The 288358-nt window shown below is 40.5% G+C and overlaps 2 protein-coding genes across 2 annotated transcripts in view; both read right to left on the reverse strand.

Annotated features, from left to right (window-relative positions):
- Positions 1-4783: 4783 nt before the first annotated feature.
- Positions 4784-155209, reverse strand: MTHFD1L (methylenetetrahydrofolate dehydrogenase (NADP+ dependent) 1 like). Its single transcript, XM_063124539.1, has 28 exons — positions 154980-155209; positions 150442-150526; positions 148935-148985; positions 148794-148847; positions 147730-147854; positions 146632-146732; positions 144227-144366; positions 126532-126643; positions 122967-123058; positions 122335-122432; positions 115306-115479; positions 108351-108487; positions 107326-107372; positions 105994-106101; positions 104527-104601; positions 101053-101155; positions 98241-98317; positions 96948-97088; positions 91865-91933; positions 87225-87336; positions 69782-69921; positions 65464-65505; positions 63379-63479; positions 62043-62220; positions 44686-44793; positions 44030-44182; positions 11731-11848; positions 4784-6560 (listed from the first exon to the last, which is right to left on the reverse strand). Exons 1-27 carry the CDS (start codon positions 155198-155200, stop codon positions 11759-11761), a joined length of 2934 nt encoding a protein of 977 aa, XP_062980609.1. The 5' UTR covers positions 155201-155209; the 3' UTR covers positions 4784-6560; positions 11731-11758.
- Positions 155210-160476: 5267 nt separating this feature from the next.
- Positions 160477-288358, reverse strand: part of PLEKHG1 (pleckstrin homology and RhoGEF domain containing G1) — a 138634-nt gene continuing 10752 nt past the window's right edge. The window contains exons 2-19 of the mRNA XM_063124550.1: positions 258375-258449; positions 214865-215403; positions 200350-200450; positions 194875-194944; positions 188213-188259; positions 186728-186878; positions 183458-183589; positions 180939-181121; positions 180665-180760; positions 179582-179668; positions 178039-178072; positions 175625-175720; positions 172149-172187; positions 170857-170879; positions 169223-169405; positions 166574-166690; positions 163546-165199; positions 160477-161829 (exon numbers count right to left, since the gene is read on the reverse strand). Coding sequence (XP_062980620.1) covers positions 160766-161829; positions 163546-165199; positions 166574-166690; positions 169223-169405; positions 170857-170879; positions 172149-172187; positions 175625-175720; positions 178039-178072; positions 179582-179668; positions 180665-180760; positions 180939-181121; positions 183458-183589; positions 186728-186878; positions 188213-188259; positions 194875-194944; positions 200350-200450; positions 214865-215403; positions 258375-258423 — 4665 coding nt within the window. The 5' untranslated portion in view covers positions 258424-258449 and the 3' untranslated portion in view covers positions 160477-160765. The remainder of the gene's footprint in view (positions 161830-163545; positions 165200-166573; positions 166691-169222; positions 169406-170856; positions 170880-172148; positions 172188-175624; positions 175721-178038; positions 178073-179581; positions 179669-180664; positions 180761-180938; positions 181122-183457; positions 183590-186727; positions 186879-188212; positions 188260-194874; positions 194945-200349; positions 200451-214864; positions 215404-258374; positions 258450-288358) is intronic.

Here is a 288358-nt window from a genome sequence, read left to right on the forward strand (position 1 = left end):
AAGATTGGGATACATTTGTCTCCCAAATCTAAAAAAAAGGTTGGGGGTAGGGTCAGCATGCACAATTCCATTCCTCTCCTTAACATGTGCAGCTGATGTTCATTTTTATGCTACCTTTAGGCTACAAAGCCCCCCCCCCCTCAAAGTGGCTCATATATAAATACACTATGTAAACAATATAATAAATTACAAATTTTAAGTGATATCGCAATGAGTATTTAAAACTTTAAAAACTCTAAAGCCCAAATGCATCCTTCCTCATAGCCAAAAGCAAAAAAAAAAAAAAAAAAAAAAAAAGCCAAAGGAGAGCTGTAGTTACACCACCATCACATACTCCTTATAAGGTTGCCCAGGTGGGATTGTCATGGGGGTGAGCAGATGGAATGGCTCACCTTTGGTGGAACAGCCGTCTCTTCCCAGAGGGTGAGTAGATGCACCGGGAAACCCCGGAGACCTCTGGAAAAACAGAGGTCTCTGGGGCAACTGGGATTGGGCCCCAATTCACCAGGGAAAAGGCTGGGAGACGCGTTCCCGAAGTCCGGAACGCGTCTTCCAGCTCCTCCCCCCAGCGTTGATCTAGGCTTCTCCTCGCACAGGAGAAAGCCTGCATCAGCACTGGGAGAAGGAGCTGGAAGACGCGTTTTGGACTTCCTGGAACACATCTCCCAGCCCCAGCCCCTAACGCTGAACTAGGTGGCTCAGTTTTCGCTGCCTGGTTCAGGGTGGCTGGGCCTGGCCCAGCTGCCCAAGATGGGGAGCAAAAATGGAGCCCTTCCCGTTGCCTCTTGTTGCCCTGATGCTTGTCATTGCCAGGGCGACAAGAGGCAAGGGGTGGAGCTCAGTTCACTCCCTGCCCTGGGCGGCTGGGCCTTTCTGAATGCTTGTTTGTTGTATTAGATTTTTCTGTACTTGTCAACTACTTCATTTGTTCAGTGGTAGCAGTATGCTGAATGTGTGAGAATGGATATGAGAAAGGTGATGGGGAAAGAGCGTTAAATGAAAGGTTAGACTATAGTCATCCAGGGAAGGACTTGCAGTCAGAAAAGATATTTGAGGGAAGGAGAGACTGTATCACACAGTACAGCAAAAGCTACAAAAGTAGAAATGAGTGAAGTTAATTTCAGATACGCTGAATGTCTCACTTGTTCTTTATTCCAGTGATTTTAGCATTAATATGTTATGTAGAACAGGTTTGTTTTAATTGTGTGCTGCGAAATCAGACATGTGACCAAGGCCATGTTTGGGTGGGCACGCCCCCTTGGGGCGGCCATGTTGTCCCCCTTTTTGGTTTCCAAAATATGGTCACCCTACTGGAGCAATGTCTTCAAAGATGTGAGTAAGGCTAAAATGTTACGTACATATAGAGTACAATCTTATGGAAGTTTGTTGTACAACTCCTGGCATTTGCCAGTCAGCATGGCTGGCTGGGGAATGTTGGAAGCTGCAGGTTTTTTTCTGCCTAAACATGCATAGGATTATGCTCTTGTTTTCCTGTTGATTGATTTCCAACCACTGAAATTAATGGGAATGTTTTAAAGCACTTGAAGCTTCAATCGTAGTTGCTGCTAAAGAATCAAACTGCATGGGCAGTTTTCCGCTTGGTAAACATTTCATGCAAACTGATGCCCATGTGGTTAAACTAATTTTAACTACTTTTAGCCAGTATATTCTGAAAATAGGTTTTGTTTTGTCGTACGGCCTACTATCTTGTTTCACTATTGATCATTATTTATTATTTATCAGGCCTATGCTGGTGAGCTCTGTGGCTGAGCAGACATTAGAATATGGATCACCCACATCCAAGCACAAAGTTGTGTTCTCTGTACCTCTTTGGCCTTCAGTCATTTGAGTTAAATCATTTATGGATTGTATTCGTAGCCTCAATCTCAAAGGGACTAAATATGCTCCGATGGGCTTCCAAGATCTTCTGTTAATTTTACATTCTCTGTCTTGTGTTAGACTGGCTTTCTGGTAACTGATGAATTGATCTAGCTTCCCTGCTAAAATAAAAATAAATACATAGGAGATCTGATAATATCTTCCAGAATTTAGCCACTAGAATCACAGTGATTTAGCTAATGAAGCATTTTTTGTGGTGCTTCCAAAGGAAATACATAGAATACACTCAGAACTTGATTTTCTTTCATATTAATTAATTTCTAAGCAAAACTTAAGCCCATCTGCTCACTGGTAACTATCTGCGAACAAACAATTTATCATTTATGTTTGTGTTGCACTATAACAGCTGCAGGCTTCTGGCATAGCTTCAAGGTTTCTGCACAGACATATAGAATGACCCAAGTGTAAATCTGACAAATGCCAGGATCTGGTTCAAGAAGAAAGAGAAATGTTTAGTGATATATATCAACAGCCATCCATTTGTAAATTGGGACTGGTACACATTTATGCAACTGGACTGGTGTTTAAACAAAGTAAAGAGAGATTAAATGGGAGTATTTGGTTTCTGAAATTTGACTTGTAGCTTTCTGATCTTTAGAAGAGTGATTTATTGCAAAATTAGATTTGATGGGTAGTCTGCATGTTAAGGCGCATGTAGGAATCTTGCTATTATCTCTACAGAGAAACTGCTGCTAGGATCAGATCAAATGTGTGCACTTCTGTATTTGTTATGTTTGAAGCCTCAAACAATCAGATCCTGATTTAGGACTATATAATCTAAACGTACAAAGCATTAATAAAGAATAACTTCTTAATGAGTACAATAAAGTCTTGTGGCACCTTAAAGACTACCCAGTTCATTATGTCATAAGTGTTTGTGGACTGGAGTCCACTTTATCAGGTGCCTTCCCTCTAAATAGGGAACTGGTTTAGTAACAAGAACTGGTTTCTTGTTATTTTCCCTATTCTAAAAGGTTGACATGCCTCTCCTGAGGCTTAGTTACTGGCAGATGCTGGTATGTTTTGCATTTTTTGGCCATACCCTTTTGCCTTTAGTCCTGCTCATTAATGGATGTGGCTCCCAAGAGTTTCTCAGACAATGAATTTGGCCTTTGGGCTAAAAGAGACACCACAGCTGAGATAAACAAATCTATTCTGGCTTTGGTCCATGGAAATTAATGTCATAATAAATTTGTTAGTCTTTAAGAAGAGGAGAGCCTTTTCTGTTGTGGCACCCTGACTGTGCAATGAGCTCCCTTTGCCTGGCACCTACAGCATACTCTTTCAGTGCCAGGTAAAGATCTTTTTATTTCCCCAGTATTTTAGCATTTTACCATCCTATTCTTTTAACTCTGTTGTTTTAAATCTGTATTTTAAAACCTGACTTCAGCCCGAAAAACTGATTCCTAATGTAAATGACATAGCTGGGGTTAAGCAAAACACATGGGGGGATTTGTTGAGGCAGATGTACCTGTGGAATACGACTCCTCCACACCTGTGGTCTGAAAGGATGTTAGAACAAGGAGGGAAAAAAAAGGTTGTCTGAGGGTGCTTGAATCCTTTTCAACGATTGATAGAGCTATATTAAGAATTAAGGTTCCTCTTTCCAGTGACCCCTATCCCAGTCTTAACATTTGATTGATTTATGTTTGTTTAGGAGGCTTGATCTGTATAGAGATTCTTTACATTAAATGGCCTATTAGACACAGCAGAAGCAGCAAGGAAAGTTGGAAATCCAAAGGTGAACTGTGTTCCTTCTCCTGTTATAATCTAATGGTTGTGGCTTGTATACAGAAATAGGTTTTTAGAGCTCCTATAAAATATATTATTGATGAACATTTTGTTCTAAGTTCATATTGCACACGATTGCATTTTCTTTCCTTACTCTTTAAAACTCACAGAGTGCTAATTCCTCCCCCGGTTTTTTTTTAAGTCCTTTATTGTATGACAGTTTATGCAAGTTAACTTCTTCCAAATGTCCTTTAAACCTCTTGAATGAAAATGGTTTACTTTGCGAATAAATATTTGAGCTTTTCCACAAAAAAACCCTCTCACAAATGCACATCAACTCACACACATTTGAATGTGTATATATAATGTACTACACTTTGGATTACTGATCTGGGACTTGCTATTATGACCACACTTGTAGAAATATTTGAATGTAACTGATTTGTTACATAAACAAATTGACTGCAAAACCACATTGTGCAATAATGCAGCTACACCACAGCAGCCATTTTCTTGTCACCAAAAGCTTCTAAATGGGTAGCCTGCTTTTCTACTTTATGGTCTCTATAATTCTAAAAGGAAAGAAAGAAAATATATATATACTCAGGTGAAAGAAATGAGCTCTGTAACAAAGCTAGTTTCTTAAATTGGAAACTAAAGTTTGAGCAAACCAGCCATCTTGTACCTGTATCATACACAAATTGGTTTAACTCTTATGAATTTCCCCCATGAAACCTTAATAATTTTCATTTTGAAGGGTGCTGAAATCTTAGTCTTTTAGAGTAAGCAATGAAAGCTAGTATGGGATTCCAGTGCAAATCACATGTCTACTCAATAGTAAGACCTATTGTGCTCAAAGAGGCCCCAGAAAACTGGATACAGGATCGTAGCCCTGGATGCTAGAAATAAGCTATGGTGGGTTGTTTGTTTGCTCACCAACCCACTTTACTCCTGCCAGACAATCAGGTGTTCTGAGGGCTGTCATGGCTGGTTTACCTCTCAGTGCGACCAACCGCTCCCTGCATATATCCCAGGGCCATTTGCAGCACAACTCCTCATACCCAATTATTCCTGATGGCTGATGCCTCCCCCCCTCTGATCATTATATACAGTAGCTGTCAAATATTCATGTTGCAAATCACAAAACAAGGACTTCAGTACAAATAAACTTTTTATTGGGTTACATAGCTGAGATCATGTAGATTATAATGAGAAAACCCCAATAAGTATAGATGTGGTCAGTGATCATGATGCCCTGCTTTCATGGTCTGTATTGCTTGGAAATTTTCACAAATTGTAGAGGGGAAATTTGAATGAATTTCACATTCAATCGAATATGTAGTGGACAGGCGAATGTTCGTATTTGTGAAGGACCGCAAAAATAGTTAATTTAAAAATGAAATTCAGAAGGACCAAAAAAGCAAAAGCTAGGAACACATCCAGCACATTTCCAAGTGTCAATTCTGTATTGGTGGAGGAGTGGAAAGCACTGACGATGGAGTAGTGAGTGAGTATGGTGGCATTAGTGAGATCATGAGGAGTGGCTGGATTTTCTGCCAAGTGGCTCCATAACCTATGCTAACAATCCACTCTCAAGCCAATCTGTCAGGTCAGGACACCACAACAAACCAAGCTACCCTGAACACCCCAAAAACAAGTCATGGGTTCTCAAGGTGGCTTGTGTGGTTAGCAATGCACACTGATTAAACCATGCCAGGTTTGGACATCATGACAAGCCACCCTGAAACAAACAAGGTTGACAACCCACCATGGCTTACCATGTCATGTGAGCCAGGCCAATGACAAACCAGGAATGTGCTACAATGAAATGGAACTTTGGCTTATTCGTCCTCCAGTTCATGTGGGAGAAGCAGAGAAGAGTATGCAACCCCAGGGCTTTAGGCAGGTTCCTTTCTCCTTGAGCACATAGCACTAAATTATGGTATTACACATGGATATGGCTAGTAGGTCTATCAATCAAAACTTTATATCAAATCAGAAAAAGGTGTTCATTTTGAATTTTTGGGAGGGAAATGTTGTGGTTGGCAACTATAACGTCAAAATAAATGTTTGTATCCAATTCTGTGCTAGATGTCATACATGCAAGGAAGCTTTTCTGCCTTTTCCCCTCTACTGCAGCCCCAAACATTTCTCCTGAAGTTTGAGAGTCCCCCCAAGAAAGAAAAGAAAGAAAGGCTTGAAAGAAAGAAAGCTTGTTGACTTTTAGGATATCTAGGGCTATCATACACAATAGCTCAAAGCAGTAAGCCCAAACTCATTTAGCAGAGAACAAGACTAATGAAGTTATGAGGACTTTACTTTTTGGCCTCAGATTCCAGGGTGGGGTGGGGGGAAACAGTGCCTATTTTCATAATTTATTATATTCCTGGGCTGTTTTTTGAAATGAGATTCCTCATTTGAAGCCCTAGTTTCCTCCACCCATGCTCCTCAGCAGTGACCAAGGGGAAACCGACCAATCACTCAGACATTTCCACTAATTTTATTTGGTGCTTCAGCTTCTAAATGCAAGAAGCTGAACTGTAGTCTATTAAATGCATTACACTGTATGAAGCATCACTACTGTTTTAATGTTGATTTTCCAAGCTGACACAGGTGAGGGTAACAATTTGATTTCACATCTCAAAGCATAGTGTCCAATCCTAATGTTTTCTAACTCCTTTCTTTTTCATAACACTTCTCCCTCCCCACATCTGCTAGAGTAAACAATTGCATGTCTTGCAAAAGATTCCTTTATATTATACTTTAGAATAAATTAGTTAATACCAATTTTTGTTCTTGCTTTGGTTTTCGTTACAGAAAGGCTACAGGAACAAGCATATTTTTCTACTTTTGGTTTTTGCAGATATTTTGTAGGCATTCTTCAAATTTATGCTTGTCCAGGAAACACGGAAGCTGCAATTTTCAGAAGTCTGGAAAATTGGGGGGGGGGGGGGGAGAGAAAAGATAAATATTTTAAGAATTCCCTTTTTCATTGTTTGAAGAAACAAGCTTTTAATTTGGCTCTCTTTTTAAACAAGGATGACAGACTGCTCAAATTAACTATAATATTACTGAATTACTTTGCCTAGAGGAGAAGTAAAGCATGGTATAGTATATTTTCACATAGTACAGACCCCTGATGTATCCCAACAGTCAAATTATTATCTATTATGTTTGATCAAGGATTCTTCCCTTTAAGGTAGCCTATTTTTTAAAAAAATATATCAAGGAAGAAAAATATATTCTATTTCTCATTTTTATTTATTTATTTATTTATTACATTACAAGCTCTCTGGGCGGTTCACAAAACATTTTTGTGTTATGTCAATGTAACAATGCCAACTTCATAGGCTGAACGATTTATTTGTTACATTTTTTTTAACATTGAAGCTCTCTGGACAGTCCAGAAATAAGACTTAGAAACATAAAATGCAGTAACATAATAAAACATATATGAAAACATTTAAAAGTTTAAAACATAATAAAACTAGAGTAAAAACCAAAGTAAAAAACAGCATCAATGCAAAGTTCTTAAAACACACTAACACAAATTTTGTGTTGCACAAAGCCAAATTTGGGATCACGTTATCTCAGCTTATATCATGTTTAAAGGAATATATATTTTGATTATGGTTACCAATGCTGCAGATAATGATAACAGCTGTATCCAGTGGTGGCTTTGTGCTAGTGGAAAGTGGAGCAACCATTTTTTTTTAATCTTTCCTACCTACTGCATGCATATCCCATGCTGTTCCAGTGGTTACCCAAAGAATTTAGCTTGTGCCCTAACTTGCAAAAGTGGAAGTATATTTCACCAGTGGAAAGCTGTCAATGGATATAGGCCATTATAATACCAGCGAAGGTCCAGTTCTACATTTTTTTTCCTCCACCATAGGTTCCTCTATAAATGGTAGAGAAAGGACTATTACATGTTAGTAAATCCTAACATTAGAAGTTTGCTTTTATTTGAGGGTGGGGGGGACACTGTAGTGTGTGTGTGCGCGTGTGTTGCTATTGTCATCTTGGAGGTTTCATTGCTTATAAACAGCAGTAGAGAGAGAGCATAGGAGCTTGTTGCAGGCAGTAAGTAGGTGCAGTTTTATCAAATGTGGACCTGCCAGCTGTCATTTTTCAACCTCAAGGCTAGGAAGCAGTAGTGCACTTATGAGAAAGCTGCCTTTCTGCAACCTTAACATTGGTGCAGATCATGGCAATCTGGTTCTCCATTAGGGGTGGGATGGAGAAACACTGGGAGCACCAGCACCTGTACTCGATACCTATTATCTTCAAATTTAGGTTTAAAAGTATTGCTTATGAGCTAACTTGAATGGCCACTGTTGCCTTACATCTTGTTGCTTTCTCTAAGGTTAATGAGCGCCCTCTGAAGCTTACCATTTGTATGCTGAATTCATGACCACAAGGGCTGTCAATATGTAGTCTCAACAGCTTGCTCTTGGATGTGCAATTCTCTTCCTTTGGAGTTCACCAAAGTCCAAGCTTCTTTCAGGGGTGTTTTAATTGGCTGGTAAGCCAGTAGAGAATTAAAGTTTTAGCTGTTTTAATTTGGCTTTAAACTAAATCCTCTCTGTTGATCCATCCAGCCCATCTTTGCCCAGAGCTCACAAAATGAAGTATGGTTCAGATGTAAACCCAGTGTGACCATATGAAAAGGAGGACAGGGATCTTGTAACTTTAACAGTTGTATTGAAAAGGAAATTTCAGCAGATGTCATTTGTATATATGGGGAACATGGTGAAATTTCCTCTTCTTCACAACAGTTAAAGCTGCAGGAGCTATATTAGAGTGACCAGATTTAAAAGAGGGCAGAGCACCTGCAGCTTTAACTGTTGCGATAGAGGAAATTTCACCAGGTTCCCCACATATACAAATGACACCTGCTGAAATTCCCTTTTCTATGCAACTGTTAAAGATACAGGAGCCCTGTCCTCCTTTTCATATGGTCACCCTATGTAAACCAGGCACATTCACAAATATGCTGAAAGGCAGCAGTAGCAGTTCAGTTTGTAAAGGTTGTATGAAAAAGAAAACTTACACCCAGGTTTGTGGATGATGATAGTGAGACAATACAGGCAGGCTGACCATGATCAGTAAGGTAGGGCAAGGAGATGAGAGGTGATTGACCGAAATGGCTAGGTGCAGCCAAGCAGGCTCTCTTAATGACTGCTTTCCAAACACTTGAACACTTTGTATGTAATGCCAAGTCATTAAATTCAATGGCTGTTTTGCAATTGACTTTAATAGGATGTGACTGCATCCTTAGAGTCTTTTTTTTTAATAATCCAGAGTACTTTTGTAAGAAAAGTATAAATGTGTTTATACAATACTTGCTGGAATTATCTGGAAAATGCAGTCAATATTTTGACTCATGGTTTCATTCTCAAGATACTAATTAGGAGAGGAATAAAAAGTATAACTTGAAAAGGCAGTTTGTAAACGAGGCTGAATACTAAAAGTTCCCACAAAAAGAACTTGTAGCATTTCTATTACAGAAGCTGGAGACTACAGGTAAAACAATTAATGGATGTGACCTACAAGCCCCCCTAGTTATTATCCGAAGGTTCTTCTAGAGGAATCTTTTATCATGCAATTGTCCTGCCTTTTTTATGGAGGGTGGGACTCCAGAAGACATTGTCTCCAGTTTGTAAGCATCCCGTGTTTTCCTACCACTTCTTTGGTCTTTTCTCTTTCCATAAAACAAAAAATCTGTTAAGGAGGAAAATGCAGAATAGTTGCATAATGTCATTTGATTGGTAGTGCTAGGATCCATCTATCTGGAAGAATTCTAAGTTGTTTTGCTGTCGTGGAATGTTCATGAACGTACTAACTGCTGATGGGCAAAGTGCCAGCAACAGAATGCAAGTTTTGAAGTAGGAAGTGAAACTTCAGTTTGACTTGAAAAAAATGTTTGTAGGGACAGGAAGAGCCATGGGGCTGTTGTCAGGAAGGGGACAGGGTATATGGACTTGTGTACTATTTATTCCATTTCTATCCTCACAACAACAACCTTGTGAGGTAGGCTGGGCTGAGAGTCTGTCACTGGCCCAAAGTCACCCAGTGGGCTTCCATGACCGAGTGGGGACTAGAACCCGGATCTCCTGACCCCCAGTCCAACACTCTAGCCAATACACCAAACTGTACTATTAGCAGTAAGGTAGTCACTCAGGAATGTTGAAGAAGCTGAAGGATGGTCAAGACAGTAGAACGATATGCAGGAACAATGTTCCAGCAACAAGGCTTCCAACAAAAAATAGTGCCAGTGTGATGTAATGTTTGAGTGTTGGTCTAGGGCTAGGATGTGACTGCATCTCCAGAGTACTTTTGCAAGGAAAGTGTAAATCCCCATTTGGCTTTGATAGCCAGTCACCATCTTGCAGGTTGTTGTGATAATATAAAGGGGATGAAGAACAAACATGTGCACCACCCTGAGCTTCTTGGTGGGATATAAATGCAGTTAAATTTATTTATTTATTTATTTATTTATTTATTTATTTATTCATCATACTTATACCCTGCTCCTCAGCCAAAAAAGGCTCTCGGAAATAGACTGTACACTGAAGAGCAGGACTTGATGGAGGGAGAAGGCAGACTGCTTATGAAAAGAGGTGCAGAGGCAGAGAGGTAGTAGTAGTGGTAGGGAACAAGAAAAAAAAAGAGAACTGGAGAAAAATCTACAGCAAGGAAAGATTGTGATCTTGAAAGACGATAGATAAAAGTTCAAGGAAGGAAGATTGTGGGTTAAGAAGGCTGGAAACCTTGAATTAAAGCTCAGTGTTTCATACCAACCAGCCAAATATTTGCTCTTTTGGGATCATTGAGGATTAAGCTATACAACAAAACAAGGAAACAAGCTATATCGCTTGATCTGTCAGTCCAAATTATATATGTACAAGTGGGATTTGCATCAACCCCTACGAGGGGTGTTTCTTTCAAAGCTTCAGACAACTTTAAATAGCACCTGTTCAGGCCTCTCAGGCAGTGCAACTGGGGAAGAGATAAATGAAACCTTTTTTTCTTGCATCTACCTCTGACCTTCCTCTGCTGGTGTTATTACTATATAGCAAGTAGGAAGGGGTAATTTCTGAGCAGTGGGGCGAAAAAAAGATATCCCTTTTTGTTTCCTTTCTCCTTGAAAAATAGGAAGCTGCTTTTATGTGGAGTCAGAACATTGGTCCATCTTGCTCGCTATCGTGTACACTGACTGGCAGCAGTTCTCCATATATTTTTCCCCAGACCTACTGACATGCCAGGGATTACCCCTTGGACCCTTTTCATGCAAAACAGAATGCTTTAATACTGAACGATGATTTCTGGTTCTTTTATATCCTGGTGGGTTTTTTCCTCCTCTGGGCTAGAAGTGAGAACTGCCCACAGAAAACCATGAAAAAACACAGGCTTTCTGTGACTGCAAAGCTGTGTGCATGCCCCTCACTCCACCCAACCACCCACAGAGAGAGAGAGAGATTGTGTGCAGTGCTGAGTCATTAAAATCAATGGTTGTTTTGCAATTGACTTAAATAGAATGTGACTGCATCCTTAAGGCCTTAAGTAGCAGCACAGACAGGAGTTCTTTGTTGATTCAATGTGAACTTGGAATTTCCATCTCCTGATGTGTTCACCAACCCAAAAGGGTTTAGGACCTCTGATCTAGAACTTCTCCTCTGTAGGCTCAACTGCCATCGATATTTGATATTTCCTAGAAGCTCATGTGTCATTGTCACATGATTTGTGTTTTAGTGTTCTTTTTCTTTCATTTTACAAACTTCCATACATCTGTGTACCTAGGGAATCATCCAAGTGTGTAGAAACTAATATCGTACTTTTGGGCAGCCTCACTTTACCACAAGAGTTCAGTATGAGAGGGAATAAGTACTTATTTATTAGCAGTGGACAAATTCAATTTGATGCACCAGTTTATTGAATATTTAAGTATGTACTGAATGAAAGCCACATGATCCCAGAAAAGCAAAGAAACAAATCTGATTGAAATCTTTGTAATGATTTTTGTTGTTGTTGTTGTTGATGATATTGTTTTTTCCAAGAAGCAAACACTTAAGGGGCTCATATTATTTAACAACTCACCTGATGTGCTTTTGCTTGTCCTTTTTTTTCAAAACAACCCTTTGACTTGTTCTGTTTCAGGGTCCAGATCAATGTCATAGAAGCAGGGTCTCGTAGGCAATCCTGGCATAGTGCTCATCTAGGGGAACAATGAACTAGAAGTTACGGTCCTGCGACTGTAAGCTGATAACCACACTGTGCCTATATATGTATGATGAAGTGAAAGTCTATATTGTTCTTTATGGATCCATAACTTCACATGCATTGAGAAGAAAAGAATCAAACCATCTGCTACTTCAATCCCTTTTGCTAAACTCTAAACTTTAAACATTCATTTGTGCCTCAGATTGCTTGCAAAGAAGAACTTCTGGTAAAGAAAACGAAAGGCAAGACTATGTGAAGCCCTGTGTTCTGGAAATTAAGAAATTATCCACACTTTAAGAAGAATATGGTAAAGGAACTAGGAATGTAAATAGTTAACAATAATAGACTGAAGTCATTCACATGAATGCTATACTAATGTGGGCCTGCATTTTGTATTAGGCCTTTCCAACCAGTTCATTGCTGAAGGTGAGTTTTCAGTGTCAAGATGTTATTTGTGCATATGTAATAACCACACAAAAGCATTTTCAGTATAAATATTTCCTCAGTTAATGAAATTAACTTGCATGAATAATTAGTTAATTATACTACTAATACTAATACTGTTACAAAATATTTCATAAATCGTTGAATTTAATTTTGGGCCTGATACTGCAAAGTACTTTAATTAGTGTGTCTTCTAAAAAATAAAAGTAAGTAAACCATTTATCAGAAAGTTCTACAAATTATACAGCTGTTCCTACATTTCAACATTCCACTGAACTAGGGAGTGCTTAAATTTTCTCACTCAGTCTGCCTTGCAAATGACCCCTCCTAAGCTCTGAAACAGCGAGCCCAGCTGAAGGGGAAATGGTGTCAGTTGGACATTTGCAGGAAAGAATCCGTGTGTGTGTGTGTGTGATTAAGTAACCCTCCCTCCTGTCCAATAAGTTTTCTGCACATTTCCCTCTTTTGTTCCCCTACATTTCTGTTAGTAAATTTGGGACCACACATTTACTTGCTGAGTTATTTACCTAAGAATCACATAGTGGGTAATGAGCCCCCGCACCCTGGCTTTCTCTCAGTGGACAAGCTGTATAATTTGAAATACACTGCTATACTTAAAACTAGATTCATAGAGAATTAGGAGGAGGGCTTTAAATATTCCAGAAAGTAAGTAACTTTAATTCTCTATGTTCTGTTGAGAAAGGTGTATTAACTATGAACAACAAATCAAAAGACAAAAAGAGTCACGCCTAAGCAGTGTCTAGGCTAAGGGCCTAATGGGATTAAGGACAAACAAAGCAGGGTTATAAAGGTACCTCTTGCTCATGGAAGGTACCTCCACCTGACTTTTTCAGATCCTCCCCCTTTCCCTCAGTCCCCTGTGCCACAGCTCATTTCATTCAGCAGGGAAACGTTATTGGGATGGTGTGTGTGTGTGTGTGTGTGTGTGTGTGTGTGTGTGTGTGTGTGTGAGAGAGAGAGAGAGAGAGAGAGAGAGAGAGAGAGAGAGAGAGAGAGAGAGAGAGAGAGGGAGGAGAGGGTGGACTTTTCTTTGGGTCCAACCCAGAACATTCATCTTCAGATCAGCTGCTATCTTTGTTTCTGAGGCTTCAGTAGTCACTATCTACATATATTCAATCTAGGATGAGCAGAGGAACAGGTTTTTGTTTTATGTTTGATAAATGGAAACAGGGATTCCCAATATGACAAGATGCAAGACAGTTTCCATTCCATGAGGTACTCACTATACACACTGTTCTGCATATAAGTATCTGTAGAGTTTTATGAACCCCAGTATCCCCTTGACTCTGTCATCAGGTCCTTAAATTGGCACAGTTACTCAGAGGTATACTGCTCCCTTAAATACATTTCAGCATCGGTTGATACACTCAACGCAGAAGGAAATTTGTTACTGCTTAAGTAAAAGGAGAAAAAATGTAAGAGAGGTATCATTTAACTAGAGTTTAGTAATAATAGTTTGGCTCGAAGAAAGAAGGGGAATATATACTAGGCTGGGATTTTGTTTTGTTTTAAAAGTTTAGAGTTATCCTCAAGATAGAATTGGTTGTCATTAGTGACCTTCACAAGCTCCTAAAAAAGAAAATAATAATAATCCCAAAACCTCAGATTGAAAAAACAAATGCCTAAAAGCAGGCAAGGTGGGATTTGGAAAAGAATCAACATTTAAAAAACTCTTGATTTCAGACATTGAGATTGCATTCTTTTCCAAAAACAACTGAAATACCTATTCTTAAAAGACATAGTTTATTTTATTTAAAAACATTTTTATAGCACCACCTCAGCATTTCTGGCATCGTGGTGCTTTACAATCTTTATCTATAAAGCGGAAAGTATGTGTGTGTCATGTATGTCTGGAAATGTTTACCTACTTCCAGATGAGTTAGAAACTTGAAATTTGTCATGGTGATAGGTCCGGTTGTGCAATGTAACAGAAAAATCTAAAAACATGAATTTTGGTGTTTTAAGTATTTTTAAAGAATTTAATAAAAACAACTAGGTTTATGCCTACAACTTCCAGCATGCCTTGGGTGGGAGGCCAGACTTACTGGCCTTTGGCGGCCATTGTGGGTGAATAGGCGGGTTGCTGCTGCATGTCTTTCATAACCCTGATTCCTAAGGTTGGTCTCAAGTAATCAATTCAACATAAAAGGAACAACCCACATAAATAGGCTGTGTCCATTTGCGGTGCCTCTTCCCACCCTTTGTGTGGTTTTAAAAATGTAACTAGATACAACAGCGTGACTGTGAGGGGCCAAACATGCTCAAAGGCACTCCGTCCTGATATTGCTGTTTTCTCAGAATCTGGGGGGAGCAAGTGCACAGCCTTTGCCCTTAAGAGGGAGGGAGGAAGGGGAGGCACTCTGCGCATGCCCAGAAACAGACCTGACAAAAGGAAGGAATTGCCTGGCCCAGCCCTTCAGTACAGGCTCCTGATGGAGCACTTGGTGGGTGAGAAGTGTAGGCCAAGGCAGTCCCAGCAGGCCAAGGAAATCCTAGCTGAAGCTGGGTGCATCCACTGACAGCTGCTTACCTCCCCTCCTCGGCGATGCTACTCCTCGATTGTCAAGAAGCAGCATTGGCAACAAGAGGAAGTCTCAGAGGACGCAGGCACCTGCGGGCTGCCAAAGGCATGCTGGGAGGTATAGTACTGGCATGTAGAGTGGCTGATTTAAAATAAAGTATGGCTTAGCAAACAAAGTCACTATTATCTCTCAATCCTAACTCAGCTCCCACTTCCCTGACCTCTCACTAACTATCTTAGTTCTCCTTCTACCTGACTTTCCTCAACTGCCACTCACCCTGCCCACCATTCCATTCTAGTCTCAGCCGTCAGTCATTCCTCCATTCACTCTTCTGTTTCAATTATATAGTCAGGCTTTCACATCATATTCATAAACTTTATTCAGTAATTCCTGCATCTGTCTTGGAGTGTTGTGGTTTAGTTATGACAGGGGAAAAATGCATCATATAAGATCTCATCAAGTTAAAAGGCCTTGGAATTATTATTTTTCACTTGGCACTGGAAAACCATTAATGTACTCACTAGACAAGCCTGACTGGGAAAAAGAAATCCATAAGCAGGGTGCCACAACTAAGAAGACCCGCTCTTCAGTTGTCTCCCACCACACATCAGATGGTCACTATAAAATATGATAATGACATTCTTCTCTGGTTCTGGAAGTACTGACTGTAAAAATGCCAATGGATATTTACATCTCAGCAACTAATGTATGCCTCCACAGTACATGGTAATCCAAATCCATCCCATTTGACATGCATAACTTTCAACTTGTAATTCAGTGTCTGAATTACATGTCTTTCTATCTTAGGCCAACGTACAGAAGAGGTATTTAAGCAACTTCTTAAACGTAGGTGTCTTCACAATGACAGCTTCATTATCTTGACTTTTGAGTTTTTTTCTGAGAATAGAACAGCTGTTGAGTAGTTGCAGTGAATATGATCTACATCTTTCCTGCCCCCTCAAAAACAGGTAGGTGAAACTTGCAACTTGCAGTAGAATGAGATCCTGAACGTGCCTTCTAAGTTGTATTGTATATTTTTATGGGAGATATTGGTTAGTCAATCTACATGTGAATGCAGATTATAACACATGACATATGTGGAAAGTGTTTCCTATACTTTGACCATATATGCAGAATGTAGGATCTTGGAACAGTGCAGTTTACATGTAGGCAATTTCTGTAGAAATTTTAGAATGTAGTTTTCCTGTTATTAGATTGTATCACCAAATGTACAATGATACATGAAGAGTCCCCAACTCTTTCATTTATTAGACCTATTAATATGAAGATAACAATTTGTTCCCTGAAGTCACAATTCCTCAATACATTTAACACAAGTACAGCTTCTATAAAAACTTAACTGGTTCTGTAATAAAATATTATTTAACTATACATTCTGCTAAACAACCAAACAAAATGGTTTAAACAGAACAACCAAGAGAGGAAATTAGAGCCAGTGTAATCTCACCCAGTGTACGAAACATATACCTTGGAGATCCCAGCTCAGTTGTGAACTCATTAGGTGGCCTAAGGCAAGTTATTCTCCAAAACTTAGCTCCCTCATCTGTTCAATAGAAACAACCCCCCCCTTCTTCACAGCAGTGCCCAAAGAATAAATGCTATAATGCACTCCATACTTGATGTCTGATCTGCAGGAGAAATTCTTCTGCTATTTGGGTGTCTCTACATTAAGCAAAATCCCTGCAAAACCCTACATCCTTACTGTGGCTTTTTGCTTTTGAGTTCTTTGTGGTATTAGGATGGCTCCTTCATACGGCAGGCACATGGCATTTGAAACGAGGGAGCACCTCTCTCCCTTTCCTGGCATGTGTGCAAAGGAGACACTGGGAGTCTTGTTTTTGTTGGTTAACTTGTGATGTGCTGTTTCTTTGCAGTCCCCAGGAAAGCCAGGACTTACTTCTGAGTAGATGTAAGATTTCACTGTAAGTCTGTAACCTTTGGCACACTTACTTGGGAGTAAGCCCCACTGAACTTAAATGGTGCTCTGGTGGGATGGGGGATGCCTTTGTTGCAGGAAGGCAGTTCACCCTCTTCTCCCTCTGATCGCAGCCAGGGAAACTCCTTCCTTGGCAAGTTCATAGTGCATGAAACTGACCCACAAACCTCCATAACAAGTGTGCTACAAATCGGTTGCTTATAAAAGCCCTTTAGAAGTGGGTGTGGGACGGTCCCATGAATTGCAGAAGAACTTTGCACCCACAATAGAACCAAACATTCAGAATAACATTGAAGTGTGTGTGTGCAGTTTTGATTGTCTTCCTTCTGCTTGAGGACTATATATACCCCAGTATTTGGAAGCAAGTCACATAGCCTTATTTGCAAGGCTGTTCTCAATCTTGTGGATATTGAGATCTCAACTGGAACTCTGCTTTTATTCAGATGAGAAAGGAAGCAGGATGAGTGGACCAGGCAGGGTGAACTTTAAGCTAGAAAGTGTTGCAAAGATCTGATGTGCAGAGTGTACCTCTGATTCCCCTCCTCCAGATTCCTCAGTACACAAAATCCCACATAGATATACCGTAAAATGAGGAAGGTTGCACTGTTGCTCCCGGCCCCTCTCCCTTCTTGGAGGGGGAAGGGCTTTGGAAGAGGGAGGGTCCTCACCTGAGGCAGGGTGGAAGCTCCCCTTCCATTATAAAATATTAGTGTTAAGTTATGTTTGTATTTACAAATCTGTGAATCCCCTTAAGAAATTTATACTATGTTGGCAAATTACTGTTCAACTAACTAGGAGAAAAAATAATTCTGTCTAATTGCTTCTGGTTCTTTTTCTGCATTCCTTCACCTCTGTTTCATGAATATGCAATCTAAAACTAAGCGAAAGAAAAAAATGCTTTTTGAAACTACCTTTTCAGTAAGTTGTGTTTGAAACTATCCACTGAACCAGTATTATTTTTATAGTAATTTTATTTCCTGTTACAACAAAACAAAATAAAGGGGCAGGGGAAAATGGATAAGCTTCCTTAAAAAAAGTTCCTTCTATTGGTGGTGTTTGTAGTCCCCCTCCCACTGTGCCGTTTTATCTTGTTTTGTTATAATTGCACTGACCAAGTTAGCTGTACAAATCCTTATCTTTCTGTTCTGACAATTTACCCTAGTTGCATATACTTGGCATATATACATGCCTGAGCCCTGAAATTAAGGAAACAGGGTTAATACTTTCAAAGAAAAGATGTTAAGCTGATCCAAGCTCTGCAAACAAACCCAAAGGACGATGGATCCACTTTTCTTAAATCAAAAGAAGTTAATTTCCAGTGAAACGTTTTTGGCACAGAATACTTTCTACAACTTCACTGTTTAACTAGGGGCATAACTAGCCAGGAATCATCTAGAGTTCAGCTTGCCTCCTCTTACTCCCCCTCTTCTGTGACCCCCAAGTAAATTAAAGTTTTCCATCATGAAGGAGTCTAAAATAATAAGCAGCTCAGGGGTATCAGAAATTCTGCAGCGTACTGAAGGAAAATGATGCTTCAACCTACTGAAGTATTTTCCCACAGAAGGCATCCAAGAAAGTTCATAGCTCCTCCTAGAACTTAACTCCCTGTAAATTGTTGGCAAGCATGCGGGTTCATAGCCATCCACAATTCGCAGTCATAGCTCATTTGTTTTGAGGTATCTTGACTGGAGAATAATATTTTGATGCTAATTTCACAGAGTTTGGTACTTCCAAGTATAAAATAGATGTCTGAAGTAGGCTGATGTTTACTATCTTAAATAGTAAGTAAGTCACATAGCCTTATTTGCCTCATTAAAAGTGACCTCCCCATACTTACTGCACTTAGTCCCATTCTATATGATTGGGAATAGCAATATGTGATCTTTTGAAATAAAGGGATTATCTTATGGCTGGATTTAAGTCAGTTTCCAAAGTCAAAGTCAACTTTCAATTGTAGATACAATTGACTTTGCTACTGACTTTGCTAATATATATAATTGCTCCTCAGATCTTACTTCTGAGCATGTTTAAAATGGGTAAAAACCACATTTTCGCTCCATCCACTGTCTTTGACCTGACCCACTCTGTCTTTGGAACGAGCCACAGATGGGATGTGGCCCCTGAGTGGTTTCCCAAATTGGAATTTGGCTTTTAGATGGGAATAGGTGTCATCCCCCTCCCCCCGATTTATTGCGTACAGACGTGCCAAGATCTCTACAATGAAGGATTCAAAGGCAAGTTAAGCCTTTCTCAAGTTAAAACTTCAGTGGTTTGCCATCTGTAAAACTGTAGCAATGTTTTAGGGAACAACTGAAATTTAGAGAATATAAATAGTCAGAATGACTAGTTTGGGGAAAACATATTATTCTTACAAGGTAAGATACCATTTATCTAGTTATTTAAAAATGAGTCTTGTGGCAACAAATTTATTATGGCATTAATTTTTGTGACACAACTTTAATTGCCTACAACCTTTCCCACAGATGCATAAAGTGAGATCCTCAATTGACAGATTCTCTCTCGCTCTCTGAATGACCAAAAAACACAAGAGTCATAATCTGTGGCCATTTCCCTCTTCTATACCTAGTATGTATATGTCTCAGCTGTGTGAGGATAATACTTCAGGCATTCTGAAGAAACAGGCTTTTTTCTCTGGCTTTGTTTCTTTCCTTCTCTCTCTTGCTTCCTTCTCTCTAGTTCCTCTTCCTCTCTCTCTGGCTCATTCCTTCCTTCTCCCCTCCCTCTCTGTGGACCGTCTCTCCCCCCCCCCCCTTTGAGCATCTCTACCTGAGGCATTTATCATACATTCATGATTGTTCACACGCACAAGTTCACTCATGCAAGTTCACAGGTTCTTCAACCTTCCGTGCTGCTTGCATTGATTTCAAGGGATAATCCACCATTTTAAAAGACACCGAAAATGTTTCTCCATTCATTTGCGTGGAGTGAGAAAAGCCCCCTGCCAAAAATCGGCAGAAGGGACATAGTCCACCTCCCACTAAGGATCTTGTTGCCCCTAGCATCCATGGTGGAAGGTGCACTTTGACATTTCTTGGCAATTTCTTGGCAATAAGGACTTTGTCCCCTTTGTACAAGTAATGGAGAATTGCTCCATTCACTTGCAGGGGGGAAAATAGTTTGGCGAATGCCTGCATTGGGACCCCGGGCTAAAATATTGTGTTTGAATGTGGGAAATCAGAGTTCAGCTCTTTACCTACTCAATGCAGTCGAAGGGCAAATTAGTGGACTAGTTGATACCTAATGCTGAACCATGCTGTGCAAAGAGGGAGGGAGCTGCTATGAGCCTTGGGCTTATACTCTTCTCCACTTCTCCTGTACGGCTGGGAGGCAGACTTTGGAAGCTTTTAGTTTTGCTTTCCCTTAAAGTTGGCTTGTCATATTGACTGGACCAGGGATCCTGGTTTATAGCAAATTCTGGTGAGTTTATCAAGCCAGCTTCAGAAAACATCCAGAACCAGGATGATCAGGGGTCTGGAAACAAAGCCCTATGAAGAGAGACTGAAAGAACTGGGCCTGTTTAGCCTGGAGAAGAGAAGATTGAGGGGAGACATGATAGCACTCTTCAAATACTTAAAAGGTTGTCACACAGAGAAGGGCCAGGATCTCTTCTCGATCCTCCCAGAGTGCAGGACACGGAATAACGGGCTCAAGTTAAAGGAAGCCAGCTGGACATCAGGAAAAACTTCCTGACTGTTAGAGCAGTACGACAATGGAATCAGTTACCTAGGGAGGTTGTGGTCTCTCCCACACTAGAGGCATCAAGAGGCAGCTGGACAACCATCTGTCAGGGATGCTTTAGGGTGGATTCCTGCATTGAGCAGGGGGTTGGACTCGATGGCCTTGTAGGCCCCTTCCAACTCAGCTATTCTATGATTCTATGAAGTAGACTTATTTTGAAACTGAATTGGTTAATAACCACAATTCCTGGACTGGATGATATAATATTCAAGGAAAGCAGAAAAAAAGCTGCCAAATTCTCTTCCCAGATGCATGAGGAGTGGGAAGGGTGGAGCATGCAAGCCCAGCTTGTTCCTCCTCATGCATGTCTTTCTAAACAACGGTTTAGTGCAGGGGTAGGCAACATGTGGTTCTCCAGATGTTTTGGTCTACAATTTCCATGAACCTTCACTGGGTGTGCTGGCTAGGGCTGATGGGTGTAGACCAAAATACCTGGAGGGCCACACGTTGCTCACCGCTGGTTGTGTGACATGTAAACTGGGCCAGTGTCTGTCAAGCTGTAGCTTTCTGAGAGGGTTGATTTGAGGCGCAAACATGCTATGAGACTAAAACATTGCTCCAAGTTCCTTGGTCAAAGGGTAATATACAAATGTAATAATAACAAAAACAAATGCCTGATAATTCTAGTTAAAGAATCAACGCATAGAAATATTGCATTTGGTTTATACTGTTTCAGATTACTTATCACTAAGTAATCTGAAACAGCTGATTCAGACAGTAGTTTTGAGAGGGGCGCCATTTCCCTGCCTCCATTCTCTCTCTGTCTCTCTCTCTCTCTGTGATTTGAAATTAGCAGAATGGAGTATCATTTTTCACTTTGGATGTCAAGAATGCAGACAGTACTGCAATTAAATATAACAAGGGTACTAACACATTTGTACATTATCCTTACTAACACAATTTATACATTATCTGGTTATTTTTAAACGCAATGCTTCTTTACCAATTTATGCCAACCCAGCATATCTCTTGAAGAAGATAAGCATCATCAGATACTCTAGTGTATTCTCGTTTAAGAAAAAATGTGATCTATTATTATGGGGTCAATCTACTGAAAATGGCATGCTGTGTAAAGAATAGTCTAAATTACATATTTTCAGGGTTTCCTTTCATCTGGGTTACACACATTTGCTAGCTTAGTTATTAGATTTTGGGGTTCCAGCTGCACAGTTGAAGTGGTTTTGATATAGCCTAAGGCGCCTGGGTTATATACAGTGCAATTAAAAGCCTTCATTTCCCCGGCCCCCCGTGTCTTCTGTGGTTATTGGGGAAAAGGAGACTTGAGGTGTGGCAGAGTATAAGAACAGACAGTCCCAGTTTGAAAGGAGATGGCAGATGGATTTAAAGGAAAGGGATCTGAAAGCACAAATGTTAATGCCATATCAAACTTTTTTATAGCACAAACTGGAGAAGACAGGTTGCTGTTTTACATTATATTTGCACATGAGGCAATCCTGCACCAAAGGCAGGGCTGAACACAGTGTTGGCAACAGTTTGGAACAATCTAGTTTGGGATTTGCATATGCAGGGTGGGCTATTGGTGCGGAATGCCCTTTCCCTTGGATACGACCTGCATTTGCAGCTAGAGCATCGATCTAAAATGTCTCTCTTTACATGGACATTTCCCTTTGCTCCAGAACATCTTGTAGGAAGTCAATATCCATTCAAAAATATGAGGACACAGGACAGAAGAAAAATAAATAAATTTAACTTGATCAAAGTTTGATGACTTTAGAAAAGAGAACTCCCAAGCCTTAAGTAAAAGCAGGCTGATTAAAAAGAGAAAGTAACTCTAGGGCAGCAATGAGAATCATTTCTCAGCCTATGGGCTGAATTCCAAACTGGAAAAGGAGGCCGCCTCCCATCTGTGGGTGGGGCCAAAGGCAAAGTGGCACGGGCCAGAATGTATTATTGATTTTAAGCATATGCAGAAATAAACACTACAAGACTTCTGTATGTCTCCTCAGAAGTAAGTCAGCCTGAATCACTCAGCAGCACTTTCAAATAACATCCCAAATACCAAGCCTCTCTATGTCTACTCACAAGTAGGCAAGATAAGTCTCTGCATGTCTGCTGAGAAATGAACAGGACTGAATAACTCAGTAGCATTTTTCAATTAACATCCAACTTCCAAGCTTTTGTATGCTTACTAAGGAGTAAGCAGGGCAAGCCTCTGCAGGACACGCTTCAGATGTAAGCAGGACTGAATCACACAGCAATTTCCTCCCCAGCCCCACTCTCCCTGCAGGAGAAAGCTCTCATCTCTGATCAGCAGCTGAATAGAAGTGAGAGCTCTTCCCAACTGTACAGTGACAAAGGCTTCCCTTCTCTGCACAGCAGAGGAAAGTTCTTATCTCCTCATAAGAGATAAGAGCTTTTCCATCCTAGCAATGGGCAGAACCTGTGGAAGAAGGGGGTGGGCCAAAATGGTTAACTGCTGCAGGCCACAGGTTCCCCATTCCTGGTGTAGGAAAAGTGACACCGAAAAGAGAAACTAACCATGAAGACCAGTTAGTTAGAAAACTCTGAAGTGTCTGTGGTCAGGCTACGCTAGACAGTTTAGAGAAGTGTTATCTTATAGTTAGGCTAGGGTGACCATATGGAAAGGAGGACAGGGCTCCTGTATCTTTAACAGTTGTAATGAAAAGGGAATTTCTGCAGGTGTCATTTGTATATATGGAGAACCTGGTGAAATTTCCTCTTCACCACAACAGTTAAAGTTGCAGCTACCCAGGCCTCTTTTAAATCTGGTCACTCTAGTATAGCTCCTACACTTTAACTGTTGCGATGAAGAGGGAATTTCACCAGGTTCCCCATATATACAAATGACACATGTTGAAATTCCCCTTTCTATGCAACTGTTAAAGATATAAGAGCTCTGTCCTCCTTTTCATATGGTCAGCCTAAGTTGGGCAGCTACATGAGCATAGTAAGAATGCAATCCTCTTAGTGTGGAATCTGGGGTGTCCCCCCCATAGACAAAGGTCACTGGGAGAAAGTAGTGATAAACTTGATGTGGAGTAACCAATTGCATCACACATCACGTTTAAGTGTAAAACTATAAAGTAAAGAGTAAAAAAACACTAGATGTAGTTTTTCCCAGCAGGGAGTCACTATGCTAGCTGAAAGCTGTAATGAACAATGTATGAGTTGTGTAAACTGGTATGTTGTGCCTTCATCTCCTTATTAACAATTTACATGGTACCATCTTCTTTCTATTTGTCATGTATTAATGTGTTGCCGTGCTTTTTGTCAGTAAAAGCTATAAAATGCAGCTGGTAATGATTGTATGTTTTTGATTTCAGCAACTGTGCTGTTTAAATCCAAGAGCAGCTAATAATTAAGAGTGGGGTTGTGGAACAGGGTTGTCAGACCCACCTAAAGCAGGGCCTGGGTTTTAGAGAGTCCAGGGCTGTATCCAGTTAATGTATCTCTACAATCTCATATACTATCTATTGAATCTGACTGTACCAATAATCTGTGTATAAAAATTGATTAAATAATTTTTGGCCTGGCTGCTTGCTTTGCGTTTTCACAAAGTAATGTCAGTAAAACCTTCCCTATACGGCGTTGCTTCATGAAATGCATTTTCAGTGTTTAACGATTTCCAAAGGAGATATAACATGACAAGACATATCTTTAAATAACTTGATATACTTTTGAAGTATGCATAATTCAAACTGTATATTTTTAAAAACTCAGTCAAATATAAACATTTGTGCCTTATGCAAAAATAGCTTATAACAGCGAAACTTTAAATCATGTTGATTCCGTCTTGCTATATGATAACACCACAGAGATAATGTTTTTATTTAGTTTTTTCAACATTTCTGAAAGGCAGCAGACTAATTTCTACTCATGTAACTTGAAGTCTATATCCATATTTAGCCTTTTGTGGGGGCTGGACGCATACCCCCTGAGTCAACATTAATTCTGCAATAAGTATATTTATCTCCCTTTACCAAACAGATAGTTATAATTTCCTGCACAATGGAGGGGAAGATTGGAACTAATACATCTGTTTGGATAGCTGTGTAATGCATTCCTCTTATGTTTTTCCTGTACTGCATTTGTAACCAGAACTCTCTCTCAAAATTCAATTAAATGGAAGCTAATAAAAATTAACTAACTTAGCCTTTTGACAGTAGCATCCCATGGAAAGCATACCTTATTCACTGGAACACAGTACAACAGAAGTAATACAATGAGTACATTCCTCTTTGGTTCCTGCCCTGATTCACTGAGGACCCCTTCTCCCATTACTTTTGTGATGTATTTTGTTTCAATCTGTGGCTATTTCTCATTGGTGGTGAAGTCTGTGTTTATTTGATTTTATACGTGGAACTGTATTTTAAACATTTTTAATTTCTGATTTTGTAAACTGCCTGTCCTGTAGGGCAGCCTAAACATAATTTAAATCAATACAAAACAAATAATGTAGGGGGAACTGCAGCGTGTCCTTCTCATGCTATGAAAGAAGCCAGGAGCCCTGGGCCATGTGGAAGAATCTATTAGTGTGACTTCTCTCCACATCCACATCACCACAGAGAGAAGGCTGCCACGTGGGCCTGGAGCTTCCAAAGATACCTGAACAGCACAGGAAGGAGCTGCACTGTAGTGGCTCCCACACCAGGAAGATAACACGATGAGGGCTTCTAGAACTTAAGAGGGTTACTCACATGTTAGTTTTAGAACAAGTGTATTCAAGATAATGCCATGTATGGAAGCTATAATAGATTAGAGGTTCTGGAGAAGAAAGATGTCTTATAGGAAGAGACATACCCAGTCCTCCCACCAAAAAAGCAGTGGGAAAAAGAATTGATTGCTTCTCTAAGTGTACCTACTGTGAAGCTGGATTTAATGTAGAGGCTCCTTCATCCCCTGCGACCTAAAACAATTCCTGAAGAGTCTCAGTAGTCGAGCGTATAATAGCATTAACTAGTGCTGAGGCAAAACAGGTGCTCATTTCATGGACATTTTTGCCTTGTTTGAAATTAGCCCTTTCAGCGTTTTTTTGCACCTCTTGCTGCAAGAATTTGAAAACATTCCAAAGGGAACAGGCATCAGAGGGTGTTTGGGAAAGGAACATGTTCCCATTGCCAATGCAACCAAGACCATTCTCGTTTAGACTGAGCTGTGCATGCAATTGTGAAAATGCAGAGGGACAACATACACATTTAGGTGCACAGCTGAATTCACACTGCACTGCACTGAAATGTGCACCCCAGGAGTGTGGACCCATTTGTTCCCCCAATAGGGATTAATTCCCTCTCCCCAGGCTGGTGTACAATGGCTGTAGGTGGGCACCAAAACTGCATGATTGGAAAGTTCTGAAAAGGTTACTTTTATAGTAAAAATCAAAATTCACAAAAATGTCATACAGGACGCTCCTTTATCTATATTGTTATAACTAGGCATTTATGTTCTGACTACCTGCTATTAAAAGATTATGCTTGTCCACATTAATTTGCCACATTGCAATAATTTAAGATTTATTTTAAACATTTTAAATCTAATTTTGACTATATCCTGATGCAAGTTTAATTTCTCAAGCAAGCCTTCTATTATGCCCTTTCTAACTTCAGTTAGGTCAAAATATCCTTTAAAAGAATGAACTTCAGATTAATTCAGGGAGCGGAAAGTACTGACTGTAGAAAAACAGAAAGCTAAAGTTGTAAAAACATAGTTGTCTTACAGCTCTAACTCTCAGCTTACATATCATACCAACAAACACACTGGTGACCTACAGGCCAGACTGCTGAATTGTATAACTATTTGGTATGTAACCAAACTATGAAACAGTGTCAGATAGAACTAGAAATTTAAAGTTTGGATATTCAAGCTTAGATTAATTTCAGTTGCCAAATTGGGAAAATACTGCCATAAAATCAAGTGAAACTGAAGTTGGTGGTAAAGGTTAGATTTCATAGATGAAATCTAGATTCTGACATTCTTAGCTATGACATCAGGTAGATAAGACTGGCAGTGTTGACATTGTCACCTACCAGTCCAATGGGCTGTTTGTGTACATTTTCAGAGTCCAAAGTAGGAGTACTCCAAGAATGTGAGGCTCCCTAGATCACATCATGAGGGAGCTTATATAATGTAGGAACGAGCCGTGATCATTAGCTGTTTGGTGAATCACTGCACATAACAGAAGTGCAAGCCAGGATAAGACAGGATTTGTTCTCAGCGAACAAATCCTGCCTTATTTGGGAGCAACAAGCCAGGATCCCATGTTGAAGTAACATCTGGTTTACCCACTCATGCTAAGAGGAGGAGCCAAGCAGGAGCGAACAGGCTGCATGCACCCAACACCCAGCTTGTTCATGGTAAGTAGGGCTCGCCAGAAATCTGTACAAATACAGCCACTATAGATGTAAATCATATACAATAAAATCACAGTTATAACACAATAAAAATATACAACAACAGAGTTAACACAGCCACAATAAACCAATTGTAGTACCAAGGTGCAAAGTTAGAACAATCTGAAAGCCTAATGAAATAAGCATGTCTTGAGCATTTCCTTAAAGGCTAAAAAGAGGGAGCCAATCCACAGACCAGTCTTTAATGAGAAGACCCTCCCCTCAAGGGCAAAGAGATACGGGGGGGGGAAGACCTCCAATGATGACTGTAAAAGGAAGGCAGCTTCATGGAGGTAGTGGTCTCTCCCACACTAAGGGCATTCAAGAGGCAGCTGGACAGTAACCTAAAGACAGTAGTGCACATGCTGCTAACTTTGAGCCTTGACTTCTGCAATGTGCTCTACATAGGGCTACCTTTGTGCCTAGTCCGGAAACTTCAACTAGTTCAAAATATGGCAGCCAGGCTGGTCACCGGTACACCTAGGGGTGACCACATTACACCAGTTTTAAAATCTCTTCACTGGCTGCCAATTAGTTTCCAGGGGCACATCTACACAGAGTCTTCGGGGCGCCTGCAGTGTGCCCCGAAATCGATGATGTAGACAGTACCTTAAGCCTTCCAAGAAGAGGCGGCGGCGGAGGAGGAGGAGGCGGCCCCGCATCGCCCCTCGCAGGGACGGGGTGAAGAGTTGCTGGGCCCGGCAGTTTCGCCGGGGAATCGGCTGCGTCCTTGGTGCTGCCCACCGGCCTCCTGTTGCCAGCGAAAGAGCCACCTGGGCCCACCCGGGTCGGAGAGCTCGGTGGAAGAAGCTGCCGCCGGCTTCTTCCGCCGAGCTCTATGACCCGGGTGGCTCTTTTGCCGGCAACAGGAGGCCGGCAGGCAGGTTGGCGGCGCCAAGGACGCAGCCGATTCCCCGGCGAAGCTGCCGGGCCCGGCAACTCTTCACCCCGTCCCCGCGAAGGGCGATGCGGGGCCTCCTCCTCCTCCTCCGCCTCTTCTTGGAACGCTTAAGGTACTGTCTACATCATCGATTTCGGGGCGCGCTGCAGGAGCACTCCAGGCGCCCCGAAGACTCTGTGTAAATTTGCCCCAGGTGAAGTATAAAGTGTTGGTTATCACCTGGAAACTAATTGGTAGCCAGTGCATGATTTAAAGCCCTGCATGATTTGGGTCCAGGCTACCTGTGGGATCGCCTTCTCCTGTACAATCCGCCCTGCACACTCAGGTCCTCTGGGAAGAATTTACTCCAGTCAACAAAAACAAGGCTGACAACTATTACCCAGAGGACGTTTTCTTCTGCCACTCCCAGATTGTGGAATGGCTTGCCGGGAGAGATTTGTCAACTTAACAGTCTTCCGGAATTTAAGAAAGCCATAAAGACTTATCTCTTCTGGCAGGCCTTACCCAATTGAATTTTAAGATGCCTTTTAATAATGTGCTGTTTTTAATAATGTATTAATTTTAAATGTTTTAATCAATTATATGTATTTGATGGCGTTTGCACTTGTGTTGTACCCAGCCTCGATCCAGAGGGAGAGGCGGGTAATGAAATATTATTATTATTATTATTATTATTATTATTATTATTATTATTATCTGTCAGGGATGATTTAAGGTGAATTCCTGCATTGAGCAGGGGGTTGGACTTCATGGCTTTATAGCCCCCTTCCAACTCTACTATTCTATGATCCAATGTGGGAGATGGTGGTCAAGTCCCAAACAATTTCAGGCTTTATAGGTAATCATCAGCACCTTAAATTGTGTAGAGCCAGAGGAACTTATGCAACACTGAACTTACATGCGCCATGAAGCAGATCCCTGCAAACATCTGCCACTTAAAGATGTACTGCAAGGAAGGGCAGTGGCTCTATTGCAAGAGTAGCTGCTGCATTTCTAAAAAATATCTTTTATTAAATTTACATGGTAATCAGCCTATACAGCTCTAAGGCACGAGTCAGGAACTTGTGACTCTTAGATGTTGGGATTCCAACTGCCACTAGCCCCAGCAAGTATAGCTGAGGACGGAGACGATGGGAGCTGAAGTCTGGGAAGCACACATGATCTCCACTCGTGCTTTAAGGCATTTAAGTAGTGAATATATCACAAAGAATTGTGTCCAACAGCATACTGAAATATAATAAACATCTAGAAAAACACTAGGTGGTATCCAACATTTCACTGGTGGGAGGGAGATTATAGAAGCTGATTTCCCCTCCCACTCTTTATCCAGGCAACCCCCAGAGCCCTCTTAAAGGCCTCTTCTGAGGTGGAGACTGCTGAACATCAGAAGAGGCTTTTTTGGGTGGATGCTATGGGGGCTGCTAGGGAAGGAGGGACAGGGGAATCTGCATCCTTGAACTTCCTCCCTTTCAAAATAGTATTTGTTCTCCTCCTCCCTAGTATTAGAACTAATTTTACATAGTGCTTACATAGTGCTAGTATACCGTAGGCATACTATGGCTAGTATACTAGTAGTTAGTCAAAATAAATTAGCTTAAGTTGCACATCTATTCTGCATACATCCAAAGGACACCACCTTAAGCAGTGTAATATGACATATTTTTCAAAAAGATATTTTAGCTAACTACAGAAAAAGCAGAACAAGAGCAAATTTCATAGAGTAACCAGCTAAAGGAAAAAAATTGAACTGAATTACACCTAAAGCAGGAACTATAAAATGATTTAGGGATTGCTTAGCTCCCAAGAAAGAAAAAATAACATAATACAGACAATCATAATTAATTAGACATTAAAAAGTCAAAAATAATTGTGGGTACTTTTAGTATGGAATTTTGGAATTCGTGGTTGTTATTCACCTTTAACGTGATTCCCTTTAGCGTAAACATTCCTGCAATCCATGCATTTCAAATCCCTTCTCATCTTCATCACTCTCTTCCAAAACCATTTTATATTTTTCTTTCTTTAAAAAGTGTCTTGATCAAAACTGGGCACATTACACCATTTGATATTGCAAGGAAATGAAAATGAAAATCAACTGACAAATTTGAATGTGATCCAGTATATACATGTTGTAAACATTCAATTAACTCTCCTTCAAGTATCTCATGACTTAATTTTTTCACAAATAAAATCAATTCCTAAAGCTAACCTTTGGTCTATTGTGCTCTGTCTTGATTTTCAGTAGGTACATTCCTGCATTCTGGAATTATTTATTTTTAATGGTATTATTGCTCCTTTCTTTTGTTTCTCTAAGCAGATCTTATGGTGAATAGCAGCTTCCAAATTCCAATCATGCATCAGGCTTTATTTCCACAGTGTGTCTGTGCAAATATGAGTTAGTGAAATTAGGAGACAGTACAGGAGAAATAATCCACATTTCAGTGCACCCTTCAAAAATGGTTTATCCTTCCGTAAGTGGAGGTGTCCACGCTGAACTTCAATGGCCAGTATAGTTGGGCACATGATGAAGCCCAATGCCAAGTGGAGCTCCCAAAATTGCTCCTGGTCCCAACATTTAGTTTCCAAGCTATTTTTCAGTATTACTAAAGCAAACGTAGCAGGCTTGTGAAGAATGGTGGACCCTTGAAAAGATCGAGTTCTTTATGGTTTACATCATGTGGTGATTACAAAGGGTAGGAAGAAAGGGAACATGATAACTGGTTGCATGAATTGGCTCTGAAGTGTAGTGGAGGAAATTAATTGGACTGAAAAGGAAAAAGGCCATAAGCAATGGACTATAGAATTATCATTCTATCTCAATATTTTAAATCTATCATTTGCCAGTGTTAGAAAAAGTTCAGAGCAAAATATAGAGATGTGCAATCATATGGCTCCTACATGGTGTCTGAGAAGTCACGGGAACTGGGGATTTCCTCATCCGCACCTACAGACCAGAGCTACAACCTCAGAGGAGGAAATCAGAGGGGGGTTGGCCCCACCCCCAGTCCCTTCCACCTGCTGCAGAAAGTTCACTGGTGGCTCTTTGCTTCAGGTCAAAGCTCAGACCACAGGAAGGGGATGGAGAGGGAGGGAAGAGGGTTTGCTAGTATTCAGAGTGGAACAAGTAGAGGCCATGGGTCCATTGGATCCAAAGACCACTCAAATACAGACACCATCACTCGCAAGAGATGTGTATTGGCTTGGGGACTCTTAACACAAAAACTTTTTGGGGGAGAATGGAGAGGCTACAAAAACCTCTGTTTCTCTTCTAACAGCCAGTGCTCAAATAAACCCAACAATCTGTCTTCCTCATTTCCAGTTCAAGGAATATTTGCCAACACATCCCTTCAAACTTCCCCCAGATCATTGTGATCCTCATGGATATCATCTGGAATGATATCCATGAGGATATCATTTAGAACTTTAGAACGTGCATTCTGAAAAATGCATAATAACTTGTTACTGTTGGAGATTACTGTGTAATCTGTACAGCACCATGTACATTGATGGTGCTATATAAATAAATAAATAATAATAATAATAAATAGATTAGGAGGGGAAACGATTAGCAACAAGTATCCTCTCATAATTAAGTCTGAAAGGCTAACAAGAGTTGGCTCCAGATTGTTTTTCTTTGAGAGGGGGCACACTAATGGGCATCCTTATCCCTTTTCTCTCTCTCACCACTAGATGGGGAGGGTGGGGTAGTCAAACAGGAGTAGAAACAGCTGTCACCATTCCAGCATCTTAGCTGGAGTCATCCCATCCAGTAGCCATTTTGCCAGCCTGCGCCTCCTTCACACTGCCCTGTTTGCTCACAACAGTGCAACAACAACAGTTGGCAAATCATTGCTTGAGGACAACTAGAAGTCAGTAGCTTCAGCAAGAAGAACAGGGTTGTGGCAATGTCCTATGTAGGTATTTGGCCTGTTCATGTGAGGGCTAAAAGAAAGGGACAGTGGCATACATACAAGCCCTGCCCCCAATATGCATGTCTCTTCAGTCCCATGTTGAGAGAGAAGGTCTGAAAGGGGGAGGAATTCTACTCACATTTGCTTGAATGTGAGAAGAATCTCCACGGAATCCTGCATAGCTCATGAATCTGGGCCTTAGCCAATGGTGAGCAGTAGGAGGCAAGATGAGACTGGCTCCACAAGAAGGGAGAGAACTCAAGTTAAATGATCATAACCATCAGTGGCTTCCATTCAACATACCTGTGGAATTCTGTTCCAATTGATATCCATTACGGGCCTTCAAGTGGGCCCTAAAGTGTTTACCTTTGACTATAATTGAACTACACTTTTGTATTTGTGCTTTTAACCTGTTGGTTGTTTTATTATGGTTTTAATTTTTGTGAACTGCCCAGAGAGCTTCGGCTATAAAAATGTAATAAATAAACAAACAAACAAACAAACTAGGACTTCACTGGGGCCACTGTGTAAATGGTATGATCTGGTTTTAACTTATTTTTGATTTTGCCATTGTTCTTATCATTCTTCTATTATGATTTGTGGTTTTATGACTTGTTGTATGCTACTTTGAGAGGATTTACCCTAAAAGGCAGCTTATAAATTGTTAAAAGATAAACAAACAAATAAATATATAGAAATGTTGACATCCCTGCATTAAGTCTGCCACCAATATTGTTGCTGCCATGGGCTAACTTGGTGCTGCTGACCATTGGTGAGCCGTAAGTTTGACATGCAGATTTGTCGATGTGTAGGAAATTACTTCCACTGAACTCACTTCCCACTGTGGCCTCTCTTTAGGCTTCGAAGAAAGAATAAGGAAGTGAGAAAGCTTGGTGAGGTGGGCACTGTCGAGAAGTTCTTGCACCACCCTCATACCAATCCCATCACGTCACACTGGTCTGAAGCTGTGTAGCTTTCTGCACTGCCTGGCCCAGGGATAGTGTTGGGTTCTTGATCAGTGGTGACCCCTGTGCCAGGATACCAGAGCTAGCAGATGCCCTTGAATGCCTGGTGACCAATATGCTAACCTTGAATGCCTGGTGACCAATATTTGAAAGAGATGAATGATTTATTTTCTTTCATTCTTCTAGGAAGATTGAACAAAATATTTTTTGTTGTGATGAAAGTGTTGTGAACTTTCATGGTTACATACACAGGGCTTGGATGCAGTGCTTTTACTTTGATCACACTTGTGTTCACATGATGAATGGGCCATGTTTGAGAGCCAAAAGCAATGGCATTCAGTTCACTCAGATTTTCAAAGCCACTGAGTAATCGTCCCAATGTTTGTCTAAAAAGCTATAAAAGATGTGTGTTTGCATTGCCTCGACATCTTTGAAAGCATTGTATTTTGTGTTATATCATTTCTGTCATCAGTTTCATTCCTCTAAAAAGCCTGCTTCAGACTGTAAGAAAGCAGAGGTTCCAGATGATCAGTGAACTTGTGATTTTTAGAATGTTTTAATCATGTATACTATGTTTTTAATCAGTTTTTATGTGTTTTATATTCACTGTTGTTCCCCGCCTCGATCCAAGTGGAGAGGCGGGTAAGAAATATATTATTATTATTATTATTATTATTATTATTATTATTATTATTATTATTATTCGGAATTCCTAAGAATTGTAAGATACAGCAGGACCTTATAATTACTCCTTCATTGTGCTTGGTAATGGTTTTTTTTTTCAAATTTTCAACACCCTTTAAGTAGCAGTCAAGCAACTAAAAGATGAAAGTCTTTATCTATCGAAAGCGAATATTCTTAGGGTGCAATCCTATCGAATCCACCCTTGATACTTGTCATAAGAGTCCAAACTCAGAAGCTTACAAGTATCTGGTGCAGAGCAGGAGGCACTCTTTACCTGCCCCTCTGCATTTCAGCTATATGGGTGTTTTAGCCCATCTAGCTGGGGAGGGAGAGGGAATACATTGTAAGCTGTCCCTTCCCTTCCCCACCCACCAGCATGCCACCTTTCCCCTCCTCCTAGTTCGGCAGCCAGTATGGTTCTCTCACTGCCAGCTGTGGGGGCAGGAAGCTCAGACTCTTGGGTCTGAGGTTGGAGCGTTGTCTCCGACCTTGGATCCAGGAATCCGAACTATCCTATGCCCCCCCACTATGTCTAGGAGGCATAAGATTGCTCTCTTAGAGTGCTGAAGGCAGTCAGATGATGCATTTGAATGTACATGTTCACCATTCATTAACTTTATTAATTGAGAAGGTGTTAGATTTCCGTCTCTCCCAGTGACTCATAGTGATGCATGTACAGGTCTACTCAGTTATATAAGATCTGGACAGTAAGACTTTTTTTTGTCTCCATGTGCTTCCCTTGCTTTGAGACTTTTGACTTGCTCTTGGAATGTCTGGCAACAATGGCATTCATCTCTGTGACTATGTGTTATTTGTTTGTTAAACTAGTTGTATGTTTGGACACATTTGTGCCAAATATATATAAGGCAGTCAAATAATCAACAATAAACCAGCGTTTACAAAATATTCGTGCCCTGATCCAGTTCTAGTTTTGCATAAGTAGTTGTACCAGAATGCTCGACCAAAATGTAAATAACACACTGTGGCTAGAGTACACATGTATTCAGATCTGCATCCACTGGGATAAATTGGATGCTTGTCCATATCTGAATGTGCACATCTTCTCTCCACACTGCATTACTTAACGGCTGAATGTGCTCCTAAATGTACCTTCTAATGCAGCCACTATTCATGAATAACTGTGTGCTAATAGAGTTGGAATCGGGACCAGAATTCATTTGGTTTGTGACTGTGTTTGTTTCCTATCTAATTCTTTACTTTTTAAACAAAACAAAAAAAGCTAATAAAGTTTTTTTAAAAGCAATTGTTTTTAAAAGAGGAATATTAAATACTGTACTTAAAAAATAGAAACAAAATCAAGTGGAAAGCTTGTGTTCTGAATAGCTTGAAAATACACATGGCTCTGGTATTCTTCTGATATAACTGTTTTCCATCTTAGACCAATACCCATGAAAACATGCCAGAACACAAAATCCATGTGCATTTTTCAAGCTATTCAGAAATCATCTTGCCTGCAAAATGTAAAATAAATTTCCTAAACAAGACACAATATAACCTGATGGTCATAAAACGAGAATATCAAAAACTTTCTATAAAATTAAAATTATGTAAATATTTTTAGATAACTCTTAAGTTCTGTGCAAGATGCAGATAACCTTGGGAAGAAATGGAAGTTCATAGGAACCTGAAATGGCTTTTCTAGAGCCATTTAAATTGTTCCAGTTTGTAGAAAAGATAGTACCCTATCCCTATCTATCCAGGTACTTCTAGAAGCTTGACCAATTCCCTTGAGACTAGCAAAAGTTATTTACTGTACACATTTTTTGCATTCTTAATGGCTGCTGACAATTCAGGGGAAACCCTCTATGCAATTAGGGCCACCCACATAATAAACAGATTTCAAATGTTACAGTAGTGCCACTATATGAAAACAATTTTCTGTAGCCTGTATATGTATATGGAATGTAAGAATCTGTTGTGATAATTGTTTATACAGAAAGAGGGGGGAAAGGCATGCATTAGTACTGGCAACAAGCTACCAAGTAGTACTGCTGCACAAGTTCAGTTCAGTAGGGCTCCACTGAAATATACAGAAGCAACAATTATTGCGGTTGGTAGATTCTATACATTCATACATTATCACTGTGGTGTAGGAGTCACTTCCATGCAGTAAGGTCCCTGTTTATGTACCCCTATATACAGAAGTCACTGGGACAGGCACATTGTATGATTATGTCCTATGCTAATGTCATCCCTTCCCCAGTTCCACCATATGATTCCAGTACAGAGTTCTATCTAGGTCTGAAGCACAAGGAAAGAGCTCCTTTCAATAATGGATGTGGCAAATATTCAAGTGTTTCTACAAAGAAAGGTGCATTCAACACATTATTTGCTAATGGAACAGCAACAGTAATAAGTGATAAGTAAACTCTATTTGTTACAAATTACTATATTCTTATTTAGCTCAATAGTGTCTCTAGAGCATCTGGTAAATTGGCACCATGCTGGGAAGAGATGAGATATGCTTATCTCATTTCTTCCACCCACCCCCCTTTCCTGCATCCAAAACTCTGCATTCTTTTTTTGAATGGGCTGGCTGGCTGGCTGAAACCAGTGACCCCTTTGAGATGCACCTCTACATCATTAGGAAGGTGAGTTCTGCTACCAAGTAATTTTCTGTTTTGTTAGCTAGACCACTGACATCAAAAAGGCAGATTATTGCATGATTAGACAAAACAAGTTTCAGTCTCTACTAAGGGACTGGATTTTATTGAACCCAGATTCAATCCACTTTGCAATGAACTCTGCTCTGGAAAAGTAACTAGATGTTAGCAGGGGGTTGGACTCGATGGCCTTGTAGGCCCCTTTGAACTCTGCTATTCTATGATTCTATATTGACTTTATTTTATTTGGAACTCTCTCTCCCTGCCTCCGTGTGTGTGTGTGTGTGTGTGTGTGTGTGTATGTGTGTGTGTGTGTGTGTGAGAGAGAGAGAGAGATTATTCCCCCCTTTTCCCCATGTATGCATGGAACATAAGATTTTTTAGGATGTTTTAACAATGTATATTATGTTTTAATTCAGTTTTATATATTTTATATTTACTGTCATTCCCCACCTTGATCAAAATGGAGAGGCAGGTAAGACATAAATTTATTATCATCATCATCATCATCATCATCATCATCATCATCATCAGTCACCCATTTGTAGAAACAGAAAATGAATGCTCTTCAGCAAACCAACTGGCCATGTCTAGAGGGTCTAACTACATCACCACAGTGGTTAAAACCCCTATCATTTACTGAAGTGGGAAATGATAAATCCATTTTCCTCCCTCAGATATTTATTTTCCAGAAAGATTCCTGCAGCTTTGAAATTAACCCCTTTTCTCCTTGTAATGCTCACTGGAAAACCCCTTCCTTGAATTTCCCCCTAAAATGAAGTGATTGAGAGCAAAGATGGCTGGTTAATTATAAAAAAACCCTAGAAGTCGTCCTCCTGAGGGAAATGAACCCTTCACATCAGCCAAAGGCGTGCCAAACCTTTCTCGCAATGGATTAGATAAGGAGTGTGAGCTGACAGTTTTCCTGGCAGTAACAGAATGGAGAACAAGTAATAAGATATGATTGGGAGAAGAAAGCAACAAGATCTGAGGGGTCTGTGAAGCCTTTTGAAATGATTCAGCCACTCTTTCTAATCTAACCCCCACTTAAAATTAAAAGCCAGAGCACAAGCTGAAAATTCCACCACCGCTAAGAAGAACTATAGGGCTAGTGAACCAAAATAGTACATACATCCCTGAGTTCATCATCTGTTTAATTTATATTAACATAGCTGGCTTAGGATTTTGTATTTTTGGCTCTCAATAATGATTAAAAGGGGCACCTTAACCCACAGAAGTATAAAAACATTAAGCACACACAACTCTTCTACTGAAATGAATCTTAAAACATATCCGATTTGGCTAGAGTGAACCCATAGTTTGTTTTAGTCTTTCCACCTTGCGCGTGCTCACACACACACGTTTCATTATATTAGTTGTCCACCCAAAAAGGCAAGCTGCTGAATGAATGTAATGCACTTCCCCGCCCGCCTCCTATATTTTGCTTCCTATATTTTAATGGCTCTGTGCATTTCTACTCTAATATTTGGCTGTGGGTGCTTCTCGACTCAAAGGGAAACGTTAGAACTGTTCTACATTCAACAAGCATATTCATGGTTCCTTATGCTGTTCTTTTAAACAATCCAGGCAAAAATTACAGATGACTGCTAAAAAGGGAGGTGAAATATGATGCCCTGAAGTGATACATATATGGCCTCACTGAAGTTCTGAATGCATCATATCACTGAATGCATCATATCACTGACGCCATTTCGATAGGTTAAGTGGGGGATTTTGGTTTGAATATACGTCCAGTCATTCTGACCCTTGCTTGGTAGATAAAGGCCACCACATAGAAGAAACATTCTTCAGCTATGAAATTGTTCTAGAGTTAAGCCATCTCATGCTGCATAAGGGACCATAGAGAAGAATCATTTTGCAATATTTTGTGCATGCACATGCACAGAATTTCTCCAAAATGGCAAGTATGTGAGTGCTTTCCCCCTGTATATTTTAACTTCCTCTTTGTGGATTCTTCCCGTGGTAGATATACAGAATCTCCAATAGATTCTGTTTTTCTTTCACCATCATCCTGTTTCAAAGTTGTTTTTTGAAGTGCTATTAGCAGAGCAGCACATAATGGCTACTAACATTGCAGTAAATAAGAATTTGTATGGTTCTGGCGGAAAAGCAAACAAACAACTTCACGATACCCAAAGTAGTAGTGTCTCATTGTCTCATTTCTCTTTAAACTTTCCCCCTATATTTCTGGCCTCCAAAAACACATTCCATTCTTTATGTCAAACTTATCAAAATTAAACTACCTCCAGCTGCCAAAACAGCTACAAGAAAAAAACGTAACTGTATTATAAAGTGCTTGTAGCTAGCTGTGGATTTTCCCCATCTACTACAGCATTATGATATAATAAAACTCAGCATATGCAAAACAACGAACAAAACAACAGCAACCCTGCATTGTGTAGCCCAGTACACATGGAGGTTAAATAATAAACATGTATGCTACCCTAACACATTATATAATTAGAACCAATTATCAAAATCAACTGAAGAAAGTCAGGAATTCAAAGCAGGAAATGAGAATACTGTTGACCTTTTAGACTTAACACAAATGACCTTTGTAATGCATTTATATTGAAATATGGCCTATTTTGCTTTTGTGCTTAAGGTCTGTTATGTGAAAGTTTGTCACACATCAAAATGCAACTAATTACACAACTTCTCAAATTAGCTTTACAAATCTGCTCACACGTATAGAAATGGACATTTCACCTTTCAGAGTATGTTTTTCAGAAGTCAGGCTGCGAAGAGAAAAATAATAATACACATATATGATAGCTGGTGTTCAGGATCTAGACATTAGGAGATGAATCTTTGGTCTATCTAAGCTAGTAACGTCACTTTTGACGCCTAAATTTCAGCCACAATCTCCCTAAACCAGAAGAAGGCAACTTTTTGGGCCTGTGGGCACATCTGGCAATTTGAGAAACTGTCCTAGACACCACCACAGAATGTGTACCATAGGAAGCATGGCTAGTCACAAGGGACAAGTAAACTGCACAAATACTTACAAGACTGAGGCAGGGTCTAATCACCAACACTAAACAAATTCTTTGAAGACATGGTTTTCAATGTCAGCAGAAACCTTATTTCATAGATGGCAAACTCTTTTTCGCTTCCTCTGTGGGATATGTAGGGCACCTCGGTGGGCAGCAAGAAAGGTGTCTATGGGCACACTGGTGCCAGTGGACATCATGTTGCACGTGGGCAACATACTTCCTATCACTGCTGTAAATATAAAAGGAAATGCCAGGGACTGAGTTGGACACATCAAACATGTAAACAATGGACCATACCCATGGAGCAAACACAACCATAGCTTCTGTTCCATTTTACCTATATTTCCAGAATCCTTTTCTGTCATTCTCTGGTGTAATTTTAATTCTATCCTATCACCACTACTTGTTTGTTAAGCCCCACTCTTGTATTTCATTTCTGCTATGACCGTCTTAGGGATACGTCATACACTACAGCAAAAAGGGGTCAAATTTTTACTATATGATGACATTTTCTGTAACATTTGAAGAACATTTGTATGACTTAAAGCCCATGGTAAACAATGGAGCTGTCACAGGTCATGTGAAAATGCAGCAAACCACCTTTGCTGTAACATATGAAGCTGCCCTTCCTTTGAAACTTCTACATGATATAATCTTCTTGGGTCTGCTGCAAACAGATTTCACAACTGCCCAAGCAGCACAGCTCCAACCTTGAGGCAAGAAGCATGGAAGCATGTTGAGATAGTTTAACAGACTGCATGCTGCTACTTGCCCGGGGCAAATAAGTCTAGTGTGCTACCAAGGCAGCCCTTTGCTTTCTCTATGTTAGAATAGTATCGGCAGTTAAAGATGGTAGCATGACCTTAACTATATGGCTGACAGACAAGTGATCATGTCACCTCTGTGTCCTACACATTTCCTAAATTCTGTACTAAATGTACATTGAAATATATGGTAAAGCATGATAGTTCTTATTAAACTTTTCAAAAACTGGCAGTAAGATCTTTCTTCAAAAATTCCACTGAAAGAAACTTTCTTTGTCAATATTCAGCAAAACTTTAAAACTCAGAATAGTGTTAAAATAGTTAATAGACAGCATACATTTGAGGTAGCTATTTCCATTTAACTCTATGAAGATTGACTTGACTCCTAACAAAAACTGCACAAATTGAAGACTTCCTTTTATTTGCAAAAGGGAGTCTGACCCTCTGCTGGAAGAATAGAGAGTGGAGTGATTCTCCCTTCTCCCTTCAGCCCCCTGACCACCCCCTTTTACAGAAGGCTCCCCAAAACCCTGGAGCAAATTTTCAGAGGTGCAAGAGGAAGGGGAAATCATCAAAAATCGCCTCTCTCTCCCGCCAGTGGGAACATTCCATGAATCGAACTCTGCTGAGAGAATGTTAGCTAGGATAGAAGTCATCAGGTTTTATTAGCATATCCCAAGCCTGTACTAAGACATCCTCCTCTAACATTGTGTCTGGTAGACAGTTTGGACTACAATGACCATCATCTGCCACCACTGGCTATCCTGGCTGTGGCTGATGGGCACTGTAATCCAACACATCTAGAGGGCACCCTGGTGGGGAAGGCTGGGCTAAGTGGGCATAACAGAGCCACCTTGTTGAAGCTAAGCAGGTCAGAGGTCAGGTTGGTGCTGGGACGGAAAACCTCCCTAGAAACCCATATATGCCACCTTGAATTCTGTGATGGAAGAAAGTTGGGATATAAATCTATAAAATTATAAAACAAACTACAACAACATAACAAATATCATTTTCATACTTCCAATGTGGGCTGTGATACAAAGGAATTATAACTCTTCATAAAGGTCAATGGTCAAAGAGGCATCCTTTATTCAAAGGGCAGGGACATCTTACGCAACAATTCCACCAAAGCAAAACATGGCTTTCCCTCCTTCCTGGGATTTATATCACACCCTGCCATCTACTTCCCCAGGGTGGCTATGCATTCCAGGTCACAAGTGTATAGAAGTACCTGAATTGCTCCAGACCTCTCAAACCAGGAACTGAAAATGCTCTGAAAATGGAGAGTGAGGCTGCAGTAAGCTGAGAAGAAGACCCACTGAATTCATTGGGACTTACTTCTGAGTAGGCATATACACTGTGATTTATAATGTCAACCAATGACTCCCAGACAAGGGTCAGAACATGATTACTTGGGGAAACTGTGGTCCAGTAAACCTAAAATGTCTAACACTCCAATACTTGTGCGACTTTAATATATACATAATAACAATAATTAGGTGGAAGTATTTATATTTCATAATGCTGTGATTAGAAAGTGAACATTGGAAAAGATTCTCCTTTAAACAAAAAAAAAAAACCAGCTTGATAAGGAGTGACTTCAAATGCTGGCACAGTAAAATGATGTTTATCTCAACTCTGCATGGAGGCAAAGAATACAACTCTGTGAATAGTCAGTGGTGCCTCTGGAGTAAGCCAAAGTTGTGTACTTACATATTATATGGAATATACCACCACCACTAAAGTAGGTTTTAATTTTTGTGAACCGCCCAGAGAGCTTCGGCTATTGGGCGGTATAAAAATGTAATAAATAAATAAATAAATAAATAAATAGATTAGCTAATATGTGGGAAAGTACAAAGCTGCAATAACTTTGGGTGGGGATGAGCTTGTTCACAAGCACTAGAGAATCCAACAATTCTCCACCCAAACATAATTCACCAATGACCTCACCAGTTTCCTACACACACTCAACAAGCCTTCCTGCCTGTTCTCTGTATAGCCAAGCCATGATGTCAACAGTCCACCTGCAAGAGCATACTGTAGCCTCTCGGTCAGGGTCACAGGGAGATGAGATAAAAGCCATGCCAGCATTAATTAAATTTCCTCTGAAAAAGTGTGGTATCTTTCCCCCCCCCCTCCTTAAAAGGACTCCTCTATTGCATAGATATCCCCAATACAAACTCAGTTTGCATTCTATAAAGGTAATATATTATAAAAAGGAGCTCCAAAGGTTAGAAGTTGCTTTAAATCTGCACATTATAAAAACAGTTTCCATGAAAATAGCGGCATTCCTCCCCGCATATTACTTAGAAATGCAGAGTTTGGAAGCTCAAAGTACGCAGTGTGAGTTTGGTGGGGGACGAGACCTGACCAGCTAATGTCTCCGTGATTTCAATGGGTCTAGTAGTAATTTAACATTTAGAATTACTCATAACATTCCACAAGTCATTAACAAGTTTTTCAAGAGCATACAAAAGGGTTGAAGTCACATTATGGATCCCCTCCCTCTTCGGGAATGCTAACAGTTTTACTGCACTTGTAGTAAAAAGGACCGTTTCCTGGCCATATACATAGAAAGCATATTCCAAGGCCAGAAAGTCCTCATGACAGAATTTCCTGAGCTCCAAAAACACATCTAGTCAGGAATCACTTCCTTCCTTGTGCCCTTTCACTGGTAATGAAGAACAATAAGTCAGATACTCTCAGTCCCTCCCCAATGTGCTGCTAATGTGAGGAAACTAGGCTGTGCTCTGGGATGATGAGATAACACCACGGGAGCACTTTCTTCTGACATGGTTGGTTGGGGCTTGGGTTCCATCCCTAGTACAGTTGCATACGATATCTTCATAGTTAGAACTAATTCATGCCATGAAATCATGCTCACGCCCATACACATACACATGCACACACAAACAAGCGAACAAACCTGGCTTTGCATGCGTTGGAATAGTCCTTAGTTTGATACAGTGAAGCCTTCAGGTAAAGTCAATCACACCCTAGGTATGCCCTGCCACTGTGCATCCCTACAGCCTCCTGAGGTAGGGATATGTCTACTCCATTCCCTTGAGGAGAGACTGCCCCAAAGAAGGGGAAGGGACAGCTGCATAACTGCCCCTTTGAGTACTCCCTGCTAGCTTCATTAGCTCAGTTCACACATAATGACAACCTATGGGTTGTTTTAACCACAGGTTGGGGCCTCGAGCAAGGGAATGAACATGTTGATTCCCACGCACTTACCACTTTTGAATTAGGTTTAATCAACAACCCAGGAATGTTCCTGGTTTGTTTGATGTGATGTCCAAACTTGGCATTCTGGGTTGCTTAGGTTTAAACAATCCAGAATTTAACCCAACAATGACCCATGGTTTGTTGTCTGGGTTCAGATGTTACGTCAAACAGCCCAGTTCCTAAGTTTTTGATTAAAGCTGATTGAAAGCCGATGAGATGAGTGTGTGGGAAGCCGTGTGCTTGCTCATGGCCCCACCGAATTGTGGGTTAAATAACCCATGCATTGGTGTTATGTGCAAACCAAGTCAAACTGTGTTGACTGCAAAGCTTATGTGCTGGTTAGGGAAGTCTTCCACCTACTGACTGAAGATGGTACTTCAGGCTTCAAACGCATGAACACATTTAAATTAATTAATGCATTTTAAAATAATAAGTAATCATAAGGTGCATACCCCTAGGGTTTCCTAAGCATGCAAAGTTTCAAATGTCTAGCTTTCACAGTGTTGGTGCTAACGCACTAACAGACAGACATTCTCTTTTATTGTTATAGCAGAAATAGACACACACCCCTACCTATAGCTATATATTGATAAGACAAACAAGCTCAATCTGAAACTAAAAAAAGGGATCATATATTCTACATTTCATAAAGCTTTACAGGGAAAGAAATGGCTAGGGTCTCACTTAGGAGCTGATCCTCACAGCATATCACAAATTGCTCTTGAAACTCTCCCCAGTTTCAAAAGTGGCATTAGTGGATTGCTTTTTGAAGAAACACAAGTCAAAAGTCGCTTCCCGGAACAAATTTCAGCGTTCTTTGGATCCCAGCCAATATATTTCAATCAAAATATATGGGTGTAACTTGCATGTTAATGTATATTCATCTAAGTAGTGTGGTCATTTATTTATTTAAGGCATTTCTATACAGCTTTATACCTCAACATTCCCAAGGCAATTTACAAAGCATACAATAATGGCTAAAAGAGAAAATTCAAATGCAGTACTCACTGTTCCCACCAGTGGATATATAAATCCAGCTCCAATACTGGCCCTCACATCACTAATAGGCAGAATGAAGCCAGTGGGGACACCTTTCTTCTCAGGCATGTGGGAGAGGGACAGGTGAGTTTTTGCCATACAAATCGGCAAATTTCCAAATCCCTGCAGAGAAGGGTTGAAAACAGACAGGTTGTCAAGCTTGTGAGTACCCAGCTCTGAAACAACCTCCATAACCAAGACCCTGTGCCAAAGTAACACATTATTCTTCAAAACCAAGGCTACAGTTTATGACTGGTATAAATTGCTAAAGAGTAGGAATAAGCCTTGGGCTCATGAATCATTCTTCTGTTGACAAAAAAAAAGACACACGGCCCTCTGTGTATGTATACACATGCACACGGCATCACAAATTATTTTCTACATGTGTGCAAGCATGCCCTACACCAGTGGTACAGAGCCTCAGGCCTGGGGGCTAGGACTGGCCCTCCTAAAATCTCAATCTCATTCTCTGGGGTTCCCCAGATGGCCATGTACCCTTCGCCCTGGCCCCATACACCTTTCCCCCCGGACAGCTTTAATCTATCATTCAAACAAACTTACAGAATTAATAAAATAACAGGAAATGACACCTACAATGCATCAGTTGCATATACCCTTGTTTTTACCTGTTCACTGTAACGATCTATTTGAGATTGTGCTGCCGGAGACAGCTCTATATCCTGAGCTCCATAGATTTTCTGTGCTATGATTCTTATTTTTTCAACAATGGGAAGCTGTGGAAACAAAAAGGATGACAGAATTGTAATACACGTTGCCAAAAAGTCTTAAGGTGCTCTCTTGGGCTGGAAGGTCTGCTTGACAGTTTTTGGAGCAGATTTAACACCGAGTTATGATACAAAATACAAAGTGATAATAATCATTTAAGGTACTTGCTGTGCTGGGAAATGGTTTCTGATGCCCTTTCTTTAGTGAGAAGAAAACAGATAATCGAGATAGAGATGAAGATGCTTAATTTTGTATATCTCAAGTGTCTCTGGAAGTCATATACTCTGATGTAGAAGGCCTTACACAATGCCTGCATTTACTGAGGTTGGTTTAGCTTAATTAGAGCTGAAGGGAAAATATTCTGCATTGGCCAAAGGCGATCTCTAATTCAACATGTTCTAAGGTTCAGAACTGGCTCAGGCAAAGTCCTGCATAAATACTTGTGTTCTCTCAGGGGTTCTCTCAGCTATTACTTACACAAGCAGATGTGCTATCTCATCATTTACAATCTCCAGAGTCGAGACTAGCTTCAGCAGCCTCATATGCTTTAAAAACCCACGTATCTGACAGGTATAGATATGGGGCTAGCCTGAGCTTTATAGAATAGAATATTTATTTCTTATTCGCCTCTTGCTCTGGATTGAGGCGGGGAACAACATTAAATACAAAATCACAATAAATTGCATAAAACTGGTTAAAAACATATAAAATAAAATATTAAAATAACAATTAGACATGTTAAAAATCATCTGGGTAGGCCTGCCAGAAGAGATCAGTCTTTATGGCTTTCTTAAACTCGGCAAGACTATTAAGACGATGAATCTCTCCCGTCAGGGCATTCCACAGTCTGGGAGCGGCAGAAGAGAAGGTTCTCTGGTTAACAGTTGTCAGCCTAATTTTGGCTGACTGGGGTAAATTCTTCCCAGAGAACCTAAGTGTGTGGGGCAGATTGTAGAGGGGAAGGCGATCCCGTGGGTAACGTGGACCCAAACCTTGCAGGGCTTTAAACGTATTTTTATTTATGACATTTCTTTATTTATTACATTTCTATACCGCCCAATAGCCGGAGCTCTCTGGGCGGTTCACAACTTTATCCTAGAGTATGGTCATAGGATTTTTTTTTCTAAGCTCCTTCTTAAGGTCTATACAGCACCCAAACATGTGCAAGCAGGAGGCAAGCTGCTGCTCTCTTGATATGCCTCAAGTAATTTTCACAAGAGGTCTTTGCTGAGGTAACAAGGCCTGAAAGTTGCACTCCTTCATCTGCCAGGGCTTCCCATTATTCAAGATGCTGTTTTGGGCCTATAAAACCTTTAATGGCTAAGGCCCTACAATCCCTTACTTTCCTTTGTATACCTTAAGGTATATGGAAAACACCTCCTTGACCAAACTATCAATACAGTAAAGGCTAAAAGGGACATTATGTTAAGGGCACAACCCTATTGGGTTGTTTCCTGCTAGATGGAAGCCTCTGACTGAGATTCCTATGCCCTGCTGGGCTGCTGCTCCTTCTTTTCAACTATTTCCACAAGACAGTGGAGTTGTTCTGATGGGGGTGAGCCCAGGGTTGGAGAGGCTACAGGATACAGTGGATCCTGGCCTCTCCCTCTCCCCTCTCCCTAGCAGTTATAACTTTCTCTCATTTTTATTCTAGAGTAGGTGTTCCCCAATTCCTAGCATGGGGGAGGGGAGTAAATCTTTTAAGATTTAACAGCTCTCGAGTAAAAATGAAAAGAAGACATAGCTACTAGACACCTTTTGGCCCTGAGTTCAAACAGCTAGGGAGGCATTCTTGCTCACTCCCCTCATTTATGGAATTCCCCCTCACACACAGAGGTCTGTCAAAATCAGAGCCTACATGCTTCCTGGAAGTCCTGGAAGAATTTCTTGCAACTGCTGTGGTTAAGCAAGTGTGAGATCATTTAACTTCTGTATTATATATAAATATGCGTATAATGTTGTTTCATTATATTCCTTTGTTTTACATTTTTGTTAACCGCACTGAATCTTAGGGATAGATATGAAAATAAACACCCTTCCTCCTTGGAAAAGAGGACCCAAGGGATAAAAAGACGGCCCTTGCTTTATCCCCCACCCCCACAACTGTGTTAACACACATAAGCTCCCTGTATAAAAGCAGTTACTTCAGCTACATTTCATTTCCTGATTAATCAGAAGCTGGAGTTGATGCCTGATCCTCAGAACAGAGGGAATTTTACAGAAGGATGCCTTTGAAATCAATAGTGCATTGATCGAACTGAGACTGGCTTATGGTGCACTAGCTTTGATTGCTGCACTTATGTCTGTAAAGCACTTACAGGATCCCTTAGAAAAAAAGTGCCATAGAAATCTAATGTTTCATTGCTTTCCTGTAAAATGACAGGGCTTAACCTGATAATTATTCAGTTTGGAAAGAATCCTCATTATCACATTGCTTTTAAAAAAAAAACCCAAAGGGGGGAAATCTGATGAACTCACACTTCCTATTAAAACTGAAATTTGTCTATTCCAATAAAGAAGCAAAATTGCTTAAGGGAATACTCATGAACAACTCTTGGAAGCATCAGATCATCTTTGCACTTCTGTGCTCCTTCATTCACATCTTATCCTCTCCCTTTATCTTTATCCTTTGTGCATTACTATCTTGGGCAGGGACTACGTCACCTTTGTCTATATTACTTCGGATAGGACAATGGTTGGCGTTTCAGTATACACATTATAATCTTTTAACTATCTCAATGATAGTTGGCCTAAAAAGTGTCAACCGAAGTCTCAGACAGTCTTGCAGTCTGTATATTGAGTATTAGGTCTTTAGTGAGCGTTCATTCTGCCTCTAACCCACTATTTCTTTTTACGATCATTCTCTTTAGTTAGTTTGCTGTATACACTGTTAGCTATACACTGAAATTAAATGATTTTTATTTCATTGATAGTGTTATCACTCGCTAAAACTGTTGTGAGCTGTCTTTCAATTATGGGTGGTTTATAATAACAAAAATTAAAACAAAACAAACAAACAACAACAATGAAATAACAAAAGAAAAATATGACTATAAAATTATCAAAATAATACAATACTAAAAACATGTTGAAACATTTAAAATATTAAAACCATTAACCAATAAAGAGCCAGCTGTAAAATTCATAATCAGAGCAACAAATAAAAGATTGAATACATGCTGGAGAGGAAGGTCTTAACCTGGCAATGAAGACATCAGGTGAAACTCCATGGGAAGGGCATTCCATCTGAAGAAGAAGATATGGGAAGATGCTTTCCTTCAGCTAGACTGGTCCTAAACCATTTAGGGCTTTAAAGATCAGCACCAACACTTTGACCTGGTTAATATACCCCATAGTGGGCTGTTTTGAGTGTATGAGCTGGATTGCTGTCTATTAATTCTTCCTTTCTTCTTCTCCCCACCCCATCTTTACTAAAGCACAGAACCATTTCATTAACAACATACCAAAATTGTTCTTAAATGGCAACCGAAACACTACTGTTGATGGTTGATTCCCCCCTCCCTTACTAAGTATCTCTGGTATGAATTACTGCTGTCTTGTCTGGTAAATTTAGCTTTTTTCCTAGCTTGCTAGAAACAGTTTCCACTGATTCAACTGATACAACTCATATGCACAAGGTTCGATTCTAGATTACTCTTTCATTATTTTCCCCCTGACATGTCCAGAAATAATATCCTATATAGCATACACACACAGTTTTCAGCATTGATGCCAATGGAGACTTTATTTCAACCCCTATGCATATTTTTAACCCCTACGGAAGTACGTGATGCATGGTGGTCCTGATCCAAATCCAATTTTTACTCTGGACTAGAGTAAAACAAAGATAAGCCCTATGTGTAAATACAACGGCACATCTCTGACTTACCCAAAATATAGTTTGTAGTTTTGTTATAAAAATCTAAAGTCTTTGCTTTGTTTTGATTTTAAAATTTAACTTGGATTATTATTATTATTATTTATTTATTTATATAGCACCATCAATGTACATGGTGCTGTACAGATTACACAGTAAATAGCAAGACCCTGCCGCATAGGCTTACAATCTAATAAAGTTGTAGTAAACAATAAGGAGGGAAAGAGAATGCAAACAGGCACAGGAAAGTGTAAACAGGCACCGGGTAGGGTGAGGCTAACAGTATAGAGTCAGAACAAACTCAATATTTAAAAGCTATAGGGAAAAGAAAAGTTTTTAGCTGAGTTTTAAAAGCTGTGATTGAGTTGGTAGTTCTCAAGTGTTCTGGAAGAGCGTTCCAGGCATAAGGGGCAGCAGAAGAAAAAGGACGAAGCCGAGTAAGGGAAGTGGAGGTCCTTGGGCAGGCGAGAAGCATGGCATCAGAGGAGCGGAGAGCACGAGCGGGGCAATAGTGTGAGATGAGAGAGGAGAGATAGGCAGGAGCTAGACCGTGAAAAGCTTTGAAGGTCAGCAGGAGAAGTTTATATTGGATTCTGGAGTGAATTGGAAGCCAATGAAGAGATTTCAGAAGTGGAGTGACATGGTCAGAGCGGCGGGCCAAGAAGATGATCTTAGCGGCAGAGTGGTGGACAGAGACCAGCGGACTGATGTGAGACGAGGGAAGGCCAGAGAGAAGAAGGTTGCAGTAGTCCAACCGAGAGATGACCAGTGCGTGAACAAGAGTCTTGGCAGAAGAGACAGACAAAAATGGTCGAATCCTGGCAATATTATACAGGAAGAAACGACAGGATTTAGCTACTGCCTCGATATGAAGAATAAAGGAGAGCGAGGAATCAAATATAAAGCCAAGACTACGAGCTTCCTTGACCGGAGTAAGCGTGACATCGTTGACAGTAAGAGAGAATGAGAGGTGAGGAGAAGGTTTAGGAGGAAAAACAAGCAGTTCAGTTTTTGCCATATTAAGTTTCAAACGACAATGAAGCAGCCAGGCTGAGATATCTGAAAGACATGCCGAGATACGATCGTGGACATCAGGAGAAAGTTCCGGAGATGAGAGATATAATTCTGTATCATCGGCATACAGGTGATATTGGAGGCCATGAGATTGAATAAGCTTACCCAAGGGCAGCATGTATAAAGAAAACAGCAACGGGCCAAGCACCGAGCCTTGCGGAACCCCTACTGAAAGGGGAAAAGAGGAGGACGAGCTGCCGTTAGCCGACACGCTGAAAGAGCGACCCTCTAGATAGGAGGCAAACCAGTTATAGACAGAGCCACAGAGTCCAAGGTCATGGAGGGAATCTAAGAGAAGATCGTGATCAACCGTGTCAAAGGCCGCAGTTAGATCAAGGAGAATAAGAACGGAATAATGGCCCTTAAGACTTGGCAGTGAGAAGATCATTGGTGATCTTGGTAAGAGCTGTTTCAGTGGAATGCAAAGGACGGAATCCAGATTGAAAGGGATCCAGAGCAGAGTTACTAGAGAGAAAGTCAAGACAACGAATTTGTCAGCTGAGACAAACAATTAGTAGCAAAACAATGACAATAGATTAAAAAAAGCGTACCAGTGCAGAAAATAAACTTAGAACACAACAATTATTAACCTTTCCTCTTTACTGTAGGAAAAGTAAATGAAATCTAAGACATTAGATATTTTTTGAACAAGTTGCGTGCTTAACTACTGTAGGCAAATTGGATAGGATGACATCACATGTTTGATTTAAAACTTCTTCATGAATGCCATCAAGTATAGTGACACGTAAAGAATGAGATAATGCCCTGTGAACATCTTGGATGTAATTCCTGGTGACCTGGAAACAAGGAGAGTATTTCAGCTGGTAGAGTTTGCCATCATAAAATTAGGCCTCCCATGTGACTCTTGTTACAATGCTTAGATGTCAGCTGTCCTTGCAAACAAAGAGGAAGAAATGCAAAGCATCCTTGTTAATGTAACTTTTGAGTGCACTCAGAATACAGCCAAGTACTAAAAGTTGTACGCAGGAAAATATTCCACTGTCTATTCTTGGCAAGCTCATACCTGCAGTTCAGAGTTCCTTGCTGCTTCATTGCCTACTTTGTAAAACCATTTATTAGTAAAATGTGCTGAAGTCCTAGCAAAGTAATCACATCAAGGTGATTTAGGCTTAAATAATATTTGCATCAGATTTCTACAAAATAAAATATTCAGAGCAGCACAAGTAACTTAATTTGGGACACTCAGCTGACAGCCGCAGGGTCAGATCCAGCCTGAAAGCAAATCTACGCAGCCCCAAATGGCCCTAACAACTTAACTCAACTTAACTCTCTCTCCGAGTTTAAGACAGCTATAAAGACTAGGCTCTTCCAGCAGGCCTACTCAGATGAATTTTAAATCAAGAAATTTGGGTCACTTGGTCACAGTCTTCTCCACTATGAGAGGCACTGTATTTCTATTTTAATTATAGTAATTATTTCTGAGTTTGCATTTATTATATTAGCATATGCAAATATAATGCAAATTTGTGCCCTTATTTTGGGGAGCATGCATAAGTGGCCATCCTACATCATAATGTCTCAATGCATCTGCTCCAAACCTGTGAAGTTCTTTCCCCTCAGCAAGGCCGACTTTGAATTATTATTATTATTATTATTATTATTATTATTATTATTATTATTATTATTATTTTACTACCCAGTTGTCAAAGGTCTCTGGGTGATTTACAAAAGTTTTAAACTTTAAAAATACATTATAAAACATAACCAATAAACTATTTGCATACAAAAACAACTTAAAACAACCAACAATAGCAAATGCCTAGGAGTAGAGGGAAGTCTTAATATGGTGCTAAACAGATGAGTGTTGGGGCCAGGCGGATTCCACTGGGGAGAGCATTCCATGTATGATCTTACTATCTGTGACAGGTTCAGATCATGTGGAAAATCTGCTTGTCAATTAGTATCTAGAGAAGAGTGGAGCCCCCAGAGTACAGAAGCCGGTCATCCCTGATCTTACCCATGACCTTCAAGCTGTAACTCATATGCACAGAACACAGTCTTGAACCTGGTGTGAATGGCGGCAAGTAATACAGGAATAGATGATTAGCAAGGGTCTGTTGTCACAAAATGTTGCTGCCGCAGCCAAGACACCAATTTCTAACAACAGTAAATTTAAACGCTCTTTCCTGCCAAGCTACAATTCCCTTCCACATATCCCTGCTGTTTTCAGTTATGGAGTTGTATTTCATGCTGACACAACTGTTCAAACATGACCAAATAAGAAATAGCATAGCCAGTTGCTCCCTCTGTGGGGAGGGCTGAGCAGGATTTTTTTCCCTTTCCACAAGTTGTGTGAAGGTTTTTGCCTACTCCATACTTGAGGTTTTACAGGGGGGATGAATAAATAGGTCAATTTGTCAGCAGGATGTGCGGGAATTTGCTATCCCAGAATAAGGATGGTGACCACTCTGGCACCTTTTAGCTGATTGGCATAGCCAGAGCTCCTGCTCCTCACGAGTTTCACAGCTCATGTGTCTGGATATGGTATGCCTTTGGAGATCCTCCTGCCTCATCTACTAAGGGTTTTATGGCTCTGCGTGGGGATGATGTGGAGCGGTCTCCCCACACTCTCGAAGTGTTGTATAAGAAAGGGGACGGGTTACCCAACTCCTGGCTTAAGAGAGTGGCTCATCCTTAAACCAGGCAAGTAGCCTGGGATTAGTACATATTGATTCCTGCATTTTTCACATGCAGATCCAGTGAAGGGTTGAATCTCCCTTGTAGTTAAATAAAGAGGCCCTAGTTTATCCCAAGCTCTTTTGCCTGTGCTTTATTCCATGCTTCCTTATCCACTCGCAACTGTTCAAACATGACCAAATAAGCATCAATTACTGTACAAATGTAGAGCTACACTGGCAAGGCTGGGAAAAGGATTACACCACCCTTCCCCAACCTGGTGCCCCCAGACATTTTGGACTACAGCTCCCATTACCACTGATCATTGGCCATGCTGGCTGGGTCTCATGAGAGTTGTAGTCCAAAAAATCTGGAGGACACCAATTTGGGGAAAGCTGGATTTACTACCCCTGTTATTTGCACAAATGTTTATTCTGTGGATGCCCCTATCTGGCATATTAAAAAATGTGGGAAGGAACCCCTTTATTAAAAAAAAAGTGGTTTTTTTAAAAAACTTTAAGATCCATCCAGTTTTCTAGGAATCAATTCAGAGGGAAGGAGGAGTCTGAGCAGACTAGCAAGAAATAAGAGGTCAGAGCTTGATCTGATCCACAGGCAAAGTATCAGAGGTGCACAGAAAATTTATGAATACAGGAAAATAATATAACTCACAATGTATTTGTGGCTGTAAAATGCCAATCATATTTACATGTAAAGAAAGACCATTGAAATAGGTGCAACTGCCTTAGATTCAAAAGGCCGACTCTGAGTCACAACAAATAACATTTATAACTAGAGAGAAAATACAACAAAGAACTTTTAGGGAACCAACAGAGTGAATTTGGAATTGCTCCCCATTGGCTTAATTGTGTTACCAAATGCCAGTTCAAACAGGAAGGTCTTTTGTTGTTCAGGCTTTGATAGGCATCCAAGAAGAAGCAAGTTCTATGTATTCTACCAGCACACTACACAAGCACAGTGTTTGGAACTAGGCATAGAATTCAGTGTCTTGGGGGGGAAAACTTTTTTAAAATAAACAAGTTTCTAGTCCTTATGCATGTAAAAATAGTTTTGAAAACCATGCAAGCAAGGTCTAGGATGGCCATGTGCTCTCTTTTAGGGGACAGTCCTCTATTTGAAGTTGTCCTCCATTTAAAGGTCAGTTAGTTCAGTTCTCAAAGAGAGCCTTTTTGGTTGATGTCAACAATTGCCATGGGACAAAAGATACTTGTTTTAGTTTAATTTGCAAATCACCTCTAAATAAAAATCATAAGCTGCAGTGTGTGATGGACATGGACTAATTCATTTAAAAGAAAACAAATTGTTATTGAACATATGACCCAGTAATTAGAGTCAGACTGTACTGATTTAAAAAAATGCCAGTACATTTCATATCCACATGAACACACAGACAATTCTCAATTCTCTTTGCATTTTGTTTTTAAAGATATGGCAGCATCTGCCACTTTTTAAACAACATTATCAACTATGAAATTCAGTTCTAAGTAATCCAGCTGAATCTTTACTTAAGACCTCCTACCTTAACACTGCTCACAGACAATAATATTTTCACATATATAATATGTGAAAGAAAAAGTTTACATCCCATTGAAGTTACTTAAGCATACCAACATTTCTTTCTATTATGCCTGCAGGGATTTTCTGCATAGAATCAGCTAATGAGAAGTATCAATATAGCTACATTTAAATCACAACTGCTCTAGTAAAGTTGAGGTTTGACAGGTCTCTTGGTTGTAGAAAACATTCCAGAATTACAAAAACAAAAAAGCAACTGCAATTATGTTTACATGCTTCAAAATCATTCCTAATATAAGAAAATAAGAATATAAGAAACATGCTGGATCAGACAAAGTGTCCACCTAGTCCAGCACTCTGTTCACACAGTGGCCAACCAGATGTCAATACGAAATCCAGAAGCAGGACATGAGTGCAACAGCACTCTTCCCCCATGTTCCCAGTAACTGGTGTACATGGGCATTTATAGTAGCCATTGATAGCCTTCAGGAATTTGTCTAACCTCCTTTTAACACCATCCGAATTGGTGACCATCACTGCATCCTGTGGTAGCAAATTCCATAGTTTAATTATGTGCTGTGAAGTACTTCCCTTTATCTGTTCTGAATGTCCCACCAATCAGCTTCATGGGATGACCCCAGGGTTCTAGTATTTATAGTGAATCGTGACCAGAAATCAGGTGTGCTGCAGTTCAGAGGTGGAGAGCACTTCAGCCATCAGTGTCTTGTCAACCCATCACCCAGCCTGTGATAGTCACTGTCACATAGGTGAAAGTGACTGAAATGAAACCAATGCACAGCCTGCAAAGTTGACTTCCTAGAGTGGTACCTGCCCTGTCCTGGGACTTGGAAGCTTCTGGTTATGTACTACATCATCATACTAGAGCCCCTGGAGAAGCCTGCTATTTAAAATTTACTATGGTGATAAGTGTACATCCCAAAGGGCACTGGTCAAGTACCTCTACTTATACTAGCTATTCTGTCTTGTCACAAAGGACCAAAAAAACACTAGTAAGCATTTTCTATGTAGCTCAGTGTCTACTGATTATATTGGCCACCCATTATACTGGACAAAATGAAGTTGCCCAAATACGTCATTATGTAAACAGCACACTGTAAAAGATATCTGGACAAATTAAATCAATAGCATATATTTTAGTACACTCCCCATCCCTTTGAATGATCAAATACCAAACACGGAAAAAGTTATAAGTTACCATTTAATGTGGTTTGATGCAAATTTAAAACAGATGAACAGACATTTTCACTATTAATCCCTTAATTTAGGAAAGTGCGGTGTGATTTTAAAAGTTGCATAATATATTCATAACACAATACCAGGGACTTCCCCCCCAGTTCTAGGCAAACTATAGTATGAAATAATCAATGTAAGTTTATATTGAACATGACATGAGGTGCTATGTAGGTCAAATTACATGCATACTTGCCTGTGCCTCAGTAGCTCTGGTGCTACTCTGAGGAACAACAGATCCCTTCCAGTTTTGCTATGAAGCATTTAGCCTGACTAGACTGATAGTTTAAGAAAAACCTAACTCATATGCTTCTTCTCATGTGTATACAGAGGCCTGAAATGGGCTCATTCAATCTGTGCACAGAATTACACATTCAAGCTATGCACAGAATTTACCCCTTGGTAATTCTGAATCAATAACTGCAAAAAGTTGCAGTAACATACACAGTGACAGCCATATTAAGGAATATCAGATTTAAAGAACTGTCACTCCATTATTTTAGGGCCAAAAAAAATGCACAGGAGGATGAGATTATTCTTAATAACTCACCTTTATTTTAAAACTAGGGCTGGCTAACAAGCAGCCCAATCGGGGCCCCTGAGGGCATTTATTCTGGCCCTCGGCAGCCTTCATGAAGTGTAATCAATTTCTGCTTTAAAAACAGCGCTCAATTGCACTCAAAAAGAAAGGGAAAAGAAAAGGGAAAAACAAATCATAGACCTCACACTTTAATATAATTCCTCTCTCAGTTTTTGTATGTAGCATGGACATAATACTTGTAAGTAATACTATGGCTGAGATCATGGGACTAAAATTGTGAACCCCTTACTTGTAAATAGTGCTAAATTTATTTTGGAGCTTGTCCACTTGTGTGGTGGGCAATTTGTGTCACAAAGTATATTTCCATGGTTTATTTATTTATTTATTACATTTTTATACCGCCCAATAGCCGAAGCTCTCTGGGCGGTTCACAACCTCTGTCTAAAAAATGAATTGGCACTGCCTTAAACTGTCCATTCCTATTGAACAATGCTTAACAGGCATTTCAAGTATGCTTCATATTTATTATTTTTTGTAATTTTTACAACAGGTCAGTATCATCATCATTACAACCAATATCATAATGCACCTGGGTGGCTGAGAGAAACATTATATGTTTATCGGCACAGTGGGATTTGAATTGGGGGCTTATGGGCTCAGATTCTTAGCCACTACACGACATCTACTCTCAAATATGTTATTCTCTAGTACTTCTCATAGATTTCCTAGAGAATCAAGCCCTATTCAGGTGTTCTATATATGAGTAGAATAAACATATGCTAAGGGAGAATGTGGTAGCTGCCCTCTACTCGTGGATGGTGACTTTCTGAAGAGAGCCTCCTGTATCCATGGACACTCTCTGAACATTGTAAAACCAGTGTTCTAAATTGCATGGAGATCCTCCATGGATACAAGAAGCTCTCCTCTTCAGAAAGTCACTGACCATCAGTAAAGGAAAACAAACATGTGTGAGGAGGGGGCAGGGCTATCATGCTCTTCCTCCTCCCACATTTATTCTACTTAGATATAGGACACCTGAGTACGGCTTCAGTAGCAGGGACAACATTTACCCAATTAGAAAGTAGGCTTAATAAGAATATTGAATCTTCTCTCTCTGACTGTTGAGCCACATGTAGGCCCACATGATGTAAAGATTTATTACTACCCTGAAGGAAGTGAAATTCAAGGTAGGCAAGAGGGACGTAGGCTGAGTTTTGGTCCATGATTAATGTGTTTGCTTCAGCGGCAGACCTGATTTTTCATTGCAAGTGAACATGGCAATAACAGCAATTGGTTTTGAGAGCTGGTCATTAGCATTGTGGTAAAATGTCAGCACAAACTGAAAAAAACAAGTCTTGGGCCCACGTCCTGTTAGTAGATGCTTAGATGTTCTCCCTCTCTCTTTCCCTCTCTCCATGCCTCAACCTTGTGCACTCCCTTGCCATCCCTCCTCTGTTGGTGTCACCATGCATGCCAAACCAAGAGGACCTTACATTCTAGTTACTGTACAATCTCTCGTCTCAGCTGCGATCTTCTGTGCCTGGTGGAGGGAGCAAAGAAAAGACAAGGAAGCATGCATAGAAATCAGTGTGTGTGTGTGTATGGAACAATGCCTGAACAACCTCATATTGTGACCTGCTTTCAGAGTCACATGAATGTTCTCATATTAAAAGAAAAGAAAAGATTTAAAATAAGCCTCTCTGGACTTTATTTTTATCTTTAACATCATGGGAACAAGTATTTGGATTTAATATTTAGTTATACAGCTTAATTTAAAAACAAAAGAAAAAGTAAGAAAATTGTAAGATGGCTTTGAGCTTGGGGACCAGTCCTTCTTCATTTCTATACACACTGGGAGAAATAATAAATAACCATCTCTCAGCTAAATGAAGCCATCTATATCTTCCTCACATCTATGGTCAGGAACTCAGCCAAGACAAAACGCACAGTTCAAGGTGCTTTGGATTGATATGGCATGGTGCTAAAATAGCAGCTGACTCTGCACATTTCAGCTTTCATTTCTTTTCATTGTTGCTTTCCATTACCCTTTCATAAATCTGCTTGTAATTTTATCCTTCTCTTTTGGTTCCACAGGTTTGGAGGATGACAGGGTGATTCCTATACCCTAAGCACCTTCCTTAGATTTAGTTTCATAATGTATGGAAGAAAATGCTCACTAAGTTAAACTGTTACATGAATCCACACCTCCACCTGTGGTTAAAAGCAATCTATTTTCATCTCTCAATGTACAGCCACTTCTCAGCCTGTGCTTAAGAACATGAAAAGAATGGAAAATGTTTAACAAAAACAAATATTAAAAATGTTACACTGTCACGTGGGGTGGAGAAAGGTGAATGTAAGATAGGGACAAAGCTAGCTTTCAAATTCATCATTTTTTATTAAGGACAAAGCCTTTCCAGATTTTGTCTGAAAGAAAGTTGCATGGGAGAAGGGGTCATACACTCATCTCTATGTATGAATGCTTTCAAGGGTCATGCTGATAGTTGTGACTCCTGGGGGGCAGGGGGAGAAAACAGGGTGGCCATTGCTAATATGAAATGTTCTCAGTGTGTTCAATCTAAAAATAGCCTTCCTCTCTAGGATTGACCTCTGAAACAAAAATGGTTCTGCAACTTTGTAAAAGATGCCACCCATGCACAACTCTGATTGGCACGTGCCCATGCAACCACCTCCCCATGTACCTTGAAATACTTTTGCCCTAAAACAAAAATAATGTGTTTTTAAAAGTGATAAAGCAACAAATGAACAAGTATACATACACACAGCACTTAAAATTAAGTGCCTAAAGAGTTAAAGACCCACAGATGAACCGGCATTGTGTAAATGTCAGATGAAATGATGAAGCAAGGACACTAGGCTTGCTCCACAGCCAAGGGGCATGCTGCAAGTTCTCTTTTTATATTATGTCTGTCTTCACCCTATTGACTAGTTATTGTACGGGGCTATGGTCATTGTTTTTTGTACTTTGCTATATTAAAATAAGAATGATATAATTACGTCAAAATTTTCTGCCAGCAGAAATGTCATAGAACTGAATGGTATTTCAGCTGGAAGCATGCTTTGAGAAGCAGATCACTAAGCATGGATGCCTGGAAGGTGTGGATGGGGACATATATGTTTCCTTCTTTCCTCTCTCTGCCACCCTGCCCTGGTTATCTAAGTTTATTACTAATGAATGAGTCAGTTTATTTTGAGTAATAGTTCTCTGCTTCAACTTAAAGACTCATTCTTCATGAAAACTGAAACACTTGAAGGAAGTCTTCTTTGATAAGAGTGCTGATATGTTGATGCTCTCCATATGTATCCCAACTGATACTTTAAAAAAAACCCTATGAAATACAGATTGCCTCATACAGGATTCAAATAGCAGACTTTCTCCTCTCTAACAATGGAAAAGAAATAATAAACAGAACAGAGGCAAATAGTTTAATTGAGCACTTGTGTGAAGACAAACATTGTTAATATGGTAAACTTCTCAATGGTCTTCCCAAAGCTCCTTGTCGCCTGTCTGCATTTTTACAAAAATCCCTTGTGTAATTTCCAGTACCACAATTTATTTGTACATCTTTACCCCCTTTATTTCTTACTGTTTCAGCCCCTTGACAACTGATGTAATGCTTTTTACAATTTTCCAAGTCTCAAAATCAGTGGACTGTTGTTTCTTCACACCGCATTCCAACAATGCCAGAAATTAATTTGGACATACGTTTAAATTACTTATGTCAGATATCAAAGCATTTGTTAATCTATTGCTACATGCAAACTAAATATAATGGGAGGGGTCCCCCCCGCACCAAAGAGAGCAACTGCTGTGTTTTGGGGAAAAGGAAATTAAATTTAATCCTGACTGCTTAAAAACGAAATTATTTGAAAAAATCTGGCAAATAAACAAATGTTCAACATGTGCTTATTTCTTAATTATCTACTTATATCCTCTCCTCCTTGGAAAGCCAAGATTGGATTACATGCGTCTCACAGTAGTCTCCTATCTAGGCACACATCAGCTGTCTGTCTTTCCCACACACCAGCTCCTGCAAGCCCTATAATATCTGAAGGTCCCAGACTGATTATAGAGTTGGGGTAAGAAACAACCCAGTAGCTAATATCATCTAAGTCATATAAGTTAGCTATAGCAGCAAGAAGATAAACGTGCTGTGACTCTTCAGAGATTTATTACCTATATTCAGACATTTATCTAGCCTGAAAATGGGGAAGCCGTCTACAACATGGGGTGCAGCAACAGAATGGAGAAGACAGGATAGTAGCGTTCCTCTTTTCTCTCTACCCCAAAGATGAGCTGAGCATTCCTCAGCAATGCTCGCACAGAGGCCCTGTTTCCTGTTCCCACCCTTAGAGAGAGAGAGAGAGAGAAATCATGCAAACAATCATTGCTGTGGAGTACACAATCAGACATCCCTAACCTAGTGTCCTCCAGAAATGTTGGGACTACAGTCTCCATAATCTCCAGCCAGCCTCACCATTGCACTATAGGTTACAGTCAGGATAAAGAAGGGGCCGTATGTGAATGGAGAGCAGTTCCAAATACACATGGGTTTGTTGTTTTCTGCCAATCCCCCGCCCCCAGGTTCATCTCCACTGTAGCATCACATGTGCTTTGCTTCTGGAAGGTATCACAATATACACAGTGACTTCAGTCGCCCACTTTTGAACAAGTATCTGTTGTTAAATTTAACTCATATATAAAAGAATATTCCTTGAATGATAATGACAAAGGATTCAAGAGAAATGAAAGTTTTATTTCAAAACTCTGAAATAGGATAAAGAGCACTGCAACATTTTAAGCTGAACCACAGTATTTTGCTTATTAGAAATATATTTGTTGTGCTACACGTGAGTAAGGGTCTAGCATAACGGTTTGGGGCCAGGTTATTTGAAAGAATGCCTCCTCCCATATGTACCTGCCCGGACCTTAAGATCATCTACAGGGGCCCTTCTCTGTGAGCCCCTGCCAAAGGAAGTGAGGCAGGTGGCTACTAGGAGGAGGGCTTTCTCTGCTGTGGCACCCCGGCTGTGGAATGAGCTCCCCAGAGAGGAGCGCCTACACTGTACTCCTTTCGTCGCCAGCTGAAGACCTTTTTATTCTCTCAGTATTTTAACACTTAATCTTAACTTAAATTTAAATGTTACTGTTTTAACTCTGTATTTTAATCTTATATCAATTTTGCTGCGTGGTTTTATCCTGGTTGTGCTTTTTATACTGTATTTTGTATTTGTGCTTTTAACCTGTTGGTTGTTTTATTATGGTTTTAATTTTTGTGAACTGCCCAGAGAGCTTCGGCTATTGGGCGGTATAAAAATGTAATAAATAAATAAATAAATAAATAAATAAATTGGCTTTAAAGGCTTCACAAATCAGCTGTGTAAGCCGAACATAAAATATCAATGGAGAGTCACAGACCTTGATCATTAAACTTTCTCCAAGAGACTGGGTCGATTCCTTGTAATAGAAAACCATGGTTCCCTGCTACAGGACATAACCTGTTCCCACCTCATCCTCTTTTGCACACCAAAGGAGGAGATTGGAAGCTTCTACTTTAGATTTTAAACTAATTACATTTCCCCTGATGCCTGAACTTGGGGAACTGTGGTTTGCTTAAATTATGGTTTAAGAACTCAAGAAACCATGGGTTGAAACTGTGGTGCTGGCTTGTTCTCACTAATTGCAGTTTAAGCAAACCACATTTTAAGGATCTATGGTTACTTTAAAATTAGAAGCAATTTCTTCCTGGGATCCACGAAGAGGAGCAGAAAGGAGAGCCCAACGTCCAAAACTTGTGCACACTTCACATAGCAGGATGCATGGTTTCCCATTAGAGCCTGAACAGGACCTAGGTCTGTTACAAGTAAGTATAGCTGTATGTTTGAGAAAGAGCCCTTGGATCACATTTTGAAATGAAAGCTAGCCTATTCCGGCTTCTAAAATAGCAGCGGAGTGGAGTGACAGAGATCCAGTAATGCAGCTGACAGATCAGACATCATGACAGAACACAATTAAAAAATGATGGGTACAAAATTTGACTTCAAATCTTTTTTGGATCTGAAGGCTTTCAAAGGTTTTGTGTGTCCACATACACCCTGAAAAAGTATGTAGCTGAACAGTTGTAGAAATACATTTGGCAAAAACACAAGCAAGCATATAATCCCATCAGTAATAACATTGTATACTGCTAGGCATATTGACTGAATGGCTACCTGCATAACCGGATGCTATGTAGACAATTCAGCCCACCCACCCCAAGAACCGTACATCTTTTGCTTTGTTTTATGTCGCTTCAACATTACTCGTTACTCCATCTTACCTCTAAGTCGTACAGATACCTGAAGCTATTTGGCTGATTAGAAGCTCGTCTTACGGCCTGAGCCAATGCCACAGCTCCTCTGCCCCCATCTGACCAATGACTGGATGGCACTGCATCAAACGCTCCAGATTGTTTGGCAATTTCACAAACTAAAGCAATCTCAGCAGGAGAGTCCGTTCTGCCAACAAAATAGTCACTTCATTATTTTATTTATGACTTTATTCATCAGACAGACCTGCAAAGTGGTCCTCCTTACTAATGCATGTAGAAAAGGAGTGGGCAACTTGTGGCCTTCCAGATGTCAGGGATGCTTTAGGGTGGATTCCTGCATTGAGCAGGGGGTTGGACTCGATGGCCTTGTAGGCCCCTTCCAACTCTGCTATTCTATGATTCTATGTTTTGGACTGCAACTCTCATAAGCCTTAGCCAACATAGCTCAGCTAAGACTGATGCCAGTCAATGAGGGATGATGGGAGTTGTAGGCCAAAACATCCTTCTTCCCAGTGTAACCAGGGTCAGTAAGAGCTTGACCTGCTGAGCCTATCTTGAATATCTGCAGACTCACAAGTCTGAACTTGCAGACAATGACCTAGAATGCATGAAATGACAGCCCACCGTGGCTAAATGTACCTGTTGCATCAGGTGCCCATGGGTGACTTGTTGTGTCATGTTGTGCAAACCCAGGGGTTACTTGAAGGCTGTTTAACCCTCAAATAAACCATGGCTTGTTTTAGGGTTATTTGGGGTGTTGCTAACCCTCAAACAATCCCTACCGCCTGGGTTTACACAACATGGCAGGGTGGGTGTCTACCATGCAAAAATGGTGCCTGCAGGCATCCAACATTATGTGACAGCCCCTGTAGGTAAATTAAGACAAGGTCATGTGCAAAAAGGGCCAATGTGACTTCACTGTCTATTCACTTTGTTTCCTCCCCAAATCCCAACCTGCCTTTTTTAACATCTTGCTTGATGAGAAGATCTGAGGATCACAAAGGCTTGCACACTCTTTTGGGTGATCTTTTGGCTGGCCTAATAAAGGTATTGCAGCAACATTGATTCTGAACTGAAGGTGAACATTTCAGAATTATATATTTTTATCATATTTACAAATCTGTTAAATTAAACATAGTGGCTCGGATGAAGTATAAGGAGCTTAAAATAGGTGGCCTTCAAAGTCTCATTCCTTCTGTGATATCCAGTTTATGTTGATTAAAATTCTTAAATATAATTAATCAGTAAGAACTTGATTTCAGGAGATAAACAAAAGGGGGGGTATGCCCACATCTAAATTTATTGTCTGGGGTTATCATGTGAATAAAGTGACAAATAGTTTTACCTGAAAACATTTAGAGCCACTACAACAGGAACCCCAAATTGCTCGGCAATTTCAATTTGTTTCCGTAAGTTACTGCAACCATCAGATACCAGCTTGAGATTCTGCATGTGAAGGGAGAGAAAGCCAAAAGTAAATGGAAACTTTTAACAGTAATAAAAACTACTTTTTATTTATCACTGAATGCTAGGGCTTTAAAAAAGCCACGCAGAACAGTGCAGTGTATTTCTGTCCAACCACATTGTCAACAGCGTGGCAGAACCCCAATCCTACTAACCATGAAGGGGGTCCGTCAACCCCCCTGTCAAAACTCCATGTCTGTAGGTTAAGAAAAACAAAGCACTGAAGTTGTACAGGAGGCTACTGCCCAGCTTCTCCTACTCTAACCCACAGCTCCACCTAAAGGGTTTAAAGGGTAAACACAATTAAGTGAAGACATTTCTGCATAATCTTTCCTATGGGAAGATTCTTATCAATTTAGCCCATACCATAATTTATCCCATAGTTCAAGGAAGGTCAAATCCAGGACTGGAACATGAATCCCACTCTACTGAAATAATGTCAATTTTTCAAGTCAATTATGCCTGACACCCAAAACGAATTTTGGACACTGCTGATCTGGACATCTCAAAACCTTAACTTGTAGAACTGGCTAACCATGGCTGTAGATCGCACACACATCTGCAGCTGACATGGGGATGTTGGTGGTGAGTGAGGTTAATAGGGCAATTAGTTGGGTTGGGTTTTTTTTGGCTGCCTCTCACTTTCTTGGAAGTCCTACAAAAAAGGAGTCTACACAAACCCACACACACAGAGACTCCAACTCTTGGGATATTCTGAAGACTTCTGATCAAGGTCTTGGTGAGGTAAAAAAGAGAATGAGATGAGTGTTGGAACTGGAGGGGGAAGAGAAAGGACATTGTGACTGTGGAGATGGAGAAGAGAGAGGCTAGCAATGGAGAGAGTTTTGGGGGTGGGGGAGACAAGGGTATCACTGTATATTGTTGGTTCAAGTCACTCACTGGCAACACTATATATAGCGTATGCAAGGAATATCTGTAGCATGAGCTTTTGTGGGCAGGAAGTCTATTTCCACCCAAACCATGAAGTAATAAAAAGCACTGGTGAACTATAATGAGATACAGTGGAAGGGAAACAAAAATAAATGAACATAGTGAGACCTACAGATGGTACCATCCTGATTGCTGAAGCAAGAGACATGGAAACAAAGCAATGCAGATTAGCTAGAACATCAAAACAAGAATTCACATAGGCAGTGTTTCAATATCAAAAATAAACAATAGGTTTTGGTAAGAGGACCATCCATAATATCTAAATAATGAAAGATGATGCACAGTTCATTAATACCACAAAAATGAAGACTACAGAAACTCAGTAGTAGCACATGCCTTGTGGAACACACTCCCATGTATGGTTTGAGAGGCGAAAAACGTGTCGAGTTTTAGATGCCTCTTGAAAACACACCTGTTTACTCAGACTATCCCTGACCTGTAATTGCACTGCCTGTTATACTGTTTTTGTAACATTTTAATGTCTTCATTCATTTGTACTGTTTTACATTGGTTTTCATATACACACACACATACACACAGCATACACACCATTTAGAGATCTTATGATATTAAGTGGAATATAAGTAGTTGAAATAAATAAATAAATAATAAAAGGGCGTTGCTTTCTTGCAGCAAATCTATGTAAACTTCATAAGGTGACATATTTTCCTTTGCATTTAGTTCTCATAACAAATGGAAATTAATTTTAACTGCATAGTACTTGGTTGCATCTATTTCTTTTAATTTATATATTCATTTATATCCTGCTTCCTCAACCCAAATAGTATGCTCAGATGCAAGGAAGTAGCTAAGAGACTCAATTGAAACACTAAAAGAATACACAACAAAATTACTCATACAACAATGCAACACAAAACTCTGTTCAAGAGTCTAGTCTTTGTAGGTGCCAGGTTTAATTCCTGTCTTGCTTTATAAGCTGCAAAGTAACATCTACTGAGGGACACTTTTTCTTTCTTTTTAAAAAAGTTTTATGTCTGACAGGAAATGGCATTACCTCTTCTGTATATTCCTTCTTAAGAGGGGCACCAGCGGTTACCTGAAATCACAAAGAAGTAGTTAAACAATGCTTAGATAATTTAGATGCACTTCACAAGGTTGTTCCATGATCGTGAGTGTATGAGAACATGTTAAAAACTACTGTTTTGACACCTTTCTATAAGAAACAGACGCCAGCATTTTTACACATTTTTTAAAAATGTCAGCATTTAAACTTTTAACAGTAGAAATTTTGAAATGTCTCATTTCATAGAGTTTCTTTCAAAAACCACTGTATCCAAGTAAGCAGATGATCCTTGTGATGTGTTTTGACAACATCTAGTATTCTGCCAATTCAACAGTAACCAAACAATTCTAGATCCAGTTTCTGAGTTAGGTTTCGAACATCTGAAAATATAATCATTACATTAACTAAACTTTATTTCCATTTGAAAATGAAGTTACACTGTAGCAGGCTGTACTTTACCCATTATGCCAAAAATGTTTGCTATCCTATGTTTGCTTGGGCATTTGCAGAGGAGAAGGCCTTGCATGGAAGGGACTTAATCAGTGGAGGCTGGTGTTTCCAAATTCAGTGGGGGCAGTGAATCCACTTTGGGTTCCAGTCACAACCAATCAGAACCTGGAGCGGATTCACTGCCCCACTGACATTGGAGACACTGGCCCCCACTGGCCTTAATTCTTCTCTTACCCATAGCTTTGCCCTCAAAATCTCCCCTTCCCCCCTTCATGCTTGCCCCCTCTTCGGCAGAAGGCTATATGATGGGAGAGAACCTCAACTGGCAGAAAACATGGCCTGAGAAGAGAAGTTGTAGGGGACATTTAGCAAGTACGGATAAGGCATAAGCTCTCTCACTTTTCCCCTGCAAATGTGTCTCTCCCCCACCCACCCGCACACTCATGTCATTCAGGTTCTTCTGGAACTGGAATAACAGGCCCAAGGAACATGTTCTCCCAGCCTCATTTAACCATGGTTAAGGATTCATTTTTCAAGTTGAACATCAAGGATCTATAACATTCTCATCACAGTTTAGAAATCAATCTGGAACCCATACTAATTATCATTTTAACACTTTTTGAAAATAACTGTTCCTAACCAATGCCCCAATGCCAGATCTGGTCAGCTTACCACCACTGTCTCGCTTTAAACTAGACTTTTCCAACCTGGTGCCCTCAAAATGTTTTGGATTACAAGTCCCAGGTTTCCTGATCATTGGCCATGCTTACAAGAGTTGATGGGAGTTGAAGTCCAAAACACCGGCAGGATACCAGTTTGGAGAAGGCTGCTCTACACACTGCTCTTCAGCATGTTGCTTCACATTGTTTAGCACCCCCTCACTTTCATTGTTTTGCTACTGCTACCATCTGACAGCCAGATCATAGAATCATAGAATAATAAAGTTGGAAGGGGCCTATAATGCCGTCGAGCCCAATCCACTGCTCAATGCAGGAATCCACCTTAAAGCATGCCTGACAGATGGCTGTCCAGCTGCGTCTTGAATGCCTCTAGTGTGGAAGAGCCCACAACCCCCTTAGGTAACTGATTCCATTGTCGTACTGCTCTAACAGTCAGGAAGTTTTTTCTGATGTTCAGCTGGAATATGGCTTCCTGTAACTTGAGCCCATTATTCTGCGTCCTGCACTCTGGGATTGTCAAAAAGAGATCCTGGGCCTCCCCTGTGTGACAACCTTTCAGGTACTTGAAGAGTGCTATCACGTCTCCCCTCAGTCTTCTCTTCTCCAGGCTAAACATGCCCAGTTGTCTCAGTCTCTCCCCACAGGGCTTTGTTTTCAGACCCCTGATCATCCTCGTTGCCCTCCTCTGAACCCCCTCCAGCTTATCTGCATCTTTCTTGAATTGTGGTGAACAGAATTGGACGCAGTACTCAAGATGGTGCTTGTTTCTAGAAAGGGGAGATGGGACAGTAACAAGATAGGGAAGGTGGAAGAGTTGGATATTGCTGGTAATGTGACCAGGACAGCAGGCAGAGTGAGAAAGTGGTTAGGAGGAGGAGGAGGAGGAGGAGGGATGAGTTGGTGGGTGGGAGGGAGAGCTTTCTAGAAAACCACAGTGAGAGATGCAAGAGAGGGAGAAGAGACTTTACTGGATTTGCTTCCTCTAATTGTCTCCTCTGTAAGAGCCCTCAGCAAATCTAACTACTGGGCCCACACTTTGAATTTTATTCCTTGCCAACACATGAACAACTCTATTACTCAAAAGCAATTACTAACAAGTATAAATCTGCTAAGCTACATTTGGCAATTCTTCAGAGAAGAAATTAGAAAGTGCCCCAAAAGTCAATAAATTGCAATTCCTGAAAGCAAATGGCACAACAAAAATGTGAAGCATGCCTCAACTGGAAAAACTAGGGAAGTGAACTAGAAGTGTTCAGGCGAGTGGGGTGGAAAGGAGATAATTTAACTTATGAACCGTATGGCTAATTTCTTTTCTAGCTTAGAATGAATGATGGCTCATCTGGCCAAGCAACGAAGTTGAAAAAAGTTTTAAAGATTTCAGCAGTTGTGCTCATCTGCACAGAGCTATTCAAAAGCAGCCATCTTCCTTCGACTTGAGTTCTCAATCAAAGAAATGCATTTCTCAATCTCAGTTGTGGGGGCTTTGTAGGGTGCAAAACCATGACAAATCTCTTCAGTTGGAAGATGTGGAGGGAATAATAAATAATATTAAGGGCGCATTCCAAAACATACTCACGTAGCAGTAGGCGCCATTGAGATCAATGGGACTTTAAACTTCCGAGTAAACATGTCTAGGCTCATGCTGTAGGTAAGAGAGCGAGTTTGCAAAGTATTAAGTAGAAAACATAGTTTGCACAAGGAATTTAAAAGTGAGGGTGGAGGGAGCAGACGACACATTCTGTGACGGAGTATGAAGCATGAGCATGAGCATGAAATAGTGCATCCACTCTTTTTAGGAATGAAAGTTTAAAGGAGTGGACATGGGAAATGAAAAGCAGAGAGAAGCAAAGGGAAAGTCAAGCAGTGTGGGGTTGATGCAAAAACAATGAGGGATGCTCTGGCTGAATGTGTCCATAAAGGCTAGGACCCAATCTTGGAAGCAAAATTCTGCACAGAGGTAAGATGGCTCAAGTAGGAACAGTAAATGTTTGCAAATAAACAGCTATGGCTAGTGGTAGGGAAGGCTGCAAAACCCAAGAGAAGAAGAAAAATAGTCAAGCTCCAGCAAGACATTAAACTTAAGGGGAAAAAAGAAGAAGTGAGGAACCACAGATGAAAGCCAGACTGCATGCTTAGGTGACAGGTTGAGGGAGAGGAAAGTAATGCAAGAACTTTGGAAAGGAAGAGAGATTTGGTTTTAATACATCTGTCTAGAGTGCTGCTATGATCCAGATCAAAGGAAGACAGAGAAACAGGGCACAATATAGCCAAGCACTTTTAAATTCAATTGATTTTAGTAACCCCCTTCCACTGAATACAAGTTCAACGGTTCTTAAAAGTGCTTAACTTCGACGGGAGTGCCCGCCCCCCCCCCCCTAGTTAGCAGTACGTCTGGTAATTGAGGGAATGGTAGAAACAAAAGTAAGCACTAGCAGTGGATACTATGTGACGCAATGACCTGGACTGCATAATCAAACAACCCATGGTTAACAATAGTGAATGTGCAGGAATGAGCAAGTGGGCTGGTTTCCACACATTTGCCCACTTCCACTTTCCTAAGCAGCCCAGAAAAGCCTTATTCCTGGGTTGGTATTGTTACATCCAAAACAGAAACTCTGGGCTGTTTAGGAGTTTAAAAACACAGAGTTAATCCATGGTTTGTTATTGAGTTAGCCTGGATTGTTTAACTCTTTAAAAAACCCAGAGTTTCTGAGGCGTTCCTGGGTTGTTTATAAAAGTGGAAGAGGTGAGTGCACAGGAGGCAGCATGCTCACTGCCACACAACCAGAACTATGGGTTAAACAACCCATAATTAGCAGTTACAGGGGAACTGGGTGAATTTACCCATAAGATTGTAAAGAGTTACACACTCAAGGGTAAAATAGACAGGGATAGGAAAAATTGTGAACAGGCTGAATTCCCTTTCCCAAATAGTGGTTGTTTATAGAGCTTTCCTCTTTACTACATCTTAAGTCATGTAATCTCTGAAGATAATGCCACATCTGTATGATAAAAGACAGTTCAATAAGAGACGTTAGTGTGCAAGGAACCTAAAGCTATTCCAACTATTTTAAAATTAAATATTTATACGTATTTCAAATGATAACGGTTTTAAAAAAACACCTTAGGGAGTTCTAAAGATGTATCATTTATTTTATTAGACAGGTAAAGAAACTTACATTTGGCCCACCTCCATGCATCTTCAAAGCCCTCACTGTAGCAACAAGCACAACCACACTGGGAACCAAGCCAGATGCTCTGCATTTGATGTTGAAGAATTTCTCCATCCCAATATCAGCACCAAAACCAGCTTCAGTTACTATGAGGAACAAAAGATTAATTTAAGTTAAGGATTTAAAGAGAGTCAAGGATTCCCCCCCTCCGACGTTTGACTGTCATCACAACAGCACAGAGCTCCATGTGTGCAGGGGCTTTCCTCTTCCCTTCTTTGAGAGGAAGTGCTTTGCACAAATAATCATTCATTCATTCATTCAAAAGGGCACGCAATGCATTTATTTTTGTAGAAGTCAGTGGAAAATGCTTCCAGGGATGTTGCAAAATCTCATTAGCTTTTGTTTTACGCAAGTCGACACAGAGAAAATTACACAACCTATGGTCCACCCTCTAATTCGCAGAATGTTTCTCTCTCACCACCACCACATTCTAACAAGGAAAATGAATTAAAATACATTAATGGATTGTCGTTAGTACTATTCAGACCAAGCGCTGTTTTAAATTACAAATACTCAAGATTTGGGGCTCATCTACACCTGCAGCCCTTTGGGGAGTGGGGAGGGACAATCACGGAGTTTTCCACTTGTGGGGTTGTCCCTCAGGGACCACATGCCAGCGTGTCGTCCCAGAAGTAAAGAGGAACTTCCAGGGCACCATTTTCTTTTTTAAAAAAAGATGAGACATTTGCACAATTGCAACGCATGATCCTGCGCAAAGGATAGTTTTTTTAAAAAACACACAACAAACTTGGCGCTGGAAGACACCAAGCACCATCCCCAAAGATGGTGAAATACTCTCCCCCTCACCCACCCCCAACACAGCTCTGTGCCTGTTTCTGGATCCCTGCTACTCACGGGGAAGAGGGAGAACCCCGGGAGGGAAAGCCACACTACCTGAGGAGCTTGGGATGATCCCGAGACAGTGGAAACAAACAGGAAAAAGCAGTCCCAGCTATCCCTGGTTCACCCCGGGATCAACTGTGCATCATTTGGACGTGCAGGGACAACTTTGTGACCATGGCAGGTGTAGATTAGGCCTTGCTCATGCAAGACAGTGATTTCCTTACCATATGTTAGCTATTGTATCCCAACCTTGTGGAAGCTGGCTAAAATGTGCAGAGTACCTTGACATGCGGAGCCTTCATTTTGTGAGGCTGGTTTTAACTAACAGAAGCCAATGAGAACATTTGATGGTGGTGTGGAAACTCCTAAGGGCCAAGCTGCTCTAAAATGATTCACATACCCTGAGATTGACCCAGACTTAGTCTGGGACTAATGTCCTCCTCGCTGTAATTAGGCCTCAACTGGCAACAACAGAGGTTTTAAAGAAGTCTTAATGCAATGTGGGCAGGTGAGTAGGGAAACCACCCTCTTATCTCCAAACAGTGATTGAAGAAAAGGCAGGGAAGTAGGGCCAGATGTTCCCCATCCCTGCTTTATACAAACAGTCAACCCACATCTAGATTTTTGCCTACTATCAGTCAGCTTTATATCTTCCCATTTACTTTGGGCAGAGCTGGAGAAATTTCAGGTGCCCAATAAATGATCAGACGTACTTAACAAAATGAAAGTGCATGGCGAAGAACTCAACTCTGCATTTTACAAAAAGAAGAAGGTGCGGGAAGGGCTTATCTCAGAAGGGAATCGGATTTCTTATTTTAAAGCCTCAAGTGGGACAAACACAAATGTCAGGAGTCCCAGGGCTCCAACTTCTGAGAGAGGAAGGAAACAGGATGCAGTATAAAAGCTGCTAGGATGAAGGCTACCAACTGCAAAGGAAATAAAACAGAGAGTAAATGTAAAGATAAACCCATGTGCCAAAAACTATGTACTTTGAAACCTGTTTGTGCTCAAATATTCAGCACAATCACTTTTGTATGATTTCCTGCCTGCAAATTGGAGTGCCAATGAAAACATAAGCAAATGAAGAGTCCAGTGGAGCATGGAAGATTCAAGCTAGTCTTGGTTCAGCAATTACACGAATAAGGAGGTTACTTATGTAGTTATAACTAGGGCAGCATTCATTTCAAGGGCCCAAACACATATCCCTGTGCTTTGGAGACGATGCCTTCATTCACAGAAAAAGCAAGGGGTTGAACAAAGAATGTAAGAAATTATGGAACATATGCAAATACAGTGCACAATCCAGCCAAAATCAAACATTTTGAAGTAATGTGAAAGTAATTTCAGTGTGTATGAGACAAACCCAAGCACATGCATAAGTCTTCTGTTTAAACAACTTGCTCTTCACTTACAATCCATTTTAGGGCTAATCTTCCTAGCAAATCCATATTTGGCAACTAGGAGACAGACAGACATGAAATGTGCATGTCAGGCAAAAGAGTCAAAAGAAGAGGGTATCCAATCTACCTTCTCCTGTTGGGCACTACTCTCTGCAGTCCACAGGTAGATCCGGCTGCTTTCTCCCAAGAGTCAGAACAGGTTGCATGAGTGGCAGTACGTGTAATTGCAGAGTCAGAGACACTTGATGGTGCTATCTTTCACAGCATTGTTTTATTGCCAGTTAGTTCAAAATACTCCAGGGAGTACATTAGTGCCGAATGTGTGAGAAGGCACTCTAGGTAGGGCCATTTCACAGAGCAAGACCTATAGTAACAGTCCCAGGGCCTGTCTACACGTGGGGAGAGCCCCACGGTGGCTGTGGATCTACATCCTGTCAGTTAGACAATGCAGGTTCACAGCCACCACAGAGATTCCCCATGATACTGAAAAAGTTGGGGATTTATCCCGACTTTTTCATAGGGAGTGATGTCAACATGGCACTTCTGTCTTGTAATGTCATTCTGTGGCCAATCTAGAGTCAACTCAGGGGCGGAGCCTGGTGGAAAGCAACCAACGATTGCTCACCTTCCACCAGGAAGAGGGTGGGGATGGCTCCAGGACCCAGATGGCCGCCCAGAACCCCTCCTTGGTGGTTTTTCTAGATGGACATGACGGGCTTTGCCAAGTCATGCTGTCCTTTACTGACTCAGAAACTTCCTGACTATTGAACATGTTTTGAGTATGACTGCTTTCTGGATGTTGGTGTGGATGTATTTTGGTAGGCCAAGTTTTCTGTATAGTTTTTTTATGTGACTAATGGAATAATTGTGACCTTTTCCTGTTGACCTAATTCTTTAACTTCCATCATCATCATCATCATCATCATCATCATGAGATTTTTCACTCACCTTTCAGAGCAGACTGCCCTCACAATTTAATTTACAATACCAGAAAAATATGAACATATAATTACAATTAAACACAGGCAAACACAGAACACCAGTAGCAGCAGCAGAAGCAGCTAATGATTTTTAAGCACCAAATGCAGACTGGATCAAATGAGACTTCAGGGAGGGGGTTGTTCGTTTTTGAGTATAGGTTTGTTGTATTGACATGATACATTTCTGGTATTCACTTAGACTATGATGTTACTTTTTTGGCTGTATACTTATCACAGTTATATCATTACTGGAGGGAACAATCCTACAGACACTGTCTAGAAGGCCATAGGATGCTTCTGTTTCTGGGAACCCAGGTTGGAACTAAGGTTCCAGTCTTGGAGCCCAGAAACTACTCACCTACTCACAACTAACGTGGTTCTTGTCATGCCAGCTACATCTCCATGCTGAGAAATGAAGGGTAGAGGGGTTGAAAAGGGGGTGATCCTGGGAGACCACAGAAGCTCCTTTATGCAGCTTCCTATTGGTTCTCCAGGCCCCTTCTCTCCCACTCCCTGAAATTGCTCGTCTAGGTAAAAATGCAAGGCAGCTCAGCATGGAGGAGAGGATCCCCTCCATGTTCCTGCCACCCTGCATAGTGTAGTCAGCAGCCTATTCTCTTAAACATGTGTAAATGAACTAACAGAAAACAGAATTTTGCTTTTGCTTTTTAAAGTATTACTGTACCTGAAGAGAAGTTTCCAAAAAATTAAAACCAGGGAAATCAGAAGAAGTCCAGAATTACACATGGCAGGGAAAGAGTTGTAAAGAGACTAATATCTTGGAGGAAGAATGAAAGACAAATTAAGGGAAATGTCCTTAATTTTTTTCATTAAAGTAGATACTATACACTGATGCATATAATCCTATTTTGGCTTTCTGGTGAGTTAAAAACCCCAAAGTATTCAGCATTTGTGGTTTATATCGTCCACTCTCTCAATGCAATTATTAACACACAATATGCTCTTGGGAAATATATTACTTCTTTTATAGAATACTGAATGTGAAAACAAAAAATCAGAACGTACGGTGTACTAGTTGAAGCAGCTGATCGGATTTCCCAGCCTTTAAAAATAAAAGTAAAAAAGCAGCAACTACGTTTGCTATGCTGCAGCTTAAAGTGGCTCCACATTGGCCCTGAATGGATGTTTTGAAAAGGCAGGGGCCTTACGAAAAGGCACCATGTGTTTCAGTTTGCAAGCATCCAAATGGAATTGTGATAAGAAAATTAATTAATTCCATAATAAATCTCCTTATGAACAGAGGCAGATTTTAATGAAAGTAAACTCCATGCGGTCAGCATTTACTATCATCACATCTAAATCAAAACAAACCCTACACACTGGAAGGCCTTACTGAGAAACTTGCACATGAGGCTACGTTTCAGGACATGGAACTGTGGAGGCCAAATTCCAGAACAATGCAAAAGGAAATGGAAATTCTGAATTGCTCACTGCCATCTACTTCCATGATGTAAACATATCTGTTCTGGTGCAGCTGTCAGCAAAGACAACTATGGAAAGGAAGAGTTCAAAGTCACAGAAGCACATGAACTCTAACCTCATGGATCTAAGGTATTTGAGCTGGGAAGCAATGCTTGGTGCTTGTTGTAAGCAGCAAAACACCAAACAGAGCAGCTGCCAAAATAAACCAGGACGGATTATGATTCATCAGAAAGGACACCACGTTTTTGTTACTAGAGCAAGGGTGAATGAGCTAACTGTTTGTACAACGTGACCCAATATCTCCTTCTTAATGACCAACTGTGGAACTTAATTCTCTCTGAACTTTCCCAGTGTTCCACATGATTCCATAAACTTCACTTTTTTTGCATCTTGTTCAGCCAGTGTCTAATATTTTGTGTGCTGCTTATGGATTTATAAGGGTTTTTTTCCATCATAAAAATGTGTACAAGAAGAAAAAGACATGTAAAAAAGACATAAAAATAATACTTAACCTTTATATGATGCTTCTTGAGGTTTTGAAGCATTTCACATTCCAATATTTAGTTAAAAATATATGAAAGCTGCTTTTTAGGGCCAAGTATTCACGAAGCAACATACACTGCTTTACCCATGCTTTACCCATGAACTCTAACCCATGACTGATCTAACCTATGCTTTGTTGCCCTATCCAGAGTTTCTTTGGCAGATTGTTTTTTCAGTCCTTAGGTTGTTTACCTCCTCCTCTGCCGGCACCCTTCCTGTATCCCAAATGCCTTTGGGACACTATAGTACTGGTGTGTAGAGTGGCTGGTTATTTAGACTACTCTTGCCTGTCACTTCTGTAGCCTAGCAAAACAACACATGAACAAGTCATGTTTCTGGGTTCACACATAATGACAACTCATGGTTTAAATAGTCTAGAGTTCACAACCCAACAACAAATCATGGGTTCTCTTTCTGGGTTGTTTGTGATTTGCAAAGCATGATTTGTTAGTGTGGCTGAGTTTGCACATTATGACAACCCAGAATTCAGCAACCCACGGATTAAATATATCATGGAACGATTAAGCATGTCAGGTGTACAGTTACTAAAAATAAAGCTATTATGAATCACACAAGCTATTCACAGTCTTAAAGAAAGGCTGCAGTGAAAAGATATATTTTCAAGGCCTTATGAAAAGCCTGTACTGAAGGGGCTAAGCATAAATTAACAGGAAGGGAGTTCCAATGGGTCCATCACTGAGAAGGTCCTACACTTGTGCTTGCCAACCAAATTAATGGTACTAGCAGACACATGAGTAGGGCCTCCAAAACAGACCTAAGTGTACAGGCAGAACCATACAGCTGAAGACACTCTTTAAGGTAACCGGGTCCTGAGCTATTTAGGGCTTTAAAGGTTAACACCAACATTTCAAATGGACCTGGAAATGAACAGGTAGCCAATGCAACTGGTGAAGAAATGGTGTTACATATTCAGACTTTCTGGCCTCTATTACCATCCCAGTAGCCAAATTTTGCACCAACTGAAGTTTCTGAACTGCCTCACATAAAGCACATTTAAGTAGCTCGTTTTGGAGGTAACTAGTGTATGGATAACTGAAGCTGGGCCCAGCTTTTCTAGACGGCATATAAGTCTGAACTGAACTCCTTGTTGCCACTGCTTCTCCAGAAAGCAAAAAATTGACCAAACAATGTACTTTGTCCTATTGTGATTCTTACAACAGGCTTGAAAAGTTGAAGAGTATCTCCTGCACATTACAAGGCACGGCAATCTGGGGAGCTGAGATATCATCGTTTGCCTAGGGTCACCCAGTGAATTTAAGCTTGCGGTTGAGATTTGAGCTAGGGACTTCCTGGCTCTCATACCCTTCACCATCACGCTACATCCATTAACAGCCTTCTCCAACCTGATCCCCTCCAGATGTGTTGGACTACAACTGCCATTATTCCCAGCCTGAAGAGAAAGGGAAAAGATCCACCAACACTCCTGAAGTTGAGCGCACAATATATAGGGAGACCAATGTGTTGTGCATATACATTTATACGTTTTCCCTTGTTTGTATTCTTTCATGTTTATGACATGTGTTTGTCCTTATTAATCACCAGTAACTTTGCTATACATTTATTAAATGTTTGCTAAATGTCCATTGACACTCACTATATGACTGCTGGTTTGGATAAATCACATTGAGGCTTTTTGTATATGCACAACACATTGGTCTCCCTATATTTTGTGCGCTCAACTTCAGGAGCGTTGGTGGATCTTTTCCCTTTCTCTTCAGTTCACAGTGAGGGTTCCTCTTTTTTGCTTTTGATTATTCCCAGCCAGCATGCCGTGTGGACATGACGAGAGATATAGTCCGCACATTTGGAGGGCACCAGGTTGGGGAAAGCTGCATTATAGCAAGGGAAGTTGCTGTTGTCAGCCTTCCCTGGGCAGCTGTATGGGGACCTTCCAGATGTAAGAAATTACAATCACATTTACAAACAGTGCTTTAGTTATTAAAAGACATTAATGTGTCATTATTTTTACATTCAGTGTTGCATGGAAGAAATATTCCTTAAAACAGCACAAGCATCGGATCTCAGAGAGCACTCATTAAGATTGCTTTAAACAATCTTACCCTTAAGAAACTGCATTAAGAATTTGATACAGCACTTCGGTGCAGGAGAAAATATAGTGCTTCAAGTTAAATTACCCCCTCACCCCTATTTCTGCATCATATCAGTATCAAAAAAAGTGTTTACTAGAGGCCTGGGGCCAAAGATTTGTCTGGTAAACTCCAATCAATATATGAAAAAAGGAAAAGGAAAAAATAGTTCCCACCAGCTGCAGGCCATATCTTTGTGTTCTGTAGCCCAAAGATTCTGCAGCTGCAACATTTTATTTGTGTGTCAAAGCCTTGGAGTGCAATAAAAACAACAACAACAACAACGGAAGAAGAGAGAAAGAGAGAGACTGACTGACTTTTCCGGGAATAAGGAAGGCAGGAGTTGTAGCATTAGGCATTAATCAGGGATTTACTTGTTTTAGAAGAATTTTCCTTAGGGTTGCAGCAAGGGGAGGAAGGAAAGGGACCTCTCGTGCAAGCACTGAGTCATTACTGACTCTTGGAGAGAGACGCCAGCTTTCGCTGACGTTTTCTTGGCAGGCCTTATAGCAGGGTGGTTTGCCGTTGCCTTCCCCGGCTGTTATTACCTTTCCCCCAGCTAACTGGGTACTCATTCTACCGACCTCGGGAGGATGGAAGGCTGAGTCGACCCGAGCCAGCTGCCTGAAACCAGCTTCCGCTGGGATCGAACTCAGGCCGTGGGGAGAGTTTCAGCTGCAGAAACTGCTGCTTTACCGCTCTGCGGAGATAGAGTTAAATCCCCCCTGTACACCCGATTCCATCCCATTAATTATCAGCTCCCACCTCCCTAACTTAGTGCAATTTGTATTTTTAAAAACTCTGCCTGATAGATGCAAAGATCACATGTAGTTTGGCTGTAAGCTACTATGCCATGCACACTTACTTGGGAGTATGGCCCACTGAACTCAGCAGCCCTTACTTCCTAGTAAAAAAATACCAAAGACCAGGCTGCTCCATGTATCCACAACATCCTAAGGGGGGGGGGAAGGGGAATTGTTTCCATTTAAACAGGCTTGTGCATTGAGAGGAAGCTGTACTGCTGCTTCATTCCCCAGAGATCCCTGCTGCACAAGGGGAAGGGTTGCGGTCCTCTCTGCTCTGTGACATGCCAGAGAGTGGAGGATGGCAATCGTTTCATTTTACACAAGAGGTCCTTGGAAGGGAGGAAACAGCGGGATCTCCTCTCTTTGCAGACGCCATGAGCATCACAGTTTGCAGGGCGCTTTCTTCACATGGTCCCTAGCCTGAGCTGGGCAGCTGGGCCCAGGTTCTTCATGTATGTGTCATGCATGGTGAGGTCTCCCAATTACAAGTGTATTCCACTTTAAGATTTCAAATTAACAACATAATACAAGTGGAATTCTGTGCATAAATATCATGAGATAAAACCTTAAGCACATACTTCTTCGTCCTTCCACATCCTAGGAAAAAAACAGACAACCTTTGAAAATTATTTGTATACAGGGTTGCATACAAGTCTGTATACAAAGAGGGGATATCGACAACTGCTTTTCGGTGGGGGCCATACTGTGCCACACTGCTGAAATATATTTATTTATTTATTTATTATATTTTTATAGGTAATAATGTAGGTAACAGGGACATAGTAAAATGTACCTTACCACATGCAAGATTCATTTGGATGTAGTTGCTTTTTCGTAGACTTATAAATAGCCACAACATGCCACAAACATAAAACCAAGTGATAGAACACTCACTTGCGCATTGTTTATCTGTGAATTATCTAGTCATTTGGCTCAAGTAGGGACCAATATTACAACTTCCTTGCATTTCACAAAAATGCATTGATAAGAAGATCAAATATGCATTGCACTGACCAAAATGCGCAGTAGTAAGATGGCTCATTTTTGGAAAAGAAAACATTTGCATTTCAGAATAGAATTCGTTTCCAAAAGAACAGAAACAGCCGGACAATGTTTGTTTTCAATGGCAAGGCTCAGGCCTGGAACATGTGAATTACTAAGAAAATGAATATGCCCGACAATATGCAAAATACTGCTATGGTATTGTTATTTAGAGTTTCATTCCGCCTATCCTCCAAGTTGCTTTGGGCAGTATACATGGTTCCCACACCTTTATCTTCACAACAACCCTGTGAAGTAAGTTAGGCTGAGAGATGGTAACATGCTTGAGGTCACCCAATAAACTTAGGTCTAAGTCCAACATTCTAAACACTTATTTTTCTCTCTGGATAACCACAATGGCCTGGTTCAGGCAACACGCTAAACCATGCCACTTAACCACAAAATGGTTAACAGAATGCATTGACTTTAATGCATTCCATTAACCATTTTGTGGTTAAGCGGCATGGTTTAGCGTGTTGTCTGAACCAGGCCAACCTATCCAAGTGCTCCTGTGATTAAGGGCAGGCTTCCAGGTCTGTGTGTATGGCTTCCAAGAAGGCTGAAGCCCTGTAATTCTCCAAAGTAAGACTAATCAGCTCCAAAATAGAAAAGATAAAGGCACTTTTGGGGGGAATAGGCTTAGTGAGTGATAAATAGTTTTACAACAATAAGTTACTGCCAGCCTCTATAGAAGCCTCTACTCCAAGTTCACCTTATCCAATCAGCTGAATGTCAGGGTGGGAAATTTCTGTTGAAGTGGAGAAACTGTTGAAAAAAGAGGAGCCAAATATACCGGTGCACCAATATGGTGCATATACAGAAGGTGCAACTTGCTGTTCACAAAGATATCAGCAGATGTCAGACCACTGAAGGCAGTGTTGACTCAGGATGATCAATGTCTCTATCATTTGGTGCAATCGTCCAGGACACAGCAAGTTTTAAGTCATCAATCACAAGAGTGCAAGGCTGCATCACAAGTCAGATCACAGGCTGCTTCAAACTGCTGACTGCTTGCTATCTATCTATCTATCTGGAGAAATATACTCCTTGTCTGGAGAAATATATTCCAGTAATGCCTTCCACTTACTGCACAACAAAACTCAATTGCAGGATGGAGTGGGGGAGTGTTTGTTTTACTGAGATTTTGTATGGTTCCTGTTGTAGAATGTGGGCCTGTATTCATATCATACTGACATAGTAAAAGACTAGGAGTAGCTCAAAGGAAAGGTCTGATGCAAATGGAAAGCTTCTGATTCTCAATATGTCATAAAACTGGGTATTCCAAAAAGCAGCTCTTGAGTTGTTGTTTTTAGAGACCGAAACTTTCAGTTATTACAGCTGGCCAAATTACATATTGCATGCAAAAATGTATAACAGTAGCCCAATGGCCCTATTGTGGGGATGAAAAGCTACTTCAGGAGTGGAGAAGTAGTGGGAGGAAGGGAAGGTTATTTCCAGCTTCAAATTCTCCCCTCCATTCCCGAATTGAAATCTCAGGTAAAAGACATCACTCCTTTAGCCTGGCTTATTTGCTTCAGTCTACTTCTCAATTATATCTGGTCCTCCAATAGAATAGCTCATTTGCCCTTGGATTTTCTTATGTTCACTTTTGTTTATATGAAGATAAATTGTAGAAATGGCAGGAAACACACACACACACACACACACACACACACAGAGAGAGAGAGAGAGAGAGAGAGAGAGAGAGAGAGAGAGAGAGAGAGAGAGAGAGTTACTACTATTCCCCCTCCCTCTCACATATATTTAATTGGAACTGGAGAACCCTGTTATTTTGTGAGTTGATAGGAGTGAGCTATGAGAAGCAGTACTTTTGACAGGGTTGCTAGATTTGATTTATGAATTCCTAAAAAGAGAGGGAGGGAGAGTGACCTCTAGTAATTTTTGCCTATGGGAGATAAAGAATTTTCCTGTGTTGGCTATATTTCATAGTGGGGGGAAATCTGCTGAGCTGGCTTATATTAGGTCTATAAATTATCATGAGAGATGGTGCTAGAGCGATGTTTGTTAGCAGATGCCTAATGAACAGAATATTTCCATTATCTTCAGAGCAGTATACATCAATGTTTTGTAAAAGATAAAAGTGAAAAACAATATTAAAAAGTAAACTGGGACCCATGTGTGTACACAGATATCTGAAAACAAAAGGCAAACAATCTTTGGTATAATAGAACACGGAGGTTCAACTCTAAAAACACTTGGCATGTACTAATACATGGAGTGATGCCAGAGAATCCAACTGGAGATGGAATGGCACCGTCCCCTCCTTTCTTTGTCTAAGTTTGTTTGCTTATCCAGCCTGTTTCTTTGCAGGCTTGCAGGCAGCGTCATCCCAGCTGCAAGTCTTGCAAAATGATCTCACAGGAGAGTGAACTGCAGAACAAACTTCACTTTCCTCAGTGCAGCTCTCACGACATTAACTAGAGCCACTTTGTTTCTGGGTACAAATCAAGGTGCTGGTCTTGACCTGCAAAGCCCTAAACAGTGTGGAACCAGGATACACAAAGAACTGCCTATTCCCTTATGAACCTGTCCAGGAGCCACGATCCTTAGCAGAGGCAATTCTCCAGATGCCAACCTTGCAGGCATCAGGCAAGTAGTACGAGGGAAAAAACTTTTTCTGCATTTACAGTTGGTTCTATACTCCGTATCCTATTTTCTTCTACACTTGGGTAGCCTAATCAAACCCCACTGCTTTCAGTACACCTATATAAAGATGAAACCCAGCGTATCATTCTCTACTTGAGACCTTTCCCCCTCTCCACCTGTCTGTGTTTTGAAAATTTAATTTTTTAAAAAAATGGTAAATTGCAGATCCACCCCCTAAATTTGCACTGGGGCACACATGCGTCCCTATTTTAACACAGAAGCCCTTTCTTGGAATTCATCTTCATGCAATTAACCATTGTCTGAGGGGAGTGTGGGGCTGCCGTAGTGTCTCCCAGCCCTGTATCCCCTACTATCCTCCAACATCTGTGTGTGTGTGTGTGTGCGTGTGCCGGGGAGGTCTGAAGTGGGGCATCTGCTCTGCATGACTTAGAACCCTCCATGATCAGGCTTTAAGTAACATGGGGAGCCTGTCGTCATCAGTATTCAAAGCTGCCCTTGCGCTCAGGGGAATGACCACTAGCGCAATGGGAAGCGAGTGTTTCCTAGAGCAACCCCAGAAACTAGCCCAAACTAGCTTTTCTGGAATGGAACAAGTCAGCAGAGCTCATAGAAGGGAACCGCGCTGACCTGTCCCATTCTGGAAACACGAATTTTCGGGTTTGCTCTAGGAAGTGCTAGCTTCCTGTTACATCTAAGGCATGCGCCCCACTTCAGACCTTCCTTCCACTCTATGGGAGGCAAGGACAAGTGGTTAGCATGGGACATGATGGTGGTGCCAGCGCCAGCAAATGCAGCCCTGTTCTCTCCCTCATGTAATGGCAATGACATGAGTGTGAAATCCCTAATATGGCTAGAATGTAGGTGTGCATTTAAATCGTTTTAGCTAAACATCTAAAAAGAAAGAAAAAATAAGGGTTTTTTGTCAATTGTGATTGGCTGCAGCTCATGGCTGAGCGTGCAAACAATGGTAAAACTGGGTTTTTCTCTGTATATTCAGTTTTTTATTTACAGTTTTATGTTTTGATACATAGATGTGAAGCATCACTGAAATGGACACCCCTAAAACAACTTTTTGGAGTATTAAATTTGGAGCAGTTAGCTTTTTTTTCTTTAAGGATACACAGAGAAGTATGCTTGTTGATCGCCTGAGCCATTCCTCGAATGTTGATCCATGCATTAACAATATTATCTAGCAATAATAATGCAATTTAGACTCTCTCTCTCTCTCTTTTAGGAAAGCATCAAGCTGTATTTTTCCATTTTTGTCTCTGTGTTTTGTCACTGCACCCATCAATAACCTCAGTTACTAAAATCCCATCAAGTAATGATTCCACTTCCCTTATTGTTTGGCTTGAGAAGACACACAGCTGGATAGAATGAAGCATGCCCACTGGGCTATTCTTCATTTAAAATATGACGTACTTCCAAATGAGACTCCTTTATACTGAAAACATTTCCCACAAGAGATAATTATTTGCAGAAACTTTCTCTCGCATTACTGGGGAAAGTGATGAAGATGAAATAGAGGAAAATAAAACCAGTGGCTGTATAAACAATTGCTTAAGAGTCTTCAGATAAACTTTGGTATATTTGTCTTCTCCTACCCAGTCCCTCCATTGCTTTGGATTTGTGTTGTTTCCAGCACTTGACCATTAAACACCCAGCTGACGTAATTTTAAGATCAGGCCTCCACTCTGATAAGGGCTAGAAAACAGAGAGAGGTACAACCAGGACTGGTGTCAGGAGTCGGTGAGACTGGGCAATTGCCGAAGGCCCTCAGGCTCAGAACGGCCCATCCCTGCCAACCCCTAAGACCCTCCCCTCACCACTGCCACCCATTCCATTGAGAGCCACATTGACAGGAGAAAGTGGCCAGTGTGGCTCTTCAGAGAGCTGGCCAGACATAAATGCTTGGCTCTGATGGGGTCCTTTTTCAGAGACAGACATTGTGGAGCCTGGAAAGACGTCTTAGGAATTTGCCTGCACTATGGGTGATCTCCAGGACACCTCTGCTCAGAAGCTGCTGCCTGTCCTCTGTTTAGCCACAGCTAACAGAGGACGGGCGGCTGCTACTAAGGAGAGGTGTCCCGGGAAATCAACCATAGCACAGGCAATCTCCATGGACATCTCTCCACAATGCCTGGCCTTATAAAAAGTCAGAGCCAGGCATTTGGTAGCAGACAGGAGGGGGTGGACGGGTAGGGCATGGTGTTGATAGGAACAGAGGGGGAGATGGTGGTGGACAGCAGAGGGCATGGATGGTGGCAAAAGCAAAGAAGAGGAGTGGGGCTGGGGGCCTTCGGCAGCACTGTGCCTGAAGGCACCCTGAAGTCCGGTGCTGGACCTGCAAAGAATGATAACAATCTTGTAGACTTGTATGTCTTCACCTTCTATCTGCTATTTACAATTCGACTCACATTGGGGCTGTTCAGATGACATGCTATGCCAGTTACGCTGCTAACCCTTTTGAAGCAAATGGTTAGCCAGCGTGTTTAAACTATGGTTATGTAGCCACCATGCTTAGGAATGGTTGACATGACACACTAAGCCATAATGTTTAACTAAAAATGTTTAACCACCATGGCTTAGCATGTTGTCTGAACAAGGTCATTATGATAAAAAAAATAACAGCCACATGTCACATTATGATAAATAATAACAGCCACATGTCTCTCTCTGTAATATATAGGACAGCTTTTTCACATCCTTAGGTCAAGTTGTGTGATTTCCAAACCAATGGGGCTAATAATGGGGTCTGTTGTCTTCAAACCCAGAGTTCATACTCTTCATAAGCAACACAAAATTTTCTTCCTGTAAACTACAGCCTGCCCCATCTCACCAACTGCATTCACATTGCAAGCAGTTTTTTCAGGTCAGAGGGAATTTAGAACGTTCCCTGTAATGCAGTTGGGGAGAAGTTGGCTAACAGTTCATTTGTTCGTTCGTTCGTTCATTCATTCATTCCATTTCTATACCATCCAATAGCCGGAGCTATTACAACATAATAAAACATAATATAACACCTTTATCATACAAAAATGTAGAACAGTTTGAAAGAATTAAAAATAATTAACAATAGAACTACCAGGGCTAGATAAAAAAAATTGACAATAAAATGCCCCATAAGCTGTCAAATGCCTGGGAATTTAAGAAAGTTAACTGGTCAGAATTGTCTAGGGATGGGTGGGCAGAAGGGGTGCAGTGGAGGCTGGGGGAGATAAGCATTTTTAAAAATAAAATGTGAGCCATTAACATGAACCAAGGCCCCCTGCATGACAGGGCCTCCCGAAAATCCCACTGCCCCAGGTCCCCAGATTCCTCTGGGCGGCTCTAAACCTGGGGCCAAAAAGATGACAAGGTTAGTACCAGGTAGACTTCACTGAGGAGAGCACTGCACAATCGGGAGCCATCACTGGGAAGGCCCTCTTCATTGCTGCCATCCTCCGAACCTCCCTCAGACGAGAGCTTCAGATGTTGATTGTAATCTTCATACTGAAAGAGGCACTCCTTATTTATTTATTTATTGCACTTCTATACCGCTCTCTTACAGTTTCTTATTACTGATGGGCACTTAAGGATGGACACTAAGTAGCCCCAGACCTCTCTATTCTCTCTCCTAGAACTTGACCTTAATTAATTTAACATTTGACCCAAAAGACAGGAAAGGAGAAATTTTATTGCTGCAGTAGCATGCTAAGAGAAGACATATTTCCTTAACTATGAAGAGAAATGTAACTACAAAAGCTATGTTATGACATGGGATAGCTAAGGGTTTAAATTTAACACTCTCTGGAACAGTCAATGCACGGTGACTTTTCAGTGAAGTCAGGCAAAGAAGAGCGACTATTAAGAACCCTGAACAATGCAAATATTAAGACATCCCAAGTGTTTGTGTTACCAAAAGAAGTTTAAAGCAAAGCATTTAGGATTTGCTTCCTTTTTTGGAGAAAAGACTAGTGCCAAAGAAATACTGCAAAGCACTTTAAAAAGATTTTTTTTAAAAAAGTAATGGATATCATTCATTTTCTATTTTAAACACACATGCTGCACCATTTTTACAATGTGAGTTATAAACCTTTTGTGTATACTTTTGAGTGTGGCTGTATATAAAAGTATTCTTGAAATACAACTGTGTGCATGCTGCATAGATAGCTAAGCAACTACTGTTAGTCATTTTATTTGATGGACATTTTCAGTGTAGTATAGAGAAAGTAAATTATTTAGAAAGCTTATTAAAGCTTATTCTGCTTAGGCTTACAGCACACAAAAGCCTGCCAAAATTTCTCCAATAACCTACTAGTGCAGTAACAGAAAACACTTGTATCCTAAAGGGGGTATGAGAAGGGAGTGTTTTGAATACTTTATATATATAAAAAAACCTCTTCAATAAAAAATCTTAATAAAAGAATTATAAAAATATGTAATGATACATATGTGCTTGTATATTTATATATGCATATATTATGATATATTGCAATAGATATAATAGTATCACTGATTTCCTATGAGGGGAGGAGGGGTGAGATAATTATGGCTGCATTTTTATTTGTATTTTTGTTTATTATTTATGTATGTTATTAAAAATAAAAATATGTAATGCATTCTCTTCTTTCCCTAAACTGGAAATGGTGATGAACTTATTCTGTGAGAGAGAGAGCAAGCACATCTGGACAAAAAGCAGCAAAAATTTACCCAAACTCTATTCACCAGATTATGGCCTTTTAAAAATATTTTAATTTATATGTCTATTCCTGTCCTTGATAGATGGCATAACAGCTCTTTAGAGACAAACTATTCTAGAGTTTCACAAGGTTAAATAAACTGCTAAGTAATATGCATTCTAAGAGCCAATGCACAACTTCAATTCTGAAGTGGCAATGTCATGATTTTATCATATTATATTCATGTGTGAAGCCACTTATCTGAAATCTGCCTAAAAGAAAATAATTAAAGACATAGAGCTGGAAAATGTGCAGAAAGGGGCAGCGAAAATGATTAAGGGGCTGGAGCAGGTCCCCTATGAGGGAAAGTTACAACAGCTGAGATTGTTTAGCAACGGAAAAAAGGAGGTTAAGGGGAGACATGATAGAGGTGTACAAAATTATGCATGGTGTGGAGAATGTGGATAGGAAGGCAATCCTCCCTCTCTCAAAATACTAGAACCCGGGGTCATCACAATAAGCTGACTAGTGGGAGATTCAGGACAAATAAGAGGAAGTACTTCTTCACACAGCGCATAGTTAAATTATGGAATTCACTAGCACAAGATGTAGTAATGGCCACCAATTTGGATGGCTTTAAAAGGGGGTTGGATAAATTCCTGGAGGAAAAGGCTATCAATGGCTACTAGCCTTGATGGTCATGTGCTACCTCCAGTATCCGAGGCAGTAAGCCTGTGTGCACCAGTTGCTGGGGAACATGGGCAGGAGGGTGCTCTTGCACCATGTCCTAGTTGTGGCTCCCTAGTCAATAGCTGGTTGGCCACTGCATGAAACATATGCTCTACTACTGAGCTACAGACCTTCCCTGTAACTAATGTTACATAAAACTATCCCTACTCTATATGAACAAGCCAAACGAAATGAGTTTGCACTCACCTACAAATCCTTCTTTGCCAACCAATTTAAGGGCAATTTTGTCTGCCAAAACAGAAGAATTACCATGAGCAATATTTGCAAAAGGTCCAGCATGCACAAAAACTGGAGTACCCTAAAAGTAACAAACAAAAAACAAAACAGTAATCAGAGCACAAGAAAATAATCATTAAATACATTGCACATATTTTGTATTAGTGATTATCCTACATGTGACATTAACTATGTGTTTAGGATTCATGTCATGTGTGTTGTTGTTTTTTAAAATTAAATACCAGGCATGGGGAAGGCACCTTGAACATGCTAATGTTCTTTGAACATTTGGGCGTGCAACAACATTTCCCCAGCACACCTTTGGACATTTATATTGTGATTACTGTCATGCATAACCACCTCTCTCAAAACCAAATCCACTTTTTTTTTTAAAAAAAAACTTACTTTACAATAATGCCATTATTAACCTATATATATGCCATTATTTTATATATGTCGTTATTACTCTGAATTTCCCCTCATCCCTCTCCTCCTCTATTTGAAATGGCTAATATAAAACATAATAATTCGTTAAAATATCACAGCAAATCCGGAGGGGAAGTTTAAGCCTCCAATCTCCATGAAATCCACCTACACCCACACACAGAGCAATTAGAATTGGGGAGGGGAAAGTCATATTGAGATATTGACCAGGTTCGGATGATCACAGGGGCGAAAGAAGCCATTGTGTGTTCTTTCCCCACCCCAGCGCATGCCAGCCACAATTTATATTATTACCCATAATGGAGAGTGGGTTGCTGTGTCATTCAAACCCAGATGGGGTAGCTTCATACTCATCCTACAACTCACGAGCACTGCACGATGGGTTCAGATTACACAGCACTCTGCGCTAGATTGTGGTTGTGTGGGGAAAGAACCCACAATAGGTTCTTTTCCCCTGTGGTCTTCTGAACAAGTCAATGTCTGGAGTGAAGCAGGAAAGAATGGCTGCAGAGCAACTAAGAGACTTTGTGTGAGATCCTTAAGCACCATAAGACCATTAGGATCACAGCGGTGGCACAACATGGTATCTCCTGCTTCTGTTAAAATAGTTCTATAGCAATGTCTTCTGGTGTTCAATAAGGTAGAATGAGACTGCAGGGAGCTTTCATGATTAAGTTGGAATCCATGTTTAGGCTACTGCTTCAGTTGTTCAAGCACAACTCTTTTCTTGTGCTATTCCAGCAACTGAACCAGCCCCTTATGATTGAGTGCTTTCAAAAAAATAAATTCCTTTCTACTGAGGAACTTTAAAAACCTCCACTTTCTCCAGAAAAGTATGACCAGACCTGCTGCTTCCAACTTCTCATTGGGTTGGTTTGTTTGATTACCATAGGTTAAACAAAGCACAGTGGCTTATTGAAGCTGCAGTCCATGCCAGCTTGTCATGTTGTCTGAACTTGGGTGGTACTGGTTGTTGGAAAGGGAAAGAACCAAATAACACAACAACAGTCCATGGGTTATTTGAGGGTTGTTGTTTCCCCTTCCAAGTTCCCCAGGTCTGGACAACACAACATGCCACACCAAGCACGTAATTAGGCAAATGGCACCCTGTATGCCATGTGTTAAACAAGCCAGCATGGCTTCTTCAACCCACAGTTACTCTGCGAACCAGTTCAACGTCATAAGCCAGCTGCTTAGGACAGCCTTTCCCAACCTAGTGCCCTCCAGATTTTTGGAGTTCGAATCCCATCAGCCCCAGTCAGCATGAACATTGGTCAGGAATGCTGGACTTGTAGTCCAGCACATCTGGAGGGCACCAGATTAGAGAAGAATTACTTAGGCTATTTAAGCCTCATTGAACACAGTGGGAAACCCACAGTGCCAGTAAACACTATTGGTATTGTGCTAAATGCTCTAGCACACTGTAATTTATGTTTGTGCTAGAGTCCAACTGGATACTGCCCATGTAAAGGATTCCAAGGTTAAAAATTAATTATATCATTAAAAGAAAAATAATATATCTGGTGGTAACTCTTTTAATTCATTTTTGATCCACGGGGTTCTAATAAATGTCTATCTGACTCAACAGTTCTAAAATTTATCTAGGAGACATATGAAAGGGAGAGCCTATGGCAATTCCATCTGTGAAAACACAAGTTCTCTTTTATTAATGGAGGAGGCCAAGGGAGTGAAGAAAGGAATGCAACACAAATGTGGCGGTGGGGGGGAGTTATCTAAAATACATTTTATATCAATAATCCAATAGCTATTCTACTATGCCTATTTGTGTTTTGAAAGTGAAGCTGTAGAAAAACAGCAAAAGGTGGAAATAGCAAAACCAGTACCTGATGGTATCATTATCACTGAACAAATACAATTCATATTTATTCTTCTCAGATCAATAAATTACTGATAACATTTACCAGATAAACAGTTTTAGTGCAGTACTATGTGGGTTTCATTCAATCAGCCAGCAAGTTGTTTTTATAGCAAATCTTATAGTGATGGGCAAGTGTGGTGTAGTGGTTAGAAATTTTGGACTAAGACTCGGGAGATCTACATGACCATGAAGCTCACTGGGTGACCACTGACTCCAGCCTCACCTACCTCACAGGGTTGTTGTGAGGATAAAACGGAAAGGAGGAAGACCATGTAAGCTGCTTTGGGTTCCTTGCAAGAGGAAGAAAGGCAGGATATAAATGTAACAGTAAATAAAATAATAAATAAATATCGCTGTGCTGGATTCTCACTGCTAGGGCAGTAATTTGGATTTGTAATATAATGCATGTGAGGCTATCAAGTGCTATATAAATGCATAGTAATAGTGTAGGTAGTACCAAAAAGGATACTAAACAATGCTTTTAAAAAGCTGTAACACATGTCTACAACCAAGCACAAGCTGAAATACTGGTGGTGTTTGAAAAGACAAACAAATTCTTCCAAGTATATAACATCTATAACAGCTGTGTGTATGTGTTTAAAAATAACAATAACCCGATAATGCTAAATCATTGATACTATCTGAAGAATAATTTGGTATGGCAGCATTATTGTTCATAATTCTTATGATCCGTAGGTTTTACATATATAAAAATTGAATGTTATGCTGAAATATTGCTAAAACACCCATGGGCACATCCTATTTTGCCACATGAAAGGATGATTGGTAAAACCAAACCAAAATTAGGCACAGAGAAAGCTGGTTCTAATAACATTCACCACATAAATCGAAACCCTCTTATATACAAGGAATGTGATAATGCAAAAAGTTTTCAACAGAGAAATAACGTGTTTTTTTAAAAAAGTGCACATATGCTAGGCTAAATGGCTCTGATGAAAAGACGACGACGACTTTGACTCAGAGTAACCATTTCACAGAAGGAAGGCCTCCTTCTGTTCACTCCTGCTGGAAGAGGGAGCAATGAGAAGTTCCCTTTCCCTGTGCAGCCTCCTGCATCACCTCCCACATTGTTTTGGAGGGTCTTCAACACCTGAAAGGACATTTTGAAGAGTTGCAGGGGGCTGCAGATGGTTCTTCACTCACAAGACCTCTGGATCCAACCCAACAGATGCTACTTACGTTTTTAAGAAACTGCAAGTAAAACTGTCTTGCCTTAACGTAAGGAATTGCTGCATCTCCATTTCTAAAGTGGTACCAAGATCTATCTGTTTGTTTGCCAGTTTGTTACCTTTATATCCCTCCTTTCCTCCAAGAAGCCCAAGGTAGGGCACACGATCCTCCTCCTCTCCATTTATCCTCACAACAACTCTGTGAGATAGGTTAGACTGAGTGTCAGTGACTAGCATCATGGCTGAGTGGAGACTAGAATCCAAGTCTCCTGAGTCCCAGTCTAACACTCTAATCAATAAAAGTAAATTATAAAATAGAAAATGATGCTTTATAATACTTTCCTTTTTGTTTTTTGAACAGTAACATTCCAAATCCTAATGCAGCAGTATGTTTAATACAGAAGTACCTCATCAAATATACTATGCTTCTAGCACAGGTATTGTAATGTAAGTTCTAAAGATCTGGAGGTCAAGAAACAAAAGCCAGCCTCTCAATCTACAATGCCCACATAAATCAAATATGAAAAGCGATAAGGAGCTATACAGTATAATCAGTTCCACAATTGCACTTCTTAGCCCTTAAAAATTGTGTTGGTGCATATTTTTTTTAGATCTTTGCACTGCTGCTGGCTTTTATCTTGGTTACTACTTTGGTTTAATTCTGTTTAAAATGTATGGCTTTATATTATGTTTTATTATGTTGTTGTATTTCATGGTTTTATGCTTTGTCCCGTAAACTGCCCAGTGACCTTTGGATAACGAGCAGTATAGAAATGTAATCAATCAATACAGCGATATCCAACATATGCAAGCAGACTTCTGGGAGCACAACAGTTTTTCCCTTTCCTCTCCTCCCCACTCCCCTGCAGCCCCCCCTTTTCCCACCCAATCCTAATCAGGGGGATCCCCCAGCCTTCCAGAGAACGGAAGAACACACAGGGGGCTGGAAGGAAGAAGGGGAAATCCCTTCCATCAGCAATGTTCATTCCACCAGTGGTTAGACATGATCTTTAATTTTAAAATCTTTTACAAACATCACTCTACCAATTTAGTGTTAATAAGAAAGTAAGTGAAAGATTAGGGATGACTGAACTCACCTCTAATGTTTGCATTAATGTCGGTTTAATTGCATCCTTCATCAAAACTGACAAAGCACCAGTTATTCCCTAAAAAACAGAGTGACTTTAGTTTAGTTTTAGCTTTAGTGTTAAGGTTAATCTTTTTTGAAACTTACAACTAGTTCAAGTTAAGTAGCTGAACAAATTAAGTTTTGCTTAGCGCACTCACAACTGTTAAAAACATGATTTCTCTTCATAGGGTGTTGGTATCACTATTTTTAAAAGACAGAATGAAAGATAAATAAGCTTCTTAGTAACAATATTCAACACAATGCACTTTGAAAAGTAGTATGTGCAGAGAAAATACAAATATTTAAAGATACAGGCCAATGAATTATAGCTTGGTCTTCTTAGCTTGCCATCATTCATGGTTCATTCATTCATTACATTTCTATTCTGCCCATAGCTGAAGCTCTCTGGGTGGTTCACAAAAAATAAAAACCATTAAAAACCATTATACAACGTATGAAAATCATTTACGTAAAGACAAAGAAACAGATAGCATACACAACAGATAACATATAACTAAAAACAATGTTTAAACAAACAGCCAAAGACAATCCAAGACCTGATTTAAAAATCCATTATATGTTGCCAAGTGCCTGACAGTAGAGGGCAGTTTTAATCAGGGGCTAAACAGATAACAGTGTTGGCACCAGATGGGCCTCATTGGGGAGATCATTCCATAATTGCAGGCCACCACCAAGAAGGCCTTGTTGCTGTCGTCCGAGCACATACCAGCACATTTTAACTGAAAGCTGTTCCTGCCAGAAACTAAACCTCTGGCACAAAAGCCAGAGCAGCATTGGTGGTCAGAGAAGGGCCGCAAGGACCAGATTTGGATCTCAGGCTAGAGGTTCAGCACTCCTGCTAGTGTTGGTAAGGTCCCCTTCCTCCACAATAATAAACCATTCCCCAAGATCCCTGCATGTTTCAGAGATCTGTCTTTGCACTGGGTTTTGCAGAAGTCAATGGCAGCACTAGAGGACTCTGGGCATGGGCAGGGTCCTTTTGTAGCAGCACCCAGAGTCCTTCATGCTGTTTTGCCCTTCCATGGTGCCTGTGAAGCAGATACATAAGGGTGAGAGGGGCTCATATTGCTTCTTTCCTTTTCCAAAGCTAGTTAGAGGGGCAGAGGGCGGATTCCCCATGTAAATTCCAGTGGACACTGGTAAGCCTGGTGTTGTGTGTTCTTTTCCTTTACATGGGACTTTTGTAGAAACTTCTGCCTCCTACAAAGCCAGTGCAAATTGAGAGACTATCCTCATCCCTTCCCCAAACTTCTCCGCATGTAGCAGAGACAATGAGGGATAAGTGGTCAAGAGCTGTTGCCTTCACGGGCACCTGGCCTCTGTTCTGGTGGAACACTGTAGGTGGGATTGTGTAGGTTTTGAATAGCTGGTTCTGCCTTGTAGGCAAAGGGTGGGTATAGCTGATCAACTCTATGGAAGGGTCTGATTGCCCACCAGGAAAGAAATGCCCTCCTTTTACAGCCATAAATAAAATGCTATTAGGAAGTAGTTAAGATTGTAGATTAGATCACATAACTTATAATGGTGAAACCTAAAGCAGACGATGGAGAAATCTCTTTCCAAACAAGATCAGAATTGCTAAGAAAATGAAAAATATGGTCTATTGTCCCTTCGTATTTGGAAAAATAATAAAATTTATATGTTTAGTTTGCTACATTTACATCTTAAGGAGCCCAAGATGGCATATATGATGCTTCTCCCCTCCATTTTATCCTCACGACAACCCTGTGTGGTAGGTTAGCTTGAGAGTCAGTGACTGGCCCAAAGTCATCCAGTGAGCTTCATGGACAAGTGGGGACTTGAACCCTGGTCCTCCTAGTACCACACTGTACTGGCTCTCATGATTCATTGTGAGAGTGCAAAGTGACACAGTTCACTGAAAACTGTTAATTTAGCACTGAATAGCATATACAGGTGTGGTCATCCTGAGCTCAAAAAGGACACCATAGAGCTGAAAAAGATGAAGAAAGGGGCAACCAAAATGACCAGGGGACTGGAACACCCTTTCTGATTGCAGCTGCAGTTTCATAGACATCTACAGGGAAAGGCCATCTACTCTATGGTCTTAGAGATGGCTGTGCCTCAGACAGATGTCATCACCTTGCTATATCAGATTAGGGCAGGATCCATCTAGTCCAGCATCCTGTTTCCAGCAGGGATCAGCTGGATGCTTCTGACAAACCCGCAAGCAGGTCATTGAGGCAATAGCCCTTCCCTACTGCTTCTCAGCAGCAATAGGAAGGTTGCATTTGACCATCATGACTAGTAGCCATTGATAAGCCATCAATAAGTCATCTACGTTAATTTCCATCCCCATATTGTGGCAATGCATCCCATGTGTGAAGAACTACTTCCTTCGGTCCATCTTAACTCTCCCAATCAGCTTCATGGGATGACTCCAGGTTCCAGTATTTTGAGAGAAGCAGAAAATTGTCTCCTTATCCATTTTTTCTACACCAGGCGTAACTTTTAAAACCACTGACCTGTCTTCCAAGTTTCTATGAGCCTTTCCTCATAGAAAGCCAAGTTCTCCATAAGCTGGCAATGGACAATTTATTATCAATTTAAAAAACTGCAATCAACTTCCCAGCCTCCCTCCCACAGCCATTCCTAACCCATTTTCCTGCTTTTTAATATCAATGTAATTTTGCTTATGATACACCATCTTCATTCCGGGACAAAGGTCCTTCTCTTTAAGATTAAAATTTGAATTAAGTTTTTCCTAGAAATGTTTATCACAAAAATACAGATGAGAACTCTGCGTGGATATTTTGTTTGACTGAGTTTGAAATAAAGCCTCTTAGTACACTGGTTATAAAAAAAGTGTTTGATTAAATACTAAGATAGGGACCAAAGAATTATCAAAAGGCCTAACATAAATTCAGCACAAAATACCCTGTAGCCTAAGGTTTCAAGACAATATCCTCACCTGTATGCTATTTGTAAAATGAGTATATTACCAGAGAGGTAACTGGACTTCAACATTTTTTAAGAGTTCTTGCGCAGTAACTTGAGAAGCTTCCTTGCTATACAAATAGTTACATATTTATTTAATATTCCTCATGGCTGCTGAAATACTAATCTTGAGCATGCAAGTTTAATTTACCATGGAGATATGGCATCTGTCCATCAAACGTTTGCTATAATACAGCAGCCAAATTGCAATCTAGTCTTCAGAACTCTGTTCAATGAACACCATATTTTGGCAACAAATTCTGTAGTTCCATTACAGAGGTTGGCTTTTTAAAACCCATTACACTTGTGAAAGGAGCCTCTGAGTTTATGAAATATTCAGTTTATCTTTTCTTCCCTGCCTCCTCCCACCTCCAACTCTTACAGCATCTGGTATTCATCGGCCAATGTGTATTTTAGATTTCATTACACTACACTGAAAATGTGGCATAGCACCCTGAAATTAAGAGAAATTGCATATTTGCAGGGTATATTAAACATTATTCACATCCGAAACAAATGAAAGAGAGAAGGAATTAGTGGTTTAGGCTGAACATTAAATAATGAATTGAAGGCTCCTTGTCAAAGTATCATTTTAATATACAAAAAATTAGGCAACTTTAAAAATGTGTTCATTTTTTAATACATACTAAGTGTTAATGGAAGAATGCACTCAGAGTGACATTAAAATACTTCTGAGGCTTAAAATCTAGGATGCTGCTTTTACTGTTCAACAAGAAGTTATTTGTAGTTGCACTCCCATGTTTTTATCTGCAAAACAACTCCCCCTTTTTTACACACGGGGATATATGCATGTATGCCAGTATTTCCCAAACTATTTATTTATTTAGTCATCTATATCCTCCTTTTTATGATAAAATCAACTCCAGACAGCTTACAGATAATATATATATATATATATATATAGCTCACATAAAATTAAAAACAATCGAAAAAAGAAAACGAAAATCAAACAACAGAAAAGCAGCATTAAAAAATTATATTAGCAAAAGAAAACTCGGACTCCCTTTCTATACTGACTCCCATCTCTCAAACCACAAGACTTATCCAACCCCAAGTAAACCACACACAGGGAAATGCTATTAGAACAAGGCATCAACTCAGACCTGGGTTAACACCTAGTATGATGGGGGCAAATGTCAGGGTTCACTTCTGATTTTTTAAAAATAGGGCTTCTGATAAAAAAGTAGAGCACTGATAAAAGCCCAAGATGAAGTAGCTGCAGTCACCAACAAAGACATGGGGTCCAGAGGCATTCTGGAAAAATAAAAAATGCAGCTGTAGCTGTTTCACCTGTCACTTTTCTTATCTGCACTGAACTTCCCACTGATGTCCATCCCTGCACTCGCCCAGCCCTTTGGCCCTAGTAAGCTTGCCGGTGGGGGGGATACCCAGCTAGTGCTGGGAGAGGGGGAGGGAATCTTGCCCAAGGTATGTCAAATCTGGCACCAGCCCAAATCAGAGGAGATGATGGGGGAGTGGGAACCCCCCCAGGTCCAAGATTAATTAACAGGGTTCTTTGCTAAAGCCCAACAATCCACCATATTTTTGTTGGCAAGGGGACAAAAGCTCCACCCTTTTCAGGATCCTATCCCTTCCTGAAACCTTGTGCTTCTCTTCCAGGTCGTCTGCTGTCCAGGCTTTGAAAACCACTAATGCAGATAGTATGGGCAATATCATATGCATGTTTAGACAGGGAAAAAAAAACCCTACAGCTTCTCCCAGCATTCCCCAGCCAGCCATGCTGGCTGGGAAATGCTGGGAGTTGTAGGACTTTTTCTGTCTATACATGCATAAGATCGCACCTTAAGAGGCTATACAAATGAATCTCCATAACGAACAGTTCTTCATATTTGATTCTTCAAAACTTTGTTTGTAACATTCATATCCCATTCCCCTAAGGAGCTCAAGGCGGCAAACATGATCTCCATTTTATCATCACCACAATCCTGTGAGTTAGAGACAGAACTTCCCTAAAATTAGCTGGATAGACTTTTAAAAGATGGACTGTCCCCTAAAAAGCAAAGAGCTTGCAAGAAGCATGATGTGATCCATACCAAATCTTCTGCTGTCACTGGTTGCCCTGCTTTGCTATTAGCAACTACGATTTTTCCAAGTCTCTCTTTCATATCAGACAGGCCGCTGGTCAGTGCTAAGATTGCCATGATTTCACTTGCGACAGCAATATCAAACTGAGTCTGCAAAAAGAAAAGTATTAGTATACAAGACAGAGATCCCTGAGGCTCATACTTGGAAATCCAGTGTGCACCGCCTTGTATGCTATACCTACAGCCAGGGAAGGCTGGTGGATCAGCACCTTGGACAGCTCCTCTAAGAATTCTGCCTGGTTCTGACTGAAACCTCTAATGGATTCACAGCCCCACCAAAATCAGAGCTACTACTGCATACACCATCATGAAAGGAAGGTGTGATATAAAATGAAACCAATAAAACATACAGTTTTCTTCCAATCCATATGACTGACAAGGGTCAGTGGGAAAGCTGCTACCTGAGCCCGCCGTTAAAAAGTTGGAGAAATGACATGGTGCCTTTGACAGGCTCAGCCCATGGCCATTCCCTTCCATAGCTACTTGGAAAACCGATTTCCACTCTAGCCAGTTCTGAGGAGTGTGTATGCAGAGCTTTATGACACTAGATCCAGAGGAACTACCATCCACGTCCCCATCCATGTCATGCTCCAAGTAGGCTACATATTCCACTTCATAAACTTTCACTTAGAGACAGCATGTTAATTCTGTCTACTTCTTAGAAGCCTGTCAAGTGCAATGTACACAAGAGCATATTGGGATGATAACAGAGATGCATGGAACCAAAGCTTGAGCAGACTTATCAGCAGTGATAATATGGTGAGTTTAGAATTTTACATAGTTTTTCAAACTAAGTTGACATTGTTCTGTAAGATGCTCTAATAAAGTTACTTTTAGGATTCAATCTTATATGCACTTGCTAGGGAATAAGCCCCACTACATGCAGCGGGACTTATATCTAAGTGAACAAGTATAGGATACAACAATGCAATTTTATTACCGTCCTACTTGAACATGGAATGGAAGCTACTGCTCTACAATGGCCTTCCCCAACCTGGTGCCCTCCAAATGTGTTAGATTACAACTCCCATAATCTCCCAGTGGTAGTCTAACACATCTGGAGGGCACCAGGTTGGGGAAAGCTGCTCTACACCAACTATCATCCATCAAAGCAAGATGCATTGAAAATCCATTCATATCTAAGAGCAATCAGTTTTCAACAATCTATTGAAATGATAGCAAGAAGGAAACATGTTTAATGGTTAAAAGACATTTTTTCTCCAAACATACAAGTCTGCCTACCTGACGAGAAAACCCCTTCTCTGTATTTGCTTGCCCAATTGTTATTTTCCTAAGGAATCTATCATTTGTGTCCACCACTGAAAGGAAGAAAAGAAACATTTACTAGAAAAGAAGTATTAGAAACTCTACCCTTGTGCTTATAATTTATTATTTTATTTTAAACATTTCTTGGCCACCTTTCAGGGCAGAAGCCCTCTCAGCATGGCTTACAACAATACAACCCCTAACCATTAAGGTATTAAAAGTGATTAAAAATGCAATAAAAAAAGTATAAAAAATGATAAAAACCAGCAGCAACAACGGAAAAAATACCAAAAGCAGCAATCATATCAGGAAAAGGCCAAAGTAAAATAATATGCTTTCAAGGCCTGCAATGATGGAGCATAACGAACCAATGACGGCAACCTATTCCAAACGTGTGGTGCCAGTGCAGAGAAGGCCCCTAACCACTCTCATAGGTGAGCAGATGAGAAGGGCCTCTCTTACTGATCTTAAAGTGCAGGCAGACTGATATGGGTGAAAGCAGTCCTTCAAGTAATTTGGTCTCAAACTGATTAAGGAAGACTTTAAAAGTCAAACCCAGAAGTTTAAATTGGCCTTGGAAACATGCTGGTAACCAGTGCAGTTGGCATACTATAGGCTTTATATGATGAATTACCTCAGCCCATCAACATTTGGGCGGCAACATTCTGAACCAGCTGAACTTTCTGAACCATCTTCAAAGCTAGCCCCACATACAGCGCATTGCAGTAGACCAGCCTGGATGTCATTAGTATATTGATTAAATTCAGGGGGAACCAACATTACATCTCACACTGTTAATGGGATATATAAAGACTTTCATTTTAAAATGGGCATGTGCTAATGATATGTTCTTGAGGATGGGCAAGATGCAGTAGATGCCTCTTGATGGTTCAGGTTTGGTGTTAGAGTAATGATGATGTCATCATTCTACAACACAGTTTGGCAGAGATCACACACATACACCCCGCCTACAGGCTAAATATGACCCTGGCTATTGTTTACAAAAAGCCCTCTTGAAGGCAAGTTGTTGGTATTCTAAGAGTGCAAGTCCTGTTTATATATAGACAGAAAAAGGTCCTACAACTACCAGCATGCTCCAGCCAGCCAGATTACTTTGTAAAATGGAGACAAGACCAAAGGATAGTCATCCCCCACCTCAAAAAAGGTTGACTTTGAAAAATCTTATGTAATATTTTCTCCTCAAAACCCTGTCAGGGGGGCTCAATGTATTTTTAGTCTTAACATTCAATTAAGTACATGTCAAAAATAGTTTTGCACAATCTCAGATTTAAACATCAGCTTCATTTGAATCTTTTTTTCGTCCCAGAAAATATCACCAGAATAATCCAGATTATGTATCATAGCAGACATGAGGAATGTTGGGAATGTTCTTAATCTGTAGAAGTTAAACAACTGTAGACTTACCACATTATGAACAAAAACATGAAAGGAAAAATGTGGTGCTTAAAGAATTTTAAAAGAAATGCTATCTTCTTATCTAGCTAAAAAGATGCATCTGGCGTTCCATTGCCATTTAAGATGCAGAAATTTAAGGAGGGAAACTTCTTTAACAAGATGTTATTCAACATCTGGGTCTAATGCCAAATGTCAAAAAATCAAGTCACCAGTTACAAAGTTCAAATGGACTATCTGCAATCAGACGATTGCTAGATAATTTTAAAAAAACCTTCAATATTCATGAATGTGCACATATTTTCTTGATTAGCTCACATTTGCGCCATTCATTTTGTATCATGTGGTGTTACTGGAGTTAGACTGTTTGTTTCCATCTTGAAGTGTCATTGGAGAAACAGCACTTTCTTTTTTATTTGCACTATCAGGAGCCATTTTGCAGATGCTGTTGTCGTACTGTGTCCTACTTTGGGGTCAAGCCCAGTATGTTATAAGCTATGTGCAGGAATAAGAATTTAACTGTGGTTTAACATGTGTGTCCTAGATTTAACCTGTCTGCTACTTGCCTTTGACCAGTTTAACGTTATGCATTCACTAATTCTGACACCCACTATTTGTTTAATGAATATGTATGGGGGTTCTGGAATTCTTCTTTTTTTGGCAGAAGAGCTTTAAAGAAAACCAAGCAGCAGGACAGGCTAGGGTGTATTAGGAGCTTCATTTTGACTGGTGTCAGTCTATCAAAATTTTACCCCATTCGAGCAGTCAGGAAATGCAGATCTCTATTTTTATAAACTGGAGATGCACAACTGCATCAGCAAAGTAAAGGATAAAAGCTCTCTCCATAAATATGCAGGGGTGAATTAATGCAGAATCATATGTGAGTGTGTGTGGCTGGAGGTGGGGAATGGTTCAAGGGGGGATTTTTTTTTAAAATCTTAAAAATTAAGGGATGATGGGATCTGTTTCAAATGGCATGTCTGAAGCCCTACTTAAGAGCTACCATCATGCCAAGTTTTGTCTCATTATCTTTAAAAATGACAGAAATTTAAGCATTTTTGTTAATTGCCATAGACTACAATGGAGCGGTTAGCTGAAAATGGAGCGACCTTCACTCCGCACTGTGAGTATCCAACGGTTTTAAAAACGTCCCCTAACCACACCGAAATTTCGGAGTGCACAGCCCTAATAGCTACCAAGTGCACAATCCTATGGGTTGCATCCTCATTAGATGGAAGGTATCAAGATTATTAGCTACTATTCATGTCCTAGTTGTGGGCTTCCCATAAGCATCTGCTTGGCCACTGTATAATACAGCACGCTTCACCTTTGATTTGATCCAAGAGGCTCCTCTTTTGTTCTAATAAAGACCTACCTCTCTGCCATGTTATTGTAGATGGGTCTATGTCAAGTCGCACAAATCTGTTAATCTCATCTGCTGTTAACTTGTCAGGATCGACTTTGGTTATCCCCAACCTCTGGAAAAAAGCAAAGCGAGAAAGGAGGGTTGTTCCATGAAAAGCTATAGAAACACATACACAGCTGTAAAACCCATCACAGCATATGCTGCCTGTGGCCTTGCCAAGACATTAGAGTGGGTACATAAGGGGCCACATGACAGCTGCCTGTACATGCTAAGTTCAATGCAGATGGGCTTTTAGCATATCATCACAAAGGCCAAATAACATCCAGCTGTTCTTTTTTTAAGTGAAACTATGTGCTGAATGAGGTTTGTGTGACAATCAGCCTAGTTTCCCATTTCCTTGCATTTTTTTTTAAAAAATAAACTGTTAGTAAACCTTGAGAACAAAGCTAGAATCAAACCAAGCATAGCTAAAAAAATATCCTATGTTTGTAATAGTAACTACAAGATCTACCAACTTGTTACTAGGGGTGTGCACCACCCCGGAATTATCTGGTAACCATGAACATCCACAGAGCATTTGATCTTCCAGAGCAGAGATTGGCCGCTTCCAAACCCATCAATTAATATCGGAGTAGTGACGTGCCCAATCAGAGCTTCTAAAGTCTCCAGAATTATCCTGCTATGTGTGTGTGTGTGGTGTCTAAAGCGAATCTCCATATTTGGAAGACGCTGAGTGGGGTGAGGGGTAGCTTTGATATTGACTTATGTGGCTAACCAATAGGAATAGACACAACGCTATCCCTGACCTTCCAATCACAGTGTTCAGGGAAGTGGGAAACACGAGGCTGATGATTCTAGCTGTGGGGTGGGGGGAGGGAGAGAGGGAGCAGGTTTCTGCTTGGACTCATAGAAGTCAATCATCCACATTTCCAAGGTGTGAAAGTGCTGCTGGGCTGGCTAGTAAGTGAGAAAGCTTCTACACCTGAGCAAAGCACAGGCAGGCTCCTTATTTCAGTGGATGGGTGGGTGGGTGGGCTCCGTCCAATAGATCTGGAGGGCACCAGGTTGGAGAAAGCTGGAGTGGGGATTTTTTAAAAAAATAATCCTAAAAACTCAAGGCATTAATAAATCTGATTTAATTCCAAGGCAGATATTCCTCCCCACCCCATGACCCTTTTAGTAGCAGTAGTGGGTACAGATCATGAAGGGGTAGAAGCTAGCTCTGAGGATATGTTGCCAAAGAGGACTATTTTTTCCTATGTTTTTTCATAAGATGCTAGACCTGGGACAGCAAGGGGTTGTTACCTGTGTTGGTTGAAGGATACAAGCACACCTTGGCTTCCTTCAGTTAATACAAGGAAATGCCCAGCAGGATTATGGCCCATGGCTGCATCTTGAGAGCACCTGAGATACAATGCCAGGATCCCCACCATTCTTTAGTCTGCCCATTCCTTGGAGCCTCTGGGCAACTGAACTCCTTTAGACAGCAAATGGAGACTGTCCCATTGCCACAAAGTAAAATGCTGAGGGAAGAGTTTTTAAGAAAAAGTATCCCACCTTTCTAATACAATAACCCTCAATAAGACTTACATATTCAATTTAAAATAATTACTTTAGAAAAATTTAATACAAACACTGACAATAGCAGATAATGGATTTGGGGTCCAAGGATAGATGCTTTCTGGTTTGCAGTGTCAGGATTCAATTCCTCTTCCAGTTAAAGGAATGAAGGGACTGAATTCCAAGATCACATGTGGCCCAGCACATCTTGCCTGAGCCCAGTTCTTTTCCCATTCACAATCCCTTCAGCAGCAAAAGGGCAGCCCAACTCCCACTGTCTTCTTTGTGACCAAAAGGCCTACACAAATTTCTATCTGATGTACAAACCTGTGCCTAGTTATCACACCAACCATTCAAAGTGGTCTAGCCCTCCTTGCCTAGACATCCAAAATATAAACCAATGGAAAGAAACAGGCAAAGAAAAATATCCCCACTAAATGGTGATTCAGAACTTCATTATCAACAAACAGTTCCTCTTTTTCCCTAGACTACCCACATAACATTACAAACCACAGTGAAAATATTTTCTAGTAGCTTAACCCATGCAGACATCTCTGAGAGCTACTTCAAAGCAGAGATAAATATAGTCACTGTCCTTGTCTTGCTTTACTTTCCACAAAACAACTGAGCAGTCCAAATTTTGAAAATGTAGATCTTTCAAAGAAAGGAAGTGGTGGCTTAAGACTAAAAGGCATTGGGCTCTATGAGTACTTTGTAACCATCCACTGCTACTCAGAGGTTATCAAAGACACGAAATGGTATCGTAACTTAAACCTTGACAGTGACTTTCATAAGCTAATGTCTATGTATGGATCTCATGCTAAGCACCATAGTTTAGCGTGATCTGAATGTGCCAGACTGAGCCATGGAGAATCTTGGGCTTGTGCACACACCCCTCCCTCTCTTCCTCCAATGTGGCTGCGTCATGGTTGGAGGCTTTTACTTAACCACAGTTGTCATTTCATCCAAACGGAGAAATCCAATTCACTCTTACTTGAATACAATGGGACTTGTATGAGGAAACATGCATAGGACTGCACTGTCAGAGCCTGTTGAATTTACACCCTTTCTGACAAACTAGTCGACTCACCTGTGAGGAGTCCAAGTGACTGTGACCCTGTTCAGATGACACGCTAAGCCATGGTGGTTAAGCATTTTGAGCTAAACATTATGGCTTAGTGGGCTTGTTCAGATAACACACTAGGTCATGGTTAGGCCACTAACCCTTTTGCAGCAAATGGTTAGTGATCATGCTTAAAATGTGGTTAAGTAGCCATCAAGGTTAGGAATGGTTCACCCAACATGGTAAGTCATGGTTCATATGACATGCTATAATGATTAGCTCAAAGTGCTTAACCACCATGGCGTAGCTGTTTAAAAAGAGTGGCTGAGTTCAGACATCACTTTAAGCCATGATTGGTTAATAAGCTATTCACAACTTATTTGTCTGACTGTGTTGGGGATAATAGCAGCCCATTTTCAAAATATGCTACTGTGAGTAACTTATTAAGCTACTGTGTGTAATTTCACTCACCCGCCCTGCCCTGCTGCAGTCATCCCGCCTAAGCAGTGGCACTGTTTCACCTCTGAGGTGCTGGAGGTTTGCAGGATCAGAACAAAACATCATACACAGCCTCCCCCAGTCAGGAGGCACCCAATCCACCAGCACCCCCCTGAACAATAACCCACCAAGGAGGGAAAATCCCAAGTGTCCCAAAAAGGCCGCACAACTCCCACTAGACAACATGATAACCAATGATGGGTTACTTAAGCCATCAAGGCTTAATTACTGTGTCATCCAAACCCAGTCAAGCAATCCTTATTAAAACCTGACCCAGCTGATTTTTTTAAAAAAAAAATTCAATGACTCCTAAAGGAATCTATGAAATATTATTGAAAATTCAAATTCAAAAAGCTACTTACTTTCATGCGCGCAAGCTGAATCGCTGAAAATTTCCTCTCTCCATGAATTAATGGAACCAATCTATTATATAATGCCTGAAAATAAACATACAATGAAAATCAGTAGAAAAGTGATAGTCACCATCAATGATTGTAGAATGTTTTTATAGAAATTAAATCCTGGTTTTGCTAATAAGCCCGGTGCAAGCTTTGCACACCTGTTCCAATGCCATTCCAAATTTGCCTCCATTCATTACGGGTCTTGAGACATTCTTCTTCCTATTTAAAGGAAATCTATTGATACACAATAAGTTCTTGTCATAACTACCCAAATGTGGCTGATGCTTGTGAATTGCAAGGAAACTCTGCACACAGTTTTCAGGTTGCACTGAGATCCTTATCAGCAGAGGTGGGGAACTGGTGGCCCTCTAGATGTTGTTGGACTGCAACTCCCATCAGCCCTATCCAGCTTATTCAATGCTGAGAATAGGCAGTCCAACAACATCTGGGGAGCCACATGTTCACCATCCCTGCTTATCCGCATTGACTGACTCCCAGAATCAGGGGTGGAGGGCAAGAATTGCCTTCGTTGTAACTGTGTCAAGTACAGCATTTTACTTTTCCCTCTAGAAATGAATGCTAACCATTCAATTTTGAGGAAGAAAATAAAGCCATATACTTCAGAGGGGGTCTAAATGTACTCCCTGCCTGTGGCAACCTCAGTAACTCAGTACTGAGAATCAAGCCTGCTCTATACATAGGAAGTTCTGTTTCTTGGTCACTCTAGAGCAAAGATACATAATGACAGGCTCCCCACCACTAGGCCCTCCATGAGCGGGATGACATCAGTGGCTGTAGCCATGCCCACTGATGTAGTGGCTGTGGACATGCCCACTGAAATCATCCGCCTACCCATTTTAGCTTTTCTCAGTATTGGGAAAGGAGTTCTCACAGCACAGAAAAAGGGAGTCATTGAACAGCAGGAGGAGCCAACCTCCCCAGCACCACACAAGTCCCTGGCTTTGTGCAATGCCTGGTGCCCCAATGGGCCAGCATCTCCACTGTTATCTCCAATCTTAGATTGGAGATAACAGCAAGGATTCCCCTATGCACCACTGTCTGTCGCAATGGAAGAGTGTCATGCAGGGGCATTCCCACTGTTCTCAGACTGGACATATTCTGCCAGGGAGCTCTGTGTACTGCATTAGGTCCCCAGGTCAGGAGTTCTGCAGCCCTGCTCTAGAGTGTGACAAATGTCAGGTAAGAATTGTCCTTTAATTATATAGATGAACATTGGGTTGAAACTGTCCCCAAATGCATTGGCACTTCAATCAAAATAAACTTCTACATCAAAATAGATACACAATTATGAAATGATCAATGATGAAATATTTCAAATGCTTTTAACTACCACATTGTGGAAATTACAACATTCACAGTAACGATCCCAGAAAATTAATAGTGGTAAAGATTAAAGGTTGCCCTTACCTTATCAGACTGAGTGTTTTCATGCAGAATCCTAGCATCTATGGCAGCAGCGAGCAAATTATTCGCGGCAGTAATGGCATGGATATCACCAGTTAAGTGAAGGTTGAACTGCAGATGAACGAAAAATGAGAAAGACATTCATTTTGCACACTTCATTATACTTCTATCAATTGGTGAAACCCATCCAAGAACCTTCACTTGTGGGATTAACAGCTCAAATGAACAACTTTTAAAATGTTGTGGAAATATTATTAAATCATCATCATTGTGGTTGAAGTGATTTAATACCAGATATATAGTCTTAGTTCAGAGAGACTGATAGCTTATAGCCAACATAACCCAACTACAGATGTTTTAAGGCAAGTTGGAAAGGAAGCATTTCTTTCCCAATCTGCGATTTGATTCATACAGGTGCATTTAGAACTCTTTAAAAAGTTATGATTAATGATGTATTTCATTTATACAAAAACAGGGACAAAAACAGTGTGAACTTCAAACCAGGTGTGAATCAGCCCCAACATATACTAGAAACAGAATGCTGGACCTCTTCTTGGCCCTGTTCAGATGACTCGCTAAGCTTTTGAGCTAAACATGATGGCTTAGCGTGTCGTGTGAACCATTCCTAACCATGGTGGCTACATAATCACGGTTTAAACACGCTCACTAACCATTTGCTGCAAAAGGCTTAGCAGCCTAACCATGGCTTAGTGTGTTCTCTGAACAGTCCCTTATGTTTTCATGAATTTCACATATTTTCTTAACGCTACACTTATCTGTCTCAACCCTCCTCAAAATGTATGAGAAAATTAATATAATTCAGGGCTGGCCCTAACATTATGCAAAATGAGGTGGCAGCCTCAAGCAGAGGTTGGATGTGGAAGAGGCCCCCTTGGCTGTTCCTCCTGAGCACTTTTGGCTGTTCCCTCTGTTGTGGGGCAGAACTGCCCTGTACCCTCTTAAGCAAGCCTCAGGTGTGGTGGTGGATTTTTGCCAGTTTTAAAGTAATATTCAATTCCTAGTCTGGTCAGTTCCAGTAAGTTGAATTGGGGGTGGGAGGGCACCATCTTGTACTTTACCTCAGGCAGAAAAACATCATAGGCCAGCCCTGATATAATTACTTAAGGTGCAATCCTTTGCATGTTTAGAGAGAAAAAGAATTTACAACTTCAAGCATGCATGAGATTGTGCCCTTAATTACTTAAAGTTAAGCAGTTGCTTCATCAGATTTCAGAAAATCGCATGCTTGTATCTGTATATATTTGTATATTTATTTTATCTCAGCAGAGAAGAAGAGCTAACCATTTTATTTTTGACCAACAAATATTTGCTTACCTCTTCCATTGGTATGACTTGAGCATATCCACCCCCTGCAGCTCCACCTACAAAACAAAGCAAAGCCTCAAGTTATGTTAGCAAAAAAATTCTGAAGGGAGGCTTGAAGAAGTAACAAAACACAAATCAGAAATGTAGAGAATCATTTAGAAGCCAAGAAGTATCAACAGTTCAAAAGGCACATGAAGAGTGCTTCCAGACAGAGGGCTCCTAGTGCTACCAAGCAAAAGACATTCTGTAGCAGTTCCATCTGTTTTCCCCTTAATGGATTTTCTGTGGTTAAAAAGAAAAAAAAAGATGGAAGCAGCAGTGGGAAAACATGGGAAGGTTATGAGTAGAAGGCGGAGACATATTGACACACACACACACACACACACACACACACACAAAGTTCTGTGAATGAGGCAGGGTGATTGCACTATAAAAGCCTCATCTTGAAGCACCTGTACACACAGATGAATATGGCTGCTTCTGTCACTGCTTAAAAGGAATAAATATACAGCAAACTATCATGGCAACCAGTATGGGGAGACATGATAGCACTCTTCAAATACTTAAAAGGTTGTCACACAGAGGAGGGCCAGGATCTCTTCTCGATCCTCCCAGAGTGCAGGACACAGAATAACGGGCTCAAGTTAAAGGAAGCCAGATTCCGGCTGGACATCAGGAAAAACTTCCTGACTGTTAGAGCAGTACGACAATGGAATCAGTTACCTAGGGAGGTTGTGGGCTCTCCCACACTAGAGGCATTCAAGAGGCAGCTGGACAACCATCTGTCAGGGATGCTTTAGGGTGGATTCTTGCATTGAGCAGGGGGTTGGACTCGATGGCCTTGTAGGCCCCTTCCAACTCTACTATTCTATGATTCTATGGTAGACTCGACAGAATATCAGTCTTGAACGACAGGGATGCCCTCTAGAGAAGGAATTCTCTCTCAGATTCAGTTCTGGATCACTGGCTTCTTTTAGCTCCAATAGTCATCAACAAGCTAGCAACACGATCTTACAACATGAAAGAATGAATACCTTTAACACCGAATGTAGGTCCTTGAGAAGGCTGCCTCAGGCAGGCAAAGGAATTTGCTTTCAGGTGGGCTGTGAGAGCTTGAACCAAACCTATTGTTACAGTGCTCTTCCCTTCACCAAGAGGAGTTGGTGTAATCCTAAAAGTACAGGAAAGTAAAATGCTTTGGATCAGTAAGATTGATGATGTTGGTCTAACTAAGAAGATCTGACCCAAATAAAAATCAAAAGTACAATTTATTTGAACAGAATGATGCTATTTCAAAATACATATTGCCATCACATTTATTCTGACAATCTTAATACTTCTTCTGTTTTAGCAACCAATGTAAGCAGGTGGGAAACAATAAATTGGTTTTGGCAACTGTTCTGAAGTCTTGGAACATGCACTGAATTCAGTATAGATTTACATTTAAGACAAAATCCTCTACAGCTTTCTTGAAAACTCATTCTCCAAAACCTAAATCATAGCCTTATCTAGTGTAATATGGGAGCCATTAATTCCTAACTGCTCCAAGAATGAGTGGGAAAACTTATATTTTGTATAATTTGTTTTAGCACTTCTCTTGGTATAGAAATGGCACCTTTTTGAAATCATTTTTGCAAGACATTATTTATACATCTTCCAGACTCATATATGTATCATTTTCAGAGACAATCAGCCCATATACACCAATTGGTGGGGGAACATGGGCAGGAGGGTGCTGTTGCACCCATGTCCTGCTTGTGGGTTCTAAGTTGACAGCCGGTTGGCCACTGTATGAACAGAGTGCTGGACTAGATGAAGCCTTGTTCTGATCCAGCCTGGCTCTTCTAATGTTCTTATGTAGCGATAGCAGTACCACTGTCATTACATATGGATACCTTAAATGCATGCTATTTGAAGTTGATTACCATTTGTTTTTATGGTAGCTTAATTTCAGAATAGTTGGTTTAAATGGATATTGTCTGTTTTTATGCTTTTTATGCTTTTAAAATTTGTACATTTGTTTTTAATGTTCACTGTTTTAATCTTTGTAAACTACCTAGAGAACTTCAGCTATGGGGCGGTATATAAATGAAATAAAATAAATAATGATTCTGAACAGGTACTATTGCTGAAGTCTATAGCAGATACTACTGACAGCAGGTACTATTGATCAGTTAATCAAGGCTGAAGCATTAACATCAAGGCCCCTGAACCCTTTTTACCTCTTTAAATTATAAGTGGTTGATTTCTATCATTGGCAATTGAACCCTCTCAATCCTCTAATACCTAAGGGCACTCTTAGTGGGGGTGGAAAAAGAAATAAGAACATTATTTACTGTATGGCTTGGGACCAGGAAACCTGGGAGATCACATTCTCCCATATGAGCCTGCCCAATGTTTTTCAATCTTTGATGGAGGCTGTTGTCTGGTCCCACCGACATTAGAGGCAAGTTTAGTGGGAATGCAAGAGAAGGCCTGGAACTCTCTGTTGACAGAGGCTAGGTTGGCCTCTGTTGTGTTTCCGCCAGTAGGCAGAGACATTTTGTAAACCGCCCAGAGAGCTTCGGCTATTGGGCGGTATAGAAATGCAATAAATAAATAAATAAATTTTATTTGGGCAGGCATAGACATATGTCTGTTGCTAACAGTGTTTTTATTTGGTTTGTTTATTTTTTTGTGTGTTTTTAATTGTTTAATTATCTTTTAATGGATCTATTTTTATTTATGTTTTTAATTAAGATTTTATTTGTTGTGTCATCCAAACCAGAGGTGGCATGGCTTGTTTGAAGGGGAAACAATGCTCAAATAACCCATGGTCTGTTGTAACCATTGATTTAAACAAGCCACTGTAGTGGCGGCTTCTTTTGATCGTGCAGACCGGGTCACTTGCATATGCTCTGAGTCATTTTACAGAATGAAATGGAATATAATAACTCACATGGGACAAATCAACCTTCCTCACCACTCTCCATATTACTATCCCACAATTACTGTACAAGCCCCCTCCTAAATAGCTTAAATCAAATTGTTTCTATATGTGAACTCAAAGAACAGTTTTCTCTTCAACACATGTATTAGGTTTCAAAGAGATGAGTGAGAAACCAGGATTCTTTGTAAAACCTTTATATTAAATTCAGTTTTGTCCTATCTTCTAATCCATCACAAGGTTAATTTCTATTCTATCTTCAGCGTAAAAATGCACACACCCCTAAAGTTAAATTATGATGAATGATATTCATTTCCCTGGAAAGATTTCAAAACTATTCAAACAATTCATTTGGGGCATCTCTTTTATCAGCCAGAGAAAAATCAAGTTAAGAACGAAATAAAAACAATACTACGTTTTTCATTCATATCACTCCCACTCAATTTCTAAGGAAAACTCTTGCCAAGATACGCTGCACTTCACTGTTTAAATCTGTGATACTTTAGTGCTTGTAGTGAAATAAGTAGTTTATTTAAGGTATGTGACATTAAGGATTACTTTTTCATTCCCAAGGATATACAAGTATTCATGCATACACAAGCCAAAGGGGTAACTCCTATAGCATGACCTCCTGAAGACTATAGCTAGAAATCCAGCTCTAATTAGAAACATCTTTCCCTCATCTGTAGAAACTACGCAAAAAGTCCAGCTGTCCTTTGTATGCTACATTCACTTCTGGTGAGAGATGCAGTCAGAAATATTTGTTTTATAGATTAACATCTTTTGGGGGCGGGGAGAGTATTTTTCCCTGCAGTTGCTATGAAACAACATGACATGCCTCTGCACTGTGACATCTGTTGTCAAAGCAGCAGAACAGAAGTACTCAAAGGCATGAAGTTCCAATGGGTGATTAAGGAGAGCTGCCCTCATTCTTCTCCAGTGGACCTAGAAATGAGGGAGGTGACATTGTCAGGAGTCAAGGCTGTAGCAGATCTTGAACCTGAGTAGCTAAGGGCACAATCTTATGGGTTGCGCTCCTCATAGACAAAGGGTTTAGAGTCTGAGGCCATAGCTAGACGGGGTAATATCCCAGGGGATCACCCCGGGATCGTCCGTGTGCATCCATATGACGCACAGGGGATCCCAGGAGCAGGGAGGGATCATCCCTCCCTTTCCCTGGGATATAACCCTACAGTTGTAGCCTGCTTTTTCTGAGGTCTCAGGATGATCCCGAGACCATGGAACGTGTGGGTGGGCAGAACAGAAGTACTCAAGAACATGGTTACTCGCAAGGAGCTGGGAACTGTGCACAGGGAGCAGAGCTCCTCAGGTGCTCTGCGCCCATTGGGGATGGGGTGGGGGGAGCGGGAAAAATTGTTTTAAATAAAAAAAACCTTACAATTTACATACGAGTGCTCCTGTGCGCTTCTCCTTTAAGAAAAAAACAAACAAAATGGCGGGCGCAACGTCCTGTTCCTCCGAGTTCATCGAGTGCTGCATGTAAACAGAGGGGGAGATCTCGCTATATCATGAGATCTTCACCCCTCCATCGCGCTAGACCCATAGGTCTAGCTGAGGCCTGAGTTCTCTGTCTATTCAATGCCCTGATTTCTCCTCTGTTCCTCCATTTCTCCTCCATATAGTTCAGCCTGTCTTTTCCTCCTCACCCACCAGCATGCCCCTTTTCTTCCTCTCTGACTTCTCTTAAAGAGCTTGCAGCTGTGACCTTGTAAGAGAATCTTTCTATGGCGGCTGGGAGTGGGGAAAGGGTGGAGGAGGGAAGATCCATGATTGGATCTCTTTCTCCACACTTGTTGTTCTGCTGCTGGGTACAAAGGAGGAGATCCGCAGCATCCTGTGGTGCTCCAGAAACTGTCCAGGGGCAATAGGACTCTGTTCTCTCCAGGGTAAAAGTAAAATGATTCCATGCACACATTGCAAAAAAAAAAAGGACGTTTTCAGTTCCTTTGGAAACTAAAGCAATATATGTGCAAAGATGGCAGAATTTTGCTGCTTAGTCATCCTAACATGCAGATTGTACAGGCACAGAAAATATAAATTAACTTGTAGTTGTTCTCAGTTTAAATTATGAAGATATTGGAGTTCATTGGAACCAAATTCAGGGCTTGTATTCAAGGATTATGAACATACTTCCAAAACAACTACATTTTGAGTTTAAGCAGCACCACTCATTCTGAGCCTCCTGACAAAGCAGGCTATTACACTACCTCCAACCTCTATTAGCTCCCTGTGGAAAAACACATGTGGTCTACTGTAGCTGATTATAATTATGCACAGACACAACAAACAAACTTTCCAATGTTATATTCTCTTATTTTGCCAGGAAACTGGTGAGCTTTTGATAAAAGGAAATGGGAGAATTATAAAGAAGTCAATAAATATAGTATTTATAGGTGTATTCTGAATCTACTTGGACACTTCAAAAATGAACATAAAATATGATAATGAGTATCCTGAACATGCATAAAATTATGGTATTAAGTTGAATTCCTTTCCATTTTCCTTTGGATCAAAACAATAAGCTTTATTTCTAAAGAGCTTTCTAAAAACGGACAAACAAGCTAAACTTAGCCCTTGGTAGCTATTCTTATACAATTCATACCGTCAAGTGTCCTAAAAAAAAGTGAAGACTATCTCCTCTAGGCAAATATTTATACATAATGTCTCCCTCCCTCCACATCACTGAAATAGTGCAAAACAGGTTATTTTTATCCAGCAATCACTTGCCCTAAATGTGATAGTGGTATCAGGAATCAATGTGTGGAATGCAAACACTAATAAGAGTCCTGAAAGGTCTCCTGACAGAGGTAGACAAGCTGGTGTCCACCACATGTTTTTGACTACAACTCCCATTGGCCCCAGGCAGCCTGGCCAGTGGTCAGGGTTTATGGGAGTTGAATTCCAAAACATTGGGATGGCACCAGGTTTCTACTTCTGTCGTATCAGATCATGTTGTTATCTATCTTCACATAGCAGAGTGGCATACAGTGTATTTTGAGCTGGTTCTTAGAAAGTGTTCGGGATATTTAAGACCCATTCATTTTAATGGAAAAGTTAATATATGCTCAGCTCTCTGCCACTTACATCTGTGAAAGTGTTTAAGTATGCCTGCATTTTGCACAATCTACATATTAACGTTTCAGCTTTATTCTTTGGAATTCTTTTTCTCTGCCAGAGCTGAGGTAAAATCAAGCATGTCACTCAAAGTATAATTTCCAGCTTTCCTGTTAATGGCATCTTGCATGCAGTAGGTGGCACCTACCACCAAATCGGGGGATGGAAATGCAGTGAAATATTAAGTACATAAAACCAGTGAGCAGAGAACATTCATTATCCAAAGCCGTGAGACCAGACAGGTGGATTCATGGCTTAAAACGTAGGAAGGGGAAGCAAAGAAAGGTACATCACCTGGCATGCAGCACTAACTTTCAAAACAGAGCTGCACAACATCTGTTGCTAGTCCCCAGGGTGACTGGAGATAAAATAAACCCTGTGCTGATGAATAGTTGCAAAGGGTGTATCAATTGCTGAGGACATTTAAAAAAGAAATAAACTTTGTTACTTTAAGCCCCCTGTTGTCCACATAAAATGGTTTAATTTTTAAAATAGATAGAACTGAAAAATAAGCCAAATAATGAGTTGTACAGGATATCCTTTCATAAGAACTGTGGCTAATGTGGCACTTTTGAGTCCTAACTATGTGTTAAATACAAATGTGTGTAAGTGAACCACAACAGCTCCTCCCCTTTAAGAAGAAAAAACTCACACAAAGAAACAGCTACTTTGGCAGGAGGCAATGTGTAGTGGAGAAGGGCTGAGAAGGATTGGGGGGTTTACCTGCCATTCCACTACTTCAGCTTCCCTCACAAACACTCATTTGGAAGAGACACTTGGGACCGGAACAATGTGGAGCAGAGAAAAGTTTCAGTCCACTGCTTTCTGCTCCAAATTGCCCCCTCCAGGATTGTTCTTCTTATAAATCTAGTGCTTATAAATCTTCTTATTAATCTAGTGCTTAAAGTAGCATATTTGACGAGATTGTTCTCAACAGTCATATGAACAGGAGAAGTGTCACACCCTGTGTCTGGCTTGCCTAGCCGTGGGGGGGGGGGCATTGTGGGTGGGAGGGGAAGAGAGAGACACATGGCTTGTTGCCATCAGTGGTGGCAAGGGGTCTACAAAGCATTATTAGCCATTGGGGTTCAACCCTCAGCCTCTTTGGATCGCAGCTCTCTTCCTCCCTGGATGCATCTGCTGGTTGTCCTTTTGGAGGCCAAGTAGGAAATTTTGGCTCCTAGTGTGATTGGCCTGGGCTTTGAGTTTTTCTGTCTACTTCACACTGTAAGTGGAGCAGAAGTGTCTTAGGTTAATCCAGGGGTTGATTTTCAATTGTTAAGTTAATTCGTCACAATTTTCAGTTAGGCTGGTAGGGGAAGACATGATGAGGGATGGTGTGCATTCTGAGGCACTGTTACAGCAACAGGTAATTCCTGAGGGCCTCCTGAGCGTTTTGTGGCCCAGTGGGGCATAAGGGTTACCTGTGAGGCCAACTCACCTCACCCACCTGCTGTTTTGCGACCTGGAATGGGATGACACGGGAAGGCCTCCCCTCCCAAAAAGGGCAGTCCTGGTGGTAGCGGTCTAACAGACAGCACCTGATAGGAATGGAATGTTTTCGCCCAATATAGCCTAGCTAGTTGCTGGCTGAGTTTAGTTGCCCACGCAGTTATTCCTTTGCAGATCTAATTGACTAAATGTGGCTCAATTTTATACCATACTAATGTGTCTCGACTCATTATTTCCCCTTATCCACCTGCAAATATACAAGACTGTTCTGGACAGTACACATCAACCCAGAATATAAGGATAAATAATTTTGATATTTAAATCTTTCCACAAAAATAAATAAATAAAGGGAGGAAAGAAGGGGGAACGGGAAGGGGGAATGAGGGTGAACATTTCAAAGTGCTGTTGACATAAATCTGAAAAGGAAGCTTATGAAATGAATAAAAATGCAAGAACTGAAACAAGATATTTCTTACCCTGCAACCAGCACGTATTTTCCATCTGGCTCATCCTTCAACCTTTCCAGCAGCGACAGGCGTACTTTCGCTTTGGTTTGGCCATAGATTTCAATTTCTTCTGTGAGCAATCCTATCTCCCTGGCAAGCACATCAACAGCTTTTGGACTCTGTCCTCGGGAAATCTCAATATCGCTGGAGGGGAAAAAATTGGATCAGGAGATCTCTCTCAGCTTAGGAAGTCAAAAGCACGGACAGAAAGAAGAGCAAAACAAAAAACAAAAAAAACCCACACAAAACAAAACCCACCACCCTGAAAGTAATAAGTTACTGTAGGTACTTCATGGTCATTTCTCCCTTCCCCAAATTGCAGTACAATGCTATGCATATCTATTCAGTTAAATAAGGCTGTTGTTTATAGGACTGCAGTGAAATAACAGTTAAAGCTTATTAAGGTAGTAAAAATGCTGCTGCTATTTGTAGATTTAGATGGGTAAAAATCTAATTTTGAGAGAAGTTCCGTAGCTCTTTGGTAAAATAAATGCTTTACATCAAAAGTTCCCAGGTTCAATCTCTGCCATCTCCTTGTCAAAAACCCTGGAGAGCTGCCGGTAGTCAGCAAAGACAATACTGAGGTAGATGGACCAATGGTCTGAGCCCGTATAAGGCAGCTTCCTCCAATCCTATAGGTTTTTCATTATGAGATGCCTGTCTAGACATCTCTCATTTTGAAGCATGCATAAGCATGTGTGTGTATGTGCGTCTCAACACTGAACAATGTTTTTCCATTTGCTCACCACTTGGCTGGTTGATATTTTCAAGGGGACGACCAAGTATTTATATAAATGCAATTGAGGGAAAGATTTTTTACACAAACTGTGGCTTTAATCAGAAACTTACAGGGTGAACTTCAAGAGGTAGTATAATTTGCCTATCACTTGGACAAGCACAAAGCAGATACAAAACCAAACCAAACCAGAGAAAGAAAGGAGAAGGGAAGGTGAAACACAAAAAGGAACCTATATTGAAGCCACGTAAACCTTCGTATAAAGTATATTGTGGCTGGGATAACGTGAATCATCAACGTTGTAATTGGCTTGGATATAAAGAACAGTTTTGCTTGTCTAGAAGAATGCAATGTAATCTTTAATCTCCACAAGGTATTGGAATATTGTGGATGGAAATACTGCTGTGTGGACAAAGGCTTTAAAGAAGCACAAGGCAGGGTTTTCAGCTCTGCTGTAAAATCATCCCAGGCCTTTCCCCCCTACAGCAATTACTTTCATCTCGCCTGCCCTCAGCATGAGCTCTGGCTATACAATCTTTCACATGAAACGGCCATGTGGCAGATTACAGCAGGATTTCAGTGGAGAAGTAACAATAGAGGCCATCATAATCATGAGCCTTCAAACATATGCCCTCCGTCTGTGTACTGGGGCCTTTGTGAGGACCAAAACCAGGAGAATGCTAGATGCTCAAGCTGCACAGGAGAAGCCATGAACACATTTCTTTTCTGGTCTCTCCTGGCCAAACTAGATATGATGCTTTTAGCCCCGGCACGCTTGCTGTTGAAAACATAAATAGCCAACGCGAGAGGGCAAGCCGGATTGGGAGCATGGCATGGAAGGTTTTAAGCATTTGACTCTGCTATGGCTCTGATTGGAACTCCACGCTCAATGGGCCTGCTGTTTACAATGGGAGGAAAGCTCCCGTTGACACCACCTAGTGACACTTGCTTTCTGTTTGGTGCTGCAACATGGCTGGTGCCAGGCAAATGCTTAATGCTAAGACATCTGCAACTGCTCAGGCTTTCTACATCTCAGTACAGTATACACATGACAAGGGCGAGTGCATTAGTCCCTCTCCTTGTGTGTTTCTTTTGCCCTCTACTTGTGGGAGTGACTTTGTGAAGGGGAGAGCCTTCTCTACCCATGGAAGCTCTCCACGCAATCTGGAACACTGGAAAAATCAGTGTTCAAAATTGTGTGGACAGTCTCCACCTATACAGGAGGCTTTCGTCCTCAGAAAGTCATCCTCCATGAATAGAGGGCAATGGAAAAGCACAAGGAGGGGGCAGGTTAGTGCGCTCCCCCTCCGTAAAAGTTCACTGTACTCAGATATTGGCCCCATTCAGAAGACACCTTAAACCACGGCTTTAACCATGGTGGTTAAGCCAGAAAGCCGGGATGTGTTCAGAAGGGAAAGGAAAGGAACCTCTCGTTCAAGCACTTGAGTCATTACTGACTCTTGGAGCTTTCGTTGACATTTTCTTGGCAGACTTTGTAGCGGGGTGGTTTGCCATTGCCTTCCCCAGTCGCGGATGTGTTCAGAAGACACCTTAAATCATGTCTTTAACCATGGTGGTTAAGCCAGAAAGCCTTATTCACCTTGGTTAAAGCCATGGTTTAAGGTGTTTTCTGAACATGGCCTGGCTTTCTGGCTTAACCACCATGGTTAAAGCCATGGTTTAAACTGCCTTCTGAATAGGGCCATAGAATGCCTGAATAGGGTTTATGGTTTGGTCATGATCATGTTTCTGTAGATAATGCAAGATATAACCACATAAGGCACTGCCAAAGATATTTAAAACTACTGCATGTAGATATAAACAGAAGTATCTTGATATAAACATACACATCTAACTAAGCATAAGGTTTTATGGCTAGCTGGAGTCTGCAATGTTTGCAAGAGTGTTTGCCAGCAAGGGTCACCAGAAGGTATCTGCAACAGTGTATTCAAGAATAACTGGAACACAGGATGCTCTTTCAGGATTTATAATCTCTCCCCTTATTAGTAAAGTGAGTGCTCCTGCACAGAGATGCCAGAGTGAAAACAAGAGAATGGCTAGGAAGACTTTTGTACATATTGGTGGCTTTCCAAAACACAGCAAAAACAATGTGTTTGAAAAACACAGCATCCCAAATAAAATGTTGTATACAGAATTCTCTGAAGGCATTGCAGATCGCTTTGTACTCCAGAATAATCCCAAAGATGACTGAATTTACACTACTGTAAAGCTTATTCAAGTATTTCCTTGCACACATAACTGGGCCATGAACTAAGACATCATGAAGCTATCTTGAGTGTCATTGTTTGGTAGAAAGGAGGGGTACAAATCAAAGAAATAAAATCACATAAGGGCCCATCGTTAGAAAGTGAATGCAAATGAAAAGGGTAAGACTACTGTGTATGAATTGGGAAATTATATGCAACTTCTATTGTTCAATAAAACTTAAATTCTATTTTGCCTTCTTTCTGAATGTATCATGTATGATCTGCATGAGGATCCTCTATGTGAAAAGCACCTACATAGTACAACAGGAAGGAACTCTTCCTGCACATCTTCACAGTGAATGAAATTGCCTGTGACCGCTGCAATCTCCACTTCTACACTGGATTATGCACGAAGTTTTACACAAGGGGCAATATACATACAATTTGCTAAACTTCTAATGATTAAAACAGACTATTTTAATGTGATAGACTACATAAATATTGCAAAAGAGATGTTAAATAAAAAAGATGTGAATAACTGGTTATGTGACTGCTGGTAATAGTTAAGCAGGGAGCACTTAAAAATGGTAGAAGGTCAGGGAGGAACTAAAGTTACAGAGTTGGCAACCCAAGTGGGCATAAGGATCATGGAAGATCACTGGAAGCCCCCGATGTAAGAGCACAACAGAAGTATAATAAATAAATATTTTAAAAATACCGTTCTTGAGTATATGTGGGGGAGATCTTGCACCTACTTTGAGAATTTTAATAGCAGGTCTTCTGGGGATGAAAACCTGCAGATGTTACTATAATATCTTTGGAAATAACTCTAATTAACACCCAGAGTTCATAAAGAGCCTACAGCAGATGTTCACGGTTTCACTTCAAGTGCTGTTTTCTCATCACTTTTCAATGAATGACTCATTTGTTTCACTATAATACTGCATATTATTGAATGACCATACTTGATAAATTCCATCTGTCCACCAATGTTTCATTTATAGACAGTTGTGAAGTTTCAATAGCTAAACAAACAAACAAAAATCCTTCTACATGTAAAATATTTACATATATTTTAATCTAACCCATAATACAGCATACATATTAACCTAACCTAATTAAGTGTTTTTAAATGGTTTTGTGTTCTGTTTTGACATATTGGGAAATGGGTTTATTGGACCTGTACAAATTTCCTATAACAATCTGGAAATGCATGTTTTGTAAGGAACATCTAACACAAGAACTCAAATTGTTTGAAGCTAAAACAAACACTACTTTAAATGTGCATTACTTATGGCTTCCCCCCATTTTTACATTAGAGTAGTCTCAGGAGGCCCATTCCAGATCTTAAAAGACCCCCTGCTACCCACATTAGGGTCCCTGTGCCTATTCTAGAGTAAAATTTTAAAAAGGTATGTAGATAGTAGACACACACTTAAAATAATGTCTCCTTTGGCCTGGACAGAACATTAAAAAAATACAATTTGAGTATTTTAAGAAGTATTAAGAAAACAAGATTCAACCATCTGTCTGAAGAAATTCTCAAACTGTCCCACACTCAGTTTCCCTGTCAGGAAAATAAATTTAACTTCTCTAGCTTGGGTCCTCCATAGTTCCTCTGGAGGTGTGGTGGAAAACTGTGAACACTTTTCATGCTCCCACCATACCTACAGCACATGCACAGATAATTTAATGATCCTTTCACCTCAAAAAGTCAGAAGAAGATTATATGTATTCTCCATGCATAGGCAGAACACACATTTTATTGTAGGGTTCATTCTTTTATTGAGTGTTCACCCTTCCCCTCCACACATACAAAGGTACCATGTTTGAAATGGGCTTCCTTGTCCTATCCTTCATATTGCCACTGGGACTTCATTTCCGAGCCTATAAGTGAGAAGCCAATCCTGCTGACTGATAGCGTAAGAACATTTAGACTCTCAGCCTATCATTTTGATTTGCAGCAGTCACTCTTCGCTACCCTGAGAAACAGATTTAAGGAAGAGTGGAGATCACTGTAATGTGAGCTCTCAACGAACATGTATGTGTTAGGAAGTGTGGCAATAAGTTGTTATTTTGTTTACCTTAGCAACCAAAATCCATAAGTGCATCATGATCCTGCCCCTGAACATCAACCAGGACTCTGAGCAGCAGCAGCAGGAGGAACCAGCTGGATCACGAACACCAGTGATGGAGGCCATGGAGGTGGTGAATCCAGAGCCTATCACCTAGGACCCCAGGAGCCAAAGTTCCACTAACTGAGAGAGTATCCCCTGAACCAGAGTCTTCTAAGGAGGCATCTCTCTTTACACCCGACTTTACACATCTCTGTGCTTCTGCACCAGCACAGGCCACACACAAGGCAGGGCTGACTGATACATATGGTGTGCTAGACCAGAGGAATACCCCTTTAAGTCTCTCCATTCTTCAGCACAGGGATGGAAACTGGGAGTAGTAATTTGTTCCAATCAGTGGTGGTGTCAAGCCAGGGCTCACAGGGATGTAGCACCAGCACATTTTCGTTGACATCATCTGCCACCCCACTCAGAATTCCCTGCTTCTGAACTTAATTGCGATTCTTGGCCGGGGGGGAATTAGTTTTCCCAGCAACAATATATTTATATTGGACCTGCTCCTGGTAGAACTGAAAACTATTAGAGCTGGCTTGTTGATATGGATAAAAACACTGGTCTGCATTTTTGGACTCCCCTTGGGGGCGTGAGGCTATAGGGATGGTCATGATGAGTGCCTGCTCTTCAAAATTGACTACTATGCCACTGGGCCCAACTCCTCAGTTGAGCTTGCCCCTTGTTGGGGCAAGTTGTCATCTTTCATATATCCTGACCTTTCCTGTCATTTACCTGAATATCTACATTTCAATACCACCTAAGAACTGAAGCAAGGGAGACAGGAGCAGGCAGAGACCATCAGGACCTGCTCCAGTTGGACCCCCAGGGTTAACTGACATCATGACCCTGTGGGGAAGAAGAAGAAGACAGACCTGTTGGTCTTCCTCTCCATTGTGGGATGAGAGGGGGGAGCAGGGCCTTCCCACCAGTCTCCTTAATTTCTTTTTCTCCCCCCCTTCCCTCCCCACCCCCTTTTCCTTGTGTGTCATGTCTTTTTTAGAATGTAAGCTTGAGTTCAGGGACTGTTTTTATTACTGATTGATTGTAAGCCACTCCGGGAGCCTTTTTGGCTGAGGTGTGGGATAAAAATATTATAAATAAATAAACTTTCTGGGTGGTTAAAAACATACAATATTAAAAAATGTAATAAAACATAACGTAAAAAATCTATAAAGTTTAAAACAACTACAAAATAAAAGCAGAGTAAAAAGTCATCCTCCGGCATCCATTGTACCCCATGGGCTCCTTCCCAGGACGGAACAATATGGGGGCATCTCTTAGCACCAGTTTTTATCAGTATTGGAGACCTATGCCGTGCTTTAAAAACTATGGATCTGAATCGGGGTGGGCAATTTGTGGCCCTCCAGATGTTTTGGCCTACAATACCCATCATGCATCAGTACTGGCTATGCTGGCTGATGGGAATTTAAAGAAAAAAATCTTGGGTGGGGGAGTTGCACACCCTTAATCTAAATGAACAAGTGAGCCAGCTTGTATTTCCTTTGTATTATACTGTTTGGTTGGCATGAACTGGATTCCTGTCTTAAACTTTCTCCTGTGATAAGTTTATGGTAAAGCTTTAGTTCCCTAATTAATCCTGAAAGCCGCTCTCAGTCATATAGCAGTTTTAATGGTCCCATCTCATAGAGATTCCCAAAAATGTCACTTTGCCCACTTAAATGCTAAGGCCAACGAATGACCTGACTAAAATCACCTTGGGAACCCATGTCTGAATGAAGATCTCAAACTCAGTAGGATGAACAGTGTGCACCACCTTGAGCAACTTGTAAGGAAGGGCTAGGGGGAAAAATGAAATGGACTAACACAATATTCAAACTACACAGGCTATTTAATAAGACATAGTACTGACAAACACCTCAAAAAAAGACCAGGCCCATTTGAGGCAGAAATACTTTATATTTCCTACCTGGGAACAGGTGAAAGGGGTTGTAACTTCAAGCAACGAAGATTCCAGTTCTTATACTGCTGGGCTTGTATCCATTGCTCACCGATCTTTACCAAGTTCTTAGAGAGATAAAAAGGAAAAGCAGGGCTCTGAAACAGCTGCAACATACAGTTTCAATCCCATGTTATCTTATTCACACTTATCAAGACCATTTCCTCTTTTCATCAATTCTGGGGTATTGAGGAGATTTTGTTGTGGGGAGTGTTTTATCTAGGGATGGATGGATTTTCCTTGTTCTGTTGTCGTTCTGTGTGTTCATTGTATGCTCCACATACCTCCTGGTTACTATTATTAATTTGGAATTGCACATGCATGCTTCGCTACAGTTTTCAGTTACAAATTACCAGTGCACAAAAGGGATTCTTAATGCAATTACACGATTGGTTACCCAGATGGAAAAAATACAAACTGCGCAGAGAGAAATTCAGACAGGGAGAATTTCATTAGCATCTCTCCTAGCCTACAATGTGAGTTTTAATGCCTTTGTCCCTTTCCTTTCATTTTGTGTTGAACTTTTAGACTGTGAGTCTGCATTCGGCGACCATCTTCTGTTCTATTTTCTGTTTTCAAAGATACTGCATGGTCTTACTCACCTGCAAACACATTGCCATTGAAAGCTGACCTACAGCCTCACCCGGAGTGAAGTTGTTGTGTCTCACTGGATGTTCACCAGAACCATTCTGTCCTATAAAATGAAAAACAATGAATTAGGAAATACGACCAGAACTGCACAGGGAGAAGATAACTGGCACCATGAGCAAAATTACTACTAAATGTCAGAATTGGTGTTCCAAGTGAATTAGTAGTGAATGGACTTGGTTTCACATAGGCTAGAATAGCCCTTGGTTTGTTACAGTGACGTTTTCAGTTGAAGTTACTCAGCTATCAGAGTTGGACCCATTGTGCATGCCCCATTTAAAGCCACTTCCATTGGCAGACATAACTCCTGCCATCTTGCACCCCTAAACCCTCAAGAGGGAGGGTCCTGAGGGATGGCTGCTTCAGCACTGGGAAGGGGGCAGCCATATAATTCTGTCCCTTGGACCACCCCTTCACTGGGTTCAGGGTGTACTGACTGCAAATCTACGCGGTGGTAAGGAAAGTCTGCCACCTAATGACTGAAAACAGTACTGTAGGTTTCAACCACAGGCACACATTTCATTACATTTAAATTAATTGTTTTAAAACCAAGTAACCCCAAGATGCACACCCCTTCACATGTATGCCAGGTTTCAGATGGATAGGTTTCAAGGTCTTGGAGCTCTATCACTGAAACACACATGGACACTTTTATTATTGTAGATGAAAAATATTAGAAAGACTGCACAGTCACACCTTAGCTCACAAAAAAATGCCCAGACAACTAAAATAAATAGGGAGCACAAAGATGATCACAAAACAGTGAACAGTTCTCATTAGCCGGCTGCCAAGTTTCTTTCATCCAAATAACATTAATAAGAAGCCATACTGCAAATCCACATACTGTAAGTGATTTACTGATGTAAAGCTTCATGAATGCACATTTTGAGTACGTTAGACAAGATCTGGAAGAACCAGGCACTTACTAAAGAGAAGCATGTAGCTTTAGGGGCAAAATATATGTTATGCAAGAGACCATGATCAGGTTAGAGTAGACTCATTGAATAGAGCGGGACTAAAGTTAGTCATGATGTACAGATCTGCTTTACGTTTGCTTCCCCAGCCTAATGTGTACCTGCTTGCAAGTATGTACACTTGAAACAAACCTGAAAGCTTGTTGTTGTCACCAGACTGAAATTTAGTTGTTTACATTCTAAACATTCAGAAGTGACTATTGATGGGGAAAAAACAATGTTCATTAAAAAAAACACCACTAAAAAACCCCAGCATTTAAATTCTGCTGATGCATGCTAACTGGGTAAGGGTAGGCTTCAGGTTGTGGAGCTCAGCACTTGACTCTAGCTATGCCAGTGACTTGTGTTTGGCTTTTGAGTTTGTTTACCGACAGACCTTTGGTCTCATTCTGCTAGTGATGCCTCTTAAATGTTACTGGACCATAGTTCTTGACTTTTGGTAGCAACGATAATCAAACTATAAAAAAGATTATACTTCTAATACTAAACATACAATTAGGAAAAAAAACATTTTGAAGGCCTTTTATTTGTGTTCACACTTTGTCCTTCAGACGCAGTCTCCTGGAAAATTTCAATTTAGATTAGATCTTGGAGCACTTCACTGGAAGTTCAAACACAGGCGTACCATGACCATAAATTGTCTACCGCTGCAGTAAGACCATGCTGGGATCTCAGCCAGAGCAATATGAAAGAAGAGGGACCAAATTAGATTACTTTATCTACCCACAACCCCTCCCCTGCCCAAAACCCACTATGTTCATTCAGCCTATTTGATTTGGCTTTTAGTATCTTAGTTATAAGCACTGAGATAACAGGTGATTGACTTTCACAGTTTTTTTTCAAGCAATGTATGTTAGGAGACTCGTTTGCCCTTCTGACTAGAAATGGGACTGGCTGCATTGCTGCCAGAAGTGAGTGGAATAAATGATTGTGTGAATACAGTCCACTGAAAACACCACTGTGTTTGAAATGGCATCAGGTCTGTAGTATTTCATTCATACATACATGCAAGCTATCATTTGGTGTTGCCACCTTCAAGTGATTAATTAGAAGCATGTATGAATCAGCTAATAAAGATATTCCATTCAGTTCTGGGTACTTGCTTTGGGGGAAACTAAGCTTCTCCATAATTCAGTGATCTACAACCCATTACAGCACAAATCACTGTTATGACCTGTACACAGAGAATTCTTCAAACCCAACAGTTAACCTTAAAGGGACTCAAAGATGAGTTGGTCTGAGATAGAAAGGAAAGACCAAGAATCAAAATACATGGCTTGTATCAGTACAGTAGCCAACCAGAACTACCAGTTAAATATGACACTAGCAAATTATGGGCAATAGGACAACCAGTTTGCTGAACACAAATAATGCTGAACTAGGACTGTCTATCAGGTTCTTCCTGGCATTCAGAATTCCTTGTATGAACCCGTTCTTCAGTTTATAATTCCAGTATGTCACTAGGAAGTTAATTAACTGAATGTCAAGACAATTGAATTGCGGTGAAGTAAAAAAGGGCAATGACACTTGAATGCTATGCCAATTTACACAGGATTAAGCCACATAGAACTCAATGGGACTTACATGTGAGTGAACATACATAGGATTGCACTGTAGCAGAGACCACTTATATAGAGTTAAATATAAGTTGAGAATGAGTTACACTGTTTGATCAACAGTACCAAAAGGTTTCAGTTATTTTATATCATTACAACTACATATGGTTTATAGCTCTAACTTTTCATCCCAAGAACTAATATATTGGTGCAAAACCTACATCAGATAAAATAGCAGCAGCCAACCAAAATAAATGACAAAATTGTTCAATGGCTGTTGTCGACTCCAACCAGCAGTTTCACTGTTGTGACTTCACAGATGTTAAGCAAGCAGGGCATTCTTAAACTATGTAATAATACCAGACAACATTTTTGAAACATCATATAAAGAAGAATTTAATATACATATAAAAACAAAAAAATATTGAAAGGGAACTTGCTGATTCTTTTGATGTTATGGTTCCCATCATGCAACAGCAATAGGTGTATAAATAAATCTCATGCAATTGATCTAAGTGCATTCTTTCTATGAGAGGTATGTGTTTACTACAGATGCACACATTTAATATACAGATGCACACATTTAATATACATGAAATAAATATATATTTAATAACAATAATTAAGGAGAGTATTTCTGTTGTTCCTTCCAGTTATTCCAAGAGACAAGCTATTACAAAAACATATGTATAAAAGCATATGGACATTGTGCAGGCAGTAAACAAAACAGATTTCTCTTATTAAAGTCTTGTGAAACTTTAAAAAGAACAACTTCCATCTATGTCGACACTACAATCTGTAGCTGAACATTACACATGTATTAATTGTAGGATCACACTACATTGACTTGATGCTGATTCCTTAGATTTTCTAGGGAATGTAGTCTGACTTAAAAGGTGTAAAGAGGAATAAAAATGGCTAAGTTAGAAAACACAAATACACACAAATACCTTTATTACTAAATACTGTGCAACTTGAAAGGAACTCACCCCATAAAATGTCATGTGAACAATCCACAGTGGTCAATTCAGGTTCCATCCAAGTAACTGGAATTTCTTCAGGTTTGGTGCTGCCCACCACCACCATATCAGTATCGTGAAGCTAGCAAGGGTAAGTGGGGGTGGGAGGAGGAAATCACACAAGGGATATAACATTAGCTAAAGATAAACTTCACTAGATTTGTTTCCACCTGAACACATAACACGAAGTGTTGTTGTTATGCTTAATCCACTGTAAACGGAAAATGAAGAAATTATGTAATTGAGAAACCAATGTGTACATGTGCATTGCCTTACAAAGAATTCCAGTCAAAGAGTTTTCTTATTATTATCAAAGGAATCTTACAAAACCTAAGACAGTAGAAAAGAACTATGGATTTCATTACATAGGAATAAGCTATGGACACCTGCACACTATTTTTGGGGTCTCTTTTCCAATGCATAGAAACTTGTTAATGCTTGAAAGAATTTAACCAACATAAAAACAATAACTCTGAAGTTCATTCTCAAGAATACATACAAAGCTCTCTGCATTGCAGTAAAGTTAAAAGACATTCCTTACAAACAGAACCAGATTGTGATTGGTGTTCCTCTGATGCCATGTCTCTCACCTGCCCAAGGGTCTCTACTTCCCTTGCCCGGCTTCGTCCATTTTCTTCTGCTGCCCCTTACGCCTGGAATGCTCTTCCAGAACATCTGAGATCCACAAGTTCAATCGCAGCTTTTAAAGCTCAGCTAAAAACTTTTCTTTTTCCTAAAGCTTTTAAATCCTGATGTTGTTTGGACTCTATACTGTTAGTTTTACCCTACCCTGTGCCTGTTTACCCTACCCTGTGCCTGTTTACCCTACCCAGTGCCTGTTTACCCTACCCTGTGCCTGTTTGCTTTCTCTTCCCCTCCTTATTGTTTTATTATGGTTTTATTAGAATGTAAGCCTATGCGGCAGGGTCTTGCTATTTACTGTTTTACTCTGTACAGCACCTGTACAGTGCTATATAAATAAATAAATAAATAAATAATGATAATAATAATCTTAGAGCCACATATTTCAGAAGCTCTTCAGCTTGGGAGTTAAATAGGGTGAGTTCGCATAATTGCACCAGGGGAAGAAACCACCATGGCTTCTCGCCCTGGCCCTACTGCATGTGTAGGGCCCTACCATTCGCATCATTTCTCGCACTGCAGCATAGGCTGGTGTGTCATCTGAACCTGGCGTATGGCGGGGGGGCAGAGGGTCGTACCCACGCTACAACCTTCACTGCACGGAGAGTGGGAACAACCCCTCCCCCACCGCACCACACACCAGGTTCGGACAACCCACCAACCAGCACTGTCAATGGTGGCTGTGCATGCAGCACGTGGGGGGGGGGGGAGAACCCACGATGGTTCCTTTCCTCACGGTGATTGTCCGAACTCAGTCATGGTGTAAAACTTGATCCTGCTACAGATTCTTGTTTTTGAAACTCTCTCTTTTTCTCCATACTGGCCACACATTTGTTTTCGTAGCTTTGATCAAAGCACTTTAAAGTTACCTGAACAGCAGCACTAAGGTGTATTGTGTGGTGTGCTGATGCGGTGGCTAGATGCAAAAGGGAACAGGGTTCCTGCACATTTAATAGTTCCCTAGAAGAGGAAATTTCAGCAAGGTGTGGCTTGAATGATAGCCCTATACCTGCTGAAATCCCCCTCTTCTGCACAACTATTAAAAGTGCAGGAGGGAAATCAGGAATCTTGCACAATTAATCAGACCTGCTTCTTCTGTTCATTAAGTTACTGCTACCTAGGCAGCAAATGTCTCTCTTTTCATCCTGTATAATACAGTGGTGAATCATAGAATAGTAGAGTTGGAAGGGGCCTATAAGGCCATAGAGTCCAAACCCCCTCCCCACCCCCGGTCAGTGCAGGAATCCACCCTAAAGCATACCTGACAGACGCTTGTCCAGATGCCTCTTGAATGCCTCTAGTGTGGGAGAGCCCACAACCTCCCTAGGTAACTGGTTCCATTGTCATACTGCTCTAACAGTCAGGAAGTTTTTCCTGATGTCCAGCCGGAATCTGGCTTCCTGTAACTTGAGCCCATTATGGCTGCCCATTCTTCTTTAAGCACCCTTAAGTGGGGGTAGGCAACCAATGCTCAGTAAAAATTAATACACAGCAATGAAGTGCTACAGACAAGCCATTAATTGTTTAGCCAAGAACTTGAAACATCTGAAACTACATCTAAATTATTTTCCAGTATGATTTAACGTTTCAAAATTAAACGAGGAAGGCTGTAATCCCATACACATTTACCTGAGAGTATATGGCCCATTGAACACAAGGGGATTTACTTCTGAGTAGACACATAAAAGTTGTGCTATTAAAAGGACAATCTAGTAGATTTAGCTATTAAATGTAAAATTAAGTTAGAGGTGGAAAGACCAATTAAATAATCATCTCCTTGCAAATCCGCCATATGGCCTCTAAACAGACAGTGAACCTGATACAAAACAGATGCTATATATAATTGTAACCAAATGCTATAGAAGATTCAGGGAAGTGCTAACATGCATCCAAAGGATAACTAGTTACACATTGTAAAATGTTCTAAAATCCATTAATGAGATCACATCGAAAAGAATGAAGAAATATCACACGGAATAATCGCCTAAGCAGCATTTTATAGGCTCCCTCTCAAGTGAGTAGATCATTCTCACTGGCATTTTCTTTCACCAATCTGAGGAAGATTAATTCCAATAAATACTTCAAAACATTAGCTCATAGCAGCACACAAGCTAACTCCAATGAGTTTTATATTAGAAGATTATATTATTGTAGAAGAACCACCCATTCCCAAGATAAAAGACTAAGTGCTAAAACAACAATCACTCTAAGCCAAATATGTAATGATAATGATATAGTGTAACTGTATATTTCATATAATTGGAAAGCCTGCTTACTAAGAGAGCTGCATAAATATTACTTTCCCCTGCAGTTGGAATCAATTTCTAAAAAATGACATTATAAAACCACATGGTCAAATTAAAAAAGCCTCAACTTTTAAAGTTAAAATATTAATGGGTCCAATAAGGCCATGTTTTTGCTAAGACTGGTGTAGGTATATTTTAATTGAATAAATACATGGGATGTTGAAAGCATTAGGAATAATGGAACATATTCAATAAAAGAAATAGATAATTCCCCCCAAAAATTGGAATTTTCCAAGGAAAGGAGAAAAGCCTACTCCTCTTAACTATTGGAGGGTCACATTTTACAAATGGGATAAAATTTCAATTTTCTCCCACAAGGGATATTTACTTTACCTACATTTGCAAAATGTCTACTAGTATTTCTGTTAGTAGTAAAAGGTTCTGGGCAAACTTATTGTGCCAGCAAATGCTCTTGGCATTATACTAGAGATCGCTTATAATTTACATTAGCACTAGTTTCCAGTTCAATATTGCCAAATGTATTTTACTACAAAATCAAGTTTTTATTCTATTAGGGTTATGTAATCCAATATTTAAAGCCTGACATTTTCTAATAATAAAAATAATTCGTGTTGACATTTCATGAATACATGCAGAATTAAAAAAAAATGCTTGGTACTACCATAGTTGTTAAATCTGAAACTTATTTTTTCTAGAAGTCTCTGTCTCACTAAGTGGGTAGGCAATGTGGTGCCTGGGGGCACCAGTGAACTCCTAGACACTTTTCTTGGTGCCAACCGAGACAGCTGGGGGCATGTGTGTGTATATGAGAAAGAGAGGGAGAGAGAAACAGCCTATAGATGATGAGCTAGAGCCCGAGAGAGTGTATGGGTAGTGATCCAAAATGAGAGAAAAAGAGATGGGAGGAATGTGTTTGCTGCCAGGGGGTGAGGGAAATGAGAAAAAGAGTTTGTCTTTTGTGAATAATTTCTGTGGATTCAAGGTGGTTGTTTAATGTGCTGGAGCTCAGACCTGACATCTACCTTGTACTCATCTTTTGGGCAGGTTATCGTCCGTGGTGACTATAGGCATGTCTCCCATGACAGCATTTTTGTGGTGGTGTCAATGACAGGTCTCACATTGCCAAATGGGCCCATGGGCCCTACCCCTGGTCTAACTTATTCCAAGTAGTTATAAACTCATTCAGCCCAAAACAGAAAGTATGAACCATGTGTAGAAACAAGTTCTAGAAGCCACTTTATAAACAAGTTCTAGAAAGCCCTCTTCTAGATACAATCCTGCACTCAAAAAAGAGTGAAGTGTGTGGGATGTGCACAGGGAATTCCTAACTTACAAAAACATTAAGTAAAAGCAAATTTTATTTTAGAATAACTGTGACTGAGGCCTTAATATTCAACCCACTACCCAATACATAGAGTTGGCTGAGCAAGTAAATTAAGCTCCAGAAGTTAAAGAGCTATTTAACTGAGGCATCCAGTGACTAAAGTGACTTACCAAGATCACCAATGATCTTCTCACTGCCAAGTCTAAGGGCCATTATTCCGTCCTTATTCTCCTTGATCTAACTGCAGCCTTTGACACGGTTGATCACGATCTTCTCTTAGATTCCCTCCATGACCTTGGACTCTGTGGCTCTGTCTATAACTGGTTCGCCTCCTATCTAGAGGGTCGCTCTTTCAGTGTGTCGGCTAACGGCAGCTCGTCCTCCTCCTTTCCCCTTTCAGTAGGGGTTCCGCAAGGCTCGGTGCTTGGCCCGCTGCTGTTTTCTCTATACATGCTGCCCTTGGGTAAACTTATTCAATCTCATGGCCTCCAATATCACCTGTATGCCGATGACACACAACTATATCTCTCATCTCCGGAACTTTCTCCTGATGTCCACGATCGTATCTCAGCATGTCTTTCAGATATCTCAGCCTGGCTGCTTCATCGCCGTTTGAAACTCAATATGGCAAAAACTGAACTGCTTGTTTTTCCTCCTAAACCTTCTCTTCATCTCTCATTCTCTCTTACTGTCAACGATGTCACGCTTACTCCGGTCAAGGAAACTCGTAGCCTTGGCTTTATATTTGATTCCTCGCTCTCCTTTATTCCTCATATCGAGGCAGTAGCTAAATCTTGTCGTTTCTTCCTGTATAATATTGCCAGGATTCGACCATTTTTGTCTGTCTCTTCTGCCAAGACTCTCGTTCACGCACTGGTTATCTCTCGGTTGGACTACTGCAACCTCCTTCTCTCTGGCCTCCCCTCATCTCACATCAGTCCGCTGGTCTCTGTCCACCACTCTGCCGCTAAGATCATCTTCCTGGCCCGCCGCTCTGACCATGTCACTCCGCTTCTGAAATCTCTTCATTGGCTCCCAATTCACTCCAGAATCCAATATAAACTTCTCCTGTTGACCTTCAAAGCTTTTCACGGTCTAGCTCCTGCCTATCTCTCCTCTCTCATCTCACACTATTGCCCCGCTCGTGCTCTTCGCTCCTCCGATGCCATGCTTCTTGCCCGCCCAAGGGTCTCTACTTCCCTTGCTCGGCTTCGTCCATTTTCCTCTGCTGCCCCTCATGCCTGGAATGCTCTTCCAGAACACTTGAGAACTACCAACTCAATCACAGCTTTTAAAACACAGCTAAAAACTATTCTTTTCCCTATAGCTTTTAAACTTTGAGTTTGTTCTGACTCTATACTGTTAGCTTCACCCTTCCCGGTGCCTGTTTACACTTCCCTGTGCCTGTTTGCATTCTCTTTCCCTCCTTATTGTTTACTACAACTTTATTAGATTGTAAGCCTATGCGGCAGGGTCTTGCTATTTACTGTGTTATCTGTACAGCACCATGTACATCGATGGTGCTATATAAATAAATAATAATAATAATAATAATAAAGACATCCACTTTGTGAGAACCAAAGCAGCAGTGAGGACCAGAGGAGGGGCTGTGTTAACTGGTTTTTAAATATGACTGTGAGGGCTTATAGTCTGTGCCATCACAGTGGGTAACAGACAACTCGAAGCAGAGACAGCCAGGGTTCATGCTGCACTGCCCTCTGCACTCCGAAATCTAACACAACTGTCACATGCAATCTTAAAGGTATTTCACTCACCATGGAACTGAATAGGTTGGCGCAACACATTCACCAATATTTAGGTAGTAATCATTTATAAAAAAGATTTAATGAAATTGCAATCAAGGCACCATAAAAACATAGAATTGTCCCACTAGTACAGAGTAGCATTGTAACTACATCAAATAGATGATGCTTTGGGCTTCGAGGCAGCTATACATATCTATTATACTGGGGCATAACATGCATTTGATCCTTGGTCTCACAAATCCACATTCAATCCCTTATCTATTTGATAGTATATGAACATATGAACTATCATATTCATTGTTTGAGTATGGGTTGTTTGGAACCATAGATTGTTTGTTAAACTGTGTGGTTAGTGTGTTGTCTGAACACAGCCATGTGGCTTGTTAACCAGCCTGAACAACTCAACAACAAACCATGGGTTCTCAAGGTGGTTTGTCCAAGAAAATAAGCCGCACTGCATGGTTAACAAGCCACTCTGGCTGCATTCAGACAACATGCTAAACCATTGTTCAACAAACAACCCATCATTCAAAACAAGCCACCCTCAACCAATGAGTGTGGGTTAGAGTGCTGTATGAACAGCCCCAACAGAATATTATTTTCTCGGAAGGCAGCAGCAGTTCCAGGGGTTCGGGCAGACATGTTTCCCATCACCTGTTTTCTGAACTGGGGATCTTCTGTGGGCAAAGCATAGATTCTGTTACCGAGCAACGACCCTTGTCCCAATAACAATCTCTCTCCCTTTCTCTCTCTTGCACATACCATTTCTTCTATATTTAGCTATTTAAGTGAAAATATTCTGGATTTTTAAAAACATAGCTGACATTCAGAGAAGCAGGGGGCGAAAGTGTGCTTTTCATCTTACATATGGTTTTCATAAGTGTATACAGTATTTTCCCCCTCACCAAAAAGATTTCTCTAATATTAGTAGAAAATTGGTATGGTTCAGGAATTCAGTCCTTCCTCTCCCCTCTCCCCCTCAACTTGCCACTCAAAATCAGCCCAATGCATTATTGGGTTTTGACGCAGGAAGCACAAATTGAGATATCCCTTGAAGTTATATCACTGGTGTGTCTGGAAACCAAATATTCTCTGAACAGAGCAGTGTCTGAAAGTTTTTCTACATGTACATTGTGAATAAGATAACAAGAGATGCATTTCTTTTTCTCAAACTTTCACTATTGCTTCTCTCTCTTCTTAATCCATGAACACATTTATGATGAAATTGGCACTAAATGAGCAGTTTCTCTTTGCATGTAATAATCTGTGATCACGTAAAAGTTCTGGGAAACAGTGGAATGCTCCTCAGCTGTTTAAAAGCTATGCAGGAGTTAATGTGGCTGTGCCAAGACAAATGGTCATAATTAAAATCAAGCTGACCTCTGAGTTAAAGAAATAAGTCCATTCCACCAAAATCAAAGGGAACAAAGGAGTATAAAATAAAATGATAGATGGATACAAATGAGTCTCGAGGCCAAACTACACTATGCCAGGAGATCTGTGATAGGAACTCTCAACAATTTTGTTTTCATTTTTCTTTAATGCAGCCACAGTGGCCTCCAGATCTGATGAGAGCAGTGGAGCCGGGGGAGAGGGTTTTAGCCTCATGCACCACTTGCCTGATCCAAATCCTCCTCTCCCAAAGCTGCCTTCCCATTGCTGGGGGGAGCAATACCACTGAAATCCAGCTGTGCTGGAGATGGACATCTGCCAAACAAACTTTTTCAAATAATATTTTCTTACTGATCTTGTAATTTTGCCGCTCTGACTACAGACACCCACAGAGGCATGACATTTCAGTCTATTACCCCCAGCCTTTCAATTTTGCAACACAAATATGGCCCTAGCCATGTTTGATGCTAACTATGACCATGATTGCAATGCAAAGCTGGTTTAAAAACCCTGGGATGAGAGAGAAGGAGCTTGTGATCTCACAATGCACTCCTGAACCACTGTTGAGACTAGGAACACACTTTGGGTGAGTTTGCACATCATGCTATGCCACCCTGAGAATTAAACCACTGTGAACTGTTCGCGGAACAACCCACTTTACTCCCGACAGACAATCAGGTGTGCAGCAGCTTGGCATGGCTTTTCCCCCTCCTCCGACCTCCCACCTACTTCTGGCAGGTGTCCCAGCTGCTTTTGCCACACAATGACTCTTAGATCCTTGTATTCATGATAGCCGAGAGCTCCCCCTGGAATGCTACATAGCTGTCAAACTTATTACCTATAGACGGAAACTCCCCCTCCCCTGGTCATTACCCATTTTCTGAGAATTTTTTAAATTGGTAACCCTTTCGAGGGGGGTCCTTTCCTCAATTTATTTATTTATTTATTACATTTCTATACTGCCCAATAGCTGGAGCTCTCTGGGCAGTTCACAAAAATTAAAAACATTCGAAGTATAAAACAACAGTATAAAACCATAATATAAAATACAATATAAAAAGCTCAACCAGATAAAAACAGCAGCAATGCAAAATTACAAATTTAAAACACCAAGTTAAAATTTATTTATAGACTGTTAAAATGCTGGGAGAATATTATTATTATTATTATTATTATTATTATTATTAATAATAATAATTTATATAGCACCATCAATGTACATGGTTCTGTACAGAGTAAAACAGTAAATAGCAAGACCCTGCCGCATAGGCTTACAATCTAATAAAATCATAGTAGAACAATAAGGAGGGGAAGAGAATGCAAACAGGCACAGGGTAGGGTAAACAGGCACAGGGTAGGGTAAAACTAACAGTATAAAGTCAGAACAACATCAAGTTTTAAAAGCTTTAGGAAAAAGAAAAGTTTTTAGCTGAGCTTTAAAAGCTGCGAATAAAAAGGTCTTCACCTGGCGTCTAAAAGCATATAACGTAGGTGTCAAGCAAACCTCCTTAGGGAGCTCATTCCACAGCCGGGGTGCCACAGCAGAGAAGGCCCTCCTCCTGGTAGCCACCTGCCTCACTTCCTTTGGCAGGAGCTCGCAGAGAAGGACCCCTGAGGATGACCTTCGGGTCCGGGCAGGTACATACGGGAGGAGGCGTTCCTTCAGATAGCCTGGCCCCAAGCCGTTTAGGGCTTTAAATGTTAATACCAGCACTTTGAAACGGGCCCGGACCTGGACTGGCAGCCAATGAAGCTGGAAAAGGACTGGTGTGATGTGGTCTCGTCGGCCAGTCCCTGTTAGTAACTGTGCTGCCCTGTTTTGTACCAGTTGAAGTTTCCGGACCATTTTCAAAGGCAGCCCCACGTATAACGCATTGCAGTAATCCAAACGAGAGGTTATCAGAGCATGGATAACTGTAGCTAGGCTATCTCTGTCCAGATAAGGGTGCAGCTGGTATATCAGCCTAAGCTGATAAAAGGTGCTCTTTGCCACTGAGTTCACCCGTGCCTCAAGTGACAGTTCTGGATCGAAGAGCACCCCCAAACTACGGACCCGATCCTTTAGGGAGAGTGCAACCCCATCCAGGACAGGGCAAACATCACCTCACCGGACAGATGAACCACCTGATAACAGTACCTCCATCTTGTCTGGATTGAGTCAGTTTATTAGCTCTCATCCAGTCCATTACCATGCCCAGGCACTGGTTCAGAACAGCCACTGCCTCACCTGGGTTTGATGAAAAGGAAGGGTAGAGCTGGGTATCATCTGCATATTGATGACACCTCAGTCCACATCTCCGGATAACCTCCCCCAGCGGATTCATGTATATGTTAAACAGCATAGGGGATAAGATAGAGCCCTGTGGAACCCCATGGCTTAGGAGCCATGGTACAGAGCAATAATCCCCCAGCACCATCTTCTGGAATCGGCCATCCAAGTAGGAGCGGAACCACTGCAATGCAGTACCTCCCACTCCCAACTCAGACAACCTATCCAGAAGGATACCATGGTCGATGGTATCGAAAGCCGCTGAGAGGTCCAGGAGAACCAACAGGGTCACACTCCCCCTGTCTCTCTCCCGACAGAGGTCATCCCACAGGGCGGCCAAGGCAGTTCCCGTTCCAAAACCAGGCCTGCACAAATTTGCACAAATGGGATCAGTATTGTTTTTCCCTTTGGTCCTCTAAATGTGCGCACATTCACAGGACTGCAGTTTATATTCTTAAGTTGTACCAGTATGAGCAGCTAGTACAGTACAGCACCCAAGCACATTGATATGCCCTCTGCAAATCTAGAACTGCCACTTGTGAATTTCCCCCTCTCACAACATGTTGAAATGCCAGCTGTTAAATTCTTCCTCCACTTCGGCACTTGCCTTGTCAGTGAACTCTGAAAGCGGCAGCGGACCAAGACGGGAGCTTTTGCTGCAGGTATAATTACTGCAGGAGTATGTGACGCCTAGTTTTGCTTTGTCAATGAGCCATGTGAATAAAATAGAAAAATATGTCTTGCTGCGGTCCTGCAAACGTGTGCACTTGTGCAGGACTAAAAATGGGGGGTGGCACCTGAACACATTTGCACAATTTGTAACCGAAAGAATATTTGTTTTAAAGGGCTGCCAATGCTAAGGGACATGCAGTATCAGTGAAGGGGCAGACACTGACCGCAGAGGAGGAGGGTGAATGATGGCAGTACTAGTGAGATCATGAGGAGGGGCCAGCTGGTTCAAACACTACGCTAAGCCACCCTGAGAACAAGCCACCCCAACAACCCTACTACAAGTCATGGGTTCTCAGAGTAGGTTTGTGAAAAACCACCTATAATGGAAAATCTGCACTGGGTTTGGACATCACACTAAGTTACCCTGCAACCACTCATGGTGACAATTCACTGTGACTTAGGGTGATGTGCGAACCAGGTCTCAGTGTACTGGGAGCTTGTACAACCCACACCTTCTTGACCTTTACCATCAAACCTTTGCTCTGCTGTATTTTAAATATCACTGAACTCAGGTAGGTAAAAGAACAATCTGGGAAGGTAACTTTTTGTTCACTTTCCTGTGTTTCTCATGCTGTGGGACCAATGTAGGTACTAACACTGAGAATTCAGAAATTCTGTTAATGTGATAGCACTACTACAATCCAAACTTCAGTTATTCTTATTTTCTCTTCTTATGGCTTACATAGGCTTTTTGTGATCCAACTGCTTTGGGTCTCTCTTCCTACGAGTGACATTGCACTGTCTTGAAAAAGCATGGCATTGTTCCAGAATGTGTTTAAGAACTAGGGATATATTATTTTCTTGGCAATCAAACCTTCCTTTATGAAATCAATTCTAGCCAATTTCTAAGTCTCTAAGTACAATGACCAGATTCCAGATTATTCCAACCTATAGATGAAACAAAATTAAACAATACAAGATCTCATCCCAAACAGATCTTCAGCAAAGGCAGATACATTCACAATGACAAGGCTTAGAACAACTCATATGCTTTTTACTATGTAGTTCTGAATTCTGACTTTTTACTACAGTTTTGAATTCTGACTATGAAAGAGAGAGATCCTACACCCCCTAGACTTTTCTGGTGTACATTGATTGTTCGGTTTCCTGGCTCCGAGGTCGGAGACAAAGCTCCAACCTTGCAGGCAGGAAATCGCGCTCTCCGCCTCACTCCCTCACAGCCTGCATGGAGAGTATCATGCTGGCTGCTGCTATGAGCTTGCAAATGCAAGCTTGTATCCCCAGCCTCCTTCTCTCTCCCTCCCCAAAGCCTTTGCTGGATGGGCATAAATGTCTGTCTAGCTACAATGCAGAGTGGAAGGCACAAGGCTATTCATAAGCCTGCAAGTCTGGACACTTACAAGTACCCAGGGCAGATCCCATAGGATTGAACTCTAAAAGTATCTAGAAGGTGGGGATAGAAAAATAGTTTCTAATTTGCTCCCTGGGAGGTTTGTTTGAATTAGTGAGAGTGCCTCTATATGAGTCACACAATTTTATAAATGCAGTTGTACACAAAATTACCAGAAAATAAAAAAACAAATTATCAGTAAAATGTGATGATATTATTATTATTATTATTATTATTATTATTATTATTATTATTATTAGTTATTATTATTATTATTATTATTATTATTAGTAGTAGTATCCCACCTTTTGCCCAATACTGGGCATTTGATAGTGCTAGTGAAAATAATATAACCGAAAGTCAAGAACTTTAACATTGAAGGAGGTTGCTTTGCCATTGGGGATAACAATTATGCCGTTTTTGAAACTTCTGTCCATCACTTAGAGCATATAAAATGTTACAGTAACATCACCAGCTGTCAAAACAGAGTCTTGCCAAAGGAGAAATGTCATAGCATCACAGCTGTTCAGGTTAGGGAAAGCATACTTTGTGTTTTGGGTTGGGAATACAAAATACAAAACATTAACTTCCATGTAAAACTTTTTGACTTGGCTGCCATCTTCTGGGAATTTTTATGAAACACTGGGGAAGTTCGTCTTCAACAAACAATACAGGATTCTAAGTAAGCCACTGAGGTTATAGTTCTTTTTCTTTGCTTAGCCTCAGCAGCCAGCATCCTCAGGTGACTCTCACGGTCCATGTGCCCTGGAGGATCCACCAATACCACCATCTGCCTTGGCCCCACCAGTGCTCATACCTACTTCGGCCCTTTCTTCCGTCTGTGAGTTTACTGGTGACAGTGGCTTAGCTTGGGAAGTTGCCCACCATTTAAAATAGGGTGATCCTTCTCTTTTGGCCTACAACTCCTATCATTGGCCATGTGGGCTTTGTCTGATGGGAGTTATAGGCCAAATCATCTGGAGCGCTACAAGTAGCCCACTGCTGATTCAAAATGTCTCACAATGTTTCCATAATACCTAGCATAGCATTATTAAGAGAAAATATGGTAAATTTAAACAGCACATTCCCAGGCACAGCTGTGGCTAGGGATGTGTGAGAATTTCATCCCTGTTCATAGATCATGCAAGCATGCGTTCATGTTCAAAACTGCACATTTGCAAAAATCCTTCCAAAATTTGCGTTTACATGTTTTAGCGTGAGAAAGGTAAAATGCACATTTTTGTTTGTAAAATCCCCTGCACATTTTAAAAAATGTATATTTTTTTCAATTGGGAAATTTTAAATGTGCATTTTTTTCTGCTTGAAACTTGCACATTTTTCCCGATTGGAAATAAAATAAAATAACAGGCTCGCATTTGGGAACACAAACAAGGTGAAATGAGCTTCAAGGAAGAATTTGGAGAAACTTAATGAACTGGAACATTGCACATTTGTCCATCTTTAGCTGTGGCTAGGGGCATCCACAGGGGGACCTTGCTGCCCCTCCTCAAACCTGGAGCAAGCTATGCTCTGAGTATTATAACTACTTCTAATCAAAAGCCAATGAAATATCTTGGGCAGAATTAGAAGCTAGGGCCACTCCTCTTTACTCCAACTACCTGGAAATAATTCTCTGGTAATCTTTATCCCCCCCCATTGCCCCCCCCATGGATCACTGAAGGACCCCAAGGAGGCAAGTGTGAAATCTATTCCCTGTGCCTCCCTCCTGACTTAGAATCATAGAATAGCAGAGTTGGAAGGGGCCTACAAGGCCATCGAGTCCAACTCCCTGTTCAATGCAGGAATCCACTCTAAAGCATCCCTGACAGATGGTTGTCCAGCTGCCTCTTGCATGCCTCTAGTGTGGGAGAGCCCATAACCTCCCTAGGTAACTGGTTCCATTGCCGTACTGCTCTAACAGTCAGGAAGTTTTTCCTGATGTCCAGTTGGAATCTGGCTTCCTTTAACTTGAGCCCATTATTCCATGTCCTGCACTCTGGGAGGATCAAGAAGAGATCCTGGCCCTCCTCTGTGTGATAACCTTTTAAGTATTTGAAGACTGCTATCATGTCTCCCCTCAATCTTCTCTTCTCCAGGCTAAACATGCCCAGTTCTTTCAGTCTCTCTTCATAGGGCTTTGTTTCCAGACCCCTGATCATCCTGGTTGCCCTCCTCTGAACACGCTCCAGCTTGTCTGCGTCCTTCTTGAATTGTGGAGCCCAGAACAGGACACAATACTCTAGAGGAGGCCTAACCAGGGCCGAATAGAGAGGAACCAGTACCTCACGTGATTTGGAAGTTATACTTCTATTAATGCAGACCAAATTAGCATTTGCCTTTCTTCCAGCCATATCGCACTGTTGGCTCACATTCAGCTTGTGATCTACAACAATTCCAAGATCCTTCTCATTTGTAGTATTGCTGAGCCAAATATCCCCCAACTTGTAACTATGCATTTGGTTTCTATTTCCTAAATGTAGAACTTGGCATTTATCCCTATTAAATTTCATTCTGTTGTTTTCAGCCCAGCACTCCTGCCTATCAAGATCACTTTGAAGTTTGTTTCTGTCTTCCAGGGTATTAGCTATCCCACCCAATTTTTTGTCATATGCAAATTTGATAAGCGTTCCCTGCACCTCCTCGTCCAAATCATTAATAAAAATGTTGAAGATCACTGGGCCCAGGACTGAGCTCTGCAGTACCCCACTCGTTGCCTCTCCCCAGTTTGAGAAGGTTCCATTGATAAGTACTCTTTGAGTCTGATTCTGTAGCCAACTGTGAATCCACCTAATAGCTGTTCCATCTAGCCCACTTTTAGCTAGTTTGTTAATCAGAATATCATGGGGCACTTTGTCGAAAGCTTTGCTGAAGTCAAGATATATGACGTCCATAGCATTCTCACAGTCCACAAGGGAGGTTACCCGATCAAAAAATGAGATCAAATTAGTCTGACATGGACAAATCCATGTTGGCTTCTAGTAATCACTGCATTGATTTCAAGGTGTTTACAGATTGACTTCTTTATAATCTGCTCCAGAATTTTCCCAGGGATGGATGTCAGACTGACTGGTTTGTAGTTCCCAGGTTCCTCCTTTTTGCCCTTTTTGACCATAGGGACAACATTAGCCCTCCTCCAGTCGTCCGGCACATCACCCGTCTTCCATGATTTTGCAAACATAATAGACAAAGGTTCTGAGAGTTCTTCCGCTAGCTCCTTCATTACTCTAGGATGCAGTTCATCGGGCCCTGGAGATTTGAACTCATTCAAGGAAATTAGGTGTTCTTTGACCATTTGTTTATCAATCTCAAACTGCAATCCTGCCCCCTCAACTTCTGCTTCACTTTTTCCAGGGGGGTCATAGACCCACTTTTGGGAGAAGACTGAGGCAAAGTAGGAATTGAGCACTTCAGCCTTTTCTTTGTCATCTGTTAGCAATTTGCCATCCTCATTAAGCAGTTGAACCACCATTTCTTTCCTCTATCTTTTACTACTCACGTATCTGAAGAAAGCCTTTTTATTGCTTTTAGCATCCCTCGCTAATCTCAGCTCATTCACATCTTTAGCCTTCCTGACACCATTTCTGCACTTCTGTGCCACCTGTCTGTACTCTTCTTTTGTAGCCTGGCCTTCCTTCCACTTCCTATATGTATCCTTTTTTGTTTTCAGGTCATCTCTAAGCTTTTTGTGGAGCCACATTGGTTTCCTCTGTTGTCTTCTATTTTTTCTCCTTGTTGGAATTGTTTGTAACTGTGCCTTAAAATTTTCCTTTTTTAAATACTCCCACCCATCCTGCACTCCTTTTCTCATTAGGCTCACTTGCCACGGGACCTTACTTATCATAGTTCTGAGTTTATTAAAATCAGCTTTCCTAAAATCCAGAGTACGTGTATGGCTACACTCAACTTTTGTCTCCTTCATAATCAAGAATTCAAGTATGATGTGGTCACTTTTCCCCAGAGTTGCCGTAACTGCCACTTTATCCACTAGGTCATCCCTATTGGTCAATATAAAGTCAAGGATTGCTAATCCTCTAGTTACTTCCTCTACTTTCTGTAGGAGAAAGTTATCACCCATACATGTCAGGAATTTCTTGGAAGGGCCGTTTTTGGCAGTATTTGTCTCCCAACAGATATCAGGGTAATTGAAGTCCCCCATCACTACTACATCACACTTCCTTGAAACACTGGCAATTTGTTTCTCAAAAGTTTCATCCTCGTCCTCTCCTTGATTAGGTGGTCGGTAGTAGACTCCGATTATCATGTTCTTTTTATTCCTTGCCCCATTTATTTTAATCCAGATGCTCTCGATGGAGCTCCCAGTCTGATCCGCCTGTATTTCTGTGCAGGGATAGGTATTTTTAACATATAGTGCAACTCCACCTCCCTTTCTATTTCTTCTGTTCTTTTTGAACAAATTATATCCTTCAATTGCTATATTCCAGTCATGGGAGTCATCCCACCAGGTTTCAGTTATCCCTATCAAGTCGTATTTGCCTTCATGTAATAAGAGTTCAAGTTCATTCTGTTTGTTTCCCATGCTCTGGGCATTAGTATACAGACATCAAAGACCATGTGTTTTATAGTCTAGCTTTGTTCCTACATTGTTGCGGACACTATTTTGGTGCACTATTGGAGCTGTACTCTGTACTGTGGTGCATTGGCCTTCATCCATTGTTGCCTCGAAGTTTATGTCTCCTGCCCCCATAAGATTCAGTTTAAAGCCCTCCTGATCAAGTTCTTCATGCTGTGGCCGAACACATTCTTTCCAGCCCTTGTGAGGTGCAACCCATCCTTTGCCAGAAGTCCATGTTCCAAGTAGCGTAGCCCGTGGTCCCAGAATCCAAAACTCTCATGTCGGCACCACCTTCGTAGCCAGTCGTTCATCCGGAGTATTTTTCTTTCCCTTTCTAATCCTCTTCCAAGAACCGGGAGGATGGATGAGAAAACTACCTGGGCCCCAAAGTTCTTCAGTTTCCTTCCCAGAGCTTCAAAGTCTGAAATTTCTTCATAGCTCTGCTTGGCGACATCATTTGTTCCCACATGGATGAGAAGAAAGGGGTATGTGTCCGTGGGCTTTATGAGTTTTGGTAACCCTTCAAGAAGCCTGTTCCCATTTGCATAGCACCCATCCTAAGTTTCTTAGGATGTTTTAATTATGTCTTTCTAGCATAAGATATCTAAGGCAGCCAACAAAACAAACCCTTATTTAAAAAAGAAAGAAACGTTACCTAGGTCCTAGAATTAAAGGAATTAAAACAATTCAAATGATCACACTGAATGCAACAGCAAAACAACAAACAATAAATGGCAACAGTTAAATTAAAATTGGCTGACAACACAATTTCTTTTTTTGGCCACTCTAAAAAGTGTGACAATGTTAAGAATAATCAGAACCAATGGTGTTGATGTCTTTCAATTGGCTCTACTGTCAATGGAATTCCACCACTAGGTCAAGAGGGGAGAAGCGGTTTCAACTACTGCTTCTGTATATAAAGAAGGCATAGAATGGATACAGAATGTAACACCCAGGCTGGGGGATACAATCGTTACCTGAACATGGCATTTCACCTAAGCTTAGAAACTGAAACCCCCTTCTATAGCAATTTTAATATCCAGGACTAGGGAGACCCCATATTAAAATATTCATTGGATCAGATGTTATCTTTAAAACTGGGTGAGGAAAGGAGGGGGAAGAGAGAAAGAGAGAGCATGAGGGATGAGAGTGCACCTGATGTTTGTTCAAGAACTCACTGTGCATAGAGAGGAGAGTAATGTCTAAACAGGCCCTGGCATGGAAGAACACAAATAAAAATAAGAAAAATCTCAGCTCTTGGAGTATACTCAAAATTCTGAGTGAACTAAGGATCTTGCTAAGTAGCAAAAGTCAGACAAAAAGTAATAAGCATGTAGTATATTATTTACCATGGTCTGAAGTTGCTTCATTTTCCATGGGCAGCTCATAGTCATGGCCCCATTTCTTTGAAGTAGGCACTGCAAAGAGATTTCCAAAGGTCCTTGAACTCCCAAAAGTAACACCTTCTTCCCATCTAGGGTAGTACGTGCTGGATGACAGGAGACAACAATTGCTCTAATTAGCTACATTAATAGCAAACAACACTGGAGAAATACAACTGAACAATAGGCATTAATATGAAATCTTGGGTTCCCACCCACTGAACTCTCATATGAAACATGTTGCAATTTTAAAAATCAGAACAGGCTAGCATTATTATGCTCCAGGATTTTTCCTGATGACCAAGACCACCATGTAACTGGACAGATTTGATCAGCTCTGAAAATATAATAGACAGAAGTATGTTTTTGTGTATTTATATAAGGAATAGCAGTCTTGGCTTCAGTACCAGACACATTAATGACTGCTTGATAAATTAAATGAGATATATATTTACTTCCACATGTTGTTAATTTATCCAGTTATAATTCAATCCAGTTCCACACAGATTCAAATGCATTTGACTCTTCCCTACTTACATATCCTACCTTAACAGTGCAATCTGTCTACTCAGGAGAAGCCTTTATTGAATTCAATGAGACTTACTCTCAAGTAAGTAGGCATCGGATTGCAGCTTGAGACATATTTTTGAGACAAATTGAAACCTAAGGTCATTCTGTCATGAAAAAACACCCTATCCCTTAACATTCCATAATCCTACTCCTCCAGTGATAAAATATAATATCCTTTCTATTTGCAAGAGGAAAACATTTGGGAAATTAGTTGCATTTCCTTCACTCCCACATCACACCAGGGCTATTAACAAGCTATTAAGTATATCAAAGGCCAAAAATATGATCAGAAAATTTGGGTCAGTACCTGCTGAGGTGCCTATACCAGTATTAATGAAACCTTAGTAAGTGCCACATATGGAAAAAAAAATCTCTAGCCAGACATGGTACAGCTACAATTAAGTATCTGACTGGGTTTGTACGATCACTGAGGAAAAATAAGCCACAGTGGTTTATTCTCCACCTCTCTCCCCACCTCCTGCATGTGTTGATTGTGTGCCAGGATTTGCATAATTATCCTTGGCAACATGGCTTGTGGTGTCATGTGAACTTGGCCAGGATGGCTTGTTGCTGTGGGTATCAAGCCACCCAGAACCCATGGGATGTTGTACAGTCTGGGTGGTTTGTTACCCATGGCAACAAGTTACCCTGACCAGGTTCACACAACTTATTGCGCTGCCAGTGATAATTATGCAACACAACCCCCCGCCCCAGGCTTGCGACTGTTGAATTTTGTAAGATTTACTTTCAATTAAATATGGATAGGACCTCAATTTAAATTCGCTATCCATGTGGATGCAGTAAGGATTGTGTGGAAGGCAAGGTGCATTGGTTAAAGGGGGCATGGACCATATGGATGAATATGGTCCTTCCACAGGCAAGTGGAAGGAGCAAAGAAGAAGAGATAGGCAGCCTGGCTTATTTCTCCTCCTCATTGTCCCTTACCTTCCATTTGACTCCAAGGTGATAGTGACCCACAAGCACCCCAAGCTTGTGGGCATTTCTATTCTTGGTGCAGTCGGTAGCCTAGTGCCAGAGAGGCCAGATCAGTGGAAGTATTTAGGGTGATATCTGGCACTATTCCCTGAACTGCAAGGGGTAAGAGAAGATGCGGAGAGAAGGGAATTAAGCCAGGCCAGCGGACTCCTTACCTCCTGACCCTGACCCTTTGTTAAGCAGCTTCCATCTCTCTCTCTCCTTATGCATAGCCAATATATCCTACCTATATCATGCAGAGGGACCAGCATTGTCCTAATATATATTGTAATACTATGGACACAATCTATATCCTGTTATACTTGGGATAGGGATGCAAGTTAATGCATGCCTTAATGCTTATGCCTTATTACAGAGGAAAGATTTAGTTTATTGGACTAAGGAGAGGTTTGAATGGTTTTATTCTCCTTCTTTCTGTGTAGAAGAAAGGCACAGACAATAGTACCATAAAGTACATTCAAAACTGTATTATACTTTTGGTGACACACCATCATTTGTCTCAGGCAGGATCCTGGGTGAGACAGGATGTAAACATACGATCAGAAGAGGCGTTAAGATTTTGGAAACAGGAATGATCCCGAACGGAAGGAGGAGCACTTGTTGGATTATGTTGGATTATGTTATGGATAAAGTATTATATATGAACATCTATATATTCAAATTTGTTATGTATTTGGTTTCCCCCCCTCTTTTATGTATGGTATGTTAAATTGTTATATTTGTTTGTTGTATTTATTTAATTAAAAAAGAAAAAAAGAGGATGTAAACATATGAAGTGGATGGAGATAGTCGCAATTCTGTGGTACCTTGTTTTTCCAGAAGCTTGATCACAGCACTGGCAGTTGGCGGAACCACACATTCATGCATGTCCCCATGCACTAATCTTGCCAGGTTAAAATCTGTTACTCTGCAATAAATAAATAAAATCTGTTACACTGCAATTGTTTTGCAATTGCTAAGAAAATCCTCACTTCCCCATCTGTTATCAAATAAAGCCCTATTAAGGGCATAGTCCTATGCATGTTTAGACAGAAAAAAATGTCCTGTAACTCCCAGTATTCCCCAGCCAGAACTTTCTGTCTAGAAATGTGTAGGATTGCACCCTAAATACATGTTTATATGGTTGCTTCCATACATTCTCCTGATGTGTGTGTTTTAGTAAATGCTGTTATAATGGAGCTACTATCCATTGGAATAATAGCTTGGCCAATTAGGCCTTAGCTAAACCTACCTTTTGTTCTGGGGAAGGGAAGGGGAGACCTCGCGTTGCAATTAATGCGAGATCTTGCCCTCGTTTACATGTAAGGCATGACGACCTCAGGAAGCCGCGCCCACCATTTTTTAAATTTTTGGTTGTGTACAAAGGTAAGGTTTTTTTTTTTTAATAAAAAGTAACTACTTTCCCCACTCCTCCCACCCTACCCCCGATGGGCACAGCGCTCCATCGCACAGTAATCGCACAGAGCTGGGTAAACCCACAGAAACAGGCCACACGCTTTACGGTCTCGGGCTCAGCCTGAGACTGCAGAAAAACCAGGTCCAAAGGGGAGGGCTGTATCCCGGGGCCAGGGAGGGATGATCCCTCCCTGATCCCGGGATCCCCTGTGCGTCATGTGGATGCACAGGGACGATCCTGGGATTTGCCCCGGGAAATAGCCTGGTCTAGCTAAGGCCTTAGACTCTATAAGTGGGGTAGGTGTGGGGAGACAGGAAAGTCTGTCACAGTTGATCAAACAGAATCAGAAAGTGTTCCTGGGATCACTAAATCAGACCATTTCACCATGATATCTTCATTCATTCTTGTTGCATTTGGTCTTAGCACTGTGAATCCCATAAGATAACACAAACTTTCTAGAGACATAAAATTTGTTTCTGCCCATTGGGCTTTATAGTGTTTAACTTACCCATTCACATCTTTTTCTGGTTTCACAGCGTTCAATATTTTGCTGGTATATGACTCTTTATGGAGGCGAAGGAGAAGGCCATGAATTTTAGGATTCTCGTTGAGCTTTATTATTTCATCTACAACCTAGGAGGTAATATAAAGTTCATAAATAAGGACTATAAAATAATAAGCCTTCGGAACATAAGAAGTGGCTTTATACTGAGTCAGACCATTTGTCTATCTATCCCAGTATTGTCAACACTGATTGGCAGAGGCTCTCCAGGGCTTCAGGCAGGATTTTTTCCAGCCCTACCTGGAGATTCCAGGGATTCAACAGGGCATCTTCTGCATGCAAAGCAATGCTCTATCCTGAGCCACAGGCCCTTCAAAATTAGAACCCTGCCAAATATGAAGAGAATGTAGTTATAAAAAATCCCATTAATAAATGCGATCAGACATGACTTTTCACTTGAAAATCTGAAGAATACAGCAAAAGTACACTCACAAATTTACAGCTGTAAAAGAACACCTATGGGCAGGCCTACACTTATACATTTCAATGCATACTTAGTAAGGGCCATCTTTAAAGCCGTTTGTAGTTATGCATGCCAGAACTTGTAATTAAGCTTCATAGTAGTTTAATGATATCTCTACTTCAAAAAGGAGAAACTGGAGCATGAGAACAATCCATGGCTGAATGAAATGCTAGTGGGATACTCAAGGAGAAAACAGAAATACCAGTCACAAGTTTTGTCTTGTGAATTTCATCAGAGAAATGCATTTAGCAAAGTATATGCCTGATATTAATGATTCAGGCATTCTACAGTGATCAGCTTTGAAGAGAAAACAATCCTTACTAAGGAGTTTGTGTCCAGGTCTATGTGCTTTGGATCATATCATTCGAGTGCAACCTAATGCATACCTACTTAGAAGTAAGTTCCATTGAGTTCAATGGGACTTACTCTCTATAAAAGTGGGTATAGGCTTGCCGCTTTAGACTGTTTACACACAGTGTTTGGAAAAATGCACAAATGTTATTAATCCAACAATACCGTTGGATTAAAATTCACAAAATTGGGTTACCTCACTTTCGGTGTAGTCACAAGGGAGACAAATATGAACAATATTCAAGCCAACCTGCAAAGAAGAAGAAAAATCGTTTGAAACAAAACTCAACTCCCTTTCAATTTAAGTTGGGGCAGAGGGAATCTTTGATATCCTCACCTCTTCGGCAATGTTCCTGATAACTTCTTGCCCCAAATCATCATCACCAACCTTGAGCGAAAAACCAAAAGAAAAGAAAAAGAAAACAGCAACTGTTACAGGCTATGGAAAGGCTTCAGAAAAAATAATACTGTAAGCAACTTGTAACTTGTAAGAAAAATTGGCAAGCAATCCTGGATCAGAAATTGCAACCAGGAATATGATTAACCAAACTGAATGGAAACTGCTTCTGTTCTTTACCATTAGCAGGTGTGAAACAAGAGTGTGCTGCACAATCAAGTACCTATGGGCAGATCTGTGGCAATGAATAGCTTGGCTTTACCAGCCTATTACCAGTTGTGGTTTTCTAAAAAGGCACGGGTGCTTGCACATTCTTGTGGTCATATAGAAGCAAGGCAAGCCTCAACAAGATACAAATGGAGACATGCTAGCATTGTTTCCAGGAGCATTTCCCCAGGAAAATGTGGAGACGGCTAGCAGTAAAGATGCTGACTGAGTATTGGGGATGTTTTCAGGATACTTGCAGATTTGTTTCAAGATGTAAACAACATACACATAAATGGATGGCCTCATATGGAGGATGAAACTACAAGTAGCAGTAAAAGCCACTGTGGAGTAGTGGATAGGGTGCGGGATCTGGATTGGAGACCAGATTCAGTGGGCAGTACCAATGGGAAGCTAGTGCAAACTAAGGAACTAGGTGAAACTAGCACTTCTGCTATGGGACAATTCAACAGAGCTCCTTCCGGGAGCTCCGCTGACTTGTCCAATTCCGGAAGTGTTAGTATTGGTGAGTTTCGGGGGTTGCACTAGCAAGCATTGGCTTCTTGTTCCTGTTAGCCCAACATGTTTAGGATTGGCACACTGCCAGCACTGAATACTGCCATCAGGTTATCCTTGACTGTTTTGCATTCTCAACCTTAACTACTTCAAATAAGGTTGTTGGAAATGGGATACAGCCATGTATGCCACCTTGGAGAAATGGCAAAGTACAAATGTTTGAAAAGAGGGAAGGGAAAATCCCTAGAGAAGGAGTTACTGAACGCTCCTCTCACTTAGGAGTGGGTGAGGTACTGGCCAGCACTTAGATCTAACAGAGTTCTAGCAGAAGACATTCCACTTGTGTCAATCCCCACCCCCGCCATCGTGTCAGCCCAGCTTGCCACATCCAAGTCTGCAGAGCCTCCTTCCCCAACCCTGTCAGCCCTCAGAATCAGCCTTACAGAGGGCTGCAACAGAGAGACGCAGAAGTTTCCAAGTTAAAATATGGATCCAACACCCTCTATCCTATTATGTAAGAATATATTTCTCCAACTAAACGTTTCGTTTTTTATACTCAAGAAGGTATTGTAGTGTACAAGAAAAGCTGACATTCAGAAGCCCTCCCACAGCTGTTACTCCATCTTATTATACTGCTGCACCTTCTTCATCTTCAGTCTCCTTAGGTACCTGAACATTCATAGGATGAGTTTCATGATTTAATCCTTGGTCTCTGTGTGTGTTTTACCTGTACAACAGAAAGTGTTGGCTTAAATGTAGGATGTTCTATCTGCAGTAAATTCAGAGCTTTCCTTGAGCTCTCAATGATTTCTCTAAAAGATAAAATAAAATCTATATTAAAATCGGTATGATATAATTAATTTTCCCCACAAATCTTATCAGCTAACACATGAGCCAGCTAACACATCTTTACAGATCATCCACAATTACAATTTATTTTCAACAAAATCTTCATGAGGCAATCTGTCTAAACATGCATAGGATTGCACTCTAAAATAAATCCTACAGCAACAGTTAAGACACAAAGGCTTACCTGTACACTTACCTTGGATTAAGCCCCAATGAACTCATTTTTCAGGAAACATACATAAGATTGTACTTAAATGTCTTTGTTTTCTTAACAATATTTATAATACAACAGAGCAATCTTAACCCCCTTGGACAGCTATTGGCAAAAAAGAGCTGCACCAGCAGCATGGACATATATACTCCAGAGATGCCTGCTACATGGAAAGGTCCATGGCTGGTGTGTTAGGACCTGAAAGGAGACGTTCCAGGGGTGAGTCAGAAGTAGCTTTACAGGCAGAGCCACTGGGGACATTCAGACAATCATGGGGGTAAAAGAAGCCATTGTAGCTTCTTCCCCTGCCTCCATGCGTGCTGTGTGCATGCCAGTCATTTGCATAATTACCCATGCTGCAGTATGGGTTAGCATGTCGCCCGAACCTGGCATGTGGTGCAGATGACTTCATACCCACCCTAAAACCACTACTGCAAATCATGGGTTGTAGGGTGGGTACAAAGCCACCCCCACCATGCACTGGGTTCAGATGACACACCAACCTCTCACTGCAGCAAGGGTAATTATGCAAATGACTAGAACACATACAGCACACATGGGGGCAGCGGAACAAGCCACAATGGCTTCTTTTACCCCGGTGATTATCTGAACCCAGGCACTGAATCTAAAACCAGTCTGTTCTCCCAAGAGGGCCCTGGATCGATCCACTTTCATATGCCAGCCTTGAGCTGGTGTATCTAATTTCCCCCTGCTTGGTTCCAATGGAGGTTGGGGAGGGAAACCTACTAAATAGGCTCTGCCAGGTTAAAATGCCCAGCAAAGCATTCCATGTACCTCCTGGTATATCATTTGGAAGTGGTGGAGGATCTACCATTTTATTCCTCCCCCACCCCAGCTGCGGTGATCAGCATTCCAGGTGCTGATGGTCATTTATGGGGAGCTGGGCTGTGGCCACAAGGTCCACCCCTAGCTTCAGCACTGGCCACATTTCGTACACATGGTTGACTTCCATGTACAAAATACATGTAGGTGATGCTATTTATGATTTATTTATTTATAAATGCCTTACATTGAAAGATGTCAAAGCTGCGTACACAATTTGGGTTCAGCTATTGGTTGGTATAGAAATATAAACATAAATAAATTCATAGAAATATAACGACTAAGGCGAATGCATAGAATTTATCATATCTATAAACGATGATAGACTACACTATACAGGGAAGGCTTACATAAACTGATGGGTTTTCAACATCCATCTAAAAATAAGAAGTGTTGGCATATGTCTAACGTCAGGGGGAAGATTATGCCACACAGTGGTTGCCACTACACTCAACAGAAGTATGTGGACCTCAGAAGTATGTGGCATTTATGAACAGCATACCCATGTTTAAATATGCACCTTCTGCCTACAAAATACGTATATAGTAACTTGGAAAGGATTAGTTCTCTCATTATGTACATTTTGGCAGCCAAAACTGCAATTTATACACATGGGTGTTCTTCATATTTATTTATTTATTTATTTATTTACATTTATATACCGCCCCACAGCCGAAGCTCTCTGGGCGGTTTACAACAATTAAAAATAGTAAACATTAAAAGTATACAAAAATTGAAAAAACATAAAAACAGTATAAAAGCAACAGTATCCATTTAAAAACAACAATTCTGGGGTCCATTAAAAACAAACTTAATGTTGTTAAATGTTGTGAAAATGCCTGGGAGAAGAGAAAAGTCTTGACCTGGCGCCGAAAAGATAACAACGTTAGCGACAGGCGAGCCTCATCGGGAAGATCATTCCACAGTCGGGGGGCAACCACTGAGAAGGCCCTCTCCCTTGTTGCCATCCTCCGAGCTTCCCTCGGAGTAGGCACAAGCTGCAGCTTCAATGACATTGTGCAAGTGGGTTTTTTTTTGGGGGGGGGGGTAACTCAGGAGCTGATTCCCACAAAATTATCTTTAGAGCCAGAAGCAATGTAAAATGAATAAGCTCTACAATGCTTAAGACTATATGGCTTTCCTTGTAATTCCATTGGAATGCAAGAAGTGATACTCCTAACATGGCTGTCTGTTGCAACAAGCAATTTCAAGCAATTCTAGGTTACTTTTTAGTGGATAGTAGAGAATTTATTTTGAAGATAACATTTCAGAAAGGATATTTGCAGGACAAGATTTGTAGGAACTTACTTATTTGCTTTTGTCAGTCTCCTATGATATAAAAGCTTAGAATAGGCTTTGTAAAAAACAACAACCAAAGACAGAGACCTGGTTAATAGAGAACAGTTGCAAAAATTAATTAATGCATAATTTGCCGCAGCATGTGTTAGGCGTATTCTGCAGCCTTTTTGAATACTTAACCCCAGGTTGGGCTGTTTGGGGGTTGTTATGTGACATCTCAATAATTCGTAGTTAGGTTAACTGTGGGTTGTTTACCCATAATTAACCTGTAGTGTCTGGGTTTGGATATCAGATAGCAACCTTCCAATTCAGGGTTGAATATTCAAAAAATGCTGTGAAACATACCCGGAACACAACACAGCAAAACATGGATTAATTAACCCACAACTTACTACTGTTACATGTGAACAGCCCCAGACTGATAATATGTTAGGAGACCGTGACCCCAAGCATCCCAGCCATACAGAAACCAGAAGTGTCTTAAAAGTGTGGAGTAGTGGTATAGCGTTGGCCTACCATGCCAGTGTGGTGAAGTAGTTAGAATGCTGGACTGGGACTTGGGAGATCTGGGTTCTAGTCCCCACTTTGCCATGAAGCTCACTGGGTGACTTTGGGCCAGTCACTGACACTCAACCTAACCAACTTCACAGCATTGTTGTGAGGATAAAATGGAGAGGAAATGGCTCCTTGGAGGAAAGGCAGGATATAAATGTAACAAATAACTAAATAAATGTAATTCCCCAATAAGTTCAACAGGGTAAAGACTTGCAAACTGACCTAATTCCACAGAGCTGGTTGCCAGGTCCAGACTAAGAGGGGCACTAACTTTTTAACACTGCAAATCTAAATATGCTTACTATGGTGTAAATCTCATTGAACAGAGCCCAGCTTATTTGCACAAAAGGCTGAATTTCCCCACATGCAGCTTTTCCCATCCAGGGGTCCCAACTTTTTCACTGCATCATGGACTAAAGCTTGGCTGGTTTAATTGCCACCTACCAGGCTCTTAAATGAAAAGGGCCAAAAGAGGCCTGGCTATCAAAAGAGGCCGTTTCGAATTTTCCACTGGCAAAGACGTTTTTCATCTAGACAAGACTAAGCTGCCTTATGAATATGGTTTGGTTGTTTATATTGATGTTTTGCCAGCCTTGTTTCTAGTATTTGTTTAAGTTACTGGTTTATTGTTTTCTTTTATTTGTATTATTGCTGTTAGCCGACTGAAAGCACGATTTGGTGGAAACGTGGGATACCCATTATTTATTTATTTATTACATTTCTATACCACCCAATAGCCAGAGCTCTTATATTATTATTATTATTATTATTATTGATATAACAACCACAATAATAATAAAATGATGCCGTTGGCAATCCTAAACGGTTGCAGTAATGCAAGGTGGAGAAGAAGCTAAAGTTTTGCAAATAAGAATCGAGTGCCTGAATTTACTTTTCTTTCCCCTCCCCTCTCGTGTCATATTGTTTAGACTGTAAGCCTGTGGGCAAGGACTGTCTTAAGAAATGTTTTTGTAAGCTGCCTTGAGAGCCTTTTTGGCTAAAGGGTGGGATAAAAATGCTAAAATAAATTAGTGTGGCTGAGTTCGGACGACACACTAATCAACTGTGGGGGGTGGGATAGGAACAGTATGTGAAACAACCATTGATTAGCGTGCCGTCGGAACTCAGCCATTGATTTCTCTACGATAAAACCGTAAGTCTTCAAAAGGGACGGGCCCTCTGAGGGTCTCTCGGCCTTGCAACATTAGTAGCAGCTGTTTACGCCGGTCCAGACCACGAGAATGAAAGTAAGTGGTCACGTGGCCCAGAGGAAGCCGCGCCTTTCGGTTCTTTTGCAACTGATTGGCTCTAGCAGCTGCCAATCTTCTCCTCCTCCTGCTCCTCAATTCAGCCGCGTTCTTGCATCAGATCCGACTGCTCGGAGGCGGAGCCGCTAAACCCTCCCACGTGGAGCGCGGGCCGGCTGCTGATTACGAAAGAAAGACCGATCGAGTGCTGGGACTGGCCAATGTCCTCCCCCCCGTGGAAAAGTGGAAGTGGCCGCCTACCTGGCTGCGGAGCCGGGAGTCCCGCTGCTATCCGCTTGTTGCTTGTCCAAGCGGCTCCACGTGCCGCATAGTCCTCGGTGAGGCAGGAACGCGCCGGCGGTAGTAGCCGGGCGCAGTAGCAGCGCCCGAGCGCCATCGCCGCAGGTCTTCTTCTTTGCAGTCCGGCCGGTTGCCGGCGCCACCGGTCTCCAGGGCAGGCGGCGGAGCGCAGACAGCCGCATCGTGCTCGGGTTGGGAAGAAAGGCTAACAGCCGCTGGTGCCACCGGGCGGGGAGGAGTTGCGGGGCTCTGGGGAGGGACGTGGCGAGGCGGGGAAGGGCGGGGTAGGGGCGCTCGGCTGCCAGACCTCGGATGACTCCAGCCGCAGAAGAAATGCCTGCAAAGGCGGGGCCGGGCCGGCCCAAGCAGAGGGCTGCTATCAAGAGGCCTCTTGGCGACAGGCAAGGTTAAGACCGTGCACTTGACCGAAAGGGGTCCAACTTTTAGGAAACATGGCTCCATCCTATGTGTACGTACTTGGGAGGTGAATGTTACTGAGATCCGCAGAGTGAGAAATATCATTAAAGAGGGGATGTGGCAGAATAATTGCTCGTTTAGGGCGCAATCCTAAGTATATTTAGAGAGAAATAAAATCCTACAATTCCCAGCGTGCTGGCTGGCGGGATTGCTGGAAGTTATAAGACAATGCATAGGATTTCACCTTTAGCCATGAAAGAACCGGCAACTCCTGCAGACGTTAAGTTTTGTATTCGGACAGCAACATGGTGCTTTTATCCAGGTTTGTAGACCCCATCAATCAGCTGGCGCTCTGCCGCCGTCTTACTTAGGGCCTGCAGCAAGCCAGCGTATTAAATTTTCACGAATACTTCTGAATGCCTGATGTAGCATAGCCCTTGGGCATTATGGAACATCCAATTCAAGGGCCCCACAGTAGGCGCTGGCAGTACTGTACCAAAAAAGCACAGCTGCATAACAGTTCTTGATGGGTTCTGGGGGGGGGGAATCCTACTTTAATAATAATAATAAAACTGCTTGAGACAACTTTTCTACTACACTCCGTTTTGTTCTTATTTCTCTACAGCTGTTATGGGTTTTTGCTATTCGTCTCAGTGCTGGTAGGCCCTTTTGAGCTTCAAAGGTGCTGGGTGCCAATGTTGGGCTTGATTCTGGTCCTAGTCACAGTGGCATAATGCTAGGTGAATACTACTTTTTTTCCAAGTGCTTTTTTGGGGTAGATATTACTGGAGCTTTCTATAATATGGTTTGGATGAGCCACCTAGGAAATGGATAGAAAGAGCAACTTCTGAAATGTTATAAAGAGCTGTGATATGCAAGAGTAGCCTGTCTATATAGGCAAACTAGGTGGTCACCTAGGGTGCTAAGTTAAATGAGGTGCCAAATTTGAGGGGGGAAGTACATTTAAAAAAAATATCCAATGCCCATGTATGTACAGAGGGAATATGACAGGTTGTAGAGGTGAGCAAGACATCAACTGGGGATTGCGAGGCTAAGTCAGGCTGCCTGCCCCTGGGTCTCAGTCCTCCCACAGGTGATGCAGGATATCTCCCTTCTGTGCTGCTGCACTCAGTTGAAGGCAGGGAATAAGACACCCCTCCCCCCCGCCCCTTCTGTTTCTCTCTTAGGGCTGAGTCTACTGGCTGGTGGTGCCTTGTTGGCCATATCGCCCCAAAGATGCAACTGGGAACCTTCTTCCAGGGCTGTGTTTATCTCCATTGTTTTTATTAGATCCTCTGTGCTAATATAGTACTTAGTAAACAAAAATTAATAATTTTGGGCATGTTTTAATATAGAATCATAGAATAGTAGAGTTGGAAGGGGCCTAAAAGGCCATTGAGTCCAACACCCTGTTCATTGCAGGAATCTACCTTAAAGCATATCTGACGGATGGTTGTCCAGCTGCCTCTAGTGTGGGAGAGCCCACGACCTCCCTAGGTAATTGGCTTCATGGTGGTATTGCTCTAACAGTCAGGAAATTTTTCCTTATGTCCAGCTGGAATCTGGCTTCCTGCATATATTTCCGCTTCTGAAGATGTGGGTGGGTAGAGAAAATAGGGGTAAAATATTTCACATTTTACCAAAAACCTCAGCCTAGTTCTGCCCTTGGGATTTGGGTGCGTGTGTGCGCGCTGATTGTATGGTTTGCCTAGGGTGTCCCAAGACTTGCTGGCAGCTAGTCTGGGTCTGCTCCTGGTTGTACAGTGAGAAGAGAATACACCAGTTGGATCCAAACTCCCTGTGGTTGGGACTTTCCTACTGGAGGAAGGGGGACAGGTGATTTTAACTCTCCTTCCTGCAGCCCCTAGTCAAATTGCTCTAGAGGATTGAGAGCAGCATAGGAGATGCAGAGAGGAAGAGTAATCTCTAGAGGGGGTAGGTGGGGATCACCTATTCCTGCTTTAGCAGAAGTTTCTCTGGAATTTGGGCCGTCCTATGAAAATTCAGTTCCAATCCACTATCTTGTTTGTTTGCATATCCTAGACTGCTAATATATTTACTGCTAGCCCTTACAAACTGATTTACTGAGGCATGAGAAAAAGCAACATACACAAATCAGTAGTTGCAATGTGATGAATACTCTTGGTACTGCAGATTAAATACTGCATTAAAAAGATAGCATTTTTTCAGAATCATTTGCTGCAAACAAATAGTATTTATTTTTTCCTATGCAGCATTTACTTACATATTTTCAGGTTTGGCATGCTTTAAACTTTGCTTTTAAGCATAAAAAAAGAGAAAAGCTTTACTTAAGAAGTCTTCTACATGTTCATACATTTTTACATATTCCTTACAAAATGAGTCATGAAAAAGTGCAACAGAGGTTGTGTCTCTTACCAATAGAAAAAAACAAATGATATGCAAAAAATATGAAACACAGTGAGAATCCATCCAGACTAAGTGACTTCATTTTGAATTTTGTCCAGTAGTATAGTGCAGGTACTACCAACAAATACAGAATAGTAATACGTTAAAACACACACCAGTCTTTTAGAAGTAATATTGCAATGTTTAAAATAAAACTTTCAGATGTAGTCTACAAAAAGTAATAGAGGAGAGGTATACATCTCCAAAAGAAAAGATAAATCCACCTTAATGATAATAATGGGAAGCAATGGGTGTGCTGTGACCTGCCCAGTTTGCAGCACCCATCCATGCCATGTCTGCTGCAACCTTATTCTCTGCTCCTAAGTAGCTGTTTTCCATGCCGTGCCCCCCACATTATACTTTTTGTTGCTGTCCATTGCAATGAACAGAATAAATGTGCTCTGGAACATTCCGATGGGAAATTAGGTCTTTAAGCCCACAAGCTAACTTTTTGGAGTACCAAGAAACAGGTACTTTGGATGTGTATTAAACATAATCAAGATCTTTAAAAAATTAAACAGTTCCTTTGTCCAGGGTGTAACCAGAGTAAATTTAACCTAGATTACAACAATATGAAGAGATATGCATAAAACAATTCTAACGTCTTCAGAAAAAGGCATGGTATAGCCAAATGTTCATTGACCAAGTACATATGTAAAACTCAAACCAAATGAACGCTGGCATTCTTTTGCGATTTTAGCGTTATATTTTATTTTGCGATTTTGGCCTTATATTTTATAAAATCTAGATTATTATTATTTTTACTTGGGAGTATTCTTTGTAATTGGTATTTATTTTTTGGCAATGGTAATATTAGATATTAGCAACACAAGTCAAACTACCTATAAAGCATGAATTATATACAAGGTTTGTATCTCTTGATTCTTATCAAGAGCTGAAAACCACTATTCCCTTTACTTATACAAAAACAGTTTCTAGGGCTTACACGTGCGAATTTCATCTTCTCACTTCCCTGCCAGCAAGGCTAAAAGTACCAAACACATATTGATGTTTGCTCCTTACAAAGCTACAAATTATAAATTTCACTTGTCTCTACTGATTTATATTTCATTATTTTATCAGATTAACAAAATTCCTCTACCAGTACAAAGAAACTTACATGTGCCTATTGTTAATGCACTCAAATTGGTATTACTATTATTTACATTATTTTACTTATTAAATAAAACTATTTTCTAATTTTGTATCCACTTAAAATATCCCTCATTATTTTATGAGACACAGGTTACAGTCAACTCTTCTACTGAAAGCAGGACAGCCTTGTGCATAAGAAAAATTGAATTTATGGTCTAACACAAAGAAAAACCTTACTTTCTTGAAATAGTTCTTCAACAATGAAACAGCATTTGCAATATACATTTCAGAGCACTTCAGCAACTACAAATCCTTCAGTATTCATTTCAGTAGATGAGAATGTACATTTGTCAGGTGGAGGATTATGTTAAAACCATCTATAAAAGCAACTGCTGACATTTTAAAACTTATGCTACTGTGCTTTGTGCTAGAGCAGCCTTCTCCAACCTAGTACAATTTGGATGTATTGGACCTACAACTTCCAGGATTCTGGGAACTGTAGTCAAACACATCTGGAGACCACCAGTTTGAGCAAGGCTGTGCTAGAGTGAAGTGATGTACTGAAAATGGAAACAATGCTTACGAAAGAACCCCTTGATGCATTATGCTTTATAGTCATGTCACCGTTCATGTCCTTCATCTGAAAACTCGCTATACATCTTGTATTCACACAGTATTGTTTTCAGGTAATCCAAGCTAAAGCTGTGCATTGAAGAACATAATTCACAGCAGCAGTGGCAGCTCTTCGGGAGTTTGGTATCCATGGATATGGAACGTGTGAAGAGGCTATTGAGAACATGGGGTCTAGCTCTGCCTCCTAGATACCATTTATGCTGGCCATGTTGCCTGGTGAACAGATGATTGGTGCATAGAACTTCCTCCACAAGGATACATACCCTAATCAATTCATATCCTCACAAGATGTTCCCAATGCATTTACATATAGACATGCCAGCCACATATCGGCTGAGGGTCATGGGCAGCATTGTGGTGGCCTACAGGGGGTGGTGGGGTTAGCCCACACATTCTTGGTAACCCCATCATGCACTCAGTGCACATGGATTGAACACATGAATTGGGCTTCAATGTGATACATAGAAGACAGGATCTCCAAAATATGGAATGTATTTAGCATATTAAAAGAAAAGAAAACCAACATAAATTAAAATGAAATAAAAAATTTAAAGGGTTGGGAGTTCAAGATACTCTACAGGCTTGAATTAAAGGTGCTTTTGATCCCATAGTTTCTGTTTTGGTCTGTACCACAAGTGCACATTTTATTTATCAATGCTGCTTGGAAAGTGGGTTGCAGAAACAGAAGGAGGAAATTTTAAACCAATTGACACTTCAGTAAGCTTCAGTCTTACTGAGTATTTCATACCTCAGTTTACATAAAGGTAAGTAATCAAGTAAACCTTAGAGTACTCTTTATATAACAGCTACAGAGGATTTGCTGCACATTTTGCAGCATGTGTCATACTCCCACCCCCCATCACCACATTTTGTTCTTTTAGCATCTGACATTTCCACAAAATTCAGAATTCTGGCCTATGTTACTGGCTCTCATACACAATAATCGCCAAGATTTTAGCAGGGGTGGGGTGAGGAGGAAATGGATGGGAGGAAAGCCAGAAATCTACCTGCAATATAAAACCACATATTTACTCAACAGTGAAAAACCTGGTTACTTTTTCTCAGAAGATGGTAGTTAAACACACACACTCTACAATATGCATTATGAGTACTGGCTGTCCTAGTATAACCTTTTTCACTATTAAGGTAGAACATTATATATTTTTTAGAAAATATCAAGCAAAACTACTTGAACTAAGACACTGAAATTTTTCCCTTAAGGATTGGACAATATTCTGCTGATTAGGAGATGGCACTCTCCATAAGTAGTCATTCAATTTATCTGAATCACTACATGTGCTCAGGAAAGAGTCTGATGGTTTAGCAGGAGCCAGGGTCATATTTTTGCCACTGTGAGTTTCTGGAGGAGTAGAATGTGCATTTATTTTTGAATCCATGAGCTTTGTTTGGTTATAGAAAGTCTCTAAATCGGATTCTTCATCTTCAGATTTGATTTCAACATAGTCATCCTCGTCCCCTTCTCCGTCATCAGTGTCTTTGAAATTAGAAAAATAGTTCTGGGTAGCTATTTGTGCATTTGAGGGCAAGTTTCTGTTAACTCTTAAAACTTTTTGTGAGTCTTGCAGAATCATTTCTGATAAATTCTCTGGGACCTGCGTTGTCCCATCACATGTTGCAAGGCCTGGAGGTGTGCCTGGCACCGATTCTTGACAGTGGTCAGAGAGAAAGTTTCTGTTGGAATGCAACTGCTTCTTATGCATTTCAGGTGGATAATTCATTGCTCCCCCAGACTTGCTGACCACAACTGAGGAAGATGACTGTGACCTGTTGTATATTTGTGGCTTTGCACTGCTTTCTCTTCTCCCTAAAGAGTTGTAAATGTGGCTGTGCTGCAAGTTCTCTTTGTTAGGCTGACTTATAATAGCACTCCACCTTTGTGCAGGAACATGTGGGTGAAGAGGAGTCTGAAGGGAAGGCACTGAGCAGGCCGCTGGCAACTGTCTCATGCTCTGCTTTGCACCCATCTCTGAAGAAGTTTTGGACTTCAAGTGTGGGATATCTGGCCAAGGAGAGAAGTCTGAGAGTTCTCCATTACTGTATGTTGAGTGCAAAAACCAGTCTTCAGCTCTTAAGCATTCGGCAGCTAACTGAGATGTCGACACTGGTGAGGAATACCTTACGTTAGATGGTTCCTGAGAACTGACCTTTTGTGATTTGGGTGAGGTTTCCCGAAAAACAATCTGATCATAGAGCTGTGAATATTCAGCAATTCTGGCACCTGAAAAGGAAAGAAATAACAGATATGGCTAATACAAAAAATTATAGACATATTGAATAGTCTAAAATGAAAGTGAAACTTGAAGGCAAGCAAGGGTGTTTTTAGATAAAATCCTACTATGATTATTCTTAAGTAATTCCGGCTGATTTTAATATTACTGCCACATATCAGCTTGCAATCTTAGCCATATTTTCCACCCTACTACAGCCTTATTCATGTGGAGAGCAAGCAATGGTGACAGACTCTGACCCAGCTCCCACTGTAACATCCCCAATCACAGAGGTTCCGAATCATGGAGAGAGCCAGGCTGTCTTATTTCTTCTACAACTGTATCTATTCTCCAGGAGGCCTGTGGAATTCAGAAGTTCTCCATCATATCCCCTAGGATACAGAGGATATCAGCTGGCCACCAGTTCCTAAGCTACCTCTGTGTAACTTCTCCAAAGATAGAAGCAGTACCTCTCTCTCCAAGACACGTGCACAGCTGAACATGGGAACCTAGGAATTTTGGTATCATAAGTCAGGGGTGGGCAACATCCTTTGGTCTGAGGGCCACTTTTGAAGTAGGGCAATTAGTTGGGGCCCCACACATCTAAAAGGAGGGCAATCAGTGTAGATCTTCCTTATTTTTCCTTATTATATTCCCTTAATTTCCAGTTTGTTTCTACTGTAGCCTCCATCCTCTTGTCTCATCCACTTTCAATACTTTGTATGCTGTTCTGTAGCTGTTAATCATAACAGTAGTGCCTCTATCAGTTGACTGGATAGAGGCAGACAATGAGAGGAGGTTGGAGTGTCCCTCTGTACCATAGTGCCCTATGAGATGATAAACCAGAGCATCTCTTAAAAGGATGAGACAATGGGATGGCAGGAGAAGAGATTCCCATGGTTTTACTTGGGGTGGGGTTGACAGACAGAAGAGGTAGCAAGACCATGTGAGAAGCAGACAAGAAGAGGTAGAACTGGCAGCTGCAATTTCAACAGTATTAAAAGCTGCAGTTTTGCTCAGGAAGGAGAGAAGAGATAAACTCAGAAACTGGGATTTCAGCAACAATTCAGTCGTGGTGGAAGGGACACATGGCCATCAATGGCAGCATGTGGCCTGTGGGCTGCATGTTCTTATCCCTGCCATAAGTACTACTTTAGTTTGCTCTATGGTTAAACAGATCCTGCCTCTGCTCAATATAAAATTCTTCCATTTTACAAAGTTTAATTTCCTGTATTAATACCAGAATGTCACGGAATAAAGCAAAAGACTATTGCAGTGATTCTTAGCTTTACTTCAAGCAAGCATAAGCAAAATTGCTGACCAATATATTTTATCATATTTATATCAATATAAGTAATAAAAGTTGGTGGTTCTCAAATGTAACCCACTCAGTCACAGCCTTCTCCATTGACTTAAGTGGTATATGACTTTGCTATGGCCATTCCCATGACCGCTGAGCATCCTGTGGCCTTATCTATGGCCACAATTAAGGAATAGTTTGAGAATAATTGGTTTAAACCTGCTAATTCTAAGCTAGTAAAAGTAAACAATTTTAATCATTATGAAAGAACAAATGGTATACAAGTATGAATTATATTTTACTCAGTTAAATTTAAGGAAATGTTGACCAAATGGTGGACTGTAAATATGAGCAGAAGTCATAACATTCAAAGTATTCAATCGATAGATGTAATTATAAGAACGAGGGCAAAACATTGTGAACATACCAATGGCAGGGCCCCCTTGTTTCTTCTCTTCCAGAATGGCTGCTAAATCCTTGTGCCTTGATTTCTGTTGCTGGCTAAGATGTTGCTCTTGCTCTGGGCTTTTTACTTTCAAAAGCTGATTTGCCTTCTTAATTTTTTGGCTGTACTGTCTTGCCATCATGAAGACCCGATTCTTTGTTTTATCCACAGCATCCAATTCACTTTCAGCATTCTCTGCATTTGCACTGCACAGAATATTATTGGCAGATTCATAAAGGCTATCTACGAAAGCCATCTCATTGGAGAGTGAAGTTCTGTTTAGACTTACCAGTGAATTTGCTTTACATGAGGCTGCTTCTTCAAACCTAAGGTTGGATTCACTTAACCTGGCTACCTTGTTGAGCAAAGTTTTGGGGAATACAGGCGTTTCTGGCAGTGCGAGAGTGGGCAGTGAATACTCTACATCTTTATTTAATTCAAAAGTAGTTCCAGTAGATGTGTTATTGTCTATGTCATCTTTGCAGACAGGAAAAGCTGCAAGGACATGATCGCGTGTCTTTTCTTCATTCTTCTTGATATAATTCTCTAAGTCATTCCAGATTTCATCTACTTCCTCTGATAATTTATCTGCAGCAGACTTGTGAGAGTGTGAGTCAGAGTTTGAGGAGCTATCCACTAAGCTCAAATAGTCATGGTCTAATGGAACATAATGATATGGATTTTCATCTTCACTGAATTGGAGGCTTTCTTCAGAAACAAATTTTCGGAGATGATCACAACATGCAAAATCTGTTTCCAGACCCAGAAAACTTCTCTTTTTGGAACCCTTAAGGCTATCACACTTGAAATTCAGCTTTGGGAGGACTATGGTATCATAGATGTTTTCCTCACTGATCCTTAGATCGTGAGAGCTTGCAGGTGGAGTGCCTCTACTGGGAATAGTTTCATTCCTGTTTGGAATGAAAGTCCTGCAATGAGATCCTTGTCTTTTCTTGAAAGTAACTTCTTGGTCTTGAGTCTCATAGAGTGAGTCTCTAGCTGACCCCCGGGGCACATAGTCGGACTCTTCCCTCCGAGCCAGACCCATTTGTTTCAAATCTTCAAAACTTATATTGTCATAGACATGATCTATGTCATCGATAGTCAGTTCTTCTGAAGATTCTGGATACACCTGCAGATTGTCCATGTTGCTGCGAGAATTTTTCATTTCATTCCAAGAAGCATTTTGACCAAGGTCATTTTTTCTGAATCTTGAACCAGACGGAGAAGTTTTACTTTCACCAGCACTGCTGGCTCTCCTCACAATTCTATGAGAATTAGAGCTGGAAATGTCACTTTGATGTCCTACATGCCAGCTGCAAGGACGGCCTGATAGGACCCTCTCTTCACATGCAATGGAAGCTAAATTAGATGTAGACTCTGATGGCACAAACATCTGATAATCATCTTCATCCTCTATGTTCTCTTGCAGAGGGCGACTGCTTGGGAACAAGGCTTGTCGAATCTGATGGTCTGTCCAGATGTTTCTTACTGCAGCTGTTCTTCCCAATATATTCACCATAAATGAGCCGTTTTGCATTGTGAACTGTCGAGATGGCTGACCACCTCCACTACAGGAAAATGAAAGCTTTGTATTCACTTGGGAAGCTGCTTCATCTGCAAGCTCTTTGGAGTTCTATGAAATTTTGAAATAGAACAAAATTTTAGTTTCTATTCTAACCAACATGCAGAATCATCATCAAAAATACTAATGGCAAGCTCAGTTCTTGAAGTGCTGGTCCTTATACAGCCAAGATGGCATCATCCATGCACAAGAGGGAGATGTCAGTATGTTCACAGGTACCCTAAAGGTTTGTAGTAGTACAACAATTATTGAGGGACAAAAACTTTTGCAGGGGCTGGGGGAGAACAGCCCAATGAGAATTGAGCATGCTGTGTGGGCACAGAATGCTGATTGATGTGGGTAGTGTGGTGGTGGTGGTGTGTGTGTAGAGAACAGAACATAGCAGGGAATGGAATGGAGTACCCTAGAAAAGGGTATGGCTCAACAAGAGCACTCCACACACTGCACTTGTTTTATCAATATACATTCTAGCACAGAGTTTAGAAATTCTTGGCCTATGGGACACAGCAGTACAAACAGGAGCAAGAGTTACAGTCAGGCTTTCATTCATCAACTTGAACACTTCGTTTCATATCAATTTGCCAATGCTAAGATCATCCAGTGGATGCCTTTCTCCAATATACTGTCTCCATCAGAGGTGAGGCTTACACCTACAGGGGAGAGGGTTTCTTGGTAGTTAAAGCTCCAATTATCAGCCCCTAAGGAGGTTGGGTTGTGTGAACAGTGCTCCCTTTTAAGCACTAGACATAAATGTTTTTATTCAACCAGGCATTAAAAATAGCAATACCATATTTTTTTAAACTATTAATAGTAGTATTATCTACAGATTGTTTTGTTTGTATTGATTTTGTATTGATTATTGTTACCTTGCTTGTTTTTAATTTTTGTAAACCACCTTGAAGTCATTGATAAATGGCAGTATATAAATATTATATTTAAAAGTTTCAGGGAAGCTGTGTCTCATCCACCATCTGTTACTGGTTTAGCTGCCTGATATGCTGATTTTAATGCCTACCCTTTCAACAACTGCCAGACCAGACTAGCGTAACTCCCTTGGCTGATGGATTCCCTGGACCTTGCCGTATTCTTGGCTAGCTGAATACCCTTGCATTCTACTTAAACTGTTGCCTGCAAGATTCCTTGCCAGGCCTATTTACCAGTTGTCCATCCAGTGGAATGCCTATGAATCATTTTAGCTACTCCAATTCATCTGAGCAGAATTGCGCCAGAATTGGACTGTGTGTATGTCCAATGTTACATACACACAGTCAAATTTCCTCATAGCAGCTATACTGTCTGATCCTTTCTCCACACCTGTAGTTACAAGACAAATTAATATTCCATAACCTAGGGAGTAAGATTTTTTTTATCCATTTGAAACATTATAACTTAGTTTTCCATAGGATTGTATAGCTTTTGAATTACCTGAATTTCATATTTGCTGAGATTAACACTTCTTCGTTTCTCAAAGTTTTCAGTAACTTGACTATTTAGTCTTTTGCGGCCTCCTTTTGTTTTTTGCTGTGAATTTTGTTGTGTGCTCTGCAGAAAAGAGGAATGGTTAGACTCTGATGCACAATCCTGTAAATAGAAAGGGCTTCAGACAACGTAGATAATTGTGTTATAATTTACAGGGGGAAAGGCTCTTTCATGACCTCTCCTAAGCTGACAGAGTTCAGTGAAAGTTAATAACATAGAACTTGTGTCACAGAAGACAGAATTTGCTTGTTACAGGGTAGATGGTGGGCTCTTAAAATAATATTCAGGGAATCACTGTTAATGAATATGCTAGAGGAGTTCCACAGGGCTCTATTTTATTACCCATGCTATTTAACATCTACATCAAACTGCTGGGAAAGATTATTGAGGGATGTGGGCACAGGTGTCACCAATATGTGGAAAATACCTAGCACTACCTCTCTTTTTCATCTAATACAGGTTCTGAACCACTGCTCAGGCAGGGCAACAGTCCAGAAAACCGAGACTCAATTCAGACAAGTTATAGTGTTTGTGGGTGGTTTGCCTGTCCAACGGAGTGGTGTTTACCTTGCTTTAAAGGGGATTGCACAAAGCCTCCAAGGGCCAGATGGGGAACTTCTGTGGGCTAGATAAGGACCAGAGAGTCGCTGCTCCTGCTTTAAAAGATTTGATGCATCAGGTGTTCTTAGATCCATCACTGTCATGGCTTGTAGTGTCCTACACTGTGTGAAGAAACTGACTTTTTGTGAGATAACTGTTATGTGTTAACAGTAGAAGGAAAAATGTGTGTCTTTTACTAGAGACTTGTGCCTGAGGAATGATACATTGTAAATATGATTTGCAGGTAGAGTGGCAGTTACTGTTATCATTGAGAAGGAAATATGAGGTCAAGCTTCTTTCTTATATATAGCATGGCTGGATAGAATTTGATCCCATTCTGATTGGAGAAAAGCTAAACATTCCAAAGATGCCTATTGGTCCTGACTTTGAGCAGAAGTGGTGTGATGGAATGTTGACCACACCAAAGCTGATTCTGCCAGTACAGGAACATATAAGGAGTTGTTGAGAGGCACCTGGAAGAGTTTTGTCTGAGTTGTTTGCGTTTTGTCTGGATGAGGTTCATCTGAGAGTTTCATCAGGGAAGAGTGGTAATGGAAGAGTGTCTTCAGGAGGGGTTGAAAGTATGAGGAAGACTGCAGCAGCTAGAATGAGAAGCCAAGCTGGAAGCAGGCAAAACATAAGAAGGACAGCAAGTACAGAAAGGAAAACTCCAAAAGCAATCTTCAAGAAGACCCAAGGCCTGAGTAACAGCTGGAGGCCTGAAGACAGAGCAGCTGCTAGACTAGATTGAAGATTTCAATGGAACTCTAATAAATCATCATTAAGGGTCCTAGGTGGAATTCAGACCTTATTAGAATATCATACTGTCAGTAGAAGACCTGTGTGTCAACTAGGGTGGAGCTTGAAAACAATTGGCTTAAGTTTGGTTAGGGTTAGGAACTGTAGCTGATTACAATATTGACATAAATTATAAGCTTTCATGATTTATTTCTTTAAAATAAATATTATTTAAGTTTGTTCACTATACCTGTCCCCATGATCTGTCTGTCTCATGTATAACGATCTTAGGAAAGGGGGTCCTTTATAAAAGAGGTGTAGATTTATGGTGACAGCAGACGTGAATGGTGGGAAAACTTATATGGGGAATATCCATTTTGGTGTTAGTACCGGTGTGATTGCCCCAGTCAGAAGGGGCATTTCTCCATGAACTGATGCACCAACTATGACCTATGTGGACAGAGATAGCCTTGCAACAGTTATTCATGCTCTGGTCCTGTTTAGATTATTGTAATGTGTTTATATGTGGGGCTGCCACTGAAAATTATCTGAAAACTTTTGATGATTTTGTAAAAATATTTACTATGTATAAATATACACAAATGGTAATGTGCAAGGATTTTTGGTAGGATGGAGGTGGCACAGTAAAATGAAGAAGGCAAGCCTTCCTCTTTGCTTTCACATCTCTCCTCCTTCCTTCCATGTTCTGTCTATCTCAGATTTTCTCCCTATCTTATTCCTCCCACCCCCTTGCTCTTTCTCCCACATTCTCTTCCCTGTGCCCACATTCTCTGCCTGCCCACACATTCCCTATCACTTTCTCTCATCACAGTGGCTACCTCCTCCTTTGTTAAGGAGCAGCAGGAAGTTTTTTCCAGAGAACTGATCCCTCCCTTGTGAGAACAGCTCCCTATGGAAAGCACTTCCTCCTAGTCTACCTGAGGCAAGCTCAGGGTGGCAGGGGAGGGGTTGTTTGGCAGCGGACAGGGAATACCAATGTTCAAGACCCTCAGAAATCCCCATTATATGCCTTCAGTGACTATATTTGGTTAATGAAGTTTAAAAATAAATATTCAGAGAATCTGTCAAAGTGAAGACGTTAATCATAATTTGGGACGATGTACCTAACACAAAAATACTCACTATTTACAAATCCTTTTAAGTAGATATATTTGATTCTCCTCACTGTACCCAATTATAAATGTATGGCTCGTGTACGTATCTTTCCTGCCCCCCTCCCCAAAACAAGGAGGTTACCTGTTCAGTCTCTTCCTCATCATCGGCATCAGTCTGATCTGTACCACCTGGGAGGGCATTATCCTCTCGATCACTATAGACCACTTCATTGGAATCTAACTCTTTTCGATTCAATGAGAGTTTTTTCCTGGGACTGAGGAGAGCTTCAGCCTGAGATAACAGGGCTCCTTCAATACTGATCCGCTTAGGAAGGAAGTGTTAATGTTAGATTAATAAGCATTCCATTCAGGTGACCAGATCCCAACCATCGCGATTCAAGATCCTAACAATGGCACTTTTCTGGTGCATTCTCATATGGACATGGGGTGGTTAATGCAGTGAAGACATTGGGGCTATTCACACAATATGCTAACCCACATTCAGTGGTTGAGTGTGGGTTGTTTTGAACTGTGGTTTGTTTATTCAACTGTGGGTTAGCATGTTGTCTCAACGCAGCCAGGGTGGTTTGTTAACCACGCAGTGTGGCTTATTCATTTCCAACTGGCCACCTTGACAACCCATGGTTTGTTGTTGGGTTGTTAAGGGTGGCTAATAAGACACACTGCATGGTTAATAAGCCACCCTGGCTTCATTCAGACAACACGATAACTCACCTGTAGAAAATGTGCTGCATTCAGACATATTAAGCGACAGTTCAACAAATAACCCATGGTTCAAAACAACCCAGACTCAACCACTGAGCATGGGGTAGCATATTGTGTGAATGTATTCTGTCTCTGGTTTTAATCATCTCTCTCAAACACTCATTTACACACCTTATATTTCTTTGCATAATTGCCTTTTTGTCTGTTTTTCTTGTCCATCCTCCTTCACTACTTGATCCTTTTTATGTTGCAGATTTGTGCCATTGCATCCTTGCAAGCTTTCATCTAGACAGCTTTTTTATTTTGTCTGCTACTTTCTCATAGCAGAAACTGGGGATGGCTACTTCACAAATCCTGGGCCCAGCTGCTCCACAATCCTATTTCAATGTTCTCCCTCTCCTCCTTTTTTCCTGCAAGCTTGATCAAATTCATTGAGGCATGTATGTATTTTTTAAAAACAAATTAAAACTTGAGCGTGTAATTTCAAGATAGAAACGCAGAAGCATAGGAAAAATGTATGACTTGCTATCAGAGCACTGAGTGAACAAAGTCAAATGAAATGACAGCAGATGAACATGTAATGGCATTACTTCTTAGCCTTCTGTTCCAATGGTATTTGCCCATCCTTTCGCTTTGTGTGCTCAAAAGCAGCCCTACCATGATCTAAGATGGGTGGCAGATTTGAGGTTCCCATTAAGTGTGGCAGGATGAAAGACAGGCATACCTACCCATGGCACACAACCATGTTTTTGCACATCTCTTTTCATTTTAATGGGGCCTGCACAGGAGAACTTCCTGATGGGTCGTGTGTGTGTGTATGATCAGCATGGATTTTTTACCTCAAGCATCAAAACATTTTATGCCAGCCCTATGTCTCTTTTCCAGATGTGCTTCATAGCAGGGGGGAAAGACTAAGACAACGAAAGCCACCAGGTGGCAGGCAAAGATAGGAATTATTAATGGCAACAGCAAAGTACTATATTCCAGATCTAATTCTTTTAAAACACTTCCAATCCATCTGGGGGAAGGGGGAAGAATGATATTGTTTACCTTTTGCACATCTGGATCCATTTCTGAAATTGGAAAAACAAAAGCAAATACTAAGTATCATGTAGTACAACTAGGATGTTCTGCATTTATATTTACAATGTGAAACACTGTTTTGTAAGGCTGGACATTCATGCTTAAGGCTAAAATGCTACTTCCCCTAAAAGTAAGATTTAATACAGGACGTTTTATATGAGCATAATCAAATGATAATGAAGCAAATCTAGGACTCAGTCAAAAGGGGAGGCACTTTGTGAAAAGTTTCTTCTCTGTGGTGAAACTGTCTTACCTTTGAATGATTTTTGGGCCCATTTTTCACTTGGGGTTAAAAGAAAGGGGCAGTTGCTTCAGAAAGGGGCAGAAAGAGCCAGTGTGGGGGCTGCTGCTCTCTCCTTTCTAATAACTTCTAGAGGGAAAGGAGGTGAGGTGATCACCAAGAGGCAAAGTGAGCCAGTGAGGAAGATGCATCTTAGCACAATACTCTCCTTGAATGGCCACATCTTCCTTTGTTTGCTTTCCTTCTTTCTTTCTTAAAAGGAAAGAATAAGGCTTTTTCATGGATTAAAACCACTTCATTATCCAAAAAAACCTATCTTCAGTTTACAAGTAATCAAATACACATAGACAGTGATTGATTGGTTGATTGATTGTAAAGGATGGAGCCAAAAGGGCATGAAATGCAAAGGAAGCATAGTAGGCCTCTCACAGATCTATGTACAGCGAAATGTATATAAGATAAGGGTGTTCCAATTCAAGAGCTGTCACAGGCAACTAATTGTTCTTGCTGTGCTAACCTGAAAGGACGCGTTTCTGCAATGTGAAAGGTTGTATGAATGCACAGCCAACTACTCCAAGAACCATAGTTACAGGTAAGCAACTTGTTCTTATTCTTGTTCCCAGTATTGATAAAACTACAGAATCTGCAATGTGAAAGATGATGATTCCCAGAATTGATAAGAACACAAATTTTGTTGAATCTGAATCCAACAAAATAAAATGTGCAAATAAATTCTAGTTCAATGGTTCCATGTTGTAGCTTCCTTTGACAGTCCTTTTGGAGAAGTATTGTCATGGAAGTGTCCTGGGAGACTGAAATGAGTTTTCCTACTCATTTTTTTTAATGTTGCCATTTGTTTATGTTAAGATTTGTAACATTTTTTTTTTGCTACATATGTGACATGGCTATCCCATGGAATGTTTTTAATTACATTGATTTAATCTTACACTTAAATGTGTTGCATGTCTTAATACTTATTAATAAAATACATTCCATATTTTGATAGTATGTAACTTACCACTTGGTTTTATAATTTTATGGGCTCTGGATGAAGGTTCTGAATGGGGAAAAAACCATTAATTAATTAATTTAATGCATTTATACCTCTTAATCCACAAGATTATATTATAAAAACAGCATACATAAACCAACTATAAAGAATAGCAGCAATAACCTGAAACCCTCTCCCCTAGCCCCCACCCCCACCCCCACCGCAGCACCTCTTCCACACCTCAGAACTTGAGGGAACAGCCCTGAACTTCCAGTTCAGAAGTGAATTTGATTGGCAGTATTCAATTGTAATTGCCCATTTGGATGCTGGTCAATGTCAAGCAAATACGGTCTACAAATAGGGCTTAGACCATAGACATGTAGAAGTAATTACTACACCTCTCTGCATCAGGATCCCACCACCCATGAATCAACCCTAGATGGTTAAAACGTGCTGTCTAAAAGTTCCAAGAACAAAGCAAGGCAAGCCATGGGGAAGGGAGCTACAAAAGCCTTGGTGCTACCATGGAAAAGGCACACATTTATTTAAGACATTTATACCCTTTTCACGGGATCCATCGGACTATATTGTAAAAACAGACATAATAAAAACAATAGCATACATATACCAACTACAAAGGACATCTGCCAGCACAGATAAAAGACCGCCGCCCACTGCACTTCTTAAATGACCTGACTGTACAGGTAGTACGGGAAACAAGAATATTCCAGGCAGAAATCACTGTACAAAGCTGGCTACATTTATGGACCAAGAGAGAAGAGAAAGTGTCCTTATGTGATTAGTATAGTTGAGCTTGTGAGGGAACAGAGGAAAGTCTCTCAATGCCATTTATCTCTACAGCAGAGACTGGCTTCTTAAGCTACTATGCTTGGGAGGATCAGACAGGCAGAGTGAAGGAAGATTGCCCCTGACCACCCTTCAACCCTCATACCAGCACTTATGTCATCTGCATGGAACTGGGACATGGCTGACCTCTAGGCCATCAGCTCTAACCACCATAGCCAATAGTAAGTGTTTATAGGTGTTGTAGGCCAAAACAACTGGAGAGCTACAACTTGCCCATCTGCGCTCTAGGCAGACAGGTCAGATGAAGGTCTATGAGGCTAGAAGGACAGGGTGCCCTTTCCCCCTGGGTGGCTTGTCTTCTGCTGGATAGCAATGCAGCCTCTCTCTAAGCCCAAGATGTCTCCACACAATGTTCTAAACAGGTATAATGGCGGGTGGCAGGACTGCTCCCTGGCTTTTCTTCTCCCATCAGGAAGAGGTAAACTATGCCGATCCTTTTGTGTCAGGGACACAGTCTGTATCAGTATGCAATCTCGTCAATGTCTTGCATAGCACCATCAGCAATGTACTGAACAAGTCTATGCTCTCTGGGGCTATTCCAGGGGGGACCTTTTTCTTTTTTTTGCATGACTACTTATATGATGAAATCAACATACTGCATTGTTGCAAGGAGCCTTCTAGTCCTAGATAAGAATCTATGTGGCTATGATAGTGCTAAGAGTTGTCATCCCTGCAGACACAGCCCACCTGATTTCCCATTATATTTATTTAGTGCAGTGACAGGATGCAGCAGAATTCACACCTGATTTGATCAAAGAACACAGGATACAACAAGCTATTACATATGTGCAAAACTATGCATATAATTAAACTATATAAAATATAGTGATACATTTCATAGTTGCTATGCCCAAAATCAGGCATAGTTATTAATATAGCTATTTACTGTTCTTTTGCAATATATGGATAGATTTGTCAGTTCTAATTTGTTTTTATTCTACCTCATCCTTGACTTTAGATTTTTTTTGATTTGCAAGTCCATGCAGAATTTAATGTTGTGAATAGGTTCTTTCAGCTGCACATTGTGTGCATACAAACGAACACACAGTCAGATTATTTAACATGGTTCAATATGCGTTGGTGAATGGGGCACAAAACTAGATTGTACATAGATCACAGTAGCAGGGGTTCGGGCAAAGGTTCTTACAGTGCAACCCTATACATGCCTACCCTGAAATTAGTCCCACTGAATCAAGGCGACTTATTCGCAAGTAAGTCAACAGGATAGCCTAACTGTGAAATGTAGATAACTGTCTTCCAGACCTTAGTATGAGGTCGGAGGCATGGGGCGGGGTGCTATCAGTACGCTGATGACACCCAAATATATTTCTCTATGCCTTCGACCACAACGTCAGCTAAGGATAGTGTGTCTCCTCTGAATGAATGCTTGGAGGCGGTAATGGGCTGGATGAGGAAAAACAAACTGAAGCTGAATCCAGACAAGATGGAGGTGCTCGCTGTCAAAGGCCGTAACCTAGGTTTGGAGGTGTGTCAACCGGTTCTGGATGGGGTTACACTCCCCCTGAAAGACTGTGTTCGCAGCTTGGGGGTGCTTCTGGATCCGTCGCTCCAAACGACAGCCCAGATAGATACGACGGCCAGGAGTGCCTACTATCAGCTTCGCCTGATACGCCAGCTGCGCCCCTTCCTAGAGTTGGAAGACCTAAAGACGGTAGTGTACACACTGGTAACTTCGAGGCTTGACTTCTGTAATGCGCTCTACATGGGGCTACCTCTGTGCCTAGTCTGGAAACTTCAATTAGTACAAAATATCGCAGCCAGGCTGGTCACTGGTACACCTAGGGGTGACCACATTACACCAGTTTTAAAATCTCTTCACTGGCTGCCGATTAGTTTCCGGGCGAAGTACGAAGTGTTGGTTATTACCTTTAAAGCCCTACATGGTTTGGGTCCAGGCTACCTGCGGGATCGCCTTCTCCTGTACAATCCGCCTTGCACACTCAGGTCCTCTGGGAAGAATCCACTTCAGCTAGCAAAAACTAGATTAACAACTGTTACCCAGAGGACTTTCTCTTCTGCTGCTCCCAGACTGTGGAATGGCCTGCTGGAGAAGATTCGTCAACTTGACAGTCTTTTAGAATTTAAAAAAGCAATAAAGACTGATCTATTCTGACAGGGCTATCCAGTGAAATTTTAGAATGTTTTCAGGATGTTTTAATCATGTACGGTATGTTTTAATTCGTTTTAATGTGTATTTTATATCATGTTTTTATGCTGTTTGTTTTACACTTTGAGTTGTTTTAGTTTTTGTGAACCACCCAGGGAGCTTCGGCTATTGGGCGGTATAAAAATGCAATAAATAATAATAATAGTAATAATAATAATAATAATGATGATGATGATGACCTATTAAATGTATAAATTACTTTGTCTAATGTTACTCTAATTGTGGACTGCTTAGTTTTGCATTATGATCAACTTAAACAACGATTTCAAGACTCAGTTTTAAATTTCCATATAATCCATATGTGATTTAATCTTTTCATGTAAAGCTCTTCAATCCTACTTATGTTTCTCATCCACATAAACTTTAAATAAAAGCATAATTGAAAGGTTTAATTTGGTGGAGTGCTGTTTTTGTTGTTGAAAAAATGGCAACAAGTTATTTTTATTACCTGATTTCCTTCTCATCCTCTGCGGGGTGATCCCTTCTTTTGAATTACTTGATGGTTTTATTTCTCCTTCTGGGCTATAATGAAATCCTGGGTGATCTGTAATAATAATAATAAAAATCAGAGGAACAATATTTAAATATTCTTTGACACATCCGGTCAGTCATTTGGGGTAAGGATTGCACTGTTCTATTTCTCTAACTTTGACCAAGAAATAGAACTCAGGCTATACAGATAGAAGCAGGCCTGGTTTTTAATGCCTGGGGTCACCTGGGAAGAGGTTTAGATTGCTTGCTCACTTGTCCCCAAGATAACTCCTTGATTTTCTCTCATATTACTGAATGGCTTCCCCAGGATTGGCCCAACCATTAAGGGAAACTTGGCAGCTGCCTAGGATGCCAACACTCCACAGGTGCCTATCTCAGCAAAGTAAATGAATTGCAGCTAAATGTCCACACACTTTTGGAGACAGAACCCACAGGCAACTTAGCAGCTCATTCGCTAGGTAATATTGAAAATGAAATAGAAAAGATGATAATAGTTTAGTCATCTTGATCTTCCTTGCTCTTGAACATCTAATGAGTTATTGTTATGCTACTCTGCATAAAAGACAGTACAACAGCAGAAAAAACTTTCATTTGTCAAGACTAGTAGATAACTTTGATCCAACCTATGGCCCATGTTTGCCATTCACTCATGGAGGGAAGCATAGAAAACCACACTTAGGAATACTGTGGCCAAAACCAGCCATTATCCCACAGGAAGAAACATTCTCTCTCAGTATCAGAGGCAGTAAGCCTGCATACAGTAGTTGCTGGGGAACATGGGTGGGAGAGTGCTGTTGCATCGTATCTTCCTTGTGGTCCCTGGTCAACAGCTGGTTGGCCACTGTGTGACCTAGATGGACCCTTTGTCTCATCCAGCATGGCTCTTATGTTCTCTCTCTGTGATTACCCATTTCAAGGAATTCCTGCAATATAAAAGCTTTCTCTATATGCCCACACAGAGCCAGCAGCACCTTTCATATAATTTTAATAGTTCTCAATGTCAAATTCAGAAATTAATTTAATAGGCTTTTAAGGAAAACATTAGTTTAATTGAAGTTCTACTTTATTTTTGCTATGGTGAAAGCTTAGTCATTCACATTCAGTAGAGTACAATGATGCAATTACATAATAATAGCGTTCTGAAGCACGTTGACATCATGTGGTGCAGACAAACAGCAGTAGTGGCGATGCAGTGTGTCATTGGAAGATGGGACATAAAAGAAGATGAGGGCAAAACCCTTTATGATGGTTTCGATATGTAAAAAAGGTAGCCCAATTATTGAGGGGTGTTGACACAGCTTTACTAGCATGAACTCACCCTATTTTACAGGTCAATGTGCCACAACGAATAATATCCTATGGCAGCATTGGTGAATAGAAATCATTTGTACTATTGAATGCTTTTTGTTCCATTGGCCAATTTTGATTAATACTGTGTGATATCCTGTTGGTAATAGTTACACTGGAGTGTTTACCTTACTGAATAGAACTAATACTAACAGTATTAATCATAACTGGCCAATGGGCTTATTTACACAGTTATTGACAAACAAGTCTAGAAAACGGAGGTGAAGTTTCTATTCTAATATGTGAAAATTAGATAATAAATGCAGGATTGTATAAAGTTGGTGAACAAAATTTTCAACCTGTGGCAGTGACCCATTTTATAAAGTTTGTAATACAAACTCAAGTTTTCATATGACTCTGATGCAGGCCTTAATAGGTTCAGCTTCTGCAGTGTCCTAATAAAACTATCTGTTTGAAATAGGAAAAATATTTATCATAGCTTGCTTTATTTTGTTATTTGCAAGTGCACAGTCATCATATTTCTAATGTTCTTCCTTGAACAGCTGCTGAGAAAGGCATTTTGCTAAACCCAGTTCAGTCTTAACACTGCTCCTAATTTTTCAAACTCCTGAGTAAAAAATTCAGAAGGGGCAAAGGTCGTTAGACCTAATTCAATTATGATGATGATGATTCTCAAGTTATAGAAATCATATACTTTATTTTCCACAAAGTTCACAGTACATTAATTATGTGGGAATTATTTGTCCCAGAACAACAAAAATATATAATATGACACATTTGCTCTATTATGAATGTCTTCTGTTGTTCTTTGGATGCATTGATCATTAACAGAGTTGAGGTTGAGGGGCAATAATATACCTAAGGCTACTGAAGCAAAAAAACACTATATGGAATACATATAAAAGCCTTACCCACATCTTTATTCAAAAGATCTAATCCAGGACCAGAAAACATGAAAACTAATATTGTTGTATCATGTTGGCTACTACATATTTTCTCCCTCTTACTATTTATTTTCCCTAGTTTAAAAGAATAAAAAGCAAATTGTTTAAACATACTTACAGATAGCATCCATTTCAAGAATTGCTTGCTTGGCCTGAAAAAAACCAAATAAACATTGTGCATAAACAGTATGAATTCCAAAGACCCCAATACATATAACTAATCACAACACTAAATATTCATTTATCTTTGACTCAGAGAACCAGAGATTACTTTGACAACTGTATGTGCCCCAAAACAATGTTTGTCAAGAAAATGTGAATGCAGGGGAATGGTGGGTGGGTGCTTCTCTTGCCCAAAATACTACCCCCCACAGGCCATTTTTCATCAGTCAGTCTTATTTCTGGTCTTGGAGTAAAAATATATATCTTAAGAACAGCCTTGGGAGCATTTGTTGTAGAAAATCAGTATGTTGAAGAAACTGTTCAGCACTCACCACTTGTCTACTCATTCTCCCCTGAAAATGCTTCCTCTGATGCTATATTAGCATTATCAGGTAAATACAAGATTGGGAACACTCACAAATGGGGTGATCTGCACAATTGCTGCAGCCCAGCGTGGCTTATTTAAGCCATGGTAGGTTGCAGCGAGTGTCAGCTGACCTTTTGAATACTCAAGTGTTAGGTGGGACCTGGCAAGGGTGGCTTATGCGAACTCTAAAGCCCATGAGTTATGTGAGGGCTAACATACGCTGCATTGATAAGCCATGGCATCTGCCCACCATGGCTTGAATATTCAAAATGGTGGCCAACCCACACTGCAACGCACCATGGCTTAATTAAGTCACTGTGGGCTCCAGTAATCATGTGAATCAAATCTGTGGGTACTATACACAACTCTCACTCCGACTAATCAACATTATTTTAAAATCCAGGAGAAGGATTCTGGGCTCACAGAAAGAACCTAGCTTCCTGGTCCAGCTCTGAGGGAAATGCTGTGTTTCAGGATCTCAAGGGGTGTGTGCTTTTATATTGTATTTTATGTCTTGCTTTTATACTGTTTGTTTTATACTTTGAATGGTTTTAATTTCTGTGAACCGCCCAGAGAGCTTCAGCTATTGGGTGATATAAAAATGCAATAAATAAATAAATAAATAAGGGGGGGGAATGGTGTTCCTTCAGAAGTGCTTCAAATCTGGGTAAATAAGGAGAGGCAGTAATAGGCAGGACTGCACCCCAACATGGACAATGGTTGCTGCTTCATTAAAGATTACCATGCTTATTTTACATGCATTAGGTTCAGTCCAAAGCTTGAAGTACACATGTGGAGTTGCTATGCAAGCAGGCTTCTTCAGTGACTCAGTCTGAAAACAGTAGGAATACCAACACTGGTCAACAGGGAAGTGCTTGTTTTTGCAAGGGCTTTATATATGTACACAAATTGCATTGTGTTTAGTGGTACATTTGGAATCATTGAGTATATAGGACAAAGCTGATGTAATAATTAATTTTTTAAAAAATCATTTGCACATCATTATATAAAAAATCCAAACCATATATGTCGACATTTATTCCCTAATAAGGCAAGTTCCAAGATAGTGTACAACAAGCCTGCATGACTGGAGATGTAGCTCTGCTATTTTCCACTAGGTGTTGCACATTACCTTAGCTGGGATTTTGGCTGGGTGGTTTTCTAGAATTAATCGCTTCAAGTGAAGAATCCAAAGACGCTTATCTTGTTGTGATTTAGCCTGTTGTAAAGTGACAAGAACGCAAAAAAGTTAGGGCTAAAGTTGGCATGAAGGAAGAAACGGCAGTGGAGATTCAGTTCCTTTCTGAGAAAAGCTATTCCTCTTTGTCTCTTCCCCTTCTACAAGGTACTTAAGCCATTCCTTTGCAGATGTGCAATCACAGAGCAGCATAAGAATTACTTTCGGATAACCAGTTCTTTCTTTTGTTTGTCCTGAATCTCCCACCAATCAGCTTCATGGAATGACTGTGGGTTCTAGTATTCAAACTACATAAATAGATATGATTTCTAAATTGATCTGCTGAAAGAGAAGGCTCCAGTCTACGGCTGGCAGTTGTCTGCAGCCAGTAATGCTAGGCAGCAAAGTCATAACCCAGAATACTGTGACGCCATGTTTAAATACATAATTATTCACCCATATTTATTTAAATATATAATTCTAAAACAACATTTGAATTTGCCTTAAAGTCTAACAGAAAATTATCCTGTTCTTTGAACCCTCCTGAATACCCAATCGTCTACACTTCCCCAAAACCAATTCCATCAATTATTTTACTCTCTTAGTGGTGCTTCCAGAACACAATATGTGTTTCTAAATTAGCCTGTGGTTTCTCCCTCATGCTCCCTAATGAACTGAGAAACCTTTTTCAAAATAAAGTGAAGTAATAGATTTCTGACACATCAAAATTAGTTTCAGGCACAAGAACAGTTTTCTAAGCTCAACCGTTTTCATATTTGTCTAATCCTCACGAGGCAGGGATCAAACACAAGCTTAGTATCTTAACATCAACGTCAGTTCTTGCTGTATGACTGTATTTCACTCCAAAATGGGGGCAAGGACCTATAGGATCAGACTAGATAGTAGAAAATATCTAGTACAAAACTTGGAAGTGCATGATGCAAACTACAATGACAGTTCATGGGTTACATATCAGGAGAAGCATTCCCTTAATGGCATATTTCACAATGCATTCAGTATATTGTGGCCTTTAAGTACCTGAACAGTATGCTGCATCTTGGGATTTTTGTAGTGGAAGACACTAAAGCTAAGAGGTTCCTTTGGTATTACTTCTACCAGCATGAGATTGCCACACTGCAACAGAAAGAAAGGCTTATCAGTCAGTGGAAGATCATTAAAGAAAATCTGGCAAGTTTATTAAAAGCTTATTTCTATTTTGAACATTTAGAAATACCCTGTTTCCTCTCCTCCGCAGCAGCACATGGGCTGCTAATTCCTTTAGCCTCCCCTCAGCACGTTTAACCTGACATACCAAGATATGAGCTTTGTAGGTAAACATCTCTTCTCTCTTCTTAGTAATGAGCAGTAGTTTGTCAAAGAGGAACAAAGTACGCTCATTTTTGGCTCTCTGGATACGGAATGTTCCTTCTAAAACCAGTTCCCCATAACTAGCAAGGTCTGGTCCTTTCCAGTTAGTGAGTAAGCTTTGAATCTCCTGAAAGAGAGAGAGAAATGCAGCAAGCACATTAAAAAGAAGAAAAAAACGAAACTGTCTCATAGAGCCCACTTCTATATGAATAGCAATACCACAGTGATTTCATCATATGATAGACAAATGGAAATCTATTTCTAAATGTCACTGCATTGGCAGACATGCATATTAGGAAATGTTGCCAATTCAGACATGCCAGTTGCACTCTCACCCAATTATCTCACATGGTCCCCCAAGAGGGAGGGTTGGCACAAGGAACCAGTGCTTAGCAGACCACAAGGACAATCATTAGATGGAAAGGAATAAGAAGGATAAAAGAGCGTAGCATAATGTGAGGGAGAGCACCTGTGATCAAAAGGTCTTTGAAGTATACAAGTGCTGGCTACTTTTTCAACCAGCCAGCCAATTGTATACTTGTTGGTAGCCACTGGTTAAGGCCTATTACAAGTTTGCATATGATATGGCTGCTCTTTGAATTCACTGAAGTCCTCCCAATATCTTCATTTACATAAGCAATTCAATATGTAAGTTTGGAGCAGACAAAACCACAGCTACTTGCATGATATTCAGTCAGGTCTCAGAGATCATGAAAGCCACTCTGGCTGAGACATGAGAGCTCCGACATTGCATTGCTTGTGTAAATTGCTACATCCAGAAGATTTCCTCAAGTAAGCAAAAAGTTATTGTGATATCTGAACCAGTTCACAAAAGATATTAGCCTGGTTCACACTTAAAAACAAACAGGAGTATGGTTTGTAAATCCACTTTTAACAAAATACACATCATTTTCTCTTCAAAAAATGACAGCAGAAAGTTAGAATATCTCTAGTAAAACTCCTACGCTAGCTTATAAATCCATTAAAGTGTATGAACAGAGAACAGTTTCATTTCTTTATAATGTTTTGGCATCACAATAATTACTGTAACTCACAGACAAAAGTCCACACATTAAAGGCTACTGAAAATGGACATTATCATTGGGTATCAATGAGTGAAGCTCTCCATCTCATAGAATTGTTACCTTAAGTTTGTAAACTGTGGCTGTATCTCCTGAGCACAGCTATACATGGATTAATCACATTGGTTTCAATGGAATTAAAGTCTGTATAAGAGTCACTTCACACAAGATGTTTTTCCAACACAGAGATACTCTCTGACTGGGTTTGCACGACTGGGGAGGGAAAATAACCCATCATAGCACATTTTCCTGTCCCCCACATGCTACATCGTTACCATAATTAACCTTGCAGAGTGTTGTTTGTTGTGTTGTTCGAACCTGGCAAAAGTATGCAGTGGTGGGTTTACAACCCCCCCCCCCACTACCCGTGGCTTGTTCTAGGGTTATGGAGTAGTTTGCAATCTACCTCCAGTGTGCATGCTCGCTAGGTTTGGACGACACAACAAACTGTGTCCTGCAACAGTTATTACGGTAATGATGTGGTGTGCAACCGGCACATGCAGAGTAGGAAAATAGGCTATGATGGCTGATTTTCCTTCCCCGGTCATGTGAACCCATCCTCTATGTGCACAGACGCTTTTCAAATGTGCGTTTATTTTGCCACACATGAACGGGCTAGGAATAAGGAATGGTAGGTTCAATCTTGCCTGGAACATAAACCCTTTCCCCTGCTCCTCTCAGATGTATGTGAGAGCAAGTTGTGGTACTTGAGTAGTGAGGGAAATGCATTTTGCACTTGCTTTAAAGAATGGCATTCATGTATGGCATACATTCAAGAACTTGGTCCCAGCTTTGAAATACATTAAGGACATAGACTTGGTGAGCCTTCTCCCAAACTAAAAACCCACACTCATGTTATGATGGGGCTGGCCAGATACTGAGCTACTGTAATAGGCCAGGAAAATTCTCGTTACCTGCAGAGCATAGGTATATGAGAATTGCTAAAAAAAGAAACATGTACTTGAGGGATGTCTTGTGCAGTAATGTGAACAATCTTTAAAATGACAAAATTATTACCCAACCAGACCCTGAAGGTAACTCCTGGTGCACAAGGAAGACTTCATCTACTGCCAGGAAGGAAGGATTTACATTTGTATTCTGTTCCCCACAATTAATTTTTTTAGTAAATTCTATTGCTAACACAGTTTTCTCTCAAATACACTCTGAAGATATTTTCACATAGAGCAAATTTGACACTTCACAGTATATTCTTTGGAAATTGCAATGGCAAATGAACTATTGTGTTGCATCAAAATACAGACAGATCAAATTCAATTGGTGTGAAAATAATGTCATTTTAAATGCTGTGGCCTGACAAATGTAAAACATAAGCCTGGTAAAAAGATAAAACACTATTGATTTGGGAAGCATTTTGACCCACCTGCAGCCTGATAGCATGTTCATGTTTCCTCTTCATGTCATTAATATGCCATGCCACTCTCTGCATTGTATCTATGGCATCTAAAACCACATCATAGCCTTCAGTGTCCTTGTCAAGGTGGTTTTCTATCTCCTAATACAGAAGCAAGTGAACAGGAAATAATTTGTAATTATTTGTAATTTGCAAAAAATATCTGGCCTGTAAATTACAATTAATAATCTGCCCCTTAGTCCACTCTAGCTACAGCACATATCTTTCATCACCTTAGACCAGCGCCTACCAGCCTATAAAAATATACCGCATGTGCCCATTCCAACAGCACAAAATGCCTCCTATCCGTAGCCTGTGTGTGTGAGAGTCTCCTTTAGCATCCCCACTGGCAACCAACTCACTAGGCAAGCTGCATCTTTTTCTAAGCCTTTCCCCCTCTCTGTCCTCCTATTGATTATTTGTTCCTCAAGAAGAAAAGGACTTGTGTGCGTTATTCTAAGATGGGGATAGAAAAAACTGGAGTATCAGTGTAAAAATAAGGGAACTTCTTATTGATAAGGGAGAAAAATGGAAACTATGGTAAGAGAGAAATTGTTTCGAACCTATGGAAAACAGGATTGCCTAGTTTCCTCTCAATAGCCCCAAGCAACTGTGTCAATGGGCATTTCTACATGAGGCTTTTATCCCACACCTTTACCAGGGCGTATGCTTCTGTATTCTTTGCGGAATTAAGATCAGCTCCTTTATGTGTGCTTTTTTCCGGCATTTTTCTTTATCTCTTTCTATATGTTTCATTACAGGACTACTAGATGGTGCTGTGGTATAGCGGAATTGTGCAATTACGCAATTCAGGATATAGCACTTGATAATGCAACAGCTTTGTGGGATTATGCTGTTGTGTAAAGGACCTGCAAACTGCTGTGAATGAGTGCACAATCACAAGCACACAATATAAACCTCCTGAAGAAAAGCTCAATTTGTTTAAGGACCAAATGAGATGATGTATCAAATACATGCTTGCATTTTGTTTGTGTGAATGTGTTTAAAATAGCAGAACCATGATGTCTGGGAAGCTAGGCTTTAGCCCTTCTCCCTGCCTCCCCCATGGTTCTGATGAAAATCACCCCTGAAGCATATATGTGTGTGACAATGCTGAGTCTTGAGGACATGGGAGTTAACCGTAAACTAGGATGAAAAGACAGTGCACTGCAAGGACTGAATAGTATTCTTTCACATGTACATCTTAGTTCCAAGCATGGTCCCTACTTAGAATGTGCAATGGGAATGTGCAATTTCATGTGAGAAGTGGCTGAAACTACAACATAAATAAGATTACAACAAATAAAACTAAAACAAACACTACTGTCTCATCAGTACGTACAGTATCAGGAAAGCTTTATAATTAAAGTTTTGGTTAGCATCAAAAGATGTTTGAACACAGTTCGTCTTCATCTTAAATAAATGATCATGACTCATCTAGACAAGCCAGCGCATGTTAACTTCTCACGGCAAGCATGCACTTGTGACCTACCAGGATGAACACAACCCAAAAGCCATGTATTATGGCATGTCAGGTGTGTGACACCCACTTTTTTTTGTACTTCCGGGCAGTCAGCAAAACTTATTGAGCTTTTGGTGGGTTGCCATAAATGGCTACTTTAGTGTGGTTTGGTGAGTCATAAAGTATTCCAGCATGCCTTAGAGTAACAGCATCATTTAGCGGCAATATGAAGGCAGAATTTATTAACATTTAATAGGAGAAATGAGTCAGTCACTTGATATGTAAATGTATGACTCTTGCAATTAATTTTGGCTACAAAATGAGTTTGATAATTCCACTGAGCATTAGACTTGGTCTGCCATTGGAGACTCTAAAAAATAATAGTTTTAGGACTCTGAAATGTAATTACAGTACAATCTAATGGGTAGCATGTGAGAAAAAACAATTAAAATGAAACCAGGTTTCTAAAAATGCTGTTAAATTTTGGAGAGAATGAGAGACATTTATTTTTATTGCCACCATGCAGGCAAAAATGGTAATTGATTTCCATTGGCAGCTGCCTCCACCACTTAGGGCAATGTAATATACAATTGCATTCAATCTGAATTATCATTTCATGTATGATTCTTTAGAAAGATTTTCCCAAGCCAACAGCAGAGGGACTGGAATTAAAAAAAAGTCATGAGTTATAGTAACTGAGCTTTTCTTTCTGAAATGTTTGCCTTCTATTCTCTACAAATATTTATTTGCTTCAGAAGTTCTTTGTTAGATGTTTAGGTGACTTCATGCAGGTCTGCCCTTCTCTCCAGTCACCTAGTATGGAGTGCAATTCTAAATACACTTACTAGTGAGTAAGCCCCCCTGAACACAAGACTTTTCTACGCAATGCTTTTAACCCGTAGCTTTACCAAGTATTCTGCTTCCAGATTATTTGTGGGATTAAGCCTGGCTCCTTTACATGAGTTTTGTCCTACCGGTTTTTTTTCTCTGCTTTTCCATTACACAACCACTAGGTGGTGCTGTGGTATAAGAGCGCTGCACAAGTTCAGCAGGTTCTATAACACAATCCCTGATGTTAGCTTTCCATGGAACTTTTTGTTTGTTTTTAACCTGGGAGATCTTTCAAAGAATTTATAGAAAAGCCTTTGATCCCTCCAATAAAACTCTTTAGAGTCATTTCAACTCACCCCTTGAAATGGCTCTCTCTGGGAAATGCCACTTCTTTGCAACCATGCAAAACTGTTGTCAGAACCAGAGAGAAAATCCAATATGAAGAGATGTATATGAAACCCATTTTTTAATGAAAAAACAGTGTTAGGGCCAAGCCACATGTTACACTGCTCATAGTTTTTAAAAAGCATGCTTAAACTGGCCACTTTTATTCTGAAGAAGGAACAGCTGCAAAGTCAGATCCAGAACATGCTCCTGATATAGACAGAAGGTCCGTGCCACATTCCTGCTGAATTTCACTCTCTTCCTAGCTGCTATTTTCCCCTGAAGGTTGAGCTCACTATAAACAAGATACTTGGGGACCAATAGGAGTGATGGTGGGGAGACATTTCAGCAAGAACTTGGTCCTGGGCCTTGATCTAGATCGGGAGCTCATGTGGAAAAGCCCCCACCCCACCGCTGGCCACAACTGCTTTTCCTTTAAAATAAAAACTGGCCACTGTAAGCACACTTTTTTTTAGACCAACATGATGTGGTTTGACCCTTGCATTGGATTCTGCAGACCACAGGCAAAGATCCAAAGAGGAGGTACTTAAGTCACAACATACGTGCAAAAGTAGGTGATATTTGAGTATTCTCTGAACAGGTTTTAAGAGATAGGATCCTAAAGGCAGGGAATGCTGTAAAGCTTCTTGTCTCTCCCTGAAAAACTTGGCCAGGGACTTGTTCCTCATGCATTCTGTTAGCACAGCCACTGACCTGTAAAGTATATAAACAAAGCTTTCAGAGCTTTGAATCATGTATTAATTACCCTGAAAACCATAATTTAAATCACGTATTAATCATGTATTAATTATACAGAAAACTATAGCTTGTATAACAGTGCCTCTACTGATTGCTTGCTTAAGACCGCTTCAAGCATTATGAATTTTCTGTGAACATATAAAAGTTTAATGTTTGACAGTCTATAAACTGTCATGCATGAGTCTGCACAGTTTTAAGTTTAACTTCTATCACAGTACTTCTGTCACATAATAATATCCACATCCCAAATGCTCCTCCCTGATAGGAAATCTGCGGAAAATCCCACAAGATGGCTAACTGGATAAATAGTCAGCACAGTGCCAGTGACATCAAACAAACAACATAATAAGCTCAATTTTCTTCGCATATATATTTGTATAACTTTGGACTGATTGATACATTCCTGGTCTGCATTCTCTATAGGAGCAACAGGGTAAATTTACATGTGCTGAAGGAAAAGGTATTAAGGACGAATTTTCAGAAGAGGTTCACCAAGTTACATCTACTGTAGATATCATTTTCAAGAAACCAAAATATCTGCTTATTATGCACTTGTTTTCAGCCCATGTTTCCATACAGATTCTCACCATTCAGTGGTTATCACACAAGTTAGAAAATAATGTAGTTGGTAGGGGTGTGCAGGGTGGGTCTTCTCTGTCCCAAAATTGGGGGTGGAACTCCGTTGAGCTGGTTCTCTGCTCTGATTTTTGAAGGGGGTCCATGTTTCCACACCACCAATTACTTGTTGAAAAACCACTCCGTTTTCAGAGAACCGTGCTATTATCGTCAATGGGAATTAACAAAAATGTATAGATGAAGCTTGGAAGGATGATAGCTCTTAAGGAGGGCTTTAGATAAGCCATGTTTGGAGCAGATCCTTTCATCCCTTGATTTTTAAGATTTTTTTTTTTAAAAAAAAAACCCTTAAACCCACCCATACTAGATTCTACATTCATTCACCCTTCACATTTATGGAGGGAGTTTTTATCCTTTACTTTGCTGATGCAAAGCCAGTATTCTTAATCTATTTTAAAAGAAGCAGGTCTATTAGACTTCTTATTTTAAAAGTAACTGAATAACCTGTACTAAAGTTACTTACTTGCATTTTCAAATGGGCATCATACATCATCATCTTTGTTGCTTTTCCTCGTAATACTTTTCATAAGCCTTATGGCATGAACATCTGGTTAAATGATCGTTTTAAGCTTTATGGTCATATTTCTCTAAACTTATCACCTAACAAACATATAAAGTGGAAAGGAGAACAAAAAAGAAGACAACACTCCTACCTTGGATAATTGGTGCAATATTGAGTGTATATGTGGAAATCTTCACTCTGTCAATAAGGACCCGGGAGAAAAAGATAATTTAGTATCTTGATTTTATCACATTTCCCTAGAAACTCTGAAACCAACATTTATTTGGAAGCAGCCTTGTTGAGAAGTCAACAGACATTACTAAGTTAGTTATTTTTACAATGTCACTTGCCTCTTGATACTAGGGTGACCATATGAAAAGGAGGACAGGGCTCCTGTATCTCTTTTGAATCTGGTCATGCTAGGCAGGGCTCCTGCAGCTTTAACTGTTGTGATGAAGAGGGAATTTCACCACATGCTGCATGCATACAAATGACACCTGCTGATTTTTATATTATATTTTCTATATAACTGTTAAAAATACAGCAGCCCTGTCCTCCTTTTCATATGGTCACCCTACTTGATATGCATGTTGTCATTTCTGACCTAAACCTCCCCAGTATCAAGCTCCCCTACCTGTTTGCTGAGAGACAATTCTTACTTGCTACAGGCAAATTTCAGTACCTGATCAGTGGTTACTCTGTGATGCGCAAACTCAGACAGAATAGGTTAATTGTGGGTTAAACAACCCACACTAAACCTAAGAATTAATTGTAGTTAGTTGTGGGTTGTTTAACGCACAATTAACCCATAGTGTCTGGATTTGCACATCATGGAAAAACCTCCGATAGGTGATGGCACACATTTAACCCATGATTTGCATCATTACACTTGAATTGTCATTGACAATGCATTGTGGAGCCTTCTTGCTTGTTGCTTTATCATTTTCAGAAATAGGTAAACAGCATTTCTCATCTAATACCTAAGTTTTTTTCACATCATTCTAAATACTTGGTGCAGCCCTTGAGAATGCAAAAGGAAAGAAAACAAAAAGTTTGATTTTGAGTTATCCAACCAGAAAGCGAAGTTTTAGGGCAAATTTATATATGTTGCTGAGCGGAGGCTGATTTATTTTAGAAAATGCAGGAGAAGTTGTAAGTTTTGTATTAACTACATTTCTATAATTCTCAATAGCTGAAGTTTTCTGAGCAGTTCAGAAAGTAGAGACCAAAAGCATAAAAGAAATAAAAGCAACAGAATAAAACCAAAGTAAAACCCATAGCAGGAGACAAGAGCAGTCCAAATATTGAAGCAACACTAACATGTTCTTAAAACCAAAAGACTAAAAAGCCTTGGAGAATAAAAAGTTTTTCACTGGTGCTGAAAAGACTACAATATAGGCACCAAGTGACTCTCTCTGGAGAAGACATTCTATAACTTAAAATCCCACGCTCTAGTAGTCACTCGGATCACCTCATTTGGCAGTGATACCCAGAGAAGGGACTCAAAAGATTACGTTAATGTCCACTTAGGTATATAATGGAGGAAACTTCCAGGTAACCGAGACCCAAGTCATATGGTTTTAAAGTTTAATAACTGGGCCTGGAAATGAACTGGAAACCAGTCCAGATGTCAAAGCACTGACATAATACGATCATGGCTGCCAATCTCAGGTTATAATCTTGTTGCCCAATTTTGGGTAACTGAAGTTTCCAGACTATTTTCAAATACACCCTCATATATAACACATTGGTGCAGGTGAAAGGAGGCTTTTACCCATGGACTTCTGCCCCATGGGCAAAAAAAGAAGAAAAAGCAGGTTGAGGGGGACAATTTTCAGCAGAAAAACCACCTACCGCTTACCATTTTCTTTCTCTATAGATCTGTCTAAACTAACACCTCTATGCTAGAATTTCAGGTATTCTTTAAGGGGGAAGCCCTGGAAATATTTTGGCTTACAACTCCCATCATGCCCACAATTGGCTATGGTGGCTATGGCTGCTGGAAGTTAAAGGCCAAATCATCTGGAGGGCCACAAGTTGTCCTTCTCTCACTGAAGGTTAATTTCACACAAGACATTTTGCTCTGCCAACATCTACCACATACAGTTCACATGGAGAGTGTAATACACAATGTGGATGACCACGGATATAACCAGGAGTAACTCCCATTCTACAATAATGATTATTGTCACAACTGAAAAAATGTGCTGCCACAATTGGTGTTGGGATTATCCATAATCACCCAGTTCCCACACTACATTTGCTCATGGGTTCAGATGTCTGATAGTCAAGGGTACTCAATCTTGTGTAAACCAGGCTTGATCAGGGGGGAAGGATATGGATTTATGGACTATTTCATAGCCCATGACAACATCTGGTAAGCACAAGGTACCAGAACCTCTCTCTTTTAAGAATTAGAAAAACTCTCCATCCAGTTCAAATGGCTGCATTAACACCAGACAGTGACAATCCACCCAATAATTATGGAAGATTTCAGCTGAGCTTTTGCTGATATTTTATCTGTGTCTTTCCTATTTGAATTCATATAGCTATCTTCACACTGACATGAGATACTACAAGATTGCACCACAGCCTATTAAATGCACACACATTAAATTAACAGCTACTGCAGAAACTTACTCCTGCAAGGAACTAGTAATCAAATCAACCACAATTTGCAGCAGAGACATTACACTCTGTAATTAGCAGGCGGATTCAGTTGACATTATAGTTATTGCCTGTAATAGGATGGGGGGATGTGTCAGTGTGTGTGTCTGCAATGGCATCTTAAATGCAAAATTCAATATTAAAGTTATATCCAAACAGTAAAAAAGAATTTAAAACAAAGCACGTACAAAAAAACAAAAACTAGCCATCTAGTCTAATATAACAATGTTGAGCTTTCACAGTCACTTAATCATAACATCAATCAAACATCACCCCATAAATGAATGGTTTGGGAAACTTTTTATTGTAAGAATTATATTTTCTCTTCTGTTTTTCAGCACATTTTATCTTCCATCTTGTCATCATAGCAATGGGTAACTGAGATTTAAAAATGAGCTAAAGGAGTTATTATAAAGCCTGTCCCAAAATTAATCAAAATATGAAAATGATGGGGAGCATCCAATATTGTACGAGTGATGACCAATTGCACAATGGGACTTCTACTTCCCCTCTCCCATGGACCCCTCTGCACCCCCAAAATTTGCTCTTGAAGGTCCCTCAACATTCCAGAGAAGATTTAGGGAGCACATGGGGTGTCTGAATTCATCTGTGTCTGTTCCAATAGCTTTAAAAAAAACTCAGTGTCACTAACTACCCATTTTTCTATCCAACGTCAGAGGTGGACAACTTGAAGCCTTTCAGATGTTGTTGGTCTTGCCACTGGTTATGCTGGCTGGGGGGATGCTGAGCAAAGCAGTTCAACAACATCTGGAGGGCTGCCAATTGCCTACTCCTGCCTTACACTATGCACTGGTGCAGCTGCCCTAGCCTAACAGCTGCACAAAACACTATGAGTTCAATGTTCCACTGGTGCAAGAATTCTACTAAATGCCCTTCCATCGCAGTTCATAGATTGAGGCTGTAAGCCAAGACATACATTGTAGTTTACTAAATATACTGTAGTTTACTAAAAATGTAATTGTTAAAATTAAAAGGTTGTTTTGTTTTTACAAAGTTGGTGGAAGTCCTTTCACTTTTCTATCCAATGGACTTTCTAGACAGTAAGCTACAATACTTTTATCCTTGGTATATTTATAGTCTCAACAAACCTGCATTTCTAGTTTTAGTTAACATCATGTACTCCTACATGTGTAGAAAGTTCCTTTGATGTTTAGGCAAAGCTCAACAGCACAGATAGTGCCCAGCAGACAGCCATAAATCATGCATCCCTAAACCCATACAAGCATTAATATCATCCAGTACTTACAAAAAAAAGAGAGAAAAATCCACATATATTTATTTTAGACATAAATATATATTTCCAGATGATCCTACTGTGTGAAGTTTTACATGACAAATAAAATTTCTCTCTTGTTAGGAGGGGGAAAGGAGAGGGGATGGAAGGGGAGCAGGTAGGATTCAGGATAGATGAATAACCAAACTGGTTCACAACTGCCTTCAACTTTACCCATCTGGTGACCAGCTGAAAGGACAAAACTATCCTCCTATTTCTAATGCTAAACATATCAAAGCCCATGAGCCAGCATGGAATAAGAACTTCAAGTTAAAGATTTCACACATTCCTGGACACTTCCATTTCTAAAGCATAGAACTGTTAACTCAAATCCTCAGCCAGACGTAGCAAATCAGGAGAAAGAAAGGAAGACAGACTGAAAGAAAGGTCCCAATCAAAGAAGCAAGGAATTAGCATTCTAGCCCAAAGTCAAAACTGTCCATATCAAAACTTTTAGAAAATCAGTATGATATTTTGAAATGCAATAATGTGTTTAATTTGACACCCAAAGCAAAGATCCAAACTGAACTAAAAATTGCCCTTGAAAACCTTTGGTGTTCATTAGTATATTTGCAGAATAGTAAGGACAGCCTTGGCTAAAGCAAAAAGGTGACGTGATAAAGCCTCTTACATAATTTCAGAAAGATCACCTCTTTGCAGCTTCTGGGAAATCTGCTCGCAAGTTTCTGCTCAGAACTCAGTTCAGAACTATAAGCCAATAGCTCACCTAGCCTAAAAGTGAATCATTTCATGCTACCATGTGCAGCAGCAGAAATGTGCAAGAGCGCAAACATGTTAAAAGAAAGCTCCATCAACGGTTCTGGGATGTATCTAGGGATGTATAGATTGTGTAAAATCTGTTTCATCTGTGTTTTGCAGGATGTCAGCCGCCTTTCATTCTGTTTCTGCCCAATCAGGTTTCTTTTAGTCTCCAAATTTCCACAAATGCGAATTTCTGCCAATTCACACATGCGCAAATAGGTAAGTTGTCCCAAAATGCACAAATTCCCCTCCCCAAATGTGTGTTTTCACACTTCATACTGGGAAGAAATATGCATTTATCCACGGTTTTGTTTTTTCCTGCATATTGTTTTATGTCAAAATTTGCACAAAATTACCAAAGTTTAGGAAAACAATCTGCAAACTATGCATGAGAGGGGGGAAACTGGTATGCTGCAAAATCTTTGGGTTGGATTCATAAAAATCTAAACTTATTTGGTTCCATTGCAGATTTCTCCAACATCCCTAGCTGTATCCAACTGTGTCTGTCAACAGACACCACTGGCAGAGCACATTCCCCTCCCCTGTAGCCCACTGCACACACCCCAAGTCTGGAATGGTGGATGGTGCTATGGAGCAGATTTTGGGGGCACGGGGGAGCAGGAGGAAAAGTCCCACTGCTCATCAGATGCTGGATGTCGCTACAGATGTTAGAGATATCCTCAAAGGATTCAAATGGAGTTCTATGAATCTGACCTACAGATTCCATAGCAGACCAGCTTTTTCCTGAGTTGCATGGATTCTGTGGACTTACAGACTGTGTTTTTTTTAACGCTTTCGGGAGATTTGTGCAATTTTGTTCATTTGTAGTGTGCACTTGCACTAATGTGTATTAACACGAAAGCACATTGGCCCAAGAGCACATTAGCATAAGAGTACATTTGCAAATAAAAATTCACATACAAAAACAATCCAATTCCATCAATGAGTGGACGATGGAATAAAAGACACTGACAATCCACAAAGCACAAATGTGAATATCTTCTACTTGTTTATTCAAAGTTTTGTTAAACCAGAGTTTATCCTGTAAATGTGAAATTATCTCCAAAGCCACATGAATTCACATTACCTCATTTTTTCTTTTCAGTTTTATTTTGCATACTAATATTAATCTAAACAATAAATAGGGCACACAGCTATGACATTTTAAAACAAAAGAGCATTTTGTCAAATGCTCACAATCTGTTTCACACTAGCCCTTAGGAAAAGAAAACAATAAATAAAGAGAAAAATATTTAAAAATATTCAAGTGTCTCAGATAAACAAACAAAGAAATAAAGTTTTAGCTCTAATTGATGAGTCGCACTTTATCTTTCATTGATTGTAACTATCTTTTAAAATAGCTTCAAGGGATTTAGCAAATGATTTGAGCCACAGCTGTACTGCTGCAAAGGTCCCATCCATTCCAATAAGTGTTGTGCAAGGCCATTCAGATTAAGGCTACAGACAGGGGGGGGGGAATGTGTTCTTTTTTCATTTTAAATGTGAACCTATCTCATTCGCACTTTCCAAATTAATACACAAACCAAAATATATTTCTATCTTGATGTTGTACTTTTCTGAATTTTTCAATACAGTTTTCCAATTAAAAAAATGTGTACAAAGCACATATATTAGGGGGAAGTGCAAAATTCGTATGTTAATGAAAAGAATGAGCAAAAATGCATAATCCTTGGGGAAATTGCTTGTAAAAATGTATATACTGGGAGATTCAAAACCTAAAGACATACAAATAAAAATGCATACACGTTTTCATGGAAACTTACAAAGTCAGAAACTAAGCAAAATTGAAATTGACATTAGTCAATCCCTAATTATGACCAGTGCAAAATTAAATGAGGAAAAGGAAATGGGACTGAAATATTTTAATAATTCTTAATTTGTTCAGGGACATTTAGGGAGTGAAATGTAAGCTATTTCAATTTTCACACAATCATTTCAAAATAAATTTTAAAACTTAATTTGTATCACCAATATTTGAGTGTTTCATGAATTTGTGGATTTTTTTTTTTACATACAAAGAGGCTGCAATATACTTAATCTAACATCAACAGGAAAGTAATATCACTTACCTTAGAAACAAAACATTCTGCTATAGCTACAGGGTCATTTTCACAGTTTTCCAAATCTTGCAAAAGTTCACTAGTTCACACAAATAAAAAAGAGGAAAATTGAATTATTATTATTATTTTAAAAAATGGAGAGCCATATAACAGCATGTACTGACTACCACCCAATCTAAGTTAAGATAAAGTAGCCCTATTAATAGTGTTTTCTGCTATAGGACTAAGATGTTCTTAGGTTCCATCTTTTCCTTTTACACTTATACTAGTAATATGAATAAATTATGCAATGTTTACCCACATGTGCTTGGTTCTCCCCCACCCCTATTCTCTCTCCCTATTCTGGACACGACGAGATCTATCTTTCACTGTGTTAAAAAGACTATCGGGTCTTGTTCATACTGCTACAAAAATGTGGGGGCATCTTACATGTGCACTTCCATAGTGCTATTCCCTTCTAAATATACTTCTGTACCTTTCTGCATCTCTGGGCATGGCTAGATGGGGCGATATCCCGGGGATCATCCCGGTGCATCCACAGGGGCAGGGAGGGATGATCCCTTCCTTACTCCAGGATAGCCAGGATGGCTTTAATCCCAGTTTTTCCCGTGGTCCCGGGATCATCCCAAGACCATGGGATGTGTGGGCAGCCATCCCGGTTTATCCTGGCTCCTCACAAGTAAATGCCCATAGGGGGTTTGGAGCAGGATTTCTTTTCTTTAAAAACAACAACACCCTACCTTTAGTGCTCGAACGCTCCTTTTCTCTAAAAACAAACAAAAACAAATGGCAGGCGGGACGTTCTCCTCCTCCTGGGACGTCATGCACCACATGTAGACTGGTTACCATATTGCAAGATCCTCCCCCTCCACCCCCCTGGTCTAGACATGCCCTCTGTCTATTTTTTCTAAACTTTAAAGGGTTAGGGAGCAATCCTATGTTCCCTAGGCCACATCTGGGGGGAACATAGGATTTTTTGGTTTTCTGTCTCTGAGCTCAGGGACAGTGTTCCAAGTGCAGGGCCAGGAAACTGAGCTCCCCTCCCCCTTGCAGCCAGTGCGGAGTGAACTGCGGCGGCTGCCTCTCCATGCTCGGTAAACTGAGTACAGAGAAGGTGAAAAGCGGGTGGTTCCCGGGGTGGGGAGGGGAGGAGACAATGTAAGCTGGTTTAGACAGCTTCCTAAGAACTGCACAGCATACCCCCTCTCACTCCGAAGCCCCCAGCTACACAACCAAAATCAGCTCTCTAGCCAAAAAAGCAGGGTAGATGGAGCACAGAGAAGAGGATACACTCTGTGCTGCAGCCACTGTGCATTGAATAGTCATAAGTTGTCAAGTGCACCCTTACTGGCTACTTAATTCAATAGGCCTGTTCAGACAACATGCTAAGTCATGATTAGGCTACTAACCCCTTTGTAGCAAGTGGTTAGTGTGTGTTTTTAAACCGTAGTTATGTACCCACCATGGTTAGGTGTGGTTCACATGAAACACTAAGTCATGGTTCACATGACATGCTAACCCAATGCTGAACCATCATGGTTGAGTGTGTTCTCTGTACAGGGTCAAAGACAGAGAGGGAAACTGACAGGCAGAGTACCCATGCATGTAGCACCTATAGTGCTGTTGTACAACAGGAGGTCACATGTGATCACCATTCAGCTACTCTATCCTCAATTATGTGCACCCATTAAGAGGGGGAAAGGACACGCTCTCAAGCGGTTTCTTCTCCATTTTTAACAACTTTGCCCAATTTGGTTTATAAACAATCTTCCAAGTGCTGGCTGCTCATTTGATATACTGGTAACCAAGTAGATATTGACATTGTTTCTGTAAGCGGATACACACTTATTTTTAGACAAAAGTGAGTGGATAATTAGTAGTACAAGCCTAAAGTTTACAGAGGATTTAGAGGCAACAAAGATAATCAGGATCACTGCAGCCTCACAGATGCTTTTGATATTTCCTCCTTCCCTTGGCATACTATTGGTAACTGAACTAATAGTGAAAACCTGATCCTATTCATGCTGACTTAGAAGGCCCCACTGGGATCAATGGGGATTACTTCTCACTACGCATGCATAGGTTCCAGGCCAAACTAGACTTGGTATATGCAGCTAAATTTCTCTTTTCCCAAGCTGTTGGTCTTTTAAAAAAATAATAATGAAGAGCAGTAGCTTGAAGCTTGTGACTGGAAATAGAGAAGCAGTAGGGGAAGAGCTGCTTAACTGTTTTCTCTCTTCAAAATTCCCCAAATGCCTTTTCACACAGAGAGAAAAAGATATGAAGAGGACAAAACAGCTGGAGGGTGATTCGGAGGTTCTGAGCAGGCAAATAGCCAGAATGAAAAGAATGAAACAACCCACCCACACAGACACACTAATTTTCTTTCTCCTATTCACAATCTCAGAGGCTGCTTTTTATTTAAAAAAAAAACTGTTGGAAGAAAGAGATGTGATTGTGGCCTGGTTCACACATTACTATAAATAATCCAGGGTTTGTTGTTAGCCAGCCAGTGCGCTGGCAGCGGCAGCAATTGGGAGGGGCTATTGAACCAGCAATATCCCTGGTCAGTGTTGCATACAAACCCAGATCTCTGGCTTGTCTCTCCCCCTACCAGGCAGAAGGCCATTCTTGGGTCATTTAGCCCCTCCAGTTTGCAGCAGGAACAACAGGATGGCAGAGCCAGCATAGTCCCTCATTCTCAGTCATACACAAAAAACTAGTTTGTTTGTTTTTTAAAAACAACTGGTGTGTGTCACATTCAGTTTTGCCCTAAGTGTGTGATAGTAAGCATATTTACTCAGAAGTGTGTCCCAGTGAACTCAACAGAACTTACTGCCAGGTAAACATAAAGAGGATTAGGTAGGTAGTTTTGGCAGCTTTTATAGAAAAGGCAAATAGTGTTTATTGGCTGGTACATGAATGATAGCTGGGAGTCAAGGGAGTATTTCTCATCTACCCACCCCGCTACAGTGGTGCTTGTATGAGGGGAGAGTAGATTTGTGGTGCTGAGAAGAAAGAAAGAGAGAGGAAGGGAAAGAGCTAATAAGACTTGAAATGTCTGCAAGGTTTTGGGCATTATGGGATCTTTCAACTCTAGGAGCATTGGGGCTATAGAAACCTGAGTCCCCATTTCACTCAGCATCGCTTTGGGCAAGCATGTGGCACAAACTAGGGCAGGAAAGCTCACTGTGCTTTATCTGGTTGTTTTTTATGGAGACCAGGAAGTATTTTTAATGGTAGATCTGACTAGTCACGGGCTTACACGTTTTCACCTTTGGGGTCTTCTCCCTCCTAGATGAAAGCCTGGGTTAAAATTTAAAATCCGTTCCATTTGGCTATTTAGGTTACATTTTGTTTTTTAATAGTTGGCTTAACACAACTCTAGAGAAAAGGACCAGTGTAGACATGAAAGAACACAGGGGGAGAGAGAGAGAGAGAGAGAGAGGGTAACATGAACAGATAGCTCCAGGGTGGCAGCATCTCAGTGAGAGTGAGAATGGGAATGGCAGACATTCACATGGCTGGAATCAGTTACAAGGAGGGGAATGCGGTTTTGGATTGTAAAGAGGAGGTAAACCAGCAAGGCTGCAAATGACTCCAATAAGAAATTGATCTCACACTGCCCTCTTCTCAAGTGGATGACATGTTGCAGATGTTAACTTAAGCATCTATGCAGTTGTGTTATAGGGACTTATTGGCTGGTTATCCATAGCAGTGTCCCTGGGCACTTCATTAGAGACTGTGTTACTGAGATTGACCCCCATTCACACATGGTCTTATTACTTAATTCTACATTCCACATTCTTTTAATAAGATTGTGGCCTGTTTAATCCCAATGCTTGGTACCCAGCAATTTATTTCTTGACCCTGCAAAGTCTTTCCACTTGTCCCGTTCTGAGATAGATGCATAAAATGGTGTAATGAAAAAGCATTTTTATTATCAGTTTTTATAAGTCACTCTTCATACCCCATTAGGGGAAAAAAACATTACTGAAGGGTAAGTGAAAAAAGCCTTCCTTTCTCCAGGCAGAGTATTAATTTTGTGAATAAAATATTCAAATTCTGACTTTCCATTTTTAAACATCTTGACATGTTTGCGCAAAGCCTCAAGGACTTCAAGCTGCCAAAAAATAAAAGAGAGAGAAATACAGTAAAAGTCTGGTCGCCAAAACAACTTGGCCCTTCTTTTACTTCTTTTTACCTTTTACGATAAATCTTGTTTTGTATGCATTACCTGGAGTTATTTAAGAAAGGCTTCTCTTGACAATAATCCAACAGACATTAAATGTAGATCAAAGTGCAGAAATCAATCAATTGGCAGAAATGTCTGTTACCTATGTACAATTGTTTAAAAGGGACAGATCCACACGCCTGCCAACTGGTTTTATCAATGGCAGCAGCACTTTGCACTAAAGCCAGCATAAGATCTTTGACCCTGTCTTCTCTCACACTTTAATTACTTAAGCCAAATATGTAAGTGGAGCACTGCCACAATACAGAGCTGCCACAGGGGGATTTAATCTCTGGACTAGAAGGATATTTCATGCAAGCACATGTTATGTACATTGAATTGTTTGGGGAACAAACAATGGAGCGTGTGTACATTTGTGCCAGCTTCCTCCACATCAAGAAGTCTGAAGGGATGATCCAAGGGTACTTACTAGGTTACTTTTCCCCTGACTCTATGCATGTTCATCTGCAGATGTTGAACGCAGAAAGAAATGGAAGGGCCCGTGTTGGTTCAGTAAAAATAATTCAGAAAAACTCAAAAGCATGAAGAAGCCATCTGATAGAAGCGTACTTTCTTGGATGCAGAAGCAAGGTGATGTGTAAATGGGCTCTTCCCATTCTTATTGCACTCAACAAGTGTAGGCAGGGATCTAGATTTGGCAATAACTCAACCCGCACTCCTTCTCCCACCATGGAAGAAGATAGTGTGGACAGATGGAAGGAAGCTAACACCGTAAAGGGGCGTCAACATGTGGCCTTCCAGAAATTGTTGGACTACAACTTCCATCATCATTCACCATTGGCTCTGCTGGCTAGGGCCATTGGGAGTTGCAGTCCAACACCATCTTGTGGGCTAGTGGGAGCTACAGCAGAGCCCCATAGATCATAGATCATAGAATCATAGAGTTGAAAGGCACCTACAAGGCCATTGAGTCCAACCCCCTGCTCAATGCAGGAATCAATGTACATGGGGTTCCCAGGTAGTCACCCTTCCAGAAACTGACCAGGCCTAGGCCCGCTTAGCTTCATCAAGGTTGCAGCCTCCCATGCCATCACACCATGCTATCATCTATTTTACTCTTCTACCACAGACACTTTTGTGATATTCTAGTCTGAAGTACCAATTCTTCCTTTTTTCACTTTAACCTTTAATCTGCTAGGGAAAACACAACAAAGCCTTTAATTTGTAGTCTCCATATATTAATTTGTAGTCTCTGTATATGCTTTCACTTAAGTCGAATATTGACTTACCTATTGAAATGGTAGATATCTTTTATGTTTCCAAACAAAGCTGATCGTTCCTCTGTCCCCAAAGAGAGCTTGGATTGGTCAGTGATGCAATCAAGATAATCCTATGAAATAAATGAAAAGGGTGCCTTAAACATGTCTGTTCTTTTCTCTCTCTCTCTCTCAGTAAATGGAACTATCTTTAATTGTGCAAGATGAGTCTCCTCCAGATCAATTTCACTTCATATTACTGTAATCCCTTCAGTAGCTCTACCCTGAACAGTCCTTCTATTATGGAAGATAACAATACTTATCTGTTCACCAATACCAAAGAAATAAACCCAAAGACTGAATGCTTTGCTTTTCTGCTCAGACGGTAGACTGTATGTTTTTCAAGCTGCAAATGTATTCAGATTTCACTCATCATGACAGCTTAATTATCTCCATTAATTACTCAATGTCATCCTATATTAAAGCTGTGTTTTTTTTTAAAAAAAAATACACCTGAATTTCATAATGATAGCATAAGCAGAGTGTCCTGGAAAAATTATGGCATTTTACAGAGCTATTGGGATTTTTTTTAAAATAAATAAATAAATTCAAAACACAATGTAATATAGTTGCCATTTATAAAGAATGGGACATAGTATACTAATGATAGTTTACATGTGCAACACTGGAACATTACGCAGAAAACATGTATCTGCACATTAATCAATAATGTAGAGTACAACATATGTCACATGAACAAGAGTGCTATAAATGAATCAGGAAAAATTACTCTCACTCACTGGTTTTCTGGTTACTTTCTCCTAAGCTGGAGAACAACTAAGTTCCTGCAATAGGCCTCCTTGAGCATTGTAGATGCCTTTGAAGCAGGTACTAAGGTGCTTGTTCAGTTTATCCCATCACACTCTCTGCACTTACATGAATCAGCATTTTGCAGGGGAAGAATGGACAATCTGTCTTTCAAAGAAGGCTGTACACCATTATTGATCTTGTATATGAACTCCTTATAAACTTTCAAGGAACCACATGGTTTCTGAGAAACCACTTGAAAGCCTCTGCTCTACCTAGACAAAAATGTAACTATTCTACGTCTTCTTGGATTGCCTAAAGAAAGGGGGCCCAATATTTTTGGACCAGTGGTACATTTGGAATTCTAAGTGTGCGTCATGTACACCATCACAAGATGGCTGCCATGGGAGGCATACCCATCCACAAAATGTTGTCTTAATATACAGAGACAAGGGATGCAGGTCCGTGCGTGGGTGGTGACAAGGAGAAAAACCAGGGACATGCACACAGAGGAGGAATAGAGTTGAAAGAAGAAATGGGAAAGAGCTACGCTCTTCTCATTTTCTCACTCACCTCTATTTACCTTACAAAGCAGTGATCACTTCCTTCCCCCTTGCAATGGGTAGTGGGGACAGAGAGCAGTGAGCATGGAAATGTGTGTGTAGAGGCATTGCAGAACCTGGGGAAGATCTTCGCAGTGCTTTTGCATCCACAGGAACAATGTTGGAGACCCCAAAACTAAAGTACCACCCTTCAGGAATTGCCCAACTCAAGCACAGGTTCACAAAGGTGTATGTATCACTTGATTTCCCAACATTTGAATGGACAAACTGACACCACTGAAAAGTATTATGCTTAAGGAAGCATTGAGTGATATAAAAGTTCTGTCTTTGATATCAAAATGTTGAGAGATCATTAATATAAACAATTTATCATCGAGCGCCTGTGTAAACCAGTGCCCTTGCATCTCAAACAGACAGTTTAAACTATTATTTAGCATAACAAAAAAAAAACTAGCGTGTTTCCATAACATTTGTAAAGAAACTCAGCAGGATGAACAAAAACAATAATGTAGAAGTAGGAGCAGCTGGAATCACATTAACAAAACCCATCATGATTCATAACCTGAGGGTTTAAGACAATGGTGTAGGGGCATTTTACCAATGGTAACACAACATTCCATGGGACTAAATTCAAGGAACTCTGGAAAATGTCATCTAAGCCTTGAAAATCTTTGTACCTTAGTAAACACATTCCAAAACCCACACATGATAATCGGGTAAACCAACAGTGAAAAACCAATTTGGGAACTATCATTCGGTGTGTTCATGACAGTTTTTTTTTTTAATTTGGAGATTAAAATGAGAAAGAGATTTAAAACAAACAAACAAGCAAAACAAAATTCTGTATCATTGAGAACAGAACAAAGTTGAACGGTCAGTATTCTTAAACATTTGCAACGGTGTTCTTATATGTTGTAATAGTAGTTTTCTTCTGATGAATCAACAGCCCATGTAAGTCTTCAAGTAGAAACTACACATTATATGAAACACAAGGCTGCCACAGAAAATGGCAGCCCTTTGTTGAGTTCCTTTCTATAACATGTACTTATTTTGTACCTTGATGTCATCACTCTGTGCATTTCCACCACTGTCCCATGACTAGATGAATCACTGTAAGTGAAGGTACAGAAACACTCGACATAATGAAATTAGGACACTGGCTGTGTTTCGCTACATAGTACAGGGTGGGAATGAGATCTGAAACACAGGGCTGCAGATAATGGCATCGTGCAGTTCCATCCTAAGGCAAACTGGCATTCAACTTGAATATGTTTGAGCAAAGTTTTCCATTTTGACTATATCAGTGGAGAGATCAGATATAGTTTAAATATGTTTTTAAAGGTGTCCAATACAAGAAATGTATTCCAGAGTATCTGTCCCAGACAGACCTTGCCACTTTCAACAATTCCTCCGTAACCACAATTATAAAATAGTCTCAGGTGCACCCAGACCAAGCTTTTATAGTCTCATCACACTGACTCATTTTTTGGGAGGTGGGGAAAAAGCTCATCTTCCACTTGAAACCCATCCATGTTTTCCCACTGTCCATTTGCAATGACACATATAATAGAGGGCTGAGCTAGATAGGAGGGATTGCCTAAAATTGTGTATCACAGTTTACCCAAGAAAAAGGTGTTTCTGCTAAGGCAAAGCCACCACTGGATATGTACAACCCTATACGCTTTTAGAATGTTCACTGTTGGCTGGCCCTTGGCATATTATCCTCATTTAAAACATGTTTTAATTGGATAATTACATGATTTTATTACGTTTGTAAAAGAGCTCAAGTTCCAACTGGTTGTAGAACTGCTGAATAAATTATTATTCATAGTATAATAAAACTATCACAGTTGCCTGGGGAAAGAGGAAGTAATAAAGGTACATGGGTTCATAACATGCTTTAAGGGGCCCCAGCAAAGAGCTTTAGGAAAACATGTATGATGAAAATTTGCATCTGTTGCCATTTTTCTGCAATTGGTTCTTTAAGATGCAAGCATCCTGAAACTAGCCCATAGAGTCAGATTTGGCTCACATATTATTATTATTATTATTATTATTATTATTATTTATTTATTTATTTATTTATTTATTTATTTATATAGCACCATCAATGTACATGGTGCTGTACAGATTACACAGTAAATAGCAAGACCCTGCCGCATAGGCTTACAAACTAATAAAGTTGTAGTAAACAATAAGGAGGGAAAGAGAATGCAAACAGGCACAGGGAAGTGTAAACAGGCACCGGGTAGGGTGAGGCTAACAGTATAGAGTCAGAACAAACTCAACATTTAAAAGCTATAGGGAAAAGAAAAGTTTTTAGCTGAGTTTTAAAAGCTGTGATTGAGTTGGTAGTTCTCAAGTGTTCTGGAAGAGCGCTCCAGGCGTAAGGGGCAGCAGAAGAAAAAGGACGAAGCCGAGTAAGGGAAGTGGAGGTCCTTGGGCAGGCGAGAAGCATGGCATCAGAGGAGCGGAGAGCACAAGCGGGGCAATAGTGTGAGATGAGAGAGGAGAGATAGACAGGAGCTAGACCGTGAAAAGCTTTGAAGGTCAGCAGGAGAAGTTTATATTGGATTCTGGAGTGAATTGGAAGCCAATGAAGAGATTTCAGAAGTGGAGTGACATGGTCAGAGCGGCGGGCCAAGAAGATGATCTTAGCGGCAGAGTGGTGGACAGAGACCAGCGGACTGATGTGAAACGAGGGAAGGCCAGAGAGAAGAAGGTTGCAGTAGTCCAACCGAGAGATAACCAGTGCGTGAACGAGAGTCTTGGCAGAAGAGACAGACAAAAATGGTCGAATCCTGGCAATATTATACAGGAAGAAACGACAAGATTTAGCTACTGCCTCGATATGAGGAATAAAGGAGAGCGAGGAATCAAATATAAAGCCAAGACTACGAGCTTCCTTGACCGGAGTAAGCGTGACATCGTTGACAGTAAGAGAGAATGAGAGGTGAGGAGAAGGTTTAGGAGGAAAAACAAGCAGTTCAGTTTTTGCCATATTAAGTTTCAAACGACGATGAAGCAGCCAGGCTGAGATATCTGAAAGACATGCCGAGATACGATCGTGGACATCAGGAGAAAGTTCCGGAGATGAGAGATATAATTGTGTATCATCGGCATACAGGTGATATTGGAGGCCATGGGATTGAATAAGCTTACCCAAGGGCAGCATATATAAAGAAAACAGCAACGGGCCAAGCACCGAGCCTTGCGGAACCCCTACTGAAAGGGGAAAAGAGGAGGACGAGCTGCCGTTAGCCGACACGCTGAAAGAGCGACCCTCTAGATAGGAGGCGAACCAGTTATAGACAGAGCCACAGAGTCCAAGGTCATGGAGGGAATCTAAGAGAAGATCGTGATCAACCGTGTCAAAGGCCGCAGTTAGATCAAGGAGAATAAGAACGGAATAATGGCCCTTAGACTTGGCAGTGAGAAGATCATTGGTGATCTTGGTAAGGGCTGTTTCGGTGGAATGCAAAGGACGGAATCCAGATTGAAAGGGATCCAGAGCAGAGTTACTAGAGAGAAAGTCAAGACAACGAGAGTAGACCACACGTTCCAGAATCTTTGAGACAAGGGGCAACAGAGAGACAGGTCGGTAGTTAGACAGAGATAGTCGATCAAGAGTGGGTTTTTTGAGAATGGGAGAGACTGTAGCATGTTTAAAAGCAGAAGGAAATGAACCAGAGGACAGAGAAGAATTAAAGATGTGAAGCAAGGCCGGGAGGATAGCGGGGATAAAATTAATAAAGACGCGAGAGGGAATCGGATCAAGGGAACAAGTGGAAGGCTTCAGATCTCCAGCTCAGGTTCCTTCCCCAGTATCAATTCCAAGGGAAACAGGCTAGCACTTATGAAACAGACCCCCAAGCCGACTACAGATTCAAACCTGGCTTCCGCTATGGTCTCTACTGCCTCCCTTTTAAATAGGGTATTGGGCAGGGTATTGCTCGAGTAACCACCAAGCCTCAAACTGCTTGCTCGCTTGTGAGACTGTGGCAACTTAATAACACACAGAAGTGGTACACTGCAGCAAACTACAGTGGTTTGGCCTATCGCCAGCAATCTTCAACCCAAAGGTTCCTGGCCTAAGTAATTCTAAACAAACTTTCCTCAACAAGTAACTTTGCCCACCTAAAAAAGACAATTTTGTTTATATTAAACACACCCTTCACTAAAAACAGAATTTAATCTCCAGTTAGAAAAAGCGTGGTTCCATTTAAATGTGGAATTTCATATCCACACACTGGAGACTTATTACAACAGTGAAGCTCCATGACATCTCTACTCTCCATATACTCCTACTTTCCATTCCATCTCTTTTAACTTATGACCTCATGCCTAATGTCTGTTCTCTTAAAATATGTTTGCGTATTAAGTCATTATAACAATGTCCCCGGGGGCTTCCTGAAACTGTAAATGACCTTTTGTTTTCACTCACAAAGTGCCTTGGAGCAGAGACTTAAGAAGCTTCATGAAGCACAAAGGATTGCTACACACACAGCAACCTGGGTGAGTACAAAACAAGGACAGATCATTCCCAGAAGAAATTTTAACACATATTTTATTTCAACAGAATGAGAAGAACTCCCCACAAATACCAAAATACTGAGCCACAAGTAAATAGCTTTAAAAATGATGTTAAAATGGTATATCCTTTTATATTAAGAAAGTTTATAATTTGTTTTTGATTCCAGGTATGTATGTATATGTGTGTGTGTGAGAGAGAGAGAGAGAGAGAGAGAGAGAGAGAACACTTTCATGTTTCACTTATGGTTGCATTTTATCCTGGGGTTTAAAGGATTAAGGCAAGATCAACAAGGTTGCTCACATGTGTATCTCTTCTAAGACAGACACAGCATACCAAGGCAAGTATCCTGTTGTGCCCATGCACCAGTGGGTGCTACCACTAGTGCAATGGAGACTTAGTGGCCACCAGAAATGAGCAGAAGGGCTTGTTTACATAAAGGGACAGGTCAGTGGAGCTCTTACAAGGGAGCTCTGCTGACCTGTCCCAATCCACAAATGTGTGTTTCCACTAATTTCTGGAGTTACATTTTAGAACTGCTACTCCCCCATTGTGCCTGCAATCAGTCTTGCTAGGGCAGCACAATCAGAGGGGGGAAGGCAAGTCTAGGGAGACATGAAAAAGGTCTGCAGAATTACAGAGGGTGTGGAGAAAGTGGATAGGGTGACATTTTTCTCCCTGTCTCATAATTCTGGGATATCTCAGGATAGATAAAAAGAAGTACTTCATACAGCATAATTAAATTATGGAATTCCCTACCACAAGATGCAGCGATGGCTACCAACTTGGATGGCTTTAAATGGGGATTAGATAAATTCATGGAGTTAAGGCTATCAATGGCTTTAATAATGTATTTTAAATCATTTTAATATCTGTATGTGAACTGCTTAGGGGTTTTATTGTACTAATTGATACAGAATTATCACAAATAATACACAAATAAATAGAAATAAATAATTTTGAAGCTGTAAATTTGGAATAACTCTAAAAACTCTGGAACAGAATGAACTTAGTTCTGTATTTAGTATATTCGTATTTTGTGTAGGTGTAATAGGTAAGCTTTATATGTTTGTTTGAGAATCAACAGCATATTCTGGATATAAAATGCAGAAGACAGAATACATCACAGCAACTAAAGAGAAAATAATCAAAAAGCAACAGAGATACAGGCAAGGGAGTGAGGATGACTTTCATGGTTGGAGGAGCTGCTCTAAAACTACACTCTTCTAGAATGGTGAATGTAATAACTAAGAATATGATTAGCTGTGAAATTCTATTAAATCTATTGGTTATTCTTTTGGAGTAAAATAGATCTAAGGAAAGCAGATAATGAGTTGGTCACCAATCTAATAATTATAATCAGAATATAAAGAATGAATAGAAGTGGAAAGCCTATATGATCAACATAGACTGGTTTAACAAAGCACACAGCACAAGTGTGAAGTACAAAGGTGTGGCGACTGGTGAGCAATCCCTCCACTGCATTTCTGCCATTAAAGAGACTGTACCTGCTTAGGAAAAAGAGGCTACAAGCAAATGAACATGATAAATGTGGGAATGGCTGAACCCACAGGTGTAAGTCCTACTTGAAGGAAAGGCTTGGTCATGCATTGTGACACCTCAGAATGTAAGTCATACCTAAACAAAATCAGTGAGAGAAAAGAACTGTGGCTTTCCCATGCTATTTCCTCAGCAATGCAACAGCTAGCATGTCAGTTCATTCACCATTCGTCTTTCAGCACATAAATGTGGTACTGGATAAAGCCTGATAAAAGATTGCTGTCTGTTTTGCACCTCTCTCTAGCAAGATGTATCATTGACAAAGAAATTTAAACATGAGAACAGAATACGAGAACTAAGAAGATTATTCGGGCATTTATCACTTCCTATATAAACAGTATTTATCTGAACTGGAAAACTGAATAAGTATTTCAGGTTTAGCAACAGGCTATATGAGCCATTTTGGTCACTTTCTCCAATGTAAAAACAAAAATGAAACTGTTTTAGTTCATCAGAAGGGTTTATCAGTATCTATGCATGTTAAAAAGAGTCCATTGTCGAGTGTGACACTAGTATGGGGACAAAAATCCAACTAAGAAAAAAAGAAAAAGAAAGGGGGGAGTTACACACACTTGCAAGAGTTTAACCAGGCTCAAACAGATTGGCTCAGGATAATCCAATCCCAAACTTTCCCTCTCCCCTTCAATCAAAAGGTCTGCTTTTTTCCAAGCCACTCTCAACTGTTTTCTTCCTGGTGCATTAGGCCCTTGCAAATATAATAGACCTTGGGAAAACTACAATTCCCAGGGTCCTCTTATTAATGAGAGGGGAGATACATCCATCCCAGGTGCTGCTGGAGCAACAACAGCAGACAGGTAAGTTAGTAAGATATAGGGAGAGGCAGGTTTTTGAAGAATCATTGGTTGGTGGCAGTTTGGGACAGTAGCTAGGAGTAGTGGAGTGAGTGTAGTATTTCTTGGAGTCAGATTCAAATTTGTATTTGAGGTGAGCACTTCAATTCCTGAGATTCATTTTTCAAATCAGGACATGCAAATCTCTGTGACATCCCTAATCCACAGTCCTATTATAATAAATTTCTACACTCATTGCATATAACTTCTACCAAAATCTTACACAACTCCCATTATTTCTTTATTTACATTAAGAGCTTATCCATATGAGTTTTCCCTTGTAATCTGCTTTTTTATTAAGGGCCATTTCTTCAAGATATATAACATACTGTACATGATTCTACAGATAATAGGATTCTACAGATACATCTTAAAACTAAAAATAAAGGTAGCAATTGTGTTTAAGCTCAGTCATTAAAATAATTATATCCAGATAATGAATCGTTTCACTTTGCTTTCCAAGAACATGAGTAAACTTAAAGAGAGAGATGGAAATTCACAAAACTAGTTTGTCTTAAAAGCACATAAAACTGTGATGTGTAACTTGTCATTGGCCTTTTACTACAGCTTATTCTAACAAGAAATACAGCTTTCAACTTGTAAGGTTAGGTTATCTCATCTATAATTCCATTAGGCCATAAATCACTTCTTACAGAAAAGGACAATGATGTTTCTGACCCCTGTTCCACACTTCCCTTCCCTGAACATTATCATAGCCAGAAAACTGTGGAAAAATGTGATATGTGAATTTAACCCATAGAGATGTTTGAGAAATGTCTATATACTGAACCTGAATCCATGGCATGCTGGCCAGCTGACCCACCATAGCAAACTGGGTTTGAAGTCAATGTATTTGATAATTGTGGTTGCCCCTGAGTGGGTCTCTACAATTTAGGGCCATCAAGCACAGACTTATAAAGCAGCTAGTGTGCCAAAATAGTCATGCAAAATGGCTATTAGTTAATTTTACAAGCAGCAGCTAAGAGAATTCATCAGAACATAAGTTCAGCAGTATTGTCTCCATCCTCCTTACAGGCATCTATTTATACATCACTCTAAAATATCAGCACCACTCAGTTGTGATGCAGGGATAATTATTGTGGAACAAGTAGATCTCATATGTTGTATTTGACATTCACTTCCATTCCTTTCTAATATAAGAACCAGAGATTTCCAAATGCTGAAGTAGATTAACTTTCATCCCCGTTTATCTGTGTTGATTTGCATTCACAATAGGGCTTACAACTCAGTCAACCGACAATTTGGTTGAGTGATCCATTCATTGCTACAAGAGCTGCAAACACAATAGCATTAATCTTCTGGGCAATTCTATAGCTCAGTACAGTAGGAGTGCCAGCAAAACCTCTTTTCCACTCCGAAGGGAGGAAAAAAAGATTAACAGAGGATCTGTGGCACATTCGTTTTATGCTACTGAAGAATTATGCACCAATTTGTGTTGTAGCATCCCACCCAGTTTTCACAATCAGCTTTGAGCTATTGCTGAAGATTTTAATGTTCTCCAACTATCAGGATTAAGGGACTGGCACAGATGTTACTTTATACACTAAAGTAGTAGGAAAAAATGATACAGATCAGGTTTAACCAGGGCTCTGCATATTTTCTGCCAAACAAAAGATAATTTGAAGAACAAGGAGGTCTGATGAGATGCACCCTCCTGTTCAGGTGTGCTTGGCCTGGAGTAATGCCTAAAGCTGAACCCCCTCCCAGACTGCTAAAAGATGTGGTCATGTTCGCATGATCATGGATGAGGAAATAAGCCACAGTGGCTTATTTCCCTTGCTGCGTGTGCTGATGGGATATGCATAACTACTCTCGCCAGTGTGGTTTGCCGAGTCATACAAACCTAACACAGGTAACTTGTTGCCATGATTAACAAGACATCTCAGAACCCTACAACAGCTCATGGGTTCTGTGTGGCTCGTTAACCATGGTAACAAACCGCCTTGCTGGGTTCTCACAACATGCAAAACCCTCCAGCATGTGACTGATATGTGCAGTGCATGTGTGTGTGTGAAAGATGCCACCATGGCTTATTTCTCCCTTCATGATTGTGCTAAACCAGTTGACGTTTCAGTCTTTGCAAAATACACAGGTATGGAAATAAACTGTGATTTGCAGAGCTGCTGCAAATTGAGTTGATGGGAAGTTTGGCTGCAGTATTATCAGTATGCAGATGATGCACAATTCTACCCCTTGTTTTCCCCTACTTAATTTAAGAAGAATGTAGAACTGTTGAACCAGTGTCTAGAGAAAGTTTGGAGCAGATGACAAACTGAAGCTTAATCCAGACAAGAGAAACTGCTATGGATAAAGAAACTGACCTATCTGGATGGCGGTGCGTAACCATTCCCGGCAGGGCCGATACCAAACTTCTGCATGCCTTTGAGAATGAGTCTGCTAGAGGCCCTTACCTCTTCCTCCCTGCTTTCACTGCTTGCCTCCTTCCACCACTGCTTGCCTCTTCCGCTCGCCTGCACAGCTGTCACCGTTCACCATCCCCCCCGTTTAGCTCACCCCCTCCCTCGTGCTGCCTTCACCCGTCCCCTTGTCTCTACTGACGCCCTCCACTCACTGATGTCTGTCACCAAATGCCTGGGCAATCTCCTGGGACAGCTCTGCTCTAGAGCAGCTGCCTGCCTTCTGTTAGCTTTGGCTAAACAGAGGTCAAATAGCTGCCCCTGAGGAGCAGTTCCTGAAGCACAAGTGATCTCCTGGGACCCCATCAGAGCCAGATATTTGGGACTGGCCAGCTTTCTGAAGGAAAGACCTCCATCAGCCATTTTGTCTTGCTGAATTTGTCTCTAGAGGACAATTCTTAGGAGTCAACAGGGATGGGCCGTTCTGAGTCCATGGGCCCTTGGCTGCTGTCCAGCCTTGTCAACCTCTGACACCAGGCCCGATTCCTGGATGGGGTTGCACTCCTCTTAAGGACCAAGTTTACCACTTTAGTGGTGTAGCTGACACACCAGTTTATATGGTTATGTAAAGGAGAAGTCTAGCCTCACTTAGCCATGCACTAGTCACATCCAGAATAGGCTAGTGTAATGTGTTCTATGTGGGGCTGCCTTTAAAGATAGTCCAGTGAACTCAACTGGTGCAAAATGAGGATGCCCAGTTGTTAGTGGGGGGTGAGAAAGTCCAAGCATGTGCCACAAAGACTGTATAAGTTGCACTGGCTGCTGGTGCCATTCTGATCCCAATTTAAGGTGCTAGTATTAGCCTGTAAGTCCCTAAATGGTTTGGGCCAGGTTACCTGAAGACTACCTCCACCTGTACTAGACTGACCATACTTTAAGATCAGAGGCCCTGGTTGTGTGAGCACCAGTGAGATCTATTTGGTTAGGAGGGGACCTTTTCAACAGTGACTCTACAGCTGTGGAAATCTGTCCAGGTGGTGGCGCATATGGCCCTTACCTAACTGGCCTTCAAAGAGGTATTAAAGACTCATATATTTCAGCTTGCTTTTCCTTAAAAAGATACTGTGATCCTATTAGTTTTAATTAGTATTTAAATAGTTTTAAAGGCTTAGCTGGTTTAAACTAGTACAATACTGGCCTGATACTGTATTTTTTACTGTTATGGTTTGTGTTATGGCTGATATATGCTTGTTATTTTGATTATAATAGTATTTAATATTTTATTGATTCAATTTTTTTATAGGGAGGGCATTTGCCCTTAAAGTCAGCCCATAAATAACTTGCTTAAACAAACATACACACAAACAAACTATAGCTAAGAATGACATTGCCATCAATATAAGTGATCATTAATACTAAGAAGGGGGTCACTCTTAATTAGGGTTTGAAGCTGTTTGAAATCATGGTTAAACAAATCATTCTTAATGACAGATGCGTGAAGAGGTAGGGGGATTGTTCTTTTTTATAAAAAAAAAATCTATCTTCTTTTAAAAAATAAAAGATAACACACAATTCATTGATAAGAATTCAATGAAATGCTAACCAAAAATCAAAATCAATCCAAAGTTTATTGTACTAGCCAAAGGCCATGACAAATAAATGCTGACCATATATCTATCAATACGTGTTTGCTTCTCTGGCCTCCAGATTTCTTATAACTTCGTCAGCAAGTATTTTTGAGGCTCCTCTGCCCTTCAAAAACAGTAATGTCTACCCCTGCATATGTTGTAATGGCCTGCGGCTTTCAAAGGCATCAATATTCAAGCACACCTTATATTTTGAGTTGCGTGTGTGTTCAAAGAGAAAATGTGAGCTGGAAGACAGGATTTCATGGCCACAATAGCAGCTCTTCATTTTCCAGGTGATATGAAATACTTTAATCACACCATGGAGAATGCCATTGTACTAATTAGTGAAGTTATAAAGCTCAGCATGTTGAGCACTGTCTATCCAGGGAGCCAAAGGGAAGCTTCTTGGTCTGCATCTTGCTTGCTGTAAGAGCAACCTTCCCCAACCTGATGTTTTCAGATGGGTTTAAACTTTGTGAACTACCCAGAGAGCTTTGGCAATGGGCGGAATAGAAATATAACAAATGAAATGAAATGGCTACAACTCCCATCATCCCCAGCCAGCAGGGTCAATATCATCCTGCATGAACAATGGAAATTCCTCAGAACAAGAATTCATATGCTCGAAAACATGCATCCATTGATCAAGCACTGGGAGCTACCAAAGTCATTTCTTTAAAATGTACCCAATGCTTCCAATTGAAAATTGACATTTTTTGCTGAAGTTTAGATGGATTTATTTCATGCTCTACTGGTAAATACTTGTTTTTGTACTGAGTGAGAATATGAACATTTGAAAAATGTGTTAGCGGCTGTATTGAACTTTCAATACAACTCCAGTCCACACTATCCAAATGTTTTCTGTACATAAGAATTGCTTGCTTTAGCATTTTATTTCAGTCTTGTTTAAGAACCTCTAAATATGCCTCTAAATACAGATGATTTTGCTATAAACCAACAGTTAAAGAACCTAATGCAGTTATGCAGGAAAAGACTTGTTTTTGAGGATTAATTTTTTAAAAACATGCCTTTGTATATCAAACCATGATAATCTTTTTTACCTCACTGTCTGCTTTTTTGTGTCATCATCAGACTAGTATTTTCTTTTCCGGATTAGGGATGTACTTAACACAGAGAATTGCCCAGAGCAACACATTATAAGATTTCCAGATTAGGTGTATGTCTCTGTGATTTGTGTCTGCACTGGACAGGAGGCCAAAGCATCATAACTGGCAAAGTATTAAGTAAATATAGTCCCCCTAGGAGAATGGACAGGAGACCATTAATTTGGCAGAACTAGTTATACATTCAAAGTTCTACCATTATTATTATTTTACAAAAAAGGAGCTCAAATTCCACATTCAAACTAGTGAATAGAGGGGGGAACTGGTCATAAAAGGAGGAACTGGATGTGATGACTGCAGTAATGATAGCAGGCATTGTCAACAAGACTTGAATTTCTATCTTCCTTGGCTCTCAGGTTTTTAACGTCCTGCAGCTGTGGGTCCACTGCTGTACCTGAAAGTCCAAAAGCACCTTTCACCAGTTCTACCTAACAGATACCAATAGGTTTTTCCCCCCTAATGCTAATTGCAGCATGAGCTGTGGGCCATTTTTACTGAAATTGCAGCTGAGGAAAGAAGGCTTAAACCTCCCCTCTCTGCACACTGTGGCGCTGAGTAACGTTTCCCCAAACACACACACACACCCGATATTTAAATGGAAAAAAATCACCATAATTGCTAATCAAGTTGTTAGCATCACATTAAGCCCCTTAGGGAAACAGGAGCAATTCCTAGGCATTCTCAAGATATCGAATTTTTTAGATGGAATGCTTTGAGAAGGACTAGGAACAGATAAAAAGCCCTGATCACAAAGGGGTTCGAAGAAAATAACCAGCAGGATTTAACATGGCCTCAGTAAAAGGTAGAAAATAACTATTTAACTAGCAAACAGGAGGTTTTTTGTCATTGGATAATTAGAACTGCCAGAAATTCAAATTGTCTGACTGGGAAGACGCCTCTACAGAGAAGAATTATGCTTGTCTCCCAATATTATAATTGACAGAGCATTTATTCATCTACAGCAAGCTGCTTGTGCTGCCCACAGCATACCAATTTAGTGCAAGCTTTGCAATAAAAGCACATGCTTCTGGTATTGTCTCCACATTACTTTATTCTGCACATTTCATATTATATTATGGTAGAATCTGAGAAAGAGTTTCACTTACCTTCACAATACTTTTTAAATCCTGCACATATGTCCGCTCAGTCTCCAGGATTTCTTGAACCACTCTATCAACATACAAAAGCTTTGGACTTGTAGGCTCAGTGATCAGGGACGTGACACAATTTTTGCTGCTTTCCTTTGATTCAGCTTTCCATGGCATGTTTGGCCTTCTTCCAATACTTCCATCAGAAGCCTGTTCTTTTATGGGGTTATTTTTTCTTAGCTCCTTGTTGGAAAATCGCTGGGCTGGACTCAGCTCAAGTTTTATAGCCCCTGCTTCCTTATCCTGGTTGAATAAGCCCAGATGACTGTTTGAAACTAAGGTTGTTCTGCTGCCAAAGGAACAGTGGCTATCCCTAGAGGATGCAGAGGACGACGTGGAGCTGAAGCTAACAGGACGGTCACTGTCCGACAATTCCATGGTCTTGATTCCACAGTAGCGGTAGTGTCCGTCTTCTCTGTGCAGGTTTTCCCCTGTTGTCTTGGGAGTCGTGCCCATCATCACAGGAGGCAATACGTCAAGAGGCAAATGGTAGCCATCTTTAAGAGGGGGGAAAAAAACATTGTTTTTCAATGTTACCATGTGCCATGTGTAATTGGGACTCCTTGAAAAACAGAGTTCCCAATCGTACACACACAGAGAGAGAGCTGTATTTGTGGATGGCTCTCTACAAATATTCTAATAAATACATTTGGATGATGGAGAAGTCTGCAACTACAATGCCGCACATTCCATACGTGTTCACTGAAAGCATGAAGAACATTTGTTAGGAGCTGTTCTGTCACCAGGTGTAACTTTGCTACATCACAACTTCCATTTGTCTTAATGCATACTTCTTTTCTACAACTATTAAAAACACTCAGATTCTAAATTTACTATAATAAACTGTTTTTCCCAGAGTCCCTCCCCAGACAACTCCCTCCAGGGTTATTAAAAAGTAATTTGATGGATTGCCTGTACTGAGCAAATATACCTTCCAGGTAAAGGAAGTTTTTTATAAATTTGGGGATGAGCTAATAAAAATGTTTGTGGGCTAGTAATGTTTGTGAACTTGTTTGTATGACTGCCTTCAATGTTTTCCACCATGCTCTTGCTCTCTCTTTCTATTGAGACTGAATACAGTCAGGCAAGCTATCAGCTTTATGTTTTATCTCCTCCCCTCACTTGATACAGGGAACATGATTCTTATTACATAATCCAAGATCTCCTGGCATACCGTTTACTGGATATAATTTGATTTTACATTTGTAAATTATTATTGGGCCTGTTTCTTCATCTGTTTTCACAAGTTAATTTAACAAAATTAAGAAAAAAACTATGTGTAAATAAGGCCTAAGGCCTAGGGTTTATCCTGGGGTCATTCCTGTTCATGTAAATGACACACAGGATATCCCGGGAGCAGGCAGGGACAAACCCGAGACGATCCTGGGATAAACCTTAGGTCTAGTTAAGGCCTAAGAAACAATTCACAAAGTTCATTCAAGTTGCTAACCACTGAAAAATGATTTTAAAAAATAGTATATGCAAGGAGTTTCGTCAGAGAAGAAGCAAAAGAAAGTTATTACCTTCAATTTCTGATAAATACGTATGTGGTTTTTTTTGGGGGGGGGGTTGTATTAAAGCACCACTAAAACCAGAAATAAATGCTTTGCAGTTTTAGACTGGCTTGGAACCTGGATAAATAAGATAAATGGAAACCCTTCCGCTAATTTATCACAAGATGTATAGCTAAAATCTGTGACAAAGGACACCTGATTAGCTGCCTTAACTGAAGCATAAAGAGTTCCTGTTTCATTCAAATCACTTTGTGGTCTTTCTTCCTGTTTAACTGATATGTTGTCTCACTTACAGATAACCTGAATGCACTAGTAAGTCATGTTTGCTTTGTTAAGACTGCACAGTTCAGTAATATAAATTACATACAAATAATCTTTACGATTTTAAGAGAATACATTTGGCGCTACAAGCAAAAAATTAAGGCTTCTTCAAAGATTCCGCAATGCACTATCTGCTTACTTTTACAATCCCCCTATAAAACAATTAAAATTAGCTGAAATGTGTGGTAATGGTCTGTCTTAAAAGCCTTCATAAATAGAACCTTGGCAAATAATAAAGACAATAGTTTAGAATTTTGAAAACTTGCAGCACCAATTAAAGGATCTGAATATTGCAAATTTTTTGTCTGAAAATGCAAGCCAACTGTGACTGTGCAATTGCAAATGAATGTGTGGTATCGTGTTCCCTCTTCCCGCTACTGTTCTCCTCAGGTACATCTGGACTTCTGAACAAAATCTATGTGCATAAAGGGTGTTCCAAAAGACAAGAACCCCAAGAGGGAGCATATGGTCAGAACTTCAGGTTGATACAAATTGTTGTGAACAAGTGCCAGTAGATGAAATCCTTTTCTTCCATCCATCCATGCACTCAGTGAATATCTCCACATAGGACTGGTTTTAGAATTAATTCTTCTAGTACTTTTGAAAGGTGCAGCTGTAGATGGAGGAAAAACTACTGCTTAAGCATACTTCTCCACATTGCTTAGAAAGTTCATAGTAATGTAGGAAGTTACGACAGCTATTTGTCCATTTATCCCAGTACTGCCTACCCTAACTGGCAGTATCTTAGAATTCTTTTCCAGCACATGATCTTTTTAAAGTGGAGATCCCAGCAATTGAAACTGGGACCTTCTGCATACTACTAACCTATGGTTCTTTGTCACTGAGCTATGGTTCCTTCTTTATACGAGCTTACAGCCATTTTTGAGCAGGCCTAATGAGACCTGGCAAATGAAAAGCAACAAGTGACACTCAAATTCCACAGCAGACCTGGCTCAGCTGGACATCAAGATCTGCTGCTAAAAGCTGTGCTTTTCCAGAATTCTGAGTAATAGCAATTGTAACCTAACATGAACCTTTAGGGAGAGCTAAAATCCCAAAAAGAATACATCTGCAAGAACAGGACACTACTACATGATCTCTGAGATCCCTTCAAGCTCTAAGCCTGTAACACATGCTTCTGTACTCTGTACAGCACCATGTACTTTGATGGTGCTATATAAATAAATAATAATAATAATAATAATTCTGCAGAATTTTTCTTTTTTTAAAAAAATTGTATCCCGCCCTATATCATTAAGATCTCAGGGCGGCGTACAGATAAAAGCATACAGTATAAAACAATAAATATGCACAGTTAAAAACAAATTATAATTAGGTGGTACTACACACAATGTTCGACATGGAACTTCTGTAGAAAACGGCAGCCTGTGTTGAGTTCTTCCCACTTTGTAGCATTTCATTTTCCCCAATGTTGCCATACTTCTCTATATCACTGGGTCAAATCTAACTAAGTGATAAAAAGTTAGGGGAGATTTGACATTAGACTACCAATGTGGTCGGCAGGTCTATATTGCACATCACATCTATTCCCACCCTTATATTCAGAGAGTGGGGAGAAATGCCAACGCTACACACTTTATCTACAACTGACAGGGGCTGGTTTGGTTTGTGCAAGCTAAGCACTGCAAAGAAAACTAATTGTATGTTTATCAACACTCTCAGGGAAATGTGTTTCAGCAACATGATCCTTTCTTGTTCATACCTTTCCACAAATGTAGTTAAGTTCCCCACCCTGTCTGGCTTACTCACTGTGAAGCTCCATACTGCCTGCTGATACTCCAACAAGAGGCTTTAACACGCACACAAAAATTTAGAGATTGTGTTACAATGTAAGACTGGGAAATGCACTATTCCCACACCCACAGATAAATGTAAAACTAGGAAACTTATCTTTCAAGATCACATATAAACAAAAGAACTTTCCCATGTAATATTAATTTACACTAGGTTTTGCTATCAAATACAAGATATTCTACTTTCCGCCATTCAACATGATTTAAAGTAGTGTTGATGCTTTTAATGGTTATTCTTACAAAAATCACTGAAATTGGCAATTTCAAGGGTCAAAATATTGCAGCTAGAGGAACCAAATGAAGCCACATTTTAGACTTTACAGCCATTTATATTCCTTATATGAATTGTTGTAACTATATATAATGTATGTGTCCTTCAGGAGTAAAGTATATGGTTCATGTTGTTGGCTTCTCCCAAATGTTTAATTTTGAAACTACTATCTACATAATCAGCATTGTATTACAAACCCTCCAATTTATTCTTTATTCCACTACAATCAAGTGTTTCCTTAGTCCGGTCATTACTTTCTGTTCGCAATGAAAATTCAGTTTGGGAGCTTTTAAGCAATGAAGGTTGTGCAACACAGAGTTGTAATAACATTTTACTTGAAAAGGTAAGAACAATATGTTCCAGAATTTGACCACCACCACAGACACAAAAAAGCTGCAAGCTATTTGATCAAGAAAACTGACTAAATGTTAACTGTCACAGAATCCTCCCGGACTGATAAGACACTCTGTACTGAGCACTGACAATATCAAAGGACACTTTGCATAAACAGAACAGACCGTTCAGCTGGATTGTAAAAAAAGAAAAGAAAACCCCAGGTATTCAAGTAGGCCAAGTAAAATCTGTATTCCTTACTGAATATCAACATGTTTTCTAAAGCATAGCACACGGCAAATATATGCAACAATCCATTTAAGAAATGCAAAACCAGCAGCATGTGAAGCACTTCATGTGATGGGCTCATTCCAACTCTCCCAAAACATGCCTCGCTAGGGGTTTAAGCAAGAATTTCAGCTTATTAGCAACTCCAGACTTGTCCACCAGTTTGTCTTGCTTTCTTAAGCTTAAATGAGCTACCCTACTATATTACACAGTCTTCTGCCATATCATGCAATATGCTGGAGTCCTTGAGCACTGTTGTGAGGGAAAATCCTCTGCGACAGTACCTCACCACTGTGGAATGTCTTCAGCTCCTTAAGCAGTGAATGTACAACTCTCTCTCTCTCATTCACACACACACACAAATGCTCCTTCTAACAATTTGTAACCTACCTGTGTAACAGAAGATAAATGCATCCTCCAATACCACCAGTTCCAAAATTGCCTCACTGGGGCACTGGGGCAAAATGAGAAGGTCTTACTATTCCATAAAGCAGTTTTGCTGGAAATATTGCATGAGTCAGCTTATAGCTATTGAAACTCTAAAAAACGAAAGGCTTCACAGGAACTTGATTCACAACTTTCTCATTGCCTCCACCAAGCGCAGTCTTCGGCATTGCTAAGAGCCTTAAATGAAACATGACATCATTCAATTCAGGAACAGGACAATAGACACCACTGTGGGTAACTTTAAAATGCACACTTCACTGAGCAACCCTTTACAGACTATTCTTTAAGCAGAGAGTTGAGGGGGGGGGGAAGGGGGCATCAAGCAGTTCCACAACATTATGGTTGCTTTCCTTCAACCACTGATTCACTTTAGGCAACACTAAGAAAAATGCAGGGTGTGCTGGAGATAAACAAATCAATGTCCAAGAGAATAGAAAGGTACACTAACAGGCAAATTGGTATCTTTTAATGGGCCAACACCTGGAAAGAATTTTGGCACATTAAATATGTCTGACATTTTGCATAATAAATTTAACAGCAACTTTTGGGTTTTTATACTTCAACTGGTTTACAAAACAAATTAGTAAAATCAAAATGCTAAAACATTTTCTTTAAATGGATGTGTTCTTGATGAATGACTTCACTGAGAGCTTGCACACAAATATACCTGACACAGTATTGATCTTTTTCAAAACACCGAAGTGTGTACACAAGGCACCATACATGGTTAAACATTTGCGAAATAATGCTAACTACTAGGTACAACTGAACATACAACGAAGTATTACCACCAAGGGGACAGATGCAGCTGTTTGTGGAGGTATCAGGGCATTGATTTTTCTAATTCAGCTGTGTGTTTCTCTTGATATTTGTCTAGGCATTTTTAGAACTGAAGTCACATCAAGATGTGTATGTAAAACTAACTAGCCATATTCCAATTAGGCACAATTTCAGAAACAAAAATTTCTCCAGAAACACAATCTACTGGCTGTTGATAACACGGTGGATATGATTTGGTGCCAGTATTAAAACTCATGAGTAGACTGAGTGCCAACTTGGGTAGGTCAACAACAACATACCCTTTAGAGCTATGGCTGGGATCTAACTAATTTCACTACCATAAGACTCTGAGCTCAAGCCCTGGACCACTCTTCAGGAACAGAAGGTAATAAGGTGTTCTACATCTTGTGATAAGCAGATAGCATAGAGCCTCTGGATTGGCCAGGTGTGGTTATACAAACTAGGAGCCCTGCCTTCTGCCATCTACATTTCATGTTCCTGCAACTGAGTTTAAAGACCTTGAATGTAAGCACATATACCCAAAGTCTAGGTTCAGGTATAGCTGCCTACAGTCCCAGGCAGGCCCTGAACATTTTGGAGGGAAACAAGATACAGCCCAACAGTTTTAAGAAATGGGACACTGGTTACATATTTTAAGCAGTTTTAAGCAATGGGTCACTGATCCGAGGGAAACTCTGTGATTTGCCTCAGGGTCCAGGTGTGCTGATTCAGCACATCTAAACCTTGCAAGCAACTCTGCCACTATGCTGATACCTCAGTTTTGTTTAGTTTCTGTAATTCTTTATGATATTTTTAAAAAGTGAGTGTTGATTTGAAATGTTTAAAAATGTATGGGTTTGAATGCCTTTATGCAATATTTGCTTCCTAAATGTAAACCAATTATAAATGATTGAGGGAAGGTTGTGGTTTACATTTCATGACTTGCAAGTATTATGTTTCCTTCTTCAGTCATCTTAATAACCCATAAAGGAACTATAGTCAGCTCAAGATGTTCTATCTAGAGGACATTCTGACATCCTCCCCAAAGTGAAGGCTAATGTATTAATAACCCTCTGCAATGCAGTGCAGTGATTTTTTAACCTGTACATCACACTGCAGCTATTCCTAAGTAAAAAACAAAAAGGCCTTATCTTCTGTTGATGCATCAGAACACACATTTTGTACATGTACAAAAATAACAACTACCCCTTGATTCAAATTTACAGCAAATGGCTTTTTCCCCGATTTTCAGTTTGAAAGGCTAATAGAATGCTTGAGAGCTGGAAAACTATATTTTTCATTGATAATAGCCAAAAGATACCAATTATGATTGGCAATTATTCTACTATATTCCAGAATACTATGCAGGAAATACATTGGGCAGGAATCATCTGTGTCATTCTGCTGAAGTAAGTATTCCATTAGAACTGGGAGGGAATTTATCCCCACTCCCTCTTCAGCCCCTGTGCACCCTCAAAATATGCTTGGGAGGGTAGTGAAACCCTCCAGCCCAGATTTTCTTGCAGCATGGGGGCTGCAGGAGAGAAGGGGAAGCCCCATTCTGCTAGAGGATGTTTGCTAGTGCAACATTGGATTTAACTCACTGTTACCAGAATTACAGACTGTTAACTTCACTGCTAATTCTATTACTGAAGTGCTTTCCACAGAGAAGAGGACAACTATCCTCACTTATTTGCTACCTAGCACCATATATTCTTTATTACGGTCATAGCATAAAAACGCTGGAAAGGTTCCTTACTCAACATTTTATTTTTACTCTGGGACCAGATTCTCTCCATCTGGCTCTGTTCAGTAAGACAGATATTTAACCCCTTTGCAACTTGCAGCAAGAAAAGAAGGGCTTTTTCCAGACATTCTGCAAGAAGCTTCCTCATTTCTTGCCAAAAAGCTTACATTTCCTCCATTTATTATCCTGCCATTCTTTGAAGTTTGCACAGCTACCACCTTCCACTTCTGAAGTAGAAAGTTGCTTTGTAGTTTTACGTTTTAAAATTTATACTGAAGACCTCTGTACCAAATGAACAGTGCATGGGCCAACCACACAGGCTTTCCAACCTCCCCATTCTAACTAACTGCGTAAGAGACAAATGGCTTAGCACTAATATAAGATGATAAAATGCTGCCCATTTCATGAACATATTGGCTTCAGTCACCAATGTGGTCACCACAGGGACCATACATTTTTACAGCTGCTGCCTACCCCTAAATGCCCGGGACAGCCCTTTTCCTCCTACAAGTTCTCCACGCAACATAGAGACATCAAAGGGCAAGTTTTGGGCTAGGTGAGGCAAACATAATTGGAAGCAACAAAATCGATCATCATTGCTTCTAAGTAGTAATGTTGTTGAAGGTCAAAAGAGAAATTTGTCCAGCTTGTAATATTTGGATGTATTACAAATTGAGCACCATTGCCCAGCTCAACATGTAAAAATAAGATGCCACACATGGGCAGTCTGCATTCAGATTAATCATGGTGCTTTGTAGGAGCATGTGCAAAAGTGAGGGAGAACTTTTAATTCAACAACTAAAAATCTTTCCCCAACATTGCAGTTCTCAAGGAAAGTGCAAGGCTTCCCACAGGTGGCTTGTTGGCCACTGTGTGAACAGAGTGTTAGACTAAATGGATCCCTGGTCTGATATAGCATGACTCTTCTAACGTTCCCACTGAGGGTGTCACCCCACAAGGATAAAATCCCATATCCTTACCAGGACTTCAGTTTCCAGATTTTTTGCAGAATTAAGATCAATTCCTTTACACTGGCTGACATGCACTGTTTTATTTCTTAGCAAGTTCTATATGTTTCATTTTACAGCCAATAGATAGTGCTGCTATTACAGGGCCATTACAGAAGTTCACCCAGAAAGTAAAGCATTTCATTAATGCTTCCTAGAGAAAGCATTAATTGGACTTTCTTTGTGCTTTACAATGGTGGGGCCCTGGAGGTTGATGACGTCATGTAAAGAACTTCAAATTTCCTGAGTAATAATCTTGATTACACAATATAAGCCCCACGTGGAGAAGCCCTGATTCTGAACAGAACTGGGAAAAATCACCTATCACTACAAGTATTACTATATCCATCACTTGTTTCACAAATCTCCAGAGGAAACAAACTAACCCCTTCCCTAAATCATCTTTGCATATTCTGGATGAATGATGGGGAGGGAAGAAGAATTTATGGCAACCACAAGTACTGTCTGGCTATGTGGACTCCTTTGGTTTCATTTGCTCTTAAGCCAAGAACTGGGCTTCAGGCTTGAAGCCTTTGTCATCTGCCTAATTAATTCTCATATAGCTTTTCAACCCACTGGCACTCAGGCCAACTCCATTCTCAAAGTCTTCCCCTCCAGAAATTTCCCCCTGAAAGTTAGGGACATGTTATTATCAGTATGTTGTTATTAATGTGTGTGTACATGCAGAGATAATTCTCATCAGGTAGGCCATGCTTAGATGAAGGACATGAACATGGAAAGGAGGAAACCTTGGAAGAAAGTATATAATCATAAACATTCTGGCCATCTTGTCTGGAGAAAGCTTTTTTGCTAAGCCTTAAGTTATTTTTTCCTTGCTCAATTTAGCCACTCTCTGCTATGAAATATTATTTATTTGTTTATTTATTACATTTTTATACCGCCCAATAGCCGAAGCTCTCTGGGCGGTTCACAAAAGTTAAAACCATAATAAAACAACCAACATGTTAAAAGCACAATTACAAAATACAGTATAAAAAGCACAACCAGGATAAAACCACGCAACAAAATTGATATAAGATTAAAATACAGAGTTAGAACAGTAAAATTTAAATTTAAGTTAAAATTAAGTGTTAAAATACTGAGAAAATAAAAAGGTCTTTAGCTGGCGACGAAAGCAGTACAGTGTAGGCGCAAGGCGAACCTCTCTGAGGAGCTCATTCCACAACCGGGGTGCCACAGCGGAGAAAGCCCTCCTTCTAGTAGCCACCTGCCTCACTTCCTTTGGCAGGGGCTCACAAAGAAGGGCCCCTGTAGATGATCTTAAGGTCCGGGCACGTACATATGGGAGGAGGCGTTCCTTCAAATAACCTGACCCCAAACCGTTTAGGGCTTTAAATGTCAATACCAGCACTTTGAATCAGGCCCGGACCTGGACTGGCAGCCAATGAAGTTGTAAAAAGACTGGCATAATGTGATCTTGCCGGCCAGTCCCTGTTAGTAAACGGGCTGCCCTGTTTTGTACCAGCTGAAGCTTCCAGACCGTTTTCAAAGGCAGCCCCACGTATAACGCATTGCAGTAATCCAAAGGAGAGGTTATCAGAGCATGGATAACTGTAGCTAAGCTATCTCTGTCCAGATAAGGGCGTAGTTGGTATATCAACCTAAGCTGATAAAAAGTGCTCCTTGACACTGAGTTCACCTGTGCCTCAAGTGACAATTCTGGATCCAAGAGCACCCCCAAACTACGGACCCAATCCTTTAGGGAGAGTGCAACCCTGTCCAGGACAAGGCAAACATCACCTCGCTGGACAGATGAACCACCTGATGACAGTACCTCCGTCTTGTCTGGATTGAGTCTCAGTTTGTTAGCCCTCATCCAGTCCATTACCGTGCCCAGGCACTGGTTCAGAACAGTCACTGCCTCACTTGGGTTTGATGAAAAGGAAAGGTAGAGCTGGGTATCATCCGCATATTGATGACACCTCAGTCCACATTTCCGGATAACCTCCCCCAGCGGCTTCATGTATATGTTAAACAGCATAGGGGATAAGATAGAGCCCTGTGGAACCCCATGGCTTAGGAGCCATGGCACAGAGCAATAATCCCCCAGCACCATCTTCTGGAATTGGCCATCCAAGTAGGAGCGGAACCACTGCAATGCAGAACCTCCCACTCCCAACTCAGACAACCTATCCAGAAGGATACCATGGTTGATGGTATCGAAGGCCGCTGAGAGGTCCAGGAGAACAAACAGGGTCACACTCCCCCTGTCTCTCTCCCAGCAGAGGTCATCCCACAGGGCGACCAAGGCAGTTTCTGTTCCGAAACCAGGCCTGAAACCCAACTGAAATGGATCTAGATAATATGCCGATATCATCAATTACATAGGCAGAGGATATGCTCAGAAAACTTGATTTCCCCAGGTCATTCGGGAAAATGTAACATCTATTTATTCTTAACAGGTGGCGAGGAGTACTATGGAGTACATACTTTACAAAGACTTCAAATGTCCTGACTGACTTAGTAATTTTGGACTTTTACTTTTAAGTTCAAAGTCTTGGGAAAATATTGACCACAGATAGATTGCCAGTGAATTAAATACTTAAATGTTTCTCAGCATCTATTTTCTTCCATCAACAAAAGTATTGCCACAATAGTCATAAAGAAATAGGTCATTAATTCATAAACAACCCTTTTGAAATGCAAAATTGGATTTTGAGAGACAGAATTATCTTGAGTGATCACTCCTTTATTGCATTGGTAGCCCAGTTTTGAGTTAGAAACCTTGACATTTCATGGTGCTTGGTAAATTAATTAACTTCTGCAACAAAGTTAATTTAAAAATAGAAGCAATATCTTTACAATGAAATAATGTTTCATTTGAACTACTCTCTCCAATGGTGAGTTGTGGTTTGTAACAATCATTTTTGACAAAGAAAAACCATTGTACTTTGCAAACAAATCACTAACTACGGCTAATGACTGGAAGCAAGCTGCAGGATCATTCTTTTCCATCCTTTGACCCCCACATTATCAACTGTGGTTCATGCAATGCCCAACCATCGTTGGGCATCTACAAATATTCTTAAATCTCAGTTTGGAAATGAACTAGTTTCACAGGTGAACACAGATAAGACAATGTGGCAGCTTTTTCCTTCTATTCACAATTGTACTAATTCATCTAAATTATTACTGCAGTCTTCAGAGCTTTTACTTCGCACACAATCCAAGGCTGACTGGAGCCTGCTGGTAGTTGTAGGCCTTCTTTTCTGTCTAACTGTGCATAAGATTGCACCTTCATATATTTTTACCATAGAACTTCCTAAAAAGCAAATCTAAGATCACAACTGTTGCCAATATAATTTACTGCAGGGGCAGGAGAAGGATATTTTTCCTGTTAAATCATGGACATTAGAATCACTCAAGATCTTCTCCCATATTGTCCAGTGTACGCACCCACTTATCTAGAATATAGCAGAGCTTAATTGAAAAACAGAACCAGATCAAACTTATGTCAATGCTAACACAAGTTTCAATCAACAAAAAAAGTATCTCCACTTCTGACATTACTTTCTCATGTTATCATTCCAAAATAAACCTCCTGAGGCATCAAAAAAACTGCTGGTTTAATGTAGGATGGCCCAGCTGTAAATTAGATGTTAAAATAGGAGAGAACCCTCTGCTGTTTTTGCTGCACAAATCCATGTCCAGTTAAAGGAAAATTCCTGATATGTTTTTCATAATCCAAGTAAGGAAAAACTAACCCTGTAAGCATCTTCTTTATACATCTTTCCACAAAATCTGAAGACATCAGGGAAACGGGACGGTAAACACTCAAAAACCAAGGAACACCTATAAAATCTAAAGTAAATAAAATTGCCCAGTGCAAGGAGTGACCAGGGACTTACCACCAAAGACAACACATACAGCTTTTGCATAAAAGTTGGTTATGTGTAACTAATTTTTGGGGAAATAAATAGCAATTTTTAAACTTGGTTTTCCTATGCTTTTATGAACACATTTCAAATGGCACAGTGCCTCCTTGCATTCCGGCGCACTCCTTCCCTACCCCATGGGTGGCTACAAGAAAGCCTTTGACACAAACGTTTCTAACACAAATGAATAGCGGCAAAAACATCAGGCCACACAGAAAGGTCAAGCTGCTCTCATTACTTGTGCACAGCAGGGCCGCAGCACGATAACCATCAGAATTTTTCCAGCAGATTCAAAACCCACACACTTTTTTGTTTTTGATTGTTCATTATACACATACATACACACACACACACACACACACACACACACACTTGAAAGGTATGTAAACATTAGGAATTTATCCCCTATTATCATGAAGCACAGGGTGCTTCTTCTTTTTTCCTTTTTTGTTCTGTTTTGTTACATAACTTAGCTGCTATTATTATTATTATTATTATTATTATTATTATTATTATCAATATTTATATACTGCTCAATTATCTAACACAGATTCCAGAGTGGTGAACAAAAGTATGAACAGTAAAAGAATGAAGATTTTAAAAGCAAATTAAAATTATTCAATTTAAAAACAAAGGAACCAGAAAAACAGTGGCTAGTCAGTTGAGGAAGGCTTCTCGAAACAGAGTTGTTTTCAGGAGCTGCTGGAAGCAGCCTACTGTTGGCGCCTGCCTGACCTCCAGGGCCAGAGAGTTTCACAGAAAAGGGACCACTGTACTAAAGGCGCTTCTCTTGGTGGATTCCAGTTGGTCCACAGGTCCGCATGGAACTACCAGGAGCAAGCCCTATGACGACCTCAGTGATCGGGCAGGTTGGTAATGGAGAATGCGCTCTCTCAGGTATCCTGGTCCCAAGTTGTTTAGGACTTTGTACACTAGTACCAAAACCTTACACTTATCCTGTCAATAGTAAGCCAGTTTTCCTTGAAACTGGCCTCTGTCATAAAACCAGAGAAACAATCCATTTGAGATTTATCTCTAAGTAAGGAAAAAGTAACTATTTAAGAATGAGTCACTAATATATAAAATAAGGCACGAAGACGCAATTCTGCCTTGTAGTCATATTCTAAGAAGCCATTCCCTCTAATCCCAAACAAATTGGGCATATCACTGTGTGGAGCGGCTAGTAATGGCACAGAAATATTTCTTGTGACAAGTAAGTAAGAAAGGGAAGTTGTGGTGCTACATGCTGTGAGCATGGCAGACCAAGTCATCATGCAAGGCCATTTTCAACAGTCTCCACATGAAGTCAGCACTGTGTAGTCTATCTCATATGCTTTCAATTGCTACTCAGCCTTACAACATGCAATACGACACCACAAATATTTCTGCTTTTTAAAGTATGTGATCTAAATTAATGTAAAAATACAGTGGTTTAGCCTGGGTCCCAGTATCTTAACTTTCCTTATAGGTCAAGTAGTGGGGACAGGGACTCTGTCCCTTGTAGGAGCATAAGAATTCCTTATATTTTCTGAAGATGTCAGGAATTGTTCAGTATCCATAATTTAAGCCTTAAAAAGAAAGACTGCAGGATGTCCAAAGGAAATAGCTGAATGCATCATTATCAGGATATATTGATAGAATAGGGTTCCTCCTGGATTGAAGGCCATAGGTCTGGGGCTAATAGCACAATGTTACATTAGACCACTAGGATCAACAGTGCAAAATGGTCAGTAAAATTAATAGAGAAAATAGGAATTGCAGTCACATAAATAGTAAAAAACAAACAAAAAACCCACCAATCTAGATGAAGGCACTGAGGTAACTGAGCAGATGTGAGGGGAATAATGCCACAGTAAATCAGTTAGCTGGGGAACATTGCAATAATCATACTTGTGAAAATAGCCTGTGTGTAGTAGTAATTTGGCTTGTCACAACATGCTGGGCATCCTATCATTTTGACCTGGGCAATTTTTACAGTAGATTCACTTTTCTTCCAGTAGTAGTGATGCTAATTTTCGTTATATCATTTAAAATCCAAATTTAAAGCCTCTCTCTCTCTCTCTCTCTCTGACAGCTCTATTATGTATGAGCTCTAAGTATGTCTGTGTGAACTTTTCATTGCTGAAAAATGTGGCACATTCACTACATTCGTTTAATGAATCCACAAAGCATAGTCAATAACTGGGAGGCCCCTATATAGGTATTTTCTCAGTGACTATACCCATGCATAACAGCTATGCCCAATGGAAAAACACTGTTTTCCTAGAAATCTCAACTACACATGTTAAATAGCTGTTTTACACACATACACACACACTTAAAAGAAGAATGTCACAGCTTGATCTGTTCCAATTTGTCTATGCAAATTTTATGTCGTAAAATTCCATCGTTGCAACCAGATGAATACAATGTATCTGGGCCAGAATCCAAAGAGCTATTGAAGATGTATCCATGGTATATTTGCCGAGTGTTACTTTTTTCTTTCTTTAAGCAGAATGCCTCCCCACCCATCCTGTGCCATACAACAAACTGCTCTTTAAAGTACCCTGAGTTTCAAAAGCAGTTTCCACACTACTCTGAAGCCCAGCAGACTGCTTATACAGTCCTTTGAATCTTAGGGCCTTGCTAGACCTACCTGATAATCCGGTGTGGAGTAGGGGCGATGCCGCACTGCAGCTAGAGTGGGCCGTCGTCCCTAACGAGATGTAACACGTGACGGGGTAAGGGAAAGCCCTGTTGTGTCAGCCATTTTTTAAAAAATTAAAGAGCCATGTGCTCAGGAGCACACCAACGAGCAGGTAAGGCTTTTTTAAAAAATAAATAAATAAAGGGTTCCCGCTCCCCCCTGCCCCCTATTTTCCCCCAATGTCTGATGCCCCCCGCTCTCCCCCGCTCGCCCGCTCGATTGCCCGTCCGCTCACCCCCCACTCGCCCCCTCGCTCGCTCATCCGCCCCGCTGCTCGCCATGTCTGCCCCCGCTCAATTCGCTCCCGTCCCCCTGCACTCGCCCCCACGCTCGCTCTTCCACCCCCTGCTCGCCATGTCCGATGCCCCCTCCGCCCCCCTGGCCGCGATCTCCCCACCCTGGCCCTGTTGTTCTTCCCCCCCCCATCCCCGATCTGCTTGCCCTGGCCCCGTTCTTCTTCCCCCCATCCGCCATGTCTGATGCCCCCCCTGCCCGCTCGCCCACCTGCTCGCCATGCCCGCCTGATCACCCACCCATCCGATGACCCGCTCGCCATGTCCGATGCCCCCTTCGTCCCCCCGCCTGTGATCTCCCCACCCTGACTCCGCTTTCCCCCCATCTCTCCCGCCGGGTCCGCTCTTTCCCCACCAGCCACCATCTCCCCCCCATGATTTTACCACCACCCCCAGGGCCCGATGGGTGCTGTGCCCAGTGAATGGCTTCTCCCGGCTACTTGCAAGTAAGCGAGCAGCCAGGAAAAGCCGCAGAACCAGCTACACCTTCTACTGGGCTGTGGAAAAACCGGGCCAAAAGTGGATCCAGTTATCCCGGGTCAAGGGAGGGTTTAGCCCGGCCTGACCCCGGGATCCCCTGTGCGTCATCTGCACGCACAGCAGGGAGACCGGGCCTTGCACTGGGCTAAACCCTCATCTAGCAACGGCCTCAGACATTAAAAAGGCAGAGTTGGGTTTTTTTTGTTCTGATACTTATGAAGATACATTCACATACACACACACACAGTTACCAGAAAGCACATGTGTACTAAGCATGTAATCATTCAGCACACCTTTATTTTGCCTTTTTCCAGCAGCACTCCACAAAGAATCAAGCTACAGTCCAGTTTATATATTATATAAAAACCCAAACAAACAGTTTGCCTCTTTGGCAGTGAAATCAGAAAGCCAAGCCTCAACACTATATGCAATGTAACTACAAAACAAGTGATCAACTTTAATAAAGATCTGTAGCTATACTTTTAATTAATTTATTTACATTTTAATATATTAGTTGCTTTATAAAATACAATTCTCCAAGTGATGCACAAATTCAAGTATAAAACAAAATAAAAAACAAGTAAAGTTCAGCATAAAAGGATAAAACAAATGCCAACATCAAAAATAAAGATAAAAATTACCCAATACCTATAATCAATAACAACTGATAATAAAATAACATGTTGTTAAAAAGCCCTGTGAGAATAAAAACGTCATAGCCAGGCACCAAAAAGTCAGTAGTGTATGCCAGGGTTAAGCTCTCTCAGGACAGTTTTCCACAAGTGAAAGGCCACTGCCAAAAAAGTCCTCTTCCTTGTAGCCACTCTCTGGACTTCAAATTGAGGGGACACTTGGAGAAGGTTCTCAACAGATGATGCTAGGGCACAAGTAACAACAACCAACAAGAAAGAAAGAAAGAAAGAAAGAAAGATGTTTGGAATGTAACACCTGAACTCCTCTAGTAACCATGGGTCTAGTGGAGAAGTGTTTTGTCTGAAAGCAAAAAATCCATCCTGTTATGTTTGCAATGACTGTGGAAAGTTCTAGACAAAAGGGTTACAGATCAATCCATAATGCCAGAGCCTTTGGCTTCGGTCAGAATTTATTAGCAGCACAAACTGTCACGGAATGCTGCTCCATCTGCTTCTTGTTAACTTCATTCATGAAGACTGCCTTCTTAAAAAAATGATAATTTCTGAGTAAATCTTTCCATCTATATAGCCCAAATAAAATTCAAATGTCCCTTCAATCTTATTGGCAAAGGACACTAACCTTAATGGGACACTGAAAACATAAGTAGTCTTGTAATAGCAAACTCATGTTTTGAGAAAGGTCTCTTATAGATCACCAGCTCTCTCTTTATTATTATAGGTCTAAGCCTTGCCAATGCAAATGCTTTCCTACAGCCTTAAATGGAGAAAATTGTAAACATCTGCATTTACATTTCCAAAGGTTTACAACTGTAGTATATGTGGTTTTTCGAGCTCATTTTAAAGGGTGCACATTCTGCCAAACTCCAATAATGTGGACAAAACATAGCAAAAATAATCAATGGGAAATTCTTTTTACTGTAGACATTTTGCCCTCAAGATGGTGGTGTCAAATAGAGGGGCTGTTAACACAACACATTAATCCATTGTCAGTGGTTGAGTGTGGGTTGTTTTGAACTGTGTTTTTGTTGTTGTTGTTGTTGTTGTTCAACTGCGGCTTAGAGAATGTCTGAACGCAGCCAAGCTGTCTTATTAACCATGCAGTGTGGCTTATTTTCTTGAACAAGCCAACTTGAAAACTCATGGTCTATTGTTCAGAGCGGTTAACAAACTACACTGCATGGTTAACAAGCCACCCTAGCTGCAGTCAGACATGATAACCCACCAGCTGAGTTCGGATAACACGCTAATCAACGGTTAAGAAGTGCCATGCTGGATCAGACCAAGGGTCCATCTAGTCCAGCACACTATTCACGCAGTGGCCAACCAGCCATTGGCCAGGGATGAACAAGCAAGACATGATGCAACAGCACTTTCCCACCCATGTTCCCCAGCAACTGGTGCACACAGGCTTACTGCCTCAGATACTGGAAGTAGCACATAACCATCAGGGTTAGTAACCATTGATAGCCTTCACCTCCAGGAATTTATCCACCCCCCTTTTAGAGCCATCCAAACTGGTGGCCATCACTACATCTTGTGTTAGTGAGTTCCATATTTTAACTATGCTCTGTGTGAAGAAGTCCTTCCTTTTATTTGCCCTGGATCTCCCACCAATCAGCTTCATGGGATGACCCCGTGTTCCAGTATTTTGAGAGAGGGAGAAAAATGTCTCCCTATCAACATTCTCCACACCATGCATAATTTTGTATACCTCTTAGCCTCCTTTTTTTCAAGCTAAACAATCCTAGTTGTTGTAACCTTCCCTCATAGGGGAGATGCTCCAGCCCCTTAATCATTTTATTTGCCCTTTTCTGCACTTTTTCTAACTCTATAATATCCTTTTTTAGGTGTGGTGACCAGAACTGTACACAGTATTCTAAGTGTGATGGCACCATAGATTTGTATAAAGGCAGTATGATACTAGCAGTTTTATTCTCAACTCCTTTTCTTATAATGCCTAACATGGAGTTTGCCTTCTTTACAGCAGCCGCACACTGGGTGGACATTTTCATCGAGCTGTCCACCACAATCCCAAGATCTCTTTCTTGTTCGCTCACCGCCAGCTCAGATCCCATTAAGTTATGCTTGAAGTTGGAGGTTTTTGCCCCAACGTGCATCACCTTACACTTGCTTCCATTGAACCGCATCTGCCATTTGGATGCCCTCTCTCCCAGCTTGGAGAGATCCTTTTGGAGCTCTTCACAATCCCTTTGTGTTTTTACCACCTTAAATCATTTGGTGTCATCTGCAAACTTGGCCACTTCACTGTTCATTCCTAATTCATGTATGAACAAGTTGAAAAGAATTGGTCCCAATACTGATCTCTGTGGGACCCCACTATTTACTTCCCTCTATAGGGAGAATTGACCATTTATTCCTACTCTATGCTTTCTGTTCTTTAACCAGTTACTGATCCATAAGAGGACCTCTCCTCTTATTCCATGACTACTAAGTTTATTCAGGAGTCTTTGGTGGGGGACTTTATCAAAAGCCTTTTGGAAGTTCAAGTAAACAATGTCCACCGGATCACCCCTGTCTTCATGTTTGTTGATGCTCTCAAAGAATCCTGAGACAGGACTTACCTTTGAGGAAGCTATGTTGATTGTTCTTCAGCAGGACCTGCCCTTCTATATGCTTACTAATTTTGTCTTTAATAATGCTTTCAACCAATTTACCTGGGACAGATGTCAAGCTAACCAGCCTGTAATTTCCTGAATCCCCCCAGATCCCTTTTTGAAAATTGGTGTTACATTGGCCATCTTCCTGTCCTCTGGTACAGAGGTTGAGCTTAAGGACAAATTTCATATTTTTGTGAGGAGGTTAACAATTTCATATTTGAGTTCTTTGAGAACTCTAGGATGGATATCATCTGGATTTGGTGATTTATTTGCTTTCACTTTGTCAATAAGGTTGAGAACTTCATCTTTTGTCACCACTATTTGCCATTCTGTTCCTATTACCCCACCCCCCAGTTGATTAGCATGTCATCCAAACTCAGCCACCTTGTAGAAAACATGCTGAATTCAGATAACACACTAATATATGGTTCAACAAACAACCCACAGTTCAAAACAACCTACACTCATTCATTGAGTGTGGATTAGCATGTTGTGTGAACAGCTTCAGACTGAAAAGGGCCCAGATCTGCCTGACTACACATAAGAAGGCCCACACACTCTTGCATTGTAGAAGGAAGGGGTGGGGTAGCAGGCTAGTCACTGGGACACTGTTAGGGGGCTGCACACTGGACATCAGCTGCGCTTTGTGGCTGTTCGCAGAGTTTCTCAGCTGGAGGTAGAGGAAGATGGAATAGGGAGGAAGTAAGAAAAACATGTTGATATTTATTTATTTCACAGAATTTCTGGAATTTTTGAATTTATTTCAGAGAATTTGAAAAAGAAAATCATGATAAAATACCCCAGATGTTGCATAAGGGAAATTAGTATTTTGAGGTAAATTAATTGACAGTGGATGGGATTTGAAGGTTCTGGAGTAAGTTGACTGAAGTGGAATTAATTAGGTGTTTGAGGACCTCAGACCTCACCTCTGCCTTGTTTTCAGTTTGTGACCTTGGGAAAGTCACTTGTCTTATATCCTCACTAGCTTGCCTTCTATAAAATGGATATTGCAGCAGCAACTATGGGATCAAAAAAGTGATTTGATGCTCAGCTCCCATCTCTGCCTTGTAAGTATGTAGTCCTGGTCTTGGATAGAACAGCCCCAAAGTAAAACACAGTGATGTCATCCTTAAAATATTCCACATTGTTTTCAATTAAAAAGGACTGATCATTATGAGATCACTACATAAGAAAAGAAAGTTTGCATCAATCTCCAAAGAGATGCTGTTCCTTTGGAAGGAACTTTCAAGATGTTGAAGACTGAAATACTAATTTCTGAGTAGTTATCAGGCTTCCCTTCTAAACTTTGGCAGCAAAACCTTTTTATAGACATTAATATATTTTCTCTTATACTCAACCTACAGAAATAAAGTAATAATTAAAAGCTGCAGTATTCTCTAACTTATTTTATTCTATGAACAATACAACATGATTTTTCTCACCCCAATCCATGCATGCATCCTTGGAATTAAGCCCACTGAGCTAAGTGGGTCTTACTCTCAAGAAAGTACACATAGGATCAAAGTCTTTACAAGATAATGAGAAGTTAGACCACGAAAAGGCATTAAAAGTTAAAGCTCACAAAATAGAATTACATTTCATTTTTGAGCAAAATTCTTTCAACTTGCTTAAGGAAAAATATATGGCACAATATTATAAGAATGATACATATATAAAGATGTATAAAAGGGGGGAATAAACTGAAGAAATAAACAAGAATCAAGGGAAGTACAAGAAAAGAACTGCTTACCCTGCAGATGCTTCCTCTGCAACAAACAAGCTCATTTTTCACAGGACTGGATGAATAAAGCCTACCCACCACACTCCATTAAATCAATTGTTCGTTCTACAAATGGTAATTGGCTTAAAGCTGCTCTTGGGCATTGTACAGAGAGAGATGCGGCGGCTGCCTAGAAATTTATCTGCAAAGTGAGGTAAAAACATTCAAATACCAACGAGTGCACCCACGGGATTGCTAATGCATTCCCCCAAAGAGCCCACATATCGTAAATGGCTATTCACTCAAAGGTGTTCAACATAAGATTAACAAGTGGCTAAGAGCCACCCTCCGGTTGGGATTTTAAAGCTGCAGTTTTTGATACCACTGTTGGCAAGCGGCCATCACTGCAGGCCTCAAAAGTAGTGGAAAGCTTAAAAGAGAAATAAAGCCTGTCGGGAAAATTCTTTTTAAGCCTGCAGCTCTGCAGCACTCTTCATTCTTTTCAGTGGTGAAGGATAAGAACACTCATTCCGTTGCCAGCTTCTCAGTTCAAACTCTAAATAGGTGAGGACAATGTCTCCTCGGAAACATTTAGCCCTGCTATCAAATACAATAAATAGTACTACACGGACATATGCATGCATATATAATATACACACACACACACACACACGCATTCTGTTTAGCCAGATGTGACTACAGTAAAAATAAAAACAAAAGCTAAAATACCTGGCCAACTCACAGCCCTGAAACTACACTTTTGCCAGTAGCAACACAGATAAAATGAGGGGAAAGAGAAGTAAGATGAAGCTGACAAAATTAGTTTTCTTCAGGCATTTGAAAGGAGAAGGGGGAACTAGTTTAACAGAGAAGAGGAAGTAATAAAGCTTCTGATATACTGAGAAACCCTACAGAAATCATTAAAGCTTCAAATAATGAATATTAATTTGTTCCACTGAGAATAGGGACCTTCCAAGGTCAGTAATTCTAGCATATGGCAAAATAGAGATTTGGGGGAAAGGAACTGTTTCAAATAGATTGATACATTCATATATTTGTCCTTGATCACTATTACTCTGAAGCGGTAGTGGTGGTGTTTTTAAATCAGAGTTTACCATAGCTAATAAACCCAGGAAAGGATCTGACACCAACTTTCTTATATAATCCCATTGTACTTGTATTGGCTTTCATCTTATATAAACTTGGCCCAAGAGTTTGCCCCAAGAGTTCCCTGCAGTTCTGCACTCATTTTAAATGTGTTTTTTAAATGTGGTTTAAATGTATGTGCATATTGTGTGTTTTTGTGGTTTTTAATTTTTGTATATTGTTTTTAAGTGTCTTAATATTATGTAAACCGCCCAGAGCACTTCGGCTATGGGGCAGTATAAAAATGCAAATCAGCAGCAGCAGCAGCAGCAGCAGCACAGGGGCTGCTTTCTGAAGGTCAATCAACCATGAAAATTACCCTCTCCATGGCTCCAAGCTATAGAGAAAAATCTGGGACTCCTTTCACCAATAGAAGAGATAAGATTCATCAAGGTAAGGAAAAATCTCTGCCTTGTTGGCAAAAGCACAGCAGCAGTGCAGTAAATCAACACAGATCACAGATAATAATGAAGTTCTTTATTGCATTAGTTCAGGGGCATCTCTACGTTAAGGGAAAAAACCCACACTCTGACCAGGCTTTCGTTTTCTTGGGTCTTTCCATGTTCACTACAGGCTTCTTTAGACAGCGAGCACATTATTTGTAATTGAAAAGTTCCCCTCTTAGCAATGCTAGATAAAGTTCAATGAAACAGTGCCATCTAGTGGTTGTATTATAACACAACACTGACTTTACACAAGCCCACATCTAGCAACTGTGATCAATAGGGGGTATCATCCTCTTTCAGCCTGCAAAAACTTGGGAAGCTAGGCAAAGTTGAGCTCCCAGACCTCAAGCTTCCCACAACTGGACTGGGTTCTAAAGCATCCTGTTCTAATTCAGAATCAGACTCTGGCTTTAAAACTGTAAGGCCCACAGTATACAACCTTTTCTACTTCAAGGACCATACACACACACACACACACACACACACACACACACACACGGGGAGGCTTTACCCTTGCCCCCATTGCAGTTATCCTGCAGCAGCTCTTCCTGGCAACCCTGACTGTTGTGGCATGGAAAAAGTGATGCCTGTTGGTTCTGGGTTGCCAGGTAGAGGAGAAGTCTCCAGCTACCTCTTCACCCTGTAACTTCAGCGGGCAACATTGCTTCCACTAATGTCAGCACAGAAGCAGCAATACAAGTTACTTCTAGGTCATTGTGGAGAGGAGGAAGTCTCTGCCTTCTTCTGACAGGTATCAGTGCTTCAACAACATTAATAGCGACATGGAAGCACTAATACTGGATGCTGTGGAATCATGGGTGTAAGGCTTTATTCTCCTTCCCTTCCCTGTGACCTTGATTGGCATCTCCATCTCTGCATTGCCATTAGCAGCCCAGAAACAGAAATGCTGATCAGCAGCAGCAGGGAAGTATTATCTCTTTGCCACCGCCGCCACCACAAAAGATTCAAGATGTGTACTCATTCAACTTTTGCTATTTGAACTCTAGTCACTTGCCCAGCCACCAGTTGGAAGTTGTTCTGAAGCTGTTAACTATATTTCACAATTCAAACAATATGGAAAATTATGGTTAATTCAAGTCATCCTGGTTTAATTGTGCTATGCATGTTTACTTGGGAAAAAGTCCCACAAGATTTCAATAGTCTTACTCTTTGGTAAGCATTTTAAGATTGCAGCCTCTGGTAAGCCAAGACAGTGCATGCTGATCCCATTAAAAAAAGCAAGATCAGGCTATATCTTGAAGGAATTTTCAGTGCCTCAACTTAGGATGTGTCATCTGCAGCAACTGTACTCACTGAAGTTTTGTAATTAACCACCATTAATAACTTTATCTAAATAAATTTAAACAGAAACTTTTTCATCTAAACTAAGTGTACTCTTAGAATACTATGTTGCTGAAGACAGCTGCTTACACTGTAAGTACAGGTCATACTTGTCTCAGAGTTCATAGTTATTTGCACCAACCAGAAAATCAGTAAGACTACTGCTAAATTATCTACTTCTCAAGACATATACTATTATTCCTACCACTGCCACCAATAATCAGCTATGTGGAGAAATCAGCAAATGGTTTAACGGAAAGTACTCCATCTCAACTTTGGTTGGTGAATTGAGCTGAAATTAAGGTGGTATAAATTACTTTTTTCAGGGGAACTAGGTTCTCCTCCAAAAACCAGGTTCACAAACGGAGTTTTAACCTACGTGAGCAATAGTCACACAGCACTGAACCTGGGAATAGAGAGCTGGGGTGCATATTTACTTAATTTATTTATTATTGCATTTATATCCCACCTTTTTTCCTCCAAGGAACCCAAGGCGGCGTACACAATCCTCCTCCTCTCCATTTTATCCTCACAACAACAACAACAACAACCCTGTGAGGTGGGTTGGGCTGAGTCTGTGACTGGCCCAAAGTCACCCAGTGAGCTCCCATGGCCGAATGGGGACTAGATAGCACCATGTACATTGTTGGTGCTATATAAATAATAATAATAATAATATAAATAAATAAATAAATAAATAAATAATAATAATAATAGAACCCAGATCTCCCCACTCCCAGTCTGACACTTTAGCCACTACACCACACATATGATCCTATTCCCATTATACTGGGATTGGGTCTTAGCGGAATACTAAGAATGCTCGGTAATAAACCAGACTATTTTCTCCTAAGCACAAATGGAAGTTCTGCACTACAATTAAAAAAACTGTAAGCGTTTAGACTAGGTATTCCTGACAGGATTACTTCAAGTATAACCAAGAGAAAAGGAAGTGTTTGGATATTGCATGCATTAAGCAATGCTATTTTGTTGTGAAAGAAACCAGTGATGGCTTGAGATGAGAACCATGTGGATATCACAGTGCAATCCAGTCTTGGACTGTTAAGCAGTCATATTTCTTCTTTCCCCACCACTCAAATATACTCAGTAATGGCTTCAACTTGAACTTTTACCAGCCTTAAACATAAAACCCAAGTACATTGAACAGCTCTTCGTGGTGCTATCTGGGTGGTATAGTAAGTAGACATGAATCTTAAAATATAAACTAACTTCAAGGTGATGTCAGGTAGAAATCCCTTTACTAATCAAAAGGTATTGCATCATTACATGGTACATCGTACAGAAAGTTCCGTGAAGAATTCAAGAGGGGTTGCTATTTGAGGAACAACATTGGACTATTTTTGAAAACATCCTATAGTCTCTCATGAAAGCTCTCACTTGGTTCCCGTAAGACTTGGTGTCTTTATTCTGAACTGGCAAAACACTTTACACTTTGCTTAGTGATCACCACGGCGAATCTAAAACTGCCCTTTACATACTCTTGTACAATATTAACCCAACCTTTTGTATCCAAATAGGTGAATAATGTATATTAAAAAAGCATAAAACCATTCTATTAAAGGTAACAAAATAAATAGGATGTGGTGCATTGTGTCTGAGTTTTGCAGGAATTAAGAACTATTGCAAAAAGAAAAATTGAAAATAATACACCAAGCAAATTTTTGCAACAATGCTGTTTCAAAAGACTGAAATACAAAGACAAATAAATAATGCTTAAGTGTCAAATAATTCATTTCTTGGCAGATGGCTAAAATACCTCTAGGTTTGAATATTTGAACTAGAATTCTAGTTTATTCCATGCATCAAAGTCAGTCTGCCTTCAAAATGAAAGACTTGCCAGAATTTGCAAGTTCAGTTGAAAAATAAGCACTGACTTGTGTAGTGAGGATACAGCAAAAGTTGAACTTTTTACCTTATATTATATATAAAAGCAGATGCTAATGTTTTTGTTTATGTTCATCTCCATAGGAACTAAAAACATCAAAAGATGGAGATTTTAGCAGAACTGATGACAGTTTTGATTCAGTAATACCAGTTAACATGTAGTGCTGGTCCCCTCAAGTCACAAACACTGAAACAGTGTAAAGAAAAGCAACAATTTCATGTCATCTCCAATTTCCCTCCATTTTGAAAATGTATGCTGCATGAGGGATTGGATAGGTGGATATAATACATATCTACTATATAAGAACCTAAGAAGTACCCTGATGCTGGATCAGACCAAGGGTCCATCTAGCCCAGCATTCTGTTCACACAGTGGCCAACCAGCCGTCGGCCAGGGATGAACAAGCAGGACATGGTGCAACAGCACCCTCCCACCCATGTTCCCCAGCAACTGGTGCACACAGGCTTATTGGCTCGAATACTGGAGATAGCACACAACCATCAGGGCTAGTAGCCATTGATAGCCTTCACCTCCAGGAATTTATCCAACCCCCTTTTAAAGCCATCCAATTTGGTGGCCATCACTACATCTTCTGGTGGGCGATGTGTACAATGTCCAGGGTACTTACTTCTATACCAGGGATGGCAACTTGCAACCCACAGACCAGCTTTCTTTAATCTGTCGCTCTCTAGATGTGTTAGCCATGCTGACTGGGGGTCGATTGGAATTGTAACCCCTGATTTCTCATAGTGCCCAGCATCTCTCTCAACTGAAAGCATAGGGTACAGTGAGGCTTCTTGCCTGGTCAGCGTCCCTGTTGTTTCCCATAAGATGTTCCTGAAATGTAAGAACCCCCATACTTTGCAGTTGCTTTGCAGAAGGAGAAAGATGGCAAGAACTGCTTCCACCTTCTCTGCCTTCCTCATAAGGAACAAGAAGACGCCCAATTTCCTAAAGAGACAGGCATCTGACACATGGTGGGGTTCACACAACATGCTAACCCACCCAGTGTGGGTTGTTGTTGAAAAATGCACTATTGTGTTGTCTGAACACAGTGTATTTTCTGCAGGGTGGCTTGTTAGCTACGCAGTGAACTTTATTTTTCTCTAACAAGGTACCTTGAGAACCCATGGCTTGCTGTTGGGTTGTTCAGAGTGGTTAACAAGCCACAGTGCATGGGTAACAAGCCACCTTGCAGAAAACGTACTGCATTCAGACAATGCAATAACCCACCCTGCAGAAAACACACTGTTCAGACCCACGGTTTGACAACAGCCCACACTGAGTGGGTTAGGATGTTGTGTGAACCCAGCAATTAAAAACAGCGCCAATACCTGAACCAGTACATCCTTCCATCCCTATTTCCTTACATCTCATGCAAACCTCCCTAACAACGTCTTGAGCTGGAAAGAAGGAGGAGAGGAATGCATGGATCCCTGCAGTCAAACCGCTGGCGGAAGAGACAATGAACTGGGGATTTAGCTATCAGTCAGTTTGGTCAGGAAGAACCCACCCTTTCTCAATTTCAAGTAGCATACTTTATGTGGATGTACACATATCAGCACTTTTCATAGTATGTGACACTAGACACCAGTAACACATCTCCTGAAAATACAGATAAGGCAACTTCTTGACGGCATGTTATTGGCACTTAACAGATTTATGCACAATGTGAATGGAGAAGATAGTAAATGTGCATGCAAGGCACTCTATGCATCATCCTCCCCCATTTCCTTCTATGAGATCTAGTTCACAACTTACAAAGCTTCCGATAGATATGAACCACTTAGACTAGTCAAATCCCACAGGATCTGCATTTTTTACTATCTTCATGCTTTAAAACAAGCACCAATTACATATTTTCTTTTCTTATTTGCCCCCAGTGAGTTGAGAACAAAAGACTAAAGAAATTATGCTAAATTATCATGAACTGATGGGCATAATTTACATCCTGACCATAAACTGGTTCAACAGAATACAAGTCCAATATACACAGGCCCAAAGCCCAAAATAAAGACTGGCAATAAATATACGGGGAGAGAGAGAGAGGTAACTTCTAAAGATTTGAACTTGTAAAACCTTAGGAAAAGTGCACATACCTTTTTATTTATTTATTTATTGCATTTTTATACCGCCCAATAGCCGAAGCTCCCTGGGCAGTTCACAAAAGAAATGTGGCTTGAGGTTTCTTTTTAATCCGGTATGGAGTTATCTATTTACCAAGATAATTCCCAACTATGATATGAGACAATCAGCTTGCCACTTCACCCTAAGTCTTTAATTTAACAGAACTGAAATTACTGCATAATCACTAAACCCCCAAGCCTGTTTTGCTGACTGCTCAAGAAATATATTTTAGTAGTTTAACCCATCTCAGTAGAACATGCACTGGTTCTATTAATATTTTATTGCTTATAAAACATCAAAGCTGGCTACCTTCAACTCTGTCAGCAAGCAACAATTTCCCTCTTTTAAACTAATTCAAACCACAGGGAGCCAATTTAAAAAAGTGAAGCTTAACAAAACTATTTCCTTATGGTAATTGCTCTAAATTCAGGGTTTATCAGAACCTTACAGGCTCCTTTCCAAAGCAATTGGCAGTTCTTAATGTAGCAACTTCAAGTATAGCTAAGGGAAACAAAACAAGTTCAAACATTAATTACTTGAAAACACTTCAAATGAGAAGAGACAGAATGTATTTCAGCCACACTTAGGGTTTTGCCTGAAATGTTTTTCTGAACATGGGAGAAAGCCATTCATGTTATTGCATTCCTTCTTCCTTGGTCATAAAGGACCAAAACAATATCTTGGCATAGTCACCACGGCTTTTTCAGTAATATAACACTAAATTTTACCATGTTGCAGAATATGGGATAAAGGCTGTGCAAGGGTGCGTGTGTGTTTATTTTGTAATTTAACTGAGCCTGGGTTTCTTTTTAAAAGTTGATTATGTACTTTAGGCTTCAGTCCTACATACCGACCTAGGAATAAGTCCCATTTAACTCAATGGGTCTTGCTGCTGAGCAGACATATATAGGGTTGTACTGTTAAATAAGCTATTATGAGGCAGAAAGATTTTAGAAAAGAAGTTATAGTCCAGTAGATGTACAAGCTGAAGAAAAGTAATTCTACCCCAAACATTCTTTCCTTTTCTGAGAAAGGCCAAAAATCAAAATCAAGGGCTTTCTTCCTGGGATAAGGCTGTTTCCCTGATGCTATCTGGTTTTTTTGTATTTATTTATATCAATTCTACCTGTTATTTCCATCCATGGTATATGTTTTAACTTAAGACAACAAATGTTGATAATGAACTAATGTCACTAATGCAGCTATCATTACTGCTTTTACACTCCAATAATTTTCACAACAAAGGATACTGAGCACTGCATTGTTTGTGACAGTGTTCTTGGAGATGATGAAAGGAAAAAGGTATGAGAAGTGCAATCAGAATGAGCAAGGAAAGACATGACAATCTGCATGAGAGACTTGGGGCCGTTCCTCAAAGTGAATGCAAAGTCCATAAAGCAAGCCCTATACCAATACAACTGCATAGAAAACCATTTGGGAAAAAGAGTAAGTATCATGTTCTTGTGTGCTGCACTCAGACATCCTATGGTTCAATTTCAAATAAAACTCGGCTTCGTCCATTTTCTTCTGCTGCCCCTTATGCCTGGAACGCTCTTCCGGAACATCTGAGAACTACAAGTTCAACCACAGCTTTTAAAGCTCAGCTAAAAACTTTTCTTTTTCCTAAAGCTTTTAAAACTTGATTTTGTTCTGACTTTATACTGTTAGTTTTACCCTACCCAGTGCCTGTTTACCCTACCCTGTGCCTGTTTGCCTTCTCTTCCCCTCCTTATTGTTTTATTTTGATTTTATTAGAATGTAAGCCTATGCGGCAGGGTCTTGCTATTTACTGTTTTACTCTGTACAGCACCATGTACATTGATGGTGCTATATAAATAATAATAATAATAATAATAATAATAATAATAATAATAATAATGTCATCATGAACAAAGAACAGGAAAGGGATGTCCTATTTATTACTAAAGTCAGAACCATGCAAATCAGATAAAGACTCTCTATTACACAAAAGGAGATAAACTCAGTGCCCTCATCCAGACACATCTGCTTGGAAAATCAACTTACCACAGCAGGAGAGCGGAGCTGGTGGGGCTCTCTGGAGCGCCCACTACAGTACTGCCAGGTGGGCAGCAACTCCAGAGAGCTGAGCCAGCCCCGCTAGCCAGCTGAGGCAAATGCTACAGTGGGAGAGCTGCTACCGGGTCTCTCTGGAGCACTCACTTTGCTGGAGTGAGGTGGTGGCAGAGGAGCCTCCTGGCGGGAGGGGGGAAGCCTGCAATTCATGCTCCATCGTCTGAAGCAGCCCAGCTGCTGTGGATTACAAATACATAACAGAGAAAACCAGGCCTTGGATGAGCCCTAAAGATTGATAGCAACTCAGAATGCAGCAAAGTACTGTAAGAAACTATCTACATAGAGTTTAACACTGCATGTGCCCCTCCAGTTTTTGTTGCTCTTATGTCCCACCTGTACAGGGATCATTTCCAGTGTTTGGTATGAAAAAAAATCTTGGAATTTACATTGTATTTTCAGAACAATGAGGAATGCAACATTTACATAGATATTTGCATCTAATAGCCCCCAAAAGGAACCAGCCCCAGAGAAATTACTAAAGACAGTTTGCTGCACCTGTCAAATCACAGTCAACGAAACTTGCAGTTGACAATGTATATGCCAACTTTGCAATCTTGCTTGTACTCTGGTTTGCAAACATTGTAGTGGCAGTAACTGCACAAGAACAGCACCAAGTCTTACCAGTGAGGAAGAGGACTAAGCAGTAATGCTGGTAGTGAAAAACCAAGGCATATGTAGGTTCTTAGCAATTGCTTCAATGTCAAGGTTTGCATATAATAGGTCATAATGATTATTTCACCATCTAGAATAATGACCATATTGACATATTGCCTATATCTGCTTATATTTTTGTGTGATCAGACGTTAGTTGTACAGTAGATAGCTAGAAGTTTATTTTGAATTCTTTTTTTGACAGTTCTCTTATGGTAAAGGCAATTTATGTTTCTATTTCATCTAACTATTATATGAACAACCCACCCACCCCTAAAGTCATTATTTTTTCCTGCTTCATTGGTTCTAGATTTTGTATATTTAATATAGAATACTGTCCTGAACAAAGTGAAAGTGGAATAATTTTGGGTGGAATTTGTTTATGGCCAGGCATTGTCTATGCAGTAGGTCTACTGGACTATTAGTTTGCCAAGGTTTCTTCTTTGCCATCATTGGATAGCAAAATGTCATTCAGCAGAGCTTTTTTAAGCTGTGAAGTTCTCCTTGGTTTAGACTCTGCTGTATATTTTATTTCACACCCACACTGACTTGGATGCCATAATTTTTACAGAGTAAGACATGGATGTGGGAAGGACACCATCCAGCCCCTCAGCTTGTGCTCCCCAAATATATGGACAAACTACTTGGAGGGTTGAGGCTGTTTACACTCTTGTCCTTCCTGGCTACTGCAATTGGCCAGGGCTGGAGATGTGGACTAGAGAAACTGTTAAACACTCTCTGAAAGAAGATGTGGTTTTTGCTACCCTAAAATAAGCAGCGGTGAGGCCTGTATTGAAGAGACCCAGGCCTTAGCTAGACCTAAGGTTTATCCTGGGATCGTCCCGGGGCTGTCCCTGCCTGCTCCTGGGATATCCTGTGTGTCATTTACATGAACAGGGATGACCCCGGGACAATCCCAGGATAAACCTTAGGTCTAGCTAAAGCCCCAGTTTAGATCCAATGATTTGGGATAATTACAGCTCCATACCTAATCTGACATTCTTGGGCAAGGCATTTAAGCATGAAGTGGCATCTCCAGGATTTTTGGGAGAATATTGATTATTGGATTAGTTCCAGTTTAGACCTCTGTCAGGGATGGGACACCAGTCGCCCTAGTAGAGGGGATATGCTGAGAATGGATGTGGAGGGAGTATAACCAAATTGGTCCTCCTGGACCTCTCAGTGGTGTTCAGGAGCACTGAACATGATATAATTCTGTGGCACTTAGACTGGTTGGTCTAGGGACCCACGGTATTATGGCAGCTCCAGTACTTCTGGGAGAGTCAGTCCTCAAAGGTGGTGCTGACAGATTTCTGTTCCAACCAATGGCCTCTGACACAGAAGATGCCTCAGGATTTAATTCTGTCCTCTGTCCATTTTAACATGTACATGTATCTAGGCCGAGTTGCTTTTTCTTGAAAATATATTATGCCGCTGTTTGATTTGAATTGTTTTATTAGCTTTAATGACAGCATGCTGGGCTGAATGTAGTTATCTACTGCAATTGCTGTTTTATTGCTATTGGTTCTTTTATGATGGTTTATGGTGCTGTTTAATCAAATGTTGAATTTTATATTTATATGACTTAAGCTGCTTTGTGAGGACTTGGCCTTAAAAGTTCTTAAATGAATCAATATTTGGATAAAGGTTAAAAAATCCTATGAACTTGCCTAAAGAAGCCAATCAAGTCTGATTTGGCAGATCAAAGGGTGGCCAAGTCTAAAGACCATGTCAGTTTTGTTCTGATAAACTACACCAAATGTAATTCAAGTAAAACCAAGCATTAGTGCAACTAGAAGAGTAAGAATGAAGTTTATATCTCTATTCTGAATTGTGTGCACCACAGTTATTTGTGCAACTACCTAGTCTATTTTTACTTTTGTTTGCATTACATTTCCCATACTGCAATGAGGAAGGCTGAAAAATAAAGAACCCCCAAAATGTGTTTATAAAAGAAGTTGGCAATGGGGGAAAAGTGAGACATCTGACTATTTTAAAATTGTTTTCAATAGCAGAATTGACTAGATTTCAAAATAAACTCTTTTTTAAAAAAGACACTTTCATGTGGTAGCAATTTTATCCAACAAAAATCCTGGCTTGAAACAAGAATGAATTCCATACTGCAAAGTTGCACAACATACTTTCAAATCACCCATGACGCTTAAAAAGGGAATAATACTTTTATGAGTATTTCATTGCTTGGTGCACATGTGCTCACAAGTGTCCACCACACCACATATTTCCACAGCAACCAAAAAAATAATAATACCTACATGTGCAATTATTATATAATCTATATGCCATTTCACATTATTTCTTACCTGGAGGTGTTTTTCACATAGGAATTCCATCAAATATGATATAGTACTCAGCATCTACAATACACAGAGCTTAGAGATCAGCTAAATTGGGCCACTTGAATACAATCCAAATTGCTGCTAAGGAGGGTACACATAGTAAATTCAAGGTTATTTTTGGAAAAAGATACTTGCTAGTCCCCTTTGAGACATATATCAGCTTACATGTATTTAGTACCTTTCATTAGCAAGGATCCATTTCCAAAACCCATCCATTGGCATGAACTCTATTCTTTTAATCAGTGCACGAGATGCAGAGTGCTTTAAGGATTTATGTCTGCCTTTCAAGAAATTTTGTTATCATAGAGACAGGCAGGCATGCAAGAGAGTTCATGCACACTCCAGATTGCAACAAGTATCTGCCAGCAAGCACCATTAAAAATTGATTAGAGGGCAGACTTTCTTAATGCTATTTTTAAAATAAATAAAAATGTTCAGATTATGTTTGAGATTATCTCGAGTAAATCCAATCTGGCAACATCTCTCAATACACAGCCACTCAGAAATCTAGACATTTGAAAGTGATGATAGCAGTCATACTATTGTTTGACTTTCTACAGAATAGTTTATCCAGGGGATTGGGGGCTTTTCTACATGAGACTGTTAATCCACAGCTTTCAGATATGTCACAGAACTGAGATCTGAGCACTACATGAGGAGAGTTTCCTTTTCTGCTTTTCAGCTACATAACGTCCAGGTGGCATTGTGGTGTGGTGTAGTGGAATAGTATAAACACAAAAGAGGAATCAGTGTTTTCTTTCACTATCAGAAATAATACCCCATTTTCCCTGCTCTAAAACAAAAACAAAACAAAAACACTGAAAGTGCTGAGAAGCAAACCTGGAGAATCACAACATCAATCTAAAGAACCTGAAAACAACCATGAGTAGGGAATGACAAGTGCACAATAAATGTATCACGTAGAAAAGTTCTTCTTAGAATCATAGAATAGTAGAGTTGGAAGGGTCCTCTAAGGCCATCTAGTCGAACCCCCTGCTCAATGCAGGAATCCACCTCAAAGCATCCCTGACAGATGGCTTGTACAGCTGCCTCTTGAATGCCTCTAGTGTGGGAGAGCCCACTGTCAAATCTGTCTTCTCTACATAAGAGCTCCACTAAATGTGATCATTTAATACAGTTAAGGTATGTGCTGCTGAATTACAGAAAACTTAATAGTTGCGTGCCATTAGAGTCAATATTCCACACTTGGTGACTTTTTGCTATGATTAGCTGCTTGAGACATGATAGTTTCACATAGGCCTGCGAAGTAATCATCTTAAATTAGTAGGCCAGTGCTAGGCCTGTGAGTTAACTTTTAAACAAATTAAATTTGTTTCTTTTTTTCTCTCTCACCCTCACGACAACCCCGCAATGTAGGCTGGTGCTTGGCTGTGAGGTAAATTCTTTTTTCCCCACTCTCTCTCTCACACACTCCCAATGCAGGCCAAGGCTGCCTTAAAGCTGCAGTTCTCCATGGCCTGCTCCATGATCTTCTGCTCAGGGCTGCACTGCACAATTGGTGCCTGTAGCCTGTAGGTAGGCCATGAGGGAGCCAGCCAGCTGACTGACTAATGCTGTCAGCAACGGGGCTGAAGCTAGCAACTTATGGCAGCCAGCCCAGGCACTCTCCCTTCAGGCCCAGAATGGCAAGCTGCTTCCAAAGCCCGTTAAATTTTCCCTTCCGCCCAAGGCATGCTGGGAGTTGTAGGCGCAAGCCTAGCTTCCTGAATAACAAGTTAATCTTTGAACACCTTCTGAGGTGTGGTGGGAGACAACTGGAGAGCAGACCTTCTTAGTTGCAGCACCCTGCTTATCAATTTCTTTTTCCCAAGCAGACTTGCCTAGTGACTGCATTAATGGCTTTCCAGTGCCAACTGATTTTTAAAAATTACTTTTATTTTCCAAGGCCTTTTAAATTGATGAGCTTTTTTATGCTGTGTTTTTCCCCTCCCCCTGTTATAACTAAACCACAACATTCCAAGACAGATGCAGGAATTACTGAATAAAGTTTATGGTTTTTATGTAAAAGTCTGACTGATAGCTGAGGCTAGAATGGAATGGTGGAAGGGGTTAGTGGCAGTTGGAGAAAAGGAAAACAAAAACAGTTAGTGAGAAGTCAGGGAAGTGGAAGCTGAGTTAGGATTGAGAGATAGCGAACTGGTTTGCTAATCCATACTTTATTTAAAATCAACCACTCTACATGCCAGTACTACACCACCCAACATGGCTTTGGCAGCCTGCAGTTGCTTGCGTCCTTTGAGACATCCTCTTGTTGCCGATGCTGCTCCTCGACAGAGCATTGAGCAGTAGCATCGCCGAGGAAGGGAGGTATGTGGCTGTCAGTGGATGCACCCAGCTCCAGCCAATCCTGCTGGGACTGCATCAGCCTGTGCTTCTCACCCACCAAGTGCTCCATCAGGAACCTGTACCGAAGAGCTGGAGTTGGGCTGGGCAATTCCCCCTTCGTTGGGTCTGTTTTTGGGCATGCACAGAGTGCCTTCTCTTCCTCCCTTCCTCCCTCCCTCTTAAGGGCAAAGGCTGTGTACTTGCTTCCCCCAGATTCTGAGAAAACAACAATATCAGGACCTTAAGACCAACCTTAGGAGTCAGGGTTGTGAAAGACACACAACAGCAACCCACCTATGCACCCACAATGGCCACCAAAGGCCAGTAAGTCTGGCCTCCCACACAAGGCATGCTGGGAGTTCCACCCCAGGCATGCTGGGAGTAGTAGGCATAAGCCTTGCTTTCTATTAATTTCTTTCAAAATACTTAAATCCCCAAATTCTGTGTTTTTAGATTTTTCTGGTACATTGTACAACCAGTCCTTATCAGCATGCCAAATTTCAAGTTTCTAACTCATCTGGAAGTGGGGGGGGGAATTCCTGCCATACATTGCACACACATACTTTCCCTTTATAGGTAGAGATTTATATCCTGCCTTTTTTATGCCAAGGAACGCAAGGCAGTGTACATTATCCTCCTCCTCTTCATTTTATGCCCACAATAACAACCCTGTGTGGTAGGTTGGGCTGAGAGAACCCAGATCTCCCGACTTTCCTCCAGATGTTTTGGACTAGAGCTCCCAGCATTCCAAGCCATTGGCCATGCTAGCAGGGATGGAAGCTAAAGTCTAAAACACCTGGAAAGCACCAAGTTGAGGAAGGCTGTGTTATATTCATAGTGAACTCAATCTCTAAGTCTGAATCTTTACGTAACCAAAATGGCACCATCCACACACAACAGGGAGTTATGAACAGGCTTGGGGGAACCCTACGTTTTGCAGAAGTACAAAACAACATTAGAAAAAAAAACTCTAAGGGGGTCTAAATAGCTCAAGGTAGACTGAGCATGCTCAGTGGGCATTGAATGCTGGCTCACTACTGGAGTGAAGGGAAACAGAAAACCAGGAGGGAGATGCAATGGAATGGAGTATCGTGGAAAAGGGTATAGCTGACTGGCTAGAACCCAGACAGGAGCACTTTACAATGCAACATTTTATTGCTGGATCCACTTATGCTTACTTATTACTCATTTATATTTTATGATGTTCACATTTTTAAAATAATAATAATAATAAGAAGAAGAATATAAGAATAATATAATCTTTAAGAATAGTGCTTCTTAATTAAAATCCTACTCTTGGTTAGGCACTTTTGAGAATGGAGAATAAACTAAATGGAAAGCGCAGAGTGTTTGGGATACTTTTTATTCTTTTTGATAAGTGATGAGATTATTCAGCTCACACACACACTTACTTTAAACTCAAAGACCAGAGTTTTACAAGTCTAGTTAAAGAGAACATTAGATCACAGCTGACTGGAATGCTGAACACCAGCCAACCAAAGCTCATGGTAACCATTGTGTTTTTAAAGATCCATTTTAAGAGAATAATTAATATTCTCCTCAGGACTTCAAACATGTTAGAAGTCCAACTTGGCAACCATCGTGCTAAAGATGGTGTTTCTGCTTTCAGCCAACTTGCTTTCTGGAACAGATTTGTAGGGTTAAAGACCACTACACTCATTTTCATTCACCAGGATAGAATTAGCAGGACCTCCTGATATGTGCCAAGGTAAATATTTACTTAGATTTACAATGGGTCTTATCTAGGCATCAAGTAATGCTACATAATTTAGATATCTCTTTAAAAAAAAAGTAGCACAATTTGACACAGCTGAACAGATTACCAAATAACAACCCACAGCTATTTCAAGCTGTCAACATGCAAAAAGGGCAGATTTCACCAAAACCAATATTTGTCAGGTTTTAGAATACAAAATTTGACAACCTGTCATGGTCACTACAGTCCTATGAGTTCTTCTCCAGCTCTGCTTGTAAACTAATAAGAAATCCTCTCTCCCTTCCCATTTCCTTTCCAACTTAACTGGCATGGCAGAACTAACAACAATAGCAGCTGGGAAGTCTTACTGGAAATATCCCTTCTCAGTGTTTGGAGTTTGGAAATTCTGTCAGGGCAGTGCCAGGGAGCCTTGGAAATGAATTTCCCAGGTTGGCAGGGGCCCTTTGTATGGAGTTGGGCACCTTGGGAAGACTACTTTTCCAAGGGTCCCTGATGCATTCCAAAAGGCATTGGGAAGGAAGGGTGAGATATTTCTGCCATTTGATCAGGAAGTGGGAAGGGGCAAGCCACAAGGGCTTGCGGGCAAGGGCTGGAGGAAGATGCAACCCTGTCTAATACATCAGGAGTGCAAAATTATTATTATTATTATTATTATTATTATTATTATTATTTATTTATTTATTATTTTAGAAATAGGTTGGTTTGCAGAGCCCAATTCTTCATCATGTCAGGAAGACATCACCAATCACTGGTTTGTTACTTGAAACTAATTCTTAAAGGTTATGTGGGTCTTTTTATGTTTCAGAGGTTGCTCACTTGAAGTTGGGATTGGGGAAAGGAGTTATTAGAAAATCAGAAATGTATTATATTTATTAAACTTTCAAGATCTTCTATTAGGAAATACCTTCTTCTTTTTCAGTAAGTACAATAAAAATATTACCAACTAAGTAATCAAATTTGGAAATACAATAAATTGAGCAATTTATTGACAACTAAGTTTAGACTATATTTCCAATTTTTCAGGAGGAAAAAAACCAGTGCTCAGGGGGGAACCTCCCATTTTTTCCTGTTCCCTTCCCCCAGACCTTACATCTCTAATCCCACACATATATCATCATCATCATTATCATCAGTTTATTGTGCTAGCTGAAGGCATGACAAATACAACATATATTATGAACCAATTACCTAGGGAGGTTGTGGGGTCTCCCACACTAGAGGCATTCAAGAGGCAGCTGGTAAGTTATGCTTTAAGGTAGATTTCTGCAATGAGCAGGGGGTTGGACTCAATGGCTGTATAGGGCCCTTCCAGCTCTACTATTCTATGATTCTATGATCCTATGTAGGCTGCTGTACACTCCTGGAAAATGTATGATCAGAAGTGAGGGAGCGTGGGCTCTTCTTGTTCCAAAGACATCATGAATTTAATAATTAGCTACATTCCAAGAGCATGGACATCAATTAGCTCTCAGCAGGCCTGGCATAGCCAATAACTTCAAATGGCAATATGGGCAAACTAGGCCAAGGACTATAAGAGCAATGATAAAGTGGCTAGAAAAACAGTACTGAGACAATATGAACATGTTCACAAGACCTGAAAACTGCAGAAAGTCAGATGTGCTTTTTGATATTCAGTCAGTCAGGGGGACACACACAAAATGAGGTATGTAGCTTTGGCTCAGTCCTTAGATTCAGTGTGAATCACAGTCCCAAAATATCAGAATAAGAAGGCAGTTAAGATACTACAAAGAAACACATATTCCCAATATTCAGCCGAAGTTGTTACATGGTTGCTTCAACAAAACTTAGATTTACACTGACTCTAGAAGATGTTAATGTATGGACATTGGATCACACACAGGGAAAGGGTGGTCCAAAGCATGAAGAGAGCTGTTTAGAAAATGTGTGTTTGTACCTTCACAATTCATACTCAGCTAGAGGGCTGTATCATAAAACGACTCAGTGGATCAAAAATATCATAATGGAATAATGGTCTTTTACACCACATTATGGAAAAAGGTAGAAGGAGAATTATTCAGAAACTCTCTTGGCATTCAGAGGTTGACATGGATGGCCTACAGCAATATTGTCAAGGGACCTAGTATCCTGCCGAGTAATGCAGATTAGCTACTCTGGTGGTCCAGAGTGTTCTATTACAGCCCCCTCAAAGAGGAAAAATGGAAATGTGTTAGATTATGTTGTCATACATCATCTTTCTCCTACTCCTTATAGGGCATAGACATCTGGCCCTGTCTATGTGGAAGAAATACAAGAAAAGTAATAGATGAGCAATAGAAATAGCAGGAGATATCACTAAACACATACCTTTTTAAAAAGACAATACTGGAAGTAAATACATTTCATTTTTAAATTGTTTATTATTACTTTAAAAATGTGGCCTACATTTTTATCTACATAAAAGCTGTATTCTCCATGCAATCTAAAGCATGCATTATAAAATATGGCCATGAGCTAAAGAAAGAAAAAATCTTTTAGGGATAAATCAAATAAAGAAGGAGTACAAAGAGTTCAGATAAATTTGTCTCCTACAGGTGTCCAGGAAGAGGTAGGAAAAACATGCAAAAATTATGGTTTATCCAGATGCCTTGCAAAGTCTGGGGAAAACAGTTTTCAAAACTGTGTGTAAAACCTTTCTGGATTACGAGGAGAAAAAGAAAGGCTTACTACATCCCACAAACTAGCCAGCTGTGAAGGAAACAGCCTGGTGACAAACCAAACCAGGAAAGCAGGTCAGGATTTCCTGCTGTAACAGAAGCTGCTACTCAAATAGAAACTAAGAAAAGGGGTCAAGCTGTAAAAACGGTTCCCTCATAATGGACAATGTCAAAAATCGATTGTGTGTAGCAGCTTAAAACTGGACTCTCATTCCATACCATTTCCAATTTTGTGCCAATCTTATACTGTATATGTTATCTTGGCAATCAAACCTACATTGCACTATGGGTGGAAATCATGAACAGTTTTAGGTTCTGGCTGGCAAGCAGTCCCCAGTCCTTGTATGTGTGCAACCTGCAATGCTGAAAAACTCAGCTGCTTTTTTAAAAAAAGAAATGTTTTGAGCCCTCATAGATTTGCATATGTGAAGATAAAGTTTCCAGTATGAAGATATGTGCCAATCAGATTGTTCTCTACTCATTTATACTGAAGTGATTTCAGATTGTGTACATGAATGAGAACTAGAAGCCATTTGCCAACAATTTTAAGAAAACAGATCCCAATCAATAGAAACACTGAATTTAAATTAGATAGATTAAGGACGATATGTGCTACATTGCATAACAATACTGTCCTGTCCATTATTGCACTTCTGTTCCTTTGAAGGCTAGAGTAATGTACTTCAATCTCTCAAAAACATTTCCCACATATTCCTCAAGGACACACACTGTTTCTACCAACCATAGTTCACCAAAGTTTGCTGGTCTCAAATGACACAAGCTGCAGTTAATGAAAAACTAAAGTGAAAGCTTGTGGCTATGCCAGAGCAGAAGGGAGGAGAGGACAAGCCCAAGGCTTGCCTTGTAACTCTGTCCTATGGTTTGCCATTATGTCCAAACCAGCCCATTATCTTTACTCTTGGGAAGCAGGCAAAGATGCTCCAAGTGCCCCCAAACTTTGTGGTGTCATCACTCTCTCCCTGCAGGCAACTGCCAGAACATTTGTAAGATCTTTCAGATTGCAGGTGTGGGGCTCCCATAATGGAATGCATCACCACTAAAGATATTCATACACAGAAAACTGGCATGAAGGGAAAGAATCCTTCCTCCACAACATCTTGTTTTCTATTTTCATGGGTTGTTTGCTTGGTTGGGTTTTTTGTATAGAGGATTTAAAGGAGTATAAGTCCAGACACAGGTCTACCACTCATCTGGTGTTTGTGAGAGTGTTGTGTACAGCTTTGGATAATTTCAAACACTTCACAAAGGCAAACCCATGTGCTTACTGAATTTACATTCAAGATGAGATTCCTAAGGTATACCTGCATGATACACACATTGGCTCAGTTCAGACAACACATTAGTCAATGCAGTGAGAAAACTCCACTCAACAGTTGAGTTTTTAGAAGGTACTCCCCACACAACATGTTCTAAATCCACCACTGTGTGATTGTGGGCTACCGTAGAGTTGAGTAAAATTCATTGTGACCTTTGATTGACAGTTCCTCTGCCCTCTCTCCTCCCCTGGTCCTCCCGATGGTATCCCATCAGCCATTGCTGCAAAAAACAATCCCAGTGGCTGTCCTAGAGTGGCGCTCACTCCTTTTGCCGCTCTTACCAGGGAACTCTGTAACCAGTGGGAAAAGTCAACTCGACGCAATGGAAAACTCCATGAAGCCTGCCACACAACATGCAACACAACTGTCGTGCAGGAACTCTCCTCTGCAAAGCATGGCTATTCAGTGTGGAATGTTTTCCCAAAAAACTCAACCACCAGACAACACATTTCTTAACGGTGGTGTAAAAACTCCACAGTGGAGTTCTAAAACCACTATGGAGAAACGTGCAGTCTGAACTGAACCATTGAGAGGTGGACTGGAAATTTATGTCAAATTTTACATTGTTTGGGTGAACACCTAAAAACAAGGTGTCTGAAGTGGCTCACTCATGCTGGCTGGCTATTTCCCTGGGCTGCAAGTCCCTACTCCGGACCAGACTAGCAATGCTTTCTTCATATGCCTTTTTGGTGGGAGAGGGAATCCAAAGTCCTTGTTGGCTAGATATTGAAATGAGCATAAGTAGAGTCAATGATGAACCAAGATGTTTATTAAAACGTGTATTCTATAGTGGCACCCAAGATACATAAACCAAGGCTGGGGGTGGGGGAGCTAAGGCAAATTGGCCAGCTTCCAGTCTGATTTTAGTAAAACATTTGTACGTTTGAATATTAAATATCAACCCATATTACTGAAACAAATTAAATTGAAAGTGAACAAAGTTCTCCTCTGACAGTTGATTTTTCAAACAATTTCCCTAGAAGGTAGAAAAAATACAGTATTTTAAGACTTTTGAAACTCTTCTCTCATAACTACCTTGTCTCCCGTTTTTTGAACATTATGAGTTCTTAGATGGTAACATTTTAAAATGGGTGTATGAGATTGTAACTATTAAGTCAGACATCAAAGTCCACAAAGCAATAAAACTCTGAAAAACAATCATTCTTTGTGGGAAAATTTTCACAGAATGATAACAATAGTGATAGCAGCAACACAGGAACCAAAACAGTTCAGTGATGTTATCAGATGACAATTAGCTACAGTTAATGGGTAACACTTAGTCAGACGTCTACAGAAATGTCAATATAGCACATTAATAGCTATGTTCTCATTCTTCTCTGAAAGGTGTTTTTTTTTTTTTTTTTGGCATCTTGTGGGTTCACTATCAAAGCTCTGCTTTTATCTTTCAAGGTGAAAGAGATGCCACATCCTTATTTGCTGCAACAATCAAAGCAATGCTTAATATAATTCTAAAACAAACAGCCTTATTGGGGGAAAACATCAACAGGCTAGTAAAAGGTAAACATGAGGCGCTTGCCTGTTTCAGCTGGTCATGTAATATTAAAGTAATATTAAAAGAAAGAAAGAATGTGGATCTAAAACAAGGAACAAGCTTTCAGGAGCTTTATCTGTAAGGTTGACAATATGGCATTCTTATGAGCAAAGGTAAGAACCAAAACAGATATTACTTGAAATCTGTGTCTAGGAGATATGTCTTTTCCCCATTTTTATTCTAGCATAGGCTCAGCAGCCGCAATCCAGATTGGGACCCAAGTGTGGGGCGGTAGAGAGCATCTCAAGATCTGGAACAGGGACCCCTGTGCCTACTCTAGAGTGACAATGAAAAGACATATCTGCTAGGTACAGATTTTAAGTAATATCTGGTTTGGCCGTAAGGGACATGGAGGAGGGGGCTGTTTATTGTGTTGAGGTTTCAAAATCCAAATTTGAAGCATATATTAAAAGGCAAGTACCTGATGTAACTTCAGCTACTTTAATTACTGCGCAGGCTGCAATTTTATACCTGCTTATCTGGGAGTAAGACCCTTTGAATTCAATAGGACTTACTCCTGTGTAGGAATGTACAGGATTGATGTGTCATTAAAATTTGATTCTGGTGCCAAAACATATACAAACATACCAAGTTACAACCCCATGGCTCTCCTTTCCTCTATCCATACTCATGCATACACACATGAGAAGACAGGAACTTAACATGTCCCTAACCAACTAAATATTGATTGAATCTTCTCACTTCCTCCACACACAGATGTTACAGATCTAGGTTTTCTGAGTAGTTATGTCCAGAAGAAAAGAGGGGGGATAGTATGTTCATAAGTCAAATTAAGGGTGGGGGGAGGAGATATTATCATTCCTACAATAGGTATTCTGAGAAAATGAAAGAACAAGATTTCTTGAGAAAAAAACAATACTAACCTTCATTCCTGGATAAGGTTTCTTTACCCTCTGGTGTTTTATCTGGCATCTCCGCCAAGACCAGCTCAGTGAAACCTGAGGGATATGAAGAAAAGAAACTATTCTCATACTGAAGCCAGTATATTTGCAAGTTCAGGATATGATTACAAACTATTTCACACATTCTTCATTCTCTAAAAACAAGAACTACAGCGTTCTTGTTTCAGTAAGAGGGCAACACAGTTAACAAATGAATAAATATGAGCACAAAGAATTGCAAACTCTGTAACAAGATTGTATCAGATTCATTTGAGGGATAACAATGCCATAGTATTTTACAGCAAGTGACCACTGAACTTTCCTTAGCCATTTGCTAAGCAAAGGTGAATCAAATATTCCTAAGAAAGACCAAATCATTTCTTGGTAAACAAGTTTGATGGTCTCCAGTTCAAAACAAGACTTAGTAAAGTCACTAGTGAAAAACAAAGCACTTAAACACTAGATACAGTGAACTCATTTTTTAAGGAATCTGATCATTTGCATATGGTGGAAAGCAATTAACAGTATTTTCCAATCCAATTTCCTGTCACTTCACAACTGTTCATTTATTGAAGAATGCACGACAGTGTGTTCTTAGTTAAGGTTCGACAGGAGGTGGAAAGCATTCTACCATTATAAAGGGGTAATTGGGGGGTTGGTCATTCTAAAATTCATAAAATCAAAACTAGTACAACAAAATCTAATACACTCAAACAAGTCAATCTAATACACTCAAACACGCTATGCTGGGACAGAACAATTCTGTGACAAGACAATACTTTGCAATCGACTAGACATAACAGGCATAAACAAAAATGAAAACCACATGTACCTCATTGACAAAGCAATATGTAATAACAAAAATGTTGCGGAAAAGAGAGAAAGATATATACTACTGGTTATGGAAGTTAGAGAACTATGGCAACAGGAAAAAGTTACAGTCATTCCATTAGTCACATCAGTCACCAGCATCACATCAAATTTGTTTTATAGAAAACCTTCAGAGACCAAACGTACCAAAATACATCCACACCAACATCCAGAAAGCAGTCATACGTAAAACATGTTCAATAGTCAGGACATTTCTGAATCAGTAAAAGACAGCATGACATGGCAAAGCCAGTCATGTTCATCTAGAAAAACCACCATGAGCAAAAAAGGAGATATTAACAACAACAACAACAACAACAACGGCAGCCCTGTTAAATTTTTTTTAAAGAAGCCTGGATCACCGCTCTGGAGAGGCCCATTTCCGCACTTCCGGAAACAGGCCTCTCCAGCCCCGCCCATCCAGGCTCCTTCTGGGTCGTCATAAGCAGCCTGAAATTGTTCATCATCAGTTTTCCACAACCCCACAGTCACCTCTGCATATCATATTCTCTATCCTGTCCTCATGGTTTATCTGCTTTGGGAGAACGAGAATTTCACTTGTACTTTCTACCTCCTTTGGGAGGATGTGGCGTTAAGGCTTGTGAGCCTTAACACCTAATTTCCCTGCTTTTAGGTGCTTGGTTGAAAGCTCTAGACCCTTAATTCATTTTGTAAACCGTAGGTGTTTTGTTTAATGAATTAGCATATTAATCAGCCTATTCTTCTGGTGCCTAATTCTACTGAGTTAAGTGGGACTTACAACTGAGGATGGTTGCACTGTATCATCCTTAGACATCCAATCAAATGTTAGTTGAATCATTTCAACTTTCCCAACCATTTCAATTAAATTGTACACATTTAGGACACAATCCTATGCATGTTTAGGATTGCACCCTTAGGGTCCTTTCTTATCCTAAAAAATTAGGAACCTGTAATCACTATGCTATAGTCAATACAATAAAATGTTGAAACATCTAAAATCTGCGCTTAACACTTTCCCCTAAAAACCTATGCAGAGGAAACAGTTTTGTTGTTCCAGTTAGAAAATACATATTATACAGCCTTAATTTTTTATTTATTTATTACATTTTTATACTGCCCATCAGCCGAAGAATTCTGGGCAGTGCACAACCAAAAACCATAAAATATAACAAGTACAAATTTAAAATGTTAAAAAGTTAAAAAGGCAATATAAAACCAGCTACATTAAAAACCAGGGAAAGCCTGTGTAAAAAGGTATGTCTTCAGTTGTATAATGTGTACATATTATACCAACTCTTGCCCGCTTGCATTAGCTGCCTATATGCTTCAGAGCTTGATTCAAGGTGCTGGTTTTAACCTATAAAGCCCTACATGGTTTGGGACTGCAATACCTGATAAAGTGCCTCTCCTGATAAGAATCTACCTGTACTCTATGCTCAGCATCTAAGGTCCTCCTCCAGGTGCCTCCTCCAAGGGAGGCTCAGAAGGTGGCAATGAGGGAGAGGGACTTTGTGTAAATTGTTTGCAGGTTTTATGCAAATGATTGTATACTGTATTTTAATGTAGATGGTTTTTAATCTTTGTAAGATGCCCAGATAGCCTCAGCTATGTGGCGGTAGAGATGATGATGATGATGAAGAGGAAGAGGAAGAAGAAGAAATCATCAATGGATGTCACTGTGAATATGGGTATCACGGAGAATATGGCTATTTAAACTATCTACAGTTCACACATCATTGTGAAATACTGTATTATTCAAGTAAAATATACAGAAATTCATGTTTAAAATTGAAATTTCTCTTCCAGAAAGGAGGAGAGAGAAATAATCCTTATATTTTCAAAATAGATCCTTGGAAGCATTTATCATCATTCAGTAACTGAATATATGGTCTTTATCTCTAAAGACTTGGCAAGTGTACTTTTATCACTTAGTGCTCATGTAAATCATATTGTTTACAAACGTATACTTAGTTCATAAATAATAATTCAGTAAAGAACAGTAGTTCTGTACACTTCATGAAAGAAAGAATCTGAAAGAATAAAAAATGTTCCATATACAGTCATAGAGAAATGGAAGGAGGATTAGGGCTTTAGAGTTTTTTTCTCTGTGAAAGACATAACTGATGTCCTCAAGCTGAATGTTGACAGGACCTCAGTCCAAGCTAAGCAGACTATTTTGTAGTTACTGTTAATTAAAATGGATTGATACCTGCTCCATTAGCCAAACTACAGTGGATGATTAAGTCTGCATACTTTCCTGAGGTAATCCCCTTTGAACATAGTGAGATTTCCATCCGAGTAGATATGCATAAGATTTCACTATATCGTTCTTGCACTGTTAGCTATAGGATGGTAAATGCCTAATGGGTTCGTTTGCTTTTAAGTTAAGTGATCTATAAAGAATCATGTAATCCTAGAACATCTTCCTCACTCTTGCCAGCTTCCATGACTAATTTTAGAAAGATGTGAAAACAATGTCAAGGAGCAATTTGCTCAAACTTCAATTAATCTGTGCTTGCCAACAGTACGCTAGTTGGCCATGAAAGCATTGTGTTACCAAAAGCACTCACACAACACAACTGAAGATACTTATTTAAAGTCTTGACTGCCAGAAGCACCACAAGATTGATCTATACTGTTTAAAAACAGGTACACTGTGAGTACATTACACTGCAAATACATTAACCTGGATTTTCCCCAGATAGTAAAGAAGTATAACCACTTTAAAGTAGCATCGTTGGCTATGAGTACTTTCAAAATATCCTAGTAATGCCATCCTATTATGCAAACCTATTTTAAGGGAATCAAATAAATAAATAAATAAATAAATAAATAAATAAATAACTGTTAACAGAATTGGGGGGGTGGAATTCTCCACTGGGTTGAGAGGGGGAAGACTCCTGAGCAGATTTGGGGCACAGGCAGCTGCATGAGGGAAGAAAGCAGGGGAAAGTCCCATCGTGTGGGCAAAGGTCTGATGCTGGATTTCACCCAAAGAATAAACCCTGGCATCTCCAGATAAGGCTGGGGAAAACTCCATTAGAAATCCTGAAAAGCCGCTGCCAGTCTGTGTAGACTGGGGGGTTGAACTTCTTTCAGCCCAAGGGCACAGTTCTACTTCAGGATGGGTCCAAAAGCAAAAGGGTTGGGGCCAAAATACCCAACATGCCAGTATATTTTAACTTAAACCTTGAACTGTCAGTAACTAAGGTGTGAGGTTAGGGGGAAGGGGTAGGGCCAGGGGGCATGTTCATCTGGGGAAACTCAGAGAGCCTTATTGGATTTTGCCCACAGCCTGGATGTTCTGCGCTCCTGGTGTAGGCAATACAGAGCTAGATGGACCAAAGGCAGCTTCCTATGTTCCTATGTTGATCTGACTGAGAATTTCTTGCCTGAGAGATCTGCAACAGGAGTGTTTCATCAAGGAGGGATTTAACAAGTAGCCCAATTACAATGACTGAGCTAGACTAGTTATTTCACAGAAATAAACAATGTGACTCTCACAATTACATTTGCTAGAGCTACACATAACCTATGTTTATAGGCAAATGTTAACTTGATTCACTTAATTAAGGAAAAATATGGCTGATAATTATAATATATAATAACAATATGTTTATTTCTTACCCGCCTCTCCCTCTGGATTGAGGCAGGGACCCACATTTAATACAAAAATATCATATAAATCAAATGCATAAAACTGATTAAAAACATACCGGACATCTTAAAATTCATCTGGGTAGGCCTGCCGAAAGAGATCAGTCTTTACAGCTGCCTTAAACTCAGAGAGAGTATTAAGTTGACGAATCTCCTCCGGCAGGCCATTCCACAGTCTGGGAGCAGCAGAAGAGAAGGTTCTCTGGGTAACAGTTGTCAGCCTAGTTTTGGCTGACTGGAGTAAATTCTTCCCAGAGAACCTGAGTGTGCGGGGTGGATTATCAACATTATGAAGGAATACACAAGGGAAATCAGGCAAAAAGGAACTAGTAGGAGCTATAATTAGCACATAATGGAGTGACATTTCCAGAAGACATTGGCATTTTATATTGGAAGTGCTTTGTAAAGTGGTTCATTATGTTCTCAACCTAAGCGGGATCTGCCCAGTCTAAAAATACATTTCAAATATCACTATACTTTTTCAAACATAACTACTGAATACAATGGCAATTATTTGTAATACAGGATATACAGTTTTTGCTGTGTACTGGTAATGAAGAGTGAATGCACATAGAGAAACGGAGCAGCTACCTGAATCAAACCAGGATTTATCATGTCACACATGCATATGTCCCATGTTTAATGATGACTTGGTTACAAAGCCACAGGACTTTGTCACTAGAGGGAGTTCTGATCTCACACATCATATTAGGTAGGTATATCTGACAGCATGGAAAGCTGCAAAATGTGACTGATCCTTTCCTTTGCAGCTCATTTTCTGATAAAGATTGCCACCCCCCAAACTGCTTTACTACATATAGGGGAAAAGATTTTCAAAATGGATAATTGTTATTGAAAATAAACTCTCTACTGATAACGAGTGCATGTAATAGTGATGTGGGCAGCACAGAAGAATAAGTTTATTTGAATTGTTGGGTGAGCAGTGATGCAGGGCACAAAATTTCCCAGTCCTTTAGTTTTCTGCAGAAAACTTTCCATTTCAATGATTAGTAACAATGAACAGATGCCAATTGCAAGTACATTATTAGACAAACTTGGTGGTTTGAAAGTTTCAATTAATGTTTTCAGGTGCTTATCCCTAGCAAGAATATGAGGAAATAAGTATATGTCATTAAAATACATACATATTTCAGAACAATTTAGCCTAATTTGCATTGGAAAATTACATCACTGTGGGTGAGCCTTTGCCATTCCAGTGGCTGTTTACATTTAAGATCTCACATTAAAAACAACTTGTTTACTTTTTGAAAAAACACTGGAACAGAAAATAATGTATAGGAGCTGCAGCACACAAATCAAACCTAACAAAAAATAATAACAAGGGCACATTTTTACACATGTAAGCTCATAGGGGAAGTAGAGAAAAGAGAAATGGGGGAAAATTGACTTGGCATTACTTATGATTATGCATGAGCAAAATACTATTTACAACTTGTTAGCAGATCATTGCAACTCAAACTAAGGCCGTTGCTAGACGAGGGTTTTGCCTGGTGCGAGGCCCAGGCTCCCTGCAGTGTGTGCAGGGAACGCACAGGGGATCCCGGGGTCAGGCTGGGCTAAACCCTCCCTTGACCCGGAATAACTGGATCCGCTTATGGCCCGGTTTTTCTGCAGCCCCAGGCTCAGCCCGGGGCTGCAGAAGGTCTAGTTAGTTCCGTGGCTTTTCCCAGCTGCTCACTTACTCACGAGTAGCTGGGAAAAGCCACGCACTGGGCACAGCGCTCCGCACTGTGCCCATCGGGCTGGGGAGGGGGGAGATCACAGACAGGGGGGCGGAGGGGGCATCGGACATGGCGAGTGGGCGAGAGAGCACGGGGGTGGACAGTTAGCGTGGGGGTGGACGTGGCAAGCGGGGGGGTGGACATGGCAAGCGAGCGAGCGGGCGAGCGAAGGGGTGAGTGGGAGGGTGAGCGGACGGACGTGCGAGCAAGGGGGCAAGTGGGGGGGGCATCCTACATTGTGGGGGGGGAAATTGGGGGCAGGGGGAGTGGGGAACCCTTTTTTAAAAAAACAAGGACTTACCTTTTCGTTGGTGCGCTCCTGCGCACATGGCCCTTTAAGGTTTTTTTTAAAATGCAGGATGCGACGGGGCTTTCCTTTCCCCGTCACATCTTATGTGTAGAAAAGGGCGACGGCCCGCGCTAGCTGTGGCGCAGCCTCACTCCTTCTCCTCTCCGCATTAACTGGTAGGTCTAGCAAGACCCTAAATTGGTTGACACTTTGTTATCTCAGTAAAGAGTCTTTTAATGATCTTCTGGTACTAAATTAATGCACACAGTGCAAACTGTTTTATGTAAAACAGTACCGCAAGCTTCCTTTAGGTTTGCAAAACTTTCAGTTGATAATCCAGGATAGATTATGAAATACACCATGGATGAAATGCATCATAGAGACTAACATCAAATGGGTTTCCAGATGCCTCACCACACTACCCTGGAGCCTGATAAAGCCTGCCACCTGAAGATAAGTATTGGAAGAGGTGCTTGGTGAAGAAGGACTGAATAATGTCAAGAGTCTGAGGCCTTAGCTAGACCTAAGGTTTATCCCGGGATTGTCCCTGCTTGCTCCTGGGATCCCCTGTGTGTCATTTACATGAACAGGGATGATCCCGGGATAAACTTTAGGTCTAGCTAAGGCCTGAGTGTATGTGGGGCTTGTAGGAGGACTGGCAATCTTTACCTCCCCAGTTGAAAGATGGGGACAGGACTAAGATAGGAGATCCAGGTGGGAACTGAGCCCAACAAAGTCATGAGTGAGAGGTTTGGCTACCCAGCCAGTACTTGTAGGCTAATTGTGAAGAAAACCATATTGCCTTTGTGGAATGGAGATTTATTTATCCTTGTAGGGAGTGCTTTTTTAAAATTTCTGTGTTACACTTTATTTTCTCTCCTTTATTCTCTCTAGTGCTCAGCTCCTGGATTTGCTTACTGTATTTGTACTGTTTTATTTGATATTGTATGTATTTATGTCCCCAAAGCATGGCTATTTCTAATTGTTCTTACTGTATTCCTTTTTTAAAAAAAATAATATTGCTGTTACATTTATGCTGTTCATTTGTTATGCTGTTAGCCGCTTTGGGCACAATTTTGTACAATATATAAATAATTAGATGATGATGATGATATAGGGTAATGACTCAACAACAGGTTGGTATTATGGATCTGGACTGCAGAATAGAAACTGACAATACAAGTGCAATTGCAATCTTAAAGATGTTTACTCAGAGTTAGAAGCGAGTCCCACTATTTTCAGTGGGTTACTCCCAAATAAGCGAGCATAGGATTTTATTTAGTTAGTTATTATATGTATTATTACATGTATATTCTGACTTTTTTACTCTTGCAAGGTTCTCCTCTTCTCCATTTTATCCTTACAACACTGTAAGGTAGGATAGGCTGAGAGTCAGTGATTGGCCCAAGGACACCCAGTGAGCTTCATGGGCGAGTGGCTCTAGTACCCAGATCTCCCAAATCCCAATCCAAGACTCTAACCACTAAACTACAACCTCAGATTGCAACCTGAGTTAAGTAAATCAGAACACTCTTGTTTGTGAAGGCTAACAGCTCGATCCTAAACTCATCTACAATTCATTCATCAAGTTCTATTAATTTTGATAGGCTTCACTACCAAATATACTTTGAACAACATCTTTAGCCATGCACCTGCAAATAAAAAGTGTAAGCTCCATCTTGACCATAGATCCTATGTGTGTTCATTTCCTCTCAGCTCCCATTTGCAAAATGGAGACAACCGCCACTCACTGTTATGGGGCAAATACAAAAGACTGCAAAGACATAAATTTAATATGTCATATAAATTATTTATGGTAGCCATTAAATGCGAACTATCAATTGTAAAATCAGGATGGAGACAAGTTTTCTTTTTTAAAAAAGGATCCTTACTTCAAAATCCTGCAAAACATTTTTTTTTTTTATCCAGAGACAACACCACAGTGGGACAAAAGTAGTGTGTACTTTACACACTATGGGAAGCTGGACCAGACCTATAAAGCAGTTCCAACTTGATTGGACCTATAAAAAGCAATTGTTAGTCTCCAGCCTCATACAGGTTTTTTGTTTTTTTAAAAATGAGGGAAATAGAGGTAAAGCCACGGTGGTTCAATATGAGCTCACCACATCTTCCAGCTCTGCCTCTGTCAGTTAAAAGGCATTTCAAGAAACAATGCCCTGAACTATTATTATCTACAGTATAATTGCACAGATTTTGCAAAGACCTCCACCCCCTGTGATAAAGAAAACATCAGACAAGGGTTGAAAGTTGTTTCTGGTGTGCTCTCACATTATAGAAAGAGTAAAATGAGTCATGCCTATTGGACATAAAGATTTCAAGGGAGAAATATCAGCCAGGCCGGTGTAATCCACAGCAGCATGCTCAAAAAGTTATTGCACACAGACTCTTGAGCACCTTCACTTGCCTGCATATGTATGCCACCAGGGTGGTTATGAGAATTGGTTCTATCCATGCACATCCCTCTAGCCTTCTTCAAGCATTATGAAATAGAAAAAGTGGAATGGAAACAGGGATTTGTGCACCAAGGCCCGCCTCTTCCACTCTCAACCTCCCTATATCAAGGGAAAAGTCTTCTGTGAGTCTGCAACTGCATTTGGATGAATGCAGTTACAATCCCCTATGGGACTTGGAAGCCTGTGCCATCAACATCTGCACCTTGAGTTGGGCTCAGTAGGGAAAAGGCACTCACAGACAAACCTCCTGACTGTTAGAGCAGTACGACAATGGAACCAGTTACCTAGGGAGGTTGTGGGCTCTCCCACACTAGAGGCATTCAAGAGGCAGCTGGACAATCATCTGTCAGGTATGCTTTAGGGTGGATTCCTGCACTGAGCGGGGGGTTGGACTTGATGGCTTTATAGGCCCCTTCCAACTCTACTATTCTATGATTCTATGTAGCTCCTTCAGAAATTATATCATATGGCTCTACCAAGGCAAACCAACCAGAACAACAGCTGCATCTTATACTAACTCAAGCTTCCAAACTATTTTCCAGGGCAGCACCACATATAACAAATTACAGTCATCCAACCTAGAGGTTGGTAGTACATGGATTACCATCGCCAGACTATCCCTATCCAGGAAAAGTTGTGGCTGACAAGCCAGCTGAAGCTGGTAAAAAGTGCTCTGGACCATCATGACCATGGGCTTCAAGAGACAATGTTGGATCCAAGAATACCCCAAGCTGCACACCTGCTCCTTCAGGGAGAGTGCAGCCCAATCTAGAACAGGTTGTACACCAACTTCCTGGATATGGGAACTGCCAACCCAGTGTCTCCACCTTGTCATGATTCAGCTTCAATTTACTGGTCCACATCCAGCCCATTGTTGAGGCCAGACAGCAGTTCAGCACCTCGACAACCTCACCTGGATCCAATGACAAAGAGAAACAGAGCTGAGTGTCATCAGCATACAGATAACACCTAATATTAAATCCTCAGATGACCTTCTCCAGCGGTTTCATACAGATATTAAAAAACACGTTGGAAAAGATGGAGCCTTGTAGGACTCCACAGCTCAAATGCCATGGATTCCATCAAAAATCTGCCAATGTTATTTTCTACGACTGATCTTGCAGGTATGAACCAAACCACTATAGCACTGTGGCCTCTTATATCATGGTCAATGGTATCAGAAACCACTGAGAAGTCAAGGGGTATCAGCAGTGTTGCACTCCCCATCTCTTACCTAGTAAATTCTTTATACTGTTTCTATTATGTTGTATTTTGATATATATATTTAATTGTTGTAAACTCTCCAGAGAGCCTCAGCTATGGGGTGGTATAGAATAAAATAAATAATAATGGTGCTGGTGGTGGTGGTGGTGATGATGATGATGATGATGATGATGATGATGATGATGATTTACAAAGCCTCTCCTCAGGTTTTCCTACACTCACTCACTCTAAATTGCTCAGATTGTTTTATCAGGGAGATGAACTCCATGCTGATAATTCCATTTATGAAGCAGTCTTACATTTCCCAAAGTAAGTGCACAAGCTCAGTTTTCCTAAAAACAAAAGAAGGGGGGAAAGGGACCTTGAAAGTTTGCAATAACAATGAACACTTCAGCCCAACACAAGCAGCAGGCTATTAGGAACTGCTAACCCTCTTAGGGGGATGTAAAAAACAAACAACAAAAGTGCATTTTTATTTACATTCATGTTAATTTATTTATTCATAAGCACTTGTAAAACTACTTAGTAATGTACACTGTTTGGCATCCACCTGGCCAGTTTTTTGCTGAACCTGATCAGATTATTTTATGCCCAAACTGGCCCCATTATAAATGACCTATTTATAAATGACCCCATTATAAATGACTGGGGATGGGGGGAAAGTAGTAAAAGAAATTGCAACTGTCAAAACACTACCCAAGCTGGCTTGAAATTGGGCATGCTGATACGTACTAGTATTAAGTAAAGTACTCCCAATGCAAAGTTAGGAAAGGCAGCTTCACAACCAGACATTTTCAAGTATGGCCTTTGAAATGGACAGTTATCTTTATGTGCACGGAATGGTCAACATTGTCCACTATAAACACATGTTAGAGAATTCTTGGATATAAAAGGAAAAAAGCTGTTTTCCAGTCTTCAGACTGAATTCTAAAGAGCCACATGCTAGGAAAGTCTATAAAACCCCTTCCTCATGATCAAGAAATGGTAGATTTTACAGGATCTGTATTGGATTTAGTCAGGGTTTTGTCAGATTTGCAATTTTCTCAACTACTATCCAAATACGGAATTAACATTTTCTAGAAAGTTCTGTGAATTTGTTACTTCTTGACTGAACAGAGTTAGTATAATACAGCTATGGACAAATATGAACACATAATGTAATGTAATGCAATACTATATTAATAAACAATCCATGTACTCCTGCCAAGACACTTCAGGGTAGGTCTCCTTTAAACATGATGACTCATGTGCACTATACAGCAGTTAAAACTAGGTCATCAGCAAACAGCATAGTTCTGAGCCAAGGATCCAGTTAAGAAAACACATATATAGCCAGAGAGGTGGGATCATGTTATGCTGCCAGAAACACATGTAGGAAACACGTCCATTCAGAAAAGGTTCTGTCATAGATTAGTGAATAGCAAAAGATTGCTACTGCTTAAGGGAAGGAAAAAAAGACAAGCATGTAATATACTTTAGTAACTCTAACAATAAGGATGTGACATAATTTTCCATTTTCTGCTTCTCCAAGCATGCCACTATGATACTGTTAAAGAAAATGCTTTGTTTTCCCTCACACATAATAGTATGCCCCCACAATTCAGGGTAAAAAGCGTTCTTCTGTTACTCTGCTGGACTTCAGCAAAGCATATGCTTCTAGCCATACCAGCATGGCTCAGAAGGAACATAGTAGACTCTTGTAGACTCTAACCTACGGAGTTCAGTTTCCATAGCAATTGTGGTTTGTGGATGCTTTTCTGCTGAATCTGCAGCTTGCTAAGAGACACACTGATGATGATGTAGAAGGTTGCCATTCAGCCAAAAGCTGTCATTTTCTAAAGCTTATACTATATAGAAGCCTCTAATCATCTACTAAGATGAAAACAAGCTCCACTTCCCAAACATGGTCAGCTAAAACAAAGTGGATGCTTCCATTTCAAATCAATTAAATGCAACTGTGACAATAATTCCGATTTTTATTTCTTAAAAACACACACAAAATGAGCCCTTAGCTTTTGCTAGCTTTCAGTCTAATGTTGTTTCATGTCAAGAACAGCAGTCTCAGAAATTCAGATATTTAATAATATATCAAAGTTTTGCTTGGGAACACAAAGTTCAAACATTTTGTGTTCCCAAGTAAATTTTGGGCCATATTTGTATAGGTGTAAATATGTATCATATAGAGAATATATTATAATTTAATATATTTTTATCATTTTATTTAATGCATTTCTTAACCACCTTTCAAGACTTCAATCTCCCCAAGACACAATATAAAATATACAATTCTACATGAGTACAAGTTTAAAAAGTCATAAATTAATTTAAAAGCAAATTTAAGAATTAATCAGTAACACAAACATGGAACCAGCCATATATTCCTTGAAAGTTCCATAGGGTAGAGACCAGATGCTACGGTGCTTAAGTACTTAGCCAAACCTGCCTATAGAGTAATAGTCTTAAGAAAGATGGAAAAGAATATGCAAGGGTTTTTTTAATTAAAAAATAAATAATAGGAATACTACTCACAGCTCAAAACCTGTACTTCTAGGTCATCCAAACTGTCCATAAAGACAGGATGCTTACCTGTAACTGTAGTTCTTTGAGAGGTCAACTATTCATTCATACACATGGGCTCTGTATCTGTGCAGAACCCATTCAGGAAACTTCAATAACTGAAGAATTTTAGGCAGGAACCCTCTCCTACAGTCCCCATGTACATATCCCTAGTGGGTATCCACCTATTCTTTCAGATCCTTGAGACTGCCAATTGCAGACTCAGAACTGAGCGAAACCTCAATACTAACATCCACATTGAAGTGGGAATGATGGGAGGGTTGTGTAAATGCACAGATGACCACTCAAAGAACTACAGTTACAGGTAAGCAACCTGTCTTTTTTCTTTGTGGACTCTGTGCATCACATATATTGGCCAAGTAGCAAGCTAACTTACCAGATGCGGGTCACTGTCCTACTGTAACATTGCAGGCAGTACGGCTCATTCAAAAGAACAATCCATCCTGGCCCACACATCAAGCCTGTAATGGCTAATGAAATTAGATGTCAGCGACCATGTAGCTACCCTGTACATTTTGGGGAAGGTGACTCCTCTTTGAAATGCCGCTGATGTTGCTACAGCATGAGTGGAATGCACCCCTTACTGGGTCCAAAAGTTTGGGACCAGACAATTTGTAAGCTAGTTTTATGGCATGGACCACCCAAAAGTTAATCTCTGTGATGACAACAGGTGTCCATGACGTTTATCCACATAGCAGATAAATAAGCAAGGAGACTGTCAAAGAATTCAGTCCCTGATGTACAGTATACATGGCCAGCGCTCTCTGAACATCCAAGGCATGAAAGGAGTACTCAAGCTGCGTAGTAGGGGAAGATACATGATGTCATGTCAGAGTACCACCTTATCGTCATAGATGGCATATAAGGTGGGTCAACGAGCAATGTGCACAATTCACTGGACGTACGAACTGAAGTAATTGCTACCAAGAAAGCCATCTTCCAAGAGAGGAACCAGAGGTCCACCATCGCAAGCTGTTCAAAAGGTTTGGCAGTCAAAGTCTGCAGAATAATGGACAAACTCCATCTTCATTTGGGGTGGGTGTGGTGATGTTCCATACCCCAGAGGAACTGCTTGACCATCACATGTAAAAATACAGAAAGACTGGGAAATGAGAAGCTGAGATAGGTGCCAGGTTTACTCGTAGGGAGGTAAGTTTCAGCCCTTTTTCAAACAGAGATAGCAAAAACTGTAAAACCTTGTGCAATAAGAATCAAAGAGGGTCAAAACTGCTAATAGAGGCAAACAAAATGCTGCCCGCTTATGAGCATAGCAGAGAGTCATGGTTAGTTTACAAGCTGCATCAATTATGCACTTTACCACTGAAGAGACATGACTGGGTGCCCAAGTTAGTGGATCCATCACGTGGTCAAGCAAACCATGCCAAAGTCTGGAAGCCCAATCCTGCCTCAATCCCAAGTAAGAAGGCTCAGAATCGAAGGAAATCAGAGAGGAGAAAAGGGAGGGGGTGAACCACAAGTATGCAGTTGGACCTGTCTGTCATTATTTTTACTAACATTTTCATGATGAGCAAGAATTGGGAGAACAAGTAAAATGTCCCTGTCCACCAAAAGGTTAAAGCATCTCCAAGAGATCTCACATCCACTCCTGCTCTGCTGCAAAAGTTCAAGCAAGCATTGTTTCTGCCCAAAGAAACAAAGCAATTTCTGTATTGCCCCAATGCTGCAATAGGTCTGCCAACACCGTCCTGTCCAACACCCACTTGTGGGATGCCAGGTAAGTACAAGTCAACTGGTCAGCAACAACATTGTACACACCAGCAATATGTACTGCTACTAGTCTAATTCAATGGGGGATGCACCAGCTGAAGATGCAGTGGGTGAGATCAATGAAAGGAAGAGATTTTGTCAGATCCAATGATGAACTGAAGGAAGCGTTGGCATTTCTCAATTCAGAGGGAGACAATCATGGGGTCTAGGACTGGCCATGGCCTTACCTATTTTGTTTCTGCAATTGCCATGTGCATGAACGCCAGCTGATCTGCAACTTTCAACACACAAATCTAGGAATGTAGCTCTTTGCCACAGTCTAATGTTTGATATGCTGGCTTAGCTCTCTCCACAAGTGGTCAACATATAAACCAGAGGTGATATGTCTCAGGAGAAACCAGGCTTGATTTTAGAACTGCCTAACACTTGCTGCTAAAGAGAAGCCTAGTCAAATTAACAATTCATTGTTGCAAACCATGCCTGGTGGCTCTTTCTGGAGTTGAAAGGTGGTAAACAATCACAGAAGTCAGAAATTCCACGAGTTCCTCATAAGCCAAAAGTAACACAGAAAATAAATGTCTACTGGATACATCTTTGGTGAATCTTCACAGGTGATATAGTACAGTACAATATCCCTTGCCACCTAGAATGTAATAGAAATTTTTGGAATTAATTTACATTTGAGCTCATTATCATAGCTAAAATAGATTTTGCCCCTTTTGTGGAAATTTCACTTGCTGTGATTTGTCCGTGCTGGCACAACCTTAAATGCAGAACAAAGCCTAAAACAACCAACAATTTCAGCTACAATAACATTCCTTTGATTAGGTTGAATGCTCAACTCCTTAAAAATAAAACTATTACACAAATATTTACTTTTACAAAGGGTCAAGGGAAAAGTATATTTTTTCATAAGAAAGCCAGATGTTTAATTTCTTCTCCAAAATGATACTTCTGCTGATAACTAGCGTTTAGTCCCGGTTTTAAAAAAGGTTCATGTTTCATTTCCTCTACTGAAAGATCCACATCACAAAATACTGCCCAAGTATTCAGTATATGTTGAAATCACTCCATGCAATTTTGTAGGGAGAAAGAAAAAGAAAGAAAGAAACATTTTCGTAAAACTACGATAGTAGTTAATATATTCCGACATAAAACGCTCATGCTCAACAAATCACTATTTAGTTCAATAGCTATTTTGAACCTAATCCATACCCCTGTACATGCTTTGATATACATGTACAGTTGTTGTGCAAACAGGCTTTCAATTCAAATGCAGCTCTAACACACATCCCTGTGTGCATGGGACTCGCCTGGCTCCTACCTTGTGGTCTTTTTGGAACCACATGAAAAGCTTTTCATTCTTCCAGGCTTTGTCATCCTTCATTTAAAAAATTGTGTTAGTAGTACATTTTTAGATTTCTGCATTGCTGTTGGCTTTTACTTTTACTTTAATTTTTACTTTGGTTTGCTTTTTTTAATTTAAACTGAAGGTACTCGTATTATGTTTTATTTTATTTTTTACACTTTATGTTCTTAAGTTTTGTTTTGTGAACCACTAGGGTTGTCAGATCTCCAGCTCTGGTCCCAAGACTCAGGTTTTGGATCTATTTTCAGGGTGTCAAGCTTAATACTCAGGGTTTTCAGCTAGTTTCAAACTACTACCATTTAATCTTGAGTTTTGCAGCAACTTTTTTAAAATCACTCATTCTGAAAAAAGAAAAAAAATCCATAAGAGGCGTTTTTTCTTCATCTTGCAAATGATTCCCTCAATTAGACAGTGGGAATAAATACCACTCAACGCAGGTGATCTGAAGCAGAATGGAGCATGATCAGCACAGGCAGGGGGAGTGGAGACAAGAGCTACTTGAAGGAGATGCAAGAGATAACTTCAGAGAGAGTGACTGAGAGACCATTATCACAAGAATGATTCAGCCCCCAGGAAGAAACACGAGTGCAGACTTTCTGTCGCAGCTGCCGCTGTGCTGAGCACCAGGAGGGATGGGGGAGGAACGAGGCAGCCAGAGGAGGATGAGGAGAGGGACACAGGGTGCCCAAACCACCTCTCCTCCCTCTGACCTCCCTTTGGCTGCCCGTTCCTTCTCTCACCCTGTTTTTTTAATTATTATTATCTGTATCTGCGCAGCTTCGCAGATACAGATAAAAAAATCAGGGTGGGGGAAGGAATGGCCTCGTTTTTCTCCTCCCTCTCGCCATTTTTCAATTATTATTATTTACCATGGGGCTCTGCTGAGCAACTGGAAGTCCGCCTCCTTCTCTGTCCAGCCAATGGCAACCAATCAGGGGATGCCATTACCTGTGGCATGCCTTGCAGACAAAAAAGTCGGGGTAAGTGCCCAACCTCTTTTCAGTGGAGTTTCTGGGGTTTGCCCCCGGATGTAGATGACCTGCTGCTACTGCGAATCCACCCCAGGGCAAACCCATCATCTAGACAAGCCCTCAATCACAGAATAGAAGACAGGCAAGACACTGAGTGAATGAGTGAGTGAGTGACACAGTAGGTACTGGGGATGGGAAAGACAGTTTTCATTTGCAATATGAATGTGCTGCTCATATCCCTGCCTGTCTTGCTTACCTGTCTCTGTTGCTTATGTGGAACTTCCCAGAGGTAAGTTAGTCCACATCTGTAATAATGCACAACTAGCATGGGTTGTGCCTTTCTTTTTCCATTTGAGCTGCTGTACAATTGGAGCAGATCTTTAGCTTACTGGCTCCCTTGCATAGAAAAAAAAAAGTAAAGTTCCCCAACACATGTGGTTTCTTTTAGTTTAATTGTTAGTTTAAAAACTATTTTCATCCTTAAGACAGCATAATTATCTGAGATTGTTATTGGCAATTTCATGTCTATTCAAGAGTTCCACAGAGTTCGGTGGAATATACTTCCAGGTAAATATGTACAAGATTGCAGCCTGAGTCAGATATGTTTGAATTTTATCAACCTCTGTGTTCTAAATAATTTCATATGGGCATTCATTCATTTATTTACAGTATTTTCATGCAACGTCTCATCCAAAAAAATCTCCCACAGTGGTTTAGGGCAAAAGAAGAAGGGGAAGTAATTCTGTTAGCAGGCCTGGTCAAATGGCATTGCCCTCCCTCTCATCTTCCTCATTTCAGCCTACTGAAAAGGCTGCTTTTGCAATCCCTATCCTGCAACTGCAACTTGAAGATGGGGAAAAGATTCCTGCAACCAGGCCCCGGCCTTTACGGCAGTGCTTTGGCGCTAAAAGGCACCTTGCTGCATTTGCGTTCCTTCCTGGCATCTGCACGGGAAGGAAGGCAAGTGCAAATTTTCCGCCCCCACCCCGCCTCTGGAAAAGTAAAAAAAATGGGGGGGAGCCCTCCCCTCCCCTTTTTAAAAAAATGTATAATCTATATCTGCGGAGGCAGATACAGATTATGAGTGAGCCAATGGAGGATGCAAGAGGGACTGGGCAAACCATGTCTCCTCCCCCTGGCTGCCTGTTCCTCCCCACCCACCCACATTTCTTTTTATTTTTATTACCTCTATCTGCGGAGCTCCACAGATACAGATAGTAAAATTTAAGGAGGGAAATGAGGGGAGGAAAGACCCGTTCCTCTACTCCCCCCCTTTTTTGTTTTTGTTTTACTTTTCCAGACACGCTGGGCTGCCCATGGCAACCAATCAGGGGGTGCCATGGGCTCTGCTGCCAAAAAAGTTGGGTTAAGTGCCTGACTTTTTGGGAGCAGAGTTTCTGGGGTTTGTTCCCAGATGGCTTCACAATGGTGGCTGTGACATGTAAATGACGTGCTGCTACCGTGAAGCCAACCCAGAGCAATCCTTTCGTATAGACGTGCCCCAGGAAAAAAGTGTCATTTCAAGATGACTGGAGACACGATGAATTTATAGAATGGATAGTGAAAGTTGACACCACTACTTCAAAGTGCCGACACTATAATATTAACTTTATAGTTAAATATGATGGCATCAAGGCCATCTTGGAAGCATCTGGTAAGGGAAATGCACATTAAAACCTCAAGAACAGCAAGGCGGAATGCAGCCTTGTCATCCTTCTTTTCACAGACTCAGAGTTTAGAGGCTCTCTTTGTTGCATCTGTAGAGGTTGGCAGCATATACTATACTGTCATGCACCAGCCCAGTTACTACAAATTGTGGAATAAAAGTCGCATCAACAACGTTTGTTTGAGGACTCTGGTGTTGTCAAGAAAATGAGTGATGGGGGAACCAAGTCAGACAGCATAATTCAAAATGTGCCTGGACCCAAATCAGTTGACAATGTTGTGCAGGCACTGGGTGGCCATTCAACAGTAACAACAAAATATCATTTTTCTGCAGACACTGATACCTCTAATAAGGGCTTCTGTAAAATGTTTCCTGTGATTGTCTGGTACTTTGATGCTGACCTATGCATTTAGGAGAAACTGCTGGACTTTTATAAGTTACCATCAGAGGCTGATGTTGCTATCAGTGACAGCCTTCTCAGAATTTAAAATGAACTTGGGTTATCTACTGAAATCATAGTTGCTTATGAAGCAGACAATGCTGCTGCAAATTATGTGGCAAAGAAGTCTGTATTCCAGATACTGAAAACACACAAGAGTTCTCTTGTCAGGGCCGACAGTTATTGCCATGGGTTCCACAATGCTGCCAGACATGCCTGTTTAAAGATCAAGTATGATGTGGAAGCTCTTGTTCATAAAGTTTACGCTGAGTTCTCCCGGAGTACCCATAAACTGAGAAACTCAAAGAATGCTTTGAGAAGCTTGGCATGAAGTTCCATACACTTTTAAGCCATGGAAACACTTGGTGGCTCTCGCTCGCTCGCTCATCTCATGGCCTGTTATTAAATCCTATTTTCTGGAGCTGGAGGAAGAGCAGATCAGTAACACCATATGACAGTTTATTACTGATCAGGCAGATGAGATAACAACGGATACCACTTCCCAAATTTCATTCCCAGAGTATTGCCTCTATTTTGTGCATCATTTCATGAAAATGTTCCATGATTCTATTATTTTTGGCAGAAAACATGCAGATAGTCCACAATTGTACACATTGGTATACAACTTGAGTGAGAAACTAGTTAACCACAGGGACAATAGCTAATCACAGGGACAAATAACATTCTGGAGCAAAATTGTTCTCAAGTTTAAAGCAGCTACCTCATTCCCAATTATGCATTTCAAAGCAGATGCAATCAAAATGAATAATCAGGCAATAATGAACCTTTAAAAATGACTAGAGAAAGCACACACACCCCTACATGACTTCACAGCCTTTCATCTTGATTTAGAGTCAGAGAAGGTATCTCTTGAACATGTCTGTAAAGGTGCCAAGATTCTGGATGTTGATGTTAATATATAAGACCTTTTTGATGAGCTCAGCCTAATTCAGAAGCTAAGGCCAGAGGTGAGAAAACTGATTCTGCATCAGAAATCTTATTTCATCTCATCTATTTGTATGTTGCTTTCCAACAAAATTGCTCAACCCCTTTGACATCACAAGACCTGCCCCTGGGTATCAGGTTTGGCTCTGAAAAATCAAGGATGCTGCTGTCCTGGCAACCCTACGAACCACCCTGGGAGCTTTGCTTATTGGGCAGTATAAACTCAACAGACAGACAGACAGATAATTCAAATGAAAAGGGAACACGTGCACATCAGAGAAACTACAAGGAATTTCTTGGGGATACCATGCATAACCAATGTGGGTCATGAGTATCCACATTGGATGGGGAATGGGCAGAGAGGAAGCCTATAATGAAGGAACCCTTCAAGGAGCACAATATATCTACATACATACACTGTATCCACAATTGGGAAAGAGGCCATCCAGTATCAGGTGGATGTTTTGCCCCTATCATGGCAGTTTCCCTAGTTGCAGTTTTAACTTTTTCCTATAAAAATGAATGGCAACCATTAATTTATATGGGAGCAAGACAAATGATATACTCAGATGCACTTTTGGGGTGTCCCCTGACCTGGGGATCCCAGTTTCTTGCAGGGAGCAGTTCTTGCTTGTCCTTCAGTTTTGCATATTGCAGAATATTTCTTTCAGGAAAATAAGAAGCTGTGACCTTGTTTAGATGACACACTAAGCCACGGTGGTTAAGCATTTTGAGCTAAACACTATGACTTAGCATGTTGTGTGAACCATTCCTTACCATGGTGGCTACATAACCACAGTTTAAACATGCTCACTTATCATTTATTGCAAAAGGGTTAGTGGCCTAACCATGGCTTAGAGTGTTGTCTGAGCCTGTTGATCTAGCTCAGACTTGCCTACACTGACTCACAGTAGTTCTACAGGGTTTCTCTCAGGACTCTTTTCCAGACTAACCTGGACAGTTCGGGGGTTGAACTTGGGACCTTTGGCATGTAAAGCATGTGCTCTACCCACATGAGCTACAACCCATCCCTTCATGTACAAGTAGTGCAGAAGAGTACAGTTAAAAATGTGTACAACTATGCAAATATAAATTCACAAGACTCTTCCAAGGATATATATTTGTGTCTAGCCTGCGAGAAAAAAGAAAAAAAGATCAGGGACAGAAAAAAAGAAAATCATCACCAGTTCATGTTTTTAGGATCTATGTGTTAGTCACACCTGTATCTGTGTAACAATGTAGACAGATGCCTCTTTTTTCACCTCCATTGAAAAAGATATATTGAAGATAGTTCCATCAGGGAACAGGAAGCTTAACACAAAACAACAGATGTACAATAATCACAAATGCCCGTTCATTTCCTTTATGTCAGCAAATACAAGCAGTCACTAATTAAGAACCTCTATCTATTGGGTACAAAAGGAAGTGTACACATTTCCCTGATCATTTGACCATAACAATAGAAAAGTCACAGGAAGGGGGCAATCTGCTTCCCTGCAACTAACAAGTCGACATGTCTTAGCAATGTTATCTTTTCTTAGAATGTTTTACACTAATATAAATACATCTTTAGCAATATTTCTAAAACTGTTATTATTATTTATTACATTTCTATACCCCTCCCCACATAGCCAAAGCTCTCTGGATGGTTTACAAAAGATCTATGGAAAACAATTCTAAGCAGTATTTTCAGATTTCCTTGTTCTTTCATTTTTATCCAGCCAAGCTGATTCTTACCCCTTACATCAGGGTTGGGCAACTTGTTTTGGCTTACAGGTCCCATCAGCATAGCCAATGTTGAAGGATGATGGGAGTTGTAGGCCAAAAGATCTGGAAGGTCACAAGTTGCCCACTCCTGCACTACATGATGTTTGATTGGACTGTACGGGTATTTTTTACATGTTTTAAAATCCAGAAATGGTTTGAAGGTAGAAGGATCAGGGACAGCATTAATAAATCTGTACAATGAAAGTTCTTTTGAACAGAATCATATTGCAAGATATTGATAGACTCATAGTTGTACGCTGATTGTGTGTCAGGTTATAATGTTCAGAAAATGCAAGAAGAATTTATTGGATTGGCTAAGGCCACATCCTGTGCACATTTTCTTAGGGTTAAGACACATTGAATTAAATCCAGCATTGAGCGAATGGACCTCTACTCACACACTGCAAATTTGCTCTGGAAGATGCCCCAATCCTTCAGAGCACATTTGGGGGTACATGGAGTAGCTGCAGTGGGGAGGGAAAATCCATCCTGCAAGCAATTTCCATTCAACTAGCAGACAGACACCATTGGATCTAACCCATTATTTTTGCTAGCATTATCAAGTATCGATGGAGATCAGCCTCAGGATCAAGGGTTGGATGTCCCAGACAAAGTGGCCAAATTTGTATGTCACTTTAAGCCATGATGGTTTGTTAAGATGCTCACAGTAGCCTAGTTTGAAAATAAGCTATTGTTATCCTCCCCACCTCTCTGATTGTACAACTAAGCTACTGTGCATAGTTTGTTTTCCCTGCCTACACGCCTCTTCCCTCTACAGTCTTCCCGCTTGGCCGGGATGATATCCCAGCTTCCTTTTGTGTTGGAGTCCAAATCCCAATGGCCCCTGCTATGCTGGTGCATTACATTCATCTCTCCTACTGGCCTGTCTTCCCACCCAACCAGCAGCACAGCGATTCTCAAGGCAGCAGTAGAGGCAGCAGCAGATTTGGCAATGGAAGTGCTGCATAGGGGCAAGCAGCTTCAGTCCAGCAATGGCCTGATGTACACTCTGAGGTGCGTCCATCCCAGAAAAGCAGGAATTGTAGTCTGGTACAGAAACCTGTGCGCTGTGCCTACGAGAGCACAACATTGTTGCCTTTATGGTACCCATGGCTGGCCTTGAGCGGACAGCTATGAAAAGCTACTTATATCTCCACACCTCTGGGGATAGATACAAAGCAGGGGAAGTGGAGGGGGAACGGAATAGAATGGGCAGCTTTTGCAAAAGGGAAGGGTTATGGTGCCTTGGTGACCTCTATTTCTCCATCTCTCTCCTCCTTGAGAGCTTCAGACATGGAGCGCCAATGGCTCATGCTCTTCTCTATCTTTTCCTTTAATCTCCAGAGTTGGAAGTCTGGGTGTGGCCCAGCCAAGGGATCAGCAAGCAAGGTGGCTAGGTACATTATGGGGGGAATATCGGCCTGGGGAGGCATGGGGAGCAACTGCTGCAAGGACCCATAAGGATGCCCCCAACATGTAGGCACTTTGGCCGTGGGGAATATGCATGGCCTCTTGAAAAGCTGCAGTCAGTGAATACAAAACATTGGTTTGATGTTCCAGCGCAGTGCTGCGCTTGTGAAATATGCATTGGTGGGAGGCGTTAAAGAACATATGTGACTCTTCCACAGAAGCCAAATGAGTGATTGGCTGGTGTTTGTGCTGAGCATCTAGAGTACTTCAACTATGATGCAGAACCTGTCATGCTCAATTGGCTGTTTTGCTTTTCTCTTTGAACTACCATGTCAACCTATGCACTGCCAGCCAATCCTGTAGAAGGATGTGTCCTTTTTTAAAAAACAAAATAAAAATCAAACCATGATTTAAGATCTTTCCCCACACAAAGAAGGGTTGTGTGGTAAAACACATGCTTTGCATGCAGAAGATCGCAGGTTTAATCTCCAGGTAGAGCTCAGAAAGATCGTAGCTTCTTCCTAAGCTGTAACGATAGTTTCTTGACTCAAACAAAATGGAAAAATATTCTTAATTGAGTATTATTAAGGCACTGTGAACAGAAGAGCAAAGGACTGTGTGCACCAGCAAGAGGTTTATACAAATATGGCCCATAGTATAGTTTGAAGTTACAATTGCTTCTATCAGAACTTTGGTGTAAAGACCAAACTTAGGAGTCCCAAACCTAAAGGTTTCATTGCCAATGAAGTATTGGCCCAGTTTGCACATGCCCCAGGATTATTATTATTTTTTAAAAAAAAAAATGGCTCTTTTTTTTCTAAGATGATTGTTATCATTACGTGCGAACTGGGCCAATTCTGGGTTATGTTGAATGAGGCAGTGTGCTGGTGCTTGCTGCTTGATAATCCCCGCTGCCAAGGAGGAATAGCTAAACAAATTTCCATCATGGTTTGGTTAGCATTACATGTGAACCAAGAACTTTGGCTTATCTCTCCATTGACAAGCCAGAGCAAAACTCAAAAATAAATCATGGGTTCTTTCTCTGGCTTGTTGTGGGGGAGACAAACCAGAATTTCTGGGTCACACGTAACATTGACCAAAGCAGCTTGCAGCAGGACTGATGATGTAGCTTGTACCAGCATGCTGCTTCGTTCACAAGAATCCAGAAATTTAAAAATGCTGACTTATTATTATGTGAGAACCAGGACCAGATCTACACCAAGCAGGATATGACACTTTGAAAATGGTTTGAAAACTGTATATGGAGTGTGTCCTGGGCCCCAACAGTTTTCACTACTGTTATAAACCGTTTTAAAGCAGTAGTGTAGATCCTGTCCTGGGTCTGTTATTTATCAGAACTTTGCATAGAAATCATAATCTCTGCCTTCATATCTGTTACAAGAGAAATATTATTTTTAACAAACCTCAGTAGACTTATAGTTTGGCATATTTTTAATAGGAATTTGTCTGAGTAATTCTAGGTTATTGGGTAGCTTTGCGCATAATTACAGTTCAAATTAAAGCCATACAAGTATCTGAAGTGACCACAGAACAAAACCTATTTCACTCAAAACCTGCCATTCAACACAATTTTACGTACTTCCAGAGTAAAAATCCAAATGTATAAAAATAAAACTAAGGGGCAATTTAAGATTTGTAAAGAACTCCTTCTCCCAAAGAAAGTGCTATGCAATGAAAAAAAAAGGACTCATAACACTTCCATCTATTTTAGGTACTGTATTTTTTAGTAGAAAACTATTGATTTGCAAGTAGTTTTCAATGATACAGGTTTGCCTGCCATGTACCAAACAGAAAGAAAAAATACTTTATAAAATAGAACAGAAGATGTTATATTTAAAATAAAACTACTTCCAAAATATCTACCTGGTGATCTCTATCATCTTCATGACAGTGTCCAGTCAAAACACCAATCCATAGTTTGGCATTATGTCTGAAACTATGCCACCTTAAAACCAGAAGGGGCCATGGGAGGACTCTTCCATCTACAGAAAGACTGGGATCCACTAGAAGCTGCTGCCCCTAGGAGGGTGACAGAAGGCGAATTCTGGTGATTTCCCCTTCCCCCTACAGCCTCCTGCATCACCTTCCATGATGTTCCGGAGAATCGTCCTTCAACCACTGGAGCATATGTTTGAACAATACAGGGGAAATCGGCAAAAAACACTCTCCCTGCCATTTCTCTGAGCAAAACTCAGTTCATGGGATCTCTGAATCCAACCCACAATGCTTAAGGATAAACAAAAACCTAAGGAAAAAAGCTTCCAAATAAATTTCCAAGAAAACAAGCAGCAAGTGGTGAAAAAGTAGCCAGAGCAAATTCAATATCATTAAGCTTACCAATTCTACACTCTTGTCTGAAATGGCCACCGTGGCTAGAAGGTTTCAGGACTTCCATGAAGTATGTGATTCATTACAATGTTAATAATCCTTCTCATACAATAGACAACAAGGCCTCCCTAATTTTAATCAGGTGCAAGTTATGGGAGTGCTTAACCACTGTGCCACCAAAAATCCAGTAATGAAAATGTATATAACCAAATCTGTAAACATAGTTGAATTCTCACTTTCATTATTAAAACATTATGACATCAGACTGAAATAGATCATGTATCACTAATTGTTTTAGTTATTAAGTTCACATTTTCAAGGCATAACGAGACACAATGGAGTTAGTTCCAAGAAAATAATCTGCAGCAACTGCAAAAGATCAGAGAAAGCTGCATGGCTGGAAACTAGAAAAGAGGAGGTTCATACCTGGATAGTTTCCACTGGAATAGCTGTAAAAGGGCCATATTAAGAACAGATGGATATGATGAAATGAAGGTGCTGCCCTAGGAATGTTGCTATAATCTCAAAAGTGAACTAATGTTCACACATCTACCATCACAGTCACCCACAGGTCTGGTTTGAAAGTTAACACTAAATCATGGTTTAGTAATAATCTCAGCAGATTTTGCAACTAACCAGACTTTCCTATTATGCATAAACTGATCCTGGCTTGTTTAAACAAATCAATGTGTAGTATCTAATGTTAGTCCTATGTAGAGTAGGCCCATTAAAATGCTTGGAACTTAAGTTGGTTTTGACTAACAACTCATTAATTTCAATGGGTCTAGTCTACATATGACTAACTTTAGTTATTATCTGTAGCCTAAACTAACAGTTCAGCCATAGTTCAAAAGAAACAAGAAACTCTGGCAAATTTAAAAAGGAAATGAGAGCTTCAGAGCACATCCTCACAGTCATGTCAGAGGAGGAGACGAGAGAGGAAGTTCACAAGCTTGCTGTCCCTAAGCTTGATGCTGCTTATACTCTTGTCTGAAATGGCCACCCTTTGTGGATTAGGGGCAGGAGTAACCGTACAGAACAATGGGCTTTGAACAATAGAATAACAGGACAGATGAGCAATATGACAAACCAGTTTTTAAAACTGAGTTTTTTGGGAGCAGAGAGGGAGATTTAGGGATTCTAATATCAAAAGTATTCAACAATTGTTATAAAAAATACTTTGATAGCTGTGAACTTGAGAAAAAGCATTTGGAAAATACAACATCAACATATGGCAAATGGCTCCTTACTAGCTGAATAAGATAAACAACTTGGATAAAGGTGCTTTCTGAAGTTGTGGGAAATTGAATTCATGTCTTCTGATATTGTGAAAAAAATTAAACAACTTGCTTCCTATTAAACAGATTATGGAATAGAACCCCAGAAGGCCCAATTCCTGTCCTGTTGAACTATTTTAAGCATATATAGACACTTTCCAATTGTGTATAGTAATTTGTAAATAAAACTACAAACAAACCAGAGTAGCCTGGAAACACTACGCTGTTCAAATGCAATTCTCGTTGATATGCCTAGTGTAACCTTTCCAGTGACCATACCAAGGATGTGGGGTATGTTTATCCGAAAGCATTTGAATGGTTATTTCCTTGCTATGTCTGACCATTTTCTAGGGTTAGTTGTATTCAGACGCAGCACTAAACCATGGTTTAGCATTATAAAAATGAGCCTAACTTTACCCCCAGGCTCACACACTCCCCCCCCCCCCAGTACAGCTACTTCTGTTTTGGATTAACCACAGTTCAGTGTGTTGTCTGAACCCTAAACTGTGGTTAATCTGAACTATTGTTAGTGGAAACAAACCAGCTTCATGGTTTGATGTTTGCTTGTTTCCAGTGAAAATAGTTAACTGGAGTGCAGATTGTCTTGGTTCAGACTACAAAAAATTGAAGTGCAGTTTTCCATATTCCTTCTCATGTCCATGCTGGAGGAGGAGGGTGATTCCAGGGACAAAGCTAGGTTTATTCTCTTAACATGAACACACAGTTAACACTGCATTTGAACTAGCCCAATATCTACAGTAAGCATCAGAAGCTGAGCCAGAGTAGTCCTAGATATACGCCTACCATCACAAATTGTTGTTTTTAAAGGAAAGCAAATTTATAATATACATTTCTGGTTTTAGATGCACATGTATTTTGAACTCCATACACCAAAATAACATCATTTATTTTCAAGGCAGCTGCTTTTTAGAAACAAAACTGTAGTTTTCTTTTCCTCAACCTTCCAAGTCATTATTCAACTTAATACTCTGGATAAGGCAAAAAAATTTTTAGAAGAACACTAAAAAGTGTGTTCATATACTTGAGTGGAAACTGTTTACATCCAGCTGCAACTGATTTCCTATATGGCAAACTGCTGCAGGCATTCTGCTAGATGGGAACATTACAGAGGCCTCCTACACACTACCAGGTTTTCAGACCTCAAAGGTGTTCCCAGTGGTCATTTCTTTGTCAGAATAAACAGAGCTTCTATTGATCTTTCAGTATATTTAGCTCGGTTCTCCAAACCATAAACAGGCACCAACAACAACAAGAACAAAAAATTTAAAAACACACAACCGTGTTAAATATTACCCTCTTTCTGATCAAACAGTAAGTCACTGTTGGATGGCTTTTTGTTCCTCTCACCAGAGAGCTATAAAACACTTAAAAACAACATATTCTTTCATGCTTTCAGAGAAACATCATTGTTGCAGTAAAGGAAAATAAGCCATGGATGAGTTGTCATGAAATATGCTATGAAGGCCTTACAAAGTATTTATACTTCTAACTCCATGCATAGGAGGGAAACTATCATGTCTGATTGTTCATATGGTGCATTGAAAGAGAAAAAGGGTTGAGGATTCTTATTTATTTAGTTAGTTAGTTATTACATTTCTATGCCGCCCAAAGCTCTCTGGACAGTTCACAAAAATTAAAACCACAAAACACAGCATAAAATACAATATAAAATATAAAGACTTAAAACAACGGTGTAAAAGTACATCCAGAATAAAACTTAGGAGCAATAGAGAAACTTAAAATACAGTAGCAGATTTAAAACAACAGAGCTAACAGAATAAGATGACTGGAAAAATAAAAAGGTCTTCACCCAGAAGGAAAGAAAAAGGAAAGGAACCTCTCTTGTGCAAACACTTGAGTCATTGCTGACTCCTAGAGGGACGCCTGCTTTCGCTGACGTTTTCTTGGCAGACTTTGTAGCGGGGTGGTTTGCCATTGCCTTCCCCAGGCACAGTTACCTTTCCCCCAGCTAGCTGGATACTCATTTTACTGACCTCGGAAGGATGGAAGGCTGAGTCGACCTGAGCCGGCTACCTGAGAACCAGCTTCCGCTGGGATCGAACTCAGGCCGTGGGGAGAGTTTCGGCTGCAGTAACTTCCGCTTACCACTCTGCGCCACACAAGGCCACACCCAGAAAGAGCACAATATAGGCAAGCCTCTCTAGGAAGATCCATGCATTTGAAGTTGAGAAATCTCTGGTAACTTTTCTCCAACAATACAAGACAGCATAAGAAGAGCCTTCAGGACCAGACTGATGATTCATCTAGCACAGGATCCTGTTTCCAATGGTGGCCATCTAAATTAGGTTGGCCATATGGAAAGGAGGACAGGGTTTCTGTATCTTTTCACAATTGTATTGAAAAGGGAATTTCAGCAGGTGTCATTTGTATGCATGTAGCACCTGGTGAAATTCCCTCTTCATCGCAACAATTAAAGCTGCAGGAGCTATACTAGAGTGACCAGATTTAAAAGAGGGCAGGGCACCTGCAGCTTTAACTGTTGTGATGAAGAGGGAATTTCACCAGGTTCCCCATATATACAAATGACACCTGCTGAAATTCCCTTTTCTATGTAATTGTTAAAGATACAGGAGCCCTGTCTTCCTTTTAATATGGTCACCCTATCTAAATACCTCTTGGAAGCACACAAGTAGGGCACGAAGGCAGCAGCACTCCCTCCTTTCTTGTAATAACGAAGTAAGCTTTCGGTCTATTTGCCTATCCTCTACTCTAAGCTCCCTCTTTCTCTACCTTGCCTTCAAGCTGCACATAATGAAAGTAAAAGATAGATAACAGCACCAGTTTTATTCAAGTACTACTCTTGAATGGAGCAGACCATCTGAGCCTCAGCTTTTCTACATGAGCTGTACTCCTCCTGAAAGTGTAGCATAGTCAGTAATTCCACATGGCAGCTACATCCAATTTCTGTTTATTTACATCAGGGTTGGGAAAGCGTGGCCCTCGAGATGTTGCTGGACTGCAATCATCCCTGGCTGTTGGCAATGCTGACGAGTTAAAGGACTCTATCATCAGTAGGGCTTTACACTTTCTTCTTTCCACAACCTCAGATCCTAATCTTTCCCCCTATGACCTCTGGTACTTCAACAGATATTATTCAACACCCAGATTCTTTAGTTCCTATACATTTCTACAAATCTCACTCTTCTCCAGTTTCCATCTCACCCTTTACTCCCACCAGTAAGGTTTTT

The sequence above is a fragment of the Elgaria multicarinata genome, chromosome 4, assembly GCF_023053635.1.
Source record: "Elgaria multicarinata webbii isolate HBS135686 ecotype San Diego chromosome 4, rElgMul1.1.pri, whole genome shotgun sequence".
NCBI lineage: Eukaryota > Metazoa > Chordata > Lepidosauria > Squamata > Anguidae > Elgaria > Elgaria multicarinata.

Coding starts and splice junctions, on each gene's coding strand:
- MTHFD1L (XM_063124539.1), bottom strand. CDS start 155,200: ATGCGGCTGTCTGCGCTCCGCCGCCTGCCCTGGAGACCGGTGGCGCCG. Junction 108,488..115,305: donor AAATACGTGCTGGTTGCAGG/GTAAGAAATATC, acceptor CTGTACTTTTAG/GATTACACCAACTCCTCTTG. Junction 44,794..62,042: donor GGTATCTGTACGACTTAGAG/GTAAGATGGAGT, acceptor TTGTTTCCACAG/CTTCCCATTGTTGAAAAAAT.